The sequence below is a fragment of the Notamacropus eugenii genome, chromosome 5 (assembly GCF_028372415.1).
Source record: "Notamacropus eugenii isolate mMacEug1 chromosome 5, mMacEug1.pri_v2, whole genome shotgun sequence".
In the NCBI taxonomy this organism is placed as follows: Eukaryota; Metazoa; Chordata; class Mammalia; order Diprotodontia; family Macropodidae; genus Notamacropus; species Notamacropus eugenii.
In genome coordinates, this window is record NC_092876.1 from 309,111,406 (window position 1) to 309,372,743 (window position 261,338).

The window sequence follows — 261,338 nt, forward strand, 5'->3', positions numbered from 1 at the left end:
TTTGTACAGGAGAGGAAACTGAGATCCGCGGATGTGAAGTGACTTCACAGAGGTAAAAAGCAGCAGAGCTGGAATTTGAACCCAGTGCTTTTTTTCCATTGCAGTGTACGTGACCTGTTATGAAGAGCCTCCTTTCTCCTTTCCTCTTTCCCCAGTGGGATGCCTAGCAAAACTACTAATATTTGAAAAGGGAGTCTGGAGAACTGAGCAGCCACTTTCATCTATGTTGCTATATGTTCCTCCTCTTGTCACTTTTAGGCAAATCACCTCATAGTCTGCACCTCAGTTTTCTTATGTGTCACTCCCTAAGTATGTCTTAGGGTAAGGAGAGAAAAAGAAAAGAACAGAGAAAAGAGGAAAAAAGAAAAAAAGAGGAAGAGGAAGAGGGACAGGGACAGGGACAGGAATTCATCTCAACATGGAATGTCAAAGCAGGAAAGGATCATACAATTTAGATTATTCAACCCCTTCGTTTTAACATATAGGAAACTGAAGTACAAAGAGGCTGATTGACTTGCTCGAGTCTTCTAACTTCAAGTCCAGTGCCTTAAGAGATGGGGAGGGGATGGGGAGTAGGGGTGGTATTGAAAGGGAAAGAGAGCTATAAGAAGGGGATAAGGACCTCAGAAAGAGGAGAGAGACAATGGAAAGGAAAAGCGGGAGGAGAAAAAGGGAAGCAACAGTGAAAGGGCTACAGAAGAAGGAAGTTTTGAAGAAAGGGAGCAGAACTTAGCAGAACCAGTGTAGAAAAAATGTGTCTGTGAAGCATATTGTAGGGAATAAATTATCCAGACAGGAAATGAAAACCCAGGATAGAGGGTCATATTGCCCAAGTCCAATGTGTATTGCAAACTCATGGTACAGCTTCCTTTTACAAAGCAAACAAACAAAAAAAAAAAACTTCAATAATCTTGTTTTTTTCGTTCTCACAGTTTTAGGAGGCCTGGGAAATACAGGGAACCAACAAGCATTGTGTAGATAAATAGTCAAAACAGAAATCAGAGCCCTACCAACTATGAACAGTGTTGCATCTCTGGGTCTTTGTTTCTTCATGTAATTGAATTTAACAAGGATATGTCAAATACCTACCATGTGCATAGGACTTGGCTAAGTGTTAAGGAAGATACAAAATCTAGTTGAGACGTCATCCATGGCACAATCTAGTAAATTTGCGAAATGAGGGGGTGAAACTGAGCTGAACAGAATTGATTTAGGGTGGAGAGTTACAGGGTGGGGTTTGTAACTGGGAGTTGAGCATAAACCTTTCAGCCAAATGCTTTATCTTCAGGTGTCAAACAAATCAAACAAAAGACGGTTAGCTTTATTAGCATGAATCTAATGTATTATTGATGAGTCATAAATAATAGGAAGGTATAAAGTGTGACCAATTAATGAATTCTTTATGGCCAAAGGGAGATTTACACACTCCAAAAATCCAGACTAGCCTTCTCCTGGAAGCACAACTTTCCCCCTTAGTCTTTTGTTTTCCCTCTCATATTTGTCTGAATCTTTTCAATATTCATGAGACATAATTTTCCTAAAATCAAGTCTGTTATACATCCAAAAGAGAAGACCAAACAAAATGTCCAAAGTTTTAAGAGAAAAGGCAGTGTTACTGGTGAGATATGGTATTTTGCCAGATTTAAAGTACTCTGTGAATGGAAACTATTACCTTCATGGGCTTGCAGCAAAAGTCAATATCTTCATGTTTTATACCAGATTTCTCTCATATTTCTGATCTAAATGACAATATACTTGTTCCTACTGCTAAAATATTCCCACATATTAGAAATGTTCTCCCACTTCTCTGTGAATGTTCTTTATGTTAGGACAGCTAGGTGATACAATGGATAAAGCACTGTACTAGGAAGACCTGTCTTCAGTTCTGGCCTCAGACATTAGTTGTGTGACCCTGGGCAAGTCACTTAACCCTTATCTGCCTCAGTTTCCTCAACTGTAAAATGAGCTGGAGAAGGAAATGGCAAACTACTTTAGTATCTTTCCCAAGAAAACCTCAAATGACGTCATGAAGAGTTGGACATGACTGAAAAATGACTGAACAACCGTGAAAGTATGTATCAGAAACTGTGATGAGTGCTATGAATACAAAGAATGACACAAGACACCCTCAAGGAATTCACAGTCAAAGGGAGATGGACTGGTCACTCCATGGGCTGTTTTTATTTAATTGCTTCTCTTTGTTTCAAGGGAGAGCTAAACTGAAGAAGGGGAGGTATATTCAGAAATGAGTGATGTAATAACAAAAGACACCAGTAAAAGTTATTTTTTTTAAGAATGTAAATTCCTTGAGGATCCTCTTTCATCTTTATGTCCAAGTACCTAGGAAAGAGCCGTTGTACATAATAAGGTATTAATAAGTTATTGCTGAATGAGTGAATTAAAGAATAAATGTGTGAAACTTATACAATCTTAGAATCAAAGAATATAAGAATTGGAGGGGCCTCAGATTCAATGTTTGCCAATTTCCGGCCCATCTATGTTTTTACTAATCCACAAACTTTTTCTACCAAAGTTCTTATTTTTTACAAACTATAAAATAAAATAACTTAAAAACTGACTCTTTTTTCCTTTTTATCCTTTTTTCCTATTCTTTCCCCTGTATTCTTTTTTTCTACCCCCAGGTACCAACTTTCTGAGCTTCAAGGAACTTTTGCTCCACTTAAACTATAGAAGGAAAAGAAAATGTAGGTATTTTACTGGTGTGCAATAGATAATTTCATTGTGAAACACTGACCCAGGACAACATCCTGTATGATGCATGAATTTTTCTCTATAACATAGCCAGCAAATAATTATTTTCCTCTGCTTGGACCATCTGCTGAAATCCTATGACACTAGAGGAGACAGTGAGATTGATGACTTTGCACAGCCCTGCCTCATTTAAATCCAATTCATGAGCAAGTCAAGACATCACCCTCATGATGTCATTGGTCCTCTTCCAGAAGGAAGGATGAACAACTGTTAACTGTTTTCCTCTGCTTGAATACCTCCAGTGAAAGGGAACTCACTACCTCCACAGGTAGCCCATTGCATTTTTGAATTCTATTAGACTCTAAGTACATTTTAGCTCTAACGTTTAGGCAGTTCTTTCTCATATTAAGCTGAAATCTGCCTCTTTATAACATCTAAAAAAAAATTTCTACAATCCCTTTCAGTGTCTCATTCCATTTCAAACTAACAACCTGACTGCATTCATATCAAATTAAGCATTATTATGTAGAGGACTGTTATTCTTTTTTTAAATTAATTAGTTTATTTTTAGTTTTCAACATTTACTTCCATATTAAATTTTCTCTGCCTCTCTCTCCTGTGCACTTCCCAAGACAATGTGCAGTCCATACATATGTATTCCTACTGAACATATTTTCACAATTGTCATGTTGTAGAGAAGAATTAGAATGAATAGGAGGAAAAATGAGAAAGAAAAAACAAAACAAAACTCACCAAAAAAAGAAAATAGTTTGCTTTGCTCCTCATTCAGGCTCCAGTGTTCTTTCTCTGAATGTGGATGGCATTTTCCATCATGGGAGGGAGGACTGTTATTCTTTAAGAATAATTTCCACTTTGTCTCTATACAAATGCCTCCATTCCATTGACAGATTTTTAAGGGTACTGGTCTAGATTTCTCCAAAAGAGGTGTGAAATTAGGACAAATTACACTATGTGACCCTCCTTAAACCTATATTTTGCTGGTAAAATAAAAGAAGAATAAAATGAAAATCAATGGTAACCCTGAAGGGAAACAGTAGTCATCCAAACAACAAGCATTTATCCTCTTTTAGGCACTGGCTACACAAATATAATAAACGAAACAATCCCTGTCCTCAAGAAGGTGGTATTCTAATAGGAGGACAATAAGGATGTGGCTATATGCAAATATACGTACGCACAGAATAAGTATAAAGACAAATAAATACAAGGAACTTTGAGGGGAGCACTTACATTTGAGCAGGTCAGAAAAGCTCCTGTTGTTTGAGCCACGTCTAAAAATAAGAGGGATTCTCGTAAGTGGAGATGAGGAGGGAGGGGAATCCTGCTGTGGAGACAGCTGATGCACAGGATCAGAGACAGGAAATGGAGTGTCATGTGAGGACCAGCAGTGTAGCCAAATTAGCTGGATCAGAGTATATCTAATGAGGCTGGAAATGTATGTTGGGGAGAAGTTATGAAGGGCTTTGAAAGCAAGGAGGCCGTTGAAATTGATCTCTTTGGGGACGATAACATGGTTAGATTTGTGATTAAGGAGAATCACTCTGGCAGCAGTGAGTAAAATGGATTGAAATGTTCTTATTGCATAATAATATTCCATTCACCTTTCTCTGGAGGTTCAGCTAGCTTTGCACAGGCTGAGCTTCAAGGACAGGCGCTGATCCCTTCAGGGCTAGAGACAAAAGTTTTATAACTTTCTGGGAGACCAGAGCAACACCCAGTTGTTCTTTTGTACCACTTTGGTTTACCCATTTGTTGACACAATTCAACCCACCCTTGTACAATATCTTTGTTAGAGCAATGCAGGTGAGCTAGCTGGTGGTAGGCCAAAAAAAAAAAAAATACAACAGTAACAAAGCAGTGACAAGTGTTATGAGAGGAATTTTTCCCATGTTCTAATGGAATGTTGAATGTTACAAGCAGCCCAGAAGTAGAAGGTGACTAATAATCACTGAGTATATGGTAGATATGGTTTACCTGTTGTTGCCTATAGCAGATATGGACAAAAAGTAAATACTAAAGCCTACTCTACTTAGAGTCAATACCACACTTCTTTTTTCATTTAATTGCCCCTAATTAGTTGGTTTGTTTGTTTTAGTCTGCAGATATAGAAAGAAGTAGAAGACATGGTCCCTGCCTTCAAGGAGTTTACAGTCTAGTTGAGAAGATGACAAGTTTCTCATAAGTATCAGATAACAAATATGTGCCAAATGAGTGGATTGGACAGTACCATAGGAAATGGAAAGAAAGATTATTAAGTGAAAGAGATATTAATATTAAGAGATATTAAAGAGGTATTAATCAATAATACCTTAATTTAAATTAACTTATTAGATCAGTTAGTGACTTGCAATGGGACATAGGTCTTGCTGTGAAATGATGTTCAAGTCTCTGGGATTGGCCATTTACATAATATATACTTTCTGTTTACAGTCACTTCAACTGATGAGAGGCCCTTAAACTGTAGAACTAACTCACTTTGATTAGACTGCCCTTTCCTGTCCCTCCCAGACATATTCTATAAGTTGATCAGTGGAAAAAGCACTGCCACTGGATAAAGGAAGTGGGGTTCAAGTTCAGCTTCTAACACTTAGTACATGAATGATCTTGGCTAAATTACTTATAGCCTTCCTGGGTCTTAGTTTCCCGAACTGTGAACTGAGAGGGTTCAAACAACTAACCTTTGAAATACTTTCTAATTCTAAACCTATGATAAAAATAGTAATAGCTAACATTTACATAGCATTTTACTAATATCATTCCTTACAATAACTCTGTGAGATAGGTGCTATTATTATCCCTATTTTACAGATGATGAAAATTCAGACAGAATTTAAGTGACTTGATCGCGTGGAATTTGAACTCAGGGCTTCTAGACTCCAGATTCAGTGCCCTATCCACTGGACCACCTAATTGTCTGCCTTTAAGTTTCCTGTTTTAAACCATGTTTCCACCTACTGAGTCTTGGTTTAGATTGGGCTTTTTGGATGCCTCTTGCAAAGGTGAGAACTGCAAAGCTGTTTCTATATACTATATTTTACTTCCCGGCAAGTTAAATAAAGTCTGTATTGTGTATATGTGGGGTTTGGGAGGAAGGTCAAGAGGTCTGGAAGGTATTGCCCTCTTTGTGATCAAATTTAAACTCATAATCTTTAGTTTACTCATCTCTAAAATAAGGGGATTGGAATAGATAGACCACTTAGATATTTTCCAGGTCTAATTGCACCAATTCTTTAATTAATAATCCTTTCCCATTAATAATAGCACTCAAATTCAACAAACCTAAGTTCCAGACATTCTTTTAGGCTCAGGAAATACAAAGACGACAATGAAAATTGGTTCCTGCCTTCAAAGAGTTTACATTCCATTGAGTATTTTGCACATAGATTAAAAAACAGAAAACTTCATATGAATCAAACATAATAATTTGAGGTGAGGAGAGAGATAATAGCTAGGGAAATAAAGAAAAGCTTTGTGTAGGTGGCATTTCAGCTGATCCTTTAAGGGAGCTGGAGATTCCAAGATTTCTAAAGGAAGAGGGAGCACGTTCCAAGCATGGGGATCATAAAGGTTTGGAGGCAAGACATGGAAAGAGGACTCTGGAAAGAGTGTAATGAGAAATAAGTCTGAAAGATATTTTGGAGTTATGACTTCCACACCAGACTCGTCCTTCCTTCTTAACTTGTTTCTGCTCCTGTTCATTATACCTCTATAATATCTCCTTTCTGCCATAATCTTTGTATTTCCAATGTCATTATCCTACTTTAGACTCTTATTCCCTCTTTTCTGGCCTATTCCAATAGCTTTCTAACTGATTTCCCTGCCCCTAGTCTCCCCATCCTGCGCTCAGATGTCTGATTAATCTTCCTAATGGACAGCTCAAATTGGGTTACTCCATTACTTAAGAACCCTCAGGGGCCCCTCTGTTGTTTGTTGAATAAAGTTCTGACTTCTTCCTTAATCTGACACTCAAGGATCCTAGGATCATGGATTTAGAATGGGAAGGGACCTCCGAGGCCATCTGGGACCCTCATTTTACAGATGAGGAAACTGAGACCCATGGAGATTAAATAACCTGCCTAAAGTTACAGAGGTAGTATCAGAGGTGAGATTTGAACCTGTCATTTGATTTTAGGTCTTTCCACTAAAATACACTAATCTCTGGCCCAGCAAATTTGGCCTTACACCATGTTACTAGCCTTTCTCCTCCAACCTTATGTCCTAGTCCAACTGGAGTACATGTTGTTCATTCCTCAGGCACATCTTTTGCTTTATGACCTGTGTACCTATCTTCATACGCTGTTCTTTATGCCTACAATGTCATCACCCTTTCTCCACTTAACAAAATCATACCCATCCTTCAAATTAAATAGCACTTCCTCCATGAAGCCTTTCCTGATTCCCTTCCTTTAAAAAGTGATCTCTCTCTCTCCTCTTTACTCTCACAGTATTTTATAGTTCTATCATAGTCATCTCCTATTTTAAGTTACAATTATTTATGTATTCCTGCTCTCTTTCTTCTAATTTTAAGGATTTAGGGGTAGGTATTTTATTTTCAAGCAAGGCATGCTGAGCTGTCAGTCATCCCCTAAGTCAGATGACCTATCTGAATACACCCTGAGAGTTGGTTCTGCCACCTCCCTTGAAGTAGGTGTAGCTTCCCTGGCAACTCACTCACTTTCAGAAATTGTTTCTTTTGCAAACAATGTATTCCCCATCCTTTCACAGTGATGTGACTTTCTTTTAAGTCCTATGCACCAAATGACTGCTTCCAAGGGAAATGAAAATGTCTACCTGGGCTTGCTCCCAGACTAGGAGTTTTTATTAGCTCATTTAAAAACATAAAATAAACTAAGAGTATCCTGATTTTGGATTCTTTGCCAACTTGTAGCAGTTCAATACTGATCTCTCCCTTCGCTCTAAGCTCTGTGCCATAGGGCCTAACCATATCTGGACAAAATTTTCATTTTTCTTAAATAGAGAATTCTCTCTCATTCTCTGTCTTTGTCTCTGTCTCTCCCCCCTCCTTTCCCTCTCTCTTTCCTTCTCTCTCTCCTCTTTCTCTTCTCTCTCCTTTTTCCTCTATTTTCTTCTTCTGTCTCCTCTCTTCTTCCCCACCCCACCCCCCCCAGCTAGATTCATGTGTGCCCAGGTTTTGTATTGGTCAACATTCTATTATGACTATGAGCTTAGAAACCAAAGTGTGCGTTTAGAGCAAAGACCAGAATCTCCAGAGGGAACCAGGAAAGTTAAAGTGAGCAAATAGTGCACAGAGACATTCCACTTCTTCCCTGGAGAGAGGGAGCAAGCTCGGAAAGAGTGTGTCACTAATCTATCTTCTGGATCAGCACCAGACTAATTTCAATTGCTCATGATCATTAGACCAAAGCCACCTGCTGTCCATGGCTCTAAACTTGGATGTCTTCCTCGCAAATGGCTTCCTCCTTCCTGCCTGCTTGACTTCCTGATCAACCTACTATAAACATACTATACTTCCTGGTTTAACCTACTATAAACATACTACACTCTGAAACTGGGACTCCAAGGGGCCCCTGCCAAGGGCTCCTGGACTCCTCTAGCTTTAGAGTGATTATCAATAGTAACTGTTGCTGTTTCCCACCCAGCCTGATGTCTTTGTTTTCTTGACCTCATTAAAGGGGCCATGCCCTGCTACTTCTTAAACAGGCCTATTCAATGAGTGGGCTTTGCCTCACCCTAAGTGAGCACCTGCAAAGACCTTGGCCTAAAGGCCCCAAGGTCTCCCCAGTGCATCCTAGGTCATCTCCAGTCATCCTGAGGAATATCAAGTCACAGGATTCAGATGGCTCTGGAGGAGAAGTGAGGCTGGTGACCTGCACAGCCCTCCCTCACTCAAAACAAAGTTAAGTGCAAGTCAGGTCATCATTTCTCCGATGGCATGGTCTTCTTTGGCAACGAAGGACAAACATGATGACTTCCTGTTTCTTCTACCCAAAACTCATTTTTCCAAAGATGGAGGAGGCCAAGTTTTGGAGTTTGGGTAATGTAAATTCAGTAAGTCAGTCCTTTCCCCGTAAGTCTCTCATTCACCTTTGAGTGTGGCTAAAGTCAGGTTGTATTCCTATCTCCCCCAGAACCTAGAAGAATGCCTTCTCCTTAATAGAACTTCATCAATGTTTGTTTATTTAAAATTAATTCAACCAATTATAAATTAATTTGAGTTAACCAATTCCTTTTTAAATTGCAAATGGCTTACCTCTTGTAATATTGGGCCTCACTCATACTTTAATGTGAATTTCTTTACTGTGAGAGTCAAGCTTTCAGGGAATACACATTTTGACTAGGACTAGGAAGAAGGAAAAAAATTTAAGAGTAGAAAACCAAACTTAAATGAAATGGGATATTTTGAACAGTCAGAAAACAGAGCAAGGACAGCGTATATTTTAGGAATAAGCAAGAGTGCTATAGATAAGGAGGATGCAAAGACAAATTTTGCTGATTTTGAAATTTTACCTAGCTGGTTTTTTATACGTACGGTAAGCTAACTGGACAAGCATGGGAAGCTTTAATATGTATGTCAATTTTCCCCAATTGAGTCCTATCCTCCATTTGCTAGGAGGAGAGGAAGAATGACTGAAAAGGGGAGACAGAAGAGTAGAAGCTATAGTCATGATACACCTTTACCAACACAAAGACACAGAGATGAGAGGCAGAGTTTAGAAAGGTAGGATAGGTGTAGGTTATGATGAGCTTAAATGCCAACCAGAAGAGTCTATATTTGATCCTGGAAGTAATAGGGAGCCACTAAAGTTTATGGAGTAGGGAGGGGATATGATCAGACTTATGCTTTGGAAAAATCACCATGGCATTGGCAATAGAGGATTCATTGTAGTGGGGAGAGACGAGGCAAGGAGATCTATTAGAAAGCATCCAGGAGGAGGTCCTCAACTGGAGTAGTAGCTATGTGAATGCAGAGAAATGGACAAATATAAAAGATCTTATAAAGGCAAAAGCAATAAGATTTAATGTAGATTGGATGTGTAGGATGGATAAGAATGAAGAATTGAGGATGACACTGAGATTGTTGGTGTGGATGATTGGGAGGTTGGTGGTTGAGGAAGAGGGGTAGAAGGAGAGGAAGATATAAAAAACAAATTTTATTTCAAAATTTTGTCTATTAAATAGTCAAGCATTTGTTAAGCACCAATAAGCACTTATTAGGCAATCAACAAGCATTTACTAAATGCTTGTCCCCTCTTCCCAAATACTGTGCTAGGCATTGGGAATATGAAGACAAAAACGAAGCAGTCTCTGCTTTCATTATAGGGAGATCTTCTAGAGAAGAAGACTACATGTACACGTAAGTATGCCCAAAATAAGCATATAAAACGTGTATACAAAATAAAGGCAACGTAATTTTGTGGAGGAGGCATTAGCAGCTGATTAGATAGAGTGGTCTTGAATAGAAGATGGTTTTGGAGCTGAGTTTTGAAGGGAACCAAGACTTTGGGGGCTGGAGGGGAAGAAGGAGTGCATTCCAGCCATGGGGTACAGACTATGCAAAGATGCAGAGATGGGAGATGTGACATCACCTGTGTAATTTAACTACCCCAAATACCAACTTTATTCTGCTCAAAATTCTACCAATCAGATTCCTTTGGCTTAACAAACAAACATCCCTGGGAGTGTTAAAGGTTTAGGAGTGGGGAATAGTAATTAATCATTTATAACATTTTATAGCCCTTTAATGTTTGCAAAGCACTTTACACACATCCTTGCAATAATTCTGTGAGGTGGATGCTATTAATATCCTCATTTCCTAGAAAGGGAAATTCAAAGAAGTTAAATAATTTGATATAGTCTCTCCCTCTTCCCCTCCACCCCTCCAATATGGACAGTTTTCAGTAGCCAAGATGGAGAAAACAATAGGTCAAAGTAAAGGAATTTACTGAAATTATACAGAAAAACCAATAGCAAAACATCTTCCCAGGTGGGGTGAACTTTCTCACATGACCTCAGTGGGAATAGTAGGTGCGACAGTCCTTTGCTTCCCAGCACTATCTGCCCAAGCAGGGACAAAAGGCAAGAAATGCCTAGTTCTAGAGCTTCCCCTGCACCCTAAGAAGTTGAGAGGCCTGGATTGACAAGGATTATAGATCCACCCTTTTGTTTCAGTTCCCTAATCTATAAAGCAGACCTGCACAACTTGGCAATAAGTAGGGGCCAAAATTAAATAGGCTAAAAACTTCTTTGGGTCTCAGATAGGTTTTTAGCTGCTCACTTTCCAAGTAAAGGTATAATTAATGATTAAAGTATTTTGTAAATAAATCATATTTCAAAAAGAAATTCAGTTAATATCAATTAATTACACTTGTTACTTACGATTTTTATTTATCACGAAATCATGTTGTTTAAAAAATTACTTTTCTAAGGATGACATAAACCAGAAACTGTAATCAGCAAACAACTTCTTTATGAAGTCTCCTTCAGTAAAAGACTTCCCAGCAGCAGCAATTTCTTTAGAAATCTAAAGACTAACCTTAGTAACCCCCTTATTTTCTGTTTACTTTCTTGAAAAATTGTTGTTCTCCACTGAGATTTTTCAACAATTTGGATGTTTTCATTTGTTTTTCATTGGTGCCTAATTTGCTTAAGTCAGGTTGTTTTGATTTGAAACGGTGACAAAGATTGTATTCCTTCAGAACAGCTATTACTTCTTGGCAAACAAGGCACAATATTTTGTCTCTCATGTAAGTAAACAAGTTATCTAGTTGTCTACTCCAGAATAAACACTCTATGTTCTAATTCAATCTTCTATTTCTTTTAATCACCCATTTTACAAAGTCACCCCCAAAACTTTAATGTTAGAACCAAAAAAATCTCCAGAGTAACTGCTCACATATAAAGAAATATTGAACTGAGTGTGTGACCTTGGAGAGAGTGCCAGATACTCATGTCATTGGAGGGCAGCTGTGGAGCAAGGGAGAGGAAGAAGGTGCTCATCGACTAGCTGGCATCAGTTGTGTTGGTGCATGGCTGCACTCAGTCCCTGTTCAACTTCCATAATGACTGAAAACAGCAAAAAAATACGACTCTCTCTGCTCTCAGATTAGAGACAGACTGATGATGGTTGGTTGCTACAGGTCACCTGACAAACAGGAAAGAGTGCTCAGTGACAACGCACCCGCCAAGTTACATGAGTGGCACAATAGTGGCTAGTAAAAGGGTTAAGTGGGGCACAGACAAAGCACTCCTTACATATTCAATTTGTTTTACATCGTCTACATTTTTCGAGGCTGCCTGAAATCCTTTGGTGGACCTCAAGTGGCCAGAGGGCCTTATGTTGTGTAAACCTGCTGTAATATGAGGTCAGACTAGACTAGATACGCAGTCTCCAGGGTCCCTTAACTCTCAGTCCTGTGAATCTCCATGATATTGTTACCTCGGTGAAAATCAGAGCAATTTCCTGTTTCACCCAATTGTTCTCTTTTTAATTTTGGATGACCCTAGACAGGTGTGACTATGTAAGGAAAAGGAATGAAGGAAATGGCATGGTCTTCTTCGGCAATGAAGGATGAACACAACAACTTGTGAGTAGACGCAGCTCCTGAATGGGAATCCAGCTAGTTGAGTAACTCAGCTCCTCCTCTTCTCTCTCCCCCTCTGCTTCTTTCTCCTCTTCAAAGGGAGGTAAATTTGGATGGTCATAAGATACCGGGTTAACTTGAGTTTTACTGGCTAGTCCTTCCCTCCTCTCCCCTCCCTCCCCTCCCTCCCCTCCTGCCTTAATGGTTGCTGTTTCCTTCCAAGCCTGAAGACTTTTTCTTTACCTCATTAAAGGGACCATGCCCTGACTTCTTAGGCAATGAAGGACCAATATGACAACAACCTGTGTGACTATGTAAAAATAATGCTAATTACCATCATCTAAGTCAACTGTACTAACAATGCATTTTTGTAATGTAAAACCTATGCTTTATTTATTTTTATTTTATTCTATTCATTTATTATTATTTATTAATTTTGAGGCTTGAGATCTGGAACGGACCTTATGGACTTTTGGGGGCGGGGGTAATGAGAGGTCAAGAACCCTCATTCAGTCTGATGAAGCCTATGGAACCCTTCTCAGAACAGTGTTCTTAAATGCATATTATAAAATTTGTTAGGCTTACAAAGGAAACAAGCCATATTGAAATTCAGTTATCAAGAAATTTTTAAACTGTGACATAGCGATATATATGCTTCTTCATGTCCGCTAAATTAGCGGTATCAAATAAAAATAGACCCTACGCTGGCAGACAGTAAGTGCTATGTAAATGTTAACTCTTATTTTTAGATGCTAAATTTCAATTAGAGGTTGATGACAGTAAAGATGTAATCTTTTTCTTTCTAAATTCATGGACCTCCCTGAAATCTAACAATCCCAATCTAGCCCAACATCCTCATTTTACAAATGAGGAAACAGAAACCTGCCCAAGGTCACATTACTACTAAACCTGTGAGCTAGAATTCCTGCTACATGTTCCGACTTTCCTTTCCACTACCCAAAGCTGGCTCCTTATACATGTCATGATGTATGTACATTATGTATGCTATTATATATTAAATATATACTGGATTGACTCTTTTAAATTTTATTACAATACTTAGTCCTCTGTGTATGGAAGTCTCCCAGGGTTCTGATTCTTTCCTTTCTTTACATTTTCCTGGTGATCTCATCAGGACAGGGAGGGAATAAGCATTTATTAAGCACCTACCATGAGCCAGGAACCAGTATAGTAAGTGCTTTACAAAGATTATCTCATTGGATCTTCATAACAATCTGTTAGGTTAGTGCTATATTTAACCACATTGTATAGTTAAGGAAACTGAGGCAAGCAAAGGTTTAGTGACCTGCCCAAGGTCACCCAACTAGTAATTATTTGAAGCTGAATTTGAAATCAGGTCTTCTTGACTCCAGGCTCAGTACGCTATCCACTGGAACTCCTACCCTGGAATCAACTGTCATCTCTATGAGGATGACTTCCAGATTTATGTATCCAATGCTAATCTTTCTCCAGAGCTTCAGTCCCAAATGTTGATTGTGTAATTACAAGCAAATGTTCCACAGGCATTTCAAATTCAACATAGCTAAAATAGAACTTAAGATTGCTTCCCCTGGTCCCACTCTCAACCCTCTTTTCTTCCAAAGTTACTTATTTCTTCTGAGGTCAATACCACCCTTTCCATCATCCAGGATTAAGACTTGGAGTTAACCTTGCCCTTTTCTTCTCTCACCCACAATATCCAGTTAGTTGTACTTCTTTGTGTATTCTACTTCCACATTATCTCTTACAACTACTTCTCTCCATTTACCCTGGTTTAGGCCATCACGACTTATTGTCTAGGAAAGCTAAATGGTGCAGTGGATAGAACACCGAACCCAAAGTCAGGAAGACTCATCTTCCTGAGTTCAAATCTGGCATCAGATACTTACTAGCTGTGAGACCCTGGGCAAGTAACTTAACTTTGTTTGCCTCAGTTTCCTCATCTGTAAAATGGACTGGAGAAGGAAATGGCAAACCACTCCAGTATCTTTGCCAAGGAAACCCCAAGTGGAGTCACAAAGAGTTGGACATGACTGGACAACAACATACTATATGCCAAGGCCTTTGATAGATCCTGGGTGTGGGAAGTAAGAAGGTTCCATTGTCCACATTCCTAGGTGATAAAGGGTTGTGACCTAGCATGGACAGGTTAGAGGTCAGAAACTAATGTGCAGGCCGAAGGAGCTACGTGAGGAAGGGCCTCTCAGAGAGGAGAACATGGAGTCACATGGCCACAGGACAGTGTCACAGGAGATCCAAAGTTCAGAAAACAGTATAAGAAGCCCCATCTTCCTGCATGTGTTGTAGTCTTCTTGTAGTCTTCCTGTAACCTTAGTGGGGAGGCTACCCATCCATTCAGGGAGGCAGGAATGGACATAAAGATTAATAAAGGCCTTTTTGATTTCACAACAGCAATTGTTCTTTATTTAAGGTGAGCATGTTTCTCACTGTTGGAGGCTTGTTAAACAGTCTCACTTCTAACACTGGGGTTACGAAGACTGTTTGTCTTTGACTTCAAAAAGCTTACAGTCTTAACTATGGCCTAACACAATGCCTAGTACATAGTAGGAACTTAATACATGTTTGTTGAATGACTCTGTATTCAGTCCTCATAGTATACTATGCAGAACTGTCCTCCACTAACAAGTCAAACTGTTTACAGAGAATATGGAACTCAAAACCAGAAAGTTTTGAAAATGGTATGTGGTTATTCAGGGGAGACCTGAAGGCAACTGGAGACCTGTGGGCAGCTGGAGATCAGAGGCAGGAGACTGGTTGCTTGGAATGAAGGAGACTGAAAGGGGGAAGAGCAGTGGCATTGACAGGCAATGGGAGTTAGAGGGGAACAGGTGAATATTTGCAAAGGCTAGCCTTGCTTGCAGTTAGTAAGGTTCTGGTTAAAGAAAGATTTGCTAGATTCCCCTTTATAAGTAAAATTAAGCTGAATACTAGAAGTTTCCATCTTGAATTTCTCAAACTTGACCCCTGAGAGTTTAGACAAAGATCTTTTTTCTAAATAAAACTTTCTGCCAAATATCTCTTCCAGCCATGGTGGTGAGGCAGGGGAAGACACATTATTATTAAATTTTTAAATTGAAGCTGCTTTTTCCTTCTATTTATCCAAAAGTATGTTGACTTGCAGCTTTACTTTAAAACACCAGCAATAGGTCAGTGGTGCACAACTTAGCAGTTGTGGAAGAAATCTGCACCTTAGGTAGAGAGAGATGTTTGCTTCTTCTTCAGAAGCCGCCTTCAGAAGCCCTCACAATAATCACTTTTTAGGAATCCCAAATCCTAGCCTAGGATCTGAGATACTGTTATTCGTCTCTGCCTACAATGTGGTGCAGGGGAAAGAGAACAGAATCTGGAGTGAGAAGAATTAAGTTTAAATTCCAGGTCCACCACCACTATCTGTTACCTTGGTGAGTCACAATATTTCTGGACCTCAGTTTTCTCATTTATAAATTCTTCATTTAACTTTCAAAGTTGTCCTCCTTTCCTATAATGATTCCTCCTCCTCCTCCTTCCTCTCTCTCTGTCTCTCTCTCTGTCTCTGTCTCTCTCTCTCTGTCTCTCTCTCTCTCTGTCTGTCTCTCTCTCTCTCTCTCTCTCTCTCTCTCTCTCTCTCTCTCTCTCTCTCTCTCTCTCTCTCTCTCCTCCCTCTCTGTAATGTTAAGTGAGTAGTCCCTGACTACACAGCCAGTATGTACAATAGGGATCAGAAACTAGACTGTATCCTAGGCTTCAAGACATGTTCTCTAACTACTAAACTATACATCATCTTGTCTTATACATAGTAAATGTTTAATTAAAGTTTGTTGAATTGAATTTTCTAATTGTTCCAACAAGCACAGTTGTATGAACTGTCAAACTGAGAGTTTGGTCTAAGAAAGACAGAGGTTTTCTGAGTCCATGTTTTATTCTTTCAAAGAGTGTGGTCATGCATTGCATGGAAGCTAAAAGTTTGGACTGAGCTCAATTTGGGGGTTGAGGTACACAGTGCATATGCCCTTCAAAGAGTAGGTGTTTCCAAGGGGTGCCAATCAACATTTATTGATTAACACACTGGGAGGTGGGTTATATTCAAATGATGGTCTTGGGGTACTGAGACTTAGGTCACCTAAATCTTGGTCAAAGAAACATCAATTTCCATATCACCTCTGCTGACAATAGGGAGAAACAACATTTTTCCCAGACCTGTCCCAGCAAACACAATTGATCAAGAATGTACCCATTAGCCATAATTTTCCTGTCTGATTAGATCTTGGCCTGGGTAAATCTTTAAGAAAGACTTCCCACACTGGCTGATTTGTGGATTATCAACTAGAAAAGGAGAAAAACCGTAGTAAGAATCAATCTCCACCTAGGCCTGAGGAGAACACATTAGGCCTCCCTGACTTAGGTTAGTTACTTCTGATCCTGTTTTGGGGTTGGCCAGGATAAGGAGAATCAATGCAATTTAATTATCTGGAATATCCTTCTGAAGAAGAAACTGAACTTTGGAAGAAGGAGAGCTGGACAAAGCACTAAATCTCCAAGATAATGATTATTAAAAATCATTTTTCACAAAACTTAGACAAGTCACATAAACATTCTGGGCCTCAGTTTCTTTGTGAAAATAGGAGCGAAAAAACCTATCAACTTTTGTAGGATTTGCACAAGTCCTCTGTCAACCTTAAAATTCATAGAAATGTTAATCATGATTATTAACTCATCTGTTAAATTAATCTATGTTAGTGAGAGTATTTAAATAGAGATCTGGGATACTATCCAAAGGGGTGATTCTAACAATGAGGCTTTCAGGAATGGTGAGGGACAGAAGGAAAGGGATTGAGGACAAGCATAGTGCTGGGTTTCTCAAATCATACCATGCAGGAAGCCATGAAGTCTGCCATATGCATAAGAGCCCTGGTTGGAGAGGGAGGAGTCAGTAAAAGAGGAGAGAGAAGGTGGAATCCTTCTGTAGTCTATTTTATCTCTTGTTGTATGTGGCAGTGATTCTTGATTCTTTATCTGTTCTTGTTGCTGTCCACAGCACTGTATTGTTCGGTGCTGTTGTTGAGCTTTAAGGGTGCTGGGACCCCAAAACTCCAAAATAGCGACACATAGGTCCTACATGAATGAATTTGACTCAAACCTTCTTTCAGCCAAAGAAAAACAAAGTTTATTTAAGATCTGCCACACTGGGTGGACCCTTAAGGCATCTGAGCATTTGTGACACTAGTATTGACAAGCACCTACATAGAATCTGAGCTAATTTGAATCTAAGCATTTTCTTGGAGGTAAGAAGGATCTTATATACAGAAAGATTGTGGGAAGGATCTAGGATTGGCCAAGTAGTCTGGGGTAACTAGAGAAGTGGTTTAGGGAGGGTCTTCATGGGAATGGCCAGTAGCTGAGGTGACTAGAAGTCAGAAGCCAGGAACCAAGAAAAGGGGATTTTGATGGGATCAAGGGTGGGAAGTAGCCAGAGGCAATAAGGAGGTAACAGATAATGGAGGACTAGGCTAGGTTAAGGGTAACATATTTGGACATGAAAAGCCAAATCAAGTAGGAAGATTCAAGGAGCGTTCAAGGTAGAATTTTCCAGGGCCTATGACAAATGGGACTCAAATTCTTTTGGGGTAAGGGGTGAACGTCTTGGCTTGGGCCTGTATCATGTCAGGATCTTGAGTGGGATAGGTTTAGTGAAGACTTCTCAGATTGTAGTTCTTCTCCCAGGGGTGAGGTAAGACTGAGAGGCTCAAGGTTACTATATTTTTAGAACAGAATAATTCCATATAAGGATATAAAACTGTGTAGTACATTAGGGTCTCAATGATTGGATAAAGTTTACCTAATTCTTCAATGTCTTCATTTCAAAAGGGATTGGTTAGATTTCGTGTCTAGAATGTAAGATCATATTCTCAGCTAATGAGAATAATGGTCAGTGGTGGGGGAGGGACTTGCGTTAGAGTCTATATAAATCACTGCCTTTTCTTTGTCTTCGGCTCTCCTACTCCAGGTGAACTGCTGTAGGATTGTCCAGATTCTCGAGAATCGAATACATCTCTTTTCTGTCATCACTTTGAGAGGCCTCTGAGTAATTGATTTATGTAGGGACCTGAGCCATCCCACACAGTTTGGGGACTCGTAGTACCGGGATCTGTGACCTTTCTGAGAGACGGCTGACAGCTCAGTTCAAAGACTCGGCGCCAGTGGGGAGATTTCCCCATTGTCCTTGAAAAGGGCTGCTGGGCCTCCCTCTCTGCAAGGTAACGACCCGAAGCAGAGGAACTCAGTGAAGACAGAAAAAGAATAGGGATAGGGACTCCAAAGACTCCGAAGCTGTGAAGTGTGTAAAAATGCCAACCGGTTGGTGTTGAAGGTTGCAGTCAGGCAACTTGTACACGTACAACCCAGCGGTAAGCGCAGGGGGAGCCTGGGGGTCAATTCGTTGAGTCTTAGATAGACTCGGGGAGAAGGTGACGACTCCCAACCAAATTGGTGGACTGCAGGACCCCAGGGTGAAGGGCCCCCCCAAAAACGTTTGCTGGGTGACTGTGGGTGGGTGGGCGACCCCCACTGAGAGCTAGCGAGGGAGCTAGCAAGATTTGTTGAGTCATAGACTCGGAGGTGTTGGTGACAATCCTCGACCAAAAGAATGGGGAAGGGGCAGTCCAAACCCCACCGAGCTTCGGAATGGAGTCAGGAAATACTGGTAAATAGTCCTTTGGGAAATCAATTACAAAATTGGCACGAATTACCAAATTATAGAGGAAAGGACAAGAAGATGATTAAGTATTGTTGTTTCATATGGGGTGAAAAGATATCAGAGGAGGAGGCACAATCTGGCCCAAATATGGTTCCTCCGAGGATTGGGTTTGCCAAAAATTTAAACCTATATGTACTATTCTATTCTGTTAAATGTTTTGTTTGTATACGTTGTGTTGGTATTTCTGTGTGAATGAAAGCCTGTGTGTCTCTGTTTTGTTTTTTTTTTATCTGATAAGGTTGTAAATTTAGCCAGCCAGCCAGCAAGAGCAGAAAGGCTGAGCTGAACTGTCCTTGAAATTCCTTTTACTCCCTTTCTTCAACCCCTCCATATTAGTTTCAGAGGGGCGGAGGGACAAGGAGGGAGAGAAAGGGAGAGAAAAATTATTTTATTGTTCAGTTTATATAGTTGGTAACAGCAAGTAAAAGAATGTAGGAGAAGTAGAAAGAAATAAGTTATGTGCAGTTTCAAAGTGGCTTGAGGGAAAGGCAGGAGAATTTAAGCAGGTAGAAATGATGAGCGGGGGTACTGTGTAATCAGAAGGCTTGGAAGAAGTATAAAAGGGAGGGACAGAATTTATCTTTTTCCCTCAGATCAAAGAGGCATGCTAGCAACCATTTAACTATTTCCTGCCTCACCCAAAAGAAGAAATTTTAGTGTAATGGGAAATAACAGAAAGTTAATTGAATTCATTCTGGTTGTATTTGGAATTGTGAATAGGTGGAATGTGTCATTCTTAATTTAATGTTTAAGACAGGTTAGAATTTATTAAAGTTTGGTGGAAGTAAGCAGAAGATTAGAAAGTAAAAGAAAATCTCAAGTAAGCAACTTAGAGCTGAGAGTTTTGAATTTAGGTTTAATTAGATCAATATATTTGATGCCAGACAATGTATTTAAAGTAAAAAGATAGTAAGTTTAGGTTTTTCTTTTTCTTTGCAGAGTGGGAGGGCCAGAAAGGGGTGGCCTTGGGAATCCTGGCACAAATAAGAGGAGGGCAGAGACACCCAGTAGCATTTCTGCCAAAAATGTTAGATCCATTAACAAAAGGATAGGTATTTGTTAGATGCAACATTAATCTGATGTAACTGTTACACGATTTTAAATTTTGTAATTTATTGCATATAGATTGGGGTTTTAAAAAGATGTGATAGAAATTTGATAATTTGAAACTTACATTTAGTTATTAAAAAAAGAAAAAAAAAGCTGAATAGGTTAATGGCTTATTTTAAGTTTTAAGTAAACTTAAATAAGTTTAAATTTTTTAGGTAATTCATTTAAATATTGTATTAGAAATTGCATTGTTAAGTTAATTAATGAATTGGTTAAAAAGAGCTGTTATGAATTTTTTTTTACAAGAGTTTCCTTGTTGTAGCATTCTTATTAAGAAAATGAGAACGCTTTAAAAATGTACATATATATAGGTGTGATTTTCAAGCCTGTTTCATCTGAGCATGTATTATGTTAAAAGTTTATTTCTGTTGTTGAAAAGGAAATTTTAGCTAAAATTGTTTTTGCCATGAATCAAGCATTTACTCTAAAGTTAATTTTTTTTTTTAAAGAAAGTTTATGGGCAAATGTGAAAAGGCTGTGGGTTTAGGTCTTTTCTTGTGATTTCTGTCTATTAGTTTCACGGGGATTGTGATAAATTGTAAACTGTTCGTAAGAGAGGAAATATTTGTTGTATTAAGAAATACTTTGTAAAATCTTTTGTATGGGTTTTTGGAAGGCCTACCTATCCAATTTGTATTTGTAAGTTACAAAAGTGGGAAGAATTTAGTTTCTCTAATAGGATATGAAAATGCAGTTGATGTCATCTGAAATTTATTGTTCAGGTTCATAGCTAAAACAATTTGTTACCACTTATAAAAATTATGTTTGCCATTTGTAATTCTAATGCTAAAACCTAAAGCTGGTACACTGTGTGAATATGTGGGGAAAGAAGCAGTCCTCAGGCTAGTAACAAGTGCAGCCCCAGCAGCTGAGGAGATTGTATATAGAACTTGCTTTGGTGAGAATTTGAAAATGTACAAGAAATGATCTTCAGTGATTGGCTCTTTAGGGCAAATTTAAGATTTAAGAGGTAAATAAAATCCCTGGGAACATTCTTGCTAAATCTAATGGGAATAAATAGATGTAGTATCATTGTTCCATAGAACAAGATTGGGATTTGAAGTTAACTGTAATTGTATTTTATTTACAGAAGGATTCAGGGAAAGGAATCCCTTACAAAAACAAAGAAGGGGGTGGCCCCAGGTGGTCTGGGAGCTCCAGGAATGGTCTTGATGGGAGTGGCCAGTAAACTGGAGATTTGGACTGATAGAATTAAGAGTGGGAAGTAGAATAGACTTGGGCATAGTGATAGAGTGGACCTTAGGAGAGTTGGTTCACGTGGAAAAAACCAAGGAGTTTTCAAGGTGAGGTTTTCCAGGGCCTTTAGACAAATGGGACTAAAACTCTTTTGGGGTAATGGACAAAGGTCTCAACTTGGAATAAGATCTTTACAGGTTACAAAATGATGTAAAAGCAATTAGTATTAAAACAATTGACTGAATTAATTACTGAGACTAAATCAGAGACATCTTCAGTTTGGGAAAAAGAATTTCAGTCTAATTTTCTTAGAGGTAGGTAGCCTCTGGTAATATTTGGCATTGAAAGTTAAATGATTGTTTTGATTTGAATTCATTACATGAACATAAAAATTCAAGTTAGTGTTTGAACTTATCACATGTGTAGCTCATTCTTTTAGATTGAGCAGGGTTAGAAAGGGATAAAGTAGTTTGGGAAACAGATATAAATCTATTAGAGCAATGACTTATGATTGTTATTCAATCAGGAACTAGAACATGTATAGAAAGGCATGTAGGCTACTTAAGACCTGCTTCAAAAGATGTTCCTTGGCCAATATGAAATTAGTCATGTTTGAAACTGATTATTGGAGCTTGCTATTTTAAGATTTTTGTGGGACTATTAACTGACTGTTCTTCTGAGTCTAACTCCAGGTGTGATGGCAACAGAGGTGGTTTGAGCCACTGATCCATGATGCCATAAGCCTGTGAGATGCTGGTATGAACTGCAAAAGGTGATCTCATGGGAAGGTCGGGAGAGCGGCTGTTCAGCCTGAGCTGAGGTAGGATTCTCCTGACTCAATTTCCCCACTGACACCTGGCAGACTTGAAGCCTGGCTGAATGCCAGTTGACAATCTACTCCTGCCTGGAACTGACGTGAAGTAAGGGAGATGCTGTTTCCCTGCAATGTCCCCACTCTTAGTGGCAAATTCCTAAAATCAGAAGTTTTGTAAGTAATAATACCAGATCTGTTGAATAATAGATTGTTGGTAGGGGAACATCTGAGGTTGAGTCTAAAATTAAGCTAACAGGTTCAGGACTTTAGACCAACAACAATAAGTTAGGGTCCTTTAATTCTTAGTAATAGTGTGGAGATGATTAGGTCAAGGGCTTGTGAGACTAGCATGCATAGTTATTATTTTGTCTCAGTTGGTTAATGTTAAATGAAAAATGGTTTGTGGACTATATTGTAAATGCTTTAAAAGAAGCATCACATGATCAGAAGTTGGAAATGTTTTATGATGTGATGTGCACTGTGTTAAAAATGATTATTTATTGTATTTATATAAGTACTGGAGCCTGGTATTGACTTCTTAGTGAAATCTCATCTTCCTAATGAGGGAATGAATAATGACTTACTGTGAAATGTAGAAGCTGCATTTTAATGTGAATTTTCTTTTCTTTTAAAAAATGACAATTTGTCCAAGTTTCAATTTTGATTTTTGTAAGAGTGATAGGAATGGTAATCTAAGATGGTATTAAGTTCAGTTTTGCAGGAGAGTGGACATCTGGATTTCTACAAGAAGATGAAAAGAAGAAGATGCTGAGATGCTGTGCTGAAGACTGTTTGAAGGAGCATCCAGATCAGAAAACTGCATAAGATGATACTTCTCCCCAGACTGCTGTATGAGATGGAACCTCTAAATGGACAATTCATTAATTTACCTTTCCCTTTGAATCTCTGTATGAAGGGAAAGATTCATAAGGGAAAGAATGTGAAGGGGTCATGACTATGACTATTTGTAGAGTTGCATATATATATGAATAGTACTAAGAATAACACAGAATATAAAGAATGGGTACGGAAGTGGGAGAATGGGACACATAGGATCATGTTTGATACTTTCTGGAGTGTAATCAATAGAACTGGGGAGAATTATCAACATTGTATATGGAAGAGGAAGCAACAACTATGGAGGTGTAAGTCAGAGATCATGAAAGGAGGACCATTAGCCCTGGAAAATGTGAAGTACTTTCTGGCTGTGGATTATAGGGTAAGACTGTTTCTAGAGGAACATCCTGCTTTGAGAGGACATTATTGGATATGTGGACAGACAGCTTATGTTGGGATTGGAAGCTCAATTCCGTGTGGACGGTCTCGGGCGGGTAAAAGTGGGACTTCTAAATCTTAGAGTCTTACGAGGCCCTCCATGAACAGTGGGGGTTCGAGAAGGTCAGACTGAGCTAGCTCGGCTAGCTCGGGTATTTCCACCTCTCCCCTGGAGATACGTGATGGGTGGAGTCTCCCTGCCCTCGAGGTCGTCCCGGATTGGAGCACACCTAGTTACCTAACAGCACGGTATTGAGATGCAAACTGTGTGGCTGAAGATTAAGTAGGATTGAGGAAGCCAGAAAGCTCTCTCTTAGCACGTGTGGAGCCAAAGAGGATAGTAGGGCTCCGCTTCTTTTCTTTCCTCTCTCCCCTCCCCCTCTCTCCCCGCTTGTACTTCTACTTCCAATCCCTTAAGCTTAGCCTCCTTAGGAAATCTCCCCCTCTTCCTCCTAAGGAAGACTCCCCTGCATTTGTAACCCGGACCCTGAAATAAAGCTCAACCCCTGTTCGACTCTGGAACGTCCTTTCTCTCATACGTTTATCCGGTTTGGCCAACCGAAGACCTGGGACAGGTAAGAAAGACTCGGGTAGCCCAATACAGGCCTCTAGGCTTGGCAAGCTTATATTCACCATCCGTTAAACTGGAGGGGTATTTGTTATATTGGAATGGTGAGACCTAAATACTTTTTCTTGCCTGAATCAGGGAAACGGCATCTGGGGGTTCCTCTATATGATGATCTAGCCAAAAGGAAGAGGAACATTGACACCTCCGTCACTCAAACTGGAAATGCAAATGGGTGGGGTGACACTTGGCCTCCTGAAAGGATAATCAGAGAGTATGGGCCTGCTACTTGGGCTCAAGATGAGAGTTGGGGTTATAGAACCCCTATATATCTATTAAATAGACTAATCAGACTCCAAGCAGTACTTGAAATTATTACCAATCAAACAGCAGAAGATTTGGACTTATTGGCCGATCAAGCCACACAAACTAGGGAAGCAGTACTGCAACATAGGTTGATCTTAGATTATTTACTTGCAGAAGAAGGGGGAGTTTGTGGAAAACTCAATTTATCTACATGTTGCTTAAAAATTGATGATAATGGAAGAATAGTGAAAGAGATCACCAAAAATATCAGGAACGTTACTCATGTTCCTGTACAAACTTGGAACTCCTTTTTCAATACATCTTGGTGGTCCTGTTTTGAAGGGAGCTGGTGGAAGAGATTACGGTGGTTTGGCATCATAGCAATTAGTGGTATCATATTACTTCCTATTTGTTTACCTTGTTTGATTTCACTTATTACTAAAATAGTTAGAAATTCTCTACTAAAACTTGCTAGAGTAAAAGAGAGGACCGAAGGAGCCATTCGGTTGATGATACTAAAGAAGGAAGGATGGGTACCTGTGGAGGCAAAAGACAGGAATGATCCTGATTGGGATGAGGAGATTAATAGTGTGAGATCATGTTACAGAGCTGTGGTTAAAATATCCGTGAGAAGTCTTCAGGTTAATAAATAAGAGGAGGGATTGAGTGGGATAGGTTTAGTGAAGACTTCTCAGATTGTAGTTCTTCTCCCAGGGGTGAGGTAAGACTGAGAGGCTCAAGGTTACTATATTTTTAGAACAGAATAATTCCATATAAGGATATAAAACTGTGTAGTACATTAGGGTCTCAATGATTGGATAAAGTTTACCTAATTCTTCAATGTCTTCATTTCAAAAGGGATTGGTTAGATTTTGTGTCTAGAATGTAAGATCATATTCTCAGCTAATGAGAATAATGGTCAGTGGTGGGGGAGGGACTTGCGTTAGAGTCTATATAAATCACTGCCTTTTCTTTGTCTTCGGCTCTCCTACTCCAGGTGAACTGCTGTAGGATTGTCCAGATTCTCGAGAATCGAATACATCTCTTTTCTGTCATCACTTTGAGAGGCCTCTGAGTAATTGATTTATGTAGGGACCTGAGCCATCCCACACAATCTGAATCCCTAAAAGAAAAAGACCATGTCTTTGGTATCTGGACCCCAAAAAGGAAAAGCCTGGGACTTTCCCACATGGCCCAGGTCCCTGGTGTTCACATGAGGCAATAGGCCCTTCAAAATTAATTAACTGCTCTTTCATTGTCTGCCCCTGGCCCCACCCTAGATCACCATTTCTTGATTCCATATAGACCCCTTCTCTGTTCCCACAGTCTTCAGTATAAAAGATTCATTTTGCCTCCATTAAAGTGTTCAGATTCCTTAAGAGTCTAGCTGATGGGGTATAGGCCCAACAAGACCTTTGCCACTTACCCCAAAAGAATTTGGGTCCCATTGTCTATGACCCTGGAAAACCCTACCTTAAACTCTCCTTGAATTTCCCCACTTGATCTGGAGTTCACCAGAAGCTTTAACTCTCTCAACAGGTCTTTCATCATCACTATGCCCAGTTCTTTGTTATCTTCAACCTAGCCCAACTCTCCATTGTCTGTTGTCTCTGTTGAGGTTCAGGGTGCTTGGAACCCCAAAATACCCACACAGTTGGGTCCTGCTCGAATGAATTTGACCCAAACCTTCTTTTAGCCAAAGTAAAACAAAGTTTATTAAAAATCACCATATTGGGTTGACTCTTAGGGAAGCTTCACTATCTGTGATGCTTGTATTAACAAATGGGCCAGATACAATCTGAGCTAGATTGAGTCAGAGCTAGATTGAATCTGATCACCTCCATGGAGGCAAGATGGAATTTATATACAGAAAGACTTTGAGAAGGATCTGGGGGTGGTCTAGAAGTCTGGGGTGATGGGAAGAAGGGTTTAGGGAAGGTCTTGAGGAGGAGTCCTAGGAGATTCTTAATAGGACAGGGATGACTGATCAAGGGTGGGAAACAGCTGGAGGCAATCAGGAGATATCAGACAATGAAGGGCCAGGTGAGGTTAAGGGTGACAGATTTGCATATGAAAAGCCAGATTAAGTGGGAAGATTCAAGGAAAGTTCAAGGAGGTTCCCAGAGTTTGTACACCATCAGCCTCCTGATAGTCTTCTGCTACTTCCCAACCCTTGATCCTATCAAAGCCTTGTCCTCTTAGTTCCTGGTCTCTAACCTCTAGTCACCCCATTCCCATCAAGATCCTCCCTAGACTCCTCCTCCAGTCACCCTGGACTGCTTGGCCACTCCTAGATCCCTTGGAGTCTTTCTGTATGTAAGGCTCATCTTATTTCCATGAAAGTCCTCAGATTCAATTGGGGCCACTTGAATTAGTGATACAAATGCTCAGATTCCTTAAACGAATGCCAATATGGCAAATCTTGAATAAACCTTGTTTTTCTTCAGCTGAAAGAAGGCTTGTATCAAATTTACTCAAGGCAACACCTGCATGTAGCTATTTTGGGGTTCCAGTGCCCCTAAACCTCAACAGAACAACTGGCATTTAGACTCTGAAGTATAGTTAGGGAAAGCTGCTTGCTACAACTCAGCAGGAGAAAGAAGAAAGATTCTTCCCACTGGTCTCTTTAGAGCTGCAAACATATTCCTGGTCATCAGGGGTTTTTGTATAACAATAGCAACTTATATTTCTATGGGGCTTTAGGGTTTATGAACAAAGGAGATACCATACTTTACTTGTGGGAAACAAAGGAAGGAGTTCTGTTTCCACAGGGTTAAAACTCCACCCAGTTTTAAATGATAACAATTAATTGGAGTTGTGACCTAGCATGGTCAGGTAAAAGGTCAGAAATTTGTGTGCAGGCTTGATGAGGTATTTGAGGGAAAGCCTATCAGAGAGGAGAACCTGGCCAATAGATGGTGTGGTGGGAAATTCAAACCTGAAAGAACATAAAATTGATCTGAAAATTGCTCTGAACACATTGTAGTCTTCCTGTAGCCTTACTTGGGACCCTGTTCATTCAGGGGGAATGAACATAAAGATTAATAAAAGCTTTCCTGATTTCACAGCAAGTACTGTTGCTCATAACTGGGGGCTCGAGGGATCTCTAGCATCAGAAGAAAGGAAGCTGGCTGTGGAGGATGGGAACTGTGCCCATTGGTTTTCAATGGCCCAAACATCCACAGGCAAGTTTTCCTTCTTCTGACTGCTAACTTCCCCAGGACTGTTTGGAATCATTGTGAATCCAGGAATGCAGGTAAAATAATAGATTGAATGGCCAGAGATAGCATAAGTCAGGGACCTGAGCAACTGCAGGAAAATATCAGTGACAGGATCCTAGGTTGATCAGTGAGGTTTGCCTAGGGTCAGAAGTGAGCTCTCTTCTGTACAGGACCAGCCCAGCCCAGAATGAGGGTCGACCAAGGGAGGTCTTACCATAGGTTATCTTAGGCATGACCAATCCTTCGGGGACCTTTGGAGTTATAAGTCCTAAGATGGGAAGTGGGCATTAAGATAATGGTACCATAAAGGGGATAAAGAATCCTCTGAGCCTTCCTTTGGAATCCCATTTGAAGGAATGCTGGCTATATTCCTTCCCCTGCCTGCTCCTGAAAGAGAGCAGAGAGGAAGAAGGGGGAGGGGGGAGAATTTAGATTCTGGGAAGGAAATTGGCTAGAAATCAGTCAGGGTAAATAATAACTGAGTTTTTGACCAGTCAGAATTCAAATTCAAAATTGGTGTGCCCTCTGTAATGCTTTGTCAAATGTGTTGTCTGTGAAGTGTTTCATGCTTGCCAGCCAGCAAGGAATGCCTTCCCTGCCACTTCTTTAGCAATTTCAGGAGAGAGAGACAGAGAGAGACAGAGACAGAGACAGAGAAACAAAGAGAGAAAGAGAGAGAGACAGAGACAGAGAGACAAAGAGAGAAAGAGAGAGAGACAGAGACAGAGAGACAGAGACAGAGAGACAAAGAGACAGAGAGAAAAGGAGGGAGAGAGAGAGATTTTGCTGTTTGGCTTGGTCTGGTTGCAGGAATGGTGTTAAGAGAGAGTTTGAAAATTTTTTAAAAGTTGTTTTAAAATTTGTGTACAGGCTTTAAAAGTTGTTTTAAAAAAATCTTTCTGCATTCTAAACCCTGACCAAGTTTTTGAATGTGAAAAGAAAGATAAAGGAAGTGGGGGAACCTTTTTCCCTCAGATAGGGGAAAGGCAGGCCAACGCCGGTATCTGGCCATTTCCTGCCTCACCTAAAAGACAGTCTTTTCTGTGTTGGGATAAAAAAAAAAGGTTGAATTCATTCTGGTTGTATTGGGAAATGTTAAAATTGCTACAACAACAAACAAACAGGAAAAAGAAGAAGAAGGGGCTTTTCTATCATAGCCTTAATTGTGATTCACTTTAGAATTTCAGTGATTTCTTTCAGACATGTTAAGCATTAGCGCTCTCCAGATTCTGAAAGATGAAGACAGGGAGAGTGAGCAGTCAATTATTTAATCTTTGCAGGCTCCTGCCTGGGGAAACTGGCAACACCCTGTCAGCTTTAAATTAAATTCCTTAGGTCTCTGCCTGGACCAAAAGCCTAGTCTTGAAATATTGGCATATTTTAAACTAATCTGAATAGAACAGGTGTGATTTCAAACTCTTTGTAGAACTTTATGTGCATTTCCTAGTATGTAGGAAAATTCCTACCTGAAATTCCCGAGGATGGAATCTTGTTGGAATGCTTAAGAAAACTCTTTATCTCATAAAGCCCAAAAAGGAAACAGAATTTCAGCTCTTTAAGGAAGTAGAGAGAAAAAAAGTTATTCAGAGCTGAGAATTATCACCATGTGTTCCTTCAAGGGAATATGTGAAATTATAATGTTTTCTTTTAAGTATGAAGAGTATTTGATTTAAAAGAAAAAAAAAGGAGGTTAAAATGTTTACCATTAGTGATTATAAATCCAGATTTGATATGATTCAGGTAAAAATCTTTCCTGAAGAAATAAACAGCAGCATCTGAGAGTGCTTTTCCAATCAAGATTAAGCTGAAAAAGATATTGTTACTTGGCATTTATGATTGTAAAATGTTTAACACAAGGATGGGCATATGTTAGAAGCAACATTAATCTAATGTAATTGTTACACAATTTTTAAATTTGGATTTTGTTATATATAGATTGGGGTTTTAAAAGGATGTGATAAAAATTTGATAGTTTGGAACGATTATGTTTGATTATAATGTAAGAATGCGATTAATGTTTGATAAGATGGTAAATTTTCCACTTGAAATATTAGCTGTTATGAAAATGTGATACAGTGGTTTAGGTTGATAGTGTCCACATGTTGGTGAGGAGATGAATTTCTGTACAAGGTGATTTGAAAATATCTAAATGGATAATGAGTTGCTTCAAGTTTTAAATATGTAATAAGGTATATTGGTGAAAAAGTAATTTATCTAAATGTTGTTATGTTAGGAATTGCATTGTTAAAAAATGTTGAATGGGTTAAGAAGCTGTTATGAATTTTGTGTACGAGTTTCTGTGTTGTAGAATTCCTATTGAGAAATGAGAATCCTTGAATATGTGTATATATATGTATACATATATACATACGCATACACACACGTATATGTGTGTTGGTATATGTGTGTGTGTGTGTGTGTATGTGTGATTTTCAAGCCTGTTTCATCTAAGGATGTATTAAGTATGTTAAAAAGTTTCTTTCTGCTATTAAGAAGGAAGTTTTAACTAAAATTGTTTTTGCTATAAATCAAGCATTTACAAAAGTGTGTTTGTGAAAGGAAACTTGGTAATTAAGCAGAGGTCTTGGTTTTAGCTTTTGTAATTTTTGTGAATGAGATTCAGGAAGGTTTTTTTATGAATGGTAAACTGTTTAAGGAAGGGAAAGTACTTTTACAAAGAAATGTTTTGTAAAATCTTTTGTATGATTTTAGGAAGACCTACAAAATTAATATTTATAAGTTAATTTGTTATAATAACTTGATACTGAAGTGAATTATGCTGACATAGAGGTTTCATGGGGGTTGAAAGATAAGGGACAAGAAAAGGGAGAACAGGAATTTTTTTGGCTCCAGGAAGCTCTGTGATATTTTAAGACAAACAGCCTCCTGGTAATGTCCTCATTCACCTTCCCCTTTCCTTTCAAAGTCCAGTCATTATTACTGAAGGACTTCTTAAGATCTAATTTGAACTCAGAGCTGCCCAGACAAGTCTGAGAAGATGTTGACTCTTTCCTATTGTTGAAGGAAAGGAGGGGCACCAGCCCCACCCTGGTCCCCTAAGACTGGAAAAGCTTGGAAGTATCACCCAAGTGACAGGAAGCTAGAAAGCAGTGGTGCCTCAGACTTGAATAAATTTGCTTTGTTACAGTTGTAGTCTCTATGTAAGGTGTATCTACAAAACTGAAGTGTATCAAATTGATAAACTTTTATATATGAAGTTCGTATAAACAAGGAACTTGTTTTAGTGATAAATGATCTCTAGTGGTTTACTTTTAGGACAAATTTAAGATGTGAGTCCTGATAAAAGGCTGAATAGTGAAAACTGCCATTGGATGTCAAAGGCTCTGTGACCATAACAAATTGTGTTCCTCTGAAAAAAAAATGTTTTCCCATCTGATTATTCCTGAGTCTGGTGGAAATAATATATAATTAGGTCCTTGCTTTTCTTCTTTATGGCACATTTCTGTAATCAAAGCAGGTAGTTTAAGATGTGAGCACAATGCAAGTAGTGGAATCTTGGTGTTTTCAATCAAATAATTGGGTAAATTGGTACTCTTGTATAGTCATGAAAGGTAAAATCCCTGAAATAGAACATTCTTTCTGAATGATATGGGAATAATTAGATAAAGGAAAGGAACCAAAAGTATAAATGTGATGTTGAATCATTGTTCTATACTAAAGTTGTATCTGTATGGAACTGTTGAGGTTAGGGGTGTTTGGGACTCCAAAATAGCAACATGATGGGTCATGAATTCAGTGAATGAATTCAACCCAAGCTTCTTTCAACCAAAGAAAATCAAAGTTTCTCAATATTGGTTAGACTTAAGGAATCTAAATATTTGTGTCACTAATGCCAGCAGCCAGATTGAACCTTGAGCTTTTATAATGCTAGTATAAGCAGGCTGGATACAGTCTGAGCACTTTCATGGAGACAAAGATGGATATTATTTACAGAGGGACTGAGGGAAGAGTCCAGGGGTGTCCAGTGGTGGTCTTGAGGGGAGTAGCCAGTAGCCTGCAGAATTGGATTGATAGGATTAAGGGTGGGAAGTAGAGCAGAGATTTGGGCATAGCAATAAGGAAAAACTTGTGGGCCTCGAGAGTCAGATAAAGTGGGGAAATCCAAGGAGCTTTCAAGTTGAGGCTTTCCAGGGCCCTTTAGACAAATGGGACTAAAAATCTCTTTTGGGTAAGGGACAAAAGTTCTGACTTGGGCCCATACCCCATTGGAATAAGGTCCTTGCAGGTCTCAAAGTGATGTAAAAACAATTGGTTATTAATACAATTGACTGAATTAATTACTGAGACCAAATCAGAGACATCTTCAATTTGGGGAAAATAGTTTCAGTATATTTCTTAGAGGCAGGTAACCTCTGGTAATATTTCGCATTGATGGAAAAATTTCTGTTTTGATTTGAATTCATTTCATGAACACAAGTTGAAGTTAGTATTCAAACTTATATGTGTAACTCATTCTTTTAGACTGAGCATGGTTAGAAAGGGATAGAGAAGTTTGGGAAACAGATGTAAATCTATTAGAGCAATAATTTATGATTTTAATGGTAAATTTGATTTTATGATTGTTATTTAATCAGGAACTAGAACAAATATAGAAAGGCATGTAAGCTACTTAAGACTTGTTTTAAAGATGTTCCTCAGGCAATGTGAAATTATAGTCATATCTGAAACTGATTATTGGAGCTTGCTATTTTAAGATTTTATGGGATTATTAACTAACTGTCTTTCTGAGTCTAACTCCAGAGGTGGATATTAAGAAAGGCTGTCTGAGGCACTGATCAATAATACCAGTGAGCCTGTGAGATGCTGGAATGAATTGCAAAATGGTGATCTCCTGGGAAGGTTGGGAGAACAACTTTTCAGGCTCAGCTAAGGTAGGATTCTCCTGACTCAATTTCCCCACTGACACCTGGAAGACTTTAAGCCTGGCTAAAATGCCTCTTGACAATCTACTACGGCCTGAAATTGACATGTAATTAGGGAGATGTTTCCCTGCTATGTCCCTATTCTTAATGGCAAATTCTTATAATCAAAAATTTTGTAAGCATAGTACCAGGTCTATTAAATAAATAGGTTGGTAGGACAACATCTGAGGTTAAGATATAAGTCTAAGGTTAAGCTATTAGTCTTAGGATTTTAGACCAATAGCAATCAGTTAGGGTTGTCTAATTCTTAGTATGGAGACAATCAGATCAAGGGCTTGTAAAATCAGCACGTTATTCTATACTTGTCTCAGTCTTGTTACAATTAGTTAATTTTAAAAGAAGAATGGTTTGTGGTCTCTCTTGCAAATGCTTTAAAACAAGCATCACATGACCTGAAGTGGGAATTGTTTTATGACGTGATGTGTACTGTGTTAAAAAATGATTACTTATTGTATTTGTGAATGTACTGCAACCTGTTTTTAATTCCTTAGTGAAATCTCATCCTCCTGATGGGGGAATGAATAGTGAGTTAATGTAAAATATAAAAACTGGGTTCTAATGTGAATTTCTTAAACATGACAATTGGCCAAAGTTCCAATTTTGATTTTGTAAGAATGATAAGGGTATAAGGCTTAGGAATGATCTAAAATTATATCATGGTCAGTTTTGTAGGAGAATGGACATCTAGATTTCTACAGGAAGATAAAGGGAAGAAGATGCTGTGCTGAAGACAGTTTTGAATGAACATCCATACCAGAAAAATGCTTCAGATGATGTTCATCCCCAGATTGCTGTGTAAGATGAAAATTCTAAAGGCACAATTCATTGATTTACCTTTTTCTTTTGAGTCTCTGTGTCTGCACTTATTAAAGGGAACTGCTCCCATGTAATTTGTCAGTGCATCAGTCAACTTTGCTCCCTTCCCATATTCGCATAAAGGGGAGATAGATGAGGGGAAGAATTAATATGGCAAAGAAAGTGAAGAGGTATTTATGGGACTTAGGTGTAGAAACAGATATTTTAATAAAAAAAGGAGGGGAGAGTTTGTGGGAAACAAAGGAGAGAGTTCTGTTTCCACAGGGTTAAAACTCTTCTCATCTTTAAGTGATAGGAGTTAGTGTTGTGACTTAGCATGGTCGGGTAAAAGGTCAGAAACTTGTGTGCAGGCTTGATGAGCTATTTGAGGGAAAGCCTATCAGAGAGGAGAACATGAAGTCACCTGGCCAATAGATGGTGTGGCAGGCAGTTCATCATGTTTCATCATGAATCCTTTGGAACTGTGGTGGGTCATTGTGTTGATTAGTCACTAAGTCTTTCTTTGTTGACTATCTTTACAATATTGCTGTCATGGTATAAAATGTTTTCCTGGGTCTGTTCATTTCACTTTATATTAGTTCATAAAGTCTTCCCAGGTTTTTCTGAAACCATCTTCATCACTTCTTACAACATAATAGTATTCCATCACATTTATGTAATATAATTTGTTCAGTCATTCTCCAATTGATGGGGATCCTTTTGGTTTTTAATTTTTTCTTGCAAAAGAGCTGCCATAAATATTTTGCTGCCTATACATCCTTTCCCTTTTTCTTTGACCTCTTTAAAGTATAGACCTAGTAACAGAATTACTGGGTCAAAGGGTATGCACAGTTTATAACTTTTGGGGCGTAGTTCCAGGTTTTCTGTTGATCCTGATGTATCCATTAGTACTGCATTCCTCAAATTTCAGGGATTATACTGTTTATGAGACAGAAACAAAAGCTTTGCTTTCCAGATGATTTAATGTGAGCTCTGGATAGTCTTATTTTTCAAAGGTTGTTTGTACTATAAAAATAGTAATAATTCATATTTCTATAGTAACTCACAGTTTACAAGACTCTTTCCCTAAAACAACCCCATAAAGTAGATAGTACTAAGCACCAAGGGATCTGAGATATATAGTGAGATGGGAAGAGATAGAGCACATGGCATTAGAACTTGCCCCTGGGAAACTTACAGTTCAGACAAACAGTCAAAACTTTAACAGGTGAATGAGTTAAATGAAAAAGCAACAAAATTATTTAAGCAAATTCATATCGCAGTGACCTATCAGCTGGATGTCATTAGGAATACAGAATCACAGGGTTTCTTGAATGAATTGAGTCTTGTTTGTTCTTTAAGAATATAGATTGGCAGAGCTGAATGAAAAAGATGTTCTACAGCAGAAGGATCTCATATGACATTTAAGAGCATTATATTGGTATTGGGATTCAGAAAACCATGATTTTAGTTCTGATCCAACACTAAATTAGATGTATGATCATGGATAAGTTTGACCTCAAGGAGCTACTGTTTCCCTCTCTGGAAAACAGAGAAAATAATAATTACCCCACCTATGTCAGAAGGAAAACATCTTGTAAAAATTAGAATGTTATGTAAATGCATTATTATTGTTGTCTCTACATTATATTGTCATAGTTTATAAAATGTTTTGTGTGTTCATCCTTCATTGCTGAAGAAGACCATGCCATCAGAGAAATAATGACATGACTTGCACTTGACTTTGTTTTAAGTGAGGGAAGGCTGAAAGTGTTTTACAGGAATTATAAAAAGAGCCCTGGAGTGGGACTAAAAACTTGAGTTCCAGTTCTGACTTGCCATTTATTAGTTGAAAGTATGTTAGTCTTGGAATAAGAACACCTAACTTCAAATTGTAGCTCTGACCAATAGTGGCTGTATACCCAAGGACAACTTACTTGCTATCTTGAGAATTCTTTTTTTGAAAAAAAAATTATTTATTTAACTTTTAACATTCATTTTCACAAAATTTTGGGTTCCAAATTTTCTCCCTATTTGTCCCTCTCCCCACCCCAAAACACCAAGCATTCTAATTGCCCCTATCACCAATCTGCCCTCTCTTCTATCATCCCTCCCTTCCCTTGTCCCCATCTTCTCCTTTGTCCTGTAGGGCAAGATAACTTTCTATACCCCATTACCTGTATTTCTTATTTCCTAGTAGCAAGAACAGTACTCAACAGTTGTTCCTAAAACTTTGAGTTCTAACTTTTCTTCATCCCTCCCTCCCCACCCCTTCCCTTTGGGAAGGTAGGCAATTCAAGATAGCCCATATCTGTGTAGTTTTGCAAATGACTTCCATAATAGTCCTGTTGTGTAAGACTAACTATATTTCCCTCCATCCTATCCTGCCCCCCATTGCTTCTGTTCTCTCTTTGGATCCTGTCGCTTCCCAAGAGTATTGACTTCAAATTGCTCCCTCCTCCCACTGCCCTCCCTTCCATTATCCCTCCCACCCTGCTTATCCCCTTCTCCCCCACTTTCCTGTATTATAAGATAGGTTTTCATACCAAAATGAGTGTGCATTTTATTCCCTCCTTTAGTGGAATGTGATGAGAGTAAACTACATGTTTTTATCTCACCTCCCCTCTTTTTCCCTCCACTAAAAAGTTTTTGCTTGCCTCTTTTATGAGAGATAATTTGCCCCATTCCATTTCTCCCTTTCTCCTTCCAATATATTTCTCTCTCACCCCTTAATTTCATTTTTTTTAAGATATAATCCCATCCCATTCAATTCACTCTGTGCTCTCTGTCTCTGTGTGTGTGCGTGTGTGCGTGCATGTGTGTGTGTGTGTGTGTGTGTGTGTGTGTGTAATCCCACCAACTACCCAGATACTGAAAAGTTTCAAGAGTTACTAATATTGTCTTTCCATGTAGGAATGTAAACAGTTCAACTTTAGTAAGTCCCTTATGACTGCTCTTTGCTGTTTACCTTTTCAGCTTCTCTTCATTCTTGTGTTTGAAAGTCAAATTTTCTTTTCAGCTCTGGTCTTTTCATCAAGAATGCTTGAAAGTCCTCTATTTCATTGAAAGACCATTTTTACCCCTGAAGTATTATACTCAGTTTTTCTGGGTAGGTGATTCTTGGTTTTAGTCCTAGTCCCTTTGACTTCTGGAATATCATATCCCACACCCTTCGATCCCTTAATGTAGAAGCTGCTAGATCTTGTGTTATCCTGATTGTATTTCCATAATACTTGAATTGTTTCTTTCTAGCTGCTTGCAATATTTTCTCCTTGACCTGGTAACTCTGGAATTTGGCCACAATGTTCCTAGGAGTTTCTCTTTTCGGATCTCTTTCAGGCGGTGATCTGTGGATTCCTTGAATACTCATTTTGCCCTCTGGTTCTAGAATCTCAGGGCAGTTTTCCTTGATAATTTCATGAAAGATGCTGTCTAGGCTCTTTTTTTGATCATGGCTTTCAGGTAGTCCCATAATTTTTAAATTGTCTCTCCTGGATCCATTTTCCAGGTCAGTTGTTTTTCCAATGAGATATTTCACATTATCTTCCATTTTTTCATTCTTTTGGTCTTGTTTTGTGATTTCTTGGTTTCCCATAAAGTCATTAGCCTCCATCTGTTCCATTCTAATTTTGAAAGAACTATTTTCTTCAGTGAGCTTTTGAACCTCCTTTTCCATTTGGCTAATTCTACTTTTTAAAGCATTCTTCTCCTCATTGGCTTTTTGAACCTCTTTTGCCAATTGAATTAGCCTATTTTTCAAGGTGTTATTTTCTTCAGCATTTTTTGGATCTCCTTTATCAAGGTGTTGACCTGCTTTTCATGCTTCTCTTTCATCCCTCTCATTTCTCTTCCCAGTTTTTCCTCCACCTCTCTTACTTGATTTTCAAATTCCTTTTTGAGCTCTTCCATGGCCTGAGCCCACTGAATATTTATTTTGGATGTTTGGGATACAGAAGCCTTGACTTTTGTGACTTTCCCTGATGGTAAGCATTGTTCTTCCTCATCTGAAAGGATGGGGGGAGATATCTGTTCCCAAGAAAGTAACCTTCTATGGTCTTATTTTTTTTCCCCCCTTTTCTGGGCATTTTCCCAGCCAGTTATTTGACCTCTGAATTTCCTCTCCACCCCCACCACACCTCTAGATCCACCCAGCCAGAGCTTGGGGTCTGAGATTCAAATGCTGCTTTCCAGCCTCAGGACTTTGGGTAGGGGCGGAGCTGCTATTCAGTGTGAGATTAAGTTCAGGTGCTCAGGTGGGGGCAGGGCAGCCACACTGGGCTCAGTTCCCTCAGGGGGTTTATGCAGAGACCTTCAACAATGGATCAGATCTCCTGCCTGCTTTGGGAGCCCTTGTCTGCTGCTGTGTCTGCTGCTGCCTCCTGAGGGGGCCTGAGTTATGGAGATACCCCACTCCCCTCTTGGGGAGCTGAAGAGACCCTCTCACTCACCTTTGGGCCCTGTGGGTGGAGGGACCTGTACTGCAGCTGGAGATTCTGTCCCTGAAGCCTGCTCGGATCTGCTCCCCTCAGTGCCACGTGACCAAGGCAGGGCTGGACTCTGCTCTGGGTCTGGTACATGACGGACCTTTCATGTCAGTTTTCAGGTCTCTTTGGAACAGAAATCTCCTCCACTCCATTGTTGTGTGGCTTCTGCTGCTCCAGAATTTGTGGGGAGTTCTTCTTTACAGGTATTTTATGGGCTGTGGGTTAGGAGCTAGCATATGTATATCTTTCTACTCTGCCATCTTGGCTCCTTCCCTATCTCGAGATTTCTTATGCTCCTTTTTCTCACTGATAAAATAGAGATAATAACACCTGCTATACCTACTTCAAAGGGTCATTGTGAGGATCAAATGAAAAATGTATATAAAGTGTTTTGTAAGACTTAAAGCACTGTATAAACATGAGCTATTTCTCAAACTATATAGCTTAGAAAAATTATTATCATTTATATTATATATTATTATATTGCCTTCTTGTGCAATGTAATAACACAAAGTTTTCAAAGAACTCCATATACTTTTGGGAAAGATAATTGAAATGGAAATTAGCTATCTAAATTCTAGTCCCTGGTCTCTTATTGACTATGTGACTAAGACAAGGGACTGGACTATCATGACTTTCTATTTCTGCTCTGTTAAGCAAAGAGATTATGTACCTGATTTCTAAGATCCTTTCCAGCCTCTTAGCATTCATCGGTCTCCCAGAGCCTAGTAGAGTGAATTGCACATTGTTAAACTAAATGACATAGGCAGTAAAAGTGTTACTACTACTACTACTACTACTACTACTACTACTACTACTACTACTACTACTACTACAACTACTATTATAGATTTGAAATTCAGATTCAAAGAGGTTGCCTAAGATCACACAAGCAAGTAAATGCCAGAGTCAAGATCTGAAACCTGATCTTGGTGCCAAATGCAGTTTTGATCCCTTTTACTTTCCTATCACAAAAGGGGAGAACTACAATTTGAGAACTTCTCCTGATATAAAAAATAGCTCACAGGTATATAGTACTTTGAGGTTTCATTTTTCTTTTTTTGTTATTATAAACTTGAAAAACACCCGAAAATGAGAATTTTATAGATGAAGAATAGAAAAAGATTATGAAATCATGAATCTCTATTAAGTTGTTTTTTAAGAGTATATAGTAAATTGAATATATTAGTTCTAGTTCTAAAGATGTCTTTTTTGTAGGTATTTCCATCTGAACACCTTTCTCTTGTCTGCATTAAAAATACTTCACTTATACTCTTATCATTCTTAATTTTTCTTTTGTATTAATGTCATTAGTCTTCCTCTTCTGCTGATTCTCCTGTTCTTTCCCCCAAAACCCCACCTTCTAATTAAGAAGCATATACAAAGTAAGGAAATCCATTCGTTGGCCATGTCTGAAAATATATTTCTCATTCTAGAACTCTAGAATTGTTGGGGGTGTAAGCTCAGTTTTCACGTGGACAGTCTCGGGCAGGTAAAGGTGAGGACTTCTAAACCTCAGAGTTCTTATGAGGCCCCCCAGGGAACAGCTGGGAATTGAGGCGTGAAACACGGGCTATCTCGTGCATTTCCGCCTCTTCTCAGTGGGAAACTTGCTGGGAAGAGCATCCCACCCTTGAGATTGGCCGGTGGTCTGAGCACACCTGTTGTTGATTAGCTAGGGGCTGAGAGCACGCAAGGTATTCACGTGCAAACTATTCGGCGGGAGAGCTTAAGTAGGGATAGGAAAGCCGGAAGGCCTTCTTCTGGATTCAGAGTCCCCTCCGGGGGCTCTTTGCACTGAGGGGCCCTTAGAGGGAGGAAGGTCCCTCCCCTCTCCCGCTCCCATCCTCTTGCTGTACGATCTTTGCCCCTTGGGAGGAGGAGGATTCCTCTCTCCTGAGGAAGAATTCACCCTGCACATGTAACTAAGACCCTGAATAAAGCCTAACCCTTGTTCGACTCTGGAAAGTCTCTTCTCTCAACATGTTTATCCGGTTGATCCCCGAAGACCTGGACGACAGGTAAGAAAAGGCTCGGGTAGCCCTTCAGCCTCAAGGCCGAACATAGAATACCACTTCTTTGTCAAGAGATAAAAAACATGATCCAATATTGGTTAAATTGAGTCATAGTAAAGTTGTAGAATTCATCACAGTTCTTAAGTCTTAAGAATCATACAGAAAAAGAAGGCATAGAAGAGCTACATTCAGTTTTGTGGAGGAAGTATTTAATATGAAATAGATCTAACAAAAATGTTATTACTGATAATATTTCAATCCTCTAGGAGTCTAATTCCATTACTGTGGGATTTCCCTCTAATGAAACACATTGAAGCATCTTTACAAATTAGTAGATGGATTATGAAAGCTGTGGTAGTAAGTTTGTCACCCTGAGGTAAACCTGGTGCTCAGCTATTCTGCACTTATGGGCCTTGGACATCTCTGGGCCTGTATGTGTTTAAAAATTTTCCAGTTTGATAGAACCTTCCTGACCTGGGGCTCTACTGTTAAAGCCTTGATGAACCTGAGGATCACCCACACCACAATGAAGCATTTAACTATAATCTTTTCTTCTGGTCTTATTGATTATTTCTAGTATTTATTAATAACAAACTCATTTAATCTAGTTAACTGCTTGTATCTTTAAAAAGCAATTTAATAACTAAGCCAATTAATTGGTTTTAGCTATAGTTTTCAAAATATATGATTATTTGACTGAATTAAATCCGTGTGTGTGTGTGTGTGTGTGTGTGTGTGTGTGTGTGTGTGTGTGTGTGTGTTTGGTGTGTTTGATTGACTTTTTTCCTCAACTGGTTTGTAAGCATAGATAGTTAATACTGTGTATAGATAGTTAATACTTTGATTCACTTTTGACTAGGACCAATTTTCTTTGATCATTTAAAACTTTGGAGTAGTTATTTGCTAATACAGCAGATGAAACTGCTCTAATGAGACATTCTTGAGAAACAGTCTTTCCACCTAACAAGACATTGTAAATGTATCTGCTATGTATTAGAGCAATAAGATCTCCGTACAATGTTTCTTAGTGCATCGGATGTATGAAAATTTCTCATTAGTTTTTCCCAGTTTAATTATATCCTCCAACTCAAATATTAATTAGATTTTGCCTGCATAAAAAAATTGAGCAAGTCAGTGCTAAATATGGTAACCATTATGAGGAAGGCACTGTGGGGATTGTGGGGGGTTCTAATGAAGTGGATGTCAGATCTTCCTTACAATCTGAGACACCGCCTTCCCTCAGAGCCTTACTTTTATAGGGTTTGATACCCGAACATGCAAAAGAGGCATGGTGAAATACAAAATCTCATTGATTGATAGAACTTGACTTTGATCCTCCAGCAAGACCAGAAATCATCATCATCATGGATGGTTACAAGATAGGCAAGGCAAGGGTTACCTTGGCGGATTAAGTGGTCATAAGATGGTCAAGGCAATAGTCATGTCCGGTGACTAGGTGCTACTGTTGGACAAGAGAAAGTGGTTCAGAGGTACAAAAGCAAATCTGAGGATTTTCCATATTACCCCAAGTCTTCCACTCATGCTAGACTTGGACATGGAATTTGAGCAAAACAGGATAGAGATATCTTTGTTGGCATTCTTGTGGCTGTGCAAGTGAGTAACTTGTAAACTGGTAAACGAGTGGTGAATGTTGGATTAAAGTTTGAACGCCACAAAAAAGGGCTACTATAAGAACCTATCTTATTTAAATATCCCTATATGATTTAGATATAATATCAAACTGATTAATACCAATCAGAATAAAGTAGGGATCCCAATGAATCATTTCTATTTGAAGAGACTGCTATTTGGATGACTTTCTACTGTCATTACTTAAAGAATCGAAGTTTCTTTTTTAAAGTATGTACTTCTAAAATAACGGTCATTTTTCTTTTATTCTCTTGTGGTATTTTGTTTAAATAAGTTGTTTAAAGTACAAAAACTAACTTACTGCCATGTAAAGCTATCTTAAAATTCAAAGTATATGACTATAGTGATTAAAAATATTGATTCCATTAGAAATCATGGTTTTAATAACATATGATATTCCAGTTTCCAGTTTGGTCTCACTTTCATCTCCAGGTCTGATGAATTACTTTCCTATAGTTCTAATCACTGGGGAAGTAAGGTCTTGTTATTTGGAAGTCTCCGTTTTCCATTGAAACTATATCAGCACCACGGCCAGGGTCACATCAGTCAGTTCCAGGGCTACAGAAAAGAGCTAGAATCAGTTGGGCTGCATTTTGACACCATGAGAAGAAGGAAGGGTGAGGGAAGGCATGTAGAAAGGTAATTAAAGAAAAATAAAGAGGATTGCTTGTTACCAATAGATTGTAAATCTCCTGTGCCCAGGAACAATATAGCTACATCTTTGGGGATTCCTGGAAGAATTCCCCAACATGGATGTGTTCTTGTATGTCTATCTAAGAATTCTAACCCCATGGAAAAGTAGCCAGGGCACCTTGAATGGTATATGAATTTTCCCTTCCCCTGACCATGTGTGCTATGCCCATTACTTCCCTATTCAGGGCAATCTCTACTACCAGACCAGGCAAATCACCAGAAATCAAAACATAACTATCAGCAGCAGCTGGTAACATTTATATAGCACTTGCCATGTGCCAAGCACGATGCTAAGTGCTTTATAATTATATCTCATTTGACCCTCATGGCAACTCTGAGAGGTAGCTGTTGCTATTCTTACCCCTTTTTAAGTTGAGTAAACTGAGGCAAATGGAGAAAGTATCTAAGACTGGATTTGAACTCAGGTCTTCCTAACAACAGATCCAAGGCTCTATCCACTATCCCTGTGCCCCCTCGCAGCACAGGGAGAGTTATGCAATAAAATAATCCATAATTGCTCAGACACCAATGGAAAACATTTCCCTCCAGGGATTCATAAATCAGAAAAGTGGAAAACTCCAGTGGGGGAGAGGATTATGATGGAAATTTATTTTCCTAAGACATCAAAGAGAGGATTTCCTTGTCTTGGTATTGGAATGGTTTTCTAGGTATCTTTTTGTCCCTTTACCCCACACTGTCCTCAGCTATGTTTGGTCAAGACTGTTTCTACCATAGTCAATTACAATTAGCCTTGCATTTATAGAAATTATTTGTCCCAAATCCACATCAGTACGGCTATCATTCTTCAGTAATCTACCTATCTTCTGCTGCCATTTCTCTGAAGTCAGAGATTCATTGGATTCATTGAGGCCACCCTAGATAATCCTGGTCTTATTAAAGTATCACTGCACTCTGAAGTCACATGGTCCAATGTAAAGAGCACCAGCTCTAGGGTCATAAGATTTAGGATTAAATCTTGCCTCTGATATTCACCACCTGGGTGATCATGGCCAAATTACATAACCTCCTTAGATGTAGGCCTCATAAGGATTGGGCTAGATGATCTCTTGGGTCCATAATCTTAGAGTCAGACTGCTTGGTGGTTATTTATCATATCATTTGGTCTGTCTTTTTCATTTATTCCATAGCATGAATTACCTTTTGAATATCCTGAAGTACCTGTTGATCGTTTATGAGGTAGATGTATTGTAAAAGGGGAAATTTGTAGGAAAAGCTGGTGATGCAAAGTTTAGAGCACTGGACCTGGAGTTGGGAAGACCTGAGTTCAGGTCTGGCCTTAAGATACTTACTAGCTGTGTGAGGAAATTCATTTAACCTCTATCTGCCTCAGTTTTCTCAACTCTAAAGTTGGGAGGATCAAATGAGATTATATTTGTAGAAAAAATGTATTTAGCATAGCACCTGGCACATAGTAGATACTTATAAATGCTTATTCCCTTTCTCTACTTCCTGTAAGCACTGAAGATATAGCATATCTAAAACAGAGAAATTTATATTTAATCTTAGAGGTCCCTGGAGTTTATTGAGCCTGTATGTAAGGAATGTGATATGATCTGATCAGATTTACATGTAGTGATTAAAAAAAAATTGCTTTGACAACTGTAAGAAGAATGGATTGAAGGGTTTCCAAATGCATCCCTCTTCAAAATTCTCTGATTACTATCAAGAGCACTGTCATCCTTCCAGGCTACCAAGTTCTTAGCCTACGTATTATTTCTCATTCCTCTTTCACATTTACCTCACATATCCATCCAATCATTTGCCAGATCTTGTTTTTTCTTTTATGACATCTCTCTCATACATCCTTTGGCGTTTACACAGCCACAAGTCTACTTCAGGTCTTCATTACTTCTCACTGGGACTGTTGCAATAGCCTTTTTCTTAGTCTCTCTAACTTAAGTGTCTCTCCATTTCAATCCATTTTTCTTATAGCTGTCAAAGTAATTTTCCTAAATCACTACATGTAAATCTGATCAGATCATGTCACATTCCTTACATACAGGCTCAATAAACTCCAGGGACTTCTAAGATTAAATGCAAATTTCTTTAGCATATTAAGCTCCAAACAACTATCCCCTCCTATCTTTCTAATCTTCACAAATATTATTCCCCTCTACAAACTCTGTATCGAGCTTATTTGTTGTTTCCCATAACCAAGACTTCAGCTTGCAAAAGTCCTTTTCTGTCCCTTTCCTTTCCCTCCCCCAAGCAGTGCACTGTCTTGGAGATAATCCTCCAATCTAGTCTATGTATATAAAAGTTTATATGTTGTCATGTTGTCTTCATTAGAGTATGAACTCTTTGAGGTCAGGTAATGTGTTTTTGTTTCTTTGCATTTATTTCAGTTCCTGGCAGTAATATGTAAGTGCTTAATAAATTCTTGTTGCCTGACTGAATGACTTTTCTTTCAAACCTAAGGTCAATGGCCACCTTCTAGTCCAAGGGTTCTTTATCTCTGGTCAACAGAACCATAGATTTCAGAGGGTCTATAAACTTGAATGGAAAAACAAATTACATCTTTGTTTCCTTCATTTATTTGAAAATATTTTTTCTGAGATTTCACCAGCTTACTAAAGGAGTCTATGACAAAAAAAAAAAATCAAGAATTTCTATTCTGACTCAAGCCTTTCCTGATCTTTGTAGCTGTTAATATACTTTTCCCCCAAGAGAAGAAAGCTACTTATATACACAGGGCTTGACTTCCCCATTATAATGTAATCCTCCTCAGGGCAAGGACTATTTCATCTTTCTGTTTATATCTTCAGGGTTTGGTACAGTGTCTGGAGCTTATTGATTAATTGATTTGTCTCCAGGCTCCATCTAAATAACATTCAAAATAGCTTCCCAAAAAGCTGCTGCAAGACACTTCCTTATTACTTTCCACCCAAGGTCTCCAATCTTAACTCTTACTTAGGTTAGGATGATTGGGTTTCTTTGACCTCTTTTCTGTACTGTCCACACTAACGATAGGGATAAACACAAGTATTTGATTTTTAAGAATAAGTTTTTGTTGATAACTTTTTAATCACTGTCTCCCCAACATCCTTCGCCTTTGCCCCTCCCAGAGAGAGTCACCCCATATAACATAGTATTGTTTAAGACAAAAAAAAAAAAGGCGGGGGAAATCAGCATAATTGATCAATACATCAGGGAAAGCCTGAAAATATGTGCAGAGTGTAAGAGTTATGGACCTCCATCCTCGCCAAAGGGTTAATTGAGCATTCTCAATCGATTCGCATGTCTTTGTTTTTGAATCATGTTTTTTCTTATTCATTGTGAAACAGTCACTTTTGATTTTGTGTATGTGTGGGTTGCTCTTTGCCTTTCCACTGTGATAGTCATTAGTCCTGGTGTATATTTTCTTGGCCCTGCATACTTCACTTGAATGATTTCACGTAGATTTTCCCATGGCTTTCTGTATTTATCATATGTGTAATTTCTTACAGCACAGTGATATTTCATAGACAGAAATCTGTCTTGAAACGGTGAAAATCCTCAGAAGGGGCACGATCAGCCACCCTTTCAAAGCTCCAGCACCCCTCGAGTGAGTGCACAGTGTGGCTCGGTTGCTTAAAAAATTAACATGAATTCTGCATTCATTTATCTTTCTATACCTCTTGCTTTGTATTTGTAGAGGAACTTTCTAGGCATATGAAGTTCCTTTTTATTCTAGGGAGAAAAGGAGCAAGCGGGTCTCACTTTTACTGGAAAGTTCTGAAGCTTCCAGGACTAGACATTCTTTTCCCTCTTAACTTCGGGATGGGCGCCTTCTGTTCCAGTAGCTGGATAACGGCGGGGACTATCTTATTCTCGTCCTCTATTGGGTCATTTTTCTCGTTCCTCCCATTTCACATAAGGTCCCCCTCTATCTAGCCTCAGTGTGTCCTCCGAAATCAACGCACATACATGCCTTATCATAAAATCTCCACTTTTCTTACTCCGTTTCCCCCACCACCACCCTATTTTCTTCCAATTCCCATCTCCCAACCCCCACATTTGGGAGTCGCTTGGTTCGGTCCTTTCGCCTGCAGTCATGGAAGAGCGTCCCGTTGTCATAGCAGCAGCGGTGGCGTGGCGGGGGCTGGAGAGTCCCGCTGGCCGGGCCACTCTAGGCTCCCGGCCGGGGGCGGCGCGGGGGGCACGGCCCTGCGGGCCCCGGAGACAAGCCCCCTCTCGGGAGTTGAGGTGAGCGGGCACGGGAGCGAGGTAAGGTGGGAAGAGATCCCCGGGGAAATGGGGAGGGCATCCCGAACTGAGTGTGGCATCCCCGGATCAGGAGGCCTGCCTTCTAGTCCCAGTCCTGAATTTTTTTTCAGCTAGGTTACTTATTTCCTTTTTCTCTTAGTCCTCTTTTGCTCCCCTGCAGAGTGAAGGGACGTTGGGCTCCTTCTGCAGCCTTAAAGTTTTGTGAATTCTTGAGTGAGTGGGGGAAGGGATGTATATCTATATATAGGGATGGACTTGTGATTTCCCTGGTGTAGGGAACTCCAGATGAAGGATCCAATCGATGCCAGTCTGCATCTTCTCTGCAAATTTATATAGTTTTAGAAGGACGACTGGAAGGTTAAGGGACTTGTCCAGTGTCCCACAAGCAAATATATCAAAGACAGGACTTGAACTTACTGTCTTCCAGCCTTCTACTGAGTAAGCAATATTGCTTCTTAATGATAACTACCATTAATATATTAAGGTTTACATAGCATTTCACACATATCTCATTTTATCCTCACAACAACACTATGAGGTGAATACTGTTATTGTTCCCATTTTATACGTGAGGAAACAGCAGGCTCTGAGAAATTGTGACTTGCCCAAGATAATGAGGAGTGGGGAAGAGCAGAAGGCATGCTGTTGTTTGCTGCTGCTACTGGGGAGAGATCTTTGAGAGTGAAGGAGCTTGGAAAGGAGATTTGAGCGTTAGAGAGAGCTTTGTTTGGGGGGTGGAGGGTTTAAGGGGAAACAAGATGAAGAAATGAGAGTACCTGTAGGAAGAGCTCTCTTCAGCCTTAGTATCCTCACCTATAACATGAGCATTACTTTCATAGACAATGAAGAAACCCAAGAGATCATCTTGTTCAACTCCATTATTTAACAGGCTCCAAGAAACCAAGGGCTAGTCCAAGGTCACACGAGGCAGTAAATAGCAATGCTGGGATTTGAACCACAGTACTTGATTACAATTCCAACCATTCTTTCCACTGCAAGCCAGCAGGATGTCTTTCCCTTTTACAGCTTATGTTCTCTGGATAGATGAAGGAGGACTGGAGGGACTTTTGGTGATTGAAGGAAACCTTATTATAAGGGCATGAGGTGAATGGGACTTAGTTTTAAGAGATTTATTGAGTACCTACAATATTCATCACTGTACTACATACTTGGGTGGGTGTAGAGGGTAGGGATATAAAAATGTATACTGTACAGTTTCTATGCTCTTTACAATCTAAATGAGGTTATGAGATCTGTATGCTCAGTGCCTGGAACATAGTGGGTGCTTAATAAATGTTTGTTGATGGACTGTTAAGTATAAAAATACCAATAAAAGGCAGTACCAGATTAAACCTCAACTCGTTGGGGATAAGTGTTATAGGTCAGAGGAAAAACAAGTATTTATAATATGCTTACTTTGTGCCAGGTACTGGGGATACAAATAAAAAAATAATTCCTGCTCTGAAAGAGTTTGCATTCTAAATTCTACTAGTAGTAATGCAACATGTTCATAAATATACAGAATATTAAAAAAAAGAATGATGGAGATGAGTGGCAATACAAACTATATTTTGGGGAATGGGTGGTACTTCTTGAGTTAGGATTTTCAAGTAAACAAATATAAAAAGGCCTCTTGAAGGTGGTGGCACTTTTACTGAGCTATGAGAGGAGCCAAGCATTTCAAGAGCAGAAGTGAGGAGGGAGAGCATTGCCCAATAGTGGAGGCAGATTTTGCAAACCACAGAGACTGGAGAGTAAATGATTAATTTAGTCCTTGGCACTGAATTGAGATGGCAATTGGGAATAATTGGAAACCAGACTGGATATTGGGTTAGAAGTCAGGGCTAGAGATAAAGATTTGATTGTGACCTGCAAAAAGCTGATATTTGTCACAGTGGGAATCAATAAATTCTCTGAATGACAGATTATCTGAAAGAGAAGAGCAGAGGCTGTGAAGATTGAACCTTAGGGAATACTTGATTTTAGGAAGAAAGAGAAAGAAGAGGAGCTAACAAAAGGAGAAGGAACATTCTGAAATAAGAGCAGAATCAGTAAAACAGAGTTTCTAAGAGGTGGTCAAGGAGGAGACAAGGAAAAGTTGGGATTATGGAGCAAAGGGGAAAATGAGAAGAAAGGGTATAGGTGGCACTTCTTAGTAGTTTCTTGAGTTAGTTTTTCAAGTCCTGAGGGTTCAATAATGGTCTTCAAATTTCTAAGGAATTAGTGTATAAATAACTATCTCACAGAGAAAGAGCAAAAAGAACAGAATTTCCGCAGGATGAATTTGCAAATTCATAGCTTTGGTCCAGCCACTTCACTTTACAGATGAGATGAAATGACTAAGTGACACAATTAATTAGTGGCAAAGCTGAAACTAGAACTCAGGTGTTCTAACTTCCTTCTCAGAGACATTTTTCATGACACAACTCTGCTATGCTGTTTTCCCTTTACTTAGAATACTTTCCCCTAGATTTTTAATCTACAAAATTTCTATTCATCCTTTGAGGTCCCTCTTAATTTCCCCCTCAGCCCAAAAAGCCGCCCTGGCACCCATAACAATAGTTTTTCCTCTGACCCATTAGAGTATTTCTTGTCCATACCCTTTGTTTTATGATTCGCTTAGTATTTTTAATTATCATTTCATGTGTAGTATTATTTTGCTAACTTGACTATGGAATCTGAGAGCACAAGACTAATACCTTCGAAGTATCAATAATATACTTAGATAATTTAGGCATGGAAGGGTTTACTAATAATTGAATGAAGGAAGGAAACGAGCATTTATTTTATACTTATTTATTAAGTATGGGGAGGACTCACACCTCTGGAGTGAGAACTCGATGAGTCCTTTTCAGGGCTGCTCATCCACCTTTGGTGTCTACCTTCACCCTGCTCTTACCTGTGGCTCCAAGAAACTGTAGCAGGTACAGTGGCCACACCCTGGTAAAATTGTCTTGGCAGATAGGCTAAACCAGGTTGAGGGTAACTGACAGGCCTCAGACCTGATGATATGTTAGGGGGAATGACTACCCCAGCATGTGAAGACATCCCCCGGCAGAATGGGTGAAGGAGAACAATTTATTTCAATGGCCATGAGAGTGGCCAGAGCAGATGCTGTGGTGCACTTAGAGCTTGGTGAAGATATCAAGACCATCCACTGCATCCTGGGCCAGTGCCAATCATCTTAACCTTTGTCCTGACACTGGACTTGAATGACTTTGGAAGAGTGAGGCCAGTGACTTTGTGCAGCTCTGCCTCACTTAAATCCAATTTACTCACAAGTCAAGACATCACTCCATGATGTCATTTGTCCTCTTCAAAAAGGAAGGACAAACAGTACTTAATATGTTCCAGGCACTGTGCTAAGCACTGGGGATACAAATACAAACATCCTGCCCTCAAGAAGCTTACAGCTCAATGATGTATGGGAGGTGATTTATGAAATCTAAGGGACTTAAGGCTAAGCGAATGTCCCTGCAGGTATAATTTAGGTACTTGAAAGAACTAATTAGCAATGAAGAGGTAGCACAACAAAATAAGAGAGCTATGAAATGTTTTCAGATATCTTTAAAAATAGAAGATATTTTCAGCTCTCGAAGATGGTTTAGGTACAGTTTTACCTAATGGTAAGAACTTTGATGACCTTTCAAGGTACCATACAAATCACGTCTTCTTTCGCCATCAATGCTGGGATTTTCATAGAAGAGAAGTCTAGGATAATATAAATAAATGAAATTCATAGGTAATCTAAAATCTTTTTTCATGCCTCTAGTTTATGTTCTCCCCACTCAGGAAGGACATTTGCTTATTTCAGAAGCAAATTTTAATTTAATTTACTTTTTTTTATTTCTACTCACTTTCACTTAGAATCCCATAAAAAAAGGAATGTTCTAAATGTTAAAAGCAGGAAAGAGAAAGGGAAGAATTTAAATAAGTTTCCCATAGAGTCCTTAGAGTGGTAATTAGTCTGTGAATTCTGAAGGGTTGACATAGTGTCCTAAGGCAAGGGCATTTCCTGTCTTGGACTTCTCATCATCATAAGTCACATCATTCCCTATTTCTATCTTAGAAATTTGGTTGAAAAGGAGACTGAAACAAGGACCATGCCACTGCATTCTGGAGCCCTGGCAGACATTTTAGAGCTTTAACACTCTGTACCAGAAAACCTATTCCATAACATTCCTTCCATCTCCTATCTCAGAGACTTGAGGTAATTTCAAATTCAGATGGATCACTATGGGCACAAATAAATAAACAAATTCTTGTACAGTTGCTAAGTAAGACTTACCATATTCTGGTTATGACCCCTTTTTCTTGGATGATTAAGAGTTGGTGTTTCAGAGAAAAAGAATAAACAGAAATGGCAAGAAATAATGGAGGATATTATACAAACTTATTACTCAAATTTCATAGAAAGGAAAGAAGTCATTAGACAGATATACGTAATTTTCTAAAGTTGGGCTATTTCAAGGAAAAGAATTATAATATTTTAGAGTTTAAAGAGACCTCAGCAGCCATCTAGTCCAACCCATACCCAAAAGGGATAGCACATTGGGCAACTAATCATTTAACTTCTCCTTGAAGACTTTCAAGGACTGGATGCTCACCACCCCTAGAGGCCACCTATTTTACTTCTGGGAAGCTCTCATTGCTGGTGCTTTCCCCCCGACCCCCATCCCCACCAATCATAAAGTTTGACAAACATTGCAAATTCCAATCATTGTTCCTAGTTCTGCCCTCTGCAGTCAAACAGAACAGTTTCATTCCTTTTCCACATAGCAACCATCCAAATACTTGAAAACAGCTATTTGTTCACTCCTAAACTCCTTTCCAAGCTAAATATCCTCAGTTCCTACAGCTGATCCTCATATAACATGGACTTATAGTCTTTCATCCTCAAGTCTTCTTCAGGATACTCTTTAACTTATCAATATCCTTCTTAAATTGTGAATCACAAAACGACGCAATTCTTTAGTTAATAACTAGGAGTTAAAATGCTTGCATATTCTCTTTGTTATATATGCTTCCCATGTGTTCTCTTCAGGTGAACTGAAGAGTTTTATATTTATATAAGACTGCATTTTTTCATGATAAAATGGAGGTGGTAAAACCAGTGGATATAACATCTAACAAAGATAAAAGGACAAATTCCAGCGTATCTCCTATTCTTCTGGCCAGTCTAGTAGAAGAGCCAAAGAAAAGAAAGGAAGTACCTAATCACCTACTGGAATCAAGTAAGTAATGAGAAACATAGATCTTGTTTATCACCAATATTTTTTCCAGATGAGAAAGTAAGCCACAGATGTATGATGTGTAATATTTTAAAAAATCTAGTTAATTTTTTATGCTAACTTAATTATCTATGTTTATGCCATTTTATAGAGTGATAAAATGATGTTTATCATTGCCACTCTGTTAATTGATAAATTTACAGGGTCAGCTAACTACCATGAAAAACCTAAGTTATCTAGCGTTCCAGTCATCTGGAAAATGAAGCTTTTGTCTAGTATTAAAAAAATGCTTTAAATTTTAGGAATATAGCAGTAGTGGCTATACTAGGACCTGCCTCTTCATTACTGAGCTTTTTGAATTGAGGTTACTAGAACATTGTGATAGCCATTTCTACTGTCTTTGAAAGTTTTCCCTTGGAATAAGTGAAGAAATTTTAAGCACAACCAATTATGTAATGGTGAGATCAGAGAAAAACCGCATGTAGCTCTAAGCACTGAGCCTCAAACTTTTTGACATCAAGGCCTTTTTACTCTTTTGAAAACTATTGAGGACTCCAAAGAGCTTTTGCTTATATGGATTATATCTATTGACCTTTACTGTGATGGAAAACAAAGCATAAATTTTAAAAATATTTCTTAATTCATTTAAAATATTACTTGTTAGCAAAATTATATATACACATATATAAAACTTGTTTACAAAAGTAATGTATTTTTATGAAAAACAATTATTTTCCAAAAAAAATAGTTTAGTGAGAAGTGGCATTGTTTTTCATATTTTTGAAAATCTCTTTAATGTTGAGCTTAATAGGTGACGACTGGATTCTCATATCTCCTTCTGCATTCAATCTATTGAGATGTTATATTGGTTTAGTTGAAATATATGAAGAAAATCTGGTCTCACACAGATATGTAGTTGGAAAAGGGAGGAGTATTTCAATAAGCAAATAATGGCTTAGTGTTATGTGAAAATAGTTTTGACCTTTCATATCCCCTGAGAGATTATCAGGTATCTCTAGGGGTCTGTAGACCACATTTGGAGAAGTTATGCTAAAGTAATATCACTGAATTTTAAAAATTTCAAACAGGTTGTAACTTATTCAGCTACATGAGTATCATTCCTTTCAAAGTAATCATCTTAAAAGGCTAAATACCTTAAGAAGATCTTGTTCATTTTGGGGACTTGTCTTTTGAAACTGAATTTTAAAAAGTAATTCTAAAATCAGCCAGGGGCATGTCTTTAAAAATGACTTCAATGGTGATAAGCTCTCATCCTTTGAGGATGGATTTGATTTTTGGAAATTGTCAAAAGTTATTGGGATCCAAGGATGATAAATAAGGTAAGTGATCAAGGTAGGTAAAAAATGAGATGTGATTATAGAATAAAAAGAATGATGTCCTAATGTGGTCAGTTAACAGTCTCTGAAGACTTTCAGAAGAGGAGCACACCAAGTATTTTCAGCAGGGAAATGCCTCTGTAATACGTGTATAGCCTCACTAGGTGACTGATAATGGCTACCGTTTACATAGCACTTTAAGATTTGCAATGTGTTTCACATATTTTCTTTCTTTTGATCCTCATAATGACCCTGTGAGGAATGTACCATAATATTATTATTTCCATTTTGCAGATGGGAAAATTGAGGCTGAGGGAGCTTAAATGATTTGCCCAGGGTCACACAGGTAGTAAATGTCTGAGGCAGGATTTGAACTCAGGTTTCCTGACTACAAGTATTATACTATCTACTATGCCACCTAGCTATTTCTGCTGGAAAGATTATCTAAATGTAAATGTCTGTGTGTTCGTCCTTTGTTGACGAAAACCATGCCATCAGAGAAATGATGACATGACTTGCACTTGACTTTGTTTTGAGTGAGGGAGGACTGTGCATATCACCAGCCTCACTTCTCCTCCAGAGCCATCTGAATCCAGTGACCAAATATTCATCAGGATAACTGGAGATGACCCAGGATGAGGCAGTTGGAATTAAGTGACTTGCCCAAGGTCACATAGCTAGTGAGTGTCAAGTGTCTGAGGTAAGATTTAAACTCAGGTCTTCCTCACTCCTGCACTGGTGCTCTATCCACTGCACCACCTAGCTCCAAGTAAATATCTGTAATGTAAAATAAAATGTATCACTGAAACTTAAAAGAGATGTACATACTTTGTATAAAAGTACAAACTTCCAACTGCTTAAAAATTAGTTTTGACTTTATACCTTGTCAGTTCTTCTTTTAATGGAGGATCAGTTGGTATGCCCATAAGGGAAGGAGATGCTATGAGTCCATCATAGGCTTGTTGCCTTGGTCCACTAGGCAGTCTCAGTGGAGTTACCTTTCTTCAAGTAGTTACCTTTAGATTAGGAAATGTGCCTTACTCAAATATGGGAAGAATCAGTTGATGCATATTAAAGCTTGAGATATCTTTGGGAAACGAATTTGAAAAAAATAAAGCGATATTACATTCTTAGCTGTGAAGTAAGAGTACATATTTTTGATAGAAAGCAAATGGAAAAATTGATTCTGAGCAGTCAGGGTTGTTGTGATAAGATGCAAGTAGTGTCTTGTTATTATCAGCCTTTCTAGACTGTTAACATACTCTACACTCAGCAAAAATATCCTACTTTCTCTTACCCATACTTGGCATTCCATCTGACACCTCCCTGACTTATGTAGGCAATTTTTCGTGCCTAGAATGCCCTCCCTTGTAGTCACATCTTGGAACCCCTGTCTTCCAACTAAGGCTCAACTTACATCAGTTTCTTTGAGGCCAGTGTTGATCATCCCCATTATTCGTTGTCCATATTCCCAACGCCTGAAGTCACTTTGTACTATGTGTATATATATACATATATATGTGTGTATGTATATATAAACATATGTCTGTAAATTATTTATACAAATATATAGATCATGTTTTATACATGTTATGTACATAGATACATATATTTATAAATGTCTAACTTTGTTTTTCCTCATTTTTTGAGATTTTAATATGTTTTTTAATGTATTTTACTATGTTTAGGAGTCATTCAAGCTAGAACAAGTCTGTTGCTTTGGGGAAAAACAGGCCTAAATGAAATGAGATTTTCATGAATCTAGAATATCTTTTTGGTGCTAATACCATATATCTTTAAAAACACTGTTTTGACTGCTATCATCTACTCCTCAACTGATGACATCACAGAGTAGGGTTTAATGAACCCATAGGTTTTTAAAACTGTGTTACAAAGCTGAAATAGCATATTCTAACAACTGAGAAAACTAAAATTTTAACTGTTTGGAGCTCATAATCCTCGAACTTCTAGTATATGATATATGGCATGTGGCAATGCTATTCTAACCAAAGTCAAATCATTAAAGTGAAATACATTCAATTTCCGGGAAAGTCGTGGAGTAGAGTGGAAGGTTCCCTAGTCTTGGATTCAGAAGTTGAGTTCCATGAATTGGATATGTCCCTTCACTTTTCTGTGCCTCAGTTTCCTCATCTGTAAAACTGGTATAGTCATAATTATACTGCCTACCTCATTTTGAGGAAATATTTTGGTGAGCTTTAAAGTGTTGTATAAATGTGGATTACTTTTATTTTTTGTTTACAGTAATAAAAATTAGATGTTTAGTCCTTTGAATAGGGTGCTTATTAAATATTAAGGAATCATGAAATACTTGTCCTTTTAGAGATTGGAATTTTATCATAAAAATTTGTATGAAAATTTATAAAAACAAAATAATTCTTTTAAGTTCGGACAAAATCTAGAGTGCTATGTTTAACATGACTCATTTTCTTTCAAAATTATTTATTTTCTCCAATAATAAAATCATCAAAACAGCAATACAGTTAAACAAAATGTCATTTTAAAAGTATGATACTGTAGAATCAAGTAGCTCTTGATTTGGGGTTGTGACCTAAAAACAGATCTCACCTCTGCCAACTTGCTAGTATGTGACCTTGAGTCATTTGTTTCACCTGTCTGGCTTTTAGTTTTCCTCACCTGTAATATAAGTAATTGTCCTCAGTGACCTCATGCCAAACATTACCTCTCTGATCTTGTATAATACACAAAAAGTCATCCTTTTATTTATACATTGATGAAAGAAATGAAGACCATGAACCTTCACTTTAACATGACAACACAAATTTTATCCCCTGAATATATTGTTTCACTTCTGTTGATTTTTATCTTTCTTTATGTAACTGAAATCAGTTTATATGTTATTTCTGTGATTCTGCTTTTTCTTCTCTTAGCATTAGTTTCATATAAATCTTTTCACATTTCTTTGTATTCCTCATAATCTTTACTGTATAATAATTTCCTTAACATTCATATACCACAATTCGATGATGGATTTTTCTCTTTTAAAAAACTTTCTTTTTATTATGAATTTGTTATTATTAATCATCACAAACATGAACATTTTAATATACAAAGAACCAAAAAAAAGGGATTGTATATGAAACTGTGAGTTTCTGTTATACACAGCTTGCTTTAAAATATGTATATTAAATTTAACAAAGGAATAACAAAATTGTTCTGTGTCTTTTTCTTCTTTCCTTTTGTGTATTTTTAATGTTTGGTTGATATTTTTCTTTCTTGTTGGCATTTCTCACACTACCCATTAACTTGCTTTCTCTTCCTCATAATTAATAAGTATAGTCAAACAAAATACAGATGATGGATTTTCCAGAAGAGATTTAACAAAAATGAAAAGGGGATACAGTTTATTTAAAGGCAGAAGTAGCTATGTGGCACAGTGCTGGACTCAGGAAGACCTCAGTTCAAATCCTGTCTCAGACACTTACCAACTGAGTGACCAGAGGAAAATCACTTAGCCTCTGTAAGCTTCAGTTTTCTCATCTATAAAATGGGGATAATATAATACCTACCTCACAAAGTTGTTGTGAGGACCAAAGAAGTTAATGTAAAGTGCTTTGTAAGTCTTAAAGTACTATATGATTGCTACCTACCATTATTGTCGTCAATAATAAAAATAATGCATATGATTAATCTGGCTGAAAGATTTGACTTGAAGTGCCTCAAAGAACAGTAAAATTTTAACTGGCATGTAAAATACCCTAAATTTGAAGCACAGAAAAGCTAGGTAGCATTGAAAACATTGTGTAGTATTTGTCACATTCTTTGGGTTTTTTTTAAAGGTAAACACTTTAAAATGGAAATTCATGGTTTTACATTGAATCCTCTCTATGTTCTACTGTATACATGAAACTGTTCTTTTTCTCCTCATGTGCATTTAAGTTTAAAATGAATAAAACTTTCTAAAAAATACCCTAAATTTAAAGGAATTCTTTTTAACATAATTGATCTTAATTTAGTGTTTCTATTATTTTTCATGGTGTCTTTATCGACATTGTATGGACAGAGATTTTTACAAAGCTTGAACAAAATAAAGTTGTAAAGGCAGAACCTGGAATAATGCATTTTGGAAGCTATAAAATAGGAGAACATCACGAACAGATTCTGGTAAGTATTTTTAAAATAGAATGAATAAACTAAGAATAATATGAATTTATATCACACTTTCAGCTAAAGAATTGCCAAGTAAAACATAGGCAGCTTTGGCTCAGATCTGAGTGTCAGGACAAAGGTCTGCTTGTGTAGGACCAGAACGTGCTTGTGAGGTTGAAAAAATAGGAAAATTTCTCATAGTTCACTGTATGCTTGGGAAGGTCTGAGAAACAAGGAAATGTTCATCTTCACCCTCTAGGTTGGTAATTATTGACCCACAGTTTTGGATTATGTGATAAGCACAATTCCCAGATAGTTTGGTGTCTTCTTTATTTCTTTGGGTAAATGTTTATTTCTTTTCTACTTATGGCAAGCATTTTTGGAGAGTACAGAATTATAGGGCTGTGTTGTCAAAAAGTATTTATTCTAGTAGGAGAGATAAATGAAGTATACTTGTAATGATGATACAAGATAATATGTATTAAAATGCCATAAAAGAAATCCAAACAATGCTTTAGGAGTTCAAAGGAAAGATCACTCCTGGCTAGAGTGATCAGGAAAGACTATACAAAAGTAATATTTGAGCTGCCTGCACCTTAAAGAATGGGAAGGATTTTGTTAGAGATGGGGAATGGGAAGGACATTCTAGGTGAGAAGAATTGCATTAACAATGACAGAGAGAAGAGTCAGGTGACAACTCTTGAGTGCAATTAGTAACTTGTGATTCCACCTCCCAAGGCTGGTCAGATTACTTAATTCCAGAGGTCTATGGTGAAGCAGGACTAGTTGATGCATGTCAGTCCTTAACATTTTTTACTACTGAGTATGTTTCTCTGTATAAAGGAAAGGAGTGCCAGGGGAATTTCCTGGTTAACCTGGAGCCTCATTCAATCAACAAGAGAGTGATCAATCAACAATGTCAAGGGTTACAGTCAAGAAGGATGTGAGAATTGAGAAATAGTCATTAGATTTTGCAATTTAGAAGTCAGTGGTAACTTTGGAGAAAGTATTTATTAAGTACATACTGTTTTATGTGCTAAATGTCCTGCTGCGCATACCAAGACAAAAATTGAAACAATTAATGCTCTTAAGGAACTAAAATTCTATTGGGGAGGAAAATGTGGAACTATGTACATATATTTTTTAGATATGTATATATGCACACACATGTGTATGTATATATGTATGTACATATATGTGATATATATGTATATATGTACACATGAAATTAAATGAGATAATTTTGTGGCAAAGGCATTAGCAGCAATGAAGATCAGATAAAACTTCATATAGAAGATGGTAGAACATTTAGCACACAAAACACCTGAATTCTGAAAGAAACTAGAAATTCTTGGAAAGAAACTGGAAAAATAAGAGGTAGAGGTGAGTAAGGAATGCATTCTGGGCTTGGAGTACAACCTGTGTAATGTCTGGGAAATGGGAGGTAGAGTAGAGGACTTGAGAAACAGTAAGAAGACCAATTTAGCTGGACCATAGAGAGTATGAAAAATATATGACTGGTAGGGAAGGTTGGAGTTAGGTTATGAAAAACTTTAAATGTCAGATGAGTTTAAAGACAGTCTTAGAAGTGATGGGGAATCCTTGGAATCTATTGAATATGATAGTGGCATTATCAAACCTGTGGATTAAGAAAATCACTTTGGCAGGTGTATATAGCATGAATTGGAATCATGAGAGACTTGGAGCAGGTAGACCAATAAGGAGGCTATGGCAATAGTCCAAATGAAAGATGATGATGGTCTCAACTGGATGGAGAACATATGAGTACAGAGAAGGGGAGTTGAGATGATGTAAAGATGGAAATAAGATTTGGCAACTGAGCAGATTTGTAGGGGAATGGAGAGAGGATAAGGGTGAAGAGTTAAGGATGACATCTATGTATGTGTTTGTCCTTTGTTGTTGAAGAAGACCATGCCATCAGAGAAATGATGACATGACTTGCACTTGACTTTGTTTTGAGTGAGGGAGAGCTGTGCAGGTCACTAGCCTCACTTCTCCTCCAGAGCCATCTGAATCCAGTGAACAGATATTCATTAGGATGACTGGAGAGATGACTCAGGATGAGGCAGTTGGAATTAAGTGACTTGCCCAAGGTCACATAGCTAGTGAGTGTCAAGTGTCTGAGGTAAGATTTGAAGTCAGGTCCTCCTGACTCCTGCACTGGTGCTCTATCCACTGCACTACCTAGCTGTCCCTAGGATGACATCTAGATGCAACCAGAGTAAATGACTAGGAGCAGTCAGACAGATAGGAGGAAAGCCAGGAGACAGTAGTGTCACAAAAACTTAGAGAGAAGAGAGTCTCAAGGAGAAGGGAGTGATCAATCAACAGTGTCAAGGGTTACAGTCAAGAAGGATGTGAGAATTGAGAAATGGTCATTAGATTTGGTAATTTAGAGGCCAGTGGTAATTTTGGAGAAAGCAGTTTTGGTTGAACGATGAGGTCTAATGCCAAACTTCAGAGATAAGAAGAAAGTGAAAAGAAAGGAAGTGGAGGCATCCACTAAAGAAGGACTTCCCATGGAATTTAGACACAAAAAGCAAGAAAGATATGGGACAGTAGCTTGTGGGGATAGAGAACAACTAGAGATACCTGGGCACATTGTAGGCAATTAGAGAAACAACAAGTAGACAGGGAAGGGACTGAAGATAAATGACAGTGGGCATAATAGAGGGAACAATCTACTGGAGAAGACAGGATGGAATGGGATCATCCAGTTCATGTAGAGGGGTCAGCCTTAGCAAAAAGAATCACTTCTTCACATAAGACAGAAATGAAGAACATGGTAATGGAATATTTATGTGATGTGAGAAGAGAAGGAAGGGAGAAAAGGGGGGTTGTCAGTGAATGGCCTCAAATTTTTCAGTGAAATGAGGCAAGGTTCTCACCTGAGAGGATGAGTAGAGAGAGAGCTGTGGGAGATTCAAAGAGGGATACAAATACTTGGAAAAACCATTATAATGAATGGGATAATGAATTGCCTAGGGGATGAAAAAGGGTTGCCTCACTGTAATGAAAGTTCAGTTAAGATTATGTAGCATAAATTTTAATGGATCAGGTAAGTACAATTTGTGATTTTCTCTAGCTTTATCCATCAGTCTATGAAGAGGGGTTAAGGCAGCAGACAGTGGGAGAAATCTAAGGCTGAGTCTTGGTCTGTGAAAGAGCCGAACTGATTCACTAAAGGGTCAAGATGGGGAGATGAGCAGAGTGTAGGCAGTGCAGGGGTGATAGCCTGGGAAAGAACTGAGTGTTAGAGGGACTATATGTTGTGGTGAGGATGAAGAACAGGATTTGAGCTTCTGAGGAAATGAAAAGGTGGAATGACAAAATTGTGATCAGATAAGAGAATTTTAGAGTTCATGGAAATGGAAGTGGAACACTTCAGGGTGATGACAAGATCAAGGATATGACTATCCCTGTATGTAGCTGTGGTAGAATGGAGGTAATTAGAAATTAGTAAATTTAGGAGTAAATGGAGTGTTTGAGGAAGTATCTATGTCTGTTGAAGAACCCTAATATGAAGGCAGGTGTTGGGAAGGAGAGACTATGAAGGTACTGAGCTCATTGAGGAGAGAATGAGAATGTTCTAGAGGTCATTAGGTACCAAACATCAAATCATGATTGTATGGTAAATATATATTGAGGGAACCTTAAAGAACCACACAAGACCTGGAAGCTTTCACTAAAAATAAAAGTGAGTTTGAAATATGATATTCTAGAAGGCAAAAAATAAAGGTTGATTGCATCTTTTATTTTAAATTTTGAAATCTAGAAATCTTGGCTTTGACATTCCTAGGTATATTCCACTTGGGGTTTCTTTCAGGAAGTAATCAGTGGATTCTTTATAGTTTCACTTTGCCCTCTGTTTCTAAGAGATCTGGACAGTTTTCTTTGATAATTTCTCGAAATATGTTATTTAAACATTTTTTTGCCCTGGCTTTCAGGATGTCTGTTGATTCCTAAATCCTTTCTCCTCAATTTGTCTTTTAGGTAAGTTGTTTTTGACAGTATTTTATTTACATCTCCTTCCATTTTTTCTCAGTTCCTGATTGTATTTCTACAATACTCCAATTGTTTCTTTCTAGCTGCTTGCAATATTTTCTCCTTGACCTGGTAACTCTGGAATTTGGCTACAGTGTTCCTAGGAGTTTCTCTTTTCAGATCTCTTTCAGGAGGTAATCAGTGGATTCTTTCAATATTTATTTTGCCCTCTGGTTCTAGAATATAAGGGCAATTTTCCTTGATAATTTCATGAAAGATGATGTGTAGGCTCTTTTTTTGGTCATGGCTTTCAGGTAGTCCCATAATTGTAAAATTGTTTCTCCTAGATCTATTTTCTAGGTCAGTCATTTTTCTAATGAGATATTTCACATTATCTTCCATTTTTTCATTCTTTTGGTTTTGTTTCTTGATTTCTTGGTTTCTTATAAAGTCATTAGCTTTCATCTGTTCCATTCTAATTTTCAAAGAACTATTTTCTTCAATGAGCTTTTGAACCTCCTTTTCCATTTGACTAATTCTGCTTTTTAAAGCATTCTTCTCTACATTGGGTTTTTGAACATCTTTTGCCAATTGAGGTAGTCTATTTTTCAAGGTGTTATTTTCTTTAGCATTTTTTTGGGTCTCCTTTAGCAAGTTGTTGACCCACTTTTCATGCTTTCCTTGCATCTCTCTCATTTCTCTTCCCAATTTTTCCTCCACTCTCTTCCTTGATTTTCCAAATCCTTTTTGAGCTCTTCCATGGCCTGAGACCATTGCATATTTATTTTGGATGTTTGGGATACAGAAGCTTTGACTTTTATGTGTTTCCCTGATGGTGAGCATTGCTCTTCCTCATCTGAAAGGATGGGAGAAGATATCTGTTCACCAAGAAAGTAACCTTCTATAGTCTTATTTTTTTTCCCTTTTTTGGTATTTTCCCAATTCATTACTCGACTTTTGGGTCCTTTGTCAAGAGTAGGGGATACTCTGGGGATCTGTAAGATCACAGTTCCTCCAAGGTGGCACAGTGAAGCATGTGCACTGGTCTGGGAGGAATTAGAAACTTTTATGCCCAGAATTAGTGAATAAGAGTTTCCTCTTCACAACCACCTGGCCTCCAGTTCCAGCAAGCCAGCACTAGGGGCTGAGATTCAGATAAACTGCTCAGTTCCCCTAAGGGCTTTTGGTAGGGGCAGGGCTACCATTCAGTGTGAGATAAAGATCAGCTGCCCAATTCCTTCAGGAGAATTGGGGAAGGCAGGGCCATCACACAGGGCTGAGGTAAGGATCAGCTGCTCAGATCCCCCAGGGACTTTACGATCCAACAATGGATGCAGGCTTCTGTGGGAGCTGCTGCTGCTGGATGAGGCCTCTGCTGTTGCTGCCTGAGGCTGGAGCTATGGGAAGACCCTGCTCCTTTCTCAGCCAGCTGAAGAAACCCTGTCACTGACCCTGGCGCCTGTGGGTTGAGGGATCTGCAAACCACTGCTACTGGTGCTGGGGATTCTGCCCCTGAGGCCTGCTCGGGTCCTCTTCCTGGCACCATGCCACATGGCCAAGGCTGGGCTGGTCTCTGCTCAGACTCCAGTGTGACAAACCTTTCCCATCAGCCTTTCAGGTCACCTTGGGCTGGAAAGCTCCTCCACTCTGCTATTCTGTGGCTTCTGCTGCTCTAGAATTTGTTGAGAGTCTTTCTTTACAGGTATTTTATGGGCTGTGGGGGAAGAGCTAGTGTATGTGCGTCTTTCTACTCCACCATCTTGGCTCTGCCTGTCCTTCATCTTCTATACTCTAGGGGTGGAGAACCTGCGACCTTGAGGCCACATATGGCCTTCTAGTTCCTTGGGTGTGAACTTTTGACTGAATCCAAGTTTTACAGATCAAATCCTTTTATTAAGGGAATTTTTTCTATGAAGTTTGGATTTGGTCAGAGGGTCACATTTGAGGACCTAAAAGGGCCACATATGGCCTTGGGGCCACAGGTTCCCCACCCTGGGACATACTATATGCTAAGCACTATGTTAAGTACTGAGGATACAAATAGAAATAGCTAGTTCCTGCTCTCTCATTGAACTCACACTTTTTTTTTCACTCTCCCACTTCTCACCCTTATTTGGAAGGAGGAAAAGGAAGAGAAAGAAGAGGAGAAATAATGACAGCTCCTGAATAGTCAAGAAAAATAAATTCTAATACTGGCTATGTCTAAAAATGTATATCTCATTGTGCAGTTTCAGTCCTTCACCACTTTTTTCTCTTTGTCATCCACCTTTTAGATTAAGCCTTCTTAATTCTTCAGTTTGGTTTTTTTTTTTTCACATCTTAAGAAAAACCCAAAATCTTTCTCTTTCCCTTTTAGCAAAACTTCTAACTGGCCACCTTATTCTGGTATTTTTTTATCTCTCTACCCTTGATAGGAAAACAAGATCTAAGAACTGACCCATTTTTATGTGAATATGGCTTTTAATAACAATTTGTTGCTATTTTAAAAATAAAATGTTTCAAATGTTTTACTGTTACCTAATTTTGCCCTATTTGATGATTGACAAAGAATCAAGATGTCCTTCAGATATGAAAATGGTGCTCCCTAACGGAATGTCTTGTCCTGCCACTCTGACCTGGTTCCTCTATCAGTGACTGACTAGTGCTGTGTAACACCAGCTAGCAGGAAGGTCCTTTCCCTTCATTGTTTAGGCCACAGTGTTTAGCAAAATTAGTAAGAAGGTATTTTGTATTTATTTTAAATGCATCTTTTACTTTCTCACAGAATTTGATCAATATTTCTGGTGATGTCATAAATCTTCATATTTTACCTCCACAAACCAAATATTTTGAGATCAAGTACATTAAAAAAGTAAGTGTTATTGACAATGTATTTCCTTCTGTTTCCTCTTATGTCCATTTCAGTTTCTTTGTTGCATGTCACCCTTGTGTGGTTAAAAGTCTTTGCTTTATATTGCAAAGCAATGGGGTGTTATTCAGCAACTGTGGACTGATGAGAACTTATTTGATCTTACAGCATCGTCTTGTTCCTGGCTTGTCCCTTAAAGTAACAGTTGAATTTTCTCCAGATGAATGGCGTTATTATTATGATTGTATCCGCGTTCACTGTCAGGTAAGTTTCTAAAATTTCTTTAAGAGGTGAGGTTCTAGGTACAAATATAAGAAAACAGATAGTGGCTGTGGGGTTTTTGTTTTGTTTTGTTTTGTGTTTTTTTGGTACCAAAATATTTTTATTACCCTGTCAGCATTTTGGGGAGTTGTAGAGGTATTGAGGTGCTTAACCTTTGGGCTTGTAATAATTTCACAAAATTATTCAGTCTTTCTGCGCTTTAGTTCTTCCAGTTTGCTTATACCTAAAAGTCACTGTAATACTTCAGTTGTCACCCCTATCAAGGTGATTGTTTAACATAAGTAAACTTGCAGATTTTTGAATAGATAACCCTTTAGGAGAGAGACAAGGGAGGCAGAGTGGTTAGGGAGCTGCCCTGGAAACCAGTAAAGCTTCAATTCACATCTGAACTCTGGCACATACTGGTTGGGACTCTGGAAAAGTCACTTAACTAATGGGTCTTCTCTGGGTAACTCTAAGAGAAGATATAGTCCTGCCTCAGTAGGGGAAATTCCTTTTTGGAATCTATCAGTACCAATGAAATTACAAGGCCAGCCCCATCTCTAACTCTTTAGATAGCAAAACTTTTTTTTTAAATTTTTTTATTAACAATTTTGGGTATAAAGCTTTCTAAAATGTATTACACATACGTGTCTTTAAAACAATGTTTGCTATATTTTCCTTAGCTTTCCTTGATTAAGAGTTATTACTATGATTATCAGTTGTATTGTGTATGAGGGATGCTTTCAAGAACTATCTGGATTTGTATGAATATTTCCTCTTATTCTGTGATCCTGTCCTGATCAATGTTTCTGATGAGGTCTTAAATCTATTCTATATACTATCTTTTATACTATATACTATCCTTTTTATTAGGAGAAGGGGCAATTGGGGGGAAAGTGACTTGCCCAGGGTCACACAGCCAAGTCCCTAGGGCCAGATTTGAACTCAGGTCTTCTTGACTCCGAGGCTGGTATTCTGGGTCACCTAGCTGATCCTACACCAGCCTTTCAAAAATTCTTCCATTTGCATTAATAGGTATGCTATCTCATCCTCCTATCTCTAGACAGGACTATACTTCATGTACTTGCTTATCCTTTCTTAAAAATCTTGAGAGAAATGGATTTCTGGGATTGGTAGTATATTCTACAATTCCTTCTTTTAGTAACTTTGCTCCTACTGAAAAGGAACCCTTAACGTTAACTAGTCTCTAGTTTATAGAAACTGAGAAGAATGCCATAGTAATAAATTAGTTTAAGTTTTTAAAAAGAATAAAAGCCCTTGTAAATCAGAAAACTCCATTAAGAAAACATATTCTTAGCTCAAAAATAATATCTCTGAACCCAGGCTGGGGCATGTAGCAACAGTTTCCAGTGTGTAGCTCCTAAGGCCTTTGGGAGCAAGGGAGGGGAAAAGCACTAGGTCAAAACTATTTTCATAGCATTACAAAGACCATTTTCATTTTCAGTATGGTAAATATCAATAGATAAAGCTCACATTCAAGCTTTTTAAACTCTTCAATACTTTTTTAAGACAGTGACAGATTTCTGAGACCAGATAATTTTGAGAACATCTGGTATATAGAAATGTTGTAACATTGATTTGATTTTAAGAAATTCCCCCCTAATATTCTTTAATGGACTCAACATTATTATTAAATTCCCTGTGGACTAGTTTCCTCTTTTTAGAAATAAAACGAGGGGCAACCAGGTGACCCAGTGGGTAGAATACCAGCTGTGGAGTCAGGAGGACCTGAGTTCGAATGCCTTCTCAGATACTTAACACTTAGTAGCTGTGATCCTGGGCAAGTCATTTAACCCCAATTGCCTTGCAAAAATAAGATAAAATTAACGTAATAGTACTTGTGCCACCTACGTCTAAGGCTTGTTGTGAGAATAAAATGAGATGCTTATAAAATATTTTATGAACCTTAAATATCATATAAATGTAAGATGCCATTTTAAGTAAGCTTCCAATCCAAGAGACCTTTCTACTTAGATCACCAAGTGAATGTATAAGCTGAACCTCAAACCCCAGTCTCCTGACTCTCATACATCTAGCTGCTTGGAATTGTAGTTTTTGGGTTTTCCTTAATCAGCTACTGTTAAAGATTTTCTCTATTTTTTTTCTGAAATGAAAGCAGCTAATGTATATTTTTGTTTTTGTTGAGAATATTCCTGGTATTTGAGTAATGAAAATTGTTTTTCAAGAAATGTGCTAAAGAATTCTTGAATTTTTATCTAAGTTCTAAGGCTAAGAAATCTTAACATTTTCAACATTAAATATACAAACTTCTTCAGGAAATCTTTTGGGAACTGATATGAAAAATGTTACATATATAAATATTTTTAAAAATAGTCTTATTTTCAGGTGACTTGAATTTAGTTTTATTGTTTTAAGGGAGATGAAACTTTACTTATTCCCATCCATGCCTATCCGGTTCTAAACACTTTGGAATTTCCTTCATTTATAAATCTACCAGACATTCCACTTGGAGAAAGGTGAGTTACAAGATTAAAAACCTATGTATTATAGGTTATAGAAATTCATGGGTCACTTTCACATCTAGAAACATACATGTTTTATTTCTCTAACTTCAAGATTATATTCTCCATAAAATTAATTCTAACCTAAGATTCCATCTGTGCTGGAAAATTACTTAAAAATTGATGCTGCATGTTATTTAGTACATGATTTAAGAAGAAAAATATTCAGATCCAGTAAAATATAATGGAAATCCACACACACACACATTGTCGCATATCCTAGGACCATATCCCTATATGAGTATGGAGCCCATCCATGAGAAATTGCAGGACTTAGAACAAAGTGTATATGGTGCTTAATCCTTCTACTATCAGACTTTTTAATATAGGTAAAATCAGGTAAAAAATAAATGTTAAGCAACACACTGAAAGAGGAAGGAAGTCACAAAAGGGTGGCTATGGGATGGGTACGAACATGGCCAAGAAGAGTCACATCCCTTTTGTCTTAGAGGTGATGGTGGGTAGTTAATAGCCTGGTTAAGTAAGCTGATAAGCCTCGGACTTCCCCTCCCGCCCCAAACATCAGCTGCCAAAGCTGCCTTTTTTTCTCACTGATTGCATCTCTGAGGAATTGTCCTTTCACCACAACTTATGGATCCCTAAGTACAGCTCCTGAGATGTTTTCCATGATTTCTCATACCCTAGGAAGAGCTTCTCCCTTCATCTGCTACATATGTTGTTGTGAGACTCAAATGAGATCATAGATGTAACTGTTTGCAAATCTCAAAGCATTATATAAATGCTAGTTTAAGAAAAACGCCATCTCCTTACACCTACCTCTCTCATTTGTGTCAAAATCCAAATCATTCTTCAAGTTCCACACCCAATACGATCTTTTCTGTGAGGTCGGTCTTGATCTTCTTACCTAAAAATTATGTCTTCCTATGAACTCTCTTAACACCTAAACATGTATTTTCAAATGCACTTAAATTTTATTGTTTATTGTAGCTATTTGTGTATTATCTCCTCTTTTAGATTATGTGCTCCATAAGTGAATGGACCATGTGTTCCTTCCTTCCTTCCTTCCTTCCTTCCTTCCTTCCTTCCTTCCTTCCTTCCTTCCTTCCTTCCTTCCTTCCTTCCTTCCTTCCTTCCTCCCTCCCTCCCTCCCTCCCTCCCTCTCTCCCTTCCTTCCTTCCTTCCTTCCTTCCTTCCTTCCTTCCTTCCTTCCTTCCTTCCTTCCTTCCTTCTCTCTTTTTCTTCTTCCTTCCTCCCTCCTTTCCTTCTTTCTGTCCACTCTTGGTTATTTATTAGCTACCTAATCTTTTTTTAGATGCCTTTCCCCAAAGACAGTTTTTGTGTAACATTCATTCTGTTGTAGTCCGCATGGAAATTTCAGCTTAACAGTTTATTTTAAAGTATAATTGTTTGTATAATAGAGATACTTTAAAAATATTTTTTCCATAAAAGATAAAGTGTGATTTTTTTTGCTTCCTCCAAACACTCTGCCAGTAAGCACAGCCTGTTCAAAACTGTACCACTAAAAGTTACAATTTCTTGCCTCTCTTACTTGCCTAAGTGATTCTGCCCCAGATTAAAACTTAAATGAATGATAGGAGCATGGGCACACGAATAGTTGAAAGGCAAAAGTGCCACTAATGTTCCCTTAATAATCCCTAAACTGTCTTGAAAACTGGACGATCAATAGGTAGGTCTTTTGTTTGTATTTCTAGATTGAGACCCAGTTTCCCTCAAAGGTATCTTTTTTTTTTTTAGATTTGTATTTAACCATAATATTTGATGGTAGTTCTCCAATCATGGAAAATTTAATTCTATCAATTGCACAGCTCTCTGAAATTCAAGAAATCTACCCAAGAAGCTACTGGAATTATAACTCAGCTAATTTACAAAATGAAATAAATTAGAGTTAAGATTAATAATAAATTAAAAGTCGGAAAGGGACTCCAAGGTAATCTGGTTCAACATTTAGATGAGTCATGAATCTCCTTTACAATAATAGCTTTGAGAAATAGTAATACAGATTCCACCAAAACATTATCAAAGATGGAAAACTCTGTGCCAAGGCAGTTAGTTCCATTTTTTCTCATTCTGATTGTCTAGAAGTTCCTCTTTATACTAAGGAAAAATATTTTTTGTAATATCTTCCCACTGGTCATGATCCTAGTTGTGCTCTAGGGGCACATATCATAAGGTCTCATCTTTCTTTCATATGAAGGAATCCCCTTTCCAACCTCTTTCAGCATCTCTGAAATTGTACCTCCATAAAGTGGTCTCCTGGATTACATGGGCAGTGAGCTGTATTGGTGATCACTGAAAAGGTACAACAGTTTTAAACAACTTGTTGATTATTCTTTGCAGACAAAACTGGTAGATGATACCTGAAGACGCCATAGATTATAAGAGGAATTAGCTATTTCTCAGATATGATCAGCTAATCTGAGTGGACTACACTGAAATCATTACTGACATAAATCAAAGTTTTGTTGTCTAGCTTCAAAAGAAAAAGAAGAAAAGAATAGGATGTTTATGACCAGGAATACTGCCATATGTTGGGTGATGGTGATGCCTTTCTCAACTGTTCACTAGTCATTTGGATACTTTCTTGGAAAATTGTTAGGGAAGTCTGGATTTTTCCCTTACTCAACCATGAAGAAGCTTATCTAACAAAACCAAGCATCTTCCAAGAGTATCTTCCTCTAAGGCTAGGTTTGATAACATTTTTATCCTCAGATCTTTAGTGGCTTGTATTGCCAAGGCAATATTCACAGCACTGGTGGTGACTATGAATATGCAAGTGTAGTTTTCAATCACAAAATATAAAAGACTCTCCATGTAGAAGGCAGAAGAAAAGCATTTATTTAAGCACCATAAAGCCAAATCCCCAAACCAGAAAGCTAAATCTGTCATGGTGACCAAGAAGTTAATAAACATTCACAGAAGAGAGCAAAGCCATTCTCAAACCTCCCCTCCCTCAGCCAGGGCCTTCTCACTATCAACTATCACAATGTGTCAGTTGGCCTGTATTGTATCCCCTCTGACCTGGCCCCACTCACTCACTTCCTTCTGGTTCCACTCCACCTTTCCTGTTCCACCTCTTCAGCAAGCTCCTCCCACCACATGTAACCCAGTATTCCAGGAGATTTAAGCAGATCATATGGACCTATTAATGAGAAAGATCTTTCCATTTAAATTACTATTACATTCAGCCCCAAGATCTTTCATATTTATTACATAGGTTGGTGGTGCAACTGGTATTACAAGCACCTATCACTCCCCCTTAACAAATGGGGCCCAAAATCTTGGAGTAAGGGGCAAAGGTGTCTTCTTACACAACTACTTCCTGCTGAGATTGGACATAGAGTTGACCCTGCCCCAAGAGGTCCCATTTGAGAAATCAGTTCTTTAGATGGCATCTGGAATTTGGTCAGCTTCAGGTCCAGAGATGACACATCACCATCATGTATAGGAGGTGACATCCAGCTTAAGTGATCAGGCATCTGCAGATGGAGGGTACTAAGCCTAGAGGAAACAAATCTAGCAAACAAGTTTAACAGATAAAAAGACAAAAAACAAACAAACAATAACCAGAAGCAGGGTAGATATAGGGTCAGGTGTGGTTCTGGAGTCTATAAACCTATTATCACAGCCTCATTCATGGAAGAATATATGAGTTAAGGGTACAATTTGGAAATCATCCTCTCCTGAATAAACAACAGTTTTGTTGTGCTATAATTTCCACAGCCTTTAGAACATCATCTGGCTTCCATTTTGCCCATACTTTAGCTCCTAATTTTATTCTATCAGTAGAACCCAATCCTTCAGTTACTCTGTTAGTTATTTCAGAAGGACAGTAAGTTTTCACAAGTGGCCTTATTTCACAAGGAATAATAATCCCTTGAACGGTTCTATCATTTTTACAAAACTATATTTTTACATCACCTAAATTTTGGAATGTTAAAATAATTTCTCCTTCATAATTAGAATCTATCTCTCCAGCCAATACATACATTCCTCAAGCTACTAATCCTGATTTAGGTAATATCCACCCAAAATGATATTTTGGGATTCTCATACATATTCCAGTAGAGATTGTTCTTATTTCTTTCTTATCCAACCAAAAGTCCTCTAAATAATGTAAATCATATCCTGCAGAACCAGGTATCCCTGGATACGGTGCTGGAACACCTGGCCTCACAGTCCAATACTCAACATTTGAGATCTTACATGTTTGTTGTTTTGTAATTTCTAGATTTGGGGTCATCATTCTGGCTAAAGGTGTACTGCCTCCCAATGGTCTGTTGTTCAAATTACATAAAGCAGTGAACAAATTATCTTTCCAATGTTGATAGGAATTATTAGAACTTAACTTCCTTAACTGTCTTTTTACAAGAGGTACACTTTAATGTAATATTTTAGATGCTTCATTTTCTTTTATATTTGTTCACCATTTTTGATATGTTCCTGGGTGTCACTATCATATTTAAAGATAAAAGGCATATTATAATGGAAAAAGCACTGATTTTGGATTTGCCAATCAGAAAACTTGAGTTTCAATTCAAACTGTTATCTACATTACTTTGGGTGAATCACTTAAGCTTTCTTGGGTTCAGTTTTCTCATTTGCAAAATGAAGAGATTAGACTGAAAGATTTTAAAGTTTCTTCCAAACTCTAAATCTCCAATCCCCTGATAAATAGGAGGTGCTTAACAAATGCCTCTTATTTGATTGATTTTCCCATATGAGTTAGAAGGAAGTTTAGAAGACAAATGTATCAATTTAACCCTAAGCATCTTGCAAACTTCAGTTAAATTTTATTTATTTATTCATTTATCCATTTATTTATTTATCAATTTGTTCATTTATTTATGTTTATTTATTTATTTATTTTTAGTTTTCAACATTTGTTTCCACAAAATTTTGAGTTCCAAATTTTCTCCCTATCTCCCCCCCACAATAACACCTTACATTCTGATTACCCCTTCCCTCAATATGCCTTGCCTTTTATCACACCCCCTCCCTTCCCTTATCCCCTTCTTCTCTCTTTTCTTGTAGGGCAAGATAGATTTCTATACCCCACCACCTGTATTTCTTATTTCTCAGTTATATGCAAAAACAGTTCTCAACATTCTTTCCTAATACTTTGAATTCCGACTTCTCTCCCTTCCTCCCTCCTCACCCATCCCCACTGAAAAGACAAGCCATTCAATATAGACTATATATGTGTAGTTTTGCAAAAGACTTCCATAATAGTCATGTTGTATGACTAACTATATTTCCCTCCATCCTATTCTAACACCATTTGTTCTATTCTCTCTTTTGACCTTGTCCCTCCCCAAAAGTGTTTACTTCTGATTACTCCCTTCTCCCATTTGCCCTCCCTTCTATCATCTCCCTCACCCCACTTGTCCCCTTCTCCCCTACCCTTCTGTAATGCAAGATATACTTTCATACCAAAGTGAGTATGTCATGCCCTCCTTAAGCCTCCCTTTTCTTTCCCACAGAAAAAGTTTTTTCTTGCCTCCTTTATGAGTGAAAATTTGCCCCATTCCATTTCTCCCTTTCTCCTCCAAATATATTCCTCTCCCACCCCTCAATTTTATTTTTTTATGTATCATCCCTTCTTACTCAACTCACCCTGCGCACTCTGTCTATATGTGTGTGTGTGTATGTGTGTGTGTGTGTGTATGTATATGTACTGAAAAAAGTCTCAAGAGTTACAAATATGATCTTTCCATGTAGGAATGTAAACAGTTCTACTTTAGAAAGTCCTTTATGATGTCTCTTTCCTGTTTACCTTTTCATGCTTCTCTTGATTCTTGTGTTTGAAAAACAAATTTTCTCTTCAGTTCTGATCTTTTCATCAAGAATACTTGAAAGTCCTCGATTTCATTGAATGACCATTTTTTCCCTTGAAGTATTATACTCAGTTTTGTTGGATAGGTGATTCTTGGTTTTAATCCTAGACTTCTTTTGACTTCTGGAATATCCTGTTCCAAGCCCTTCAATCCCTTAATGTAGAAGCTGCCAGATTCTGTGTTATCCTGATTGTATTTCCACAGTACTTGAATTGTTTCTTTCTAGCTGCTTGCAATATTTTCTCCTTGACTTTAACTCTGGAATTTGGCTATAATATTCCTAGGAATTTCTCTTTTAGGATATATCTTTCAGGAGGTGATCTGTGGATTCTTTATTTTTTATTATTATTATTTTATTTATTTTCAGTGTTTCACAGTTACTACCATATAACTTACATTTTTTCCCCTCCTTCCCCCCTCTCTCCCCAAGATGGCATACAATTTTATATAGGTTCATACATTCCCATTACATTTTCCCAATACATTTTCACCATAGTCATTTTGCATGGAAGAATTAAAATGAATGGGAGAAACCATCTAACAAACCAAAACAGAATACAAAACAAAAATGATCTGCTACATTTTGCAATTGAATTCCACAGTTCTTTCTCTGGATGTGGAAGACATTTTGCCTAAAAAGACAACTGGGAATTTTTTGAGTCCTTGCATTGCAGTGAAGTTCTAAGCCTACCAGAAAAAATCCTCACACACTGTGGTTGTTGCTGTGTACAAAGTTCTCCTGGTTCTGCTCCTTTCACTCAGCATCAGATCATTTAAGTCTTTCCAGGCCTCTCTGAAGTCTTCCTGTTCATCCTTTCTCATAGCACAATAGTATTCCATTACATTCATATACCACAATTTATTCAGCTATTCCCCAATTGATGGGCATCTCCTTGATTTCCAGTTTTTGGCCACCACAAAGAGTGCTGCTATAAATATTTTTGTACACGTGGGACCCTTTCTCGTTTTTGTGATCTCTTGGGGATACAGTCCTAGGAGCAATATTGCTGGATCAAAGGGTATGCAGAATTTTGTAGCCCTTTGGGCATAGCTCCAAATAGCTCTCCAGAATGGTTGGATCAGCTCACAGCTCCACCAACAGTGAATTAGTGTTCCAACTCTCCCACATCTTCTCCAACATTTATCATCATCTTGTTTTCTCATATTAGCCAATCTGATAGGTGTGATGTGGTATCTCAGAGTTGTTTTGATTTGCATCTCTCTAATCAATAGTGATTTAGATCATTTTTTCACATGACTATAGATGGTTTTGATTTCTTCCTCAGAAAACTGCCTGTTCATATCCTTTGACCATTTATCAGTTGGGGGATGACTTGTATTCTTTTACATTTGAATCAGTTCTCTATATATTTTAGAAATGAGGTCTTTATCCCAGACACTAGTTGCAAAAGTTCTTTTGCAGTTTTCTGCTTCCTTCCTAATCTTGGTTGCATTGAGTTTGTTTGTGCAAAAACTTTTCAATTTAATATAATCAAAAATTATCCATTTAGCATTTCATAATGTTTTCTATCTCTTGTTTAGTCAAAAATTCTTGCCTTCTCCATAAATCTGATAAATACACTATTCCTTATTCTACTAATTTGTTTATAGTATCAATATTTATACCTAGATCATGTACCCATTTGGACTTTGTTCTTGTGTATGGTGTCAGGCATTGGTCTATGCCTAGTTTCCACCACACTGTTATCCAGTTTTCCCAGCATTTTTTGTCAAACAGTGAGTTCTTATCCCAGAATCTGGGGTCCTTGGGTTTATCAAGATTGCTATATTCACTGACTACTGTGTCTTGAGTACCTAGCATATTCCACTGGTTTACCTTTCTGTTTCTTAGCCAGTACCAAGGGGTTTTCATAATTGCTGAAAAAGCTTGAAAAAAACAAATTGAAAATCCTCAAGTAAATACCAAATTAGAAATACTGAAAACCAAATGAGAGATTAGTAAAATTAAAATTAAGAAAACTATTGAACTAATAAATAAAAGTAGGTGTTGCTTTTATGAAAAAACCAATAAAATTGATAAACCTTTGGTCAATTTGATTTTAAAAAAAGAAAGAAGAAAACCAAATTACCAATATCAAAAATGAAAAGGGTGAACTCACCTCCCATGAAAAGGAAGTTAAAACAATAATTAGAAATTACTTTGCCCAACTGTATGCCCATAAATTCGACAATCTAAATGAGATGGATGATTATTTTAAGAGATATAAATTGTCCAGACTAACAGAAGAGGAAATTGAATACTTAAATAACCCCATCTAAGAAAAAGAATTTGAACAAACCATCAATGAACTCCCTAGGAAAAAATCTCCAGGGCCAAATGGATTTACAAGTGAATTCTATCAAACATTTAAAGAACAGTTAATTCCAATGTTATGTAGACTATTTGAGAAAATTGGGGAAAGAATCTTCCCAAATTCTTTTTATGATACAAATATGGTTTTGATACCTAAACCAGGAAGAGACAAAACAGAGAAAGAAAATTATAGACCAATTTCTGTAATGAATATTTGCAAAAACTTTAAATAAGATTTTAGCAAAAAGAATACAGCAACTTGTCATGAGAATAATACATTATGATCAGGTAGGATTCATACCAGGAATGCAGGGCTGGTTCAATATTAGAAAAACTATTAGCATCATTGATCATATCAACAACAAATCTAACAGAAACCGCATGATTATCTCAATAGATGCAGAAAAAGCTTTTGACAAAATACAACATCCATTCCTATTAAAAACACTGGAGAGCATAGGAATAAATGGAACTTTCCATAAAATGATAAACAGTATCTACCTAAAACCTTCAGCAAGCATTCTATGCAGTGGAGATAGGCTAGTTGCATTTCCAATAACATCAGGGGTGAAACAAGGATGTCCATTATCACCACTATTATTTAACACAGTACTAGAAATGTTAACTATACAATAAGAGAAGAAAAAGAAATTGAAGGAAATAGAATAGGCAAAGAAGAAACTATGTTATCACTCTTTGTAGATGATATGATGCTATACTTAGAGAATCCCAGAGAGTCAAGTAAAAAACTACTTGAAATAATAAACAACTTTGACAAAGTTGCAGGTTAAAAAATAAACCCACACAAACTTCTGCATTTCTGTATACTACTAACAAATCCCAATAGCAAGAGATAGAAAGAGAAATGCCATTTAAAGCTAGGGTAGACACTATAAAATATTTGGGAGTCTACCTGCCAAAACAAATTCAGGAACACAATTAACAAAACACTTTTCGCACAAATAAAGTCAGATCTAAGTAGTGGAAAAACATCAGTTGCTCGTGGGTAGGCCGAGCCAACATAATAAAAATGACAATTCTGCCTAAATTAATTTACTTATTTAGTGCCATACCAATCAAACTATCAGATAATTATTTTCTAGAGCTGGAAAAAAATAACATCAAAATTCATCTGGAAGGACAAAAGGTCCAGAATATCAAGGAACTAATGAAAAGAAATGCTAGGGAAGGTGACATAGCACTACAAGATCTCAAATTGTGGATTCTTTGAATATTTATTTTGCTCTCTAGATCTAGGATATCAGGGCAGTTTTCCTTGATAATTTCATCAAAGATGATGTCTACCTTCTTTTTTTTGATCATGGCTTTCAGGTAGTCCCATAATTTTTAAATTGTCTCTCCTGGATTTATTTTCCAGGTCAGTTGTTTTTCCAATGAGATATTTTACATTATTTTCTATTTTTTCATTCTTTTGGTTTTGTTTTGTAATGTCTTGGTTTCTGATAAAGTCATTAGCTTCCATCTGCTCTATTCTAACTATAAGAACTTCAGTGAGCTTTTGAACCTTCTTTTCCATTTGGCTAATTCTGCTTTTTAAAGCATTTTTCTCCTCATTGGCTTTTTGGACCTCTTTTGCCAATTGAGTTAGCCTATTTTTAAAGGAGTTATTTTCTTCAGCATTTTTTTTAGCAAGCTTTTGACTCTCTTTTCAAGATTTTCTTGCATCACTCTCATTTCTCATCCCAATTTTTCCTCCACCTCTCTTACTTGATTTTCAAAATCCTTTTTGAGCTTTTCCATGGCCTGAGACCATTGCATATTTATTTTGGAGGTTTTGAATGTGGAAGCCTTGACTTTCTCTGATGTTATGCTTTGTTCTTCCTCATGTGAAAGGATAGGAGAAAATACCTGTTCACCATGAAAGTAACCTTTAGTCTTATTTTTTCTTCCTGTTTTGGGCATTTTCCCAATCAGTTACTTGACTTTTGAGTCCTTTGTCAAGAGGAGGGTATAGCCTGGGTACCTGTAAGTTCTCAGTTCCTCCAAGGTGGCACAGTCAAGGGAGAGGAGTTTGCTCCTCTTCTGGCCTGCACACTGGTCTGGCAGCAACCAAAAAGTTTTCTGCCCAGAATCTGCAATTGGAATTCCCTCACCACAACCACCTCTAGCTCCACTGCCAATGCTCTTCCTCAGCCCTGGGTGGAATTTAGGGCTGAGAATCAGATCAGTGGCTCAATTCCCCCGGGGGATTTAGGTGGCATTCTCCCAGGGCTGCCACTCAGGGCTGAGATTCAGATCAGTCATTCAATTTCCCCAACGACTCTAGATGGAGGGCTTCAAAAATGGCATCTGCCACTGCAGTGCCTGCTACTGGAGGTCCATACCTCACTCTCCTCTCCTGGGTGAAGGAGCCCTCCCACTGACTTTTGAAGCTATCTGTGACATTTGTGTGTTGAACAATCTGTGAACTGCTTCTGATGGCACCCTGAAGCACTGCACTGGTCTGCGCGCTGGGCTAATCTACACATCACACGCCCAGCTGGTCTGCGCGCCACACCTTCAGTTAAACTTTCTAAGTAGTAATGGCTCTATTTTTCATATCATAAAGAAAATAACAAAATATTTTATTGGGAAAGAACTATTTTAGTTAAAAGCTTAACAATAGTTGGTTTTATTTTTAATCTTTTCTTCCTTTGTTTTTCAGTGAGGATTATGTTATTCCTCTACAATGCAGCTGCCCAATTGATTTTGAGTTTCATGTCATTGTACTCCAACCTGATGAATCCTTTATTGTTCATCCAACATCAGGTAAATTATGAATGTAGAATTACAGGTGAATTGTGACCATAAAAAAAAATCCATATTACCTCAGAATGCAAACGTCAGACCTAGGATTCAAAATGGCATTCTAAAGTTGAAAAAAAGAGGAGGGTAGGAGTGATAGTCAGTATTTAGATGTAGCAGCATTTTGGTGATAATAAATATTAATAGAGATCTTGACTAATCACTATCACTTCCTCCAAAAATCACTATTATTTTAACAAGTTATAATAGTGATAATATCTGTGCAAATTTGTTGTGAATTTATGCTAAAGTTATAAATTAATCATCCTAATTCCAATTCTGCCATATGGCAGTTGCCCTCATCTAATCTCACAGAATCACAGTGAGAATTTTAGAGTCTTCATCTCCTGCTTCACGTGGGTATTTGTGTGAGATATAGAAAATTTAAGAGAGGAATATTGTGTGCTTTCTTAAAATTTACTGCTCACTTGTGTTTTTGCATCACTTTCACTTTTGAATATATCCTTCTTCCTCCCCTACCTATCAAACCCTCACTTGTAACAAAAACCAAGAAAGAAAGGTTTGAAAAAATGTTCAGCAAAACCATCCAACACAATAATAAAATCTGATGATATTTGTAACATTCCATACTCAAAGTCCCCCACCTCTGCAAAGAAGAGAGAGGGGAACATCTCCTCATTTTTCAGGACTAAGGTTTTGGTGGTTATAATTACACAGTATCTAGTTTGAAGTGTTTTTTTTTTTTCTTTCATTTACATCATTGTCATTCTTTAAATTGTTTTCCTACTTTGGCTTACTATACTTTTTTTAAAATTTATTTTCAGAGTTCTAGAATCACAACCATATAACTTAGATTTTTCCCCTCCCTCCGTTCTTCCTACCTCCCCCTTCCCTCCCCAAGATGGCATACAATTTTATATAGGTTCTACACATACATTCCTATTAAATACATTTTCACTATAGTCATGCTATGTAGAGGAATTAAAATGAGTGGGAGAAATCATATAGCAAACCAAAATGCAATACAAAAGGAAATGATCTGCTGCCTTCTGTGATTGAATTCCATAATTCTTTCTTTGGATATGGAAGGCATTTTGCCTTAAAAGACTATTGGGAATTTTTTTAAGTCCTTGCATTGCAATGAAGTTCCAAGTCTACCAGAAAAAACTCTCACACACTGTAGTTGTTGCTGTACACAAAGTTCTCCTGGTTCTGCTCCTTTTGCTCAACATCAGATCATTATACTCTTTTTTAAAAATTAGTTTCCCTGTGCTTCTCTGAATTCTTCATATTTACAAAAGAAATGATTATATTATTCTTATATTAATAACCAATTCATATTAAGGAGTCAGGGTTTTTTCCCTTTCTATTTCTTCATTCAAAGCCCAGTCTTTGTGAAGGACATTGCTGATAAGATTGTGTTAGCATTCTCCTCAGTCTTAGGGAGACCCTACTCAGCTGGAACGTAAGTGGCTTGGGTGGAGGTGGATCCCTTTTCTTTAGATTGTCCAAAGTGGAGGTGGTCTGGATGTGGAGATGGTCTCTTTGTTTAAGAGTGACATAGTAAAAGTCACTCTTCCTCAGCTCCTCATTAGAATAAGCCCATCTCTCATTATAATATTCACTGTTTCATTAATTGTTAACCAATCAGAGTTGATTTCTGTTTGTCAGGAACATCCACTCTTCCCAGGTATATAAGCGTTGATCAGCCTCCATGATTTGGCTTATGAGAGAAAGTCAAATGACCACCATTTTTATTAATTATATGCTAGACATAATTAATAGAATTGATTATTAATGAGCTAGAAATTATCTCTTGAACTTTTCATCCGTCACATTTATCATTTCTTACAGCATAGTAATATTCCACTATAGTCATGTAACACAATTTGTTAAGCCACTCTCTAATCCAGAAACACTGACTTAGTTTATTTGAGGAGCATTTTGTCCTTAGGATACTCAAACAACTAGTGAAAACAAAAACTCTTATTCTGAGTCACAATTATGACATAGCTTTTGCACAGACATTTGTGGTTGGCATAGTTAATTATCTTTCCCCAGTGATCCTTTAGATGCTCTCAGAGTATTATTTTTTGCACATGGTTTTCTATTTGTTTACAATTCTCATTTCTCACTGCAAGTAAGTATTCTGTTCCACAAATGTGTATTGGAAGCAAACAGATGGTTTAAATTTATTCCAAAGTCTGATATGTACATAGATAATAGTCTAGTGGTCTGATAACCACCCTGAGAATTTGATCCAAGCTGTTTATTATTAGTGTATGGCAGGAACCAGTCTTTGTTTTCCTTCCCACCATAAATACAGGGGAAGAAACTTTGTGACCTTCAGCTACTATAGCCTTAGAAATATAGGGAAATAGATGGTGGGGGAAAATGGAGCAAATTGACTGCATTGGTAAAGGTATAAAGAAACCATTTCTAACTATAAGGATAGTTTCCCAGGTTTTACACTCATTTTAGAATAGGGTAAAGATAATCTGCATACTGAATTTTGGCATTAACTCACAAACCTTGCTTAACATACAAAGTATGACTTTAGAGCTAAGTGATTGGTGTTTTAATTTTTTTTGTTTCCTTGACTCCTTTTGTTTTTATATCCAGTACATTTCTTTCCCTTCCCCTACCTAGAGAAAATTCCTTTGTTAGAAAGATTTTTTCAAAAGTCATGTGATTAATTATAAAAAATAAACACTAGAACTTAGAAATAAAAATGAATGACATCTCCATAAAAGTGCAGGCTAGACACTGATTCCAATAGTGCTGCTTGGAATGACATTGGCATTCCTCACTGGAAACTGACTTCATGCCTTTTACAATATTTCTAATAGCAGAAAATCTTTCTCCCTGGAAAATGGGTCTGGGATATGGATTTGATCTTTAGAATCAGTAAAAATTCATTTGGAGCCAAATCTTCTGAATAAAATGTACAATTTAGCTGAGCAGTAGCAATTAGGAATAAAAATAAAGGGGTGCTATCATAAGGTAGAGACTGGTTTTCTTATGCAGCTGCCACCCCGGCACACACAGGAGGGCCTGCTGTACAGGTTCTTAGATGTGCTTTTCTAAAAGGAAAGCAACTTTTGAGGGGTCAAGAATCTACTTTAATTACATTCACCAACAGAGAAAATACAAGCAGAGAAATAAAAACCAACAAACATAGCTTCTAACTGTCTGACCATAAGCAATACATATATCACAGATCAACATACAGATCCAACTGTCTGACCATTACATACATATATAGTTACCAGAGAAAGAAGCACCAACATCTGGGTTTTCAAAGGGGGTAAGGGGAGGCATGGTCCCTAGAGTGTCACCTGGCATAGTAATCTTCTTCCAAGCCCCCAAAGCAAAACCTCACCTCAGAGTATATATACACTTTTCAGAGTCGGAGGACTCTGGCAGACTAGTGCCTCATTAATTAACAAAAGTCTAGGTGGTCCTACAAAACAAGCCTCCCTTAATCAAGTTTCCCTTAATGGGCTCCAAAGTAGGCCTATTAATGGATGAGGAAGATCTTTAACTCTAATCAAAATAACTGTGAGGATACTCAGACTTTACACTGTCATTTTCCTTGCAGGGAAGGGAAGGGAAAAGAAAAATATTTATTAAATACCAACTATGCACTAGGCCCTGTGCTAAGAGCTTTACAGATATCTCACCTGATTCTTACAACAACTCTGGGAGGTAGTTTTACCCTTGAGGAAGCAGGTAGACCCATTAAAGTGACTTGCCCAGTCAGAAAGCAAGGAAGTATCTGAGGCTAAATTTAAACTCAGGTCCACTTTGCCACCTCACTGCCTTGTACTAAACTCAAGGATGTAGTTCCGATGCACAATAGCTGTGACTCAGTCAGTCATCTTCAATATGATGTTGATGGCTCAACAATTATCCAAGGTAAAGATATTTCCCACATCAAAAGAGATTAATTTATTTATTCATTTAAGTGCCTAATGCACAATGTGAGGCATTGTGCATTGGGGGAAAAACATATATATGAGTATATATATATGTACACGTGTGTGTGTGTGTGTGTGTGTGTGTGTGTGTGTGTGTGTGTGTGTGTATAGGCTGAAATGAAACCATTTCCACCCTTATGGAGATTATGTTCTGTTGGAGAAAACAACATGTGAATATAAAGTTACATGCAAAATGCACACAATTGCCATGAAGGGGACAATAGCAACTTAGGATCAGGATGGACTTCCTACAGAAGACCCTGGAGCTGAGGCAGGAATTCTCAAAGGCAGAGGTGTGGAAGGAAAACATTCCACGTGTGGGAGACTGCCTGAGCCAGGGCACTGAGGTAGGAAAAACAGCACATTGGTCAGTTTGGCTGGAAAATGAGGAAGAAATAATGTTTCTTGAAAGGCTATCTGGAACCAGTTTGTGATGGGAGTTAGAAGCCAAACAGAAGTCTGTTTTAATTGATATAATATTAGTCTTTTCAATGTGTAGTCAATGAGAATGGCCATATCCATCAAAGAGACAATCAAAGTCCCAAATATGATTTCAACTGGTATGTCCACACTTTCCACTGAGAAGTTAACTTCAGGTCCAGAAAAAAGGTCCCATTCTTTACCCTTGTCGAATGATCAATCTACCCCTGGTCATCTCCTCTACTTAGGAAGATGGATCACTTTCTAGATAAGGAAAAAGCAGTTCCCCATGGGATGTTATAGTGGAGAGTGGAGGAGAGTGATGTCATTAAGGGATTGGGAAGAACTAAAGTGAAAAAGGGATGAAAGAAGGGCAATAGCAGGGTACCAAAGACAAACTTCTTGCTATGCAGGAAAAGAGATAGAGATCTCCCTTAACCTTTTCCATTGCTTCCTTTGCCTATATCAGTATTGTATGAGCTTGTCTGGGAATTTGTAACAGTGATTTTATGAGAAAATGTCAAATTCCAAACAAATAGCCTATAAAAAAGCCAAATCCGTTCATAAATTGAAGACTATGCCAGCAAATATAGTATTGATCGTAATTGAATGCTGTGTATAATACATTTAAAAAGATATGGTGCTTCCTTGAGGATTGTCAGTGTAAATGAGACAGACAGTAATAGTCCAGTTAAAAAGACATAGTCTTTGAAGCATTTCAGCTCAGCCTCCAAAGTTTTTTGGCTGTTTGGGTTTTTGCCGTTGTTATAGGACTGATGGTTTTTAAATTTAAGATATTCTTCCCTTTAATCAAATCAAAGTAGGAAAGGAGCTTGAGGCATTGGATTTTATCTCTGCCATAATGTACTAATTGATTTTATTATGTACTTTTCATTGCTCTGTCTTCTTTCTCTCGATTAAAAACCCTGGTTCTTTTTCTTAAACTTTGAAATAAAGAGTTTTAGAATCTGTTTTTTTGTCTACTTAGATTTTTAAAATTTATAAGAGATGTAGATTTCTTAGTCTGCCCACTATACCATTGACTATACTTACATATACATATTTAAGATATATTTATATTTACTATACATATATTTAGTGTTATATATAATATGTATATATGTATATGTGTACACATTTATATATATACACATACATTCATGTATACTTAAGAACTTTGATCTTCATACTATTTTAAATTCATAACAAAAAGGAAAGAAAAATGAGTGAGTCTCATAATTTAAAGGTTCCTCTTCTCATGCTATTCAGCCACCTTTGACAATGTACAGAGAACTATTCTAAGTGCTAAGGCAGTCACACAATTTAGTTTAAACAAATCTGCTCCTAGGATGTTTACCAGTGTTAAATTGGGTAGTCAACATTTCTGCAAAATTCTCTGGATTCTGCTTTTATTACTTGGATGCTTTCTTTCCTGGTTAGATAGTCTTCTTAGGATTTACCAAGATGGTGCTGGTTTCTTTTGCTCATTTTAGATCTTTTCATGTCTGTTTGAACTCTGTTACTACCGCTTCCTGAAGTCAGTGTCTATCTTAACTGCTTAAAATTCTGTTTCAAGTGAGATTGGACAGTATTTCTTCTGCTTGCCTTCCCAGCAGCCATTGCACTATGGCTCATGCCAACAGACCATCTATGCTGTAGGGCTTTTTGGTACAGTTTTTTGATATTTTATGTAAACTGTAAACTGAAGATGTTTTGTCTATGTCACTTGTCTCTAAACTTTTTTGGTCATGCACCCCTAATAATAAGCATTTTTGAGCATATATCCCCAATACGTGTATATTTACTTAAATATAAATTATATAGATATAATAGTACACATTTTTAAAATTACATAAAATAGGAATTGAAAATGATGAGTTAGGATGAAATAATATTTGATCCTTGAAGTAACAGAGGGAGTAACTAGAGTTTATTAAATAGGGAAGTGACATGGTCAAACCTACACTTTAAAAAAATGACTTTGGCAGAAATGTGGAGGAAGGGTTGGGGAAAGGAAAGATTTGTGGGTGATACTACTTAGGAGATTCTTGACAATAATCAGGTAAGAGATGATGAGGCCCTGAAAGAGAGTAGTTACTGCATGAGTAGAGAAAAGGGTACAGATGCCAGAGATGTGGTGGAGATAGAAATAGCAAAATTTGACAACTGATTGGATATGGGACGTGAGGGAACTTCAGGAGCTAAAGATGCCAGGGAGACTGAACCTTGGAAAACTAGAAGAATGATATTGCCCTCAACAAAAATAGACAATTTAGGAAGGGGGTAAATTTGTGAGGAAAGATAATATAGTGAGATTCTTGCTCATCCTTTGAGACTTACTTTGCTGTTATCCATACATTCCCAATATGAGTGATACCACCCCCTGGGGGACTCTGGAATGATCCAGGGGGATGGTAGCAGCCTCAGGTGCAATTGGGGGTCATTGAATAAAAATAAGGGGACAGTGGAAGCATAAGGAAAGAAGAGACGAGAAGAAAAATTTTAAAAACCTTATGTACATGTTTCATCTGTTGTATAATAGAGTAAAAGTAATGGTGATTACATTATTTTCCAAATAAACACACAAAATGCAAGTTATAACCAATCAGTGGTCAAGTCCGCTGACAGATCTTAACAAGCAAGTGTTGACAGGCAAGTGTATCACACATTGTTGGGAAGTCCAGCATGCATCAGTAGGAATAAATGCATGTAATGACTTGTTACAATATGATACTATATAGTTACATGATACAATATTACATCATTAGAATTTCAATGCAAGAAAAAACCCACAAGTTTATAATAAATTATTAAATTTAAGATACATCGTTTAAAAATTTTATATGTTTTTGAAATGACACAAATTTTTAAAGAAAAACCATTCCAGGGAGCACTGAGTAATTTTTTTTAAAGGGAGCAGAGGGCCAAATAAGTTTGAGAACCTCTGCTCTAACCAAAAGGAAAAGGGGGAGATAAGGTTCTTACTAGTCACTGTCCCGAATCTTGGAGCTCACCCTGTAAGGGGCACCTTCCAGAGCTACAAGGTGATATCTGGAACAAATTGTTAAGATAGCAGCCATATAGCTGCAGGTCTGGGTACTGAGGTCATGATTAGGTCACAATTTCCCAGAAAGGCTAATATCTAGCTCAGAAGAGATGTGGTCAGGATCTTGTACCATGGAGGGAGAGGACACAGTGGAGAAGCATTCTGGATAACAATAGGTATGGTTGTATTTTAGCAAGCCTTACAGGACATAGTCTCCATTTTGGTAACAACGAAAATTTACGAAGTGCTAAGGATATAAAGACCTCATAAGCAAGTGTAAAACAGCAGAAATATTAAACACATCCTTTAATCATAACAATGTATATAAAATTTTATAGTAAAGAAGGGTTTCTGAAGAAGAGATTCAAACTTAAATGGAAATTAAATAATATAATCCTAAAGGATCAGTGAAACAAAGAACAATTATAAAAGTAATAGATTACCTCATTAAAGAAAATGACAACGATTAGATATGATACCCAAACATTTGGAATACGAGCAAAGCAATATTTTCCTTAGGGGAAAAAGTTCAGATATCTGGATTGTGTGCGTCCTTTGTTGCTGAAGAAGACCATGCCATCAGAGAAATAATGACATGACTTGCACTGGACTTTGCTTTGAGTGAGGGAGGGCTGTGCAGGTCACCAGCCTCACTTCTCCTCCAGAGCCATCTGAATCCAGTGACCAGATATTCCTTAGGATGACTGGAGATGACTGTCAGTTATTTTGTATATACCTTGCATGAACCACATTTGTAGAGAGAGGTGAAGATAATATTGAGATTATGAACCTGGGAGACCAGAAGGGTGATTAGTGTTTCCAGTTACCTCTAGGTTATTTTGTATATATCTTGTATAAACCACATTTGTATGTGCATATGCTCTCCTCACTCTCCCAATACAACGTAAGCACCTTGAAGGCAGGGAATTTCATTTTTGTCTTTAAGTTCCCAGTATCTAGTACGATGTCTGACCCAGTAAACACTTGATAGTTGCCTTTTGATTGAATGATTGATCAGTGGAATAATATTTCCGAGGTATCTGTTTGAAAGACTTTTGGTGGCATTCACTTGCTGAACAGAGGATTTCTGGGGATCAGAAACATATTTTAATCTAGAAGCTAAGGCTTCATATGTATGTTTGTGCTGTATATATGTATTCAATCTTGACATGTATGGCACTAAATAAACCCTGTTCTATTTCTCAGCTTTCGCTTGTTTTCTGAGTGGAATGTATCTGAAATGACACCATGAACTTAAGCTCAATCAGCTATTGGATCATAGGAATATTTTTATAAAAATAGAAACATTGCTGCCAGAGCCTGGGCCTATTTTTGGCATCAAGGCTTTTATAAGAGTAAAAATAAAGAAGAAGTCTCTGTATTTCTCATTAACTCCACCCTGTGAATGTGATATAAACCAATCTGAACTAACACAGCCATGTTGCTGTCTTCCTAGCACATTGCAGATAATGGTTGGACTCTGGCCCCTTTTGACTTCAACTTCCATAACATGTTGTTAATATGGGGGCACGTACAATTCAACTTGTATTATAGATATTTATCTACATATTTGATTCCCCCTTCTAAGAGTTTGTCAGCTACTTGAAGATCTTTTTATACCCCACAATACTAGCCTAGTGCCTTATATATAGTATATGCCAAATAAGAATTAGTCGATTGCTTGCCTTCTGAAGGGGTGGGGAGGAGCAGGAGGAGGGAAGAGAATTTGGATTTGGGGAGGAGTTTAGTGCTGTACCCAGCAGCCCTCCAATCAGAAGAGAAAGAAGGCTGAGGGAGGCAGTATGCAAGCTTGAGTACCATGGTGGTGAGTTTAGAAGTGATGAACTTTTCCTGGAAGGGGCATCTGGTTCTGTGGAGCTGAAACCAGAAAGAGCAGCAGAGGCTAAGTGGAAATAAGACATGTAGACATAGAATGTTAATTTACAATACAAGGTAGCACACTAGTGCTATACCATCAGTAAACACTATCATAGGTCAAGGAAGGAAGAGTTCACTGTGTGCAATGCTAGTCAAAGAAGACTTCATAGAGAAAGTGCTATGAAATGGGCCTTAACGAAGGGGTAGAATTCAGATGAGTTGAGAGAAATAAAAGAGGATGTTCTCAGTAAAGGGAATGGAAAAATATGGGTATGATGAAAGTAATATGCAAGGCCTTTCAGAAGTTAGCCTGAATAGAGTAGAGAGTCCTATATATTTAAATATGTGCATATAAGTGTATATATGTGCATGTGTGTATATATGTACACATGTATGTATAGAAAATGTGGCTCCTCTATTCCATGAGCACTATCAACTAACAGAAAACTCTCACTTCTGCAGTATTTCACATATTTTTCTTAAGAAATATAGTTCATTGATATATGACTTTGACAGGAACATTATTCTACCCCCTGGGAAGGTAAAATCAGACTCAATAAAATGATAAGCCAGTTTTTAATATTGAGATAAACTGCCTTTTCCTTATGTGTATGCCTCATATTGTTTATTGCATTAATATTGATATATTATAATTGGCTGGGGGATTGTAGTTCTGGAAATTCATCTTAAATTCATTAACACTAAGGCATATTATATGAGTGACATCACCAAAAAATTTTAGTAAATGGTTCATGTAGCAATTGATTGATAAGATCAATGGAAAGATGAAACATTTGACTTATTTTCCCCAAAGTCTGATGATGGAGATCTTTATGACCATGTTATTTGTTTGGGTCTCTTTTTATTAGGATTAACAAGAAGGAAAAATATCATCTTATAAAATATGGGCTTATTTTTTTCTAGGAATAATTCCATCCAATGGGAAAGTGGATCTGACTGTTACATTTGCACCATTTAGATACGGAACTGCACGAATAAAATTGCAGCTGTGGGTTTCTGAGTTCAACTCTACACCTTATGTATGTACGTTCACTGGAACATCATCTCCTCGAATGGCTTTAAGGTATAAGTTCACTTGGTTGTTGTGGTGTTCTTATAGTTTTAAATTTCTTGGAACATTTTTTAAACCTCCAAATTCTTTCTATTTGTTTTTTTTTTTTAATAACATGGAGAGAACAGAATGCTAGCACTAACCTATTTGAAATGATGGGAGTTATAAAATGCTTTTTACAAATATAGCATTAACTTATTTTATAATAATTGGACTTTTCAGTACTTTCATTTTTAAGCAAACCCAAACCTGCCTTTTACACAAGGCAGTGTATCTGGTTAATGTTGTCTGGTAGTCTACCTAATGGCATTGATTGGCTAAATGAAGCAATGTAGCTGAGGTCAGTCAGTGTCCAGGCCAGCATCTGGTGCTGAGAATTAGCAGAGGCACAGGTGGGCAAGGGTGTCTCTGAGTAAAAACATTTATACCCTATGAGTACAAATCTAGTTTATTGGGTTTTCCATCCTTTTCCAACTGTTTCTCTTCATCTCTAGTTCCTGTATTATTTTCTCTGCTGTTTCCTGTATTTCCTCCTTTGGGAAGTCCTACATTCAGCCACTGCTTCCCCCACTCAACAGATCTCCTTAGTATAAATTGGCCTTCCAGTGAGACATCTCTGCTGCTTGGAGCTTGCCAGGTCAATTCAGGCTATACTACCCTCACTAGGACTAGTAGTCTATAGCAGCTCCATGGGAGTGATGTTATATGAAAGGGGGATTTGCTGAGCATTGTTACTGCAGAGTTTCACACTGTTCAGACAAGCAACAGTCATAATGACTTTATTATGAAATGACATTAGATAGAACAGTGTTATAGAAAGCATACCTATGCCTCTATTTTTCAGTCTGGAATTTCTTTAGACTTTTACAAATGATAACAGAAATGCTAGTCACAGAAGTACCTTAAAATAATTTAGAAAATGAAAAAAAAATGGTGTTTTTTTTTTAGACATATAGAACTAGATGTCTGCCCAGCTCTCAGATCTGTACAAATCATGAACCAAAATGTGAGGGGCATACAGAGAACATAAAACTAACAAATCAAAATATAAATGGACAAAAAAAGATGACTAGTGATTTTATGTTCTTGTCATGATAAAATTCAAAGTATTTTGTGAGATCAAGAATCACTTTGAGCTTTGTACATTGCCTAAGATCTTTGGACATTTAAAGATCCAAAGTCCCACAACTAAAAAGCAGCAGAGAGGGATCCAAACCTTGATCCAGTGACTCCAAGTCCAATACTGTGTCTCTGGCACCAGGATGCCATCTCTCTGTCATCCATTATCAACATTCCATCCACCCAAAAGAGCAGTCCTATTCCTTTTTGATTCTCCGATTTTCCGGTTTGTATAAGCATGTTCAAGTTACTCAGCACAAAGTAAAATATTGAATTTGTTAGCGTATGCAGTACACTTTATATCTTTCTCATCTTAAAAACAACAGACTTATACATGCATTTTTTTTTTGCTATAATCACTTTGTTTTTTACATGATTTGGCATTAAGCTCACACGATTTTGACATACATTCTTTGTTTTCTTGGATACTCCTCTCTGTTTTTGTGTCACTCTTATTCCCTCGTTCTCCTGTCTGTCTTGTTATTTCTTCTTTCTGATTATTATTTCTCAGTCTTTTTTGCTGACTCTTCATCCATATCACCCCCATTAATTACTAACCTTGGGTATCCCCCAACTCTCTATTCTGGTCCCTCATCTCTTTTCATTTCTATATTACCGCACTTGATGATCATGCCAATTTCCATGGGTTGGTTATTATTCCTGTATAGATTCTATGTTCAGCCTTAGTCTCTCTTCTGAGCTACAGCCTTGCATCACCAACTGCAGGACTTCTCAAACTAGAGATCCTGAAGCAGATAACTGTGTACATATCTAAAATTCAATATGTCCAGAGCAGACCTTGGTCACCTTTCTTCTTAAATGCTCCCATCTTCTGAATTTTCCTGTTATTGTTGAGAGAGTACCACACAGTTTTGCAACCTTGAAATCATTCTCAGCTTCTCACTCCCAATCACCTCATATATCAGATTCATTTCCAAATCATTTCATTTTTAACTTCACGACTTCTCTCCCGTGTGTCTCTGTTGCTTGCTAACACACTCACCACTCTCGTTCATGCCTTCATCACCTGTCTCCTAGACTATTGTAGTAGCCTTCTAGTTATTTTCCCTGATTCCTCCCTCCAACACATCCTTCACTCAGCTGCTAGTGACTTTCTGAGACATAAATCTAATCACTTTATTCCCCTGCTAAATAAATGCTAGAGGCTTCTCATCACCTCTTTCTTCTTGTTATTGTTCAGTCATTTTTCAGTCTTGTCCTACTCTTTGCAAGCTTATTTGGGACTTTCTTGGTTTACCATTTCTTTCTCCAGCTCATTTTCCAGATAAAGAAACTGAGGCCAACAGAGTTAAGTGATTTTGCCAGGGTCATACAGCTACCAAGTGTCTGAGTCCACCTGATTCCAGCCCAGATCTCCACCCACTGCATCCCTTATCTGCAGAGTTATCACCTCTAATATCAAATATAAACCCCTCTGGTTGACATTTAAAAGTTGGCTTTATAATCTAATCTCTCCCACCTTTCTAGTCTTCTCATATTTTCCTTCATTCTACACATTTTAATATTTTGCTATGCTGGCTTACTTACCATTCCTTAAACACAATGCTCCAACTCCTGTCTTCATGCCGCTGATTGACTTTCCCTGTGCCTTGGGTACTCTCCATCCTCAGCTCCACTTCTGTTTTCCTGGCTTCTTTCAAGGCTCAGCTCAGATCTCATCTTTGGCAAGAATTTACTAGCTCCGCTAGCGGTTACCTTTCACTGTGTTGTAGTAGATTACCCTCTACTATGTGTATCTGTTATGCACCTAATTATTTACATGTTTTCTCCATCATTAGAATGTGAACCCTTTGAGAGCAACAATTATTTTTGCATTTCTTTGTGTCTTCAACGTTTAGCACATTCCTAGAATACAGTAAATCCTTAGTAAACTTTTGCTGACATAACTTGACTTTTTAATCACATTGGATAATGTGTCCCTTTGATGAACAATCGATTTTTCCCCAAAGTCTAACCTTGATTATAGTTCATAGGTTTTTTTTTTGTATTTAAATTTACTTATTTAAGTTTTCAACATTCATTTACACAAAATTTTGGGTTCCAAATTTTCTCCCCATTTCTCCCCTCCCCCCACCCCAAAATGCCGAACATTCTAATTACTCCTATCACCAATCTGCCCTACCTTCTAACATCCCTCCCTTCCCTTATCCCCATCTTCTCTTTTGTCCTGTTGGGTAAGATTACTTTCTATACCCCATTACTTGTATTTCTTATTTCTTAGTTGTATGAAAGAACAATACTCAATGGTTGTTCCTAAAACTTTGACTTCCAACTTTTCTTCATCCCTCCCTCCCTAGCCATTCCCTTTGGGAAGGCAAACAATTCAATATAGGCCATATCTGGGTAGTTTTGCAAATGACTTCCATAATAGTCGTGTTGTGTAAGACTAACTATATTTCCCTCCATCCTAGCCTGCCCCCCATTTCTTCTATTCTCTCTTTTGATCCTGTCCCTCCCCAAGAGTGTTGACTTCTAATTGCTCCCTCCTCCCACTGTCCTCCCTTCCATCATCCCCCCCACCCTGCTTATCCCCCACTTTCCTGTATTGTAAGATAGGTTTTCATACCAAAATGAGTGTGCATTTTATTCCTTCTTTTAGTTGAATGTGATAAGAGTAATCTTCATGTTTTTTCTCTCACCTTCTCCCTTTTTCCCTCCACTGAAAAGTCTTTTGCTTGCCTCTTTTATGAGAGATAATTTGCCCCATTCCATTTCTCCCTTTCTCCTCCCAATATATTTCTCTCTCACCCCTTAATTTCATTTTTTTAAGATATGATCCCATCCTATTCAATTCACCTTGTGCTCTCTTTCTGTCTCTCTTTATACGTGTGTGTGTGCATGTGTGTGTGTATGTGTGTATGTATGTAATCCCACCAGCTACCCAGATACTGAAAAAAGTTTCAAGAGTTGCAGATATTGTCTTTCCATGTAGGAATGTAAGTAAGTCCCTATGATTTCTCTTTACTGTTTACCTTTTCATGCTTCTCTTGATTCCTGTGTTTGAAAGTCAAATTTTCTTTTCAGCTCTGGTCTTTTCATCAAGAATGCTTGAAAGTCCTCTATTTCATTGAAGACCATTTTTTCCCCTGAAGTATTATACTCAGTTTTGCTAGGTAGATGATTCTTGGTTTTAGTCCTAGTTCCTTTGATTTCTGAAATATCATATTCCATGCCCTTTGATCCCTTAATGTAGAAGCTGCTAGAGCTTGTGTTATCCTGATTGTATTTCCACAATACTTGAATTGTTTCTTTCTAGCTGCTTGCAATATTTTCTCCTTGACCTGGGAACTCTGGAATTTGCTCACAATGTTCCTAGGAGTTTCTTTTTTTTGGATCTCTTTCAGGATCTCTTTTTTAGGTGGATTCTTTCAGTATTTATTTTGCCCCCTGGTTCTAGAATATCAGGGCAGTTTTCCTTGATAATTTCATGAAAGATGATGTCTAGGCTCTTTTTTTGATCATGGTTTTCAGGTAGTCCCATAATTTTTAAATTGTGTCTCCTGGATCGATTTTCCAGGTCAGTTGTTTTTCCAATGAGATATTTCACATTATCTTCCATTTTTTCATTCTTTTGGTTTTGTTTTGTGATTTCTTGGTTTCTCATAAAGTCATTAGCCTCCATCTGTTCCATTCTAATTTTGAAAGAAATATTTTCTTCAGTGAGCTTTTGAACCTCCTTTTCCATTTGTCTAATTCTGTTTTTTAAAGCATTCTTCTCCTCATTGGCTTTTTGAACCTCTTTTGCCAATTGAGTTAGCCTATTTTTCAAGGTGTTATTTTCTTCAGCATTTTTTTTGGTCTCCTTTAGCAAGGTGTTGACCTGCTTTTCATGCTTTTCTTTCATCTCTCTCATTTCTCTTCCCAATTTTTCCTCCACCTCTCTTCCTTGATTTTCACAATTCTTTTTGAGCTCTTCCATGGCCTGAGCCCATTGAATATTTATTTTGGATGTTTGGGATACAGAAGCCTTGACGTTTATGTTTTCCCTGATGGTAAGCATTGTTCTTCCTCATCTGAAAGGATGGGAGAAGATATCTGTTCACCAAGAAAGTAACCTTCTATAGTCTTATTTTTTTTCCCCTTTTTTGGGCATTTTCCCAACCAGTTACTTGATTTTTGGGTCCTTTGTCAACAGTAGGGTATACTGGGGGGCGGAGCCAAGATGGCGGAGTAGAAACACACACATACGCTAGCTCCAAACCCACAACCCATAAAATATCTGTAAAAAAAAGAGTAGGGTATACTCTGGGGATCTGTAAGATCTCAGTTTCTCCAAGGTGGCACAATCAAGCGTGTACACTGGTCTGGGAGTAAGGAGAGATTTTTGTGCCCAGAATCTTAGCAGTTTCCTCTCCACAGCCACCTGGCCTCCAGTTCCACCAAGCCAACACTGGGGGCTGATTTTCAGATAAGCTGTGGGGGCGGGGCTACCATTCAGTGGGAGATGAAGATAAGTTCCCTCAGGGCCTCTATACAGGGCTGAGGTAAGCATCAGCTCCTCAGTGCCCCCAGGGGTTTTTGCAATCCAACAATGGATGTGGCTGCTGTAGGGGCTGCTGTGGGAACTGCTGCCACCTGCCCGATGTGGCTTCTGTGATCGCTGCCTGAGGCCAGAGCTATGGGAAAGCCCTTCTCCCTTCCTGGCCAGCTAAAAAAGCCCTGTCACTGACCTTTGAGGGATCTGCGGACTGCTGCTACTGTGACTGGAGATTCCGCCTCTGAGGTGTCCTCCTCCCAGAGGCGCCAAGTGGCTAAGGTTGGTCTGGGCTCTGCTCTGTGCAACAGACATTTCTTGTGGGCCTTTCAGGTCACCCTGGGCTGGAAATCTCCTCCACTCTGTTGTTCTCCACTTCTGCTTCTCCAGAATTTGTTGAGAGTCCCTCTCTACAGGTATTTTAAGGGCTGTGTGGGGAGAGTCAGCATATGTGTGTCTTTCTACTCTGCCATCTTGGCTCTACCCCGCCTAGTTCATAGGTTTTAATGGAATTTAAATCAGGCAAGACTCCAGATCACTGAAACATATTTGTAAATTAGTTTGGATAAGTTTCCAAACTTTTCATGCCTAGTACAAAGGCATGTTGAAATATTCTACCTTCATTTGTAAATGTATGTCATCTGGAACACTTATAGCAATACATTGATTAGAATTCATCATTCTGTCAGTCACAAATCAACTTCCAGGTACATCAGAAGCAAAAAAATCCCCAAAATATTTTAGAGTAGATGTCTTACAGCAGTGTTCTAGAACTCACATAGAAATAAGAGCCATGTAAACAATATCAAAGGATCTCTGTGATCCTCATATTAACTTAGAAAACCTCAAATTAACATTTTGTATGTTTGATTTTTTTTATTTATATTGTTAAATATTTGCCAATTACATTTTAATGTGCCCAGCCCTCCTTGAGGGTGTTACTAGCCTCATTTCCGGGAAGCATTTTTGACACCTCTATCTTACTATCTGAAGAAGATGTCAAGATCTTGCAGGCTCACCTAGATTTCTTCTGATAATAGTTTTGGTATAACCTTGAATGAAAAAGTGATTTTTGTCAGCAAAAAGTATTTATCTTTTTCCAATCTTTCAGTCTTTATATTTTCTTGACTATGACAAGTATTTTTTCTTCATAGCAGTGTCAGTCAGTCAGTCAATTAGCTCTTATTAAGTGCTTCTATATGCCAAGCAATGTGCTAAACAACTAGGAGTTTATATACAAGTGGAAGAAAAGACAAACCTCAAAAAGCTTACTTTCTAGTGGAGGAAGATAATGAGTAAAGGAGAGCAGTAATGGGGTCAGGATACATGGGCATGCTGGAGGACATGGTTGGCCTGAGTACCTTCCTTAAATGGGGGGTTCTGGCAGAAACAATTCCGTCAGAGGGGAGGGATTGCACAGCTTGAGAAGACATCCAGTGAGTAAATTCCAGGGCTGGAGTTAGAGAGTCCTAAGGATGAAGAACTAGGGTATATTGGGGCTTCTCGATGGTAGCAGAATTCGGGAGGACAACCTGGAGAGGAATGGTTAGCATTTTCCTCATTGGTTTGCTTGCCATTCTAATTTCGAGAAGCTTCTGCTGCATAATGGAGGAATCAGTAACTATTTCTCCAGCCCCCAGGTCTCTCTGGTCTTGGCTTGTTTGCTTTTTGAGGATTAATGAGGCTATTCTGAAGCAACAGCTTGTTGATTCATGGCATTATTTTTCATTTATGGCTGAACTTTCTTTTAAAACCTAATTGAATTCTTTAAAATCTCTTCTCCAACAATCTAGAGCCTTTCCTGTCTTTTGTCATAAATGGTACCTACCCCCAAAAGTTCCCATCATTTCCACCCCAGAAACCAATTTCCATATTCCAGTTCTGGGATCCTCACTAAGGTTTAATGACTTATGAGGTCAAATTTACTCCTTTCATTAGGATTGTTCATCTGTGCATAGATGTTTGAGGCCATGAGTTTTTTATTGACAGCTACTTTTCCTAGATTTTGCCTTCTGTGATTTTTTTAGGGCCTATTACTAATTTTCTCCTTTTTTCTAACTTTTGTATCCAGCTTGATGGAAGTTTATAGGTCATCTGTTGTTCCCTTCCTTTCCTTTTCAGGAAAAGTCTTTTTGATTAAATATGCAAGATTCAGCAAAGACATTCGTACCAGCTCTTGTTAGGTACACTTCATCTTTGGCTAACAGACTCTCATTTCTATATTTAAAGCAATGGGTAAGAAATCTAAGTCCTCTTTCAGACATCATTTTCTGTGAACCAGTGTTAACAAAACCAGCGGTTCACTTCCATATATGTCTTTCTCTTCTGACATCTTGCCTTTTCTTAACAGCATGATGAAAATACCATCTGTACTCCTCGGTTTCTGGGGTTTTTTAAATCTCCAGTGTCCTACTAAAGATTTAATAATCCTTAGTAATGCTTTCAAGATTATTTTAACATGAAATATAAAGTTTTGACTTTTAAAGCCCTTAATGACCTGACCCTTTCCTACACTTTTGTTCTTAGAATTTACTCCCCTTCATGTACTTTACAAGACGGTGACACTACTCTCCTTGATATTCTCATATAAGATGCTCCATCTTCTCCATCCACGTCTTTCCATTGGCTGTCCCCCATGCCTGGAATACTTTCCCACTTCATCTTCACTTTCTGGCTTCTTTCAAGTCTCAGCTAATGTCTCTTTTACAAGAAGCCTTCCCTGGTCCGCCTTCATGCTTTTGCCTTTCCTCTGAAGTTACCTTTCATTCATCCTGGGTAGAGTTCATTTTTACATAGTTATTTCCATGAAGTCTTACCTCCGTTAGATTTTGAATTCCTTGGGGGAAAAGACTGGGGTTTTTTTTGCCATTTTTTGTATCCCCAGAATTTAGCACAGTGCTTGGCATATATGGCAAATGCTTAATAAATTCTTGTTCACTTCATTCAACTTTTTGCCAGTATCATTTGTGCTCATATGAATTACCAGAAATACGTAGAAACTATTAGCTCTGACAAGTCTTGGGAGAGTCTCCATAATATATTAATCCATCCCCAGGCAAATCTGTAGATTTCTCTCATTTTTATTAGATCAACAGATCATTGCCTCTGTAACCCCTTAGCAAGGAGTCACCAGCTGACGCTACTTGTCTCTTTCATTTGACTCATAATGAATGATTTCTTATTTGATATGCCCTGCAGATCCATATCAACAGTCCTTGAAGGACAGGCTGCGTTTTCCCTCCTCAAAGTCAGGGTCTCTCCTTTTTGGGGAAAAAAACCTAAAATGTTATGTATTAGACAGGCATGTTTACCCTGCTTCCTTTTTAGAAACTTTTCTTCTTTGTTTTTATGTTTAACCCTTCTATCTTTTTTTTAGATAATCATTTCATTCTTTCTGATAATTTGTAGAAAGGTGTTCTTCAAACCCCCTTATGTATTCTTCTAGATAGAAGACAAGTCTTCATTGGGAGCATAGATAATAGTTACTTGGATAAGCAGATTTTATATAAACATTTTTCCAATTACCCGATTATCCCTATCCTCCTCTCGCTTAGTCCTATCAGTTGGACCATAATTAATGTCATTTGCACATGTTTCCTTCTTTCTACTTCTATAGCAATTCATTTTAGTCTCTTATTAGTTTTCATCTCCCTGAACCACATTCCAGCCTCTCCCCTTTCTAATCTGTCCACCATGCCACAGTCAACATAACATTTGGAAGGCATAGATCTGATCACAGCTTCCACACAGTCTCCAATAAAATATATAAGTCCTTAGTCTGGCATTCAAAGCCCTCTGTAATTTGACTCTTTCCCACCTTTCTAGACTTCTTTCATGTTACACTTCTTCATTTGTTCTAAAGTCAAGCCGAACAAGACTATTCACTGTGTGAAAATGTGTCCCTCCCTTTCTTGCCTTGGTATTTTTGTGCATACTATTCAACTTGCTGAGGACAAGCTCCCCTGACTCATTCAAGGCCCAGCTCATTTGCTGCCTAGTCTATCATGCCTTCCCCAATTCCCTCAGATAGAATTGATGTTTTTTTAAATTGATAAATTTAACAAAAAATTGGCTACCAGCAATGAATGATTTATATGTAAGGAATGGTATTAAAAGCTATCGAGTTCACAAATGAACTTAAAATAAGGCGCCAAATAAGCTGGGCTGATTATGTAATGGGAACAAGCAAATATACGCCTAGGTTCCAAAAGACCAAGAATAGGGTCTCCAACTATTGTGCAGGTCTTCTGTGGAAGATTTATGGGAAAATATGGCCAACACTGGCCATAGATAGGAAGTCCTTGAGGAAGTTTGGTCAAGCTGATAGCAGGAGTACCTACTTTGATGAAATTAAGACTCCGGATAAAGTATTAGTTATGAGGGAAAGGGTAAAAATCTGCAAATAAGAAAAAATACAGAAATTTATAAAGTTGTCAAATGGTTATTAAAAACAATACAATACTAAGCCAGAAAGTGCTGACACTGAGCTTCCTAATTTAAAATAATCTCTGCTTCTAGCTATTGGAAAACTTAGTGGCAGTCCAGCCATGCCTGGGGGAAAGAAGATATGCCCCTTTGTGTGGTTTAATGGGGAAAACATGATGACCTTGAAATCAGAAGATCTGGGTGCAAGTCCCACTTTTGCTATGTACTAGCTATGTGACCTTGGAAAAGTCATTTCCCCTCAATGCCTTAAGTTTCTTCATCCTTAAAATGAGAGTGCTGGATGAGATGACTTTTAGCTTTAGTAACATGATTTTATGCTTCTTGCTTTACTGCTTTTCCTCTTTTCAAGAAGCTCAAAAATAAATAAAAGTTCTGAGATGCCCTTATTCCACGGAAGAACAGACTGCTGCCATGCATGGTCCTACCACGTTCCCCCTGCATCAGGGAAATACATCAGTTACGTGCCAGTGCATGATTTATACTTATAACTCCTAATTTCCTCTCAAATCAGTGAACCCCAATTCCAATATCAGTGAAACACCTTCATAGGATTTACTAGAAGAGTTTTGACCTTGTGAAAGATATTTGCACATTTTTTAACTGAATAACATTTCTGAGTGGAATCTGTTCCCTCCACATCCCAGAATAAACAACCCCCAACGCTTCTTCAGATATGCCTAGGAGCTGGTCCCTTCACAAGTGTCCTTAGATGTTTTGCAGCTATGGAATATTGTTTGGCATTCATATGCATCTCTTTCAAAAGATTCCCTGTTAGAAATGTGATGGGCAATGTTTTTCCATTTGTTGATGAAATAAATGAATACAAGTTCTTAAGATAAAAATGTAATTTCTTTAACTTTTAAAACATCAGTTTAGACATTTATTATGTAAACTATTTCCTACTAGATTGCATTGTTATGTTTACTTTTTTCTTTAAGGATATGAAAAGAAATGGGTGTGGTTATGTCATTTGATGTATATGGATAGAATGAAGAGTGCTGATTTTAATAAATGGCAAATAGATTGAAATGTTTCCTTAGTGGGGTTTTTTTTTCAGTTTAGATGTAGGAGTTATTATTGTATAAGGTCTGGAAGGTTGTCAGGAAGAAGCACTCTTAGATTGTTGTTATAATAATATCTATTTTTCTGAATCACAGGTTAGAAGATTTCCAGAAATTAAATGACCTCTCTAAGAAAACTCAACTCCCTCCTGAAAAGACATACATAATTGTGGCTAAGAAAAAACCACCTGCAAAAACCAAACCTCCAGAAATTAAGGTAAAATAGCAAATACTCCAAAATGCCCTTTTTAATGATCAAAAGGAATAAGACAAATAAGTTAAATATTTTGACCATTTACTTTGTCCTATAGGAAATTGAATACAAAAACTTGAGATTTCCAGTAAATTTATCCAATCCCTTTGCTGTGGCAAGTGTTTTAAACCAAGAAGCAGGAAAATTAAAGATTGATGAATTAAGAGAAGGTAACTCAGTTAATCTCACAGAATTTAATCTCTCTGAGAAAGGTGAAAGAATGACTTCTTATCCCACCCATGATGGATGCAAACAAGCTTGATTGTTAGCGGTTTTGTTTTGCCATGAGCACATGCTTTCCTTTTGTAAATAATTCTCATTTGATTACTGGCATAATAATTGTTTGATACCACCTGCAGTTTTGCACCATGGGGACGAATTATCCAAAACGAGACCAATGAAAGAAGCTCTGTTTTTACAGAAAGTCAGATGGGATGCTGTTGAAGAAGCAGAGAACCATCTTAAGTGGTAAATGTCAACCATATGTTTTGGTCACGTGATGGATTGTTTTTAGGTGATGACGTATATCTGAATAACAATAAGATGTAATGAGTGTTAGTATATTTAACTCCTCAGCACAAATTTAGTTATTCGGTTCCATATCCCTCCTCATTTTCTGACCCTTTGACTTCAGAGTAGTTGGTTCATTCAGAATAAATCAATGAATGCCAAATTGTTTTGTAAGAAATAACAAAGTGATAGCATAACTCGGGTGAGAGATGTGAGGTACCTGCCCTGAACATGACCAGATAGGGGTGCAGAGCCACTGCAGCAGCTATTACCTCACCATCGCCTCTCTCTATTTGAGCTGCATTCTCATTCACACATGCCAAAAGGCATTATGTCCCTGGCTCACACTACACCTTGGTTGCCTGCTACCTTGCCTTAGAGTGCCTCACACCCTGTTCTGACAGGAATTGGAGCCCAGGGCCTCTTTAGAAATGTGTAAGCAGAGGAGTCTCACAGAATGGTGTGCAATTCCTCCAATTTGATTTGCGGTTACTTCACTTATACTTTGTGGGCAGTGATACAATTTGTATGAAAAGCCTACTTTCACTAGGTCAGTGCAAGTACATATCTGTGTGTGTAGGTGGTTGGGTGTATTTTGGCTAGGAGGGGCAGAGCCTAGTTGGACCTGGAGTCAGGAAGACCTGAGCTCAAATCCAGCCTCAGACACTTACTAGCTGTGTGACCCTGGGCAAGTCACTTAACTACTGTTTGTCTCAAGTTTCCTCGTCTACAAAATAGGGATATTAACAGCACCTTCTTCCCAGGGCTGTTATGAGGACTGAATGAGATAATAATTGTGAAGTGTTTAGTGCAGTACCTGGCACATGGTAAATACTATGTAAATGTTATTATTTTAATTTAATTTTAATAACAAAAGTTATAATTATTAAGCTAAAAGTAACGTTAGAAACTCTTTAATAGAATGAAATAGGCAGTCATCCGACAAGAAATGCCCCTCAAGTCGTTATCCCGAGTATTCCTTTGCTTTCTAACATCCTAGCCAGACAGAAATCAATTTTAGGAGTATAGATCATCTAGTTGAGGGATGGGAAACCTGTGGCCTTGAGGCCACATGTGACCCCTAGGGCCTCAAGTGCAGCCCTTTGACTGAATCCAAACTTCACAGAATAAATCCCTTTAATATTTGCTCTGTAAAACATGGACTCAGTCAAAAGGCCTCACCCAAGGACCTAGAAGGCCACATGTGGCCTCTAGGCCATAGCTTCCCTACCCCTGATCTAGTTGAACCCCCTTATCACATGGATGGGGCAGCTGAAGTCCAGAAAGGTTAAATTGCTTGCTCAGAACTAATTTAGCATAACTAGTTATAGCCACAGGCAGGACTGGTCCTGAGGGCTTCTGACTCTTAGGCTGGCATCCTTCTCACTTGGACACTCTGTCTCTCTAATCAATTGCACTAGTTATATCCATCACAGTCAAGAAAAACCTTCATCCCGAACCAAAAATCTCCACTTCAATTTCAGCTCTTGTCCTCTTGTTCTTTTCTCTGTAACACTACGAATCCCTGGTGTCTTAAGCAGGAACCTGTGAAATAAATGAAGACAGTTATTAAAGAGACCATTAGCCATAGATGACTTTGTGTTAGGCAAGATGAACCCAGTCTCCCTCAGACTGTCTTACTTTTTAGCATATATTCACTTCGTTAACTGATGAAATCTCTGCAAGTTTTTTTTTTCTTCAGGAGTCTCTCTTGTATAATTTCTATAGCTGGGGATTACAGATATGAAGTTTTAAATTTAAAATGTGACTTATGCTTCAATTAATGGCATTTAAGAACTTCCTTTTAAGGACAGGATCTTTTCCTCCTCATTACAGGCAGGTGCGCCTTGGGAAAGAACGCATCTCTTATAGATATAAAATAGAACAGCAGGAAGAAGTGAAAAGATTTTGGAACCACTATGAGGTCAGAATTTCTAATAATTTTATATGAAAAATAGGCATTAAAGAGGATGAGCACATGTGTTTTATGAAAAAGTTTATTTCTCAGCTAGATTTGAGGTCCATATTATGTGATCCGATAGAGTTTTGTCCTCCCTCCTTTTTATTCAAAGGTATAAAAACATACTATATATACTTGCCTGAATTTTAACGTCTTTCTCTAAGTGAAGGAAGGATTCGTTCATAATGGATTCAACCACGAGTTTAGTAAGTTTCAGTTTTTACATTCTCTGAGTACTATTTTGAAAATAAAATTTTAAACATTCCCTACTGTAATATCATAGTTACTAAATCTTCTCTGACATATTGTTAGCAACAGTTTCACAGGCAAAGGAACTCAACTGGTGCTGCACCCTGGAGATGGGATAAAGGCTTTCACCCACATCTGGCATAGGGAAAGAGCACATATTTCACCTAGCTTTGCAGTGCACTAGGCACCAGTGTACCCTGGTTCAGACTGTGGGAAGATGAAGGAGTGACAGACAAGTAAGCTTCCAAAAAGCCAATCGAGGCTTGGTTGCAATCATTGGGTTTTTCCCTCTGCCTCCTTCAGAATTACAGTCATCCCTTCCTTGAGGTGGGGCCATCTCCAGTCATCCTGATGCATATCTGGACACTGCACCCAAATGGCTCCAGAGAAGAAAGTGAGGCTGGCGACTTTGCACAGCCCTCCCTCACTTAAATCCAATTCACTTGCATGTCGTGGCATCATCTCCCTGATGTCATGGTCCTCTTCAAGAATGAAGGACAAATAATATCCCTTCCACATCACAGAGGTTAGGTGCACTGTGCCCCTGTGATCTGGAAAATCCATGTACAGTTTTTTGGCCCTCCCTTCATACCACAGAAGAAGTCTGAATTTTTTCTTTTTCTTTTATGGGGTGTTCACAGAACTTTATTGAAAATGTGGGTTGATATTATACAATACTATACATGTATTTTATGCATTTCTAAGTTTCTAAACTTTTTTGGTATCATCTGTTGGCCTTCATGTATCATCACAGCTTCCACAAAACTCCCCAAATATTCCCATTTAATTTCTTATGCTGACCCCCAGCATATCGAAACCACAATGAGGAAAGTCACATTGCAGAAAAGACAGCTTGTGGCATGTGTGCGTTTTTCTGGATGTCTCGTATGGTCTGTGATTAGGCCTGCATTCCCTGAACACAGGACAGGGTATAACTGAGAGGAATATAAGTGGTGACAATGTGTCTTGCAAATTTGACCCAGGAGCTGCACATCTGATCCTCTGCAACTAAACTCTGTCCCTCATCCCTGGGAAGAAAGTCCTAGGAGTTGATACATGATCAGGCGTGTGGCTAGAGATAATATAAGGAAATGGCTTGCTTTGCTAAGTTTTTACTATAAAGATGATAAAACATCCAGGTTGTCATCAAGATTTCGCTAATATACATATCATTGTATTTATGTTGAATGCTAAAGTGCTTAATCATGTGTTGGGAATTTATTAATTAAAATAGGTGAACATCCCCTTCTTTTGATTCTAGTTCCCTTAAAGAAGAACCTCTTATCTCCAAAAAAATTGTTAATCTGAGGTGTTATATTTTTTTTATTTCAAACCCAGAGTTTCCAAATGCTACCTTCTGAGGTCTGCCTTGCAGTACCAGTCATGGTGATATCTCTTTCTAATTCTTCAGTGTGGTTGAAAAGGACAATTACATGAACAGAATAATCCTGTCTCTGAGTGACAAGTGAAAACTTTTCTCCCCCTAATGATGTTGTGCTTAAAAGAAGATTATTTTGGCACCTGTATGGTGGAGAATGGATGGGAGAGAAGAGAGGCTAGCAGGGGTGGGGAACCTGTGACCTCAAAGCCACATGTGGCCCTCTTGGTCCTCAAGTGCAGCTCTTTGAATCCAAACTCAATGAAACAAATTTCCCTTAATAAAAGGATTTGTTCTGTAAAACTTGGATTCAACCAAAACGCTGTACCCAAGGACCTAGAAGGCCACACGTGGCCTGGAGACTCCAGGTTCCCCACTCCTGGAGAGGCAGGTGAACCAAGAAGAAAGATAATATAGTAATCCAGGTGAGAAATGATGGCAGGTGGTTCTGTGAGTGAAGAGAAGGGGATGAATATTAGATATGTTGTAGATGTAGAATTTGCCAGACTTCAAGGGAGAAGTACAGGTGTAGACCTGAGTGAAAGGAAGGATGGCGGTGGCCTTAGAAGGAATAGGGAAGTTAGGAAGAAAATTGGGGGAACTGACGAATTTTGTTCTGAACATACTAAGTTGAAATGCTTTTCTGGTATATGGATGAATAGGGGAGAGAGCCCCACAGTGTGAGGGCTTAGTATTTGGTGAGAAAAGAAAGGACAAGATACAGAAGTGGGGAGGCTGTGGCTTCCCCACTCAAGGCCACATGGGGCCCTCTAGGTCCTCAAGTGTGGCTCTTTGACTGAATCTAAATTTCATAGAACAAATCCTCATTTCTGGACAAGAATAAAAGAAAGAGAAAACTTATGCCTGAACTTGTAAGGGAGATGCCTCCCTAATTCAAACAGATATTGTCAGTTCCAACTTCCAGAAAAGAACAGAAATGATTCAAAGAGGTACAAAAAGTCAATATGCATGGTTTACATTGTGATGGCTCATTTAGTTATATCAGTTCTAGTCAGTTTTACTCATTGATGGAATATCATTTGACTCCCTATAGTGCCCTGAATGGGTGTTGTAGGTTTCTTGGAATAGGAACAATGGTTCCTAGGTTTCCTGAAATTCTGGCTGAGATTTTCAAGTACCTCAGCAAGAGTTTTCCTAGACACCATCCTCTATTAAAACGTAAGATACCATCTGAGATTTTATCAATTTAATTATCCCACAAATTAAATTCCTTTATTAAGTGTTTCAAATTAGAGAGGCCATGTGAATCTACCATCCCTTCTCACTGCTCCCACTAGGAACTTCTTGAGGGAATTTGATTTCCCTCTTCCTGTTTTTATTCATTTTAAGCAGAACCAGCACTTTATCTACCCTGTATGTAACTGTAATGTTATTTTTTTAAAGGTAGCAAGAGGAGACCCAGTTTTGGAAAAGGAATTTCAGCGCCTCAATTCAGAAGTTATCAATACACGAGTCTATCGAAAATTGGAAGAGGTGTTTCTCTTTCACCTATTTGACATGCTGGGGTTGGACATTTGTGTGTTTTTGTGTAGCATAACTGTTTTACTGACTCCTTTTTAAGGAGATATTTGGTTCAGTATTGTGTTAATATCCTTTCATTTTTTATTCAATCAATTAACAAACATTTACTAATTACCTACCATGTACCATGCATTATGCTAGATGCTGGGGAGCCAATAACAAAGCTAAAATAGTTCTATAATCAGAAACTTGTTATCGTCTATCAAAAGAGACAACATGTACATAGGTATATACATATATACACACATATACACATACATATACATATACACAAATATATACACATACATACAAATATATATGTACACATAAATACATATAATATACAGATATATACATACAGATATATAATATACACATAAATATATTTATACATATGCACACATATATACATATAGACACAAATATATATAATATACATATCACACACATATATACATATACATACAAATGTATTAATCATATACACATATATACATGTACATACATATACACACATACATTTATACCCACACACACACACACACACACGATACAAGTTGACTTGGAGGGGAAGGCAGTAACAGCTGGGGGAATCAGGAAAAGCTTCCTCTAGAAAGTGGTTCTTGAGCTAATCCTTTTAGCTATTCTAAAAGACAATGAGGAGAAAATCTGTTCCAGCCATGGGGGATAGCCAGTATAGAAGCCCAAAAACAGGAGACTAACTGTCTTCTATAAGGAAGAGTTAGAAAACCAGCTTGGCCAGACCACAGCATGTGTGGACAGAATGAGGTTTAATATGTCAGGAAAGGTAGACTAGGGCCAGATTGTGAAGTACTTTAAATGCCAACCAGAGGAGTTTAGATTTGATTCTAACATTGAGAGGAAACTACTAGAGTTGATTAAGTAATGAAATGATAATAGCTAGATTTGTGCTTTAGGAAAATTACTTTGGCAGCTGTGTAGAGGATAGATTGAAATAGAAAGAGACCCGAGGGAGGTTGAGCAGCTAGAAGGCTATTACAGTACTCTAGCTAGCAAGGGGTGATAAGAGCCTGTACTGAGGGGCAGAAGGGAGATGGTGGCAAGATATGTAGAAGCAGAAATGACAAAGACTGACAAGTGAGTGGATGTATGCAGTGAGAGTGAGCAGTTGAAGTTGCAAAGTTGGATAAATGAAAGAATGGTGGTGTCCTTAACAGAAATGGAGGAAGTAAAGCGGGGTGAGTTTAAGGGGAAACATATTAAGTTCAATTAAACTGAACATCTGTAGGAGCCATTTAAAGGACATCCAGTTTGAAAATGTCTAGTGGGTAACTAATGTCTTGGGAATACAACTCCATAGAGAACTTAAGAGTTGGAAATATGGATCTGGGATTAGCATAATTCTAATAATTAAACTCATAATAACCAGTTAGTTCACTTAGAGAGAGTTTATTTATTTTTTTTTTATTAATTTTTTTATTTTTTTAATGTTTAACAATCACTGCCATACAATTGCGATTTTATCCCTCCCCACCCACCCCCCACTACCTCCCTCCCTCCCCACGACTGCATACAATTCTGTATAGATTCTACATATACTTTCCTATTGAGTATATTTTCACTATAGTCATGCTGTGTAGTCAGACTAAGATAAATGAAAGAATCCGTATAACAAATCAGAACATGATACACAAACAGATACACATACACAAACATGATCTGCTACATTATGTGAGTGACTTCCATATTTCTCTCTCTGAGTGTGGAAGGCATTTTGCCTTGAGGTCCACCATTGGGATTTTTTTTTTTTTTCAGAAGTTCTTGTGTTATTACAAAAATCTAAGTCTACCAGAAAAAACTCTCACACACTGTGGTTGTTGCTGTGCATAAAGTTCTCCTGGTTCTGCTCCTTTCACTCAGCATCAGGTCATATAAGTCCTTCCAGGCCTCTCTGAAGTCTTCTTGTTCATCATTTCTTATGGCACAATAGTACTCCATTACATTCATATACCATAATTTATTCAGCCATTCCCCAATTGATGGACATCCCCTTGACTTCCAGTTTTTGGCAACTACATAGAGTGCTGCTATAAATATTTTTGTACATGTGGGACCCTTTCCCATTTTTATGATCTCTTGGGGATATAGTCCTAGTAGTGATATTGCTGGGTCAAAGGGTATGCACATTTTTGTAGCCCTTTGGGCATAGTTCCAAATTGCTCTCCAGAATGGTTGGATGCGCTCACAGCTCCACCAACAATGAATTAGTGTTCCAACTCTCCCACATCCTCTCCAGCATTTATCATTTTCTTGTTCTGTCATGTTTGCCAATCTTATAGGTGTGATGTGGTACCTTAGAGAGAGTTTAAATAGGAAAGGGTAGGAAAATGAAAGGAAAGGAAAGGAGAAGAGAAGACAGCCCAGAACACAACCTTGAAGTCTACCCATAATTAAGGGATGTCATATGGATGATGGTGCCTCACAGGAGACTGAGGAAGACTGGTCAGACAAGTAGGAGGAGAACCAAGAAAGAATGGTGTCATGAAAAGGCAGAAAGAGGAGAATACCCAGGAGGAAGGAGGATGGTCATCAGTTTCAGATGCTGCAGAAAGGTCAAGAAGAGTGAGGATTGAGAAAAGAGCTTTATCTCCTAAGCTCCGATGTGTCCCTGATCTCCTCTGCCCTAACAGTTTCACAGAGCAAGATTCTAGTGAGAGGTCATGTATGGGAAGGTATTTTGAAAACTTAAAAATTCCATACAAATATGAAATGTTCTTATTCACCGACTTTATACATATGTGTATACATGTCAGTTTCTATCCCTGACCCTCTCCCTCACTTCCCACTGTGATGTCACAAGTTCTCTACAAAATGTCCACACCCAGAAGTCCCTGGTCACTTGACACTTAACATGTTGAAAATGGAGCTCTTTGTAGTCCTCAAGTTTTTTTCTCTCTTACTTTTCCTTATGCCTCTCTGAGTTTTGTACCCTTTGAATTATTTTGAATTTCTTTTCTCCTTCATCCTCACATCTGGTCAGCACAAATCTTTCCCAGTTCTTATCCCCCAAGGCCAGCCAGACTTACTCTTTCTTTTCTACTCCCAAAGCCTCCATCATAATCTTAGCCTTCCTTAATGCATATCTACACTACTACAGTGTCTTAATGATCTTCTTGTCTCTAGATTACCTTTGTGCACTGATACCAGAATACATTTCCCATCATTTCTCTTATGCCATTCTCAAGCTTAAGAACCTCTAATGGCTTCCTATTAGATATTATATCAATTTCTTTCACCAATTCAGTTAAATTTCATTAGCATTTATAAGTACCTACTATGTACAAGATACCATGCTGGGCACCAGAGATGCAAAGTCAAAAATCAAAAGTAGTTCTTTTCCTGAAGGAGCTTACATTCAATTCAGAATTTGGATGGATACAACCTTTAAGCAGATAAGTAAACATAACATAATTTGAGGACAGAGAAATTACTAACAATTAGGGGATCATGACATGGACATGGCACCTGAATTTAGTGTGTTAGGAATAAAAGGATTCTAAGAGAATGAGGTGAGGCAGCTGTAAATTCCAGACACAGAGGAACATCAAGTGGGCCCATTTACCTGGAATGGAGATTGCATGATGGGCATTGATCTGAAGTATCTGGAAAGATAGGTTTGAGTTGGGCTTTAAATGACTTTAAACCTCAAGCTAAAGAGTGTATTTTATCCTGGAGACAATAGGGAATCACTGAAGATTCTTGAGTAAGGTAGGGACATGGTCAGATCTTTGGTATAGGAAGAAGACTCTATGTGGAGGTATTTTGGAAAAAGAGGCAGGAGCAGAAAAGCCATTTAGAAAAGTCACAATTGTACATGTTAGGGGAAAGAAGCACTTGAAGTAGGATGGAAGACATGAGTGGAGAGAAAAGGAATGAATGTTAGCTAATGTTGAGCCAGAATCAGTAAAACATAACAACTGATTGACTTTTAGTGGAGGTGGGGCATGAGGAGAATGGAAATGAGGAAGAGTCAAGGATGACCGTTTTTAGGCCAAGCCAATCTTAATATCTATAACATGTCCTACTTGCTGTTGTATCTTTGCCATTCATCATTTCAAGAACATCATCTTCTGTTATTCTATATCTGTTACTTTTTGTCAAGATCTAACTCAAAGTTTACCTGCTTCAAAAATTCTTTTCTGACTAATCTCAACCCATTTGAGTCATTTCACATCTCTTTGCACTTCTGTATGAAATGTATTTTGTAAAGAAAACATTTGCAAATTCTAATAAGACTGGGGTCCCTTCTCTGACCATCAGAACTCTTGTGCTTACTTTCTGCCCTCCTGTAGCTATATTCCTCTCATTTTTATGTTTGTAAGTGTTTCTTAGTTACATATATCACACACACACACATATATATACATTTACACACATATACATATACACATATACATATGTGTTGGTCATCCTCAGTAAAATTATAAGGTCCTCAAGACCAGAGATTATATCTTCCTATTTTTGTCTTCTCCTGTCTGACTGATTTCCTCCCAATGCTATGCATACCATTTGATGCTTAATCAATGCTCTTTGGATAAGATGGATTAATGAATGGATCAGTTAATATTAATCTGGCTTGCAGTATGAGAAATAATCATTTTCAGAATTTTTCTTCCCTACAGAAAGCCCCAGAATTTTCCCCTAAATTTGATCTTCTTGTTAATAATCCTTGGCTGAAGAAATATATGAGGCAAAAGAGATTCCAACAAGCAGCCCGAAAGGTAAGGTCTGTAGCCAACATGTTGGAATAGGAATCTTTTAATCATCAGCACAGAGAAACTGTGCAACTGGTGTAATGTATTTTTGTTTGGTTTATTTCTAGAGAAAACAATTCTGAATTTGAAGCAGAGAGTCTAGACTGTTCTCTCAGTTCACCTGTACAGATTTCTAATGGACTTGGCATTAGAGTACACCTTTCTGCCCTGTTCTAGCTCTTTTCATGGTCATTCATTTTCTCAGAAAGTATGCTTTATCAAATAACTCTTCTACTCAAAAACTTTCAGTTGGTTTCCTATTCCCTATAGCATAAAATCCAAATTACTCAATTTTGTATTCAAGACCCTCTACAATCTGACCCCATACTTGTCTCTCTTGGTTCATCTAGCTATTCTCCCATCATTACACTGCATCGAATTTCATTTGTTAAGAGCCTCATTAATTTTTTTTAAATTAATATTCTAGACCACATTATGGGTGGCTTTCAACAGTAATTAGGATGTCCAGAAGAGAAAAGGATTTGAGATGCCTGTAACACCCTGTGTGAATGTCCAATACAGAGTTAGAAATGAGGGACTGAAGATCAGAAGAGAGGCTAGAGCTGGATGTATAGAGCTAGTAATCACCGATATATAGATGATAATTGAACTAATGAGATTATTAAGCGAGACCACATAAAAAGAAAAGAGAGTCTTGGTCAGAGCTTTAGGAGATACCCATAATTAGGGGGCATGCCAGAAAAGGAATAATCATCGGGTAGGAGGAGAATCAAGAGATGGCAATGTCATAAACACCCAGAGAGGAAAAGCATGAAGGAGGAGAAGGTGTCATCAGCTGCAGAGAGTTCTAGGAAAATGAGTGTTGAGAAAAAGCCATTAGAGTTAACAACTAGGACATCACTAGTAAATTTGGAGAAGTCATTTTCTCAGAGAGTTGAGAAGAGAATACGAGAAGTAGAAGGTTGTAGATGACTTTTGTCTGACAATTCGTTATATGGACCCAGAAGGAGAAGCCAATTTCAATTTTCAGCTGTAGTTACTCATTCAAAGTACCTAATAACCTATTTATTTTAACTTGTTTTGTTTATATTTCTAATTATCCTTCATATTTTCATTGTAAGCAATAAGGATGGTACAGTAGTGCTTCCCGTTATATAAGAACTATACATCCCAAATAAATAAAAACCAATATTATAGACCATAACTCAATAACAGCATTCCTACAGTTTGAAAACGAGGGCTTTTGGTTTTATTGGCCATTTGAAAGTATCTCTTCATTGGACTCAAAGTTTCTTCCAACTCTTAAAAATTCTATTTGTTACTCTATGATCTGTGATATCATCATTATGGAGTCTTCTTCCATGGACATAGATCACAACCCCTTTGTGATTTGATAGGTAGTCATTAAGAGTTGTTTTCGTCCAAAAAAAATTTGAGAGCCTTAAAGCTACCCTGGTGATAGACCTCAATAAACTGTTTCTTATATCAGCGGTATCAAGTTCAAATAGAAATGAATCCCTGTGGCCACATATTGACTTAGAAAAGTACAAATTAACATTATTTATGGTGTACTACATTTTTATTTATTTTGATAAGAATTTCCCAATTTCATTTTTATCTGGGTTAGGCTGCTCAGAAGTATATTGTGGGCTGCATTCATGTTTGACACATCTATCTTAGAAAATAGACTTTGCTTGCATAGCATTAGAACACTCAGACTCATCTCCTTGTCATAATGAAACATGAATTAGGTGATTAAAGTGGGGTGGGATAAGGTAGGATTCAATTCTGCTTCAATTTTTCTCTATTCAAACAAAAAAAAACCTTTGAGAATAAAGCATATATTCACAAAATCAGAATCTCAGAATTGAAAGGGGCCACAAAGGTCTGCCTAACTAATAGTCCTGTAAAGGATTCCTCTCCCCAGTAAATGAACTTTACCTGAAGACCTCTAGTAAGGGATACCTACTACATCTTAAGGTAGTCCATTCCATTTTTAAATAGCTCTAATTTGTAGGAACTTTATCCTTATATCAAGTCTAAATTTGACACTACCTACAACTTCCACATTTTGCCCCTAGTTCTTCTGTCTAAAACCAAAAAGAACAAGTCTAAAGTCAGGTCTCTTTTCTACATGACAGTCCTTCAAATGCCTGAAGACATTTTTTGAGTATCACCTTCTTTCCTTCCAAAACTCTAAACATTACCTCTTTTTTCTTAACCAATCCTGACAATTACAATAACAGTTTATAATCTCAAGCTTCCTCACTGAATTTTCTGGACACTTTCTAGCTTGTTGTTATTTTTCCTAAAATACTGTGCCCAGAACTAAGCATAGAACTTCAGATGTGCTTGGACCTGGTCATGGTGCTATGATCCTATCACCTCTTGTGGTCTGGACACAATGTTTTCTAAAGGCAGTTGCTTTTTCCCTGCTGTGTCATATCATTGACTCATCTCCACTTCAATTCTTCTTTTAATTTATAGGTCAAGTCTTAAGTTGGAGAGTGACTAAATTGTAACATATAAATTGAATGCCAAATTTGACATGTCCCAATTATTAATTTGAAAACTTTTTTTTATATTTCTAGCTCCTGATTCGGAAAAGATTGCATAAAATGTTAAATGATCTTCATAAAATAGATAAACAAATGATACTGAGAAAGTTTGAAGAAGAACGAAAAACAGGTTTGGCTAAAACTATATTTATGCAAATAGAGTACGTGTCCATCACATCCTCTAGGAGTGAAGGTCCTTTATGCTGACAACATCCATTAAAAATATTGTAAATAATTATAAATCATGCAAAGCCTAGTCATATCTAGTTACAGCTGGTCATGACAAAGGCACCACCTTCTATGCATAACTTTCATTTCATGTAATATCAGATACAGTAAGTAAGGGCAATTTGGTATAATAGAGAAAGTGACGGACATGGAGTCCAGAGATTTGAGTTTGAATCTCTAATATTAGTCAATGTTAGATATGTGATCCTGGGAAAGGGAACAAGCATTTATTAAGTACCTTTTATGTGCCAGGCACTGCGCCAAGCACTTTACAGATATTTTCTCACTTGATCCTTCCAACACCTACAAGGTAGGTGCTGTTATGATCCTCATTTTATAGTTGAGGACCAGGTAAGTGACTTGCTCAGGATCACACAACTAGTAAGGATCTAAGACTGAATTTGAACTCAGGTCATCCTAATGCCAGACCCAGTGCTCTATCCACTGGGTCACTTTGATGCCTCATGATGTAATATAGTAGTAACTACATCACAAGCTTGTGAAATCAAATAAAATGATGTATCTACAACACTCTGTAAATCTCAAAGACCTATGTAAACATCAAGTATCATCATCATCATCATCATTACTATTATTATCATAGTAATCTCTTTGTCTGATGTCCTAAAAACCATGCCTTCTATGTTATTTCTTCTTTGACGCTGACATTGCTAATAAAAGAGATGTGCCTTTGCTAACAAGGAGTCACTGTGCCTGTAAATAAATAGAGATCTACAGAAAATATTTTTAAGCACTCATATTCTCTATGCCCTAGCAAAGACAGAGTGTACATTGGTCAGGAGAGCATCTATTGAGAGTAAAGTTTACCATTTCAAAATGGGGATGGGGGGAAATGTGTGTGTTTTGGGTGGGGAGGAATTTTTTTTTTGTATTTCTTCTCAAAATAGATTAGAGAAAATAGGAGGCAATGTAGTATGGTGAAAAGAGTACTGTCTCTATAGAGTTGGAGGACCTGTGTTAAAATCTTGCCTCTGTTGCTTGTGTGACTTTGAGCAAATTATTGACCTCTCTGGTTCAGTTTCCTGATCTGCAAAATGGGAAGGTTTGACTAGATGGCCTCTGACATCCTTTTTAACTCTAAGTTTATGGTCCTATTGTGTTACATTGCAATTAGAGGAATGGAATGTGAGAAATTTATATGAATGTATATAGTATTTTAAGAAACATAATAGAAAGAGCATTGTTAGTAGACCATATTTCTAGTCCCAAGTGTGTTGCTACTAATTCATTTATGACCATGAGCAAAAGTTACTTTACCTCAGTGAGCCTCAGTTCCTCATCTGTCAAATAAGGAAACTAGAGTAGATTATTTAAATTCACATTAACACAAAGCTGGAAGTAACCTTAGAGATCATCTGATCCAGCTTCTTCATTTGATGGATACGGAAACTGAGACTAAAAGGTGAAGTGTGTGATTCACTGTAGCTCATGCTTTGCAAAGACTGCTTTCTAACTCTTAAGGGTCTATGATTTCTATTTCCCATCACAGAGTTTGGATCAAAATCCATCTTTCCATTTGCTGTAAGTCTAGATGAATCTATCCTTCATTTTCATTTGACAAGACAGCAAGTATTGCCTTTTCAGTTTCCTTCACATTCTTCTGATCAGAAGTCTGATGAACTGGTAGGTAGAAAGTATATTTGCAGAAGTTTTGGGACATATAAATGCTGCATAACTAAACAAATGGATGTACATTTCTCATCCTTTGATATTTGGAATATGATCAACAAGCCATTGTAAATTAACCCTCCAGCAGAGTCCCACACTAATGCCTCATTGTGGCACTGAAGTGGCCTGGGTTGTCCCTGGCTCTATGGGTTGAGCATAAACAGGCCCTACAAAGATGGAGGGATATTGATTTAGAGACCCAGTGATGGTCTATTTTCTAAGGACTAGCCTAGGAAAATTCAGAGACTCCTTGCTAGGTTGTCTTCCTACCATTGAATTTTTTTGGTCATTGTAACTCTTGGAGACAATCTGCTAAAGAAGGTTGCGCCTCATACCCATTGTTTTATTAGCAAGGAAATATACACAGACATCATTGAACTCATAGATTATTGATATATTAAAGTTCAGGTTAACCTACTCAATAAAAATAACTAACTATAAATAATCAAATGCCCATCACATCTTTCACGGTGATTAGCACTGGCTCAAGAATGCCTTGTCTAGGCTAGAGTTACTCCACTTCACTCTTAATATCCTCATCTGAAAAACCTGGAAAGACTTATATGAACTGATGCTGAATGAAATAAGCAGAACCAGGAGAACACTGTACAGAGTAACAGCCATAGTGTGCAAGGAATGTTTCTAATAGACTTAGCCCTTCCCAGCAATGCAAGAACCTAAAATATTTCCAAAGGATTCTTGATAGAAGACGCTATCCACAGCCAGAGAAAGAACTATGGAGTTGGAATACAAAGGGAAGCAGACTATTTTCTCTTTTGTTATGTTTTGTTTTTTTTCTCATGGTTTCTCCCATTTTACTTCTTCTATGCAACATGACTAATATGAAAATGTGTTTAATAAGAATGTATATGTAGAACCCATATAAGATTGCATGCTGTCTTAGAGAGGGAGGGAGGAAGGGGAGAAAATTTAAAATTTATGGAAGTGATTGTTGAAAACTGAAAACAAATAAATTAATTTTTAAAATCCTCATCTGAACAGTAAAAATGATACAAAATTTGAGCGAAAGAACCTTCAAAAATTGATTATCCTATGAAATTCATGTTTAAAAGCATAATAGCCAGGGGAAATATTTCCATATTTGCTTAGTGTTGATGAAATTACATTTATGTCATTAATTCTGTAAATTTCAGGCTCCTAATGGACTTGGACTGGTACCCATTAAATCATCCGAGGTCCAAATAAGACAATGTCACCAGTTTCTTAACTTGCAGGTTGGTCACATTTCATGAAACATCTTGTCAATGTGTTGTTTAAACTACATAAGGAGTTTTATTGATGAAAACAGCAACAAAATATTCTGGAATTAATCAAGAATGATTTCATCCTTTTAGCTAGCAAATGGATCACACATTACACCTCCAGGTTATCATTCTATTATTTATCTCTCTATCCTGCTGTCCTTTTATTATGACTAAGAGCCATTGTAGCATATTGGGTAAGGAGCTAGTCTTGGAGTCAGGAAAACACAGGTTCAATTCTCCTTGCCTTGGATAACTTAACCTCTCTGTGACCTACACGATTCTCTGAGACTATAGGTGCCAATCAACAGTCTGCATCAACAGAGGAGTTTTCACACCAATGAAACCACTGGTCTGGACTAATAAAAAAAGGATGTGATTGAACCATAAAATGATAGGAGTTGTTAATTTTTTGTTATTTCTAGAGTTTGGTCTCCTTAGTCATACTACATATTATCTGTGTATGAAGTCAGTGGAACTGTATGTTACAGATTTTATGGAAACAATGAAATATAATTAGCATATGTGACCATCACGTAGCTATAAAATGACTATCATTCCATCCCCAGATGTGTTGCACTAAATCACCATTCATCGTATTTCTCTTAAGCTGACCTTTGTCCATAAGTATCATCAGGACTTTCAGGAAAGATTAAGAATGATAAATTAAATTGAAGAATGTTCAAGTTCACTTACATCTTGCATTTCAGTATGTTTTATTCTTTGTTTTTCAGGTTCCTCAAGTTTACAGTATCATGGGGTACAAACCATATTGTATCCAGCAGTGCTCATGGAGTTATAAATCTCAAAAACTTGCTCGACCTCTAAAACAGGGAGCTATGGTAATATGTCAAAATCTCTAATAATCACTTTCAATTATAATTTTAACATGTCATTCTAGAGCCTAAAATAACTCATTTTTTGGTAATAATTTATTATAAATTTAACACTTAAGAGCATTATAAGTAAATTTGATTAATAATGATTAACATTTTAACTAATTTATTTGTGGTGAGACAATTGGGGTTAAGGGACTTGCCCAGGGTCATGCAGCTGGTAAGTGTCTGAAGCCAGGTTTGAACTCAGGTCCTCCTGACTCCAGGTCAGGTGCTCCATACACTGTGCCACCTAGCTGCCTTCCCCCTATCCCCCAATTTTACTAGTTTGTAAGGTATTATAACATTTTGTTCACTCCATCTTGGTGTCCATCAGAATTTTTTGCTCATCCATTAATTCTCATTCACTTTTCCCCTTTTATGGTCATAATTTATGTTCTTCTGACATATTTTTTTCTTTGCATTATTTTTAAGTATCTTTCCAGATTTATTCATATTCATAATTCTCAACTGCACTATCATATTCCTTTATATTAATCTCCCACAATTTATTTAATAACTTCCATATTGCAGGACATTTAAGTTGCTTCTTGTGTGTATGTGTATGTGTATATATGTGTGTGCATGCATGTGTGTGTACGTGCAATTACAAATAATGCTTTGGGAAAAATCTTTGAAGCTTTGTTTTGTTTTGAATAACATTTTCAAGGCATATTCTTAACAATGAATTTATTGGGTCTAAGGTTTATGAATACTTTTGGCACTTTCACTGCATACTGCCATATTGCTTGCTGTATAAATTCTGAGAATTTACAATTCTGCTGGCAGTGTTTCTCCAAAATGCTGCCAGCAGTGAGTTTTGCTGCTTTAGTTATTTTTATTCATTTGATAGGGGTGAGGTGGCCCCTCTATGCACTCTTTAAATATTAGTAACGTTGAGCATTTTCACATTATTGTGAATAATTTATGTTTTCTTTTTTGAAAATTATCTGTTCCTATCCTTTGATCATTTTTCTGTCATGGATTGGAAGTTACCTTTGTGAGTTTTTAAATGTCAATTATATACTTTGGATAGCAATTTTTTAATCTGTCATGTGCCATAATGAATTATGGTTCATCAGAAAAATGTATAATGGCTGATCAGGCAGCAACCATCTTTGTCAAATTCATGGGAGAAAAAGGATTAGTCACATAGAATGGGCAAGCATGGATGGGTACAATCTGTATCATTGGAGGGAAAAGTCTACATTGATGAGATCACGCTTCCTCTGAAATACTTTTTCTTCCAAAAAGTTTTAATGTAATTAAGCACATCGGAAAAAACAGCAGGGCAAAATGGATAGAGTGGTAGACTTGGAGTCAGGAAGAACTGGGTTTCAGTCCCCACCTCTAACACTTACTAGCTTTGTGACCACGGCAAATCACTTAAAGTCTTTAACCCTCAGGCAGTTCTCTGAGTTTTAGATGGGTTGCACCGGCAGCTAGGTGGTGCAGTGGATAGAGCACCAGTGCAGGAGTCAGTTCAAATCTCACCTCAGACACTTGACACTCACTAGTTGTGTGACCTTCGGCAAGTCACTTAACCCCAATTGCCTCGTCCTGGGTCATCTCCAGTCATCCTGATGAATATCTAGTCACTGAATTCAGATGGCTCTGGAGGAGAAGTGAGGCTGGTGACCTGCACAGCCCTCCCTCACTCAAAACAAAGTCAAGTGCTAGTCATGTCATCATTTCTGTGATGGCATGATCTTCTTTGGCAATGAAGGACGAACACACAGATGGGTTGCAATCTGCATCAGAGAAGGAAGTTGAAATCGTGGGTCCTCAATGTTTTGACAAGTTTATCTATCTTGTCCATAATAATTTTTTCTTTCTGTTGAATAGAAAATAATATACCTTTTCACAGTTGAGATACCATTAAGCTGAAATTCTTGAAAGTCTTTTTTAAGATATATCCAAGTATGTTGATTAAATAATAAATCTTTTCTCCAATTTTCTTTAACACTATTTTTGGTCATTTTAAAGGAGATAACTCCTGTGGTGCCATCACAGCAATCTGAAGACAACACATTGTCCTATGGAAAGTTATCACTTTTGAATCTGACCCCCCCTGACGCTCTGCTCAAACCTCCGTTCTATCATCCACTCTGTGTTTTTGTAAGTAAAAACAGCAGAAATGTGGCCTCATTGTGCCTCATTGCATTTCAGTCATTTCTTCAGGAGAAAACAAAAAGAATTGGTTTTTCTTAAGCAAATTAGCCATTGCTGATGTTTGAAATTGTGTACTGATGATTGATTTTTAAGAGGATTTCCTTCAGCTTCTCCACCATTAATAACTCCAGGGTTCTTTTGATTCAGACAGCACCTTTAGAGGAATACTCTGGCTGGGTCACTCTGGCAGGAGATTGGTGAGATGCCACCAGAGTTAGCAAAGTTAACCTTTCCCACTTTATTTCTTGAAGGTCACACAGCTGGAAGAATGTTAGAAGTGATAGGGACCATCAAGTTCATAGTCTGACCCACTCTTTTTCAGATGAGGAATCTGAGGCCCCTCAGAGAAGTGAATGCACCACACAATACTGTGATAAATCCAGCCTGTGTTGACATCACTGAGAAAATAACTATATGTCAGAGAACTGAAATCATGCTATTTGTACAATTGTTCAGAATCAACATCTGCCAGTACCAACTGATGCTCACAGTGAGTCAGAGTTATGGTCATGGCAGATGAGAGTTTCCCCTAGACTTTTTTTTTTGCTATTATTTTTTGGGGGGAGGGAGGGGCTTTGGGCAGCTTGGTTTTTTTTAATCTTTATTTGCATAAATCAAAGACATCATTTAAGGAATATTTTAACAGAAATAGTCATCTTCTAGCCAATAAAAAGTTGAAAGTCATAATGATTTATGGGGAGGAGGGGAGATTACAGTAAACCCTATTCTCTAATGTTAAATATGAGATTTTGAATTGAACTAATTAATTCTGCTGCTGTTCCTCAGAGGAGGAATACATTTTTGGAAACTACTGAAGCATAGCAGAGAGTGTTTTCAAAGGAATCAAGAATAAAAGATGATTTGACAATAATAGATCAAGGGAAAAAAACACAGACAACCTTGATTAAAAGGATTTTATCATTAAAAATTTTTCAGAATAAATACAAATTACAGAAATTGTACACAGCCAACTGTTATCAAGTATTAACATTTACTATATTTTGTTTAGCTCGTGTGTCATTTTAGGAGATTGTATAATCAATCTCCTGTTACAAAAAATAATTACAAACCTTAATGGATCTCAGTTGCTTTTATGAATATAAGTAACAAACCTTCAAACTAAACAATATTTTAAATCGAAAAATATACTCATTCTAAAATAGTTTGGTTAACTAACATTTCGGTGACATGTATATACGCTAATTTTTCTATAGGAAATCTTTACTGAAATTCTTGAAACTTATATTAAACATAATTAAAAACAAGGTCAACGTGCTTAGAAATCATTATAAGAATCAGAAAATGCTACTTAGTAATTAACAGTTACCTGCTTTGAAATATTAAACAAAATAAAGTATTTCCTGAAATAGATTTTCGATATTCCAGTTGGCCCTCCCATCTTGCAAGTAAGAACTTCCCACAAATAAAAGTGTCAGTGTAGTTTCCTTTAGGGGTTAATTGTGGTTAAGTTCCTTTTTTTCCCAGTGTTACCACAGGATTATAAAGAGAGCTGGATACATAGGATTTGTATTTCAAATCAGGTTGGAAATGAAATTAAATGATCCACAGATCTGCAGGTAAAAAAGACTTATTTGTGGTCAATTGCTACAATAAAAAGATATAATTAACTATTTTACAGATAAATACTTTGAAACACTAATAAATTGCTAATAGCAATTATTTAAGCATGTTTCAGGCACATGACAATTGTATATATTAATATGTAAAATGCTTAAAAGATATTAACAATTAGTTTAAGTTTTATGATGCTCTGAAATTCAGGCAACAACTTTATTTTTCTGGTTTCTTCTCATATTTCAAAGTGATTATATCTACATTTCAGCATTCTAGATCATAATATTTTTTAATCAGCCAAAATCTGCCTTCAATCCCACTGACCCAAACACCTTTGTTTCTCACTGACAGCAAAAGAAAAGCAAAACCTCCATTACAAACATTCTGTAAGCAGGTAAAACAAACTTCCATATTGGCCATGTCAGATAAAAAATATATATCTCATTCTCACTCTGAGTCCTTCATCTCTCTATCAGGAAGTGAATAACATTGTTGTCATTAATCCTCTGGAATCATGGATCAGGGTTTTTAATTCCTTCAAAGTTGTTTGCCTTTACCATACTATTATCTTTACATCACTTTTCTCGTAGTTCTGCTATTTCACTGCATTGATTCAAGTAAGTCTTCCCAGGTTGCCCTGAAACCATCCCCTTCATCATTTCTTACACCACAGTAGTATTTCGTTGCATTTCTATACTTGTTGAGCCTTTCCCCAATTTATGGGCACCCCCTCAGATTAACATACTTTTCTACCTCAAAAAGAACTATAACTATTTTTTTACATCCTTAGGGCTTATTTTGTTTTGGACTAAGCCCTCCAGTAATTAACCCTTTCTTTAATTCCCCCTTCTCTCTTCTCTTTTCCCTTCTACTTCCCTGTTAAATGAGACGCATTTCTGAATTCAGCTCTGTGTATGTGCATGTGCATATAGATATGTGTGCGTGTGTGTGTGTGTGTGTGTTCTTCTCTCCTTTGGCCAATTTAGATGAGAGCAAAGTTCAAGTCTCAGCTGTTCTTGAGTACTCTCACCTCATTATTTGTGGGGATGTCTACTTGTGTATCTTTATTCTTTTCCCTTATCTTCTTTCATCTCCCTTTCCATTCTTTTTTTTAAAAAGATGATCAAGATACAACAAAACCACTCCAAGGCCTACTGTCTAAATACACTCCCTCTGCATCCCCTGAAGATAATAGAGTTCATAAGAGTATCATTTCCCCATAGTAGAATATAAGCAATTTGTTCTTGTTTATTCTTTTATCATTATTCGTTTGCCTTTTTATATTTCTTTTAACTCCTATGTTTGAACTTCAAAGTTGCTATTCACCTCTGGTCTTTTCATCAGGAATGCTTAGAAGTCCTCCATTTCATTAAAGATCCATTTTTTTCCCCTCTAGGATTATACTTAGTTTTCCCAGGAAGTAATACTTAGTTTTTCTGGGAAGTAATTCTTATGCCTATACCCTATGTATTTTGGAATATGATAATCCAAGCTTTCCATTCCTTTATAATGGTCACAGCCTCTCTTCTGGTGTGTTCTGTGCACTTTGAGCTGCACACTTGGCTTCACCCCTGGTGTTCTCAGACCTCTCTGACTGTCTCCCTGTGCTGACCTGGGTAGGAAAAGCGACTCATTGTGACTTTTTCCGAATTTTCCTATCAGGACTCAGTCTGGTTTGTTTTCTAGATCTTCTTGGAGAAATTTTGTGGTGAAAGTTTCTTGCTGAAATGTTTTCTACTCTTCCACCATCTTGACTCCTATATGTTATTATATGTACATTCTTAAATATGCAAAAGTGAAATAATGTCTGTATTAAATCATGAAATTTTGGCAAGTCATTATAGTACCATATAATACAATGCAATCATATTTATATTGTGAGTCATATAGTGCACACTACCAAATTATCAGTTACAAACCAATTCAAAATGTCATCATTTTTAAAAGTCATTTATTTTTATACAAATAAAAATCTCACATTTTGGATTTCAAGTAATATACCTTCCTTCTTTCCAAGGGAAGTTATTACAACATGAAAACTGGTCAAATTGAATGTCATAGGGCAATCATACTATAAAATTGTGGTTCATTTTGGAGGTGATCTAAAACCATGTAGAGTCTCCTGAATCAAATGCTATAAAATTCAGCCTTTTGTAGTTTCCATATGTCAGTTTCTGATCATGGTATTCATTTGAAATATCCTTAAGCCTTCAAATATTGAAAACTTGATAATGGATGGTCTTTGGAGTAATGTTAATTTCAGTTGACCCCCTGCACCTTCAAAGTCCTGCACTTTCTCCTCTTTTTCTATTATCTTGGGAGTTTTTTCTAGTTTTCTGCTACCTCTCTAGAGAGAATGTGTGGAGAGTATGGGCAATCAAGCAGCACAGTAGATAGAGTGGTGGACCTAGAGTCAGAAAGACTCATCTTCCTTTGTGTATATCTAGCCTCAGATACTTACTGACTGTGTGATCCTGGGCAAGTCATTTACCCCTGTTTGCCTCAGTTTCTTCATCTGTAAAATGAGCTGGGGGAGGAAAAAACAAACCATTCCAGTATGTCTGCCAAGAAAACCCTGAATAGGATCATGAAGAGTTAGACATGACTGAAAAACACAGAACAATAGTAGAGTATATAAATCCACCACATTTTTAGGGTTTTTAATAAGCCCTAATACTTTCATAAGTTTGTCTCTTCTCTCTAAATAAGAAAGTTATCACCATAACAATACAATCAATACCATTTTAAAAATACTGTTGTTCAACTTCTGGGAGCCAAAATAGCAAAAGTAAGTAGAAAATCACTGTATCTCTCCCATATTCACCTCCAAATAAAATAGCACCCCAAAACAAGTCTTGGAACAGCAGAACTAGCAAAAAGATGAGATGAAATAATCTTTTAGTCCAAGAAACTTGTAAGATTGACAAAAAAGTCTATCTCACTCTGGTAAAAGGGGAGTACATTTCAGTACAGGAAGCATCCCAACAAGCCCCACCTCAGCAAACCAGTGAGAGATCTTGAGCACCAATGTGGTGGAGCCAACAAATGCCAACAGCAGGACCTCCCATATACCTTAGCATAACCAGGGGAACCAGTTGACTCCAATTCCAAAAGCAACCCCATGCTTCTGTGTAGTCCCGTACAAACAGGCATCCTCTAGCAGCCAGACCTCCACATGCTTCAGTATATAGCCTGGGGAAAATGCACAGGATCCCAGCTCAGTACCAGGTAAGCTGCCAGACCCTTAGGGCCTCCAACAGTGCCAGCCACATCCTCATTCACCCCCTTAGCACAGCACCAGACACAAGGGTCCCCAAGGGGTCTCAGGGCAACATCAGTGTAGCATCAGGTAAACAGCCAGAGCTTGCAGCCACTAGCACAGGAAATCTTCTACCCTAAATACAGAGCTCAAATTTAAAAGAAAGGGAAAAGGCAAAAAAAAAAAGATGAACAAAAAAGAATCTGATCATACAAAGTTATTATGTGAGAGGGAAGACCAAGATACAAAGACAGAAGAGGACAACAGTGTAAGAACTCCTATGGGCAAAAGTCCAAAGAATAATGGAAAGTGATCTCAAGCCCAGAAAGAACTCACAGAAGAGCTCAAAAAGGAGTTTAAAAATCATATGAGAGAAGTAGAAGAAAAATGGCAAAAGAAATGAGAGTGATGCAAGAAAATTATGAAAAAAAAAAAGAATCAACAGCAAGGAAAACTGCTTAAAAAGTAGAACTGGCCAAATGGAAAAGGAGATACAAAAATCCCCTGAGGGAAACAACTCTTTAAGTAGTACAACTGACCAAATGGAAAAGAAAGTACAAAAGCCACCTGAGGAAAATAATTCCTTAAAAGTTGGAATTGAGCAAGTGGAAGCTAATAACTCCATAAGACATCAAGAATAAATCAAACAAATTCAAAAGTTTGAAAAAAAGGGAAGAAAATGTAAAATACCTGATGGGAAAAACAACTGACCTGGAAAATAGATCCAGGAAAGAATATCAGAACCATTGGACTACCTGAAAGCCATAATCAAAAGGGCACATGGACAGCATCTTTCTAGAAATTATCAAGGAAGTCCTAGAACCAGGGGATAAAACAGACATTGAAAAAAATCCACCAGTCACCTCAGGAAATAATACCAAAGTAAAAACTCCAAGGAACATCATAGCCAAATTTCAGAATTAGCTGGTTAAGGAAAAAAATAATACTACAAGTGGTCAGAAAGAAATAATTCAAATATCAGGGAGTCACAATCAGGATTACACAGGACTTGGCAGCTGCAATATCAAAGTATCAGAGGTAATGGAATATGATAATTCAGAAGGCAAAGATGCTAGGACTACAACCAAGAATCACCTAACTGGAGAAATTAAGCATAACACTTCAAGGGAAAAAAAGTGATCATTCAATTAAACAGAAGGATTTCAAGCATGCATAAGAAGACCACAACTAAACCAAGAATTGAACTTCCAATATCATGACCCAAAAAACACAAACAGATTAAAAGGGGAGAAACAAACATAAGGAATTCGATAGAGCTAAACTATTTACTTCTCTATTCAGGAAGATGGTACTTGTAATTCTTAAAAATTATACCACTAATCATTCAGCTAGAAGGAATATACGTAGAGGGTATGGATATAAGGTGAATTTGAGGGAATGACATAAAAACAATTAAGGGATGGGAAAGAGAAGTACAATGGATGAAGAAGGAAAGGAGAGGTAGAATGATGTAAATTATTTCACAAGAAGAGTCATGAAAGACTTATTACAGTAAAGGGGAAGATAGGATGGTGGGTGGTGAGCATCACTTGAACCTTACAGTCATCAGTATTAGCTCAAAGAGTGAATCATATACATGATCAGTTGAATATAGAAATCTCTTACCTAATAGGGAAATAGGAGGGGAGGAGATCAAGTAAGGTGTGTGTGCAGCGAACTGATAGAAGGGAAGGCAGATCAGGGAAGGTGATAGAAGCAAAAGGAAAGAACAAAGGAAAGAGGACAGACAGGAGGAAGAATAGGATGAAGGGAACTACACAAGCAGTAGTCATAACTGTGAACGTGAATGGGATGAACTCTCCCATACAACAGAAGTGGATAACAGAGTAGATAAAAAAACCAGAATCCTACAATATGTTGTTTACAAGAAACTTGAAGCAGAGAGACACACACAAAGTAAAGGTAAGGGTCTGGAGCAGAATTTATTATGCTTCAGGTGAAGTTAAGAAAAAAAAGGCAGGGGTAGCAATCCTGATCTCAGACAAAATAAAATAAAAAATAAACCTATTTTTAAAAGATAAGGAAGGAAACTACATCTTGCAAAAAGGTGGTGGTTATTGTCCTTTCTTTCTCAAAGAGGATCAAAATTACACATCACCATGATAAAGTGAAATTTCAGTTTGTCCGACTGTTGATCAGACCAATATGAGCTTGGAATGCCCTACCACAGGTTGGACACAGATAGTCCATGCGAATATTTGGGGTGGATACTCCAAATTTGTGCATCCTATGTTTACTTTGTGCTGTCTCAATTCTGCTTTGCTCATAGAGCACAGCACCCCTTCTGATGTGGGCATGCCATGCTGAGCATACCCATGCTAAAAGGTACCATAGACAATGAAGCAATATCAGTACTAAATATAATGGTATAGCATCCAGATTCTTAAAGGGGAAGTTAAATCATTTACAGGAAAAAATGGACAGCAAAACTATACTTGTGGGGGACCTCAACTCTCTCCTCTCAGAACTCAATAAATCCAACCAAAAAATAAACAAGAACCTAAGGAGGCAAATAGAATATTAGAAAAATTAGATAAGACAGACCTTTGGCATGATTTAGACATAAAGGGTCACACCATAAGCAACTTAAAAAAGCAAGGAATAGTTTGTCAGATCTATGGGGAGGGGAAGAATTCATGACCAAACAAGAGATAGAGACCATTCCAAAAATGTAAAATAGGTAATTTTGATTATATTAAATTAAATAGCATTTGTACAAACAAAACCAATGCAACCAAGATCAGAAGGAAAGCAGAAAGCTGGGAAACAATCTTTACAGCAATTGACTCTGATAAAGGCCTCATTTCTCAAATATATAAAGAACTGAGTCAAATTGCAAGAAAATAAGCCATTCCCCAATTATTAATTAGTCAAAGGATATGAACAGGCAGTTTTCAGATGAAGAAATCAAAACTATCTATAGGCATATCAAGAATCACTTTTGATCACAAAAATTCAAATTAAAACAACTCTGAGGTACCATCTATCAGATTGGCTAATATAACAAAAAAAAAATGATAAATGTTGGGGAGGATGTGGAAAAACTGGGACACTAATGCACTGTTGGTGGAGTTGTGAACTGATCCAACCATTCTGGAGAGCAATTTGGAACTATGTCCAAAGGGCAACCAAACTGTGCATTTACCCTTTGAACCAGCAATACCACTACTAGGTTTGTATCCCAAAGAGATCATAAAAAAGTGAAGGACCTACACGTACAAAAAGATTTATGGCAACCCTTTTTATGGTGGCAAAATATTGGAAATTTAGGGAATATTCACCAATTGGGAAATGACTGAACAAGCTGTGGTATGTGAATATAATGGAATACTATTGCCCAATAAGAAATGTTGAACAGGCAGATCTCAGAAAAGCCTGGAAAGACTTGTAGGAACTGATGCAAATGAAATGAGCAGAATCAGAAAAAAACATTGTACACAGTATCAGCAACATTACGTGATGATCAATTATGAATAACTCAACTCTTCTAAGCAACACAATGATTCAAGACAAGTACAAAGGACTCCGGAAGGAAAATGCTCTCCATATCCAGATAAAGAAATGATGGGTCTGAATACTGATTGAAACATATTTCTTTCACTTTATTCTTTCTCAAGTTTTTTTTCCCTTTTGATCTTTTTCTTCTTTCACAACTGTGACCAGTTTGGAAATATGTTTTACATAATAGTACATGTATAAACTATGTCAAATTGCCTACCATTTTCAGAAGAGGGAGAAAGGGAGAGAGGGAGAAAATTTTGGAACTCAAAATCTTGTAAAAATTTTCTTGTTATGCTACTGGGAAAACAGTATTAAAATTTTTTTAAAAAAGAAAAAAGTTATATAAAGCAATTTAAAAAAAATAAAATGGTATCATTCAGATCTTTAGTTATGTAAGTTACTAGTTACCAAGATCTTTTTGGGAACTAAAAGTTTCTGTTGACATCACCATACTAGTGATCCTAATTTGTAAAATGAGAGGAATAGACTTATTGATCCTCTAGCTCCAAATCTATAGGTCTATAACTTAGTGTTAACCATGTCATAAACTGGCTCCCTCACTGAACATCTTGATAACTTACTTAATGACCAAAAAAATCAATGTGTCTCCTAAATTACTTTGCTGACAATCAAGTAATAAGTTTCTTGTTTGTTACCTTACAGGATCTGCCCAAATGTTTTATCTGTTCACAATCAGTCAATAATTATAAATCCTTGGGTATGTTTCAGTCATTTTTTCTTCAACTGAAGCAGTGATGACAGCATCTGATTGAGACAGAGAGATGAGGAATTCATAGGTCTGGTGAAGTTTCTAAGCTTTATGAGCCATGAAATCCTTCAGCATGATTGTCTTTAAGCAGTCATTGTAACCTAAAAAATATTTTTTCCTATTTACATAGAAAAGCAATTTTTAATATTTGTCTTTTAAAATTTTGAGTTCCAAATTCTCTTTCTCTTTCATCTCTTCCTTTTATGAAACATAAAACTGCTGAATAAAAATACCCTGTATTTCCAATCACAGCCAATCTGCCATTTGGGTACATATTCATATGTCAGATGATGACTGTTTCTTAGTCAGCCCAGCTAGAAATGAGTAAAGAGCAGGACCTCTCTGCACACCAGATGCTACATCCAAGTGGAGCCTTCCTGGATAAAAGCATTATCAAAATAAAGTTAAATATTGACATTTCCTGATATGTGAAATGCCATTCCCTGCCTTGTCTTCTCTTTAAAGTGGGTTTTAAGAGACTGTGTTGTTTTCAAAACCGGAAAGCTTATTTGCTCTTTAAAGCAGTTTTGCTTATTTGAGAATTCCTCCAATTCATCAAACTTGGAAACACATATTTTAAGCCCTAGTTAAGCTGTCATTTCAGTTGCAAACCAACATATGTTTTCAAGAGAATGATATAAATCTAAATTAGATTTAATGACGTCCTCAAGTAAGAACAAGAAATTAATACGCATGAAGGATGGTGACATTTGAAATTCTAGAATCTTTCATCATTTTGGAAAAATCAAACCTCAGATTGAGATAGAAACTAATAATGATTTTTTTTAACTTCACTGCGAGTTTTCTACTTAAGAATCAGAATTTTAGAGGTTTTTTAGTGGTGCACATTGAGAGGATGCAGATCAATTGGGGGATGGCTGAATAAGTTGGGATATAAAATTGTGATGGTATACTACTATACTATAAGGAATGATGAGCAGGATACTTTCAGAAAAACCTGGAAAGATTTACATAAACTGATACCAAGTGAAATGAGTTGAACCAGGAGAATATTGTACACAGTAACAGCAATATTGCATGATGATCAACTGTGAATGACTTAGCTATTCTCAGCAATGTAATGATTCAGATAATTCCAAAAGACTCACGATGAAAAATGCCATCCACCTCTAGAGAAAGAATTCATAGAGCTTGAATAAAGAACAAAGTGTACTTTTTTTACTTTATTTTTCCTGGGTTTTATTTTGTTTTTTGGTGTGTGTTTTCTTTCACAACATGACTAATATGGAAATATGTTTACATGACTGCACATGTATGACCTATAGCAAATTGTTATAAAAAGCAAATTGCTTTCTCAGTGAGGGGGTAGGGGGAAAGGGAGGAAGGGAGAGAATTTAGAATTCAAAAAATTTTTTAAATATTAAAATTTATTTTTACATGAAATTGGGAATAATAAAATATTAAATATATATGTATTAAATATGTATTATGTATGTATTGTATATATACACACATGTATACATATATGTGCATATGTATATAAGTTTACAAACTGCAGAGAACTTTTACATCTTTTTTTCTGAACTTAAAATCAGTAAATAAAAAAAGTTTTCTTATTTTTCTTTTGTAGAATCCACACCCAGGACTATTTGCTGTGAAGCCACTGATGACCTATTCAGAAGTAACAACTGATTATCACCTGTGTACGCATCCAAAATATGTATTCACCAAAGAATGTCATAAAGGATCCAGTGTTCCCATTACACAGAAGAAATTTCTAACTCGAAAGGTAATGCCATTGCCACAGATTGATTGACAGATATCCTCAAGGTATGATGAATTGGGAAGCTGATCTCAGATGGCATACAGATAGACTTACTGGGAGGTAAAGGGTTGTGAATATGAGGTGGGTAAGTTAGGTTGCCCTTGAGGGTGATTATGCTAATAGCTTGTGATAAATTCCAAGGTTTTCTTGTACATAAAATTAGTACATAATGGAGTAGGACTAGGGCTGGATATGGAAAAAAGATCATCCTTGCTGCCTTCGGGAAATACCACTTTCAGCTTCACCTTGCCATTCTCAACCTCTTGCTTCCTTTTTCCTTTCAATACCTCCCCTATTTTAATCAGATTTCACATCTATAAAAACTTAAGTCATAGGCTTAGCCTATCTCTACAAAATTTCCAGCCCCAGAGCCTTATCATATTATGGAGGTAATTGTGGTAATCCTTGGCTTTGCTAGAGGAGCACAAACTCTTACAGACTCTTATCATATTAGGAACGCTTAAAGCATGGTCTTAGCACAGATTTAGTCAGATCTTCAGAAACCAACCTGGCTAAGTATAGAAAGGTTCCCATAAAGAGGAATACATGGCTGCTTGCAAGTTATCTCCTCTCTTGTGCAGACAAGATATTAACAGGATAAAGTGGAGATAATCTCAGAGAAAAGGCATGAGGCTTGGGAAAGGCTTCTTGCAGAAGGTAAGACTTCAACTGACACTTAAAGGGAAGTACATAGTTTTAACTGGTGGCAGCATATAACAAATGGTGGAATACACATGGAAAAAATGACTTTAAGGGTAGGCATGATCATAAAAGGAGATGGTTTACTTTTATAGGTAGGGCAGGGGATAGCAGATAGGGTAATTGGTGCACTTTTTAAAGTAATCCACAAAATATTAAAGGAGAAAATACGTTACAGCATAGATTCTTTGTGAAGGATTTACGAAAGGGCATGGACAAGAATCACACAGTACAAAAAAAGAATGATTGGATTGTAATCTGGTGACAGGAGTGTTTACATTAATAAGGTTGTATGACCCCCAAATTCTAATCCACTGTGAAACAAAAGGACACTGAGGCACTCACATTTACAATTTATTTGGGAGTCAGGGGGTCCTTAGTTAATTGGGTCCAAGATCTTCCTCATGATCCGGGACCCCTCTCCTTGGGTGCTAGCTATTTACATACACTTGGGAGAGTGCTAAAAATAGAATGAGACAGTATAATTTTATGTTTGGTTAACACCAGAAGTGAGGGAAATTCTATCTATGAATGGTTGAGGGGCACGTCCATCAATCATAACCACTTTGTCAACAGTCCTTTGAGTCATTAACTGCAGATTTTTTCCCAGTAAATGCATTCCACCTGTTACCTCAGTAGAAGTTCTCATAGGAAATCAAACATCTGATGCTTTGGTCAATGGTATCCTACGAAATAAGGAAGTAGTGTTTGAAAGCAAAGGTCACATTGGAGCAGTGACAGTCATTCACAGGGGTTAAGGGTGTTGATGCTGCAATAAACAAACTTCCAGCGTAAATGTAATGTGCTTTTCTATAAGAGACGATTATACTGTTTTATCCTGTAATCTACAATTAATACATAATGTCAATATCTCTAATACATAATAGGTCATTTGGTCCTAACATGTAAAACTGATCCATAACTAACTTAAACCTAATTCTGCTCTGCTTAATTCACTAAAACAATCACTGACATCCATCAAATTACAATTAAATAGGTAAATGCTAATTAAATTTGACTAGGGGGTATCAAAATTATCTTCACAACTGCAAAGGGATAATCTATCAAGAATCAATTTTGGACTCAGCATTATTCCAGAGTTTACTACTTACTACTTGTGTTATCTTGGATAAGTCATCTCACTTCCTCTGGTCTCAATTTCTTTATCTGTAACATAAAGACATTAGACTAAATGACCCCAAAGTCCTTTCTAGCACTGACTCTGTAAATGTCCTGCACATCAAATGTTAATTCACCTGAAAAGTTATAACACATTCATAGGGTCTTAAGATCATAGGACTAAAAGTTGAAAGAGACCTCAGAAATCATCTAGTTTTTTAATTTTATAAATGAGAAAACTGAGGTCAAGCAGTAAAGTATATTGCTCAAATTTATACTGGTAGTAAGTAGAAAAGTCAAAATTTGAGTCCAGGTCTCCTGACCCCAAACCAGAGCTCCTTCTGCTATATTACGCTGCACCTATCCTTCTAACTTAGATTATGAAAAATAGATCTGACAACTTAACCATGGAACAAAATTTCATTTCCACCTAGAAATTTGTAGTCAGATGCCTTTGATTATGCAAGCTTCCTGCAAACCACCTTCCTATTATTTGATTGTGCATGCTTGGGAAAGATGTTTGGACTGTATGGCTCTGTCAGGACCCCTTTTTTTCTGAGATGTGTCTTGCATAGGAAACACCCAAATTTCTAGCAGAATCACATTTAGGTTGGGTGTATAAGTGGGTTTATAGAATCTTAGATTTGAAAAGACCTTATAAGCCATCAAGACCAATTTGTTAATTCAGTGGTTTCCAAACCTTATATATTGTTGTCCCCTCTTTTTAAAAATAAAATTATCATAACCCCTAATACTTTTCATAAAACAACCTATGTAAATAATTTTCTAAAATTATATTTTATTCAAATATAGTTAAGACTTTATTATAATTTTAAGAAAAATCACAAACAAGTCTTAAAATATAATAAAAATATAATATAATATATTAAAATATAATAAAAACATGCAGGTATTTATTAATTACATCTAGATGGGCTTATTCTTCATTACAGTTTCTCAAAACATTGTATCACCAATGATATCATTTGTGTTTCTTTTTCATTACTAATAGAAATTCATAAAATGTCTCTGAAAGCAAATATAACAGAAAACCCCATTTCATATGCATTATTAATGGTAGTTTAGTTTGTATCACTTTGGTAAGCCATATAGTTCTTTGTTCACCAATAACAACATCAGCTTAAGATTTTCAAGCTCAAACAGCTGTTCCAGTGTGCTATTTATATTGCAAGTCAAGCCTATTAATTTGTTCTTGTTCAGGCAGTGTATGTCCAAATGTATTATCTTTGTCTCTGGCAAATGAATTCCTTATCCATTCATATTTAGAAATACCAAGATTTTAAATGAGGATTTCTTCAATAGATTCGTCAAGCGGGGTTTTTTTTTTGGTATTTAATTTGCAGAATAAGTATTCTTTAAATTGGGAGACTTATCAAGCCTATTTTGAAATTTTATTATCCATAACACTAAATTTTTCATAAATACAGTCATTTATCTGCTTCAGAGTATTTAAGAATATTGCATCAACTTAACTAGAGAAATTTTTTCAAAAATTTCCATCACACAAATTTTAGGATGAAATTCTTTTGATAAAAATGAATTCTTTCCCTTAAGGGGAATGATGGTAGAGGGGAGATATGTTCAGCAGTTTAAGAGAGACTAAAGATGAAAGAGGGTGTGGCTTGCGGAACAGTCTCACAAAGGAAATTAGAGGAGTGATGACGGAGGGCACAGCCTCTCAGCATAAAATCTTTATCCTCTGAGACTAAGACCAAAGAAGAGAGAATATTTGGGTGAAGATATGAAGGATGGAGGTGAAAGTTCATAATCAATCTTAGACTTATTGGTAAGGTAGGGGGTGAGGTCCTGCACAGAAAGAATGGGGTGCCATATACACATATAAATATGTCTATACACACATTATATATTATATATATGAATGCATGCATACAAATAAACAAATATAAATACATATATGTGCGTATACATACACACATATATGTATATATTTCACAGACGCCAGGTTAAAAACTCCTGCTCTACGTTCCATGGAGCAGTAGTCCAGGGCACCCCAGTTTCCATACATATATATGTGTATGAGTATATTTTGATTTCCTCTTAATCTTATATATTTCATGTATTTAAAAATTTATACTAAGACAGAGTCCATGATACCAAGAAGATTAGGCACGCCCGATGTAAATAAATCACAGAGAAGATTTGAAATAGCCTCTGGAGAGAGGGATGAGGCAATAGTTTAGACAAAGCTAAGTTAATAGAATAGGCAGCTGGAGGCATACACACAGAGTACTGGATCTGGACTCAGGAAGACCTGAGTTCAAATCTCTGCCTCAGACACTTAACCCGCTATGTGACCCTGGACAAGTCACTTCTGTTTGCCTTGATTTCCTCATCTGCAAAATGTGAATAATCATAGCACTTACTTCCCATGGTGGTTGTGAGGATAAAATGAGATAATATTTATAAAGCACTTTGCAAAGCACTATACAAATGCTAGTTATTAATAGAGGACAAATAAAATAATTGACTCACAGAAAGTAGGGTCCTGTTGAAATCAGATGACATGAATTTGTAGTAATATGTGATCAGCATGGTTTCATGAATTTTTCCAGTAGGTTCTGTGGTAGGAGGGTAGGAATGAAGAAGGCAGATGGTAAAGGTGACCCAGGGCGGAAAGAGCAGAAGGACCAGGAACCTAGGAATTCAAGAGTAAAGGTTGAACTGGCAAAGACTCTGAAGAGAGGAAAGGGTAGCCAGAACAGAAGCTCACAGTGATCTGAAGGCTAGGGAGAACTGCTCTTAATTAAATGGATTAAGGTGAAATGTATTCTATTTGTCCATGGCAAATGGGTGAAGTTTCCTTTCCTAATATAAGAGAGCCTCAGCCACAAGTTGGTCTTCATTTTTCTGATGGAACAGTACGTCTTCATCAGTTTTTCTGCTGACAAGTCCATTCCTTGTCCCCTACCTGAGGAACTAACCCTAGGTAGGCTGCCCAGATGGCAGCCCGAGAGGTATGCAAATAACTAGCTCACCATGGCAACAACTCGATGGGAGAGGCAAGCCAAGTTTACATTCATCATTCCAGAATCTTTCTAGACCAGCAAAGAACTCTAAACAATTGACTTGTCTTAATAAGGCAATAGCCACCAGGTTGGAAAGATCTGGGACCTAGCAATGAGCTGGTTTATTTTCTCAGCAATTTCAGTTCATTTTAAATGTCTGTTTATCTTATTTTAACAATAATGTATTGACAGTAATCACATCTAATTATTAATAGCCTATTCTGTTCTTTAACCTGAGGAGATGTTGACTGTATGGATAATAAAACATGAAAAATCCTGCTCTATGGATCCTTTAGATTATAAATTTATCAAGGATCAGAGAGTGTCATTTTTGTTTTTATATTACAGATACCTAGGACAGGACCTGGCATAAGTAGGCACTTAAAATATTTATTGATTAATTGTTAAGTTATTCATTGATTGTACTGTCTCTGGCTAAGAAGACTAAATGAACTTATTTTATTTAGTGCCCATGACAGCTCACTTAAAGATAAAAGAGATTTCCATCAAATTAAGTGAGAAACTTCTGTTTTGCCTTTGTCTTGTGAAATATTTCAAATTCATGTGCTGGCTATCATTATAGGACATTATTCCTGGAGTAATGAACTGGAAAAAATTCAGCCCGCTGGTTCTTTTAACTTTGCCCGACACTTCCACTATAACATCAACTTGTTGGTAAGTAAAAGTTAACATTATACAGCTGTGCCATGTATTATACAATAATTTTTCAAGTTTATGTTTAAACCATACTTTTGCCAGTTTAATCTTATTTGAATGTTATCTAAAGGAATCTTACTGTGTGACTTTTTGTTAAGAAATAAAATTGTACTTTAATTTTTAGTCTTTTGTGGACATCTACATTTTTATAAAGAGCTCATTTTAAAGTGAGGCTCGCTGGTATTTTTCAGCTGTTTTCCGAGTAAAAGTTAAATTGATCATTAGAAACTGTACAGTGACTGTAAACAACCAGGTCACAAAATTTTAGCGAAAATATTCACAATAGTTTCTTAAAATCCATTTATCTTAGATAATCTAGACCAATGGTGCTTAACTTGTAGTTTTTGAGTTGCCAAGGGCCCATGGATAGATTTCGCAGGGTCCTTGAACTTGGATAGAAAAAAAATCTTTATTTTCACTAATCTCTACTTGAAATTTGATAACTCTTTCAGTTATTTAAAAGTATTGTTCTAAGAAGCAATCTGCAGCTTCTACCAGACTGCCAAAGAGGCCCATGACACAAAAAAAGTTAATAATTTACACGATCCCATCCACTAGAAACTTGTCAATTGTCCTCTTACTCTGTGAATGTTCTGTTACATTTTCCCACCATTAGAATTGCGAAATCATTGGATTATTTTGAGTTCCAGTAGCCATAGCACACATTTGTAAAAATGAAAGCCTTTCACAGGTCCAGCCTAGAATGGATAAATTGGGAAATGCTTACCTTAAAAAAGAAGGTTTTTAAGACAACTGCGTAAATTACTAAATAACTTATCTATTCATAGCCCTTCAAAGTCCCTAAGTGCTATCAAAACAGCCTAATTCCTTTTCTTAGGCCGAATCTGTGATGGGACACCACACTAAGTTTTTCACCTTGTCACATTTATATGTATAGCAAAATAAGTACTTTATTAACAGATATGATTGAAATCATTTATACTGTCATCTTCCTTAGCTACCGCTGATTATATCTTTTCCCCTAGATGATGTGGCTGATACCAAGTCTTAAAGGTTGTAGCTTTCACAGCACGGTGTTATAGAAAGACAACTGTATTACTCACATAAACTACTGGGGAAAGATCTCCCTATTTAACAAGAACTACTGGGAATACTGGAAAGTCTTTTAGCAGAAAATAGGCTTAGAACATAATCTAATACCATATGCCACAATAAGCTTCAAAGGACATGCCACCTAAGTATTAAAAAAAATCTCATCATAAAAAATTAGAGAACAGAAGAAGGTGCCTTTCAAAACTCTAGCTAGGGAGCAAACATGGAAATGATCATAAAAAAATAGATAGTTTTGATTACGTAAAATTAAAAGGCTTTTGTAGGAACAAAATGAATGTAGCCAAGAAGAGAAAGGTTAAGTAGGAAAAAAATCATGTCATATAATTATATTAAAAGCCTGTATCCAAATATACAGGGACGATTAGCAAAAAAAAAAGTCATTTTAATAGATAAATGGTCAAAGGGTATGCACAAACGTTTTTCAGGAGAAAAACATGCAGACTGTCAGCAACCATTTAAAAGACTATTCCAGATTGCTTCTAATAAGAGAAATGCAAATTAAAACTTGAAGTTTCATCTCATACCTATTACATTGGCAAAGGTGTAGCATTCAGTGTGTTCCATGCTTACCTTATTCAGAAAATGTATCATTTAATTAAATTAAGTTATGGGGCATTTTAAACTCTTTTGGAGTGGATTTGGGGGAGCTCAATGAACTCTTCTTAGGAGACTTCTATTCTGTCTCTTGGATTTAGACCTTGAGCAAATCATATGAATCCTCTGGGCCTCAATTTTCTTGTCTATAAAATGAAAGGTTGGTTTATATTATTTCTAAAGTCCCTTGAAGCTCTCAAATTTATGACTTTTTTTCAAATCTCAGTAGGATTAAAGACTTACCAAATCAGTTTTACAGCCAAGCTTTTCCCTGGTGTTTCTAATTCTAAGGATTTGGTAAAGTTGCCTCCTTCAAGATAAGCTGGATGAGACTGTAGTGTGCTTGTTTAGAAACTCCCTACATTAAAGCCACGCCCCTGAGTAATTTTTCATATTTGTAGTTCCTTAACTTAATGGTGTAGGATTTTCCCATGTCCTTTACCACAGCTAGTTGTATCTATTTATTGTTAGTCCATTAATTTTATTTGATGACAAGTGCAAAGCCAAATAATTTCTGCAGACATAGCATGGTTCACTTGCAAAATCCAGAGGGAAGAAAAATGTTCAATTCTAAAGAAATTTACTACTTTTTCTTTTAACATATGAGTGCAAAATAGACATTCTTAAATTGTCAATTAACATGAGCTTCACCCTTTTTTGACCCTCTATCAGAGACTATGGAAGGTCACAGAATGTAGATTTTTGTCCTCTTGAAGCTCACTACTAAGTTTGATGCTCCTCTTTAGCATGGAGAAGAGCACAGAAGCATATATATTTGTACTTTGAAGGGAATTTTTAAATCATCTTGTGATCAGATGGATTAGTTTCTAATCCAACTGCCAGTTTTTTTAAAAAATTAAATGGTTTTTCAATTAACAAAAAATTATCTTTTCTTTCTCTTTTGTTGAAAAGAAAAAGAAACACCTTATAACAAAAATGAGTGGTCAAGCAAATAAATTTCCACATTGATCATATCCAAGAAATGTGTGTTGGATAAAATTCAGGACCCTGAATCCATCACCTTACCCATCACCATGGGTAGCATTATCCTTTGGATATTACCCTCTGGCACTTGACTGGTTATTGCTTTACTGAGTTCTTAAATCTTTAAAAGTTTCTTTGTTTTTACAGTGCAAATGTTATTGCATGAACTGTCTGGCCTGGAATCACAAAGAGACTCCTCTTCCCGAGTTCAAATTTGATCTTTTGGGTTTATGACCTTGAGCAAATCACTCATTACTAATTACTTAGCTGTGTGACCCTGGACAAGTCACTTAATTTATTTGCTCTAATTTCCTCATCTCTAAAATGAGCTGGAGAAGGAAACGATAAACCACTTTAGTAGCTTTGCCAAGAAAACCTCAAATGGGATCACAAAAGAGTTGGACAAAACTGAAACAACTCAACAGCAACAAATAATATTATTGGATAAAGAGTTCTGCTGGTCCTGCTCACTTTATTATTCATCATTTTATAAAAGTATGCCCAGGTCTCTTTGAGACTTTCCTTTTCCACATTTCTAATGGTACAGTTGTGTTACAGTATATTCATATAGCTTAATTTGTTCAGCCATGCTCCAGTTGATGAGCATCCACCCTTAGTTTCCAGCTCTGTATTACTACAAAAAGAACTGCTTTTTCTCTTTTCTCTGATCTCTTTGGGGTGGCATTTCCAGGTCAAAGTGTATGCAGAGAACAGTTCTTAGTAACTTTTTGGGCCCAATTCCCAATTTGTTTCTGGAATGACTGGACCAGTTCACCGCTCCACCAACAGAGCATTAATGTGTCTTTTCCCATAGTCCAACCAACATTTGTCATTTTTCCTTTTTTGGTCAGCTTTGCCAATCAGATGGGTGTGGGATTCAGAGTGGTTTTAATTTACATTTTTCTAATTAGCAATCTGCTGCATTTTTTCATATGGCTATAACAGTCTGAATTTCTGCCTTTGAAAATTGCTTGTTCATATCCTTTGACCATGTATAAATTGTAGAATCATCTTTATTGTTAAATATTTTAATTAGTTCCTTACATATCTAGAAAATGAGCTGTTTATCAAAGAATCTTGTTAAAAAAAAATATGTGTCCCAATTACCTGGGACCCAGGTAATTTTAGCTGCATTGGTTTTGTCTTTGGAATAATTTTACATAATCAAAATTATCCATTTTACCCTCTGCAATCCTCTTTGTCCTTTTCTTGACAGTGAAAATTTTTCATGTCCATAAATCTGAAAGGTAATTTCTTTATTGTTCTTCTAACTCATTTATGATGTATCCTTTATGTCTAACTCACGAATCTTTTTGAAACTTAGCTTGCTATACAATATGATATCCAACCCCCTAATTTTTCAGATGAGAAAACTGAGACACAAAGAGGGTAAATAACATGTTCCAGGCCACACAGGTAATAAGTATCCAAGTCAGGAATTTGAATCCCAGCCTTCTGACTCCAAATTCATTACTCTTTTTCTCTATCACTTGGCTTCTCCATGAGAAAATTCAGCAGGCATATGCCAACTGTCTATCACTATTAGAAAGACTTTCAAATGAAAGACGAATGAGATTTATTCTGTGAGCCCCAGAAGGTAGAGTCAGAAGCAATGGGTTGAAGGTGTAAAGAGGCAAATCTAGGCTTACAACTTTCTAATAGTTGAGGCAGTCCAAAAAGTGGAAGAGAATGCCTTAAGAGATGGAGGCTGGATGACCACTTGCTGAGTACGTTTTTGTAGAGGTGCTTTTTCTTGTATATTTTAGACATTATAGTCACTGAGGGCCCTTCCAGCTCTAAAATTCTGTGATTCTCTGAGTTTACCAGAAGTACAATCACAGGGACTTAAAGATGGAAGTGATCTTAGAAACCACAACTAGAGAGCTGGAAGGTCCATTAGCAATCCAGGTTTCCAGCCCTCACATTTTTTTTCTACTCAAGGAAACAGAAGCTTAGAAAAGGAAACGACTCACCCAAGGTTGCACTGCTACCTTGGGGCATATCCAAGACTAGATCCTAGGAATCCTCACTTACAGACCTGTTTCCTGTTCTTTGATACCACACTCCCTCAGGAATTATACTCTTTTATCTCGTGTAGTAATTATGGGCTTCCGGTGTTATTTCCATTTCCAGTTTTCTCTGTGTAATGACACTCATTACAAAATCTAGACTTCTGACAAAGGTGGGTTTTGTTTTTTTTAACATAACCACAAACAAAAGGAAAAGTGTCCTCAAAAATGTGCACATGGGTTTGTCTGCCTGCATGTGTATGTTTTAGGGGCAGCTAGGTGGTGCAGTGGATAGAGCAGGAGTCAGGCAGACCTGAGTTCAAATCTCACCTCAGACACTTGACACTCACTAGCTGTGTGACCTTGGGCAAGTCACTTAACCCCAATTGCCTCATCCTGGGTCATCTCCAGTCATCCTGATGAATATCTGGTCACTGGATTCAGATGGCTCTGGAGGAGAAGTGAGACTGGTGACCTGCACAGCCCTCCCTCACTCAAAACAAAGTCAAGTGCAAGTCATGTCATTTTTTCTCTGATGGCACAGTCTTCTTTGGCAATGAAGGACGAACACACATGTTTTAGATGACAAGACTCCCTCTAGGGTGTGGCCATGACAGAACCAACCTGTGACCGCAGTCTGCCTCATCATGGCAGCTATGTGATGCAGTTGACAGAGTAGACAGGAGATAAATAACTAGGAATAAGAATTCAGAACAGTTTACCAGACTTGGGAAAGAAGTTCTGTTGCAGTGTACTAGAATCCAAGACCAGCTCCTCTACTTTCCAGCTATGTGACCTCTCTGAGCTTTCCTCACCTATTTCCTCATCTGTTAAATAGGGATGATAATACTTGTAGTACAATATCTCACAGGGTTATCATGAGGAAAGCACTGTGTAACAAGGATCAGCAGTGGCACATTCAAACCCCAGGTAAGCAGTGATTTGTTCAGCCATTTGGAATGCAAAAATTCCATGATCTCATATTTCTAAGCTGTTGAAAGATTTCAAGGCCAGCAGCCTGTCAGGCCCACTCTTTTCCTCAAAATTCTCTTGGGAGAAACCTCTGGTGCTCTGGTCATTTTAGAGGGGAGAGCCGTATTGCTAGAAACCTGTCCCTGTGGTGAAACAATATTATGTATTTCAGAAAGTGAGGTGATGGGCCAGAACTGTTCATCAGATCCTTTTCCTTTTCTTTTTTGGATCCTAACCCTATCACTTCTCATTATTTTCCCCAGCCAGGACCCCTACAATTCCGATATGCTTCCAAGTGAGGTGCCCAAAATTCTCAGTGAATTGCAAGAAGAAGACAGGATGGAAATAATTGAGCAGTAGGTTTGGTTATAATTTCTGATGTTTGTTTTTGCTAAAAAATGTTTGTAGTATCATGTGAAGTATTATGGGGTATGCAGAAGAAGAGTAATTCTGGAGTCCTGTCCTCTATGAAGTGACTTTCTAAATGAAGATATGAGACTAGCATACAAGAATATTAACAGACAATATAAGGCAGGGCATAATGATGCTAGGAGGCAAGTAGATGGTTCAGGTGAATAGAGAGCTAGGCCTGGAGTCAGGAATACCTAAATTAAATCAGATCCTCCCAGCTGTGTGACCCTGGGCAAGTCATTTAACTTCTGTTTACCTTAATCCACTGGAGTATCTCTGCCCAGAAAAACTCCATGGACAGTATGGTCCATAGGGTCACAAAGGGTCAAACATGATTAAATGACTGAACATTAACAAAAACAATTGTTCTAAATATGTGGTTCAAATTCAGTGTCCTTTGAGGTTCCATCCATAGTACAAATATTCTGTGGCTATGAATAATATACACATCCAGGGCCAATTGGTGCGTATAAGGCCAATTGGGCAAGGCTTCACTGGGGAAGAGACAAGATTTAAGCAGGGCCTTTAAACAAGTGGTATAAATTTAATAAATTTTAGGAAATTTGACTATTGATGTCCAACATCCAAAAACAATGTACACATGAATCTCTGCCCCTTTTCTCTGAAACCCTATTAAGATTTAGTAGAAAAGGGCCCTTCAATGGACAGTATTTACATAGTACATACTGTCATCCAAGAAACTGGTTTTCCCTTTTCAGGACCTCCAACACTTTTTATCAATAGCAAAGTCATTAGAGAATGGCACTGAATCTATTGGAATATCGTCTTATTTTAGAGAGAAGAATGAAATTGTTCCATTCATGTGTTTTAGGTTGGATGATTTGTTCGTTTTAGATCTGTGGTAGAATTTTCCACCAAGCACTGATTCTTTTTAAAAAGTGATTTAGGAGAGCTGCACATTTGGCTAGCCAAAGAAGTACAAATTACCAGGTGTATGTGTGTCTATATGCACAACTTTGTATTTATTTCAAAGAAAAAAGATAGAAAGCTACAATATGTAACATTTGAAGAACTAGGAAAGGTTGAAGAAAAAGCATACAAGCATGGGTTGCCTTCATGCAACCTTTAGAGAGCATTAAGCAAACGTAATCAGTTCCTATTGCAATAAGGGTTAAGTGACTTGCCCAGGGTCACACAGCCAGTAAGTATCTGAGGCCTGGTGAACTCAAGTCCTCCCCTAGGGCATGTGCTCTATCCACTGAGCTTCCCCATATTTTTAAAAAAAGTTTCAAATCAGATTCAATAAAAGAAATAATACCTATATTGAATCTTAGATCTAAACATGAAACAGTTGGAAGGAAAGCTTTAACTTCAGTCTGTTTTAGGAATGTATGACTTCTTTGTACAACCTAAAACAGGGTTAAGCCTTAAGTGCTGTGATTTTAGGGATACTTGAAAAATCTAAAGATTCCCCCATCCCTCAAAATACATGTTCTCTACTTGCTTGCTGATGCCTAAAATGCCCTCATTAGACAGTTACTCTTTTGGCTTAAAGCTTTATTCCCTGTTAAATCTACATGGGGCAGCTAGGTAGCACAGTGGAGAGAGTTCTGGGTTTGGAATCAGGAAGACTCATCTTCATGAGTCTAGCCTCAGAAACTTACTAACTGTAACCCTGGGTAAGACACTTTACCTTATTTGCCTCAATTTTCTCATCTGTAAATGAGCTGGAGAAGGAAATAGTAAAGCATTCTAATATCTAGAAAACCTAGATGAGGAAGAGTCTGACAGAATTCAACAACAACAAATCTACTTGGCCCTGGTGGGGAAAATATTTTAATCTTATCAGTCATTTACACTTCAATGTGAATGAGCTTTTTAAAACAGGGAGTTAGATTATCCCTCTGAGATTTTCTAGTTCTAAAACTGTGAGTGATTAGAAGGGGTGTGTGAGAAGCACTTTGGCCTAATGAATAAAAAGCTAGTCTTAGAATCAGGAATTCCTAGGTTCTCACCCTGTCGTTGACTTCCTAACTGGGTAACCCTGATGAAGCCACTTATATTTCTCAGTAATTCAAGCAGGTCTCTTGAGATTCCTCTTCAGGCCAGTCCAAAAACATCAGATCCTTTAAGGAACAAGGTGGAGAAAGCATGAAAGCTTTGGGCACTTGAGAAAGGGTAGGAGAAGAAAAAGGGAAGGCTGTGGATGCCAAAACCAAACAGCCTATTTCATAATTTTGGTGAGACCTGATCAGCAAACACATTCTTTATTATTCCTGCACATTTCCATTCAATTTGAGTAAATTGCACGTGTGAAGAATTGGGCCTCCCATCACTATTTAGGAAACATGCTTAGTTCCACACCTGTCTCTTATCTTATATTTACTTATGGCACTAAACACAGACTGGCCTTACAAGTCATGGCATTACCTAGAAATTATTAACTGAAAATGTTCTGTACTATAACTATCTTTCAACTGAAGGACAACTCTATATTCATTTGAAAAATGATTCCATAGTGGGTCATTCCAGGATATGGTCTCTTTGTTAATAAGGTTCATATCACAAATAGGTTCCATATTGTAACTGAATTGTGTTGCTTGTAAAAAATGTTATAAATTCCATGTATATCAAGGTGCACCCTTCCACTGTCTGTCTCTCTCAGATCCTTACTATTTAGCACTAATCCACTTAATTTTCCTAGGTAATTATTTCATGCTTTCACAATACTATACTACGAAATCAAGATAACAGGAAAGAAATTCTGACTTGTAGTGGTCCTGGTGAAAAAAAAAAAGACAAGGGAATGAAGCTCTGCTTTACAAGATAGTTTCAAATTGTACCTACTGTGTATCTAGTAACAACAACCCAGTAAAATATTACTCAAAGTAATACTTTCTGACTATTCAAAAATATTTCTGGATTTTCTTTCCTTCCATAGTTCTGCATCTTCTTCTGTAGATTTATCTTGCCAGGTTCAAAGGATCTTTAAATACATGCTAGATATTTATATAATCAACAGTAAAATGCTAAGCAACCAGTAGGTGTAGATCACTCTAAATTCTTACCAGCAAAAGAAAGATGCAGAACTGTAGAAAAAAAAGAAGTTCAATAAATATTTTTGAGTACTTACTGTGTAGCACCTAGCACTATTTGGTTCCAGCTATTGAGTAGACATGGCACTTAGACAGAGGCAGCATGGTACAATGAAAAGAGTCCTGGCTCTGGAGTCAGAACCTGGCTTCAAATGCCACCTATGACATTCCTACCTATGTGGCATTGGACAAGCCATGTGACTTCTGTCAATTTCTTAATCTATAAAATTAGAAGGTTGGATTCTAGTTCTCCAAAGTCCCTTTCCATTTTATGATCTAAGGACTCAAGATGGTATATGGAACAGTTCTCTGCCTCTTCAGCAACCAAAGGGCACAAATTTTGAACCCTCTACTTACATAGGAGTTAGTACTGAGATGGCCCACCTTCAGTTGGCTGTCTGTCGGGGAGAGCTCATGAGTGAGTCCAGACATAGGTAGAGCTGACCAGATTTCTGCCCTAACATCACTCTGTGCAATGATAGATAGTGCACTCTAGCCTGGCTGGTGGCCTCTTTGTAGACGTCCCCATTTCCAATGCTTCTCTCTAGAGGCCTGCCACTCAAAACCTCTCAAACTGAACCAGGAGTGATTTTTTTTTCTTTTTCAAACTGCTTTCCAGTTTACTGGGGGGCTTGGTGGTTGTGGTGGTAGCATTTTGTTCATTTGTTTGTTTTTTTAAAGGAAAAGAAAGTAGGCCTATGGTTTAAGCTGGGAGTTAGGCATTCTGCAAGGCTTATGGGGATGCTAATACCAGTGGCTTTCTTCCTTCTGTGGCTAAGCCTACAAGCTTAGTGCTTCTGAGCAAAAAAAAAGTGTCACCTTTGAAAGGGTAAATTCACTTCATCTTCATCTGTTCACTAAATAAGCATCCTGGTTTTTGTTGGTCCACAAGTTTTTTCATAGGTCAGTAGCTTAAGAATTAAACTTAGGATAAAGGACAAAGTAGCCCCAGCTACCACCCAGACAGCCTAAAAAAGGGGACAACAGAAGCAGGGACCATTATTCAGATAGTAAGTGGAAGCAGTTTTCTGGATGGAAATGGGAAGGAAGCTCTTGGGGCTTGGAAGTGGTTTTTGGTTTTGGTTTTTTTACTGTTCTACACCATCCCTGTGGTCTGTGATGTTTACCTGCTTGTGTTCATATCACTCTTGGTTCCTACTGATTTCCTCAGGCCCTGATCCCTAGCAAACAGTCCTATAGAGTTATTTGCTTTGATCCCCCTTCTAGTCCAGCATTCCCTTCCTCTACAATGACTTATTACTTTTCAAGGTCAAGAGACATCCCCTAGAACTTGAGAAATGCTGGGTAAACCCTCTCTCTACCAGGAGACAGGTCTTTTCCCTCAAGTTACATGTGCCTAGGATTGTCTGTTGTTTTGAGGTGTTGTTTGGGTATGTTTGTGTTTTCTGTAATTGTTCCAGATTGTGCTATGTCATCCATGGCTAGTCGGGGGAGGGTTCCATGGAACACTTGAAATGGCTGGTGAAACAGCTCCCTCAGCAGCAGAAGTGTACTGTGCTCACATCTACTTTGTATAACAGTGTAGTGAAATGCTACCATCTGCAGCACCAAATCCCGGGATGGTGACTGCCAACAACACTTAATAGTTACCACAAGAAGCACTTGGGAAAATCAGGGCCCACACACTACACAATAAATCTTTCCAACTATCTTGGCTTACAGATCCCTGTGCAGGGACCTGATGTGTATAGCTCACAGGGTTATGGATCAGAAAGCATGGAAGGCGCTTATGTGTGCCACCATCTGCACTCCATACAAATACATTTTTTGACAGCACAGGAAATGACACTGATAAGGATATGCAGCTGTTTGCTAACCATAAGAGAAGCATTTCCAGATGCTTAATATTGCATCTTCCAAAAATAGTAACTTCACTTTAAAAACTAAATTACATTATTTATAGTTTTGTGATATTCCCAAGGTTCATATAAAATTGTAAGAAAAAAGGGTAAGGGAAAAAGCATTTGTATAACACCTACTGTGCTTCATAGATCTCTCATAACACTTCACAAGTACCTCATATGAATAAATAATATAGCATTAGAATAAATCATATTCTTGATCCGGGGATGCTTCTTTGCACCAGGATCTGTTGCTAGAGAAAAGCTTTTAGAACTGCACATTTAACAGCATAGCAGACAACAGATGCAGAATACATTTCACTGTGTCATTCAGGTATAGTATCATTCTATTAGCATTCTAACCGCAGGACTGAGACAGTGAGATACAGTAATGCAGCTCCTGTAGACATTTTATACTTAATTTATTTAAAACAAAACCTTATAGTTACCTGCAACTTTAAGTTCCATGGGCAAAAATCAGTTCTGTCTCCCATCAAAATGTTGCTGTCCTTCTAGAAGTCCAGCTCAAATCCCCCTTCCTCTATTAAAACTTTCACTGATCAAGATGTTCCTTCTACTCTCTCCTCTACATACATTTAACACTTAGAACCTATCACACCCACTGAAGACCTGTCAGTTATTGCTTTATATTGTGAGTTTCATTTTTATGTCTGATTCATCATCTTCCCCAACTCTATCTAATTAGAACACCCCGACAGAGGGGCTGTGTTTTGTTAAGTAGGCTTGTAGGAGACATTCAATAAATACTGCTGATGAATCTTGTTAATTAGACCTTAGAAGTGGGAAACTTGCTTGAAGTTGGAATAAATGCTGAAAATATCTCTGGGTATAATGCCATTTCGCTTGACACTTGAAAATATCACTCATTCTTTGGTTGTAATTGACTACTTCTCTGGTGAATTTCTTGGTGGATATGGTGATTCATTAATTAAGTCCCCATTACAGGCCTAAAACCTCCTCTGTTGTCTCATAGAATAACTATATACAATGCCTGCATGACCAAATCTACTCATTTTATTTTATTTTGGAGGGAAGGAAAAAACAAGGTACAAGCTAAACATTATTGTTTTTAGGGAGCCTGGTGATCAGCCCTCCAATATATTGACACCAGAAATGATCAGAGCCGAATTTATGATGTTAGAAAGTAAAGATGAAAAAGATGACAAGTAAGTATGCGTGTGTGTGTGTGTTTATAGAGTGTTAAGGAATGGTATTGAACAAACCTACATGTTAGGACAGTCCAGAACTATTAGATATGGATTTAGATATAGCATGAGATGGGTCCAGAATTGAATAGGATAAAAAGATCAAAGCAGATTGCATTTGGAAAATTGTAGAGTACTTTCAGCAAACCCATGCTGTACCTTGACACACAAGGAAAACCTGCCATTTTTATTTAAGCATGAATATTGTCCTGCTGACAATGTATCCCTCCCAGTAATGCTGAGACCTAAGCTAGTAGTTATCGGTACCAGAAGTGTCAAACATGTGGCTAGAGTATAGCTAAATCAGATTAAAATATAATTGGGAAATGTTTGACAAATAAAAATACAATAAAACGTAGGTAATGTTAATAGTGGTTTTCTAAGTCAATATGTGACCTATAAGGGATCCTTATGTGCCATACCCCTTATGTAGTAAACCCGGTTTCTAGTTGACTTTGACACCACCAAGCTAGATCATTGGAGGGAATTCCTTTATCAATAACATTGCAGTCCAAGTATCTATACCAACTTATAATCTCCAAAATTGAGATATACCCATGTCTCCTCCAAAACGTATGTGTGCCTAGAAATGTTGTGGGCAAACCAGGAGTTTTTTTACAGATTGAATCATGTTGTTCCATTTCCTTTTAATTTTGAAGATGTTCATGATTTGAAAACACTTTGGTCATTATTATCATCAAGATATACTTTTATAAAATGAAGATTCCTTTTATAATCCAAAGAATCACTCATAATTTATTAGGCTTATAAGTCTGGGTTTTTATTTATTCTGTTTTCTCTTAAAGAAGCACTCAGCTATAAAACCAGATAAAGACCCTCTTGCTAAGGGTTTTAAAGCCCATTAGTCCCATAGCAATTACAAACTCTTCACATCAAATAGGTCCTTTATGTATCTCATATCTTCCAACTTTTAACAGCAAGAAAAGGGAGCCTTAGATTTATGGACTTTTTCTCTGCCCCATGTCTACCAAAGTGCATATGTCCATGTATACAAAACATGTTACTGGAGTACTGAGACTTCTCATTGATTTAGCATTTTAAGATTTACAAATCACTTTCCTCACAACAATTCTGTGACTTGGGTGTGAGTATTACTTTCCCCATTTTACAAATGAGGAAACTGAGGCCTAGAGACCAAAGTGATTTGCCCAAGTTCACAGTGAGTGTTAGAGCTAGGATTTGGACTCTTGGTCTCTTTCAAGTTCAGCATCCTTACCAGAACACTATGCTATCTCACCTAACAAGTAATGAGACTATGTCATTTATAGCTTGTAGAAGTCAGCTTTATTCCTTTTAGTAGCAAGAAGAATTTAAGGACAAGAATGAAAAACAAGTTACTTCCCTACTCTTGTTTATATTCTAGTACCATGCCATAAAACTCTTGACTATAATTTTCAAACCTTATTGGACCTATTAGGAAAATAAATTATTTTATCCTTGTGTAATGCCAATGCAACAACTCATAGCAGCTGCTACGAATACGCATATGTGTTTCCAGCGGAGATTCACAAAATATAATAAACTCTTTTCCTCAAAGGCAAAACCAAAATATTCATTTAAAACATCACTATTTAGATACCAAGAGGTAAGATTTAGCAAGGTACTCATCACCAGTCCAGAGAGTGCCAACATCTTAAGCATTTTTTCTCTTAAGCCTCCCCACAAACAAATTCCCCTAGGCAGAACTCCTCCCTCTGCCAGCTAGCTTCTCTCTCTCCAACATTCTATTTTAGTTAAAATTCCATCAGGCAAGCTCCTCCCATAGTAGGCTCCATGTGACTCAGGATGTATCGCAGGATGTATCACAGCTATGAGCTGGGCCAGAGCTCAAAGCAAGTCACACAGGCCTATTAATGGACGGGGAAGATCTTCCTATTCCATTAACATTACGCCTGGTCATTTCCAAAAGCCCCAAAACAAATTCTTCCAGAATAAACCAAGTTTGGCCTAAAAGGGCAGAGCTTTTAAAGAGGCCTGTTCCATCCCATAGAATTTGGGGTCTCCTTGGCCATTACACCTCTCCCTAGTAGTCCTTCTTGTTTCATGTCTATAAACCTGTTCCTACAACAGCTATCTATCTTTGTATCTATCTATCTTTGTATATACCAACTAGGCAAAGGGTATCATCTGTTAAAATGAAGACCGTAAGGTCCCATCCAGCTTTAAGTCTTGTTCCTGTGACCCAGAGCCCTACTTTAGGCATGAAGATTCCACATTCTAGCCTAGAACCAGAACCAGAGCAAGGTTGGCCTCAATGTACCCACTGTTAGTCTCTAAGAATTTGTTTTAATTCTTAGCTTCCTGCTTAATTACACCCAAGTCAATAATGGGCAACCAGATACAGTATAGATTATAACCAGTCCATAACTATCCAAACATCTGTGGTTTTCTATGGGTATGTGGCAATAGATTTTTGGTCACCCTTTATCACTTAGAATATGAAGATTTTGCATATCATTGGTTTGTTTTGTTTTCTAACCATTATTCTTCATATAACCTCAAGGCCATCTAGGCACATATCTCCTTCAAAAGTCTGGACAGCTGGATAGATAATGCAGCTGTGTTCTAGGTTTTAGCAGGAGTTCATAATACTCAAACAAGACCAACATCTTACTTTTTTCAGATTTTTTTTTCTTAACAATATAAAATTTTGTTCCTGAAATTGTTTACCTCAAGAACAAATGAGTCAGTTCTGGACCAACTGACGTGTAGTTTTCAATCTTAACACTATATAACCCCTGATGGCCCCATGCTATTTGGATTACTTGAACTGAATCTAATCCCAGTGATTTGAATGTATAGCATAACCATGTGCAAGTCATGTAATCTCTCTGAGCCCCAATTTATTCATCTATGAAATGGGAATAATAATACCTTTGCTTCCTGCCTCATGTAGAGGTTGGGAGGAAAGTACTTTGTAAATTCTGTCATAGAAGTACAAGTTGTCATCACTGTTGTGATTTGTTGATCTGCACTGCTGGGGCCCGCTTCCTCACTGAGAGTTCCCTTATTCCAGTGAAATTGCAGGTACCACTCCAAAATAGATAAGATGTAGGACTAAAATGTATGGATGGTGCCACTGGCAGCAATGTTAGTCTTGTTTTCATGATGGGAGTAGGGGTGGGGAAGATTGAGGGCAGGACATATGTCAATGAATCTGTGATCTTTGCCATGTAGGCACCCAGCCATTCATTCTCCTCTTAGGTGACTCTTGTCCATGACCTCCCATTAATCCTCCTTTGAAAATCTGCCCAATGCCTAGGAGTCTTCCTTTAGGTCTTGTAATATGGCATGGTTAGCAGCACAACCCTCAGGCTGTCTACCTCTTATCCCTGAATCTTACCACATGATTGACATATCTCCCCTTTTCATTAGATATATCTTTTATAATCATGTCTTTTATGTCATTGCTCCATGCCAAGTAATTATTTGTTATATTTTTCATAACAACTTGTTTATTGTCTTTCTCTGTGTCTCTGTGTTTTTTGTTTGTTTGTTTGCATGTTAAGAGACCATCCATCTCCTGAAAAACTTGGAATAAAGGTGTCTCAGAACGTCCAAAATATGCAGTCAAAATCAAACAATAGAAACCTACTTCTGGAATAAAAGTTTCCAATAGGTCAGTTGCTATCCTTCATTTTCAGCGATACAAATTAGCTTTTTGTGACAATTCACTTTGGGGTCTTTTTGCCAAGCAGAACAAGGTTACGATTTTGATAATTTGGTAGCATAATACATTATTTTTAATTGATAGTATAATACATTATCGAATATACTTGTCTGTACAGAGTATGCTTCTTGGGTAGTGTGTCTTCTTTAAAATAAAATAAAAGAATAATGTTAAGTTTTGAGATATTTTATCTAGAGCAGGCAAAAAGACTATTTTTGAATTGAGCTGATTTAGAAAATGTTCTGTATGTATTTTCTTCTGTTTGCCCATACTGAGAGCTATTCTTCTAGAATAGCCCCAGGGCCTCCAGTGTGGGTATGTTGGGCAACCCCTTTCATCTTTTAAATGACCAGATATCTTTCAGCAGTGATTTTCTTTACTATCATAATTACTTTCTCCCCTCTGCAGAAGGACTTAGGTCTCCAAGTAAACTCATTTTTGCACTTGACTCAAGGACCAATGATATTTAAAAGGTAAAACCTTACTCCAATCAACAAACTGATAAATATGTATTGATCACCTACTATGTGCAAGGCACCATTTTCATTGCTTCAGGGGAATCCATAGATGCATATACACAGCTCAGGCTTCCAAGAATCTCAGATCCATTAGGGGAGAGAACCCATTTTCAGGTGGAAAAAGAACACAAAACATTGTGTGATGACGTGGTACAAGGAATGGTAAAGCTAATACATAACAGTGTTCCCAGGAATGAAAAGGGATAACTGGTCTCTTGGTCATGGGCCAAGTGGAGAATATAGTGATAGTGAGTCTTTAGCCTTACCCATAAGAGAAGAGCTGCACTGTTATTTGTGAATTATAGAAAAAAGGATATATGGCCAGTTCCCAGAACCTCATAAGACATGGACATAGCCCCACTTGCCTCCCAGGCTAATCCAGATTTCAGATACTTTGCAGGTTTGCGTACAATCAAAAGTATAGCTTGCAAGCCATCACAGATACCTTTTCTTATATTCACCAGAACTCAAATGAAAACAAAAGAGAGTTAATCAAACAGCATTGCAAAACAAGTTACAAGAAGGATTCCCCCAAACAAACCGGGGTACATTCTCCTACAGGTTACTATACCATTTCAGGTCCTCCTGGCTCCTGCTCTAGTGCTCCAGCCACTGCACCACCTAGCTGCTCCAACTTGACACTCACTAGCTGTGTGGCCTTAGACAAGTCACTTAACCCCAATTGCCTCATCCTGGGTCATCTCCAGTCATCCTGATGAATATCTGGTCACTGGATTCAGATGGCTCTGGAGGAGAAGTGAGACTGGTGACCTGCACAGCCCTCCCTCACTCAAAACAAAAAGTTAAGTGCAAGTCATGTCATTATTTCTCTAATGGCATGGTCTTCAGCAACAAAGGACAAACACACACACACACACACCATCAATGGGGAGAGGAGGCACAGTCAAGGAACATATGAGACCAGGCAATCTAAATGAGGGGGCCATCTTAGACCTCAGTCACTGGAGAGCCACTGAGGTACTCTGGTGATACCATCCCAATTGTCTTTGTTGGGCATCTCCACTGAGCTGCTCCCTCCTGCCACATGGTTCCCTTAACTTGTAAGGCGGTTTCATCTCTAAGCAGAAGCTGTGGCTTTTGGATTCTCCACTCCGAAAAGCCCATTGCCTCAGGGGCTACTTTGGCCCTTTTCAAATTCAGACCCCCAACCTGGTAGCTAGAAAAGTCTTTTGGCATTTAAGTCTTGTCTTTTCAACTCCACTCTGTCTAAATCCTTCTTTGATTTCAGAGTGGGCAAGTCCAGTTTGAGGAAACTACTGGCACTTTCTATTTGACTCAGAGTGAAAAAATTCCTCTCAACTTCTATCCTGTCAATCAAGATCTAAGTTAAAATAGGGTTGGTAGTCTTTGTCTCTCCTTTCCCCAGCAACCAAATTATTGTCATCTGTATGCTCATAAGCTTTGTCTGAGACACCATTCAGTTTTTACACAAAAGAGGTAATTTATCCCCTTTCATGGTGCAAATTAGGACCTAGCTACTTTCTCATTGGGGCAGCTAGGTAGCAGAGTGGATGGAGCATGAAGTCCCGAGTTCAATACCAGTCTCACACAGTTACTAGCAGTGTGACCACAGGCAAGTCAGTTCACCCTGTTGGCCTCAGTTTCCCCATCTGTAAAATGAGCTGGAGAAGGAATGGCCAACTACTCCAGTATCTTTGCCAAGAAAACCCCCAATGGGGTCATGAAGAGTCAGACATGACTGAACAGCCACAATTTTCTCATTAGTTTTAGTAATGAACTTAAAGTCAGACTAAGGGACCTCTTATTTTTGCTGTGGGTATGCTAGATTAGAATTAAAAGGGAACATTTCTAAATGTCCTATTCAAGGCTCTTCTGACTTAAGAATAAAATCATTAGGCCTTGCCATCCTTTTCTTCCAGAAATACATACCATTTCTTACTAAAATAAATTTTCTTTGTCTGAAGATAGCAACAACCGAAGTCTTGAATGTAAATGCTTTTGAAACTCCACTTTGGTAGACCTCATTTAGCAATTTTGTCACTTATTTTCTTGGGGTGAGGGGAAAGAGGGATTAATCATTGTATATCTCTCTGGTGAATTTCTAAAACTTCAAGGGGAATCTGATGCACCCTCAAAAGTTCTCTGGCTCCCTAAAACGTGTTCCCTACATATGGAAAAGAAATAGTAATATCCACATTTCATTTGTGCAGGAAATGTAGCAATTTGGTTTCTGGGGGAAACAGAACCCTCTAAGTAGTTTATTTGAAGAGATTGATGTGTATACACAGGAAACTCACCAACCAACCTAGATTTTAAAAAGAAATATATCAAGGATGAAAGCAAGGTCAGGTAACAGGTTAAATATAAAAGCATGACAGCCCTATAAAAAGAGTTTAAGGAATGATAAACTCAGAACGAATTGAAGCTGGTAAAGGGAGCTCAGGATTAACAAAAAGCATTTTCTTAATAAGCCATTTGAGAGAAAAAGGATCAAAGAAGGGATAGCATTTTTGCCTGGAGTGGATCAGACTACAGCAACCAACAACACAGAGAAGAAAGAGTTACTTGATTCTTAATGGTGTTTCTATTTTCACCGCCAAGGAGAATTACCTTTTTACAGGAAGTGATGTAACAGAAATGACTAATGGGAATTGATCTCCAAAACAAGGAAAGAGTAAGAGAAGACAAAGTTGACCTTGATGACTTCAAGTCACCCTACCCAGATGAACTACATCCTCAGCTTTCAGAAGGACCACAAGGTGTGATTGCTCAGGTCCTCTTAGTGATATTTGAAAGATGGAAAACAGGAGAGGTGCTACAAGATTGAAGAAGGGAAAATTTTGTGCTGATTTTTAAAAAATGGAAGAGAAAGTATGCAAACTATAGGCCCCTGCACTTGACTTCAATTCCTGGGGAAATTCGCAAAGGGATCATTTAAGAGAAGGTTAGCTAACATCTAGAAGGGGAACCAGTGATTACAAAGAACCAATTTGGTTTCATGAAGAGGTCAAGGTCAAGCCAGACTATCCTCATTTCCCTTTTTTTGAATAAGATTACTGAACTAGTAAATGGAAGGAATATTGTGGGTATCATTAGCCTAGATTATCAGAGAAGTTTTCATAAAACTATCTCATCCTAGTCTTGTGTATAAGATGGAAAGATACAGATTAGACAGTAATACAAATAGACTCAGAAGTGGTTGGATGGTTGTACTCAAAGAGCTTCTGTTAATGGTTCATTGTCACTGTTGGAAGAAGTATTTAGTGGAGTGTCCCCCACCCCTCAAATTTGTGCTTGGCCCTGAGTTACTTAATATTTGTATCACTGACTTGGATAAAACCATAGATTCACACGTAACACAAGGCTGCTAAGAATGACTAACATACTGGGTAACAATCAGGATCCAAAATGATCCTGACAGGCTAGAGCATCAGGCTAAGTCTAACATGAGGAAATTCATTTGAGATAAATGTGAGGTACTGAGTACAAAAAAAAATCAGCTTAACTAGAACAGAATGAGAGGGGGGGATGGTAAAATAGCAATTTGGGGTGGGGGGACTCTAGAGGTTTTAAAAGGACTCCAAGTGTAATATGAGTCAACAGTGTGATGTGACAGCCAAAAATGTGGATGCCATCTTGGGCTACATTAGGAGAGCATAGCTTCTAGGAATAAGGAAGAGACAGCCCCATGTGTTCAGATCTGGGTCCCATAGTTAAAGAGGTGGATTGAACAATGATAACCAACAACAGAGAGAAGACAGAGCTACTCAGTTCTTAGTGATGCTTCTATTTTCTCTGCCAAGCAGAATTATCTTTGCACTAGAGATGACACAACAGAAAGGACGTTGGTAAGCGAGACAAGAGGAGGATAGTTAAAGTAATAAAGGGTCAGTCTTAAGTTCATCAAGCATAGTACAGATGGTCATTTGTGGCGGTTCCTTTATGTATGGATTGGACTAAATAGCCCCTAAAAGTCTCTTCCACCTTTTAAATTTTGTGATCACCACTCTAGATATCATTGAATACTTAATAAACTTTGACTAGATGTTGTATTCAAAGATGGAAGTATGATGAATTCTCCAGAAAACACACAGGTAATTGCCAAGTTGAGAAAAACAGAGAATAGTAATTCCCTTGGATCTATCCAAAAGTTATTTATTATTTCCTCCTTCCTATCTTCCCACCCAAAAAAAGAAATGCCCTAAATTAGGTCTTTAAAATGGCAGTGGGGCCTATGGACTGACCACAAGGGATTTTGTGATCAACCATATGAAGGGTGGCAAGATGGATCACATAATCTTCCATTCAGTAGCCAATCATTGAGATTATCTTCATCAGAACCACACTTACCTTTGATGTTCAACACTGCCCTTCCCCCTACTATGCAAGATCCCCCTTTCTGAAATGAGCAGAGAGCTCCCAGGAACCCACAGCAGCCATTATGTCAGCGACATTGGGAAAGTCATGCCACCATACCTTGTTACAAAGTCACCTTTGTGTCTTACAAAGTTACCTTGTCACCTCAAGTCTCAAATGCAGTGACTGGTGGGTAAAGCGTACCACCTGCCCCACTTTTCATTTTGGATGGGACCAAGTAAGATTCAGGTTGAACAGGTGTGAACAGATTGTGACTTGCATCACAAATGGCTTTGTTCTTCCCCTTAAGCCCACTCTCCTTCAGACATCCCTATTCATCCTTCTAGTCAGCCTGTTCTCACACCTTCCTCAACCTCTCCAATGCCCCACCTCCACCACTACCACCACATCAGATCAGCTGCCTAATTTTGTTGAATCTCTAAAATCTGTCCCCCTCTCTCTACTCACCAAGCCAGCAGTCAAATTGACGTCCTTAGCGCTGCTCACCTGGATTATCACAATAGCTTTTGAATGAGTCTCCCTGCCTCAAGTCTGTAAGTCATCCTCCATCCAGCTGTCCAAGTGATTTTTTTTTCTTTTCTTCGTGTGTGGTTTCACCAATTTTAATTTGGTTAATAACTCATTTATATAGCATTTTCAAGTTTACAAACCACTTTCCAGACAATCAGGAGGTGGGTAGTGCAGGTAGTGTTTTGGGTTTTTTTAATATTTTTTTTCCCCAAAATTACATGTTAAAACAATTTTTTAACATTTTAAGTTCTAAATTCTAACTCTCCCTCCTTTCCACTTTTCCTGAGATGGAAAGTAATTTTCTTGAAACCAAGGTCATCTGTGTTAAGTATGTAATATATAATATATATTATGTATACTATATATTATATATAAGCATATACACACTGAGAATATACTCCAAATTTTTTTTACTGATGAAGATTTGAAATAGAAAAAGTTTGGAAGCTGCTGATCTGATAATGGGACCCTGAAAAACCAACACAGTGAGTGAATTTTTGTCTTCTAAGCCAATCTAATCCTCTCTACGCCCTTACCATCACTAATGTGTATTCCTTTGCTACCCTTTCTCCTAGGCCAAACACATGTTTGGAGACACAGACCATTAATGAGAATGAAAAGCAAAATGGACTCACTGTAACTGTTCCCTTTTTTCTGAGCTATTGGCCCACCTAACTGGGGCAATGAGCCTCTCCTAGAATGTCCTGAAGTGACTGCTTGGATAATCCCAAAGGTAAAGTCATCTCATTGATGGATGGCCATTTGGAACTACCCATCAGTCTCATGATAATTTTGAAGGCCTTATTTCAGGTGGTCCTCATTCTCAACTCTGGCATCCTATACTGTTAGGTCTGTCCCTGCCTTTCCTCAGATATCCTCAAATAGGCAGCAGTGCCTAAAGCTGGATCATAGGACAAAATATTCCTTGTTCTCCCCATTTGGATTTGCCTTCCCCACCTCCCACCCCATAGGAATGACAAGGATCCTGTATTCCTAGATGAAATGTAGGAAGACAAGCAGGCTTGTGTGTTTCTTCTTGGTGACTGGTTCTCCTCCTAGAGATCTTCTTCTGGCTTAGGCTGGGCCTTTGAAGAACTCCTGAGGCAGGGCAGAGTTTGTTAAATTCTTTTGTGCCACAGGCCACTTTGTCAGTGTGAAGAGAGCTGATGAACCTGTTGTCAGAATAATGTTTTTAAATATATAATATAAAATACATAGTATTACAAAGGAGATCAGTTATGTTGAAAGTCATCAAAATGTATTTTTTAAATTTTATTTTTAGGTTTCAACATTCCGTTCCATAAGATTTTGAGTTCCAAATTTTCTCTCCATCTCTCCCCAACCCACACCCCAATAGAACATGTAATTTGATATAGGCTCTACATATACATTCGTATTGAACCTACAACATATATTTTAAAAACTAAATTCATAGACCCTAGGTTAAGAAGCTCTGGGCTAAGAGGCAGCTCACAGTTTGACTTTCTTCCTGAATGCCTTTTTTCAGTTCTGTCATCCTTTGTGATCCATCACACTCCACCTGTATTATGTGTCTAGTCATTCTTTTCACTGTCCCTTCCTCTCTGCCGTTGGCATCCTATTCGGGAGGCATTTAAGCATCTCCACTGAACCTTCTCCAGCTGCCATACAGCTCAAACTGAGCTCTCCCTCTGCTGGCAGCAAGCAGATGCTACAAGTTTCTTCGGTTGAAATGGGCAATGAAGGAAGGTGGGTATGACTGAAGGTGGGGCCTGTGGAGGAAGGATGATGCACATTCAGTGGGACAGATAAAATTTGGAGAGTCAATAACTTCTCCAAGAAGTGAGCTGACCTTTTCCAAATGCCAAAGATGCCCAGGGGTTATTCTTGTCTGAGAAATTTCAGAGTGGTTTCACAGGCTACCTCCCTCCATTTGATTCTCACTGCTAGTGAAGGCAAGTTAAAATAATGCCATATCTTTGTGTCCCACTTTCCAGTTCATAAAACAGCTTCACAGCATCATCGGATTCTCACAACCCCTCTGTTACCCTGGCATCAGGGATATTGTCACAGATGAGAAAACAACAGCTCAGAAAGGGACTTGCTCAAGGTCACATGATTAGTCAATCACAAGGCCAGAACTCAAGGCCAGGTTTTCATGACTCTTCAAGTCTTTCATTTTTGCCCCCGCCATATCACCTCTTTCTGACCCAAGGTATCATCTAACCCAGGACAAAAGCCCAGGACTCCCCAAGGGCCTGGACATTCCTAGAACAGCAACCTGAGAAAGTATATTCACATCTTAGCCCCTTCCCCAGGATATTACTCCTCAGTAAATCCAGAGATGACCAAATAGTGGTATGAAGTGGTTCTGACAAAACCCACTGAATTTAACTATTCCTTTCAGCCTCCTTGATGCAGATAATAAATTCCAGGAGGGCAGGAACTCTCTTATTCACCTATATGTTTTCCTTCTTGACTTGAACATGGGAGATGCTTGCTTACTATTTGTTGAATGAGCAAATCTCCAGTCTATTTGAACTTGTCATATTATTCTGTAATAATAGCATTCTATGTGTTCAACAAGTATAGACAGGCCCTCAGTCAGCTCTGGACTTAAGTCTTGTGGGGAAGACAGAGAAGTAAAAGGCCCAGTCTCCATCTTAGTGAAGTTACCAGTCTTCATGGTAACTTCATGACCTGGGTCATCTCCAGTCATCCTGATGAATATCTGGTCACTGGATTCAGATGGCTCTGGAAGAGAAGTGAAGCTGGTGACCTGCACAGCCCTCCCTCACTCAAAACAAAATCAAGTGCAAGTCATGTCATAATTTCTCTGACTCGTGTCTTGTTTGCCCAACTAGATCATCAGCCAAAGGTTATGTGTCTCTCTCCTTCTTGCCTCTCTGTATTTCCAACTACAGATTTATACACAACAGAAGCTGTTATGGTGCTGACTAGCCTGCTGAGTATGTTAAAAATGCCCCAAATAAAAGTTCAACCATCCTTTGCCTCCATTTCTTTTCACTTGAATTTTCACTAGTTTAAAAACAATCTCTTAGGATGCCTTTATTAATAACCCTGAGTCTTTCAAAATTTTATAAATATTAATTTATCCATCTTTGCAAGCAAGGGAAGTGTTTCTATTCCATGATATTTAATATCAACCTGGAACATGTGAGCTTAATTCTGGGGAAAAATGAGCTTAGTAGATTTCTGGGTGCAAAAATACAGGATTTAGGTAGATAAGAACTGACTCTGTTGACAGCTGGATTGAATCGCTTCTCTTTCCGCAATCACAATGTCCATTTGTTCCCTTAGAAATAAGTTATATCTCTTTTAATCTCTCTAGAACAATTATCTCCCAAGTGGGCCGTGACCTGACAATATGGCTGCCTTGTCTAAATTTCCTGGCAAATGTCTCTGTGCTTTCCTTGGTGTGCTTCATGATGAGAAAGCAGGTGAAGGCTAATCACACTCCCACCCTATGCCATTGCCATACTATGCCTAAAGGGCTATAAAATTGTGCATACCCTTTGTCCCAGCAATACTACTGCTATAAGGGGCAGCTAGGTGGTGCCGTGGATAGAGCACCAGTGCAGGAGTCAGGAGGACCTGAGTTCAAATTTCACCTCAGACACTTGACACTCACTAGCTTTGTGACCTTGGGCAAGTCACTTAACCCCAATTGCCTCATCCTGGGTCATCTCCAGTCCTCCTGATGAATATCTGGTTATTGGATTCAGATGGCTCTGGAGAAGAATTGAGGCTGGAGACCTGCACAGCCCTCCCTCACTCAAAACAAAGTCAAGTGCAAGTCATGTCATCATTTCTCCGATGGCATGGTCTTTGGCAACAAAGGATGAACATGCACGCCTACACTACAACGCCACAGATCATTGTGGTTAATAATAGGCATTGAGGTCCATACAGCAACCTGCAGTTAACTTTTAATCTATCTTCTTAGCCTTCAGGTAGGATCCTATCTATACCTAAGGATGAGATCTGCTTTTTCCTGAACTGGTCTTCAATGCTGAGGCAATGTCCTTGGCAGGGGTAGGTAGCAGGGGCAGGGTTAGGGTGACTTCTCTATCCCTCTCAGTCCTAAGATTTTACTCACTTGGAAGCTCTACCCTCAGCAATTATTCAAGATCCAGCTTATAAAAGCCATCACCTGGGAGAAAACTTCCCTGACTGCCCCTCACTTTTAGTCTCAGTCCTCTCTGCACTGAAACATTCATATTTAGATCATTTGATATTTATGCTGGTCTGTAACTGTTTTTAATGTCATTGTAGGTATTTCTGACCCGTTTCAGATTGAAATTACCCCCTCAGGGACAATGATTAGATCTTGTTATTTTATATTTAGTTAATTCTTGCTCAGGGCAGCTACGTGGCACTGGGGAGGGAGCACTGGCCCTGGAGTCTGGAAGTTGTCCTGTCATTTTTCAGTCACGTCCAACTCTTAGCAACCCTATTTGGGGTTTTCTTGCAAAGATACTGGAGTCAGAAAGACCTGAATTCATATGCAGCCTTACGACACTTAACTAGATGTGTGACTCTAAGCAAGTCAGTCGTTAACCCTGTTTGCCTCAGTTTCCTCATCTGTAAAATGACCAGAAGAAAGAAATGGCAAATGGCTCTAGTATCTCTGCCAAGAAAACTCCATATGGCATCATGAAGAGTTGAACACAGCTTGAAAAAAACTAAACAACAATAAATTCTTGCTCCTTCTTCAATGCCCAGAACAGAAAAATACATAAACAGTAGACCCATAGGAAGGACGTGGTGATATGTTTGGGCATCTGGTGCCACCTGGTGGACACTACAGTTCAGCTCCACAGCTGTGACCTAATCATTATCAGTCAGCATCAAGGCTTTCTTATGTAAAAGCTGGTTGAAATCATACAAGAGCTGAGTAAAAAGGAAATTTAAAAATCATATAAGCCATTTTCCTTGATGAAGAAAATAATGCTCAGTGAATTGAAATGATCTGTGCATTGTTACAAAGATATTAAATATCAGAGCTTGGACTCAAAACCAGGTCTCCTCATTACCTATGAAGTACTCTTGAATAGATAACCCTGAATAGATAACCAAGGAAAGAACCTTGCTTTTACTTCAACAACTAACAAGACAGAAAAGGAAAATGGTCCTTGTGAAAAGGAATTGCTTGGAAGAAAAAAAATTAGCCACAATAAAGTTGGGAAATTCCCTGTGAATTTTGATTGTTCAACAGAGTAGATGCCCATCTATAGGGAAATGGCTAAACAATACAGCTACATTAATGTAAGAGAATTATTACTATGCTCTAAGAAACAACAAAAAAATGTGATAAATACAGAGAAGCATGGAAAGACTTACATGATATGATAGACTGAAGTAAGCAAGAAAACAATATACATCCATGGAAAGGGAAAGAACAACAATCATGGACTAATTGAAAATGAATGTTGAAGAATTATAAAGACCAAGTGTGGCTGGCCATGATATTCACGGCACCTACGGCTGCCATGAATATCCCAGCACAATTCTGAATCGTGAAATACAACAGACTCTCCATATGGAAGACAGAACCAAAACATTTGTTCAGACACCAGAAAGCCAAATCCATCATAGTAACAAAAATCTGCACACAATAACCATACAGAGGACAACACCATCCCCAAGCCTTCCCCCTGCTAGGCTTCCCACAAACCAGCTCCATTAAACAAATCACAAACAAGCTCTTTCACTCACAGTACTCAGCTGCCTGCATCCTTGCTAGTTCTGATTGCTCTCACTAGTTTCTCCTCAGCTCTGCTCTAGCTCCACCCTTCCTACTCCACCCTTTCAGCAAACTCTTCCCACCACAGGCTCCATGTGACTCAGGCTTCCATGTGACTTAAGCAGTTCACATGAGCCTATTAATGAATGGGAAAGATCTTCCCATTTAAATTACCATTACAGCCACAAAGAAGAGAAATCAGAAAATATCTCCCCATTGCTTTGCAGAGGCTGGAGGTTCACAGGTTCAAATACTGCATATATTTTTAGACTTTTTTGATGCATTGATCAGTTTATTAATTTTTTCTCTTTTTTTGTTCTTTGAAACTTTTTATTATATGGAGTGGTTCTTTGGGAAGGAGAGAATAAAAGACATTGGAGGATATGTAGGCAATGTAGAACCAAAAACATCAATATTTTTTTTTAATTTTTAAAGAATTTTAATTATCCAAATTCCTCTTGGGTCATAAAGAATGGAATTCAATAAATTAAACAATTAAGCATCTATGACATGTTGTCCTGGGTTCTATTCAATGGAAGATACAAAGATGAGAATTGAGTCAATGTGGTAGAGTGGAAAGAACAAAGGAACTGGAAGCAAAGGAGCTGGATTCAAATCCTCACTCTTTCACTTACTGCTCATGTGACCTTCATCAAGTCTTTTACTCTCTCTTGGCTTCATTTTCTTCAGAGGAAAATGAGGAAATTAAATTAAATGGATAGTCATGTTGAGTTCTAGGGACACTGGGAACCTCAAAATTCAAGGGCATAAGACACTGGTCCTTGAATTTGACTCAAGCTTCTTTCAGTAAGAGTCAAGGTTTATTGTTTCACTAAGAGAAGTGGGTGGGACTTTTAAGAACGAGCCCATTTGGTAAATGAGGCTGACCTCTTTTATGAGGGAACAAGATTTTTTTAGGAAAATTTGAATGAGATCTAGGAATGGCCCATGGGCTGGGGTGACTGAAATAACAGGGAACGGGTCTAGATGGGATTAAGGATGAGAAGTGACCTGGTACAATGCAGACAATGAGCTAGGTTGTTGTGTTTGTACTTCATTTTCAAAGAGGGCCATGACATCAGAGAGATGATGACATGACTTACAGTTGACTTTGATTTGAGTGAGGAAGGGCTGTGCAACTTCACCAGCCTCACTTCTCCTCCAGAGTCATCTGGATCCAGTAACTAGATATTCATCAGGATGACTGGAGATGGCCCGGGATGCAATGGAAGACCCTGGCCTTTTCAGGCTAAGGCCTTTTCAGGTTCTCACTTAGAGTGTAGATAACGCCCTTTCAGTAAATAGGCCTCTTTAAGAAATCAGTCAAGGTCTATTCAGTGCAGCAGTAGCCCTTCTTTCTCCACAGTGGTCAGCTATGACCCCCAACTCCCCAGTAACCATGTCAAAGGGACCTGCAGTTGGCACTGATCTTGGCACCACTTACTCCTGTGTGGGAGTCTTCCAACTTGGGAAAGTGGAGATCATTACTAATGACCAAGGAAACAGGACCACCCCCAGCTACTTCGCCTTCACCAACACAGAACGTTTAATTGGTGATGCTGCAAAGAATCAAGTTGCAATGAACCCCACCAACACAGTTTTTGATGCTAAACGTCTGATTGGTCGCAGATTTGATGATGCAGTTGTGCAGTCAGACATGAAGCACTGGCCCTTTTTTTATTTTTAATTTATTTAACTTTCAACATTCATTTTCACAAAATTTGGGGTTCCAAATTTTCTCCCCATTTGTCCCTCTCCCCACCCCAAAACACCAAGCATTCTAATTGCCCCTATCACCAATCTGCCCTCTCTTCTAACATCCCTCCCTTCCCTTGACCCCATCTTCTCTTTTGTCCTGTAGGGCCAGATAACTTTCTATACCCCATTGCCTGTATTTCTTATTTCCTAGCAGCAAGAACAATACTCGACAGTTGTTCCTAAAACTTTGAGTTCCAACTTCTCTTCATCTCTCCCTCCCTACCCATTCCCTTTGGGAAGGCAAGCAATTCAATATATGCCATATCTGTGTAGTTTTGCAAATGACTTCCATATTAGTCATGTTGTATAAGACTAACTATATTTCCCTCCATCCTATCCTGCCCCCCATTGCTTCTATTCTCTCTTTTTATCCTGTCCCTCCCCAAGAGTGTTGACTTCAAATTGCTCCCTACTCCCATTGCCCTTCCTTCCCTCATCCCCCCTCCCACCCTGCTTATCCCCTTCTCCCCCACTTTCCTGTATTGTAAGATAGGTTTTCATACCAAAATGAGTGGGCATTTTATTCCTTCCTTTTGTCGAATGTGATGAGAGTAAGCTTTATGTTTTTTCTCTCACCTCCCCTCTTTTTCCCTCCACTGAAAAGTCTTTTGCTTGCCTCTTTTATGAGAGATAATTTGCCCCATTCCATTTCTCCCTTTCTCCTCCCAATATATTTCTCTCTCACCCCTTAATTTCATTTTCTTCACTGAACTTTTGAACCTCCTTTTCCATTTGGCTAATTCTGCTTTTTAAAACATTCTTCTCCTCATTGGCTTTTTGAACCTCTTTTGCCAATTGAGTTAGCCTATTTTTCAAGGTGTTATTTTCTTCAGCATTTTTTTGGGTCTCCTTTAGCAAGGTGTTGACCTGCTTTTCATGCTTTCCTTGCATCCCTCTCATGTCTCTTCCCAGCTTTTCCTCCACCTCTCTAACTTGATTTTCAAAATCCTTTTTGAGCTCTTCCATGGCCTGAGCTCACTGAATATTTATTTTGGATATTTGGGATATAGAAGCCTTGGCTTTTATGTCTTTCCCTGATGGTAAGCATTGTTCTTCCTCATTTGAAAGGATAGGAGGAGATATCTGTTCACCAAGAAAGTAACCTTCTATGGTCTTATTTTTTTTCCCTTTTTTGAGTATTTTCCCAACCAGTTACTTGACTTTTGGGTCCTTTGTCAAGAGTAGGGTATACTCTGGGAATCTGTGAGATCTCAGTTCCTCCAAGGTGGCACAATCAAGCGTGTACTGGTCTGGACACAGAGAAGGATTTTTATGCCCAGTATTTTAGCAGATACCTCTCCACAGCCACTTGGCCTCCAATTCCCAAGTCAGCACTGGGGGCTGATTTTCAGATAAGCTGGATGGGCAGGGCTGCCATTCAGTGTGAGACAAAGACCAGCTAGGCCAGGGCCTCCACCCAGGGCTGAGGTAAGACTCAGATCTTCAGTGCCCCCAGGGGTTAATACGTTCCAACAATGGAGGGTCTGTATGGGCTGCTGTGCAGCCTCTGTGGCCACTGCCTGCTGCAGGAGCTATGGGAAGGCCCTTCTCCCTTCCTGGCCAGCTGATAAAACCCCGCCACTGACCTTTGGCGCCTGTGGGTTGAGGGATCTGGGAACCGCTGCTACTGGGACTGAGGATTCCACGACTGGAGATTCTGCCCCCGAGGTGTCCCCCTCCCAGAGTCTCATGGCACTGCACAGCCAAGGCTGAGCTGGGCTCCACGCTGGGCTCTGTGTCCAGCACAACCAACATTTCTGTGGGCCTTTCAGGTCACCCTGGGCTGGAAATCTTCTCCACTCTGTTATTCTCCACTTCTGCTGCTCTAGAATTTGTTGAGTCCCTCTCTACAGGTATTTTGTGGGCTGTGTGGGGAGACCCTGTGTAAATGTGTCTTTCTAGTCTGCCATCTTGGTTCCGCCCCCCCCCCCCATCTTGCTTCTGCCCCCCACACTGGCCTTTTACGGTGGTGAATGAAGCAGGCAGGCCTAAGGTCCAAGTGGAGTACAAAGAGGAGACCAAAAGTTTCTATCCAGAAGAAGTATCTTCTATGGTCTTGACCAAGACCAAAGAAATTGCTGAAGCTTATCTTGGGAAGACCGTCACAAATGCCGTCATCCTCACCAGCCTATTTCAACGATTCTCAACATCAGGCCACTAAAGATGCTGGAACCATTGGTGGTCTCAATGTGCTCCAAATCATCAATGAGCCAACTGCTGCTGCTATTGCTTATGGCTTAGACAAAAAGGTTGGTGACGAGAGAAATGTGTTGATCTTTGACCTTGGAGGTGGTACTTTCGATGTCTCCATTCTTACCATTGAAGATGGCTTCTTTGAGGTCAAGTCCACAGCTGGGGACACCCACTTGTATGGGGAGGACTTCAACAACTGAATGGTCAACCATTTCATTGCGGAGTTCATTGCACAAGAAGGACATCAGCAAGAACAAGAGGGCTGTTCACCGTCTTCGCACCGCTTATGAACATGCAAAACGCACCCTCTCTTCTAGTACCCAGGTCAGTATTGAGATTGACTCCCTCTACAAAGGTATCAACTTCTATACATCAATCACTCAAGCCTGTTTCGAAGAGCTGAATGCTGATCTCTTCCATGGCACACTGGACCCTGCGGAAAAGGCCTTAAGACATGCCAAGCTAGATAAATCACAGATTCATGATATCATCCTGGTGCATGGTTCCACTCGAATTCCCAAAATCCAGAAGCTTCTGCAAGACTTCTTCAATGGCAAGGAGCTCAACAAGAGTATCAATCCTGATGAGGCTGTTGCTTATGGTGCAGCTGTCCAGGCTGCCATTTTGTCTGGAGATAAATCTGAGAATGTGCAGGACTTGTTACTGTTGGATATCATTCCTCTTTCCCTTGGAATTGAAACTGCTGGTGGAGTTATGGCTGTTCTGATCAAACGTAATACCACCATCCCCACCAAGCAGACCCAGACATTTACCACCTATGTGGACAACCAACCTGGTGTGCTTATTCAGGTTTATGAAGGTGAGAGGGCAATGACAAAGGATAGCAACCTGCTTGGCAAATCTGAGCTCACAGGAATCCCCCCAGCACCCAGAGGTGTTTCTCAGATTGAAGTAACATTTGACATTGATGCAAATGCCATCCTCAATGTTTCTGCTATGGATAAGAGCACAGGCATGGAGAACAAGATCCCAAGGACATCTGAGCAAGGAAGACATTGATTGTATGGTCCAGGAGGCTGAGAAATACAAGGCTGAGGATGAGAAGCAGAGAGACAAGGTGTCTTCCAAGGATTCTCTTGAATCTTATGCTTTCAACATGAAGGCTACAGTGGAGGATGAAAAACCACAAGGCAAAACTGGTGATGAAGACAAACAGAAGATCCTTGACAAATGGAATGGAATAAGCAACTGACTAGATGAGAACCTCACTTCTGAGAAGGAAGAATTTGAACATCAGCAGAAAGAGTTGGAGAAGGTCTGAAACCCCATCATTACCAAGCTGTACCAGAGTGCAGGGGGCATGCCAGAAAGCATGCCTGGTGGATTCCCAGGGGGTGGAGCAGCCCCATCTGGAGGTACTTCTTCTGGACCCACCATTGAAGAGGTAGACTAAACAACAGAAGGAAGAGCATTCCACACAGCTTTTCCAAAAATTGAAGGACTCAAAATTTGTAGCCAAGGCAGTAGCAGTTTAAAAGTTACATTTGAGCTACTGAGTAAATCTGGGCATTCTGAATACTTGAATGTGTGCAGAGGGAGAGAAGAAAACAATACTGCACTTTATCAGTACTGTAAACAAGTGGAAATACAATTCTTGTCCTGGAGAATAAAAATTATTTAAAACTGGCACCATAAAAAAAAGAAAGAAATCAGTCAAGGGATGGCCCCTTTAATCAGAAAAAGGAAAAAAAATCAAGGTGGGAGGGGAAGACCCCCAGGGTTACTGTTCCAAAGAGAAGCAGTTACCATTGACATTCACTCTAAGCCAGGAGTGCCCGAAATACATCCATTAAGTGGAGTTTGGACAGGGATCTATTGTGGTCCAATCTATGGGCTTCAGAGAGGTAACTGATAATTGGAGACTGGGGCAGGGTCAAAGTCACAATGCAAAGACAGCCATATAGGAAAGTTCAGGGAAGTTGGGGAGGGTAGCAATTTCCAGGACTTATACCCCATTAGTCCTAAGAAACTTATATGTTAGTATTGGAAAACTTAAAGAGTTTGCTAGTTTAATAAGATGAAAGACCTTTGGGGTTGATGGCGTGCTTGGATGTTTGTGCTTGGACCCCAATTCCAAGATCACATTTCTGCCTAGTCTCAAAACACTATATCCAACAATTTCCTCCCCAGCCTAAGGACACTATTCCTAGCAATAAATCATGAGTAAACCCCAGTAAGACAAACCACCTTTCCCCGCAATTTCTCATAAGCCAATCCCTAGTAAAATAAACTCTTTCTTCATCATAAGAATAAACTGACCTCTGAAGAAATTCTATTACAAAAAAAACAAGATTATCTTGTAACCACAGAATTATCATGCATTGATTCCCAAAGTTATTATATTCAATCCAGAGGTCAAGCTATAGACATCAACTCTCAAAGCTATCTTGCTGCAGACATAACAGATCAAAAATACACCCCTGAGAAGCCCCTTCCCCTGATTTCCAGTAGTAAATTATGCCAGTGATTAAGGTCATAAGTTATCTGCCAGATAATCCATCACTTTTCCTATATAAGCTTTAGGATCATTCCTGTTAAGTTACAAGTTCCGGTACTTGATGAGGGATGCAAATCCATTCTGTCACTAAACAACCATAACAAAATGATGAACAGCATAAATAAAAATACAATAAAATGGAAGAGATGAGGTTTCTGAGTTGATAAGCAGCCTGCAGGGATTGGTTTCAGTTTGAGTTTGACATCACTGCTGCAGAAGAGGGGTTGTTGTTCAGTCATGTACAATTCTTTCTGACTCCATTGGGGTTTTCTTGGTAAAGATACTGGAGTGGTTTGGTCTTTCCTTCTCTAATTCATTTTACAGATGAGGAAACTGAGGCAAGCAGGGTTGAGTGACTTACAGAGAGTCACACAGCTGGTAAGTGTTTGAGGTCAGATTGAACTCAGGAAGATAGGCCTTCCTGACTCCAAGCCCAGTGCTCTATCCACCCAGCTGTCCCAAGTTGTTTTAGGAGAGTGGTATCAAACACAAATAGACAGGGGGCACTAAACTGTAAATAAGGATCTCTGTCAGCAGCATATTGACTTAGAAATTCACATATTAACAGTCTCTGTGTTCTGTTGTGGGTTTTTAAACATTTTGTCATATATTTCCCAATTATTTTTTAATCTGGTTCCCAGGTCATTTTGAACGGGAGAAAGGCTTCCTGGCTAAAGTGTGCTGCAGACTATACCTTAGGTAGTAGGAATGAAAAGGGGAAGAGTTGTTCTGTATTTTCATCATTTTCCTCCCTTACCCCAAGAATAATAAGGACCCTGGAACAGAAATAGGAATAGGAATAGCAGGCAAGTCTGTCTGTCATACTGACTCTGTTTTCTTGAAATCAGCTGAAGAAAGAAGCAATGGTCCCTCCATTCTGGTGACAGACTGCAGGATTTGTAGAGGCATGGGAGACGTTTCCTAGTCACTTCCTCCACAGGCCTGTTAGCAGCCTCCTTATCCTAGGTCATAGGAGATGTGGCCATCAACCCTGGTCAGAGCTACTGAGCATTTGCTGCCTTCACTTCTATCCAGTGAGGGCAGGCTTACACAGCTCGTTGCTAGGCCTGTTGTGGGAGTGCCAGCAGGTATCCATGACAGTCCAGATGTGATTGATAGGAGGTTCACAGTCAATGGGTAGAATTGAAGAGCCAGGGTGCCTTGGGGCTGAATGAAGCCCTGACCCTATCAGGGAGTCCTAGAAGTTTACCTTGGCCATGGAGTTTCTCTACATAGAGAAGAATGCTACTGTACTTCAAGCAGTGCCAGCCCCAGTATGCTCTGGGACTTTCTGTTATCATGGCTGCAGATCTGAAACAGGTTCTGGAGTTATGTTCAGGCCCTATGGCATTGTGTGCCTTGTGCAACCTGGCTGTGATCGTCCTGAGATTCATTGCTTACTTGTTCTCCTATGATGTGCTGACCCACTTCCTGGAGGGTCATCTGGACTACACTACAGCCTCCCTCCATCCCAAGGCCTATACCCAGGGTGATAGGAAGTTCTCTGAGGCAATCTTACTCTACCACTGGATCCTTCATGGCCTGCTCAACAAGGGAGTAAAGGAGCTGTATGCACCCAGTGACAATATCTTCCCCAGGCACTGGTTCCATATCAAACATGCCCCTTGCACTGCCCAGAGAAATTTGGTGCTAAAACTTCTTGGAACAGCCCCACACTTGGAGAATTCCTCAGGAGATTATGAGCCTGAGGAATTCAGGGATCCTGACTCTTGATCTCAACTGCACCAGGCTGTCTGTGCAAAGAAAATTCTGTGTGTGATGAAGGCCCCTAAACCTAGGTGGCCCCTAAAGTGGAGTTAGAAAAATCAGAGTTCAGATCTGGCCTGGAATAGCTGTGTGACTGATGCTGGGCAAGCCACTCAACCTTTCTGCCTCAGTTTCCTTAACTGTAAAATGGGGCACAGAAACAGCATCTATATCTCAGGATTGTTAGGAGGATCAAATGAGATAATGTTTGCAAATGCTTGCATAGTAAGTGCTTAAACACTGCTTGTGCCTTCTGCCCAGAGGAAAAAGGACATGGTGACAGGGACACCTAGAGTGATTGGTGAATGTGTGTGTGTGCATGTGCACATATCCGTGTATATATGTGTATGTATTTGTATATTTATATGCATATAATGTATATGTAGGTACACACATACAGGTACAGTCATTGACTCCAGAGGAATTCTGCCAACCCTAGTCTTTAGCCTTATCTGACCTACTCCAGATTTGAGTTAGGGGAAGAAAGCAAAGGAGTGGGTATCCCCGATAAAAAACAGCAGCATCCTAGCAGGTTTGGGTAAGGAGCTAGAGAAGTGCCTCCCTCAAGAAGACAAGACCAGCTGTGTCAAATCATCAAGGGAACAAGACCTTTGGAGTCTTCCCATCTTCCATGAAACAACAGATTGCTTCAGGTTCTCCACCTTCCATACTCAGGTTTGGGAGGAGGCTTCTTAGGGGAGACAGTTTGAAGGTCACCTGAATCAAGCTGAGCCCTCCAAATGTCCCAGGCTGGGAAACATGCCACAGGGGTTCTCATACTGTGCAAAGGAGTAGAGAACAACACTAACACCTGGATATCATCCACAGGGAAATGCTGAGCACAGTGGCATGATGGGAGCCGAGTCCCACCATCCACAAGGAGTCACACTGCCAGCCATGCTGCGCAGCTAAATAGGTATTACAAGGGACTACAACCACCTGTGACTAAACATTTATTACACATCTACAGTGTGCCAGGGAAGGTGCTGAGTGCTGGGGATACAAAGATAGACAAAAAAATATTTCTTGCTCCAGAGCTCAGAACCTAATGGAGGAGACAGTAAGACAACAGATAGGAATAAAAACGCTATCCACAGGATAAGTGGGAAATGAGTCAGAGAGGAAGGAACCAGAAGAGGTTGGGTATGGCTTCATGTAGAAGAAGATGGAGTTTTAGTTGGGACTACAGGGAAGCCAGTAGGTGGAGATGAAGAACTCCCAGAAATCAAAGTGCTATGACTACAAGAAGAAATGATCCAATGAAAGAATTTTTGAAGCACTAGGTGCTAAAAACACTAAAAATACAAAAGCTCTCTAGGAGGGAGAGACCATCCACATGAAAGGCTCTGCTGCAGGGTAGATACCAATACCTGGGCTTCTAAAAGGATGCAGCAGCTTGTGAAAGAGAAAGACAAAACACAACCAATCAATCAACATTTATTAAGAGCCTACCATGTGGCAAGCACTGGGGATGCAAAGAAGACAGCCCCTGCCTTCAAGGAGCTTACAGTCAGATGGGGAGACAACATGCAAATAAATAGAGGACAGAACAAGCCATAACTAGGACAAATAGGAAATACCTAAGAGGGAAGACCCTGGAATTAAGAAGCTTTGGGAAGGATTCCTATAGAAGGTAGGATTTTAGTAGGCACTTAAAGGAAGCCAGGAAGGTCAGTACCTGGAGTGGAAGAGAAAGAATATTCCAGGCAGGTAGGATGGCCACCCAAGCCAAGAGATGGAGTGACTTGTTTGTGGAACAGCCAGGAGGCCAGAGTCACTGCACCAAATAGTATTGAGAGTAAGGTGTAAGACTGGAAAGTGTAAGAAAACTGGAAACGTAGTAGAGGCGAGGTTGTAGAGGGTTGTGAATGACAAACAAGAGCATTTTGTACTTGATCCCAGAAGCCACAGGAAGCCACTGGAGTTTGAGTACTGGGGTAACATGATCAGACCTAGCTTTAGGAAAATTACTTTGGTGTCTGGATGGCAGATCTACCAGCAGACTAGTGCCTTAATGCAGACACAAAGTGATGAGCGGTGAAATCAGCTGGCTAAAGGGTGGAGCAGTGAATCAAAGGTTAAATCTAGCAAGGATTCCAGGATGACTCCTGAGTCATAAACTGGAGGAACTGGGGGGATGGTATTGTTGACCTAGGGACACTAGGAATGGGATTGGGTTTAGGGGGGAGGATGAGTTCTGTTTTGGACATACATTTAAGGTGTCCACTGGACATATATGCAAAGAGATGGAATGATGTCGATTGATTAGAGTCGGGTTTTGTTTTGTTTTTTGCCCAGAAAAGGGGGGACATGCATATATGAACAACTAGAATGACTAAAGAGCACGCAAAATGTAGCCACAGACTCCAAAGGAATTCTACCAATTCCTTTAGCTTTATCTACCCTGATCTAGATTGGTGGCATTTCTCCTTTTGTCTAACTCTGTACAAAATTATACAGCCTTTAAGATCTTGAGACCAGCTCCCCAAAACTGACTTGACCTGAGTTGGTTTCCTGGGAGTCAACCAGTTAGCCATGCATCTTCTGTTTCCTACACCAGCCAAGGTTTGGACCCAGGATGGCAGTGAAGAGGAAAGCTTACATCTCGAACTCTTTTGTATGTTGTTTTTGTTAAATGAGCGGGTAGGGTATCAATAATTCCTTTAGTTACATGAACTTAGTGTGAAGCTTTTCTTCTGTTCTTTCATAACTCTGAACCCAACTAGCTGTGTTCATCTGAGATCTTCTATTAAATGTACTATGGTCACTTTCACTGAATGAGCCCAGTAAGGAATTCATTATAACGCAAGGAATCATTATCCCAAAATTAACTCTTTTGTAAATCGTGGTTATCTCACGTTGCGCCTATTTGTCTGTTGTGTGCCCCTGGTTGTTTGTAAAATTAAACAGTGCTCTGGGAATGGGTCAGGAGAGGTTTACTTCCAGAGGCATAAACATTTTTTTAAGGATTTAAAGTATCCCCTGGTATGATTTTCTCTAAATAATATTTCATTGCTCCCCTGCCCAAATTACATAAAAAAAATTATATCTCTCCCTCATGTACCTCTCCCTGAGATGGTAAGCAATTGGATATATTGTGCAATTATGTTAAACATTTCTACATTAGTCATTTGCTGCAAGAAAACTCAAACAAAAAAAGAAAAAGTGAAAAATAGTGTTTATTCAGAAGAACTAACTATATTCAGAAAACAGCAGTTCTTTCTCTGGAGATGGATACCACTTTTCTTCATGAGTACTTTGGGGACTGTCTTGGATCATTGTATTACTGAGAATGGCTAAGTCATTAGCAGTTCTTTCACCATAAAATATTCCTGTTATTGTACACAAGGGTCTCCTGGTTCTGCTCACTTCACTTTGTATCAGTTCATGTAAAACTTTCCAGGTTTTTGTGAAATCAACCTGCTTGCCATATATCACAATAACAATCAATTACAATCACATACCATGATTTTTCAGTTATTCCCAAATGATAGACATCCCCTCAATCCCCAGTGCTTAGCCTCTACATAAAAGAGGTGCTATAAATATTTTAGTGCAAATAGTTTCTCTCCCAACTCTTTTTTCTCTCTTTGAGATACAGAACTAGCATCAGTATTGATGGATCAAAGGGTATACACAGAGTATGAAACATCCTTCACAGCCTAAATCATTATTTTCCAACAAGTGCATCAAAATATGTGACCTACACAAGGTACAGTATTCTGGTTGTACATCCCTTTCTCAGTTTGAAACCAAGGCAAGGAGAGAGTCATTTCTCTTTTCCAGAGAGGAAAAATATCTGAGTTCTGTGACAACAGGTGAGCCTGAGTGAGAGAGAAGCACTGTCTAGTGCAGATCATGCAGCACACTCCTGGCCCCCACACCAGGAACAGGCCCTGAGAGTCCCCGAATCATAGCTCATAGAGGAAGGCCATCCTGTCGGTGCTTTCTCTCTCTGTACCTGGAACATTTTGCCTTGTGTAATAACCAACAGCACAAAAGCAACAGCACGAACACGGCCACAATTGCAGCAGCAAGGACCCCATACCTCATGCTTGCCTCTGGAACAGGACCTAGAAGAGAAATTCATGATGAGAGTAATAGCTCCCATTTCTGGAACATTTTCAGCGGGACAAAGCATTCTCCTCACAACCAGCCTGAGGGGTAGGACATATAAGTCCTGTTGTCCCTGTTTTACAGAAGTGGAAACTGAGACTCAAAAAGTCCAAGGGCCTTGCCTTTGGTCACAAAGATGATAAGTCACAGTCTTGTGCTTCTATGACAGGTCTCTCCAGACTCTTCCCAGAGTCAAGAGATGTTCTATTCTATCAGCCTTTTGGACCCCATAGGACTTAGTGAAATCTTGACTCCCACAAGGACAGTAAAGGGAAAATCTTGGAGTTTTGTTATGGTATCAGGTCACTAAGGCACCTTTTCATACACCTTTAAGGTGGGGAAGAAAATAGGTGCTCCCTTAGATTCATGTACTCTCAAAACTGGGAGGAGACTAGAGATAATTGTGTCCAACCCCTTCATTGGATACATGTGGAAACAGATCCTGGCTCCAGCCCCAGGTGCCTCTTGATTATAATTGTGTCACTACATACCCAATGGTTCAAAGGTGATTTGGTTCCTTCCCTGATGTTCCACATGGCAAGTGTAATTCGCCTCTTCAATATGGACATCTGTAGACACCCAGGTCTGGTAGGTGCCATCGCCACTAGGCTTGATGAGTCCTCTTTCCTGGTCCTTTTGGTTTAATGCACGGCCATCCCGAAGCCAGGTCATCTTGATATCCCGAGGGAAAAAATTGTAAGCCCAACACCTCAGAGTGACCTCCCCTTCTTGTTTCTTTTTTGAAGTCACATTCAGCAAATGTGACTGTAGAGAATACTGTAGAGAAATACTGTAGAGAAGAGACCAAAATGAAGAAAGAGATGAAGGTACAGCCACTCTCCTACTGAGGGACATAGACAGCCCTGCCACCACCATCAACAAGGATAACTTTCAATCCAAGTAGACCTGCATAACTTGGCAGTAGGTAGGGACCAAAATTAAAACAGATTAAACGTCTTCAGGCCCCAGATAGGTTAGACTAGAAAGAGACTGACAATGGTTGGTTACCTCGGGTCATGTGACATACAGAAGAGTGTGCAGTGACAATGCTACATTTTTCATAAGCTTCCAGAAATGTTTTGGTGGGACCCAAGCAGCCCACTGGCCATATGTTGTGGAAGCCTGGTCTAGGGCATATAGGAATTACAGCACCCAAGCATCCAGGCCTCCCAAGGAACAAGAGTATGTCATCAGCTATGCCCATACTGCTCCCTAAGAAGATTAGCCCATGGATTTGGGGAATCTATCTATAAGCAAAGATAAGAATGATTTCCTACCCTATAAACGGGAAGGGAGAAAGCTCAGGCAGGAAATCAGGGGCAGAGAGGAGTTTTCAAGGGAGTTGGGGTTGAGGGCCACTATCCCAGGTCAGTACCTGCTCTTTTCTTCTGTGAAAATTTCAGATAACTCAAAAGTTGATCACAACAGTCTCCTTCCACTTTTGCTTTCTGGATCTTTGTGTCTATTGGTTCTGTTTCTGCAGCACTCCTTATACTACCAGCATCAGGGTGGGCTGCTTCCCAGGTGAGATTCCCAGGATGGAAGATGAGGCAGTCTTCTCCATCACAGCCATATCTCCAAAATCCTCTACAGTTGCCACCATGGAGTTCACAGCCAAGAGTTCCCTGGAAGGTGTGAGAACCTGACCCCCATCCCCAACCCCAGGCAGGTCATGGTTCCACTCCACTTTTGCCTAGTTGGAAGAATCTTTCCCCAGAATCCTTCCTCTCAACAGATCCCCAGAGCCCACACAGTCTCTGACAAAGCAATGGCAAAAGAGAGCATCTCTCCCCATCCTGACAGGATCAAAAATTTAGAACTAGAAGGGATCTCCCTAATGATACAACAAGGAAACTGAGGTTCACGAAGGTTAATTACCTACTTAAGGTAATACAAGTAGAAGGGGCAGAGCTGGAGATGTTCTCCACTACACCACACATTCCCTAGGTCAGGTAAATCCCACGCTCATCCAGCCCCTGTCCTGAGCCCCGAACTTACCAGGATTTCGGTTGCTCTGGTTCTTGACTTTGCTCAGGGCTACTGTGAAGTCCTGTCCAATATCTTTTAGATTATCATGTTCTTTGTTCCAAATGTCTGTTTCCACAAGCCCATCCAATGAAGGGACCTGAGGCTTTAGTATCTGGTTCGTACTGTTATAATGAAAGAGTAATTCACCATCTAAGTAGCCTTGGGCTGAATATGACAGGGATTCTTCATCAGCAGTGAACATGGTAAGTAAGTTGTACTGAAGACTGTGAGATCCTGAGAGAGAAAGAAAAGAAGAGACCAGAAATAAGTGTCTCACCAGGAGACTGGAGTCCCTTCATATTCTCTTTCCTCTGCTCTATGCAAGAAAATATCTTCACTAAGCTGACCTGCAGTTCTCCCTCCTCCATCTCAGATCCTTTACCCAGCATACCCTGCTTCTGAATCTGACCCCTTTCCCATTCTGTCCATCTTCACAATCCTTTTCTACGGACAAGGACACATAACCACCCCCCATACTCAAAGAACATTGCACCCTTCTATATCCATTACACAACACCACTTAAAACTCTGACAGATTTGGAAATGGCATCGTCTGGGAAAGTCCAACTTTGATCGTTCATTCAAAGCCTTCCCTGGTAATATTGCACATGCAACATCATCAACCCCTCGGAAAGGACAAATGTTCCAGAGCTCTCTAGTTTCCACTGGGCACTAGGACATGGGAAACAAAAATCTGTCCCCAGGGATTCACCTGCCATATTCCCACAGACAACTCAGATGTCAATTTCTTTGCCCATTTCCTCAGTCCAAGAATTCAGTTCCCTGTCTAGAAACATCAAAGACCACATGTCACTTATACAAGTTCAAATGGACCTCTGATGACAATTGCTTGTATTTCTACAGCACTTTTCAGGTTTCCTCAGAAATTCCCTGTATCTGCCCCTACAAATAGAATTCTCCCATTTTACACATGAAGAAACTGAGCATCCCTCTCTGTCATCTTGAACATTATCATTTCTATGAAATCCTTTCTAGACTGAAATGAGGGACTTATTGCTCACCTGGACCATTCCAATTATATCTTTATTACACTCCAGGACTCCAGGATCATCCCTTTACATGGTCTACTTATGCTGTCAGTGCTAAAGATCTTATGTCTGCCTGTCATTTTAACTATTCTATACATATACACATACACATACATGTACATATATATATACACACATTTACGCTGGAAGTGTTACTTAAAATATACTTGTCACCTAAATCACAGGGGAAGAAATCCATAAAATCACAAGTAACAATTGATTGATAAAACAAACAATTTGCTTAAGAGATCAACATATTAGGAAACCTGAACAAAGAGGGGGGGAAAAAAACAAATAACCGAACTCTGAAATGAGAAAGAAGACACGTCAAGAAATACCATGAAATTAAGGTCATTATCAAGGATTATTACATTCAGCTATCTGCCCACAAAATTGAGAATAGAAAATAAATTATTAATATTTACAAAATAATATACAAATTGGCTCCCCAAGAAACAAATAACATAAATAAAGCAATCTCAGAAGAACACATTAAACAGACTAGTAATGAGCTGTTACACGCCCCAATCACAAATGATTTTTGTGATCACAATTACTTCCTAAATTAAGAACTATTTTCAAAAATAGAGAAAGACTTAATTTTTTCAGTTTCCTTCTACAAGGGAAACTCAAATGAAACCAACATGAATTTCTAAGGCACCTACTACGTTCCAACCACAGTGCCAAGCAGTGAGTACACAAAGAAAGCAACAACAATAACAACAAAAACCCAAGTCCCTGCTTAGAAGAAGATGACGTTCCAGTGGGGAGGTAACATACAAGCACCTGTGTACAAAGAAAACCAAGTTAAGGTCAATGAACAGGATGGAACATTATTGTGCTGGAAGAAACAATGAAGGGTTTCAGAGAAACCTGGGAAGACTTGAATGAAGATACAAAGTGAAAGAAAGAATGAGAACAATTGATAGAATAATGCTAATGTAAAGACAAGCCACTTTGCAAGGCTTAGTTAGGAACTCTGATCTACATGGGGACCCCCAGGAGCTCCAGAGGACTCATAATGAAACATGCTACCCACCTCCACAGAGACAGGCCATGATGGAATCAAGGAGCAGAGTGAAGTACATTTCTTTTGGTTCTGGCCAATTCAGGAATTGGTTTTGTTTGACTAAGCATCTTTATAGCAGGTTTTGGTTTTTTTGCATTCTCACTGGGTGGCAGAGGGAGTTTTGAGCAGAAGAGAATTCAAAGCTGAAAATTCATTTTCTCTCTCTCCCTACTATGTTTCCTGGCTGCCCCCATGTGAAGAATGCTCTCCCTTCTCATCTCAGCCTGTTGGCTTCCTTCAAGTCCCGTTTCAAATCCCATGTTCTACAGGAAGCCTTTTCCAATCTCCCTTAACTCCACTGCCTTCCCTCTGTCAGTTATTGCCTATTAATCTTGTATACAGTTTGGACATTTTTGTTTGTTACTCCCATCATTACATTGGGAGCTCCTCAAGGGTAGGCAATATCTTTTGCCTCTTCTTCTATCTCTAACACTGAGCACAATGACTGGCCCATGGTAATATTTGTTCAGTCTTTCAGTCATGTCCAACTCCTGGTGACTTTTTGGCCTAGGTCCAGGGTTTTCTTGGCAAAGATAGTGCAGTGCTTTGCCATTTCCTTTTCCAGTGCATGCCCATTTTACAAACGAGAAAAAGAAGCAAACAGAGATTAAGTGACTCATCCAGGATCACACAGCTAGTAAGTATCTGACTCTAGGTTTGAATTCAAATTTCTGAGGTCTTCCTCATTCCAGGGCCAGTGCCCTATCAACTTTACCACCTCGCTCCCCCGGCACACAGTAGGCACTTAATATTTAATGATTTAAATGATCTTTACCATCTTTAGCATCACAGCTCCTGAGCTCTGTCTCTCTCACCCTCCACTCCAATTCTGAGCCCCAAAAGTGAAGTTCGTGTATATGAAAGTGGAATTTGTCATGGATACCATCAGTTGAGAAGAGAAAATTCCTATGTTTAGACCAAAGACTAATATCCAAGTCACTTAATCTCTCGGAGCCACAGTTTATTCTGCTAGAAAATAAGCATATCATCTTTCCCTCCCCAGAAGAACACAAGGTTTAAGAGAACACAAGGTTGGTTCTCTGCAGGATGGATGGTCCAGCCTCTGATGAACAGATGGAGAGAATGGGTAGAAGTAAACAGAAAATCCACCTTCTACCCAATGACCATCCTGTTTCCTAATCTCTGTTACCTCCCAGGGAAGGGGAGGAAGCAAAGGAATTTATATGAAAGAGAACTGAGCATGGTTCTGTTCAACTGAGTGAAGAGACAACCCCTATGCCACTCACACTAGTGACCCCATGCCACTAACAACCTAACTGAGGTCTCATTTCTCAAATATATAAGAAACAGGACTAAAGTTATAAGAACAAGAGCCCAAATGATAAGTAATCTGAGGATAAAAACAGGCAGTTTTCAGAGAAACAATGCAAAGTTGTCAATAGTCATATGAAAAATATGTTCTAAATCACTAATAACTGGGAAAATGCAAATCTGGTTTTCTCATCCCTGGCCATCCTTTCTAGTTCTGTTACACTCATATCATCTCATGGCCTTGCCCTCCTTCCAGCCACCTCCAGCCAACATCCGGCCAGAAGGAGTAGCCACTGCCCATTCCAGCCCTTCCTTCTCTTAACTCCTAACCTCACTCAGCAGCCCCCTCCTCCTATGACAGGCACTCCCTGCTGCTCCCATCTGCCAGCCTCCAACTCCCTAAACCACATCACCTCCCTGATCTCCTCTGCAATTGACTGTATTATTTTGTGTTTTACTACTTTTTAAGTAGAAATTTAAAAATTCCTGGTATGTATACCCCTAGCACCTAATATGTGCTGGTTGGGGAATGACTGATATTTAATGTAATTTCTCAAATTTAAAACTCTAAGTAAAGGTTTTGAGGTGGGCATAGCTAGCATTTACATTGTTTTAAGATTTGCAAAGCATTTTACAAATATTTCATTTTTCCCTCACAATGACCCCATGGATAGATGCTATTATCACCCCCTCCATTTTACAGATGGGGAAACTAAGGCAGTCAGAGGTTAAGGGAGTGACCCAGGGTCGCACATCCTCTGATTGTGTAAGATCTTGAACTCAGGTCTTCCTGACTCCAGATCTAGCCCTCTATCCGCTGTGCCAGCTAGCTGACAGAGCAAAGCTGGTTCATGGACCACAAACACAAGAGACAAACCCAAAGGGAGACTAAATGAAAGGTTTTGAGCAGGTGAAAGAACAAATCACAGAAACAACGAAAACTAAAAGTAACTATGTTTAAAAAAGATGATGATGAAACAAAATATCAAAAATTTCTGGGAAGCAGCTAAAGGAGGACTTACAGAGGGGAATCTTTACAAACATACATGAACAAAATAGAAACAGATTAATGAATGGAATGTATGTTTTTAAAAACTAGAAAGCCAATAAATATGCAAACCTAAAATAAGCCCAAGAGATACCCAAAAGGGGGAAATGGATAAATTGGAAAATATTGCAGAAATAATCGATCTAAAAGCTTGTTCTTTGAAAAGACTAATCAAATTGCTAAACCTTTAGGTAATCGGATTTAAAAGGGAAAAGAAAATGAAGTCAATAGAATTGTAGATGGACAGTGTGAAATCACAGCAAAATAAAAAGAATAATCAGAACATGTTGCACACAGTTACATGCTAAAAAAACTCAGAATACAAATGAAATAGAGGTATGCCTTCAAAAACACAAAAAACTCAAACTACCAAAAAATCAGAGAGTGAGATCTTAAATAAGCCAATATCAGAAGAGAAAATGCATCTAACTAAAAAAAAAAACTACCAAAGAGTCCTACTCCTGGTCAGTTCACAGGAGACTTTTATCATCTCTTTTAGAAACAATACCTATACTTCACAAAATATTCTCCAAAAATTAGAAAGAGAAGTCCCTGAACAGAATTCTGTTATGAGACAAATGTACTCCTAATACATAAACCAAGGAAAGGGAAAATACAGAAAGAAAAGTAAAAGCCAATATCACCGATGAAATTAACTCAAAAATATTAAACAAAATCCTAACAAACAGACTACAGTGATTTATCCATGCAATAATATGTAAAAATCAAGTGGGATTTATACTAAAGAAGCAAAGATGATTGCTCATTAAGAAAACAATGAATATAATTATATTAACCAAAACATCCAAATCCACATGATCAGCTCCGTACATGAAAAAAAAGCTTTTCCTTTGACAAAGGAAAACACTTTTATGCCCCCCCCAAAAAACCCAAACACTAGAAATTATGAGGACAGAGGCAACTTTTTTTAATATCATAAAAAGTATGTACATCCAAAAGCTAGCACCACATGCGATAAGAATACCCTAGAACTTTTTCCATAAATAAAAGAATGAGGCAAAGATGCCCACTTCCTCCACTATTGTTTGATAAAATTCTAGAAATGCTAGCAACAGCAATAACAGAAAAAAAAACAAATGCATTAAGATAGGTAAAGAGGGGATAAAAGTATGTCTATCTGCTGATGACAGGATAGTTTACCCAGCCAACTGAGTAACTCAGCTCATTCTCTCCCTCTCCTCCTCTCCAAAGGAAAGTAAATTTTGATGGCCAGAAGCTGCCCAGTTAACTTGGGGTTTCCTGGCTAGACTTCTTCCTCCCTCCCTCCCTTCCTCCTTCCTTCCTTCCTTCTTTCCTTCCCTCCTTCTCTTTTGCAAAACCTTACACTCAATTCACTCTGAAGTTCAGAGACTACAAGATCCCTGTTAGGTCCCTGTCCAACCTCCACTTAATGGCTTAATTGGACCCTCCTGGTTTACAGTGAATGTCAGTGGTAACTATTTCTCTTTGGAATAGCAACCCTGAGAGTCTTCCCCTCCCACCTTCATTTTTTTTCCTTTCTAATTAAAGGGGTCATCCTTTGATTCAGTTCTTAAAGAGGCCTACTCACTGAAAGGGCATAACCTCACTCTTAGGAAAATCCATAATATTTCAGGTAAGGAGATGGACATTCAATGAAATAAGGAATTTCCAGACCTTCCTGATGAAAAGGCCAGAACTCAATAGAAAATTTGATCTTCAAACACAGGTCTCAAGAGACATAAAAAGGTAAATGGGGGAAAAAAAACTTGTTACACAATATGGGCAAATCGTTAACATCCTTATAAGGGAAGATGATACTTATTAATCATGAGAATTGTAGATTTCTTATGAAATATAAAAGGGATATACATGGATAGAAGGAGTGGGCATAAAGTAAATGATGTGATGATAAAAATGTGAATGAAGGGTGCAAAGGGATTGTAATGGAAGATATGAAAAGGAGGAGGCACAAAAAAATAAATTCCAACACAGGAAGAGGCACAAAAATACATTAGAGTAGAGGGAAAGAGGAGAGGGAGATGAGCATTGTTTGAGAGGGACTGTCATCTGATTGGATTCAAGGAAGCTACAACAAACTCAGTTAAGTATAGAAATATAATTAGCTCTATAGGCATTAGGAACAGTAGGGGGGAAAGAAAAGGGAGGGGAAAAGTAGTAAGGGAAGAGGGAATTAAAACAGAGGGGGTTGAAAGAAGGGAGGGAGGACTGAGGGATGTGGTGGTCAAAAATTAAAACTATTGTGGAGGGGAAGGGAGAAGGGAAAACTAAAAGCATAAACAAGGGGAAAGGGATGGAGGGAAAGACAGATAATAATCATAACTGTAAATGTGAATGGGATGAGCTCTCCCATAAAACGGAGATGGATAGCAGAATGGATTAAAAACCATAATCCAACAATATGTTGTTTACAGGAAACACATTTGAAATGGTGAGATACACATAGGGTAAAGGTAAAATGTTGGAGCAGAATATATTGTGCTTCAGCTGAGGTAAAAAAAAGCAGGGATAGCAATCCTAATCTCAGACAAAGCAAAAGCAGAAATAGATCTAATCAAAAGAGATAAGGAAGGAAACTATATCCTGCTAAAAGGCGCCATGGACAACGAAGCAATTTCATTACCAAACATATATGCTCCAAGTGGTATAGTATCCAAATTCTTAGAGGAGAAGTTAAGGGCGTTACAGGAAAAAATAGACAGCAAAGCTATGGGACCTCAACCTCCCCCTCTCTGAACTTGATAAATCTAACCTCAAAATAAACAAGAAAGAAGTTAAGGAAGTGAATTGAACTCTGGATAAGGTAGATATGATAGATCTCTGGAGAAAATTGAATGGGGATAGAAAGGAATACATTTTTTTCTCAGTGGTACATGGCACATATACAAAAATTGAGTATGTATTAGGCCATTAAAACCTCACAATCCAGTGCAGAAAGGCAGACATAGCCAACACATCCTTCTCAGATCATAATGCAATAAAACTTAAATGTAATCAAAGGCCATGGAAACATGAACCAAAAACTAATTGGAAACTAAACAATCTAATCCAAAAGAACGAGTGGGTTAAACAACAAATTATAGAAACAATCAACAGCTTCATTTAAGAGAATGACAATAATGAGACAACCTACCAAATTTTATGGGATACTACAAAAGCAGTTCTTAGGGGACGTTTTATATCTTTGAGTGCTTACATGAATAAAACAGAGAAAGAGGAGACCAATAAATTGGGCATGCAGCTGAAAAAAGCTTGAAAAAGAAAAAATTGAAAATTCCCAAGTAAATATCAAATTAGAAATACTGAAAACCAAAGGAGAGACTAATAAAATTGAAATTAAGAAAACTATTGAACTAATAAATGAAAGTAGGTGTTGGTTTAATGAAAAAACTAATAAAATTGATAAACCTTTGGTCAATTTGATTTAAAAAAAGAAAGAAGAAAACCAAATTATCAATATCAAAAATGAAAAGGGTGAACTCACCTCCAATGAGGAGGAAATTAAAACAATAATTAGAAATTACTTTGCCCAACTGTATGCCCATAAATTCGACAATCTAAATGAGATGGATGATTATTTTAAGAGCTATAAATTGTCCAGACTAACAGAAGAGGAAGTTGAATATTTAAATAACCCCATCTCAGAAAAAAAAATTGAACAAGTCATAAATGAACTCTCTAGGAACAAAATCTCCAGGGCCGGACGGATTTGCAAGTGAATCCTATCAAACATTTAAAGAACAGTTAATTCCAATACTAGATAGACTATTTGGGAAAATTGGGGAAGAAGGAGTCCTCCCAAATTCTTTTTATGATACAAATATCATTTCAATAACTAAACCAGGAAGAAAGAAAACAGAGAAATAAAATTATAGACCAATTTCTCTAATGAATATAGATGCAAAAATTTTAAATAAGCTACTAGCAAAAAGAATACAGCAATTTATCATGAAAATAATACATTATGATCAGGTAGGAGTTATACCAGGAATGCAGGACTGGTTCAATATTAGGAAAACTATTAGCATTATTGATCAGACCAACAACAAAACTAACAGAAACCACATGATTATCTCAACAGATGCAGAAAAAGCTTTTGACAAAATACAACACCCATTCCTATTGAAAACACTGAAGAACATAGGAATAAATGGAACTTTACATAAAATAATAAGCACTATCTACCTAAAACCTTCAGCAAGCATTATATGCAATGAGGATAAGTAAGATGCATTTCCAATAAGATCAAGTGTGAAACAAGGATGTCCATTATTACCACTACTATTCAATACGGTACTAGAAATGTTAACTGTAGCAATAAGAGAAGAAAAAGAAATTGAAGGAATTAGAATAGGCAAAGAAGAAACTAAGTTATCACTCTTTGCAGATGATATGATGATATACTTACAGAATCCCTGAGAATTAAGTAAAAAACTATTTGAAATAATAAACAACTTTAGCAAAGTTGCAGGTTACAAAATAAACTCACACAATCTTCTGCATTTCTATATATTACTAACAAAGCCCAACAGCAAGAGATAAAAAGAGAAATCCCATTTAAAGCTAGGGTAGATACTATAAAATATTAGGGAGTCTACTTACTTAAACAAACCCAGGGACTATATGAACACAATTACAAAACATTTTTCGCACAAATAAAGTCAGATCTAAGTGGAAAAACGTCAGTTGCTCGTGGGTGGACCGAGCCAAAACGATAAAAATTATAATTCTACCTAAATTAATTTACTTATTCAGTGCCATACCAATCAAACTATCAGATAATTATTTTGTAGAGCTAGAAAAATAATATCAAAATTCATCTGGAAGGACAAAAGCTTCAGAATATCAAAGGAACTAATGAAAAGAAATGCTAGGGAAGATGGCCCAGCTCTACCAGATCTCAAATTGAATTACAAAGCGGCAATTATCAAAGCCACTTGGTACTGGCTAAGAAGCAGAAGGGTAGACCAGTGGAAGAGGTTAGGTACCCAAGACACAGTAGTCAACGAATATAGCGATCTACTGTTTGATAAACCCAAGGACCCCATCTTCTGGGATAAGAACTCACTGTTTGACAAAAATTGCTGGGAAAACTGGATTACAGTGTGGTGGAAATTAGGCATAGACCAATGTCAGACACCGTACACAAGAATAAAGTCAAAATGGATACATGATCTAGGTATAAAGATTGATACTATAAACAAATTAGTGGAGCAAGGAATAGTTTGTATTCATCAGATTTATGGAGAAGGCAAGAATTTTTTACTGAAGAAGAGATAGAAAGCATTATGAAATGTAAAATGGATAATGTTGATTATACTAAATTGAAAAGTTTTTGCACAAACAACCTCAATGCAACCAAGATTAGGTGGGAAGCAGAAAACTGGGAAAGAACTTTTGCAACTAGTGTCTGGGATAAGGGCCTTATTTCTAAAATGTATAGAGAACTGAATCAAATGTACAAGAATACAAGTCATTCTCCAATTGATAAATGGTCAAAGGATATGAACAGGCAGTTTTCAGAGGCAGAAATCAAAGCCATCTATAGTCATATGAAAAAATGCTCTAAGTCACTATTGATTAGAAAGATGCAAATCAAAACAACTCTGAGATATCACATCACACCTATCAGATTGGCTAATATGAGAAAACAAGATGATGATAAATGTTGGAGAAGATGTGGGAGAGTTGGAACACTAATTCATTGTTGGTGGAACTGTGAGCTGATCTAGCCATTCTGGAGAGCTATTTGGAGCTATGCCCAAAGGGCTACAAAATTGTGCATACCATTTGACCCAGCAATACCGCATCTAGGACTGTATCCCCAAGAGATCACAAAAATGGGAAATGGTCCCACATAAAAAATATTTATAGCAGCACTCTTTGTGATGACCAAAAACTGGAAATCAAGGAGATGCCCATCAATTGAGAAACGGCTGAATAAATCGTGGTATACGAATGTAATGGAATGCTATTTTGCTATGAGAAAGAATGAACAGGAAGACTTCAGAGAAGCCTGGAAAGACTTATATGATCTGATGCTGAGTGAAAGGAGCAGACCCAGGAGAACTTCATACACAACAACAATCACAGCGTGCAAGAATTTTTTGTGGTAGACTTAGAACTTCATTGCAATGTAAGGACTTAAAAAATTCCCAGTGGTCTCTTAAGACAAAATGCCTTCCACATCCAGAGAAAGAACTATGGAATTTGATCGCAGAATGTAGCAGATCATTTTCTTTTGTATTACGTTTTGGTTTGTTTTATGATTTCTCCCATTCATTTTAATTCTTCCATGCAACGTGACTAAAGTGAAAATGTATTTAATAGTAATGTATGTGTAGAACCTATATAAAATTGCATGCCATCTCAGAGAGGGAGGGGGGAGGGAGGGGGAAAAATCTAAGTTATATGGAAATGATCATAGAACACTGAAAACAAATAAAATAATAATTTTTAAAAAAAAAGGAATATCCTAGCGAATCATCAAAGATGCTGGGTCAATAGATTCAGCAAAGTCTCAGGCTACAAAATAAATCCTCAAAATTCACCAAAACTTCAAATAACAATAAACAAAAACACAAGAAGCAATAACAGAAATCCAATTCCAAAAAAATTACAAATTGCATAAAAGACCTTGGGATTAACCTAGCAAGCATACAAAAAATTGCCAATCAATCAATAAGCATTGATTAAGAAGTTGCTATGAACCAGTCACTGTGCTGGGGATACAGAAACAGGCAAAAGGCAGTCTCTGCATTTTAATAAACTAAGATAGCATTGGTCAGAAGAGGGAAATAGAAGAAAAGAAATGGGTAACAAAGAAGCTGAGAAAAGGCATGAATTACAGAGTGATGGTTCTTAGAGGACCACAAGTCTTATTAACACAGGATACAGGACATGAGGAATGTGCAAATGATGGAGTGTTTTGCTGCCTGGCAGGGCTTGGATTCATTTTGGAATAGGCTGAACCTTTTCAGTCTTGCTGTAAGTAAGCAAATATGGTTCAGTCTCTTGCAGAAGAATTCCCCAATAAACATACCCGAACAGATAACCCAGGAGGTACCTTTGTTTCACTTCAACAACTGACAACATAGAGAAGAAAAATGGCCCTCCTGAGAAGCAGTTGCTTGGTAAAAAGAAAAAATGAACAATTAAGTTGGGAAATTCCTGTGAATTTCAATTATTCAACAGAATAGACACCTACATATAGGGGAATGGCTAAACAATCCTGCTACGTTAATGTAAGAGAATTATTATTGTGCTCTAACAAACAACAAAAAAATGTGATAAATAGAGGACCATCGAGAGACTTACAAGAATTGATGCAGAGTAAAGTAAGCAAGAAAACAATATATATCCATGTAAAGGGAAAGAACAACCACCACCAAAAATTGAAAATGAATGTTGAAGAACCATAAAGAGGAAGTGTGGCCCTAAAGAAGAGAAATGAGGAAATATCTCCCCCACTACTTTACAGAGGATGGAGGTCCACAGGTATAAAATATTGCATATATTTTTAGACTTTTTTGATGTATTGATCATGATAATCAATTAATATCATTTTTGGACCTTAATAAGGGCCAGAGCCTGAATTAATCAATCAAAAGAAGAGCCTGGAACTAACAGCCTCTATGTTCTCTGAAATAAACTCAGAGAATACCTCCTCCTAGATCAACAAGGCCAGATGGGACTGACTTAGTATTCTTTATGACACCCTTAACCCAAGACACTATCTTGAATAATGGGACATTTTCCATATCTTAATATTTTGTCATTATCAACATTGTCAACTCTCTAATTGTATTTACAACTTATTCAATTAAGAAAATTCCTTTCTCACAGTAATAATTAAACATACACAGAGATCATAAATCTGAGGGACATGAGACACCCTTGGATTGTCCTAAAATAGATTTAAGCATGGTCATTCTTGTATCAGACAGTCCAAAGTTTCTTTCTGGCTCCATGATCATGTAACTGCTAGCTTTAAAGGAATAAACAATATGAATTTACTCTGTTTGCCTGTTTTAACCAGACTTCCAGGTCAACATTTATAGGGCCATGACAGATGGATGGAACTGATGAACTAAGAGAGAACAGGTCCCCACCTCACCAACGCCAGACTCAGGCACCTCAGGATTCATTTTTCCTGGAGTCTTCACCTTGATGGAGTAGGGTAAGTTCCTTCATTCTCATCTTCCAAAGGACTCCTACTAGTGTTGTTAAAGCCTGAAATTTCCCTTTAAAGGGGGCAGGGATCAAGTCTGAGGTCAAACGTTCTGTATAAATCCCCTGGAGGTAAGGATTGATCTAGGAAAATTAGCTATGGGTCAGTCAAAACCTAAAATTAGAGATCCAACTGACAATACCTCTGCTTCTTATATAACAAGCTGTTACCAACCTGATGATCACAGTTATTGCCAGTGCTAGTGTCACTTTACTAACGATAGCCCTAAATTAGGTGGGCCACAATAGGGCTCTTTTGGACCACTCAAAGTTACTTTATCTTAAAACCAAATTAAGTTTTAAAGGCCAACAAAATATCTAGCCAGAAGTGGGAATGTTTCATCTTGGGCTTGCTAAAATGGCTGAGGGAGAACAAAAGGCAGGAGCCTCTTCCCTTAAGACTCCCAAAGTTGCTTCAGCACCAACCCCAATACTGGTTAATTCCCTCCACCCCACTCTCCCCTCTTTCCCAACAAATCCATACCATCTTTCTCCTCCAAACTCTGCTCCTCCTCTACACTATTTATTGCTTCCTCCCTCCCCCCTTTCCCTTAAAGATTTCCTGCAGATTACTGCTGAGCTGGCCTTCCAGCTTGCCAAAACACTAGAAACACAGACTGAGGAGGACTTTAAAGCCAAAAGAGAGTTTCCAACAGCTCCCATCTCAAACCCACACCCCAGCTCTAATGTGGTAAGGGACCACAAACCTGTTTTTTTGTCACTATTGTAAGAAACCAGGGCATTGGAAATCTGAATGTAGGACCTATCTTAAGGTTATGGAAAGTCAGAAACTTCAGGGACACCAAGGCTGACCCAAAGACTATAGGGATGCTCCAAGCAAAGCTTGCAGGATCCATCCTTATTCTGTCAGGTCTCAAATTCTTAGAACCCCCTTTCCTTGGAATAATAATAGCCAATTCATGATGGGGATTTCTAACAAGGTTCTGGTTCCCCCTCTCTGTTGTTAATTATGAGTTCTGTTTGTATTTATCCTGTCATTAATTGTCGATTTGTCTATCAGTGTGTCTCCCTGTCTGTGTTATGTATGCTGTGAATCAGTTTGTGGTCTTGTATGATTTAAAATGGAGGCAGACAGATACTTCTGAGGGCTGCAACTAGGGAAAGAGACAAAAATGTAAGACACCTTTGTTTGTTGTTCTGGTCTGGCCAACCTGGAATGACAACGGAAAGTTAGATATAGCTAAAAATATCTTAGCAGATCTTGTAGGTTGTGAGATTAATCATTAAAAAGTTTGGAAACTGGAATTTTTTTGACAGACACAAGGATGCAATGTTAACCCCTCTCATGCTGGTCCAATTATAGAGAAGACCATTGCTGCCCAAGTGTAGGGACAGCAATACTTGCATACTGGCAGTGATGATAACAGTCCTGTGATGCTGGGCACCTTGTAGCCCACCTTTCTAGGCAAAGCTTGGAAATGTCACCTAGGTCCTATACATTCTGCCCACCCTGTCCTAGCAACTTCAAACTGCCCTAGGCTTAGTAAATTCTGCAGCTGTGGGGGGAAGGGAGAGGTGGATGTTTCTGGCCTGTGGTAAGCATTCCCTAAGCCCTGCCTACAAGAACTGTCACCATTGGGACACTAGCCTCTCAGCTCTTGGTAAACTCTATGCTTCTCTGTTCCAATTGCAAAAAAAAAATGTATTTTACCTCTGTTTGACCCATTTCCTAATTTGTAAAGGGAAAAATAATAATGATTGTTGGTATGGGATCAAAGTGATATAATGATTGTGAAAGGCTTAACATACTGACTGGCAAATGCCAGATACACTATTATTATCTCTCTCTAATTTAATGTAATTGTTAGCTTTGATATTTTAAAATATCAATAGTAATAAGATCAATAATTTCTATATGTGATAATCTGCAAATGTAATTGACATCTGAAATTTATCGTTTGTGTTAAAATTGTATTTCTAAGATTGTACTGTTTTTCTAAAATTCTCTTAGATTACAAAATCTGAGAGACTATTGTGAGGCAGAAATGTTGGTAAAGCAATTTTGATTTGGATCTTGTTGCATATGAATTGGGTTGTGGTAGTGATGTGATGTGATGAAATAAGATAATGTAATATTTATAATGATAGTAGATATTTCCACTTGCCTATGCTCTAGCTCAACAGAGAAAATCTCCTGTGGCCAGACCACTCCTCCTCTACACTTAACCCAGCTAGCTCCAGGGTAACTCTGGGGAAACCCAAAAAGACTTCATCTGCCCTCTGCTTTCCAACACCAGACAGCTCAGCACCAGGTAAACTGCAGCATTTTAGCTTCTAGATGAAAGAACCAGAGGCCACAACACACAGTCTCAAGTTTTAGGCACAAGAATTGTGGGACAGAGGTCCCTGTGCCCCAGATATGGAGATCTACTTTGAAAGCCAGGAAAAGGGTGATCATCATAAGCAAGAAGCAAAGCACAAAAGAAAAGACCATAGAATTTTTCTATGGGAACAAAGACCAAAACATGAATAACAAAGAGGTCAGCATTGAGACTTTACTCCCATCTGAAACTTCAGAAGGGAATATGAACTGGTCTGAAGCACAAAGCATTCCTGGAAGAGCTCAGGAAGGATTTTAAAAGCCAAATTAGAGAAATAGAAGAAAAACTGACCAATGATTTTAAAAATATGAAAAAAAGAAATCACAGAAGAATTTAAAAGGAAAATTGGACAAATGGAAAAGGAAGTACAAAACTTAACTGGAGAAAATAACTCCTTAAAAGGAACAATTGGACAGATGGAAAAAGAGATGCAAAAGTTAGCTGAAGAAAACAATTTGATAAAAATTAGAATCAGGCAAGTAGAAGCTAATGACTCTATGAGACATCAAGAATCAGTCAAACAGAATCTAAAGAGTGAAAAGTTAGAAGAAAATGTAAAATATCTAATTGGAAAAGCAACTGACCTAGAAAATAGAACCAGGAGAGAAAATCTAAGGATTATTGGTCTACCAGCAAGCCATGATAAAAAAGAGTGTGGACAATGTCTTCCAAGAAGTCATCAAGGAAAATTGTCCAGAAGTCCTAGTCAGAGAGAGCAAAATAGCTATTGAAAGAATTCACCCTTCACCTCCTGAAAGGGATCCCAAACTAAAAACACCAAGGAATATCATTGCCAAATTTCAGAACTATCAAGTGAAGGAGAAAATACTGCAGTCAGACAGAAAGAAACAATTCAAATATCAAGGAGCTACAGTCAGGATCACACAGGACCTTGCAGATTCTACATTAAAAGATCGGAGGGATAGGTATACGATATTCTATAAGGCAAAGGAGCTAGGACTACAACCAAGGATCAATTACCCAGCAAAGTTGAGCATAATATTTCAGGCAAGGAGATGGACATTCAATGAAATAAGGGATTTCCAGACCTGCCTGACGAAAATGCCACAGCTCAATAGAAAATTCGATCTTCAAACACAGGTCTCAAGAGAGGCATAAAAAGGTAAACAGGGTGGAAAAAACGTGTTATTCAATATGGACCAACTGTTTACATTCCTATAACGGAAGATGATACTTGTTAATCTTGAGAATTGTGTATTTATTATGAAATACATAAGGGATATACATAGATAGAGGGAGTGGTTATAAAGTAAATGATGAGATGATAAAAATGTGATTTAAGGGAGAAAAGGGATTGTAACAGGAGATGTGAAAAGGAGGAGGCAGAAAATGGTAAATTACATCACAGGAAGAGGCAGAAAATTATATTACAGTAGAGGAAAACAGGGGAGGGAGATGATCATTGTTTGAGAGTTACTATCCTCTGACTGGGTTCAAGGGGGGAACAACAAACTCAATTAAGAATAGAAATCTAACTAGCTCTATAGGCAGTAGGAGAGGAAAGGGGAAAGAAAAGGGAGGGAAGCTAAAAGGGAGGAAAGATGTAGCAAGGGAAAAGGGGATTAAAAGGGAGGGGGGCTGAAAGAAGGGAGAGAAGACTGAGGGAGACAGTGGTCAAAAATTAAAAAAAACTTTTTATTGAATGGAGTGGCTCTCTGGGAAGGGGAGAAGAAAGGACACTAGAAGAAACGCAGGCAATTTAGAACCAAAAGATATCAATTTTTTTAATTTTTAAAGAATTTTAATTATCAAAACTTTTGGGTCACAAAGAATGGAGTGAAATAAATTACACAATTAAGCACCTATGCCATGATGTACTGGGTTTGATACAATGAAAGATACAAAGCTGAAAAGTGACTCAATGTGGTAGAGTGGAAGGGCAAAGGAACTAGAAGCAAAGGAGCTGGGTTCAAATCCTCACTCCTCTAGTGCTCATGTGACCTTGGTCAAATCTTTTAACCTCCCTTGGCTTCATTTTCTTCAGAGGAAAATGAAGAAATTGGATTACATGGATAGCCCTAAGGAGCATATAGTCTAGTATTGGAAAAATTAAGAGTTTGCCAAGTTAATAGAATCAAAGGCCTTTGGAGTCATTTTCAAAAAAAAAAAAAAATCATAAAATATTTATTAAGCACCTACCGTGTACAAGGCATTGTATTAATCCAGGGAGAGACACAAAGTCCCTGCCCTCTGAGATAAACATATCCTAAGGGAAGAAGATTCGAACTCAAATAACTATACTGCAAAATAATGAGTATGTATTTGAGAGTTGTAAACCAAAGGGGCAAAGCTCCTTATTAATTGGAAAGAAGGATCCTTTTCCTGGATAGATGGCCACTGAGTAGGCTTTGAAAAAAATAATTAGGTCCTGTCACTAAAAGGACTTTTGTCACATTCATCCAAGACTTCTTTCTGTCTCCTCTTCCCCTTCCAAGGAAGAAGAAACATACAATGTGAAAGTTAGAAAAAATCAAGAGATCACCTAGAACAATCTCCTCATTTTACAGATAAGGAAACTGAGGTCTACAATTTGCCTAAGGCCACAGACACAGTCAGTGGCAGAACTATATGGCAAAATCTCTCGAATGCCCAGTGTGGTGCTCTTTCCCCAACAACATCAGGAGAAGTAAGAAATATCTCACGCAGATGGAAGCATACTCTTTTCACTCTCTTCATCATTTTTGTGTTTTTTTCCTTTTAGTCTGTTTCTTCTTTCACAACTCTGACTAATATGAAAATATGTTCTATATGACTGAATATATATAACCTATATCAAATTACTTATTGATTTAGGAAGAAGAAAGGAGTTAGGGAGAAAAATTTGGAATGCAAAATTTTATAAAAGTGAATGCTAAAAAGGTTTTTTCATATAACTGGGAAAAAAATTAAAAATAAAGTTGAAAAAAAATAATGTGGGGCACTAAGTGTAACAGAGATAGCAGTCCCAGGCCTCTTAAGCAATGATTCAGTCTTGCATCATTATACTTCCCCGCCAAACCTCCTCTCCTCTAAACTTCCCTATTTCTATCAGACATCCTTATGCTTACAATCACTGAGGTTTGCTACTTTAGTGCCGCCCTCAATCCAATCAGATGTCAAATCTTTTGATCTTTCTCTGACATAGCCCACATCTATCCCCTTCTTTCTATTCACATACCTACCACCCTAGGTCACGCCCTCATTACTTTGGCCTTAGACTATTATTACAACAGCTTTTCTAATTGGTGTGCGTGTGTGTGTGTGTGTGTGTGTGTGTGTGTGTGGTCTCCCCATGAAAAGAAACTGTGAGCTCTTTGAGGACAGAAATGCTTTCATTTGTATCTTTGCATCACTGGCACCTAGCACAGAGTGAGCAATTAAGAACGAATATTTGTGTATTGATTACTTGATCACCGGCAGGAACATTCCAATTGGTGAGATTATGGATTCATTTGAGTATCTGAAAGAACAATCTACTTGGTTTCAACATGTAGCAGTTTAGCTGAAATCCCAAATTAATGAAACAAGTCACAGGAAGAACAGCTATGGCTTGGAAAACACAGAAGAACGATATGCAACACATTGCAAAAATGTTTGCAGAGTGCCGAACTCAAATGTTGGGGGTGGGAGGGAGTGCAAATATTTCATTATGAAATATTTATTTGCTGTACTACCCCCCCACCAAAATTTCTCCCAACCAGCAGGTTCCCCACAGCTAATTGTCTTTAAATTTTTCATAATCAAGTGGTGGGGTAGCTGCCTGTGGGCCAAGAGGAGGCTATCTCCTGGGACAACTGGTCCTGGAAATCAAATCCCTTAAGGATACTTTTAACATCAGCCTCAAGAGGTGCTGAAGATGCCGGACCAAGCTGTTTTGCAGTTCCTTCTAAAGCAGTTAAATTCTCAAATGGACCTCAATTGCTATTGTGGGCTCCTGCTACTTCTTCTCCAGGCCAGAAGTCCTGTATTCAAGAACTGCCTAAAAGTTTTGCTCCATCTTTCCTGGCCAGGGTCCTCCCCCCCATCTCTTCCCTTCTAGGGCTCGAATTCCACTTAGGGGCAGACTGTGCAGTCTTTCCCTCCTGGCCAGAAGAGTGCACTCCACCACCACTGGGGTAGAGTCCACAGCACTGGCACAGAAGAGGAAGCTTGAAGTTCCACATGCACCCTCTGCCATCCGAAACAGCCTTCTCCCCCTCCCCTAGGTCCAGGGTCAGCTGACCAGTGCCAGGCCCAATGGATGAGACTCATTAAAGGTTCTCAGCTTCTCTCTTCAGTTAAATGAGGGAGCGGTGCTGGGGACGCTACTCGGGAAGAGACAACGTGATCCCCAGCCCGGCTCCGCCCGGCCCCACCAGGGGTTAGTCTGGAGAAAACTGCGGGGACCTGTGGGGACCGGAATGAGGGGCAAGAAATGTTCAGATGAAGCTTAGATGGGGGAAGAAGGGGGAAGCTGAGGGTGCTAGACCGCTCTTTTTCTTTTCCTTTGTCCAGTTTTGTTTCTAAACTAACAAGGTACGTGGCAACGTTCGATGAAGGGGCGGCGGAGGGATGACTTGGCAAGTGCAAAAGCGAATGGACGGGGGTTGGGGCGGGGTGCGAGAAGAGGTAGGTACCCTAAGGGGGAAGGAAGAGAACGTGAGACTACTCTGAAAACACTGGGGAGCTGGGCAAAAAAAAAGGACGCCAAGACTAATAATTACGGAAATGCAAATCTGGTTTTCTGATCCCTGGCCATCCTCTCCAATTCTGGTACACTCATATTGTCTCATGGCCTCGCCCTCCTTCCAGCCACCTCCAGCCAACATCTGCCCAGAAGGAGGAGCCACTGCCCATTCCAGCCCTTCCTTCTCTCAACTCCTAACCCCTCTCAGCAGCCTCCTCCTATGACAGGCACTCCGTGCTGCTCCCATCTGCCAGCCCCCAAGTCCCTAAATTACACCACCTTTCTGCTCTCCTCTGCAATTGATTCTATTATTTTGTATTTCACTACTTTTTGTAAATAGAAAAAAAATTTTAAATACCTTCTATTTATACCCCCAGCCTAATATGTGCTGTTTGGGGAATGACTGACTTTGACTCTAATTTCTCCAATCTCAAACTCTAACTAAAGACTTTGAGATAGGGATAGCTAGCATTTACAGGTTTGCAAAGCATTTTACAAATATTTCATTTTGCCCTTACAATGACCCTGTGGTTGATAGATAATAGATGCTACTATCATCACCTCCATTTTGCAGATGGGGAAACTATGAAAGAGAGAGGGTAAGGGACTTGTCCAGGGTCACACATTCACTAATTGTGTGGGAGGTCTTGAACTCAGGTCTTTCTGACTCCAGGTCTAGCCCTCTATCCACTGTGCCAACTAGCTGACAGAGCAAAGCATCCATAACCAATCAACATTTATTAAGCCAGGCACTGTGCATAAAGCTGCTTTGCTCCATCTTTCCTGCCCAGAGACCTCCCCCCATCTATTTCATGTTGGGGCTTGAACTCTACTCAGGGGCAGACTGTGTAGTCTTGCCCTTCTTCCCAAAACAGTACACCCCACCCATTGCTGTGGCAAAGTGAAGAGTCCTTTCCAAGAGGAGAAAGTTTGACGTTCCACATGCACCCATGGTCACCTGCAGCAGCCTTCTCCCCATCCCCAAGGCACAGGGTCAACTAGCTAGCTCAGCTTAGTCCAACAAGGCCTGTGAGCCTGAGGAACTCAGGCATCCTGACTTGATCTCCACTACACCAGGCTGTGTGTGCAAGGAGAATTGATGTTGAGGGGCTAGAAAGTTCTTGTGTGATGAAGGCTGACCTGGAATAGCTGTGTGACTGACCCTGGGCAAGCCACTCAACCTTTCTGCCTCAGTTTCCTTAACTGTAAAGTGGGGCATAGAAACAGTATCTACATCTCAGGATTGTGTAAATGCTTGTCTGAGCACAGTATCTGGCACACAGTAAGTGCTTAATCAATGCTTGTGCCCTCTGCCCAGAGGTAAAAAGATATGGCAGCAGGGATACCTAGAGTGATTGGCAAATGTGTGTGTGTGTGTGTGCATATATGCATGTATATGTGTGTATGTATTTGTATATGTATTTGTGTATTTATATGCAAATAATGTATATGTAGGTACACACATACAGGTACAGTCATTGACTCCAGAGGAATTCTGCCAACCCTAGTCTTTAGCCTTATCTGACCTACTCCAGATTTGGGTTAGGGGAAGAAAGCAAAGGAGTGGGTATCCCTGATAAAAAACAGCAGCATCCTAGCAGGTTTGGGTAAGGAGCTAGAGAAGTGCCTCCCTCAAGAAGACAAAACCAGCTGTGTCAAGTCATCAAGGGAACAACACTTTTGGACTCTTCCCATTTTCCATGAAACAACAGATTGCTTCAGGTTCTCCACCTTCCATACTCAGGTTTGGGAGGAGGCTTCTTAGGGGAGACAGTTTGAAGGTCACCTGAATCAAGCTGAGCCCTCCAAATGTCCCAGGCTGGGAAACATGCCACAGGGGTTCTCATACTGTGCAAAGGAGTAGAGAACAACACTAACACCTGGATATCATCCAGAGGGAAATGCTGAGCACAGTGGCATGATGGGAGCCGAGTCCCACCATCCACAAGGAGTCACACTCTGCCAGCCATGCTGCCCAGCTAAATAGGTATTACAAGGGACTACAACCACCTGTGACTAAACATTTATTACACATCTACAGTGTGCCAGGGAAGGTGCTGAGTGCTGGGGATACAAAGACAAACAAAAAATTTCCTGCTCTCAGAGCTCAGAACCTAATGGAGGAGACAGTAAGACAACAGATAAGAATAAAAATGCTATCCACAGGATAAGTGGGAAATGAGTCAGAGAGGAAGGAACCAGAAGAGGTTGGGTATGACTTCATGTAGAAGAAGATGGAGTTTTAGTTGGGACTGCAGGGAAGCCAGTAGGTGGAGATGAAGAACTCCCAGAAATCAAAGTGCTATGACTACAAGAAGAAATGATCCAATGAAAGAATTTTTGAAGCACTAGGTGCTAAAAACACCAAAAATACAAAAGCTCTCTAGGAGGGAGAGACCATCCACATGGAAGGCTCTGCTGCAGGGTAGATACCAATACCTGGGCTTCTTAAAAGGATGCAGCAGCTTGTGAGAGAGGAAAGCAAAACACAACCAATCAATCAACATTTATCAAGGGCCTACCATGTGGCAAGCACTGGGGATGCAAAGAAGACAGCCCCCTCCTTCAAGGAGCTTGCAGTCAAATGGGGAAGACAACATGCAAATAAATACAGGACAGAACAAGCCATAACTAGGACAAATAGGAAATACCTGAGAGGGAAGACCCTGGAATTAAGAAGCTTTGGGGAAGGATTCCTATAGAAGGTAGGATTTCAGTAACACTTAAAGGAAATCAGAGAGGTAAGTAGCTGGAGTGGAATGCAGCACGTTGCAGGCAGGTAGGATGGCCACTCAAAGTCAAGACATGGAGTGACTTGTTTGTGGAAGAACCAGGAGGCCAGTGTCACTGCATCAAATAGTATTGGGAGTAAGGTATAAGACTGAAAATTGTAAGACTGGAAACATAGTAGAGGCGAGGTTGTGAAGGGCTGTGAAAGTCAAACAGAGCATCTTACATTTGATTCTGAAGGCAACAGAAAAACACTGGAGTGTGAGTAATGGGGTGACATGATCAGATCCGGCTTGAGGAAACCAACTTTGGTGGTTTCCAGAGAGGAGAAACATCTGAGTTATGTGATAACCATGACTCTGAGTGAGAGAGTCCAGTGCAAGTCATCCAACACAACCTTGGTCCCTCACACCAAGAGCAGATTTGGGAATCACTGAATCATAGCTCACACAGAAAGGTCACTCAGTTGGTGCCTTCTCTCTCTGAGCCAGGCACCTTCCCTTGGACAACTTAAAAGGCAACAGCACAAAGGTAACAGCAACAACACCAGCAAAGACGGAGCAGTTAGGACCCCATACCTCCTGTTTGCCTCTGGAACAGGACCTAGAAGAGACATCCATGATGAGAGTAACAGCTCCTATTTCTGGATCACTTTCAGAGGGACAAAGCATTCTTCTCGCAACCAGCCTGAGTGGGAGGTCATATAAGTCCTGTTGTCTCTCTTTTACAGAAGTGGAAACTGAGACTCAGGAAGTTCAAGGGCCTTGCCTATGGTCACAAAGACATGGTCACAAACATGTACCTCTAATGACAGGTTTCTCCAGACTCTTCTCAAAGTCAGGGAACTTTCTGTTCTATCATTGCTTTGGATCCCATAGGACTTGGTGAAATCATGACTCCCACAAGGACACTGAAGGGATGATCTTGGAGCTTTGTTATGGTATCAGGACACTGACTAAGGCATCTTTTCATACACCTTTAAGGTGAGGAAGAAAATAACAGCTCCTTCAGACTCATGTACTCTCAAAACTGGGAGGAGACTAGAGATAATTGTGTCCAACCCCTTCACTGGATATATGTGGAAACGGATCCTGGCTCCAGCCCCAGGTGCCTCTTGATTATAATTGTGTTCTAAAATAGGTTCTAAATCACTAACAACTAGATTAATGCAAATCTGGTTTTCTCATCCCTGTTCACCCTCTCCAGTTCTGGTACACTCATATTATCTCATGCCCTCGCCCTCCTTCCAGCCACCTCCAGCCAACATCTGGCCAGAAGGAGGAGCCACTGCCCATTCCAGCCCTTCCTTCTCATAACTCCTAGCCCCACTCAGCAGCCTTCTCCTCCTATGACAGACACTCACTGGTGTTCCCATCTGCCAGCCCCCAAGTCCCTTAACCACGCTCCACTATCTCCTCTCCAACCGAATAATTAATTTTGTATTTCACTAGTTTGTAAATAGAAATTTTTAAAATTCCTCAGCACCTAAATATGTCTTGCTTGGGTAATGACTGATATTGAATCTAATTTCTCAAATCTGAAACTCTTAAGTAACAGCTCTGAGGTGGGGAGAGCCAGCATTGACAGTATTTTAAGGATTGCAAAATATTTAAAAAATATTTCATTTTGCTCTCACCATGACCCGGTGGGATAGATGCTGTTATCATCGTCTCCAATTTACAGATGGGGAAACTAAGGATGACAGAGGTTAAGGGAATGGCCCAGGGTCACACAGCCTCCAATTGTATAAATTAGGTCTTGAACTCAGATCTTCCTGACTCCAGGTCTAGCCCTCTATCCACTGTGCCAGCTAGCTAACAGAGCATAACCATATCAACATTGGTCCATAACCAATCAACATTTATTAAGCGCCTACTCTGGCCCAGGCACTGTGCATAAACTGCTTCGCTCCATCTTTCCTGCCCGGAGGGTCCCCCTCCCACCACCCCCCATCTATGTCCTGCTGGGGTTGGAACTCCACTGGGGGCAGCCTGTGCAATTTCACCCTCCTGGGCAGAACAGAGCGCCCGCCCACCGCTAGGACAGAACGAAGAATGCTCCCCTAGAGGCGGAAACTTGAAGTTCCACCTGCACCCTCGGACACCTGCTGCAGCCATAGGGACCTCCCCAAGGTCCAGTGTCTGCTCCCTAGTGCCACGCCCAAGGGATGACACTCATTGAGGATTCTCAGCTTGTCTCTTCAGCTAAGTGAGGTGGCGGCGCTAGGGAGGTTCCCCCTGACCTGCAGCAGTGAGCCCCAACACCCGCCCCACACACCCCAAGCTCCCGGGAGCGTAGCAAGCCACTAGCCGGAGGGATTTCGGAGCTATGACCAGGATAATTCTGGGGTGAAGAGGAGAATTCATGAAAAGATGTGTAGGGACGGGAGTGGGAGGGGGGGGTGGAAAGAAAAGAAAAGAGGAAATAAATTAGCATATGAAACCGAGATGGGGGAAGAAGGGTGAGGATGCTAAACGGCTCCTTTACTTTTCTCTTTTTCCAGTTTTGTTTCCAAACTAGTAAGAAACTGAGCGAGGTCTGGGGACGGGGCTGGAGGGGCGGGGGGGCGGGGAGACTTGGCAAGTGCAAAAGGAAATGGATGGGGGCTCGGAGGCAGGGGGGAGGCGAGAAGCGGCAGGGACCCGAAGGAGGAGGGAAGAGACCTCGAGACTACTCAGGACTGGGGATCTGGGCAACAGGACGACTAGACGAACTCATAGGAGACGGGACACAAGCACCACAGGAAGATCTCAGAAGCCCAGGGGCTGAAGGAGCCTGGATGGACCCCTGGGCGATGAGGTCTCTCGCATTCCTAAAAACTAGAGGACACCGGCTGGGCTGGGGGGGCGCGGCGGTAAGGAGGGCGGAGGAGGGGAAGGATCGCGAGCTCACTCACCAGCAGGAACCCAGAACAGCCCGCACATGATGAGGAAGAGTTGGACGGACCACGGGGCTCGTTCGGAGACCATGTTTTCTGGCCCCAAAGCCCCTAAGGGCAGTGGGGCTGCCTGAATCGTCCGGAGCAAAGGAACCAGCCGGCTCCTTCCTAGCCTCTGACTTCAGGTTAGCTCTCTAGCTCCTCCTCACCTGTAACTTAGCTCTCTAGCTCCTCCTAGCCTCTGACTTCAGGTTAGCTCTCTAGCTCCTCCTCACCTGTAACTTAGCTCTCTAGCTCCTCCTCACCTGTAACTTAGCTCTCTAGCTCCTCCTAGCCTCTGACTTCAGGTTAGCTCTCTAGCTCCTCCTCACCTGTAACTTAGCTCTCTAGCTCCTCCTCACCTGTAACTTAGCTCTCTAGCTCCTCCTAGCCTCTGACTTCAGGTTAGCTCTCTAGCTCCTCCTCACCTGTAACTTAGCTCTCTAGCTCCTCCTCGCCTCTGACTTACTCTCTAAGTTAGCTCTCTAGCTCCTCCTGCTCAGTGGGCCAGAAGCGGACTTGAGCGCGTGCGCTCGTGCGTGTTTCCGTTTGTGTGGACTAGAAGAGGGCTGAGACATTTTTAAGGGCAGAAAATCAAGAAAGCAATGAATCATGTGCTCCGTATAATAACGTACAGAGATTTTGCAAACAAATGTAAAAGGGCAGAAATAAATAACACTTTAATATATCCTTTACAGACCTTAACTAATAAAAATAATCTTGCTTCATGGACCACAAATACAAGATACAGACCCAAAAGGAGAAAATGAGAGACAGTGTTGAACAGGTTAAAGAACAGATCAAAGAAACAACTAATAACTAAAGGAAAATATCTGTGTAAAAGAAGATGATATTGAGGACGAAACAACATATCAAATATTTCTGGGTTGCAGCTAACCCGGGACTTAAGGGGGGAAATCTTATCCTTACAAACACACAGGAAAAAATAGAAATAGAAGATTAGGGAATGGAATATATACTTTAAAAATTAGAAAGTCAATAAATAAGCAAACCTAAAATAAGCACAAGATATAGCGAAAATGAAGGGGAAATAGAAAATTGGAAAATATCACTGAAATAATAAATAAATCTAAAAATGCATTCTTTGAAAAGACTAACAAATTGCTAAACCCTTAGAGAATATAATTAAAAAGGAGAAGAAAATTGTCAATAAAATAGCAAATGGACAGTGTCCATTTGCAAAGCAGGAAGAAACAAAAGAATAATCAGTTATATGCTAACAAAACTCAGAACACAAAAGAAAGGGAGGCATGCCTTCAAAAACACAAACAACCCAACTATCAAAAAACCAGAGAGAGATCTTAAATAACCCAATATCAGAAAAGGAAATGCATCTAACTGAAAAGGAACTACCAAAGACAAATACTCCAGGTCCTGATCGATTCACAGGAGACATTTATCATATATTTTTAAAAGTTTGTACCTATACTTCACAAACTACTTTCAAAAAATAAGGAAGATCAGCCCCTGAACAGAATTTTTTTATGAGACAAAAAGAGTCCTGATACCTAAACCAGGGAAAGGTAAAACACAAAAAGAAATCCAGAAACCAGTATCACTGATGGAATTAACTCAAAACTTTTAAACAAAATTCTAACAAACACACTACAGTGATTGATCTAAGAAATCGAATGTAATAATCAAGTGGGATTTATACCAGGGAAGCAAAGATGGTTTAACATTATGAAAACACTGAATAGAATTAATTATATTAAATACCAAAACATCCAAATCCACATGATCATCTCAAGAGATGGAGAAAAAGCCTTTGACAGAAGAAAACACTTTTAAACCCCTCCCCCAAAACCCATCACTAGAAATTATGGGAATAGAGGCAACTTTCTGTAATATCATAAAAGGTATGTACAACCAAAAGCAAGCTTCTTTGCAATACAAATACACTAGAACTTTTTCCAATAAGTATAATAGTGAGGCAAAGAGTCCCACGTACCCCACTATTGTTTGATATGGAAATGCTGGCCACAGCAATAAGAGAAAAAAAAATCAAGGCATCAAGACAGATAAAGAGGGGATAAAACTATCCCTATCTGTTGATGACATGATAGTTTACAAGAAAAGCCTAAGGAATCACCCAAGATGCTGAGTCAATAGCTTCAGCAAAGTTGCAGGCTACAAAATAAATCCTCAAAAATCAACAACACTTCTATACAATAATAAAAAAAAAAACACAGGACGTAATAAAGGGAAAAAATCCCACTCGAAATTATTACAAAATACCTTGGGATTAACATACCAGTGATACAAAAAACCCGTCAAGCAATAATAGAAAAGGAAATACCATTTCAAATATTACAAAATGTGTAAAAGATCTACACCAAGCACACAGAAGACTTGCCAATCAATGCATCAGTCAATAAACATTTATTAAGGAGCTACTATGGACCAGTCACTGTGCTAGGGATACAAAAACAGGCAAAAGGCAGTCTCTGCATTTTAGAAACTGAGAGAGCATCAGTAGGAAGAGGAAAGCAGGAGAAGAAATGGGTAACAAAGAAGCTGAGAAAAGGCATGAATTACAGAGTAATGCTTCTTAAAGGACCACAAGCCTCAACACAGGCTAGAGGACATGAGGTATGTGCATAAGATTGAGGGTTTTGCCACCTGGCAGGGCTTGCATTAATTTAGGAATAGCGGGCTGAACCTTTTCAGTCTTGCTGTAAGGAAGCAAGTGTGGGCCAAAGTCTCTTGCAAGAGAGTTCCCCATTAAACCATACCTTGAAGAGATAACCCAGGAGGGACCTTTGCTTTTACTTCAACAACTGACAAGCTAAAGGAGAAAACTGGCCCTCCAGGAAAGGAGCTACTTGGAAGGAAAAAAGTAGCCAAAAAAAGTTGGGAAATTCCATGTGAATTTCAATTATCCACCACAGCAGACGCCAATGGATAGGGGAATGGCTAAACAATCCTGCTACACTAATGTAAGAGAATTAATACTGTGCTCTAAGAAACAACAAAAAAAAAAAAATGTGGTAAATGCAGAGGACCCTGGAGAGACTTCCATGAATTGATGCAGAGTGAAGTAAGCAAGAAAACAATATACATACATGTAAAGGGAAAGAATAACAATCATGACAAAATTGGAAATGAATATTGAAGAATTATAAAGACCTAGTGTGGCGCCAAAGAATAGAAATAAGGAGATATTTCCCCCATTACTTTGCAGAGGTTGGAGGCCCACAAGTAGAGAACATTACATATACTTTTAGACTTTTTCCTGCATTGATCACTTTACTATTTTTTCCCTTTCTTTTTTTGCTTTTCAAAATCTTCTTCTTATATGGGATGGCTCACTGGGAAGGAGAGAAGGAAGGACACTGGAAGAAATTTCGGCATATAGAACCAAAAGATAGCAATAATTTTATTTACTTTTTAAATAATTTTCATTATCCAGATTCCTCTTGGGTCACAAATAATGGAATTCAATAAATTAATCAACTAAGCACCTATGACACATGATAATGGATTCTTTTAAGTGGAAGATACAAAGATGAAAAGTCAGTCAATAAGAACAGAGGAACTAGTCGTAAAGAAGCTGGGAGCAAATCCTCCCTCCTCTACTTAGTGCCTATGTGACCTTGGTCAAGTCTTTAAACTTCCTTTGGCTTCATTTTCTTCAGAGGAAAATGAGGAAATTGGATTGGACTTTTAGTCCAAAAGACCTTACAGTCTAGTACTGGAAAAATTAAGAGTTTCCCAGATTAATAAGAAGCAAAGGTCTTTGGGGCCATTTTTGTAAAAAATCATAAAATATTTATTAAGCATCTCATGTGTAAACAGCATTGTTTCAATCCAGGGGGAGATACAAAGTTTAAATAAATTAGGGTCCCTGCCATTTGAGATTAACATATCCCAAGGGGAGAAGATGAAAACTGAAATAACTATAGTGCAAAATAATGAATATGTATGAGAGTTGTAAGCCAAAGCGGGAGAGGTTGTTATTGACTGGGAAGAAGGAAAACGACTTTGGAAAAATTTTGCTAAAATTCTTCTCTTCTTGCTCTTTTAAAAAAAATTCTTATCAAAGATGACTCTGGGATGAAATAATCGAGGTGATTTGCAAGCAAAAGTTATTCAAATCATCCAAATTAAAACACATCCCAGTTGCAATTAGCCACAGCCAGCTTTAGAAAAAAGTTTATGGGCAGTACTGCCCACACACAGCAGGGAAGATGCAGTAGCGTGTAAAGTGTATAATGGCACACAAACCCAGCCTAAGCCACATTTTCACAGATTCCAAGAATTTCCTGAGATACCATTAAGGAATCAAAACCAGCTCAATCCTGTGCTCCCTTCAGAACCCAGATAAGGTACCTTTCCTACCAGAAGCCCTTGCTGGATCCCTCAGTGATTAAGTTTCTTCCTCTGCTATAATATTACTTTGTGTCTACTTCGTATTTATTGAGCTGTGGAAAAGTTCGGTTCTCTCCAATCCCTCCCCATGTAATTCCTTGAGGAGAGGGAACTGTTTCCATTTCACAGTTGTATCCACCATTCCTAACACTTTGTAGGTACTTAATAAATGCTTCTTTAATTGAATTGGTACCTTCTGTGTAGGGCAGCTAGGTAGTGTAGTGGATAGAGCACCAGTGCAGGAGTCAGGAGGACCTGAGTTCAAATTTCACCTCAAACACTTGATACTCACTAGCTGTGTGACCTTGGGCAAGTCACTTAACCCGAAGTGCCTCATCCTAGGTCATCTCCAGTCATCCTGATGAATTCATTGGATTCAGATGGCTCTGGAGGAGAAGTGAGGCTGGTGACCTGCACAGTCCTCCCTCACTCAAAACAAAGTCAAGTGCAAGTCACGTCATTATTTCTCTGATGGCATGGTCTTCTTCGGCATCAATGGACGAACACACACACACACACACACACACACACACCCCTTCTGTGTATCTCACATATTCCAAGTACTTAGCTAGTTAAGAAAGAAAAGCATGGTCCCTTACCCTCAGAAGAGCCAGTAAGCAATGTGGGGACAGCTCACAAGACTGGAAGGCAGGATACAGGTTCTAATGCTAGCCCTGCCACTAGCTCAGTGACTTCCAACAAATCACTTATTTCTCTGGGTCATTCTTTGCTTTGGTTTGAGACCAGATGGTTTTCCTTTGGGTACTTTCCAGGTTTCTAATCTGTTTGTCCATCATTCTAATCCAGGGAGTGTTTTTGGCAGCAAGTGCAGTAAAACTAAGGTGTACAGAATTAGGGAAGGGTTAACAAAAGGGAGATAAGTAGTGTGGTGGATAGTGGGCTTGGGGTAAGGAAACTCATCTTCTTGATTTCAAATCTGGCCTCATGCACTTTCTATTTGTGTGATCCTGGGCAAGTCACTTAACCCTGTGGACCTCAGCATAAAATGTTGACTTCATCTGTAAAATGAGCTGGAGAAGGAATCGGCAAACCACTCCAGTATCTTGGTCAAGAAAACCCCCAATGGGGTCACAAAGAGTCAGGCATGACTTCAACAACCACCAGAAAATGATGAACAAAATAAATAAAAATACAATACAGTGGATGAGGTGAGGTTTCCTGAGTTGATAAGCAGCCTGCAGGGATTGGTTTCAGTTGGAGTTCGACATCACTGCTGCAGAACAGGGGCTGTGGTCAGTCATGTACAATTCTTTCTGACCCCATTGGGGTTTTCTTGGTACAGATACTAGAGTGGTTTGTCATTTCCCTCTCTAATTCATTTTACAGAGGAGGAAACTGAGGCAAGCAGGGTTAAGTGACTTACAGAGTCACACAGCTGATAAGTGTTTGAGGCCAGATTGAACTCAGGAAGATAAGCCTTCCCAACTCCAAGCCCAGTGCTCTATCCACTGCCCCACACAGCTGCCCCAAGTTGTTTTAGAAGAGTGGTATCAAGCACAAATAGACAGGGGCATTAACTCTAAAGAAGGATCTGTCAGCAGCATATTGACTTAGAAATTCACATGTTAACAGTCTCCGTGTTCTGTTGTGGGTTTTTTAACATTTTAAACATTCATTGAATTGGTACCTTCTGTGTAGGGCAGCTAGGTAGTGTAGTGGATAGAGCACCAGTTCAGGAGTCGGGAGGAACTGAGTTCAAATCTCACCTCAGACACTTACAGAGAGTCACACAGCTGGTAAGTGTTTGAGGCCAGATTGAACTCAGGAAGATAAGCCTTCCCTACTCCAAGCCCAGTGCTCTATCCACTGCCCCACACAGCTGCCCCAAGTTGTTTTCCCAATTGCATTTTGATCTGGTTCCCAGATTATGTTGTTTAGGAGAAAGGCATCCTGGCTAAAGTGTGCTGTAGAGTATACCTAGGTAGGGCATGAAGAGGGGAAGAGTTGTCTTCCTATCTTCCATGAGACAACAGATTGCTTCAGGTTCTCCACCTTCCATACTCGGGTTTGGGAGGAGGCTTCTTAGGGGACACAGTTTGAAGGTCACCTGAATCAAGCTGAGCCCTCCAAATGCCCCAGGCTGGGAAACATGCCACAGGGGTTCTTGTACTGTGCAAAGGAGTGGAGAACAACACTAACACCTGGATATCATCCAGAGGGAAATGCTGAGCACAGTGGCATGATGGGAGCCGAGTCCCACCATCCACAAGGAGTCACACTCTGCCAGCCATGCTGCCCAGCTAAATAGGTATTACAAGGGACTCCAACCATCTGTGACTAAACATTTATTACACATCTACAGTGTGCCAGGGAAGGTGCTGAATGCTGGGGATACAAAGACAAACAAAAAATTTGCTGACTTCAGAGAGCTCAGACTCTAACAGAGGAAACAATAAGTCAACAAAGTGAACAAAAATGCCACCTACAGGATAAATAGGAAGCAAATCAGAGAGGAAGGAACTAAAGAGGTTGGGAATGACTTCATGGAGAAGATGGAGGTTTAGTAAGGACTACAGGGAAGCCAGTAGGTCGTGATGAGGAATATTGAAAATCAAAGTGCTCTGACTACTATGTGCTAAAAACACAAATGTTTCCCAAAAGGGAGAGACCATCCTCGAAAAATAAATAGGATGTAAATGAGAAAAGAGAGAACTAGAAGAGGTTGGGAACAGTTTCACAAAGACTCTCAAAGCAATACTGCCCCCTGGGGCTGCTGGAATGATGGGGAAAGAGGGTAGTAGGCTGGGGTGCAATGGAGGGGCTTTGAATATAAGTACTGCATTTCAGGGCATAATCGTCCTAACGTTTTATGGTCCAAAACTGGTTGTAATTTTCATCTCATAGTGGTTGCCTGGTATAATTCTGTTCATGATGCCAGCAGCTATGTATTCACCAGTGGCATATGGATATGCATTTACCTCTCATGCACTGTGAGTTGCAAGCCTAGAATTCTTAGCACATCACCATTGTCAGTATTCAATTTTAACATATTGTAATAGTAAGCACCTTCATATACACAGGTTATCACAGGTTCTTTGACCTGCTTCTCTAAAAGGAAAGGCAACTTTTGAGGGGTTAACAATCACTTTAATCAAGCATATGCATCATTTAATTAGTGCTGGGAAAAAGTCAGTACCCTGAATGTCAGGGAAAATACAGAGGAATCTAAATCACAGATAGAGCTTCCAAACTGTCTGACAGTAAGTAATACATACATTACAATTCAACAATTCAATTACCTGACAATACATACACAGTTACCAGAGAAAGAAGCACCAACGTCTGGGTTTTCAAAGGCAGGGGCTGCTTATCAGTTTCCCAGAGTCTCATCTGGCACCCAAACCTTCTTCCAAAAACTAATCCCCAAAATAAAACCGCAGTTTTACTCTCAGCTGAGTCTTTACATACTTTTATACACTTTATACACTTTAGAGTCAGAGGGCATCACATCCCTTGAGAACTAGTGCCTCATTTACAAGAAGTGTGGACCTTCCTACAAATCTTCCTAGGCCCAACAATAGGTGAGATAGATCCTCCTTAATCACATAATTCAGAGGCAATACTTCTTGGTATAAACAAAAACAGCAAAAGATCCTACTTTGCTTGGCCTCACACACATATGCATGAGTATTCTGTGCATCATAATCTTCCACCTAAGACAGTTTAGTAAAAAACAATTTTCAAGTAATACCAGCACAGTTTTTAAAAAACAACCATAATGGTCACATCCCACTGTCTGCCAAAAAAAAAAAGTTGACATAAAATCTGTGATGATTGTGCAGTAAAGTACAGTATGTAACGATATTTGAGACTGGGTGAAAGTGGAGTAGAGTCCAGCGGAGGTCATCCAACACAAGTCTGATCCCTGACACCAGAAACAGGCCTTGGGAGTCCCTGAATCATAGCTCATACAGGTAGGCCATCCTGTCAGTGCTGTCTCTCTCTGTACCTGGAACATTTTGCCTTGTATAATAACAAAAGCAACAGCATGAACACCACAATTGCAGCAGCAAGGACCCCATACATTATCTTTGCCTCTGGAACAGGACCTAGAAGAGAAATTCATGATGAGAGTAATAGCTCCCATTTCTGGAACATTTTCAGGGGGACAAAGCATTCTCCTCACAACCAGCCTGAGGGGGAGGTCATATAAGTCCTGTTGTCCCTGTTTTACAGAAGTGGAAACTGAGACTCAGAAAGTCCAAGGGCCTTGCCTTTGGTCACAAAGATGGTAAGTCACAGTCTTGTGCTTCTATGACAGATCTCTCCAGACTCTTCCCAGAGTCAGGAGATGTTCTACTCTATCAGCCTTTTGGACTCCATAGGACTCAGTGAAATCTTGACTCCCACAAGGACACTAAATGGAGAATCTTGGAGCTTTGTTATGGTATCAGGACACTGACTAAGGCACATTTTCATAGACCTTTAAGGTGGGGAAGAAAATAGGAGCTCCCTTAGACTCATGTACTCTCAAAACTGGGAGAAGACTAGAGATGATTGTGTCCAAGCCCTTCATTGGATACATGTGGAAAGGGATCCTGGCTCCAGCTCCAGGTGCCTCTTGATTATAATTATGTCACTACTTACTCAATGGTACAGAGATGGTTTGGTTCCTTCCTTGATGTTCCACATGGCAAATGTAATTTGCCTCTTCAACATGGACATCTATAGACATCCAGGTCTGGTAGGTGCCATCCCCACTAGGCTGGATGAGTCCTCCTTCCTGTTTCTTTTGGTTTAATGCATAGCCATCCCGAAGCCAGGTCATCTTGATGTCCCGAGGGAAAAAATTGTAAGCCCAACACCTCAGAGTGACCTCCCCTTCTCGGTTCCTATTTGGAGTCACTTTCACTAAAGGGAATGCTGTGGGGAAGAGACCAAAATGAAGGAAGAGATGAAAATACAGCCACTCTCCTACTGAGGGGCGGAGAAAGCCCTCCCACCACCATCAACAAGGATAACTTTCAATCCAAGTAGACTTGCATAACTTGGCAGTAGGTATGGACCAAAAGTAAAATAAGTTAAACATCTTCAGGCCCCAGATAGGTTAGACTAGAGACAGACTGACAATGGTTGGTTACCTCGGGTCATGTGACATACAGAAGAGAGTGTGCAGTGACAATGCTACATTTTTCATAAGCTTCCAGAAATGTTTTGGTGGGACCCAAGCAGCCCACTGGCCATATGTTGTGGAAGCCTGGTCTAGGGCATATAGGAATTACAGCATCCAAGCATCCAGGCCTCCCAAGGAACAAGAGTATGTCATCAGCTATGCCCATACTGCTCCCTAAGGAGATTAGCCCATGGATTTGGGGAATCTATCTATAAGCAAAGAGAGGAATGATTTCCTACCCTATAAACAGGAAGGGAGAAAGCTCAGGCAGGAAATCAGGGGCAGAGAGGAGTTTTCAAGGGAGTTGGGGGTGAGGGCCACTATCCCAGGTCAGTACCTGCTTTTTTCTTCTGTGAAAATTTCAGATAACTCAAAAGTTGATCACAACAGTCTCCTTCCACTTTTGCTTTCTGGATCTTTCTGTCTACTGGTTCTGTTTCTGCAGCATTCCTTACACTACCAGCAGCAGGGTGGACTGCTTCCCAGGTGAGATTCCCAGGATGGAAGATGAGGCAATCTTGTCCATCATAGCCATATCTCCAAAATCCTCTACAGTTGCCATCATGGAGTTCACAGCCAAGTGTTCCCTGGAAGGTGTGAGAACCTAACCCCCATCCCCAACCCCAGGCAGGTCATGGTTCCATTCTCCACTTTTGCCTAGTTGGAAGAATCTTCCCCCAGGATCCTTCCCCTCAACAGATCTCCAGAAGCAACATATTCTCTGACAAACTGATGGCAAAAGAGAGCACCTCTCCCCATCCTGACAGGATCAAAAATTTAGAACTAGAAGGGATCTCCCTAATGATACAATAAGGAAACTGAGGTTCATGAAGGTTAATTACTTACCTAAGGTAATACAAGTAGAAGGGACAGAGCTGGAGATGCTCTCCACTACACCACACATTCCCTAGGTCAGGCGAATCTCACATTCATCCAGCCCCTGTCCTGAGCCCCAAACTTACCAGGGTTTAGGTTGCTCTGTTTCGTGACTTTGTCCAGGGTTACTGTAAAATACTGTCCAATATCTTTTAGATTATCATGTTCTTTCTTCCAAGTGTCTCTTTCCACATCCTCATCCAGCCAAGGGACCTGAGGCTCTAGCATCTGGTTCTTACTGTTATAATGAAAGAATAATTCACCATCTAAGTAGCCTTGGGCTGAATATGACAGGGATTCTTCATGAGAAGTGAACACCGTAAGGAAGTTGTACTGAAGACTGTGAGATTCTGAGAGAGAAAGAAAAGAAGAGAACAGAAATAAGTGTCTGAGCAGGAGACTAAAGTCACTTCCTTCATATTCCCTTTCCTCTGCTCTATGCAAGAAAATGTTTTCACCAAGCTGACCTGCAGTCCTCCCTCTTCCAACTCAGATCCTTTACCCAGCATACCTTGCTTCTAAATCTGACCCCTTTCCCATTCTGTCCATCTTCACAATCCTTTTCTATGGACAAGGACACATAACCACCCCCCATACTCAAAGAACATTGCACCCTTCTGTATCCACTACACAACACCACTTAAAACTCTGACTCAGATTTGGAAATGGCATCATTGTCTAAGAAACTCCAACCTTGATCATTCATTCAAAGCCTTCTCTGGTAATATTGCACATGCAACATCATCAACCCCTTGGAAAGGACGAATGTTCCAGAGCTCTCTAGTTTCCACTGGGCACTAGGACATGGGAAACAAAAATCTGTCCCCAGGGATTCACCTGCCATATTCCCACAGACAACTCAGATGTCAATTTCTTTGCCCATTTCCTCAGTCCAAGAATTCAGTTCCCTGTCTAGAAACATCAAAGACTACATGTCACTTATACAAGTTCAAATGGACCTCTGATGACGATTGCTTGTATTTCTACAGCACTTTTCAGGTTTCCTCAGAAATTCCCTGTATCTGCCCCTACAAATAGAATTCTCCCATTTTACACATGAAGAAACTGAGCATCCCTCTCTGTCATCTTGAACATTATCATTTCTGTGAAATCCTTTCTAGACTGAAGTGAGGAACTTCAAGTGAGGGTTCACCTGGACAATTCTAATTATATCTTTATTACACTCCAGGACTCCAGGATCATCCCTTTACATGGTCTACTTTTGCTGTCAATGCTAAAGATCTTATGTCTGCCTGTCATTTTAAATATTATATACACATATACATACACCTATATGTATATATATATATATATATATGTATATATATACACACACTTATGTTGCAAGTGTTACTTAAAATGTACTTGTCACCTAAATCACAGGGGAAGCAATCCATAAAATCACAAGAAACAATTGATTGATAAAACAAAGAAGTTGCTTAAGAGATCAATATATTAGGTAACCTGAACAAAGAGGGGGAAAAAAATCCAAATAACCAAACTCTGAAATGAGAAAGAAGATATCTCAACTAATACCATGAAATTAAGGTCATTATCAAGGATTATTACATTCAGGTATCTGCCCACAAAACTGAGAATAGAAAATAAATTATGAATATTTACAAAATAATATACAAATTGGCTACCCAAGAAATAGATAACATAAATAAAACAATCTTAGAACACATTAAAAAGACTATTAATGAGCTGTTACACACCCCAATCACAAATGATTTCTCTCAAACATTCAAAGTACAATTATTCCTAAATTAAGAACTACTTTCAAAAATAGAGAAAGACTTAATTCTTTCAGTTTCCTTCTACATTGCAAAACTCAAATGAAACCAACATGAATTTCTAAGGCACCTGCTGTGTTCCAACCACGGTGCTAAGCAGTGAGTACACAAAGAACACAGTAGAAATAATAACAAAAACCCAAGTCCCCATTCCAGTTGGGAGGTAACATACAAGCGCCTGTGTACAAAGAAAACCAAGTTAAGGTCAATGAACAGGATGGAACATTATTGTGCTGGAAGAAACAATGACGGGTTTCAGAGAAATCTGGGAAGACTTGAATGAAGATACAAAGTGAAGGAAAGAATGAGAACAATCGATAAAATAATGCTCATGTAAACAGAAGCCACTTTGCAAGGCTTAGTTAGGAACTCTGATCTACATGAGGACCCCCAGGAGTTCCAGAGGACTCATGATGAAACATGCTACCCACCTCCACAGAGACAGGCCATGATGGAATCAGGGAGCAGAGTGAAGCACATTTCTTTTGGTCCTGGCCAATTCAGGAATTTGTTTTGTTTGACTAAACATATTTATGACAGGTTTTGTTTTTCTTGCATTCTCGCTGGGTGGCAGAGGGAGTTTAGAGCAGAAGAGAATTCAAAGCTGAAAATTCATTTTCTCTCTCTCCCCACTATTTTTCCTGGCTGCCCCCATGTGTAGAATGCTCTCCCTTCTCATCTCAGACTGCTGGCTTCCTTCAATTCCCGTTTCAAATTCCATGTTCTACAGGAAGCCTTTTCCAATCTCCCTTAACTCCACTGCCTTCCGTCTGTCAGTTATTGCCTATTAATCTTGTATACAGTTTGGACATTTTTGTCTGTTGCTCCCCTCATTACATTGTGAGCTCTTCAAGGGCAGGCAATGTCTTTTGCCTCTTCTTCTATCTCTAACACTGAGCACAATTCCTGGCCCACAGTAATATTTGTTCAGTCTTTCAGTCATGTCCAACTCCTGGTGACTCTTTGGTCTATGTCCAGGGTTTTCTTGGCAAAGATAGTGCAATGCTTTGCCATTTCCTTTTCCAGTGTGTGCCCATTTTACAAACGAGAAACTGAAGCAAATAGAGATTAAATGACTCACCCAGGGTCACACAGCTAGTAAGTATCTGACTAGGTTTGAATTCAAATTTCTGAGGTCTTCCTCATTCCAGGGCCAGTGCACTATCAGCTTTACCCCCTGGAACCCCTGGCACACAGTAGGCACTTAACATTTAATGATTTAAATGATCTTTACCATCTTTAGCATCACAGCTTCTGAGCTCTGCCTCTCTCACCCTCCACTCCAATTCTGAGCCCCAAAAGTGAAGTTCGTGTGTATGAAAGTGGAATTTATCATGGATACCGTTAGTTGAGAAGAGAAAATTCCTATGTTTAGACCAAAGACTAATATCCAAGTCACTTAATCTCTCGGAGCCACAGTTTATTCTGCTAGAAAATAAGCATATCATCTTTCCCTCCCCAGAAGAACACAAGGTTTAAGAGAACACAAGGTTGGTTCTCTGCAGGATGGATGGTCCAGCCTCTGATGAACAGATGGAGAGAATGGGTAGAAGTAAACAGAAAGTCCACCCTCTACCTAATGACCATCCTGTTTCCTAATCTCTGTTACCTCCCAGAGAAGGGGAGGAAGCAAAGCAATTTATATGAAAGAGAACTGAGCATGGTTCTGTTCAAATGAGTGAAGAGACAACCCCTATGCCACTCACACTAGTGACCCCATGCAACTAACAACCTAACTGAGGTCTCATTTCTCAAATATATAAGAAACAGGACTAAAGTTATAAGAACAAGAGCCCAAATGATAAGTAATCTGAGGATAAAAACAGGCAGTTTTCAGAGAAACAATGCAAAGTTGTCAATAGTCATATGAAAAACATATTCTAAATCACTAATAATTGGGAAAATGCAAATCTGGTTTTCTCATCCCTGGCCATCCTTTCTAGTTCTGTTACACTCATATTATCTCATGGCCTCACCCTCCTTCCAGCCACCTCCAGCCAACATCTGGCCAGAAGGAGGAGCCACTGCCCATTCCAGCCCTTACTTCTCTTAACTCCTAACTCCACTCAGCAGCCTCCTCCTCCTCCTATGACAGGCACTCCCTGCTGCTCCCATCTGTCAGCCCCCAAGTCCCTAAACCATATCACCTCCCTGATCTCCTCTGCAACTGACTGTATTATTTTGTGTTTTACTACTTTTTAAGTAGAAATTTAAAAATTCCTGGTATGTATACCCCTAGCACCTAGTATGTGCTGGTTGGGGAATGATTGATATTTAATGTAATTTCTCAAATTTAAAACTCTAAGTAAAGATTTTGAGGTGGGGATAGCTAGCATTTACATTGTTTGAAGATTTGCAAAGCATTTTACAAATATTTCATTTTGCCATCACAATGACCCCATGGGATAGATGCTATTATCATCATCTCCATTTTACAGATGGGGAAACTAAGGAAGTCAGAGGTTAAGGGAGTGACCCAGGGTCGCACATCCTCTGATTGTGTAAGATCTTGAACTCAGTTCTTCCTGACTCCAAGTCTAGCCCTCTATCCACTGTGCCAGCTAGCTGACAGAGCAAAGCATCTAGAACCAATCAACATTTATTAAGCCAGGCATTGTGTACAAAGCTGCTTTGCTTCATCTTTCCTGGCCAGAGACCTCCCCCCACTTATTTCATGTAGGGGCTTGAACTCCACTCAGGAGCAGCCTGTGCAGTCTCACCATCCTCCCCAAAGCAGTGAGCCCCACCCACTGCTGAGGCAGAGCAAAGAATGCTCCCCTGGAGAAAATTCACCTGCAGCAGCCTTCTCTCCTTCCCGCCTCCCTCCCCTCCCCCCCAGGTCCAGGGTCAGCTCGCTAGCTCCAGGCCCAATGGATGACACTCATTAAAGATTCTCAACTTCTCTCTTTAGTTAAGTGAGGTAGCTGTGCTAGGGACACTCCTCAGGAACTGCCAACTTGAGCCAAAGCCCCATTCCAGAGCAGGTCGTTTGTCTAAATTATGGGCCAGGGCAGGGCGGTGGCGAGGGCAATCTATGAAAAGATTGTGTGGAGATGGGAATGGGGATAAAAGAAAAGAAAACAAGATAGAAATTCACAGATTAAACCTAGATGGGGGAAGAAGGGTGAAGCTGAGGGTGCCAGACAGCTCTTTTCCCAGTTTGTTTTTTTCCAAACTAGTAAGGAACAAGGAAAGGTTTGAGACAGGGGCAGGAGAAGGGGAGACTTGGCGAGCAGAAAGAAGAGTGAACGGGGGCTCGGGGACGGCGGCGGGGGCGAGAAGCCGTAGGTACCCTAAGGAGGAGGGAAGAGAACCCGAGCCTCCACAGATGACTGGGCAGGTGACGAAACCGACGAATAGACGCCCTCATGGGAAACGCGACCCAACTATCACGGAAAGAACTCAAAAGCGAAGGGATGAAACAAGCCCGAATCCACTCACTCCTGGGTGATGGGAGCTCATTCCGAAAAACTACAAGACACCGCTCCAGGGTGGAACAGGAGGGGAGTGGGGAAGGATCTTGAGCTGACCGGCTTTAGCGTAAGACAGCAGGCACAGCATGAAGAAGGGTCGGACGTACCACGAGGGGCGTTCGGAGACCATATTTTGTTCCCCTAAAGCACCGAAGTCCAACGCGGCTGCCTGAATCGTCCCCAGAAAAGGAACCGGCCAGTTGCCTCCTCGCCTCTTAACTTCTAGTTAACTAAGCTCGCTAGGATCTCCCGCTCTCGGTGTACCAATTGGGTGTGTGCGCGCGCGCAAACTTTGGTGGAACTGTCATCGTCTCACCTATCAGGTAGAACAGGACTGAGACAGCCTCTAAGTACAGAAAATCAACAAAGCAATGAATCGTGTGCTATATCTAATAACGTGGAGATTTTGCAAACAAATGTAAAAAGGCAGAAATAAATAATACTTAATATATCCTTTACAGACCATAACAAACAAAAATAAGATTGCCTCGTGGACCATAAACACAAGAGACAGACCCAAAGGGAGACAATGAAATCTTATGTTTTGAGCAGGAAAATAAGAATAAATAACAGAAACAATAACTGAAAGAAAATAACTATGTAAAAGAAAATGGTGATGAAACGATATATAAAGTATTTCTGGGGTGCAGCTAAAGCAGAACTTGGGGAGGAACCTTATCCTTACAAACACACATGAGCAAAATAGAAATAGAAGATTAATGAACAGAATATACATTTTTTAAAATTAAAAGTCAATAATTAAGCAAACCTAAAATAAGCACAAGAGATAGCAAAAACTAAGGGGAAATAGAGAAATTGGAAAACGTCACTGAAATAAATCTAAAAGCTTGTTCTGTGAAAAGACTAATAAAATTACTAAACCCTTGGATAATATGATTAAAAAGAAGGGAGAAGAAAAGTAAGTCAATAAAATAGCAAAGGGACAGTGTGAATTCACAGCCAAACCAGAAGAAGTAAAAGAATAATCAAAACATATTACACTCAGTCATATGGCAGCAAAACCCAGAACACAAAAGAAATAGAGGTATGCCTTCAAAACGACCAAAAACCAGAAAGACGGCTTAACCCAATGTAAGGAAAGGAACTGCATATAACTAAACAGGAACTACCAAAGATAAATAATCGTAGACCTGATCAATTCACTGGACACTGATCATGTTTTGAAAAAACTTTGTACCTGTGCTTCAGACACTATTCTCAAACAAAGAGAAAGAGAAAGCCCTGAGCAGAATTCTTTTCTGAGACAAATACAGTCTTAATACCAAACGAGGGAAAGATAAAACACAGAATGAAAACTGGAAGCCAACTTCATTAAGGAAATTCACTCAAAAATAGGACACAAAATTCTAAGAAGCAAACTACAGTGATTTATATAAGAAATCACACATAATCATCAAGTGAGATTTAAACGAAAGAAGCAAAGATCACTCAGAAAACAATGAATACAACTAATTATATTAAATACCAAAACATCCAAATTCACAGGACCGCCTGAAGAAGGGGAGGGTGGAGGGCGGGGCCGGGGAGGGTAATGAGCTTGGCGGTGGAGGGTGATCGGCGGGGCGGAGCGAGGATAACAGGCGGGCTGAGGATAAGAGGCGGGCGAGGATGTTTGGGTGATCCGCTGGCCTGGGCGGGGCCAGGGAAACAAGACGGGCTGGGGGTGGGGGGGGAGGATGATCGGCCGGCCGGCTAGGGGGGAGGGGGTGATCTGAGGGGCCAGGGAGGGGGTCAAGGAGGGGAAAGGGTGATGAGCCGGGCGGGAGAGAGGGTGATCCGCTGGGCAAGAGTGATCGGCTGGGGCGGCCGGGGGAGGGGGATCGGAGGGGCCGTCGGGGGTGGGGGGGGCAGAGAGATGAGCCGGGCGGCGGTGGGGACGGGGTAGTGGGATCGGCGGGGCCGGCCGGGGTGGGGGATCCGAGGGCCCGGCTGGGGGGCAGGGGAATGAGCGGGGCGGGGGGGGCGGTGATCGGCTGGGCTAGAGTGATCGGCGGGGCCGGCTGGGGGAGGGGGATCTGAGGGGCCGGCGGGGGGCAGGGTGATGAGCGGGGGGGTGGGGTTAGTGTGATCGGAGGGGCTGGCCGGGGTGGGGGATCGGGGGGCCGGCGGGGGGTCAGGGTGATAAGCGGGGGGGGGGGGGGTGATCGGCTGGGCTAGAGTGATCGGCGGGGCCGGCTGGGGGAGAGGGATCTGAGGGGCCGGCGGGGGGCAGGGTGATGAGCGGGGGGGTGGGGTTAGTGTGATCGGAGGGGCTGGCCGGGGTGGGGGATCGGGGGGCCGGCGGGGGGTCAGGGTGATAAGCGGGGGGGGGGGGGGGTGATCGTCTGGGCTAGAGTGATCGGCGGGGCCGGCTGGGGGAGAGGGATCTGAGGGGCCGGCGGGGGGCAGGGTGATGAGCGGGGGGGTGGGGTTAGTGTGATCGGAGGGGCTGGCCGGGGTGGGGGATCGGCGGGGCCGGCGGGGGGTCAGGGTGATAAGCGGGGGGGGGGGGGGGTGATCGTCTGGGCTAGAGTGATCGGCGGGGCCGGCTGGGGGAGAGGGATCTGAGGGGCCGGCGGGGGGCAGGGTGATGAGCGGGGGGGTGGGGTTAGTGTGATCGGAGGGGCTGGCCGGGGTGGGGGATCGGGGGGCCGGCGGGGGGTCAGGGTGATAAGCGGGGGGGGGGGGGGGTGATCGGCAGCGGAGGGGCCGGCTGGGGGAGGGGCATCGGCGAAGAAGAGTTCAGAATTGTGAACTCACCGGCATTAGGGGAAGACAGGTGGCACAGCACGAAAAGGAAGAGTTGGATGGCCCACCGAGGTCTTTCAGAGACCATCTTTTCTTGCTAAAACACCTAAGTCTAAGCCTAGCTCGTTCCCTGAGAAGGATCCGGCCGCTTGACTGCTTGCCTCTTACTTGTATGAAACAGTCACTGTCTAGCGCCTCCCTCTCAGGTGGTGGATAATAAAATGGCAGGAGGGGGGCGGGGAGGGGGAGGAGAGAAAGAGAAATGATGACCTGAGTTGCACTTGACTTTGTTTTGAGTGAGGGAGGGCTGTGCAGGTCACCAGCCTCACTTATCCTCCGGAGCCATCTGAATCCAGTGACCAAACATTCATCAGGATGACTGGAGATGACACAGGATGAGGCAGTTGGGGTTAAGTGACTTGCCCAAGGTTACACAGCTAGTGAGTGACAAGGGTCTGACGTGAGATTTGAACTCAAGTCCTCCTGACTCCTGCACTGGTGCTCTACGCACTGCGCCACCTAGCTGCCCGGTATGTACGTGTATATACATACAAATATATGTATATATACATATTCTATATAGGAATTATTGTGTATTATGAAACTGTCTTCCTCTCACCTGCAGGGAAGAATAGGGCTGAGATACCTTTTTAAGCACAGGAAATCAAGATACCAATGAATCATGCACGACATCTAATAACGTACAAAGATTTTGCAAACAAATGTCAAGAGTACACAAAGATAACACTTTAATATATCCTTTACAGATCTTAACTAATAAAAATAATCTTGTTTCATGGACCACAAATACAAGATACAGATCCAAAAGGAGAAAATGAGAGACAGTGTTGAACAGGTCAAAGAACAGATCAAAGAAACAAGTAAAAACTAAAGGAAAATATCTGTGTAAAAGAAGATGATATTGAGGATGAAACAACATATCAAAAATTTCTGGGTTGCAGCTAACCCGGGACTTACGGAGGGAAATCTTATCCTTACAAACACACAGGAAAAAATAGAAATAGAAGATTAGTGAATGGAATATACACTATAAAAATTAGAAAGTCAACAAATAAGCAAACCTAAAATAAGCACAAAATATAGCGAAAATGAAGGGGAAATAGAAAATTGGAAAATATCACCGAAATAATAAATAAATCTAAAAATGCATTCTTTGAAAAGACTAACAAATTGCTAAACCCTTAGAGAATATAATTAAAAAGAAGAGAGAAGAAAATTGTCAATAAAATAGCAAATGGACAGTGTCCATTTGCAAAGCAGGAAGAAACAAAAGAATAATCAGTTATATGCTAACAAAACTCAGAACACAAAAGAAAGGGAGGCATGCCTTCAAAAACACAAACAACCCAACTATCAAAAAACCAGAGAGAGATCTTAAATAACCCAATATCAGAAAAGGAAATGCATCTAACTGAAAAGGAACTACCAAAGACAAATACTCCAGGTCCTGATCGATTCACAGGAGACATTTATCATATATTTTTAAAAGTTTGTACCTATACTTCACAAACTACTTTCAAAAAATAAGGAAGATCAGCCCCTGAACAGAATTTTTTTATGAGACAAAAAGAGTCCTGATACCTAAACCAGGGAAAGGTAAAACACAAAAAGAAATCCAGAAACCAGTATCACTGATGGAATTAACTCAAAACTTTTAAACAAAATTCTAACAAACACACTACAGTGATTGATCTAAGAAATCGAATGTAATAATCAAGTGGGATTTATACCAGGGAAGCAAAGATGGTTTAACATTATGAAAACACTGAATAGAATTAATTATATTAAATACCAAAACATCCAAATCCACATGATCATCTCAAGAGATGGAGAAAAAGCCTTTGACAGAAGAAAACACTTTTAAACCCCTCCCCCAAAACCCATCACTAGAAATTATGGGAATAGAGGCAACTTTCTGTAATATCATAAAAGGTATGTACAACCAAAAGCAAGCTTCTTTGCAATACAAATACACTAGAACTTTTTCCAATAAGTATAATAGTGAGGCAAAGAGTCCCACGTACCCCACTATTGTTTGATATGGAAATGCTGGCCACAGCAATAAGAGAAAAAAAAAATCAAGGCATCAAGACAGATAAAGAGGGGATAAAACTATCCCTATCTGTTGATGACATGATAGTTTACAAGAAAAGCCTAAGGAATCACCCAAGATGCTGAGTCAATAGCTTCAGCAAAGTTGCAGGCTACAAAATAAATCCTCAAAAATCAACAACACTTCTATACAATAATAAAAAAAAAAACACAGGACGTAATAAAGGGAAAAAATCCCACTCGAAATTATTACAAAATACCTTGGGATTAACATACCAGTGATACAAAAAACCCGTCAAGCAATAATAGAAAAGGAAATACCATTTCAAATATTACAAAATGTGTAAAAGATCTACACCAAGCACACAGAAGACTTGCCAATCAATGCATCAGTCAATAAACATTTATTAAGGAGCTACTATGGACCAGTCACTGTGCTAGGGATACAAAAACAGGCAAAAGGCAGTCTCTGCATTTTAGAAACTGAGAGAGCATCAGTAGGAAGAGGAAAGCAGGAGAAGAAATGGGTAACAAAGAAGCTGAGAAAAGGCATGAATTACAGAGTAATGCTTCTTAAAGGACCACAAGCCTCAACACAGGCTAGAGGACATGAGGTATGTGCATAAGATTGAGGGTTTTGCCACCTGGCAGGGCTTGCATTAATTTAGGAATAGCGGGCTGAACCTTTTCAGTCTTGCTGTAAGGAAGCAAGTGTGGGCCAAAGTCTCTTGCAAGAGAGTTCCCCATTAAACCATACCTTGAAGAGATAACCCAGGAGGGACCTTTGCTTTTACTTCAACAACTGACAAGCTAAAGGAGAAAACTGGCCCTCCAGGAAAGGAGCTACTTGGAAGGAAAAAAGTAGCCAAAAAAAGTTGGGAAATTCCATGTGAATTTCAATTATCCACCACAGCAGACGCCAATGGATAGGGGAATGGCTAAACAATCCTGCTACACTAATGTAAGAGAATTAATACTGTGCTCTAAGAAACAACAACAAAAAAAAAAATGTGGTAAATGCAGAGGACCCTGGAGAGACTTCCATGAATTGATGCAGAGTGAAGTAAGCAAGAAAACAATATACATACATGTAAAGGGAAAGAATAACAATCATGACAAAATTGGAAATGAATATTGAAGAATTATAAAGACCTAGTGTGGCGCCAAAGAATAGAAATAAGGAGATATTTCCCCCATTACTTTGCAGAGGTTGGAGGCCCACAAGTAGAGAACATTACATATACTTTTAGACTTTTTCCTGCATTGATCACTTTACTATTTTTTCCCTTTCTTTTTTTGCTTTTCAAAATCTTCTTCTTATATGGGATGGCTCACTGGGAAGGAGAGAAGGAAGGACACTGGAAGAAATTTCGGCATATAGAACCAAAAGATAGCAATAATTTTATTTACTTTTTAAATAATTTTCATTATCCAGATTCCTCTTGGGTCACAAATAATGGAATTCAATAAATTAATCAACTAAGCTCCTATGACACATGATAATGGATTCTTTTAAGTGGAAGATACAAAGATGAAAAGTCAGTCAATAAGAACAGAGGAACTAGTCGTAAAGAAGCTGGGATCAAATCCTCCCTCCTCTACTTAGTGCCTATGTGACCTTGGTCAAGTCTTTAAACTTCCTTTGGCTTCATTTTCTTCAGAGGAAAATGAGGAAATTGGATTGGACTTTTAGTCCAAAAGACCTTACAGTCTAGTACTGGAAAAATTAAGAGTTTCCCAGATTAATAAGAAGCAAAGGTCTTTGGGGCCATTTTTGTAAAAAATCATAAAATATTTATTAAGCATCTCATGTGTAAACAGCATTGTTTCAATCCAGGGGGAGATACAAAGTTTAAATAAATTAGGGTCCCTGCCATTTGAGATTAACATATCCCAAGGGGAGAAGATGAAAACTGAAATAACTATAGTGCAAAATAATGAATATGTATGAGAGTTGTAAGCCAAAGCGGGAGAAGTTGTTATTGACTGGGAAGGAGGAAAACGACTTTGGAAAAATTTTGCTAAAATTCTTCTCTTCTTGCTCTTTTAAAAAAAATTCTTATCAAAGATGACTCTGGGATGAAATAATCGAGGTGATTTGCAAGCAAAAGTTATTCAAATCATCCAAATTAAAACACATCCCAGTTGCAATTAGCCACAGCCAGCTTTAGAAAAAAGTTTATGGGCAGTACTGCCCACACACAGCAGGGAAGGTGCAGTAGCGTGTAAAGTGTATAATGGCACACAAACCCAGCCTAAGCCACATTTTCACAGATTCCAAGAATTTCCTGAGATACCATTAAGGAATCAAAACCAGCTCAATCCTGTGCTCCCTTCAGAACCCAGATAAGGTACCTTTCCTACCAGAAGCCCTTGCTGGATCCCTCAGTGATTAAGTTTCTTCCTCTGCTATAATATTACTTTGTGTCTACTTCGTATTTATTGAGCTGTGGAAAAGTTCGGTTCTCTCCAATCCCTCCCCATGTAATTCCTTGAGGAGAGGGAACTGTTTCCATTTCACAGTTGTATCCACCATTCCTAACACTTTGTAGGTACTTAATAAATGCTTCTTTAATTGAATTGGTACCTTCTGTGTAGGGCAGCTAGGTAGTGTAGTGGATAGAGCACCAGTGCAGGAGTCAGGAGGACCTGAGTTCAAATTTCACCTCAAACACTTGATACTCACTAGCTGTGTGACCTTGGGCAAGTCACTTAACCCGAAGTGCCTCATCCTAGGTCATCTCCAGTCATCCTGATGAATTCATTGGATTCAGATGGCTCTGGAGGAGAAGTGAGGCTGGTGACCTGCACAGTCCTCCCTCACTCAAAACAAAGTCAAGTGCAAGTCACGTCATTATTTCTCTGATGGCATGGTCTTCTTCGGCATCAATGGACGAACACACACACACACACACACACACACACACACCCCTTCTGTGTATCTCACATATTCCAAGTACTTAGCTAGTTAAGAAAGAAAAGCATGGTCCCTTACCCTCAGAAGAGCCAGTAAGCAATGTGGGGACAGCTCACAAGACTGGAAGGCAGGATACAGGTTCTAATGCTAGCCCTGCCACTAGCTCAGTGACTTCCAACAAATCACTTATTTCTCTGGGTCATTCTTTGCTTTGGTTTGAGACCAGATGGTTTTCCTTTGGGTACTTTCCAGGTTTCTAAACTGTTTGTCCATCATTCTAATCCAGGGAGTGTTTTTGGCAGCAAGTGCAGTAAAACTAAGGTGTACAGAATTAGGGAAGAGTTAACAAAAGGGAGATAAGTAGTGTGGTGGATAGTGGGCTTGGGGTAAGGAAACTTGTCTTCCTGATTTCAAATCTGGCCTCATGCACTTTCTATTTGTGTGATCCTGGGCAAGTCACTTAACCCTGTGGACCTCAGCATAAAATGTTGACTTCATCTGTAAAATGAGCTGGAGAAGGAATCGGCAAACCACTCCAGTATCTTGGTCAAGAAAACCCCCAATGGGATCACAAAGAGTCAGACATGACTCCAACAACCACCAGAAAATGATGAACAAAATAAATAAAAATACAATACAATGGAGGAGATGAGGTTTTCTGTGTTGATAAGCAGCCTGCAGGGATTGGTTTCAGTTGGAGTTCGACATCACTGCTGCAGAACAGGGGTTGTGGTCAGTTATGTACAATTCTTTCTGACCCTGTTGGGGTTTTCTTGGTACAGATACTGGAGTGGTTTGTCATTTCCCTCTCTAACTCATTTTACAGAGGAGGAAACTGAGGCAAGCAGGGTTAAGTGACTTACAGAGAGTCACACAGCTGGTAAGTGTTTGAGGCCAGATTGAACTCAGGAAGATAAGCCTTCCCTACTCCAAGCCCAGTGCTCTATCCACTGCCCCATACAGCTGCCCCAAGTTGTTTTCCCAACTGCATTTTAATCTGGTTCCCAGATTATGTTGTTTAGGAGAAAGGCATCCTGGCTAAAGTGTGCTGTAGAGTATACCTAGGTAGGGCATGAAAAGGGGAAGAGCTGTCTTCCTATCTTCCATGAGACAACAGATTGCTTCAGGTTCTCCACCTTCCATACTCGGGTTTGGGAGGAGGCTTCTTAGGGGACACAGTTTGAAGGTCACCTGAATCAAGCTGAGCCCTCCAAATGCCCCAGGCTGGGAAACATGCCACAGGGGTTCTTGTACTGTGCAAAGGAGTGGAGAACAACACTGACACCTGGATATCATCCAGAGGGAAATCCTGAGCACAATGGCATGATGGGAGCTGAGTCCCACCATCCACAAGGAGTCACACTCTGCCAGCCATGTTGCCCAGCTAAATAGGTATTACAAGGGACTCCAGCCATCTGTGACTAAACATTTATTACACATCTACAGTGTGCCAGGGAAGGTGCTGAATGCTGGGGATACAAAGACAAACAAAAAATTTGCTGACTTCAGAGAGCTCAGACTCTAACAGAGGAAACAATAAGTCAACAAAGTGAACAAAAATGCCACCTACAGGATAAATAGGAAGCAAATCAGAGAGGAAGGAACTAAAGAGGTTGGGAATGACTTCATGGAGAAGATGGAGTTTTGGTAAGGACTACAGGGAAGCCAGTAGGTGGTGATGAGGAATATTGGAAATCAAAGTGCTCTGACTACTATGTGCTAAAAACACAAATGCTTCCCAAAAGGGAGAGACCATCCTCGAAAAATAAATAGGATGTAAATGAGAAAAGAGAGAACTAGAAGAGGTTGGGAACAGTTTCACAAAGACTCTCAAAGCAATACTGCCCCCTGGGGCTGCTGGAATGATGGGGAAAGAGGGTAGTAGGCTGGGGTGCAGTGGAGGGGCTTTGAATATAAGTACTGCATTTCAGGGCATAATCGTCCTAACGTTTTATGGTCCAAAACTGGTTGTAATTTTCATCTCATAGTGGTTGCCTGGTTTAATTCTGTGCATGATGCCAGCAGCTCTGTATTCACCAGTGGCATATGGATATGTATTTACCTCACATGCACTGTGAGTTGCAAGCCTGGAATTCTTAGCACATCACCATTGTCAGTATTCAATTTTAACATATTGTAATAGTAAGCACCTTGATATACACAGGTTATTACAGGTTCTTTGATCTGCTTCTCTAAAAGGAAAGGCAACTTTTGAGGGGTTAACAATCACTTTAATCAAGTATGTGCATCATTTAATTAGTGCAGGGAAAAAGTCAGTACGCTGAACGTCAGAGAAAATACAGAGGAATCTAAATCACAGATAGAGCTTCCAAACTGTCTGACAGTAAGTAATACATACATTACAATTCAACAATTCAATTACCTGACAATACATACACAGTTACCAGAGAAAGAAGCACCAACGTCTGGGTTTTCAAAGGCAGGGGCTGCTTATCAGTTTCCCAGAGTCTCATCTGGCACCCAAACCTTCTTCCAAAAACTAATCCCCAAAGTAAAACCGCAGTTTTACTCTCAGCTGAGTCTTTACATACTTTTATACACTTTATACACTTTAGAGTCAGAGGGCATCACATCCCTTGAGAACCAGTGCCTCATTTACAAAAAGTGTAGACCTTCCTACAAATCTTCCTAGGCCCAACAATAGGTGAGATAGATCCTCCTTAATCACATAATTCAGAGGCAATACTTCTTGGTATAAACAAAAACAGCAAAAGATCCTACTTTGCTTGGCCTCACACACATATGCATGAGTATTCTGTGCATCATAATCTTCCACCTAAGACAGTTTAGTAAAAAACAATTTTCAAGTAATACCAGCAGAGTTTTTAAAAAACAACCATAATGGTCACATCCCACTGTCTGGCAAAAAAAAAAAAAGTTGACATAAAATCTGTGATGATTGTGCAGTAAAGTACAGTATGTGACTATATTTGAGCCTGGGTGAAAGTGGAGCACAGTCCAGCGCAGGTCATCCAACACAAGTCTGATCCCCCACACCAGGAACAGGCCTTGGGAGTCCCTGAATCAAAGCTCATACAGGTAGGCCATGCTGTCAGTGCTTTCTCTCTCTGTACCTGGAACATTTTGCCTTGTATAATAACAAAAGCAACAGCATGAACACCACAATTGCAGCAGCAAGGACCTCATACCTCATCCTTGCCTCTGGAACAGGACCTAGAAGAGAAATTCATGATGAGAGTAATAGCTCCCATTTCTGGAACATTTTCAGGGGGACAAAGCATTCTCCTCACAACCAGCCTTAGGGGGAGGTCATATAAGTCCTGTTTTACCTGGTTCACAGAAGTGGAAACTGAGACTCAGAAAGTCCAAGGGCCTTGCCTTTGGTCACAAAGATGGTAAGTCACAGTCTTGTGCTTCTATGACAGATCTCTCCAGACTCTTCCCAGAGTCAGGAGATGTTCTACTCTATCAGCCTTTTGGACTCCATAGGACTCAGTGAAATCTTGACTCCCACAAGGACACTAAATGGAGAATCTTGGAGCTTTGTTATGGTATCAGGACACTGACTAAGGCACATTTTCATAGACCTTTAAGGTGGGGAAGAAAATAGGAGCTCCCTTAGACTCATGTACTCTCAAAACTGGGAGGAGACTAGAGATGATTGTGTCCAAGCCCTTCATTGGATACATGTGGAAAGGGATCCTGGCTCCAGCTCCAGGTGCCTCTTGGTTATAATTACGTCACTACTTACTCAATGGTACAGAGATGGTTTGGTTCCTTCCTTGATGTTCCACATGGCAAATGTAATTTGCCTCTTCAATGTGGACATCTATAGACACCCAGGTCTGGTAGGTGCCATCCCCACTAGGCTGGATGAGTCATCCTTCCTGGTGAATCAGAGCATAGCCATCCCACAAACAGATCATCTTGATGTCCCCAGGGAAAAAGTTGTGAGCCCAACACCTCAGAGTGACCTCCCCTTCTTGTTTCTTGTTTTGAGTCACTTTCAGTAAAGGGAATGCTGTGGAGAAGAGACCAAAATGAAGGAAGAGATGAAGGTACAGCCACTCTCCTACTGAGGGACATAGAGATCCCTGCCACCACCATTAACAAGGATAACTTTCAATCTAGGGCAGACCTGGATAACTTGGCAGTAGGTTGGGGCCAAAATTAAACTAAGCTAAACTTCTTCAGGCCCCAGGTGAGACAGACTGAGGAAGGTTGGTTGCTTCAGATCATGTGACAAACAGGAGAAAGTTCTCATTGGCAACCCTACAATTTTCACAAGCCTCCAGAAATCCTTTGGTGGGACCCAAGGGGCCCACAGGCCGTACCTTGCACCACCCAAGCACCCAGGCCTCCCCAGGAACAAGAGTGTATGAGCTATGCCTGTACTGGTCCCTAAGGGGTTTGGCCCATGCATGCTGGGAGTCTATCTATAGGTAAAGATAGGACTGATTTCCTGTCAGTCCTATACAGGAAGAGAGAAAGTTGAGGCAGAAAATCAGGGCAGAGACAGGAGCTGGAAGTTGGGGTGAGGGTCACTATCCCAGATCAGTACCTGATTTTTTGTCCTGCTAAACTTTCAGGTAACTCAAAAACTGATCACAATAGTCTCCTTCCACTTTTGCTTTCTAGATCTTTCTTTCTCTTGGCTCTGCCTCTGAGGCATTCCTTAAACTGCCAGCAGCAGGGTGGGCTGATTCCCAGGTGAGTGCCTCAGGTTGGAAGATAAGTCTTCTCCATCGTAGCCATATCTCCAAAATCCTGTACAGTTGCTGTCATGAAGTTCACAGCCAAGTGTTTCCTGGAAGGTGTGAGAACCTGACCCCGATCCCCAGCCCCAGGCTGGTCATGGTTCTGTTCTCCTTTTTGACCTAGTTGGAAGAATCTTTCCCCACGATCCTTCCCCCCAGGGCCAACATAGTCCCTTACAAAGGGATGGCAAAGGAACAGCACCTCTCCTCATCCTGATAGGATCAAAGATTTAGAACTAGAAGGGATTCCCTAACGATCCAATGAGGAAACTGAGGCCCAGGAATGTTAATTACTTGCCCAGGGTGATACGAGGAGAAGAGACAGAGCTGGAGATTCAAATTCTGCTCCTCTAACTCCCAATTCAGCCTCTTCTCCACTACACCACATAGTCCCTAGCTCAGGTGAATCCCACATTCAGCCACCCCTGTCCTAAGCCCCAAACTTACCATTCTTTAGATTGTTCCAGTCCATGACTTTGTCCAGAGTTATTCTGAACTCCTGTCCAATCTCCTTCAGATTACTGTCCTCTTTTTTCCAACTCTCTGTTTCCACAAGCTCATTCAACCAAGTGCTCCGAGGCTCTGGCCTGTGCTTCTTACTGTCATAATGAAGGAACAATTCACCATCAAGGTAGCCTTGGTCTGAATATGAGGGGGGTCCTCCATCAGAACTGAACATGGCAAATAAGTTGTATTGAAGACTATGAGATCCTGAGAGAGAAAGAAAGGAAGAGAGCACAAATAAGTGCCTGACCAGGACACTGGAGTCACTTCCTTCATATTCTCTTTCCTCTGCTCTATGCAAGAAAATGTCTTCACCAAGCTGACCTGTAGTTCTCCCTCCTCCACCTCAAATCCTTTACCCAGTCATACACTGCTGCTGTATCTGACCCCTTTCCCATTCTATCCATCTTCACAATCCCAATGACCCCTCCCTTTCTTGGGACAAGGACACATAGCTCATTGCCATACTCAAACAGAATCAAAAGAACAATTGATAGAATAATGCTAATGTAAAGAGAAGCCACTTGGAAAGGCTTAGGAATTCTGATCTACATGAGCACCCCCAGGAGTTCCAGAGGACTCATGATGAAACATGCTACCCACCTCCACAGAGACAGGCCATGATGGAATCAGGGAGCAGAGTGAAGCACATTTCTTTTGGTCCTGATCAATTCAGGAATTTGTTTTGTTTGTCTATGCATATTTGGAACAGATTTTATTTTTCTTGCATTCTCACTGGGTGGCAGAGGGAGTTTAGAGCAGAAGAGAATTCAAAGCTGAAAATTCATTTTCTCTCTCTCCCCACTATTTTTCCTGGCTGCCCCCATGTGTAGAATGCTCTCCCTTCTCATCTCAGCCTGCTGGCTTCCTTCAAGTCCCATTTCAAATCCCATGTTCTACAGGAAGATTTTTCTAATCCCTCAACTCTAGTGCCTTCCCTCTGTTAGTTATTGCCTATTTGTCTTGTATATAGTTTGGATACCTTATTTTCATTGTTGTCTCCCACATTACACTGTGAGTTCCTCAAGGGTAGGTAATGTTTTTTGCCTCTTTTTCTGTCCCTAACACTGAGCACAATTCCTGGCCCATGGTAGTTGTTCTTCAGCTTTTCAGTCATGTCAAACTCTTGATGACCCTTTGGCCTATATCAAGGGTTTCACTGACAAAGATTCTGGAGTGGTTTGTCATTTCCTTTGCTAGTGTGCAGCCCATTTTACAAGTGAGAAACTGAGGCAAGTGGAGGCAGGTAGTAACTCAACCAGGGTGACACAGCTAGTAAGTATGTGACTGTGGGTTTGAACTCAAATCTCTCAGATCTTCCTGATTCCAGGCCCAGTGCCCTATCCACTTTACCACCTAGCTGCCCTGGCACATAAATACATTTAAGAGTTTTAACTGCTCTCTACCCAAGATCATCATAGCTCTCCCCACCCCCCCACTTCTACCCCTAACCCCAAAAGTTAAAGTTGTGTGTGTGAAAATGAAATTAATCATGCTTACCATCAGCTGTGAAGAGAAAATTCCTATGTTTAGACCAAAGACTACTACCCAAGTCACTTAATATTTCTCAGCCTCAGTTTATTCTGCTAGAAAACAAACATTATCTTCTTTCCCTCCCCAGAATAACACAAGCTTTAAGAGATCACAAGGCTGGTTCTCTGGAGGATGGATGGTAAAGTCTCTGATGAAAAGACAGAGAGAATGCGCAGAAGTAAACAGGAAGCCCACCTTCTACTCAATGACCATTGTGCTTCTTGTGCTCTGTTACCTCCCAGGGTGGGGAAGGAAGCAAAGGGATTTATATCAAGAGAAATGAGAATGGTTCAGTTGAGTGGAGACAGACAATCGCTATGTTCCTCAGAATAAAGTCCCCATCCAACTAACAACCTGAGGTCTCATTTCTCAAATATATAGGGAACAGAGCCATTGTTATAAGAGCAAGAGCCACTGCCCAACTGATGAGTGGTCTGAGGATATAAACAGGATAGAGAAACAATGCAAAGCTATAAATACTCAAATCAAAAATAAGTTCTAAATCACCAATAATTGGAGAAATGCAAATCTGGTTTTCTAATCCCTGGCCACCCTCTCCAGTTCTGGTACACTCATATTATCTCATGGCCTCGCCCTCCTTCCAGCCACCTCCAGCCAATATCTGGCCAGAAGGAGGAGCCACTGCCCATTCCAGCCTTTCCTTCTCTTAACTCCTAACCCCTCTCAACAGCATCCTCCTCCTATGACAGGCACTCCCTGGTGTTCCCATCTGCCAGCCCCCAAGTCCCTAAATTACACCACCTTTCTGCTCTCCTCTGCAAATGACTATGTTATTTTGTATTTCACTAATTTGTAAACAGAAATTTTAAAAATTTCTGGTATTAATAACCTGGCACCTAAATATGTGTTGCTTGGGTAATGACTGATATTGAATCTAATTTCTCAAATCTGAATCTCTAAGTAAAGGGTTTGAGGTGGGGATAGCCAGCCAGCATTTACAGTGTTTTAAGAGTTTGCAAAATATTTTTAAAATATTTCATTTTATCCTCACAATGACCCCGTGGGATAGATGCTATCATCATCATCTCCATTTTACAGATGGGGAAACTAAGGAAGACAGAGGGGAAGGGAGTTGTCAGGGTCACCCAGTCCCTAATTGTGTGAGTGAGGTCTTGAACTCAGGTCTTCCTGAGTCCAGGTCTAGCCCTCTATCCACTGTGCCAGCTAGCTGACACAGCAAAGCATCCATAACCAATCAACATTTATTAAGCCAGGCACTGTGCATAAAGCTGCTTTGCTCCATCTTTCCTGCCCAGAGACGTCCCCACCATCTATTTCATGTTGGGGCTTGAACTCCACTCAGGGGCAGCCTGCTTAGTCTTGCCCTCCTTCCCAAAAGAGTATGCCCCACCCATTGCTGTAGCAGAGTGAAGAGTCCTTTCCAAGAGGAGAAAGTTTGATGCTCCACGTGCACCTATGGTCACCTGCAGCAGCCTTCTCCCTGTCCCCAAGGTACAAGGTCAACTAGCTAGCTCAGCTTAGTCCAACAAGGCCTGGTGCCAAGCCCTATGGATGACACTCATTAAATATTCTCAACTTCCCTCTTTAGCTTTAGAAGTAATCACAATAAGGTGGCACCCCAGCAACTGCAAAGGTGAGCTTTACCCCCTACCCCAGCTCCAGGCTGCTCCCCAAGGGGTTGGGGAGGATAATTCCTGAAAAAGTATGTGGGAATGGGAGTAGGACTGGAAGAAGAGAAATGAAAGAAACAGGGGAAGGAGGTGTTAGGGAGAGGGGGAGGGTGCTATGCAGCTCTTTTTCTTTTCTTTTTCCAGCTTTGTTTTCCAACTAGTAAGGAACTGGGCAAGGTTCCAGGAGGGGGCGTGGCCAGGGGAGACTTGGTAAAAGCTAAAGCCAAGGGACTGAGGTTTGGGATGGGGAGCAAGAAGCAGTAAATACCCTAAGGAGGAGTGAAGGGAACTAGTGATTTCACTTGGGATCATGACTGGGAAGTGGGCAAAACAAGGAAGTGACAAAGTCATGGGAGACTGGACACAAGCATCACAGCAAGAACTCAGAAGCGAAGGGGGTTGGATGAGCCTGTATCGACTCTTGAGGCATGGGATATCTCTCATTCCCAAAAACTAGAGGACACGCACTGGGGCAGGGGTGGGTTGGGGATCTCTAGCTCACTCACAGACATCAGTGGAGAGCAGCAGCTACAGCATGAAGAGGGAGTATTGGATGAACCATGAGGGTCCCCAGGCCATTTTTTCTTACCCCAAAGCACATAAGTTCAACCTGGCTACCTGAATCATATACAATGGCTTGTCTCCTCACCTGTTACTTACCTAGCCCTGGGTCTCACTGACTCCTCCAGTCCAGGTGTCCGGATAAACTGGAATTGAGTGGGGTATGTGTACATATATATATATACATCCAACAGTTCCATATACATATATAAATAGAATTATGAACCATTACATACCTGTCATCCTCTTCCCTATAGGGAAGAAGGGGGATCAGATATCTTAAGTACATAAAATCTACAAAGCAATAAATCAGCTCCTACATATAATAAGATACAGAAATTTTGCAAACAAATGTAAAAAGGCAAAAATAAATAATAATTTAATATATCCTTTACAGACTATAACTTAACAAAAATAGGAATTGGTTCATGGACCACAAACACAAGACACAGATCCAAACAGAGACTTAATGAAATCTTAAGTCTTAAGCATTGAGTGGGTCAAAGAACAAATCATAGAAACAATTAAAAACTAAAAGAAATTTACTATAAAAGAAGATGATGAAACAACATATCAAAAATTTCTGGGGCACAGCTAAAGCAGAACTTGGGGGGGTATCATATCCTTACAAACATACATTGACAAAATAGAAATAGAAGATTAAGGAATGGAATATGCATAAATTCAGGAAGCCAATAAATAAGCAAACCTAAAATGAGTACAAAAGAAGCAATATCCAAAAGTAGAGGAAAATAGATAAATTGGAATAAACATCGCAGAAATAATAAATCTAAAAACTTGTTCTTTGAAAATACTAATAAAATTGCTAAAGCCTTAGATAATCTGATTAAAAAGAGAAAAGAAAGTGAAGTCAATAAAATAACAAATGGAAAATGTGAAATCACAGAAAAATGAGAAGAAATAAAAAGGATAATCAGAACATACTGCACACAGTTATATGCTAACGAAACTCAGAACACAAAAGAAAGAGATGTGTCTTCAAAAATATAAAAAACCTCAACTATCAAAAAACCAGAGAGAGATACTAAATAACTCACTACTAGAAAAGGAAATGCATCTAATTAAAAATGAGCTACCAACAACAAATACTCCTAGTCCTGATTAATTCACAGAAGACTATATCATGCATTAAAAAACACTTAGTGCCTATACTTCATAAATTATTCTCACAAAATGAGAAAGAAATGTCCCTCAATACATTTATGCAACAAATACGGTCCTAAACTTAACCCAGGGAAAGATAAAATGCAGAAGGAAAATAAGGAGCTAATTATCATTAATGAAATGAACTCAAAAATTTTAAACAAAATCTTAATAGACTACAGTGACTTACCTACGAAATCACACATGAGAACTGAGGGGGATTTGTATTAGGAAAGCAAAGATAGTTGAACATTAGGAAAACCAGGAATATAATTAATTATATCAAAAATCAAAACATTCCAAACCACATAATCATCTCAAGAGATGCAGAAAAAACTGTTGACAGAGGAAAACGCTATGATGCAAAAATAGAGAAACTCACTACAAATTATGAGCATAAAGGCACGTTTTTGAAATATGACAAAAGCATCTGCATCCAAAAGGAAGCAGTATATGCAATCAGAATAAACTAGAATGAGGCAAGGATACTCACTTTCTTCACTTTTATTTGATATAGTTATGGCAAAGCTAGCAATAGGGGGTGGAGCCAAGATGGTGAGTAGAAGCAAGTAGTTGCTAGAGCTCTCCCCACAAGCCCAGTCAAATACCTGTTAAAAATGACTCTAAACAAATTCTGGAGCTGCAGAACCCACAGAATGATGAAGTGATGCAAATCTCCAGCCCAAGAGAGCCTGGAAGGTCCAGTGGAAGCATCTATCTTGCTGGAATGGAAGCAGAGCACAGTATAGCATGGACCACACCACAACAGACAGGACCTGAGCAGGCCTGGGGGGTTGAATCACTTGCATCTGTGGCAGTTTCCAGACTTCACAATCCCAAAACACTGAGGACATATTGCAAGACCAGTGGAAAAAACCTCTCAGACCTGTGTGGGAGAGTAGCCTGGTCTGGGCCCAGCACTAGAGTCCTGGTGGAGGGAAAAGAGGAGCCCATAATAGAGTCAGCAGGGACAGAGGCAGCAGCTGTTTCTGGAGCTCTAAGCACACAGATTGTGGGGAGATCGAGCAGCTGACAGTATGCCACCCGTCCTCCTACCAGCCCCACTGGAAGCAGAGAATTACCTTGACAAAGACCTCAATAGTCAAGTAAATGACTGGGGAAATGAGAAAAAAACAGAAAAAGAATCAGACTACAGAATCTTACTTTGTTGACAAGGAAGAACAAAATATATAAACAGAAGGAGATAACAAAGTCAAAGCTCCTGCATCCAAAGACTTCGAGAAAAATGTGAACTGGCTCAGGCCATGGAAGAGTCAAAAAGGATTTTGAAAATTAAGTAAGAGAAGTAGAGCAAAAATTAGGAGGAGAAATGAGAGTGATACAAGAAAATCATGAAAACTGAGTCAACTGCTTGCTAAAAGAGACCCCAAAATAGTTTAGAGCTGATAATTCTTTTCACCCCTCTGCTCTTCCAGGAGTGTGGTGGTAATAGGAGAAAGTTAAAGTGCAACTTGTTCCATACTTATCTCTCCATATCTGCCCCCAGACAAATACTTGCCTCCCACCCCAGCCAGAGATTACACTACTATCACATCCACTGCATCACCAGAACTCTGGAAAGGGAGCATGTGGGTGAAAAACTCCCAATCCTTGAGAAGACATTGGGAAACAGAAGCAGCTAATTTCCCTTCTCTTCCTCCCTTGCCCTAAGACACAGACAAAGGCTTCTCAGCTCCTTTAAACCAAACTCCAGCACTTCTGGCAAAAGGCTGATCTTACCACCCTCCTCTGCCACTCATATTCTGCACTTCCCTACCTGTGCCTCTGTCCCCTACTCACCTCTGTTCACATCCACAAATCCTCTCCACTCCTCACTTCCAAGCCTCTCCTCTTCCTGTAGTCCCACCTCCAACCCTTTGTCACTTGGCCCTCTCTGTCGCTGCCTCTCTTCTTCCACATCAATTCTTAAAAGCCTCAGTTCTCCCTACTCAATTTGCAGTCATCTCCTAGCCTTGAACACTTCTTTCTCCCTATCTTCACACACAGACACACACACACACACACACACACACACACACACACACACACACACACACACACACACACACACCCTTTCTGAAATGGGTATTAGAATCATACACCAAGAAACAGTAATAGTGCGAATGGAAGGAGGGTAAGGAGGGACTGAACATGACTGACTGATAAACACAAGAAGCCAAGTAGACTCAGGAGCTAACAAAGTCAGGGAGCTTGAAAAAGAGAAAGGGATGGAAGGGAAGGGGAGGGAAAGAAGGAAGGAAGAAAGGAAGGAAGGAAGGAAGGAAGGAAGGAAGGAAGGAAGGAAGGAAGGAAGGAAGGAAGGAAGGAAGGAAGGAAAAAACCGATAAAAGAACACATTCTGGTTTAGATTCAAAGTACTTAAGGAGGGATGCAAATCTATTCTGTCACTAAACTGATCTGTATTCTGAAGATCAGTCCCCTCAATTTTGGACTTCTGCATGTACAGCAAATTTAAAATAAATGGCCCACGAACATGCACATATGTAGTACATATGACTACATAAATGAAGATTAAAAGGACAAGAAAATTCTGATCCAAAGGACAAATTAGCACGAAGTTGGTCCAAGTTAAAATTGCACATCTGTCCTTAACTGCTTGTACCATCCCTACTTTATTGTTGAAGAAATGGAGGCAGAGTTTAAGGCATGAGGTGGAATTTGAATTCAGCTCTTCCTGGCTCCAGGTCCAGCCCTCTAACCCAGGAACCACCTACACCCCCAGCCCCACCCCACCCCCAGCTAAGTGGTTGTGGTTCTGGCGGTGACTGGGCAGGCGAAGTGACTGTACCGCCTCGTCTCTCCAATTGGTTTAGCCCACCAGCCAGAACAGATAGAGGTCCCCTTTGGGAGGTGGGGAAGCTTGGGATGGGGCCAGGGCTGGAGATCAGGGCATGGCAGAGAAACTCCCGCAAATCCCCGCCCTGTGCATTCTCCCTAAGGTCCTGGAAGTGAGAGCGGGGCAGTGGAAGGAGAGAAGGAATGGAGAGACCTGGCAGAAAGAACCAAGCTGATCAAAAAGCGTCCTCCGCTACTTAGGAAGAAAACAGTGCGTGAAGGCACCCCAGCACCGCCCCTCGGAGCCTCAGGCTTTGTCTTGCTTGTCCCTTGGGCCACCTTCCCAGCCATCCGAGGGAGCGGGAGCGGAAGAACAGAGCCCCACAGGAATGTGTTGGGCTACGGGTTTAGTCCAAGGCAGCTTTTACTCAGCCTAGGGAAAAGTGTTGGCTCCACACCAGGCGTGCCTAGAAGTGTGTATTTCACCAACTTCCAAGTGTATCTACTGAACTTCCCAGGCCATTGTTATGGAGAGGATGTGGCATATTATATTTCTATAAGGAAGACTATAACTCCCCGCTACGGAGTCGTCTTTGTTGGTGAAAGTGCCCTTAACATCTTCCCACCGCTATTTAAGAACACTTACTATGTTTCTATGCACCTGTTCCGTGCATTGATAATCGATTGACTTTATGAGCCCAGAGCTCTAGGGGATGGCCCCAAGATTGTGTCTATGCCAGGGGCTAAGGTCTCCTCCTCTTTCTTTAGTAGGGGGAGGGAAGGAAGGGTCTTCTTTAAGAAACAGATAATGACTTTTGAAAACAATTTGCTAAAATTCTCTTCTTGCTCTTTTGAAAAAAATGTTATCAAAGATGATTCTGGGATGAGATAATCAAAGTGATTTGAAAGCAAAAGTTACCCAAATCATATTTTACAAAAGATCCCAGTTGCAATTAGCCTCCCTCCATCCCCAAGAATTATACCCAGGGTGATATGAAGTTCTTTGAGAAAATCTTATCCTACCACTGGACCCTGCATGGCCTGCTCAGCAAGGGAGGAAGAGCTGTATGCTCCCAGTGGGAACATCTTCCCCAGGCACTGGTTCCATATCAAACATGCCCCTTGCACTGCCCAGAGAGATTCAGTGCTGAAACTTCTTAGAACAGCACCACACTTGAAGAATTCCTCAAGAGACTGTGAGCCTGAGGAACTCAGGGATCCTGACTCTTGATCTCCACTACACCAGGCTGTGTGTGCAAAGAAAATTCTGTGTGTGATGAAGGCCCCTAAACCTAGGTGGCCCCTAAAGTGGAGTTAGAAAAATCAGAGTTCAGATATGGCCTGGAATAGCTGTGTGACTGACGCTGGGCAAGCCACTTAACCTTTCTGCTTCAGTTTCCTTAACTGTAAAATGGGACATAGAAACAGCATCTATATCTCACGATTGTTAGGAGGATCAAATGAGATAATGTTTGCAAATGCTTGCATAGTAAGTGCTTAAACAATGCTTGTGCCTTCTTCCCAGAGGAAAAAGGACATGGTGACAGGGACACCTAGAGTGTGTGTGTGCATGTGCACGTATCCGTGTATATATGTGTATGTATTTGTATATTTATATGCATATAATGTACATGTAGGTACACACATACAGGTACAGTCATTGACTCCAGAGGAATTCTGCCAACCCTAGTCTTTAGCCTTATCTGACCTACTCCAGATTTGGGTTAGGAGAAGAAAGCAAAGGAGTGGGTATCCCTGATAAAGGACAGCAGCATCCTAACAGGTTTGGGTAAGGAGCTAGAGAAGTGCCTCCCTCAAGAAGACAAGACCAGCTGTGTCAAATCATCAAGGGAACACCTTTTGAGTCTCCCCATCTTCCATGAAACAACAGATTGCTTCAGGTTCTCCACCTTCCATACTCAGGTTTGGGAGGACGCTTCTTAGGGGACATGGTTTGAAGGTAACCTGAATCAAGCTGAGCCCTCTAAATGCCCCAGGCTGGGAAACATGCCACAGGAGTTCTCATACTGTGCAAAGGAGTAGAGAACAACACTAACACCTGGATATCATCCAGAGGGAAATGCTGAGCACAGTGGCATGATGGGAGCCGAGTCCCACCATCCACAAGGAGTCACACTCTGCCAGCCATGCTGCCCAGCTAAATAGGTATTACAAGGGCCTCCAACCATCTGTGACTAAACATTTATTACACATCTACAGTGTGCCAGGGAAGGTGCTGAATGCTGGGGATACAAAGATAGACAAAAAAATATTTCTTGCTCTCAGAGCTCAGAACCTAATGGAGGAGACAGTAAGACAACAGATAGAAATAAAAATGCTATCCACAGGATAAGTGGGAAATGAGTCAGAGAGGAAGGAACCAGAAGAGGTTGGGTATGGCTTCATGTAGAAGATGGAATTTTAGTTGGGACTACAGGGAAGCCAGTAGGTGGAGATGAAGAACTCCCAGAAATCAAAGTGCTATGACTACAAGGACAAATGATCCAATGAAAGAATTTTTGAAGCACTAGGTGCTAAAAACACTAAATATACAAAAGCTCTCTAGGAGGGAGAGACCATCCACATGGAAGACTCTGCTGCAGGGCAGATACCAATGCCTGGGCTTCTTAAAAAGATGCAGCAGCTTGTGAAAGAGAAAGACAAAACACAACCAATCAATCAACATTTATTAAGGGTTTACCATGTGGCAAGCACTGGGGATGCAAAGAAGACAGCCCCTGCCTTCAAGGAGCTTACAGTCAAATGGGGAGACAACATGCAAATAAAAACAGGACATAACAAACCTAGGACAAATGGGAAATAACTGAGAGAGAAGACACTGGAATTAACAAGATTTGGGGAAAGGTTCCTGTAGAAGGTAAGATTTTAGTAGGCACTTAAAGGAAGTCAGGGAGGTCAGTACCAAGTATTTTTTTAGGGAGTAAGGTGTAAGATAGAAAAGTGTAAGAAAGACTGGAAATGTAGTAGAGGTGAGGTTGTGAAGGGCTGTGAATGCCAAACTCACCATTTTATGTTTCATTCTGAAAGCAATAGGAAGCCACTGGAGTTTGAGTAGTGGGGTGTCATCAGACCTACCTTAAGGAAAACCACTGTGGTGGTTTCTAAAGAGGAGAAACATCTGAGCTGTATGATGATGCATGAGTCTGGGTGAGAGAGGAGCAGAGTCCAGCGCAGGTCATTCAACATAACCCTGCTCCCCTGTAGAACGCCAGTGCTGATGTAGTCCGGAATGTGAGGTACTGTCCAGGTTTTACTTGAGACTTGTGCTAACGTGAGTGGCTAACTTTATCAGGACAATTGGCTCACCATCCCCACTCTTGATATGCAAGGATGAGAACATCCTGACCTTGCAGGTGCACCCCAAGGCTGCACCTCCCTAAGGTTATCTCTCCAGGAGGAACTAGATTAGGGAGTATAAGAAATAATCTAAAAATGTTCTCATGGGAATCACCTTGCTTGCTTGAATGTTCTTACAATGAAGAATTCTGCTTGCTAGCCTGTAATAACCTATATAAATCTTGGCTATCCAGTTAATAAATGAGAGCTGTCCTTTACAACTCTTCTCCTGGCCCTGTGTCTAGTTTTCTTTCACAATCTCTCAGCAATCACAGTTGGCAGCCGCCGCGGCCGGCCCCTGGCAAGTGGCGTCCAGAACAGGGACTACACTACTGTGACCAGTGCCTGATCGCCATCAGCGACAGGTACCTGAGGGATTGCCCTGAAAATCGGAGCTCCGGACAACGCAAAGGTAAGGGCAAAAACTGTGCCTCCTCATCAGGAAGGGCTTCTTTGAGTCAGTCACCAGGCTTACCAGGGATAAGGCACACAAAAGAAAATAGTTTTACAAGCCTCCTCTTCAGGGAGCGTTTCTTTAGAGTTAGAATCAGAAAATAGTTTCACAAAAGGCAGTTTTATCAAAAGAAAGTTTGGCAAAATGAAAGTAAAAATGAGACAGGCACAATCAGGCAGTAAAGATAGGGAATGTTATCTAAAAGTATTAAAGAAGCTTGTTAGGGAACGTGGGCTATTAATTACAACTTCACGATTAGAGGAATTTCTCCAGTGTGTACAGTGTGCCCTTGGTTTCCCAAGGAAGGGACTATAAATCTTGAAAAGTGGGAAAGAGTAGGCAATCAGATGATAGAGTATTATAGGGAGATCAGACCAAGCGCTTCTCCTGTTACAATATTTTTTTTTCTATTTTAAAATTCACATTTTTTAAAAATTTATTTATTTAACTTTTAACATTCATTTTCACAAAATTTTGGGTTCCAAATTTTCTCCCCTTTTGTCCACTACCCCCACCCCAAAACACTGAGCATTCTAATTGCCCCTATCACCAATCTGCCCTCTCTTCTATCATCCCTCCTTTCCCTTGTCCCCATCTTCCCTTTTGTCCTGTAGGGCCAAATAACTTTCTATACCTCATTACCTGTATTTCTTATTTCCTAGTAGCAAGAACAGTATTTGACAGTTGTTCCTAAAATTTTGAGTTCCAACTTCTCTTCATTCCTCCCTCCCCACCCATTCCCTTTGGGAAGGCAAGCAATTCAATATAGGCCATATCTGTGTAGTTTTGCAAATGACTTCCATAATAGTCGTGTTATGTGAGACTAACTGTATTTCCCTCCATCCTATCCTGTCCCCATTGCTTCTATTCTCTCTTTTTATCCTGTCCCTCCCCAAGAGTGTTGACTTCAAATTGCTCCCTCCTCCTATTGCCCTCCCTTCCCTCATCCCTCCCACCCTGCTTATCCCCCTTTCCCCCACTTTCCTGGGACCTGTGCTGCTGCTAGAGATTCAGTCCCTGAAGCCTGCTCGGATCTGCTCCTCTCAGTGCCCAAGGCCAAGGCCTGGGCTCTGCTCCGGGTCTGGTGCGCGACTGACCTTTCATGTCAGTTTTTCAGGTCTCTCTGGAACAGAAATCTCCTCCACTCCAATGTTCTGTGGCTTCTGCTGCTCCAAAATTTGTTGGGAGTTCTTCTTTACAGGTATTTTATGGGCTGTGGGTTAGGAACTAGCGTATGTGTATCTTTCTACTTCTCCATCTTGGTGGTTACATTGGCAGAATATACTTAAAATATGCTTACAAGAACGAGAAGAAGTACCATTAGCATCAAAAACAATAAAGGTAAAGATGATGGCACAAATACAACAGGAACACCACCAGCCAACACCCAGCAGCATGGACCTCAAAACTCCTGCTTGCCACTGAAACAGGACCTAGAAGAGACATCCATGATGAGAGTAACAGCTCCCATTTCTGGAACATTTTCAGGGGGACAAAGCATTCTCCTCACAACCAGCCTGAGGGGGAGGTCATATAAGTCCTGCTTTCCCTGTTTTACAGAAGAGGAAACTGAGACTCAGAAAGTCCAAGGGCTTTGCCTTTGGTCACAAAGATAGTAAGTCATAGTCTTGTGCTTCTATGACAGGTCTCTCCAGATGCTTCCCAGAGTCAGGATATGTTCTACTCTATCAGTCATTTGGATCCCACAGGACTCAGTGAAATCTTGACTCCCACAAGGACACTAAAGGAAGGATCTTGGAGCTTTGTTATGGTATCAGGTCACTGACTAAGGCACCTTTTCATAGACCTTTAAGGTAGGGAAGAAAATAGAGCTTCCCTTAGACTCATGTACTCTCAAAACTGGGAGGAGACTAGAGATAATTGTGTCCAAGCCCTTCATTGGATACATGTAGAAAGGGATCCCAGCTCCAGTACCACAATTATAATTGTGTCACTACTTACCCAATAGTTTAGAGGTGGTTTCATTCCTTCCTTGATGTTCCACATGGCAAGTGTAATTCGCCTCTTCAATGTGGACATCTATAGACACCCAGGTCTGGTAGGTGCCATCCCCACTAGGCTGGATGAGTCCTCCTTCCTGGTCCTTTTTGTTTAATGCACAGCCATCCCGAAGCCAGGTCATCTTGATGTCCCGAGGGAAAAAACTGTAAGCCCAACACCTCAGAGTGACCTCCCCTTCTTGTTTCTTGTTTTGAGTCACTTTCAGTAAAGGGAATGCTGTGGAGAACAGACCAAATGAAGGAAGAGATGAAGGTACAGCCACTCTCCTACTGAGGGATATAGAGAGCCCTGCCACCACCATCAACAACAATAACTTTCGATATAGGGCAGACCTGGATAACTTGGCAGTAGGTAGGGGCCAAAATTAAAATAGGCTGAACTTCTTCAGGCCCCAGGTGAGACAGACTGACGATGGTTGGTTACCTTGGGTCATGTGACATGTTACCTTGCTCCTAAAACTTAGAGTTCCACCTTCTCTTCATTCCTCCCTCCCCACCCATTCCCTTTGGGAAGGCAAGCAATTCAATATAGGCCATATCTGTGTAGTTTTGCAAATGACTTCCATAATAGTCGTGTTGTGTAAGACTAATTATATTTTGTCATATGACAAACGGAAGAGAGTGTGCAGTGACAATGCTACATTTTTCACAAGCTTCCAGAAATGTTTTGGTGGGACCCAAGCAGCCCACTGGCCACATGTTGTGGAAGCCTGGTCTAGGACATATAGGAATTACAGCATCCAAGCATCCAGGCCTCCCAAGGAACAAGAGTATGTCATCAGCTATGCCCATACTGCTCCCTAAGGAGATTAGCTCATGGATTTGGGCAATCTATCTATAAGCAAAGATAGGAATGATTTCCTACCCAGGCAGGAAATCAGGGGCAGAGAGGAGTTTTCAAGAGAGGTGGGGGTAAGGGCCACTATCCCAGATCAGTACCTGCTTTTTTCTTCTGTGAAAATTTCAGATAACTCAAAAGTTGATCACAACAGTCTCCTTCCACTTTTGCTTTCTGGATCTTTGTGTCTACTGGTTCTGTTTCTGCAGCACTCCTTACACTACCAGCAGCAGGGTGGACTGCTTCCCAGGTGAGATTCCCAGGATGGAAGATGAGGCAATCTTGTCCATCACAGCCATATCCCCAAAATCCTCTACAGTTGCCATCATGGAGTTCACAGCCAAGAGTTCCCTGGAAGGTGTGAGAACCTGACCCCCATCCCCAACCCCAGGCAGGTCATGGTTCCATTCTCCACTTTTGCCCAGTTGGAAGAATCTTTCCCCAGGATCCTTCCCCTCAACAGATCTCCAGAGCCCACACAGTCTCTGACAAAGCGATGGCAAAAGAGAGCATCTCTCCCCATTCTGACAGGATCAAAAATTTAGAACTAGAAGGGATCTCCCTAATGATACAATGAGGAAATTGAGGTTCACGAAGGTTAATCACCTACCTAAGGTGATACAAGTAGGAGGGACAGAGCTGGAAATTCTCTCCACTACACCACACATTCCCTAGGTCAGGTGAATCCCACACTCATCCAGCCCCTGTCCTGAGCCCCAAACTTACCAGGGTTTAGGTTGCTCTGTTTCATGACTTTGTCCAGGGTTACTGTAAAATACTGTCCAATATCTTTTAGATTATCGTGTTCTTTCTCCAAAGTGTCTGTTTCCACAAGCCCATCCAACCAACGGACCTGAGGCTCTAGTATCTGGTTCTTGCTGCTATAATGAAACAATAATTCACCATCTAAGTAGCCTTGGGCTGAATATGACAGGGATTCTTCATCAGAAGTGAACGTGGTAAATAAGTTATACTGAAGACTGTGAGATCCTGAGAGAGAAAGAAAAGAAGAGAACAGAAATAAGTGTCTGACCAGGAGACTGGAGTCACTTCATATTCCCACTCCTCTGCTCTATGCAAGAAAATGTCTTCACCAAGCTGACCTGCAGTTCTCCCTCCTCCAACTCAGATCCTTTACCCAGCATACCTTGCTTCTGAATCTGACCCCTTTCCCATTCAGTCCGTCTTCACAATCCTTTTCTATGGACAAGGACACATAACCACCCCCCATACTCAAAGAACATTGCACCCTTCTGTATCCATTACACAACACCACTTAAAACTCTGACTCAGATTTGGAAATGGCATCATTGTCTAGGAAACTCCAACCTTGATCATTCATTCAAAGCCTTCTCTGGTAATATTGCACATGCAACATCATCAATCCCTTGGAAAGGACAAATGTTCCAGAGCTCTCTAGTTTCCACTGGGCACAAGGACATGGGAAACAAAAATCTGTCCCCAGGGATTCACCTGCCATATTCCCACAGACAACTCAGATGTCAATTTCTTTGCCCATTTCCTCAGTCCAAGAATTCAGTTCCCTGTCTAGAAACATCAAAGACTACATGTCACTTATACAAGTTTAAATGGACCTCTGATGACAATTGCTTGTATTTCTACAGCACTTTTCAGGTTTCCTCAGAAATTCCCTGTATCGGCCCCTACAAATAGAATTCTCCCATTTTACACATGAAGAAACTGAGCATCCCTCTCTTGTCATCTTGAACATTATCATTTCTGTGAAATCCTTTCTAGACTGAAGTGAGGAACTTCAAGTGAGGGCTCACCTGGACAATTCTAATTATATCTTTATTACACTCCAGGACTCCAGGATCATCCCTTTACATGGTCTATTTATGCTGTCAGCGCTAAAGATCTTATATCTACCTGTCATTTTAAATATTATATACATATACACATACATGTATATATATATATATATATATATATATATATATATATATATATACACACACACACACTCACACATGTTGGAAGTGTTACTTAAAATATACTTGTCACCTAAATCACAGGGAAAGAATTCCATAAAATCACAAGTAATTGATAAAATCACAAGATTGATAAAACAAAGAATTTGCTTAAGAGATCAATATACTAGGAAACCTGAACAAAGAGGGGAAAAAAAACCCAAATAACCAAACTCTGAAATGAGAAAGAAGACACTAATACCATGAAATTAAGGTCATTATCAAGGATTATTACATTCAGCTATCTGCCCACAAAGTTGAGAATAGAAAATAAATTATGAATATTTACAAAATAATATACAAATTGGCTCCCCAAGAAACAAATAACATAAATAAAGCAATCTCAGAACACATTAAACAGACTATTAATGACCTGTTACACGCCCCAATCACAAATGATTTTTGTGATCACAATTACTTCCTAAATTAAGAACTGTTTTCAAAAATAGAGAAAGACTTAATTCTTTCAGTTTCCTTCTACAGGGGAAACTCAAATGAAACCAACATGAATTTCTAAGGCACCTACTGCATTCCAACCACAGTGCTAAGCAGTGAGTACACAAAGAACGCAACAGGAATAGCAACAAAAACCCAAGTCCCTGCTTAGAAGAAGACGATATTCCAGTGGGGAGGTAACATACAAGCACCTGTGTACAAAGAAAACCAAAATAAGGTCAATGAACGGGATGGAACATTATTGTGCTGGAAGAAACGATGAAGGGTTTCAGAAAAACCTGGGAAGACTTGAGTGAAGATACAAAGTGAAAGGAAGAGAATGAGAACAATCAATAGAATAATGCTAATGTAAATAGAAGCCACTTTGCAAGGCTTAGTTAGGAACTCTGATCTACATGAGCACCCCCAGGAGTTCCAGAGGACTCATGATGAAACATGCTACACACCTCCACAGAGACAGGCCATGATGGAATCAGGGAGCAGAGTGAAGCACAATTCTTTTGGTCCTGATCAATTCAGGAATTTGTTTTGTTTGACTAAGCGTATTTGGAACAGATTTTGTTTTTCTTGCATTCTCACTGGGTGGCAGAGGGAGTTTAGAGCAGAAGAGAATTCAAAGCTGAAAATTCATTTTCTCTCTCTCCCCACTATTTTTCCTGGCTGCCCCCATGTGTAGAATGCTCTCCCTTCTCATCTCAGCCTGCTGGCTTCCTTCAAGTCCCATTTCAAATCCCATGTTCTACAGGAAGATTTTTCTAATCCCTCTTAACTTTAGTGCCTTCCCTCTGTTAGTTATTGCCTATTTGTCTTGTATATAGTTTGGATACCTTAGTTTCATTGTTGTCTCCCACATTACACTGTGAGTTCCTCAAGGGCAGGTAATGTTTTTTGCCTCTTTTTCTGTCCCTAACACTGAGCACAATTCCTGGCCCATGGTAGTTGTTCTTCAGCTTTTCAGTCATGTCAAACTCTTGATGACCCTTTGGCCTATATCAAGGGTTTCATTGACAACGATACTGGAGTGGTTTGTCATTTCCTTTGCTAGTGTGCAGCCATTTTACAAGTGAGAAACTGAAGCAAGTGGAGGCAGGTAGTAACTCAACCAGGGTGACACAGCTAAAGTATGTGACTGTGGGTTTGAACTCAAATCTCTCAGATCTTCCTGATTCCAGGCCCAGTGCCCTATCCACTTTACCACCTAGCTGCCCTGGCACATAAATACGTTTAAGAGTTTTAACTGATCTCTACCCAAGATCATCATAGCTCTCCCCACCCCACTTCTACCCCTAACCCCAAAAGTGAAAATTGTGCGTGTGAAAATGAAATTAATCATGGTTACCATCAGCTGTGAAGAGAAAATTCCTACATTTAGACCAAAGACTACTACCCAAGTCACTCAATCTTTCTTAGCCTCAGTTTATTCTGCTAGAAAACAAACATTATCTTCTTTCTTTCTCCAGAATAACACAAACTTTAAGAGATCACAAGGCTGGTTCTCTGGAGGATGGATGGTAAAGTCTCTGATGAAAAGACAGAGAGAATGCGCAGAAGTAAACAGGAAGCCCACCTTCTACTCAATAACCATTGTGCTTCTTGTGCTCTGTTACCTCCCAGGGAGGGGAAGGAAGCAAAGGGATTTATATCACGAGAAATGAGAATGGTTCAGTTGAGTGGAGACAGACAATCGCTATGTTCCTCAGACTAAAGTCCCCATCCAACTAACAACCTGAGGTCTCATTTCTCAAATATATAGGGAACAGAGCCATTGTTATAAGAGCAAGAGCCACTACTCAATTGATAAGTGGTCTGAGGATATAAACAGGTAGTTTTTAGAGAAACAATCCAAAGCTATGAATAGTCAAAAAATAAGTTCTAAATCATTAATAATTGGAGAAATGCAAATCTGGTTTTCTGATCCCTGGCCACCCTCTCCAGTTCTGGTACACTCATATTATCTCATGGCCTCGCCCTCCTTCCAGCCACCTCCAGCCAACATCTGTGCAGAAGGAGCCACCGCCCATTCCAGCCCTTCCTTCTCTTAACTTCTAGCCCCACTCAGCAGCCTCCTCCTCCTATGACAGGCACTCCCTGCTGCTCCCATCTGCCAGCCCCCAAGTCCCTAAATTACACCACTTCCCTGATCTCCTCTGCAAATGACTATGTTATTTTGTATTTCACTAGTTTGTAAACAGAAATTTTAAAAATTTCTGGTATTTATACTTCCAGCACCTAAATATGTGTTGCTTGGGTAATGACTGATATTGAATCTAATTTCTCAAATCTGAATCTCTAAGTAAAGGGTTTGAGGTGGGGATAGCCAGCATTTACAGTGTTTTAAGAGTTTGCAAAATATTTTTAAAATATTTCATTTTATCCTCACAATGACCCCGCGGGATAGATACTATCATCATCATCTGCATTTTACAGATGGGGAAACTAAGGAAGACAGAGGGGAAGGGAGTTGTCAGGGTCACCCAGTCCCTAATTGTGTGAGTGAGGTCTTGAACTCAGGTCTTCCTGACTCCAGGTCTAGCCCTCTATCCACTGTGCCAGGTAGCTGACAGAGCAACGCGTCCATAACCAATCAACCTTTATTAAGAGCCTGCTCTGGGCCAGGCACTGCGCATCAACTGCTTCACTCCATCTTTCCTGCCCAGAGACCTCCCCCATCTACTCCCTAATGGGGCTCGTGCAGCCTCTCCCTCCTGGCCATAACAGAGCGCCCCGCCAGCACCGCTGTGCCAGGGTCAGTTCTACTGGCACAGAAGAGGAAGCTTCAAATTCCACAGGCACACTTGACCACCTGCCAGCTTTCTGCCCCTCCGCAAGTATCAGCTAGCTAGTCCGACGCGGCTGAATGGAGAACAAGCATTGAAAGGTTCTCTCTCGCTCTTTAGCTAAGGGCGCTAGCGGCGTTTGGGATGCGCTCTCCAGTACCTGCAGCAGTTGCCGCACCCACCCCACTCCCGGTGCCCACAGCCCCGCGGCCCACCGCCCCACTGTGCTGTCCACCGCCCCGAGGCCCACCGCCCCACTGTGCTGTCCACCGCCCCGAGGCCCACCGCCCCACTGTGCTGTCCACCGCCCCGCGGCCCACCGCCCCACTGTGCTGTCCACCGCCCCGAGGCCCACCGCCCCACTGTGCTGTCCACCGCCCCGAGGCCCACCGCCCCACTGTGCTGTCCACCGCCCCGAGGCCCACCGCCCCACTGTGCTGTCCACCGCCCCGAGGCCCACCGCCCCACTGTGCTGTCCACCGCCCCGCGGCCCACCGCCCCACTGTGCTGTCCACCGCCCCGAGGCCCACCGCCCCACTGTGCTGTCCACCGCCCCGCGGCCCACCGCCCCACTGTGCTGTCCACCGCCCCGCGGCCCACCGCCCCACTGTGCTGTCCACCGCCCCGCGGCCCACCGCCCTACTGTGCTGTCCACCGCCCCGAGGCCCACCGCCCCACTGTGCTGTCCACCGCCCCGAGGCCCACCGCCCCGCGGACCACAGCCCCTCCACCCGGAGCTGCTTCCGCTACGAAAAAAGTGTTCTCCGCCTGTCTGGGACGAAAACCTGTCGGGGGCTGGGGGTAGGGGGGACAAGAGACGAAAACAGAAAAGAAATGGGGGGAGAACGTGCTAGGAGGAAGGGAAGGGGAGTGCGAGACGGGTCTTTTTCTTTTTTTCTTTTTCCAGTTTTGTTTCCAAACTAGTAAGAAACTGGACAAGGTTTGAGGAGGGGCGGGGGAGGGGGAGCCTTGGCAAGTGCAAAAGCGAATGGACGGAAGCAAGGGGGCAGGGGGCGAGAAGGGGCAGGGACCCTAAGGAGGAGGGAAGAGAACTTCTTAAGATCACTGAAGATCGCGCCTGGGGAGTAGGGGCACAAGGATGAAGAGAAGCACGCCCCAGCGATGGGGTCACATTTCTAAAAAGTAGAGGAAAGACAAGGGGGGTAGGGGATCGCGGGCTCACTCACGGGCATTAGCGAAGAGCAGCAGGCACAGAGTGGAGAGGAAGAGTTGCATGTAAAGGCTTCCGTTAGGTGCCATCTTTTCTTGGCACGAATTGTCCCTTCCCCTTTTACTTAGTTATTGCAAGTGTCCTCCTTCTGCTCACCTCGCCCTTGCTAACTCCTCCCACCCACGAACGCGGACAAATGACAAATTGGTTTTCTTTACACGCATATCTTTATGTGGAATTATTACCGATCATGATGAAACTGTCATTTTCTCAGGTGCAAGGAGGAGGAGGAGGGCTCAGATAATCTTCTTACAGGAGGAAACTCAACAAAGAAACCGATCGTAACATAATAGGGCACAGAGAGTTTGCAAACTAACGTCCAAAGACAGAAATGAGTTTTAAAGTTTTACCAATAAATGAGTCATGGACCTCAAAGGCATGATATAAATGGAGACTCTCAGATCTTAAATAATGAGTGGGTCAAAGAACAAATCATAGAAACAATTTAGAACTATTTAAAAAGAAAAAACTATGTAAAAGAAGATAATGATGAAACAACATGAAAATTTCTGGGATGTAACTAAAGCAGGACTTAGGGGAAAATCATATCCTTTCAAACACACATTAATAAAACAGAAAAATAATTAATAGAATATACGGTTTTTAAAAATTAGTAAGCCAACAAATAAACCTAAAATGAGCACAGAAGAGATGTGAAAATGCAGAAACAGATAAATTGGGTTAAACACCTCAGAAATAAGAAATAAAACTAAAAGTCTGTTATTTAAAGACTAATAAAATTCTCAACCTTTAGCTAATCTGATTAAAAAGAAGGTAGCAGAAAATCAAATCAATAAAATAACAAATGGACAATGTGAAATCACACCAAAACCAGAAGGAATAAGAATAATTAGAATATAGTGTCCACAGTTATATGCTAACAAAACTTAAAGTACCAAAAAAATAGAACTATGCCTTCAAAGATATAAAAATTGTAAATTATCATTAAATTATCATTAAATTAAGATCTTTATTTAAATTACTTATTTTTATTATCTTTGTTAAATTAAGATCTTCATTTATTATTAATAAAGATCTTAAAAAACCCAATATCAGAAAAGGAAGTACATCTAATTACCAAAAAAAAAAAAAAACCTTTTAGTTCTGACAGATTCACAGGACACTTTTATCATACTTTTAAAAAGTGTCCCTACTTCACAAATTATTCTCAAAAATTGAAAAAGCATGTAAACAGAATCCTTTTATGAGACAGATATGGTCCTAATGCCTAAATCAGGGAAAGATAAAATACAGGGAAAAGAAATAGAAACCAATATCATTAATGAAATTAACTCAAACATTTTTTATATTAAATCCTAACAACCCAAGTACAGTGATTTGTCCAAGAAATCACACATAATGACCAAGTAGGATTTATACCAAAATGGTTCATCATTAGAAAAACCAAGCGTAATTAATCATAACCAAAGAAACCAAAACATCCAAAATCACATCATCATATCAGTAGATGCAGAAAAAGCTTTTGACAGAGGAAAACAGAGAAGAAAAAAACAACTACAAAGCATAGGCATAGAGGCACCTTTTTTAAAAATATCATAAAAAGCATGTCTACATCCAAAAGCAAACACCATATGCAATGGGTACAACTAGAACCTTTACCAATAAATACAGGAATGAAGCAATGAAGTCCACTCTCCCCACTATTTTTTATATAGTTCTAGAAATGCCAGCAATAGTAATAAGACAAGAAAGAAATGAAAGACATCAAGACAGGTAAAGAGGGGGTAAAACCATCCCTATTTAATGAGATATGATTGTTTATTAGGAAAATCCTAGAGAATTCACAAAGTTACCGAGTCAATAGCTTCAGCAAAGTTACAGGCTACAAAATAAATCCTCAAAAATCAAGAACATTTCTACACAATAATCACAAAAACACAAGAAGCAATAACAGAAAAAGAAATCCCATTCCACATATTACAAAATGTATAAAATATCTACCAAGCACGCAGAAGCCTTGTCAATCAATCCATCAATCAATAAATATTTATTAAGAGGTTACTGTGTACCAGTCACTGTGCTAAGTGCTGGGGATACAAAAACAGGCAAATGGTGCATTTTAATAAACTAATATCACATAGGTAGAAAGAGGAAAACAGAAGAGAAGAAATGGGTAACAAAGAAGAGAAAAGGCATGAATTACAGAGTGATGGTTCCTAGAAGACTGACCTGCTCATTTGATTCCCTATCAAGAAGCTATTAAGGTCTTGCAGTATTGAGAGCCTTCTGTTTAGGAGGGATGACGGGAAAATGAAATTCCTACTATCACAAAATGCTATGCATTAAAAGCTTAAGACACCACTATTATTCAATATTGTCACAGACATGCTAGCTATAGCAACAAGACAAAACAAAGAAATTGAAGGTATAAGAATAGGCAAGAAAGAAACTAAGCTTTCATTCTTTGCATTTAAGATGGTATACTTAGAGAACCCTAAAGAATCGACTGAACAATAGCTGAAACAATTAACTTTTTACACAAAGATAAAACATTGTGATCCAGTGGGATTTATACTAGGAATACAGGGATAGTTTAACATAAGGAAAACTCTTAATATAATTGGTTATATTAATACTGAAAGTAATAAAAAATTGTTATATCAATAGATTCAGAAAAAGCTCTTGACAAAATACCTGCTTGTTTCTATTAAAAACACTTCACATTCTAAGTACAAATGGATTTTTTTCCTTAAAATGATAAGAAGCATCTATCTTATTTAAAATCATCAGCAGCAGACATTATTTGTAATCAAGATGAGCTAGAAGACCTCCAAACAAGAACAGGAGTGAAACAACAATGCCCATTATCACCGATACTATTCAATATTGTATTAGAAATGCTAGCAATAGCAATAAGAGAAGAAAAAGAAATTGAATGAATCAGAATGGACAATGAGATAATAAGACTATCTCTAAAATAATACATAAGATGATATGATATCTTTAGACAATCATAGCAATTCAACTAAAAAGTTAGTTGAAACAATTATTCATTTTAGTAAAGTAGCAGCATATAAAATAAGCCCACAGAAATCATCAGCATTTCTATATATTATTAACAATACTTTGCAAGAAGAGATAATACTTCATTTAAGATAACTGTAGACAGTATGAAATACCTGAGATTATACCTGCCAAGACAAACCCAGGAACTACACGAACATAATTTAAAACGCTTTCTATACAAATAAAAGTCATATTTAAATGAATGGAGAAATATTAATTGTTCATGGGTAGGCAGAGCCAATATAGTAAAAATGACACTTCTACTTAAACTAATTTTATTTAATGCCATCACAATAAATTACCAAAAAATTACTTTACTGAGCTAGAAAAAAATAATAAAATTCTTTTAGAAGAACAAGAAGTTAGCAGAATATTAAATGAATTAATGAAAAAACGTAAAAGAAGGAGTTTTTGGCAAAACCAGATCTTAAATTGGTAATAATATAATATAATATATGGCAATAATTTTCAGAATTATCTGATACCACTTGCATGAACAAATGAAAAATGAAGAGTAAAACCAAGAGAATGTTGTATACAGTAACAGTAATATTGTTTGAAGAATAATTGTGTACATTCAAATTATTCTGAACACTATAAATACTCAAATCAACTACAAAGGACCTATGAAGGAAGATGCTATCCACCTCTAGAGAAACAAGAGATAAACAGAAGTATGCATGGTACTGGTAATTTAAGTGGAATGGCATCAAATAAGTAGATTACTTTGGGCAGAATTGTCATTTTTTTTATATTCACTTAGCCCACCCATCAATGATTAATATTTCTCTAATTATTTAAATCTGACTTTATTTGTATAAAAAGTGTTTTATGATTATGTTCATATAGTTTGTGGGCTTGTCTTAGCAGGTATATTTTCAGGTATTTTATATGGTCTACAGTCATCTTAAGTGAAATATCTCTTACTATCTCTTCTTGTAGACCTTTGTTGGTAATATATAGAAATGTGGATGATATACATGTTTATTTTATGTTCTATATATAGAAATAATACATATTTATGTAATATATATTATATTTACATATTACATATACATATTTTGTATCCTGATACTTTGCTGAAATTATTGTTTCAGCTGATTTTCCAAGCATATCAACATATCATCTGCAAAAAGAGATAATTTCATTTCTTCATTGCTCATTCTGATCCCTTCCATTACTTTTTCTTCTCTTACTACTATTTCTAGCATTTGTAGTACAATATTAAATGATTTTAGTGGTAACTTATTTCACACATGATCTCCTGGGAAAGCCTTCTAGCTTGTTCCCATCACAAATAATTTTTGCTGATGGTTTTAAAGAGATGCTTCTTATCATTTTTAAGAAAAAAATCCATTCATAGCAATACTTTTGAGTGTCTTTAACAGGAATGAGTGTTTTTGTATTTTGTCAAATTGACATAATCATATAATTTTATTGCTTTTGTTATTGATATAATCCACCTGACAATTTCTTCACAAATATAGATATCATATACCTTAAAATGAGCTTCTTGTGGCAAAAAAACTAATAAAACAAAAACCCTAAAGGCACTGTGAATTTAAAACATTAGCTAGCTTAACTAGACCGAGAAAAAATTAGACTATAATTAGGTTGTAGATGTTCCTGTTTGAGAATTCAGTTTGACACAATTAAGCACTTACTGTGTGCAAGGCTCTGTGCTAAGCCTAGAGCAATGGGGAAGAAACACTGGTCCAAAAATGAGAATCTGGCTACTTAACTGTTAAGAAGCTTCCTGAACTTGTCTTCTTGAATTGCCATATTTTCCAGATACACTGGATCTGGAATATGTAGGCAACCCTGAATGTGTCAAGGATGAAGTCCTCCTACCCCAGCTGACAGAATGTGTCAGGATAGATGCATCCTTGGAAGTCCGGATAGACCCAGTCAGTATGCACCAGCCTGAGAAACTGTTTTCCTGTCTTCATGGTCTAGCAATTCCCAAGGGAAAAGAATGCTGCTTTTGCTAAAACCTTTTTCCTCCCTTTTGCCCTTTGCCCTATGACTTCCTTTTTTTTTCCCGTGTAGCTTAAATACCAAGGCTTTCCCTGCACTACTGGGCTTCTTGGAGCAAAGCATTGCTCATGTACTTGTAACATTATTTTGGTTAATGTAACCCTAAAAGTTGATGCATACTAATATGGAGGTTGACAGCTGTGGAATGGTGACCAATTATAAATGACTTAATTAAGTCAAAATCTTTACTTATTATATGGGAAAATATCATTTGTAACTCTTAAGAATTTTATCATTACTTGGATAGTTTGAAAGAGCATACATAGATAGAGGGCAGCTAGGTGGTGCAGTGGATAGAGCACCAGTGAGGAGTCAGGAGGACCTGAGTTCAAATCTCACCTCAGACACTTGACACTCACTAGCTGTGTGACCTTGGGCAAGTCACTTAACCCCAATTGCCTCATCCTGGGTCATCTCCAGTCATCCTGATGAAACTGGCCACTGGATTCAGATGGCTCTGGAGGAGAAATGAGGCTAGTGACCTGCACAGCCCACCCTCACTCAAAAAACAAAGTCAAGTGCAAGTCATGTCATTATTTCTCTGATGGCATGGTCTTCTTCAGCAACAAAGGACAAACACACATAGATAGAAGGCTTGGAGTTAAGTTGAATATGATGGGATAAATAAAATTGGCAGAGGTAGGCAGAGGTAAAATGGACCAATTATTTCATACAAATGCGTGAATGGAAGAACTGTTACTGTCAAGGCAGGAGCAGGGCAGACAGCTGGTAATTCTCATCAGAACTAGGTTAAGGAGATGATAACATATGCAGCTAGAAGGATATAAAAGTCTTCTTAACTTACAGATAAAGAGGATGAGAACATGAGATTAGAGATGGACTTTTAGAAGAGCGTGCAGATCAAGAAAGAGGAGGTTAAAGGGAGAAGATCAGGGAACAACTTTTACAAATTAAGGAGTAGGGAAGGTAAGGGGAGAGGATAAGTGAAATATATATATATATGTGTATGTATGTATGTATGTATGTATGAAAGAGAGAGAGATTTGAAATGACTTTTTTTTTACTTGGGGGGCAGGGGAAGAAGGAGCAGCCATTTCTTGAAGTTGGCTCACATTAAGCTTATACTCAATTGCATAGAGGTATTAGGGACCTTGGAGATGATCTAATTTTAAGGAATCTAACTTTAAAGAGTTAGGAAATTGATTCTCAGGGATGAGAAATAACTTGTTCAAAGTCACATAGGTAGAGATTTAGAATCAGGTTGTCTAGAATAAAACTCCAAGTATTCTGACTCTAAATCTCTTTCTACCACATCCTGCTGTTAAAATATCTAAATCTATTTTTTCTTTTTTTTAATATGTAACTTACTTTCAGTTATTGTCATTCACTTCCACAAGAATTTGAATTCAAAATTTTCTCCCCATCTCTCCCCACCTCCCACTTCAGGACAGCATGTATACTCCATTCACCCTTTCCTCCAGTCTGTCCTCCCTTTTATTATCCACCCTTCTTCTATCTACCTTCCACTCTGTTTTCCTGTAGGACAGAATGGATTTCTATACTCCATTGTCTACATAACTTAATTTCCAGTTGCCTGCTAAAACAATTTTTAACATTCATTCTTAAAGTTTTGAGTTCCATATTCTCTCCCACCCTCCCCACCTCACCCTCACTGAGAAAACAAGCCATTCAATATAGGTCATACATGTGTAACAATGCCAAGCGCTTCCATAATAGTTATGCTGTAAAAGACTAATTACATTTCCTTGTGTCCTATCCTGCCCTCCATTTATTCCATTCTCTCCTTTGACCTGTTCTCCCTCAATAGTGTTTGCTTCTGATTGCCCCTTTCCCCAATTTGCTGTCTCTTCTATTATCTTCCCTCTCCTATCCCCTTCCCCTCTGCCTTCCTGCAAGGTAAAATAGATTTCCATATCCAATTGAATGCATTATTCTCTCTGTAAGCCAAATTCCCTGAAAGGAAGGCTCACTTATTTCCTTTCATCTCCCCCCTCTTCCCCTCCATTGTAAAAGTTCTTTCTTCATCTTTTATGTGATAAGATTTGCTATATTCTACTCTCCCTGTCTCTTACTCCTAGTACATTCCATTCAACAGTAAACTTTATTTTTTTAGGCATTCTTCCTTCATATTCAGCTCACCCTGTGCCCTCTGTCTGTGTGTGTGTGTGTGTATATGTATATATATTACATATATGTGTGTATACATACACATGCACACATATACCTCTGTACATATACACACCCACACATATATAATATACAAATACATACACACCCATACCCACCTACATATATATATATATTCCCTCTAACTACCTTAATACTGAAAAAGGTCCCATGAATTACAAATAACATCTTTCCATGTAGGAATGTAAACAGTTCAACTTTAATGAGTTCCTTAAGGCTTCTCTTTCCTCCTTTTCATGTTTCTTTTGATTCTTGTATTTGAAAGTCAAATTTTCCATTCAGCTCTGGTCTTTTCAAGAAGAATGCTTGGAAGTCCCCTATTTCATTGAATGACCATTTTTCTCCATGAAGTATTATACTCAGTTTTGCTGGGTAGGTGATTCCTGGTTTTAATCCTATCTCCTTGGACCTCTGAAATATCATATCCCATGCTGTTCATTTCCTTGGCGTAGAAGCTGTTAAATCCTGTGTTACCCTGATTGCATTTCCACAGTACTTGAATTATTTTTTTCTGGATGTTTGTAATATTTTCTCCTTGACTGAGAACTTGGAATTTGACTACAATATCCCTAGGAGTTTTCCTTTTGGGATTGCTTTCAGGAGGTTTTTGGTGGATTCTTTCAATATCTATTTTATCCTCTGGTTCTAGCACATCAGGGCAGTTTTTCTTGATAATTTCTTGGAAGATCATGTCTAGGCTCTTTTTTTGATCATGGTTTTCAGATAGACCAAGAATTTTTAAATTATCTCTGCTGGATTTATTTTCCAGGTCAGTTGTTTTTCCAGTGAGATATTTCACATTATCTTCTATTTTTTCATTCTTTTAGTTTTGTTTTGTAATTTCTGGGTTTCTCATAAAGTCATTAGCTTCCATCTGCTCCATTCTAATTTTTTAAAGAACTATTTTCTTCAGTGAGCTTTTGAGCCTCCTTTTCCATGTAGCCAATTCTGCTTTTTAAAGCATTCTTCTCCTCATGGCTTTTTGGACCTGTTTTGCCATTTGAGTTAGTTTATTTTTAAAGATGTTATTTTCTTCAGCATTTTTGGGGTTTCCTTTAGCAAGCTGTTGACTCACTTTTCATAATTTTCTTGTATCACTCTCATTTCTCTTCCCAATTTTTCCTCTACCTCTCTTGCTTGATTTTCAAAATCATTTTTGAGCTCTTCCATGGCCTGAGACCATTGCATTTTTTTTTTGGAGGTTTTGAATGTAGAAGGTTTGACTTTTACGTCTTCCTTTGATGGAATGCTTTGTTGATCCTCATTAAAAAGGATGGAAGAAAATACCTGTTCACCAAGAAAGTAGCCTTCTATAGCCTTATTTTCTTCCCTTTTGGGGGCATTTTCCCAGCCAGTTACTTGACTTTTGAGTCCTTTGTCAAGTGGAGGGTATACTCTAGGGACCTGTAAGTTCTCAGTTCCTCTGAGGTGGCACAATCAAGGGAAAGGAGTTTACTCCTCTCCTGGCCTGTGCTCTCTTCTATGAGCAACCACAAACATTCTTATCTGACCAGGATATGCGAGTAGGGTTCCCTCTCCACAACTGCCTCCAGCTCCACCCTGCCAGTGCTCCTCTTCACCCCAGGACTGCCACTCAGGACTGAAAGCCACATCAGCTGCTCAATTTCCCCAGGGTCTTTAGACCAAGCTCTCCAAAAGTGGATGCTGCTGCTGCAGTGACTGCCGCCACCCTGGGGTAGGGGCTGGGGCTAGATTGCACATGCCTCACCCAGGTGAAAGAGCTTTCTCACTGATCTTTGAAGCTGTCTTTGGCATTTGTGAGTTGAGATATCTGGAAACTGCAGCTGCTACCTATGATTCTGCACCCCTGTCTATGTATGCTGCACAGCCAAGACTAGGCTACACTCTGCTCTGAGCACCATCTTGTCTCTGCACCTACATCTTTTTTTTTCACTTTTAGCTTGAGAAAAATAGGAAACCAAACAATATCAATCTCTAAAGTTTACTGGTTTAACATTTTGGGGGATAATGGATCCATAAAGCCCATATGAATTTGGCAGGCAGTGCATTTAATATATGGTCTAATTAGATTTGTGAAAGAATCTAGGGGGCGTGGAGCCAAGATGGCTGAATAGAAGGACAGACCTGTAAAAGCTCTCCCCCATAGCCCATAAAATACCTGTAAAAATGACTAAAAAAATTCTAGAGCAGCAGAAGCCACAAACTGACAGAGTGAAAGAGATTTTCCGCCTATAACAGCCTGGAAGACTGACAGGAAAGGTCTATCACACCAGGCTTGGAGCGGAGCACAGGACAGGAATAGAGCAGGCCTCAGGTGATGGAATCCCTACCAGCAGCAGCAGTTCCCAGATTGCTCAACCCACAAATGCTAAAGACAACTCTAAAGGTCAGTGAGAAAGCTCTTTCACTTGGGTGAGAAGGGAACATGGTCTGGCCCCACCTGCAGCAGCCACTGCAGTGGCAATGTCCATTTTTGAAGCCCTCCACTTAAAGACCCTGGAAACATATGTGTTATGGGTATCATGCCTGTATATTCATGAGCTGCAGGTGCTAACAGTATTCCTATGCTATCTGGTTTGAGCTTGATTTTTTCCTGTATGGGAACCATAACTGTAGTCATTGGATTAATAGAAAAATATCCAGCACTATGTAGGCCCTCTATTTGAAAGGATGCATTCCTGCTAATTCCTGATATCTCTGGCGTAGTGCCATTGTGCTGGCATTGGGATTGTCCTGCCATTGGTCGGCAGAGGGCAGTAGAAAGCCCATTCCTCCCCTTTGTTCCTGGGCTGGGGAGGAGCCCGTTAGGGTGTTTAAATATTGCTGAGGCAGGCCACTATGACATTCTGATGCCCAATGCCTCGGTTTTCTACATTTTGGGCAGGGTGTCTTGGGTATGGCTCC

The 261,338-nt window shown here is 39.3% G+C and overlaps 4 protein-coding genes, 1 long non-coding RNA gene and 2 pseudogenes across 9 annotated transcripts; 3 read left to right on the forward strand and 4 right to left on the reverse strand.

The window, feature by feature from the left end:
• The first annotated feature begins 46,202 nt into the window (after window positions 1-46,202).
• On the forward strand, window positions 46,203-150,854 carry CFAP221 (cilia and flagella associated protein 221). Of its 5 annotated transcripts, none has more exons than XM_072613339.1 (24): window positions 46,203-46,345; window positions 51,390-51,579; window positions 56,956-57,056; window positions 63,811-63,897; window positions 64,063-64,158; window positions 66,556-66,656; window positions 77,497-77,600; window positions 87,846-88,005; window positions 99,211-99,331; window positions 99,426-99,537; window positions 99,727-99,835; window positions 101,714-101,801; window positions 104,869-104,958; window positions 109,635-109,751; window positions 112,337-112,433; window positions 114,042-114,175; window positions 115,375-115,455; window positions 116,217-116,324; window positions 118,344-118,475; window positions 129,246-129,404; window positions 134,889-134,980; window positions 140,919-141,011; window positions 147,079-147,171; window positions 150,741-150,854. In XM_072613339.1, the coding sequence occupies exons 2-24, from the start codon at window positions 51,441-51,443 to the stop codon at window positions 150,835-150,837; spliced, it is 2,511 nt and encodes an 836-aa protein (XP_072469440.1). In that variant the 5' UTR covers window positions 46,203-46,345; window positions 51,390-51,440; the 3' UTR covers window positions 150,838-150,854. The 5 variants fall into 5 exon arrangements, with proteins under 5 accessions (XP_072469440.1, XP_072469439.1, XP_072469442.1 ...); XM_072613338.1 differs by having other exon boundaries at window positions 46,204-46,324; XM_072613341.1 differs by having other exon boundaries at window positions 46,204-46,324; window positions 109,653-109,751.
• Window positions 150,855-162,764: 11,910 nt separating this feature from the next.
• On the forward strand, window positions 162,765-169,138 carry LOC140506299 (heat shock cognate 71 kDa protein-like; annotated as a pseudogene).
• TMEM177 (transmembrane protein 177) lies at window positions 167,836-170,657 on the forward strand. Its single transcript, XM_072615737.1, is given in 4 exon segments — window positions 167,836-167,850; window positions 169,623-169,701; window positions 169,704-169,798; window positions 169,800-170,657. Coding segments are annotated over 4 exon segments (627 nt in total). The 3' UTR covers window positions 170,238-170,657.
• A 2,773-nt stretch (window positions 170,658-173,430) lies between these two features.
• On the reverse strand, window positions 173,431-175,173 carry LOC140506300 (uncharacterized). The gene is made up of 2 exons (XR_011967851.1): window positions 174,878-175,173; window positions 173,431-174,343 (listed from the first exon to the last, which is right to left on the reverse strand). It is a non-coding gene; the product is annotated as an uncharacterized lncRNA (long non-coding RNA).
• Window positions 175,174-175,378: 205 nt separating this feature from the next.
• On the reverse strand, window positions 175,379-202,017 carry LOC140506298 (hereditary hemochromatosis protein homolog). The gene is made up of 3 exons (XM_072613344.1): window positions 201,716-202,017; window positions 176,385-176,648; window positions 175,379-176,028 (listed from the first exon to the last, which is right to left on the reverse strand). Exons 1-3 carry the CDS (start codon window positions 201,786-201,788, stop codon window positions 175,745-175,747), a joined length of 621 nt encoding a protein of 206 aa, XP_072469445.1. The 5' UTR covers window positions 201,789-202,017; the 3' UTR covers window positions 175,379-175,744.
• Window positions 202,018-209,214: 7,197 nt separating this feature from the next.
• On the reverse strand, window positions 209,215-220,350 carry LOC140506297 (zinc-alpha-2-glycoprotein-like). The gene is made up of 5 exons (XM_072613343.1): window positions 220,168-220,350; window positions 212,225-212,488; window positions 211,600-211,866; window positions 210,737-211,012; window positions 209,215-210,198 (listed from the first exon to the last, which is right to left on the reverse strand). The coding sequence occupies exons 1-5, from the start codon at window positions 220,241-220,243 to the stop codon at window positions 210,077-210,079; spliced, it is 1,005 nt and encodes a 334-aa protein (XP_072469444.1). The 5' UTR covers window positions 220,244-220,350; the 3' UTR covers window positions 209,215-210,076.
• A 7,004-nt stretch (window positions 220,351-227,354) lies between these two features.
• On the reverse strand, window positions 227,355-251,342 carry LOC140506296 (uncharacterized; annotated as a pseudogene).
• Window positions 251,343-261,338: the final 9,996 nt, after the last annotated feature.

Coding starts and splice junctions, on each gene's coding strand:
- LOC140506298 (XM_072613344.1), bottom strand. CDS start 201,788: ATGGTCTCCGAACGAGCCCCGTGGTCCGTCCAACTCTTCCTCATCATG. Junction 176,649..201,715: donor GCTGTTCTGGGTTCCTGCTG/GTGAGTGAGCTC, acceptor TTTCTCTCTCAG/GATCTCACAGTCTTCAGTAC. Junction 176,029..176,384: donor CCAGAGCAACCGAAATCCTG/GTAAGTTCGGGG, acceptor GATGGGGGTCAG/GTTCTCACACCTTCCAGGGA.
- CFAP221 (XM_072613339.1), top strand. CDS start 51,441: ATGGAGGTGGTAAAACCAGTGGATATAACATCTAACAAAGATAAAAGG. Junction 109,752..112,336: donor TCCAACAAGCAGCCCGAAAG/GTAAGGTCTGTA, acceptor TTATATTTCTAG/CTCCTGATTCGGAAAAGATT. Junction 141,012..147,078: donor AGGATGGAAATAATTGAGCA/GTAGGTTTGGTT, acceptor TATTGTTTTTAG/GGAGCCTGGTGATCAGCCCT.
- LOC140506297 (XM_072613343.1), bottom strand. CDS start 220,243: ATGGTCTCTGAAAGACCTCGGTGGGCCATCCAACTCTTCCTTTTCGTG. Junction 212,489..220,167: donor CCTGTCTTCCCCTAATGCCG/GTGAGTTCACAA, acceptor TTTCTCTCTCAG/AATCTCACAGTCTTCAGTAC. Junction 211,013..211,599: donor TTCACAGAAGAAAAAAGCAG/GTACTGACCTGG, acceptor TCTTCCCCACAG/CATTCCCTTTAGTGAAAGTG.